The following is a 236,427-nucleotide window of genomic DNA, read 5'->3' as shown; positions in this document are numbered from 1 at the left end:
AAAGGAAAGAAGCCCAGAAGTTTCTCTACTAGATCAGGTGAAAAAGGCATCACATGGGACCTGGGGGACTTCACCTCAAACTTAAGGATAGCCAGTTGGACAGGAGCCAAAAAAGTCCTGCCTGGGCAATTTACTAGAAAAAGAAGAGAAAAAAGAAACTAATTGCTTTTGTGAGGTGTTTTACCAGGGCCAGGAGGGCCTCTTGCACCTAAATCAGTTTTTCTCTATAAAGAGTTTTGTTGTTTTGCCTTTTATTAAAACCTTTTTGTTTCCAACACTACTACAGAAGCCATCCTGCTGATTTTATGCCTTCTAAGGTAGCTGAGCTATCTTGGGTGTGAAATAGACCCCCAAAAGCTTATGAGACCTGGCTCAAAGAAGCTCCTGTTTCACTCTGACACCACCCCAGGTCCTGCTTCCCTCTCACTTCAAGCTGGAGAGTTTTCTCCTTTCCCACAGCCTCTCCCAGGAGGTGTCATTGCTGTGGGGCTGTGTGAAAGCAGCAGCAGGGAAAGGGTGAGGAGTGCTGGCTCTTCATCAGAGCCCTGGAGAGCTGGGGAGCAGCTCAGGGCTCTGCAGGTGAGCTCTGTTTGGTGCCTGTGTTATGTGATAAGGCTGAACACACATTTTATTGGCTTATCTCTGGGTACTGGTGATTATCAAACAGGGCAAGAGCCCAGCTGATAATTGCTCCCAACCCTTAGGAATCCCCAGGGAGCTTGCAGACACCTGCTGGGCTCTGCTGGCAGTGGTTGGACACATGGAGGATCCTCACAGGGGCTTCTGCTCCCGCCAGACTTCTTCAGGAGAACACTGAGGCTCTGCCCTTGGGCTGAAGTTGTGGAATCACACAATCCCAGACTGGTTTGGGTTAAAATGGACCTTAAAGCCCATCCAGTGCCACCCCTGCCATGGCAGGGACACCTCCCACTGTCCCAGGCTGCTCCCAGCCCTGTCCAGCCTGGCCTTGGGCACTGCCAGGGATCCAGGGTCAGCCCCAGCTGCTCTGGGCACCCTGGGCCAGGGCCTGCCCACCCTGCCAGGGAACAATTCCTAATTCCCAGTATCTCAAATCTTCCTTCAGGCTGAGGGCAGAGAGGAAACACCAACATGCCAGGGCTCCCCACTGCTCTGAGGGGGATCCTGTACCCCCTGTACCCCGTGGCCACTGCAGGGGTCCCTCAGCAGCACCCTGCCCTCCCAAACTGGGCTTTAATCACTCTAAAATCGAAATATTTTTTTACTCATTTGTCCAAGAACTTGCTGCTCATGGCTAGGCACAGTTTGGGAATCAGCTGCTGTGCTCTCAGCTCACGAGTTGTTGGCTTTTCTACCTTATGTAGTGTTGAGTATTATTTTTGTTCAGATGCTGGAGCATCTCTTACAGATCTGAGTGAGTTGTTAGGAGTTATTGCACTGCTCCTGCCCTGGTAATGTCTCTCCCTGTGGGAAAAGCTTCCCTCCCCTGGAACAAAGGAGTCACGTTGGGTTTGCTCATCAAAACTTGCACGTGTATAAAATACCAGCGCTGTCCTTGGTCTCCAGCCCCTCCCCACGTCTGACTCGTGCCATACCTTGGAACCCATCACCCACAGCCTGGCAGCTCTCTCTGTTGCCATGGCAACAGCTCCACTATCCTTTCAGGGAGAACCTCAAATATTCCCATTTTCAGAGCTGCTAGAACACCTCCAGTCCCGGCTGCTTTCATTCACTTGCTCACTCTCTCCCTGAGCTCCTCTCCTCCCAGTTTAGAGTTACTCAGCACTTCTGGGCTCCTCATCAGCTGGCTGAGGGGAAGCCCCACAGCCCCTGGAAGTGCACCTTTCTCTGGGGGCCCTGGGGTTGATTTCCTGTGCAGATCTAGCATGGAATTAGCATCCCCTAATGTGTGTTGAATTGGTACTTCACAGAAAATTGTCAAAGCCATGGCTGCTGCATACTTGTCTGCACTTACACACCCAAGGATAAAAGTTTCTGAGGAACCTCTGGCTCAGGTGGGTGAGGTGAGCTGGGCTGGGTGGGCAGCAGCTTCCCCAAGGTGAGTTTATGGTGGGAGGGTTGTGATGGGTTTGTCACACCTGAATTGCACTGCCCAGCTCTCCCTGTCCGTGTAGGAGCTGTGGGATGGAGGATCCTGGGGGTCCCTGTGTTTGCCCCTCTCTGGGCCCCCTTTTCTGCAGCTCCCCAGCTCCACTGGGCACAGGTCTGGTTCTGGATAACCATAAATAGTTATTGAGGGCTTCTTGTTTCACTTATGGAAATATTGCACTGGAAGAAGGTGAATTTTGATTAAGATGGTTTTAAAAACAAGTCTTGGGGGAGTTTTGGTGGGGTTTTTTTTGGTTCATATAAGTGCCATAGCAAGACAATTTGTGCTTTTATCCTGCTAAAAACTCCAGGCACAAGTATTGCATTATGTCCATGGAGGAAAAAAGGGAGAGGCTGAGGGCATCTCAGGGGGTTCACCCTGGCACAGGTGCCCAGAGCAGCTGTGGCTCCCTCTGGATTCCTGGCAGTGCCCAAGGCCAGGCTGGACAGGGCTTGGAGCACCTGGGATGGTGGAAGGTGTCCCTGCCATGGCAGGGGTGGGATGAGATGAGTTTTATGGTCTCTTCCAATCCAAACCAGTCTGGGATTTTGTGATCTGATGACACAACCAGATCCCAGCTGGATCCTCCACTCTAAGGGAAGGAGGTCCAGGGGCTGGGAGAGGAGCTGAGCTTTGGGAAGCCTGGATGCTGTGGCCACAGCTCTCCTGCACACCAGGAGCCTGTCAGAGCCTCACACTGGGAAAACAGCAGTTGAGGGTTCAGGTAAGGGAAAACAGCGAGGAAAACAATAAATAAGAGAGTGAGAGAACAGCAGGAGAAAATATTCTCAGCTGCAAAATACTCAGTAACACTCCTGAACAAGATCGGCTCGGTGCAGCCCCAAATCCTGAGGCACTGGGAAGAGCCAGCTAGGAGAATCCCCAGGCACTGCCCGGGCTTTGATTTATTCCTGGCAGCAGGCAGTGCTCCCTGCCCGTGCCGCTGCTCGGGCACGGCAGCCCCGGCTCCCCTGCAGCCCCAGAGGGGCGGCTGCTGCTGCTGCTGCTGCTGCTCCTGCCCCTGCCCCTGCTGCTCCTCTCCTGCTCCTCTCCTGCCCCTGCTGCTGCTGCTGCTGCTGCTCCTGCTCTGCTGCTGCTGCTTCTGCTCCTGCCCCTGCCCCTGCTGCTGCTGCTCCTGCTCTGCTGCTGCTTCTGCTGCTGCTGCTTCTGCTCCTGCCCCTGCCCCTGCTGCTGCTGCTCCTGCTCTGCTGCTGCTTCTGCTGCTGCTCCTGCCCCTGCTGCTGCTGCTCCTGCTCTGCTCCTGCTCCTGCCCCTGCTCCTGCTCCTGCTCCTCTCCTGCTCCTGCTCCTGCTCCTCTCCTGCTGCTGCTGCCTGCGGAGCGCTGCGGACACAGCCGGGAGGCAGGGGGGCTCCGGGGGCTGGATGTGACCCAGCCCAGGCACCGGGCTCTGATCCCCGGGGATTTCCCCAGTGCTCCTCACTCCGCACAGAGCCCAGCCCGCTCTCAGCAGCCTCCCTCGCATCCCTGCGGCTCCGGAGCCCTGCCCGCAGCAGCGGCTCCCCCCGAGCCAATGTCACCCGTGCCCAATGAAGCAGACCCCGAGGTGCCGCGAATGGATCCCAGGATTCTCATTTTCCTTCTCTATGTGATGATCCTGCACGAGCTGGTGAGCGGCTGGATGGAGTACCAGAAGCAGATGGCCAAGCCCAAGAAGCAGGCGGGTCCGGTGTGGTCCTCCAGGTGAGCTGCCGCCCGTGCTGTTCTCAAAGGGGATGCTCGGAGGGGGAGGATTGTTTTTGTGTGCATCCACCGGTCCTGATGGATGTGTCTGTGTCTGTCTCATCTGCTGGGCATTATGCACTGAGGGGGATTAAGGTCTGTTAATCCTTTGAGCCTGCATTGTCTGAGCATCCCGTGCATTTGACACACTTGCAGATAAACACGCCTGTCGTTTGCCTGGGGTATTTTGGGGTTTTTTTCCCAGTGGAAATGTGCTGTAACTCAGCATATTTGCTGTGACTCAGGTTCCAAATCACCAGACCTGGAAGAGAAAAATGTGGGTAGCACAAGGAGCTACGCTTCATGCATGATATTCATCAATGAGGCACAAACCTCCAGAGACTGCCTGCTTGCAATCAGAGTATTTCATGTTAAACCACTACCGTGCATGCCACTATCTCTCCATCTCCTCCCACTCCCTGGGCTGTGCCCACTACACCAACCCCTCGTTTTCTGCCCAACAACAAAAATGAGCTGGAGAAACAAGGGAAATTAATGAAAAATGCAGCAAATCTTTAAAATTCAGATCTGCTCCTGCAAACATTGTTTATGTGTTGTTTACATGTAACAGTGTTTGGGGTTGTAGTCAGCTTGGTTGGGGTCAGATATTCCTTATCTTCCATCAGCCCTGGGATTAGGGAATCACACCCCCAAATCCAGCTCCTGCCAGATCTCAGGCCATGGCACATCAACCCCTCAGAGCTTTGGACCTAAAAATGTGCCTGTGACCCAGTTTGCTCCAGGTCTGGCTGCTGCAGCTCGAGTGCACTGAGCTGTCAGCTCAGTCCTGATCCTAATCCTGTGATGTGCATCATTCCAGCCCCACTTCCAGCCCATCTGTGTCTGTGCTGCACAAACACCCCCAGAGGTGGCTCCAGTGATGAAACCCCAGAGAAGGCAGTGCTGTGTGGATGCACCCATGGCTGGCTGGAAATCAGCAGCTCCAGCCCTTCATTCACAGCTCAGGAACACCATCCCTGGCTGGATCTCCACAGCTCAGGAACACCATCCCTGGCTGGATCTCCACAGCTCAGGAACACCATCCCTGGCTGGATCTCCAGACCAGCAGAGCTCAGCTGCACCTTGTGCAAGTGAAATGATCAGCACGGGGAACACTGCCATGGGTGGAGACAGCACAGAAATAGCTCGAAAGGGATGGGGCTGGCTGGGTTCTGATCGAGGTCAGAGGCAGATTTCCTCGCTGTCTCCAAGGCAGAGTGCAGGGAGGAGCTGGGACACAACTTGCACTGAGCTCGGGGCACCCTGCTGCCAGAGAGAAAACCTGATGGAGTTATTTGGGTTACTTAAAGCCACCAAACAACCTGGATCAAGCAGCCAGAATAATGTGCCAGGACTGGGGGTTTTTAAAGAGAATTAGGTACCCCATCAAAACCAAAAATCCCCAAGAGCTGCCACCTCACCCAGCCTTGTTTTGGGATGTGGGACCAAGCTGGATGATCTGTGCAGGGCTCCACATCCTGGAGCCATCCTGGAGCCATCCTGGAGCCATCCCAGCCCTCTCCATCCGAGCTGGGTGTGCAGCCCAGGCTGTCACAGCCCTGCTCCTGCTGCTCCTCCAGCTGCCCCCAGCTTGGAAAGCAGAGCCACCAGGTCTGTGTGGATCACCTGGATAATTCACAGGTTGCACCACAAGCAGGTGAAGCTCTGTGACCCAGAGAACTGCAAAATCACAGGAGCAATTGGGATCCTGTTAGTGGAATTAAGACTGTCCTGTGTCAGGCTGTCCTCGCTGGTTCTGCTGTAGCCTGGGCTCGCACACCCTGCTGCAATAATGTGAGGTGCTCTTGACTGATGAGCCCATGAGGTTTCCAGTGCCCAGAGAGCACAGCTGGAACCAGATGTTCATCCTTCAGTTGGTCCTGGGCTCAGAAGATGCTCAGAAACAACTGCCACATCTCTAGCCTGTCCATGGAGTCCAAGCCATGGCTCAGCAGTGGGAAAAGCTTCCTCATGCCTTGCACTGGGCCAGGAGCAGCACAGCACCTGCTCCAGAGAGAGATCAGGGACTGGGACACCCAGCCAGCCCAGCCCAGCCCAGCCCAGCCCAGCCCTGTGGCAGTGGCAGTCTGTTTTTTGGGGGGTTCTATGTACAAATCACAAACAGGATGGGACTGCTGTGGAACGTGTCTCAAACTGTTGATTTTCCAGCATCAGTCTCAGTACCTGGGTATGACAATGGGAAGAAGGCAGCAGCTCACATCCCTGGCAGTAAAGAGCTCAATGTTAACTCAAGTGTTAATACACAAACCATTATTTTATTTGTCCTTACTTTCTACTTTCTCATCTAATTTTTTTACTAACAAATCTTATAGCTACTGCTTAACTCTAATTACAGTTCTATTCCTAAAGCCTTTTACAACTTTCCTAAACCCCTCTAATTTTAAAGGTTCCCACAGCAGTGCAGCCTCGGCAGGGCTGGTGCCATCTCCAGCCAGGAGAGGGGCAGCAAGGGGCTGCTGTGCTCTGGGGCTCGAGGGTTACAGGATTTTAGGAAGGATTTGCAGACACTGCCTAGGCAGCCACCCAAAACCTTCCTGTAAGAGCTTAACCCTGAGGTGAGAGCAAGGCAGAGCTCCCTGGATGGGCTGGGTATGAGGGCACTGCTTCCCAGCACAGCCTGGAGCTGGGCCAGAGCTGGGGAGCTGAGCCTCCATCTCCTGCCACTTGTAAAGGTAATTAACATCAAAACCAATTAGGAAATTCAGTTATAAACAGCGAGCTAATTAGGAATTAGGATAGGAGGGTGCTCTCTCTCGACTGTAGCCTCAGCCCAGGCAGATTCGGGGCTCTTCCTCCTTTCGTGGCTGTTGAATAGTAACAGGCTCTGTTGTGAGGCAGCTTTTTCTCACATTCACAGCTTTTCCACAGCTCGGCTTCCCCCGCTCCTGGCGTGGCTGGCGGCTCCCGCCCCTGCTCCATTCACCGCCGCTCTGGGCGCGCTCCCGGTCCCGGTCCCTGCGCTCCTTCCTCCGGGGCTGCGGGCAGGGGAGCCCAACCCAGAACCCCGCACTGGAAGGGACCATAAAGACAATTTCACTGCCCCCCTCAGGGTCACTCGGACAGGTTTCTCCAAGCCCTGCCCAGCCTGGCCTTGGGCAGTGCCAGGGATCCAGGGGCAGCCCCAGCTGCTCTGGGCACCCTGTGCCAGGACCTGCCCACCCTGCCAGGGAACAATTCCTCATTCCCAATCTCCCATCCATCCCTGCCCTCTGGCAGAGGGAGCCATTCCCTGTGTCCTGTCCCTCCATCCCTTGTCCCCAGTCCCTCTCCAGCTCCCCTGGAGCCCCTTCAGGCCCTGGCAGGGGCTCTGAGCTCTCCCTGGAGCTCTCCAGGGTGAGCACTCCCAGCTCTCCCAGCCTGGCTCCAGCCCTGGAGCAGCTCCGTGGCCTCCTCTGGACAATGTTTGTTGATGAAGCCACTGGGGATCACAGGACAAGTGACTGAGCAGGATCTAGAAAGGAGAGAGGTCTCTGTCACCAGAGATGCCATGGACAGCCCTCTTGGCAGGAACGGGGAGGGGCTGTGCTTCTCCCTGAGTGCTTCACCCCAAACTCCTACAGCCCCTGCTGTGCCCACGCCACCCTCTGCCCTGGCAGCACAAGGTGCACGTCTGCTGGGCCAGTCTTCTGCCAGCTTTGCAAATCTAGATGTGAAAATGGGCCTGAAGGTGTTAGCCAGGAGGGAGGGGAGAAAAGCCTGGGCACAGTGCCCAGGGAGAGGAGGAATGCTCAGGGCAAGTGGGTCTGAGAGTTCAGCTGTCCCAGAGGGGCTCCAGGGGAACACAACCCCACTGCTCCTGCAGCTGAGCCAGCTCTGTGACACTGTCCCCTCTGCATGGAGTGTGCTTGGCTCATGGAATGCTGGCTCACCCCCAGGATCACCCCTTGAGGGAACCTGGGGTGGCAAAATCCCAAAGAAATGCCAGGAGTGCACATGGTTTGGTTTGGTGCTTTTAAGGAAAGCTGCTCAGAGATACTGGAGGTTTTTTGAAGGGGGTTGGTTTCAGTGGCCCCCGGCCAGAGGGGAAGATCCTGGGGGCTTTGGGGTTTATGGGGTTCTGTTTGTGGGGTTTATGGGGTTCTGTTTTGTGGGGTTTATGGGGTTCTGTTTTGTGGGGTTTATGGGGTTCTCTTTAGGGGGTTTATGGGGTTCTGTTTGTGGGGTTTATGGGGTTCTGTTTAGGGGGTTTATGGGGTTCTGTTTGTGGGGTTTATAGGGTTCTGTTTAGGGGGTTTTTGGGGTTCTGTTTTGTGGGGTTCTGTTTGTGGGGTTTATGGAGTTCTGTTTGTGGGGTTTATGGGGTTCTGTTTAGGGGGTTCTGAGCTGCACCTGTAGTTCAGCAGCCCTTTCCAGGACCTCCAGTAGCCGGGGCAGGGGAGGTTCCCCTTAGCCAGCAGGGACACAGCCCTGGGCGAGGCTCAGCCCCGATCTCTGCCCCCTGAGCACCAGGGCGGGATCCAGCTCTCCATCCCTTGGCAGCAGCGGCGGTGAACCAGAATTGCCTGTGCTTTAGGAGCCTGCAGTGGGTGCGGCCGTGGCCCGGGCAGTAACCATGTCTTCTCCCTGTGTTCCCGAGCAGCAGCAGCCCCAGGGCAGCCCCGTGCAGCTTCTCCCGGCCCCTGGTGCACTCGGCGCGCCGGGAGCGCTACCGCGACTGGAGGAAGCCGGGCAGGATCATCCGCAAAGCCTGAGCGGGAGCTGGGCGGGCACGGAGAGGCTGCTGAGCCAGAGACAGCCCCCTCGGGGTCTGCAGCACCTCCACACGGACAGTATCCATCCTCCGGGGATCTGCTGAGAGGGAACGAGCCCCTTCCTACCGGGAACACATCCCTGCCTGCGGAGGAGCCGCCAGGAGCAGCGGGATGGCCCGAGGTGGGACAAGGATTCTGCCAGCCAACACCACGAAGTGACTTCTCTCTCTTCTTCCCCAAGGGCTGAGTGGATGGAGAGCAGATTTCCCAGGGGAAAAATGGGATTTGCTCCTGCATGGGCAGCCCTGGGAAGACTCCCAGTGGTTTCAGGCTCCTCTTTCACTCCAGGACTGCATGGCCACTCAGCAGCATCCCCCAAAGTGGCTGGAAAACCTTCAGTGCCCAGTTTGCCACCGCTCCCAGGAGGAGCTGCTTCCCCTGGGGCACCCAGAAGTCACAGCTCTTTGGGAATGCTGGCTCCCTGTTAGTCTCATGCACTAAGAGCCTGCCAGTTATTTTCTGCTTTTCCTCACCTTTGCTAAATGAGTTGCTCCAGGGAAGAGGAGGGAAAATATCCTGAACCAGTGACTCAGAGTTATGTCATCAAATGCAATTTACTGCAAAGGCCTTGTAATTTGCATTTTTGGAGCCTTCCCAGTAGCTGAGGCAAATAAATGGAAGAGCCACTTTCTAATGAGCAGATAGGTGGGGAAGGAATACAATTGTGCTCTTTAGACTCTGCTGTTCAGGCATAAAATCAGATTTTAGAGGCAAAAGTCGGCAGCCCACAGAGCTGGAATCGTGGAGCATGGAAGGATTCTGAGATTCTGACACTGGGCTCTAACAGCAGCTGCCCATGGCAAAACTGCTCCTTATTTGCTGAACATAATGTTTGGCTCAAACACAGCCTGTTTTCCTCGTTGCCAGCCATTTGTGAGCCTGACTCAGGCTCCCAGACACATTATCCAGAAGCAGATAGGAAGAGGAATAGGAATAGATTATGCATTCATTACCCAGAAGTAGCCACCAGATACATTTGCACATTTGTCTGCTGCTCAGTTGTTTGCAAATGGTTCCTGGTGGTTGATGCTGTGTTTGTTCAGTCACCCAGGGCTGGAATCACCCAATCCTCTCTCCCAGGCAGGCTGGACCAGTGATTTGTGTATAAATCTCTGCTTTCACCAACAGGAGATGAAGTTTCCACCTAGAAGTTCTTACCTTGTGTTGAGATGGTTTTTAAAAAGGAGGCAGAAATAGCTGTGAACAGTTTCTGCACATTTCAAAGCATAAATTCTGTGAAATTGTGAAATTGCATTAAAAAATTATGAAATTCAGCATAAAAACCGAAATTGTGCCTCAGCTCTGGGACTCTGGGGCTGTTCCCCTGTCCTGACCCATGCAGGTACAAGTGACAGCAGCAGATGGAGATGTCAGGAGGGAAAATGCTCAGGAAATGTTCCTGTGTGCTGGGGGAGTTTTCTTCCCTGGAGCTGAGTGTGTTTGGGGGATGTTCTCCCCACTCTTCTGCCAGAGCCTGGGTGAATTTGGGAGCTCTGGCTGTGGAAAAAGGGTTTGAATGAATTCCTGCAGTGGGGCAGGGTAGGGCTGGGACCACGCTGCGCTCCAGCCTCAGCAGGACAGACAGACTGAGCAGGGCCAGAGATGCACCTTTAAGGAAGGGTGAAGGGCCAGGACAGCCGTGCCCTGATGATCACATGCTGGATTTATCCCTGTCAATATAAGGTTGTTTATTCCCAATAAACTCTTTTGCATACACAGGACTCAGCCTGTCTGTTCCCATTCAGCCCTCGTGTCTCTCTGCTGGGTTTGCCCTTCCCAGCTGGGACAGGGGAGGTGTTGGCTGGAGTCTGGTGCTGATCCAGTATAAATAAAAGCTGCATTTACAGCACAGATGCCCATGTTCTCATCCTTTATGCAGAGGAACCCAGGACTGCCAACCAGAGCCTGGTTTCGGGTGGTCGTAGGTTTGGTTTGGGGTTTTTAATACTCAGACCACTCTGCAGCTCTGTTGGAGAAAGCCCTGCCCAAGGAATGTTCCCTGGGGTGGGAGCTGGTGGTGGGGGAGAGCCCAGGACCCACCAGCCTGCAGTGGTGTGGACCCCAGAGCCCTGAGGAGTGGTGAAACCCAAAGCTGCTCCAGACCCTGTAGGGACTCACCCTCCCCTTGGCACCTGGGCTGACCAATGGTCCAGGGTGAGGGGACACAGCCAGGGGTGGCCAGGGGGCACCTTCAGCCCCCTGAGGGCTGGGGGTCTGGCTCTGCACCCCTCAGCAGCCCTGGGCAGGCATTTCCCCTGGGCAGGAGAGGGGGGGACTCAGCAAGGAGAGGCTGTGCTGTGATGTCACAGCACACAAGGAATGCCTCTGCACAGGAATTCCCAAAATCTCCCTCATGTGCTGTAACCAGCTGTGCCTCTGCCCCAAAGCCAGCACAGCCCCTGCACTGAGCTCAGCTATTTGGTCCAAAATACTGAAAACCCCCAAGAAGCAGCACTTCATGGATGTGCAGGTCACAATGTGCAGCTGAGGGGAACAGGGGAAGTCACCTCCTGTGGCTTCAGCTGGGGCACGAGGCTGTGGGGGCCGTTGGCTCTGCTCAAAATAGACTCTGTGGGCTGCACCCCAAACCACACTTTTGTCACAAACTTCCTTTTTAGCTTGAATTTCAGTTTGCAGCCCTTTCACAGTGAGTCAGTGAAAGCTCTGCTCACCCTGGAGCTGCTCAGGGAGGCTTCAAATCATCAAGTTTGGACCATCCATGGATTAACCTTCCTGCAGGGACTGTTTCCAGTTCAGGTCCCAAAGAGTTCATCAGGATGGAGCACTGGGATTCCACTCTCTGGGCTCTCAGCCTCAGCTGTGGATGTGTCCTGCCTCACAGAGCAGAGCTGGGGTCAGTGAAGGTGGAGCAGTTTCACAGGCTGGCCTTGGATCTGCTGGAGTCACTGGAGATCATCTTCTGAACATCTCAGCAAAGCCCTCTCAGGATTTCCTTTGGCCTAGGAAGGCATTTTCAGAAATTCCCATTTTGTGACCCACCACATGGTGCTTGTTTGGGGCATTTGGTTTCACCTGGAGACACAGCCCTGGCACAGCTCATGGTGCCACCACTGCAGCTTGTCCTGGGCCAACTGCACCCACAGCTGCTGCATTTCAGTGCTGCAGCTGAGGTCAAGCCAGGCAAACCCCTGTTGGTGTCAAATTCTGCCCTGGAGGGCACAGCTGCTCCCATCCATTGGTGCCTGCAGCCCTGAGTGCCCAGCTCAGCTGCTGGGAGCAGCACACCTCACAGTGCTTCTGTGTGGGGGCATAGAACATAAGGAAATAAAGATGGTGTGGAAACTGATCTCACCCTGAGGAGCTGCAGCTGGGCCAGTTAGCAAAGATTAGGAATAGGCCTGACTTGAACAGGCACAGCTGTAACCAGTGAGAAGAAGAGAGCTATAAAAGAGTGGGGTGGGTGGCTGAGAAGGGAACTGGAGTCAGCTGGCTGCTTTGTGAAGAAGGAAGAGTCAGTGCTCTGAGGAGCTGCCCACGAGAAACACCAAGAAGGTGTGGAACCTTTGCAGTAAGGAGACAACAGTGTGGAGCCCCTGCAATCAGATGACAACACTGCTGCAGTTTGGGAAGTGATGTCACCCCAGCCCTGCTGAGCTCTGCCCCCTCTGTGATGTTTCCTCTGTGGCTGGACCCTGCTCTCAGCAGGGCCGAACAACCCTTCACCTCCACCCCCAACAGCACCCTGGTGTCTCCCAGCCCAGAGGCTCCTGCTTTTGGGGCATTTTGAGCAAAGCCCAGCTGCTGCTCTTGCTGCCTGCAGTTTGACTGCTGAGCTCTCCCATCCCCTGCCCAGCCAGGGGCCCCTCCTGCTGCCCATCCCTTCTGAAGGAGCTGCTGCTGCTCTGCCCCTGCCTGCCTCAGCCTGGCCCTCTGGAGGACAGGGTAAGTGTCCCCTGGGGCTCTGGGTGTGCTTTAGTCACACTCTGCCTTAACAGGAATTGTTTCTCAAGCAAAGCTTTCAGTGGGTGGCACCCCAAGGCTGCTGGGGCTTGTAAGGGCTGCAGCAGGGGAAGGGGTTTTACATAAAGGGTGGGAAAATCTCTGTCCTGCTCAGAGCTGGAGGGCTGGATGTGGGTCCTGATTCCTCCCCTTTGCATCCAGATCAGCTCTGATTACAAAATCACAGAATTCCTGACTGGTTTGGGTTGGAAGGGACCTTAAAGCTCCTGTTCCACCCCTGCCATGGCAGGGACACCTTCCACTGTCCCAGGCTGCTCCCAGCCCTGTCCAGCCTGGCCTTGGACACTGCCAGGGATCCAGGGGCATTTCTACTGCTGCTCTCCAGGCAGGTTTGTGGCCAATGGTTTGGAGATTCCCCTACAAATTAAATAACAATTAACTTTTTTTTTTTCTGCTTTGCCTTGTTAAGTTCAATCCCATTTCAAATTCTGCAGTAATTCCTCGGTGTTTTCATCTTACTACTCAAAATTCTTGCTCTCACTCAGAGTACAGATCCTCTGCCTCTTGCACTAAGAAATTACTGCATCTGTTAAAGCTTGCTTTGTACAGAGTAGGCATTGGAGCCAGGCCATGGCTGTGGGGGGGACACAAAGCCTGTGACTTTGGGGATTTTTGTCACCCTGAGCTGATTGCTGTCACAGTTTTGGGTGGAAAGGCAAGGACCCACTTGCTGACAGCTCTCTGCTGTGGGCTGGGATTCTGCAGCTTTGTGGGTGATGGTGCCAGAAGCAGCAACAAAACATTATGAAAAAGCCCTTGATTTAGAAAGGTTCCTTTTTTGGAAGAGCAGTGAAAGGCAGAGGAAAGCAAAGGGTTAAAGGCTGCCTGTGTCCCCAGTGAATAATAATCAGCATTCCCTGAGCCTCAGGGCTCCCAGAGTTACCCAAGTGGGGGTAAAAGCTGCTCTGAGGAAATGCCACCCTGCCTCAGCCAGGCTCCAGGAGCCCTGCTGGGCACAGAGGGGTTCTCAGCCCCTCCTGGGCTGTTCCAGCCATCTTCTGTCCCCACAGCCAGGGGCACAAGAATGGGGCAGGTTCCTTTTGGGTACCCCTGGCTGCCCAAACCAGGAGAGAGCAAAGGTGCCCCTGTCTGCAAAGGCTGAGGGCAGAGAGAGGTGCCCTCAGGCTGTTCCCTGCTGGGGATGTGTCCCCCATCCCCGGGGATGTGGTGCAGGGCAGGCTGAGAGCCCCAAACCCACAGAGCCTTTTGGGGAGGTGCTGGGATGTGCCACAGTGAGCAGCAATGGGCACAGGGGCCAGGCTGCAAATCCAAGAGCTCAAACACAACCAGAGTGTGAGTTCAGGATCAGCCACAGGTGAAGCTGAGGCTGCCAAGCAGCCAGGGAGGTGTTTCACAGCTGGGCTGCAATCTGCCTCCCAAAGAGGGGCAGCTGGGTCCCTGCCAGCAGTGCCAGCCTCACTCCTCACCCACTGCCCTGCTGCCAGCCTGGCACAGCCTGGTCCCAGGGGGTCAGGACTGTCCTCGGTGCAGAGAGCAGCGTGGGGGGTGCTGTGCCCCCAGCCAGCCCCCCCAGCTGCTGGTGCAGACACTCTGCAGCCCAGTTCAGCTCTTTGATCCTCCTCCCTCGGCAGTGAGTGCTGGGGAGCAGCTCCTGGGCAGCCCTTTCTCCTTCCTGTGGGGCACAACTGTGCTCTGGGGTGGGGCAGCCTCACCTCCAGTGCTGGGGCAGTCTGGAGAGGAAAGACTTAAAATATTGTAAGAAAGATGTTGAACCATCAGAGAGTGTCCAAAGGAGGTGGTGAAGGGCCTGGAGGGGAACTCTCTGAGGAGCAGCTGAGGGCACTTGAGAGCACTGAGGGGACACAGCACAGTTAGAATTTCCTCACGAGAGGAAGAGGAGGGGCAGGCACTGAGCTCTGCTCTGGGCCAGGGCAGCTCAGGCTGGAGCTCAGGGCAAGGTTCTTCCCCCAGAGGGTGCTGGCACTGCCCAGGCTCCCCAGGAATGGGCACGGCCCCGAGGCTGCCAGAGCTCCAGGAGCCTTTGGACAGCGCTGCCAGGGATGCCCAGGGTGGGGTTGGTGGGGGTCTGGGCAGGGCCAGGGGCTGGGCTGGGGGATCCTGGTGGGTCCCTTCCAACTCAGTAGGTTCCGTGATGCCAAGCTGAGCACAGCAGGTGTGACAGTGACTCCCACCAGTTTTGTATTTGCACATGAAAAGCAAAACTCAAGATCTGGCCCCTTGCAGCTGCAGGCAGAATGCAGAATGACCAGCTTGGCCACAGATCCTCGGGGTCAGGGGGCTTTGGAAGGATGATGAATGCATTCCTGGTGCTTTCTCCTGTCTGCTCTGACCCCCTGCTGTCCTCTGGGGTCCTGGGCCATGTCCTGGCCCCTCTGGCACTGAGCCACTGCCTTCAGCATGAGCGGGGTGCTTGCCCTGGCATCACCCTCCCTGCTCTCTGTGTTTGCTGATGAGAGCTCTGGGCAGCTCTGCTGGCTCATTTCCCACCTGCTGGGCACCAGCTGAGTGTGGAAGGCCCAGCAGCAAGCCCAGACACTCCTGGGAGATCTCGTGGGGCACCTGAGGGAGATCCAGACCCCGAGGTTCCTCCTCCTGCTCTGTGCCAGAGCTCCTGGCAGCAGCACTGCAGGGCTTTGGGGTTTCTCTCTGCTCCTCCAGTGCCACTGAGGGTGGTTCCTGTGGGCAGGGACTGCCTGGGCTGGAAGGGAGCTCTGACCAGGCACCTTTCCTGCCTGTTCTGGAGGCTGGATCTCCCACATGGGGGACTTTTTACACTGCTGAAGACCCAGACCTCGTGGGGTGCAAGGGGTGAGCAGGGGAAGAACTTGCAATTAAAGTTATAAATCATGGGAAGCTCCTGCAACAATTGCCATGGATCTCCTGCCTGTGAATATTTTGTGGGTTTTCTCATCCCTCAGGATGAGGGTCTGTGCAGGTGTGAACCCAGCACCCCACACAAGGGAGATCCCCCACATTCAGATCCCTGGCTGTCCCGTGGCCACCCAGAGCAGCTGAGGCTGTAGAGATCCAGACTGGCAGGGAAGGAGATGAAATGAGGACTAGATCAGGAGATAGAGAGAGGAAATGCTCCCTAGGCAAGGCAGCAGCTTGGAAATTGGGGTTGGTTTTTAGGATTTGCTGTAAACCCATGAGCATGACACAGGATCCACATTTCACATCTCCATCCCTCAAACCTGTCTGAATTATCCTTCCCTTCCCATCTTGCCTCTTTCAGTGGAACACCTGCAGGTAACAGAGCAACTGGGATTTGCTTTTTGCATCAGCAGAGCTGGGCACAGAGAGCTGGCTTTGCTCTGGGTGTCTGTGGATGCTGTAGTGAGTGCAGCTGTGAGAGGAAGCAATTCCCCCTCTCCCAAGAGGAGCTGGGCCATGTTGGGATTTTCATCAAGATTTTTGTTCCCAGTGCCCCACTTTGGGTTTGGGGTCTGCTCTAAGGTAACCCCACAAATAACCTGTTTATCCCAGAGCCTGGCATCGAGGGCAGGGCAGAAGTGACTGATGGCAGAATTGTTTTCTAACCTGGCTTCTCTGAACTAATTAATTCCTTGATTAATCCCCACCTGCCTGCCTCACTGGGGGTGCTGTGAAGCTTAATTGAATTGTGTCTCTGATGCACCTGGCAAGCCCAGAGATGTTCCCTGTGTCAGAACTCTCCAGCTGGATAAATCCTGGCACCAGCAAAGTGCACCTTGGGTCTGGGCTCTTTTTGAGGTGAGGAAATACTTTTGGATTAGTGATTTGATGAATAAATAAGAGGGCATTTGTACATATCTGTGGGGAAGGTTTCTGCCCCTGTGCCCACATTTGCTAAAGTGGCAGCACACAAATGGAGCCTCATATTTCAACATTCAGCTGAGCAAGAGATGGGCAGGAACTGAACCAGGATAATCCATTTGTGTTCCACCAGGGAGCACAACTCTAATGATTCTGGTACTAAACACTTCTGCAGGCCAGCAGTCACCTTTTGATTCTTAACTAACTGCTCCTTGGGGATTCCCTTGGGACAGGCAGCTCTGAAACCCAGAATTGTTCCCAGGCGTGGCAAAGAACAAGGAATTAAAATGTATCTACAATCCTGCAGGCAGTGCTAGCTCCTGTAAACCCCAAACTCTGCCCTAAGCACCCTCCAAACCCTGTTGGTCCTCCTCATCTGGAGCAGTAACTCCAGGCAAATCCTTCCATTCCAGACATGTTTGGTTTAAAGGAGTTTTTGGGAATATGGTCCCTATTAACTTAGAGGAAAATGCTTTTGAGCTTGCAGTATTTTAAGGTGATTTCCTTCTGCCTTTCTGAGATGGATTTGTGCTTGCAAGGAGCATGACCAGCCCATTCCTTGGTTAATCCAGATTATCACTGCTGGTGGGGAACCAGGAGCAGATCCTACAGCCAGAGCTCAGGGTTCCAGCAGGAAATTACAGGTGCAAACGCTTCCTCTGCACATTGCCTGGCCGTCCCACAGCCCCTCCTGCCCAGAACCATCGGCTATTTGCATCTTAGCGCCGCTAATGAGCACTGGGAGGCTTTTCCTGATGTCAGAGCCCGGCGGTCACCGGGGGAGGAGGCTCGGGGCTGCTGCCCTGGGGCTGGGGATGCTCAGGGTCGGTCCCAGGCTGGCTGTGGGATGCCAGCCGTGCCAGCCTGGTGTGTGTGGGCAGCCCGGGCTGCCAGGCACTCCTGCCCAGCAGGAACCGAGGCCATTGACCCTCATTTTTAGGTGGTGACTTGCACAGGAGCTTCCTGTTGCTGAGCTGGCAGAGCCCCAGCAGAGAGGGATGATGTGCCCTGCCAGAACTCACCCCGGGCTCTGGGAAATGAATCTGTAGGACATTTTTAAAGCTTGATAGGAGGTTTATATCGTGTGTATTTGTATGTAAACGTTGAGATCATAAGTCCTGACTTAGAAATGCCTCTCAGTTGCCCCATCTCTAGGTCAGAGAAGAGCATAATGTATATATTATTATATGTATAGATAACACCAGGCTGGCTGCACCCACGGGCTGCTGCCCTGCCTGGGGGCTCTTGGGAAAGATTTATTCCTGCTCCACAGGGCTGTGGAGGTGGAAGGGACCTCATGAGGCCACCCAGTGCAAACTCCTGCTCAAGCAGGCTCAGCCAGAGAGGACTGTCCCGTCCAGGTGGCTTTTGAGCATTTCCAAGGATGGAGCACCACCTCCCTCAGCCCCCAGGCAGCACTTGGCAGCTCAGGTGCCATCATCACCTTTGTTGGTGGCTCATGTTCAGCTCAGTGTCCTCCAGGACCCCCAGGTTCTTTCCTGCCTTTCCCTGGTCCCTCTCTGAAGCAGAACTTTTTGTTTCCTCACTGTTGAACTTTATCAAATTCCTGCCTCTGCCTTCCCAGCCTGTCCAGGTCCCTCTGGCACATCACCCATCCCTCCCAGTTTGGTGCCAACAGCAAAACTGTCAAAAGGCCATTCTGCCCCATCCCCCAGATCACTAAATGTTAATCAGGACTGGAGCCAGGATTAACCCCTGGGATACAGCATCAGCCACTGGCTGCCAACTAAATTTTGTGCCACCCATGACCACCCAACCACTCCCCCAGTTTTCAATCCACTCCCTATTCCTCCAGCCCCAAGAGTCAGGGCTCCAAATCAGCAAATCACTTTTACAGTGCTGGAGGGGATGAGCTGCATTTTCAAGTTCATTTTGCACCCAAGACAGCTGGAAAAATGGTGTGGGAAGATCTGCAGGTCAGTCAGTCATCAAGGGTGACTTGCAGGGAGCAGAGGCTGGAAACTGAAAGGCCACATCCCCTGTGACCTGCCAGCCAGGACCTTGGTGGCTTTTCCTGCTCTGAGCACACACAAAAGCTGTTTTAAAGCTCCTGTCCTGGCAAGAGGCCACTGGAGTCTGCCAGCACCTCCAGGGCTGCTCGTTGATGGAGGTGGGAGCAGGATAAATATTTACAGGATGGATTTGTATGAAAAGGTGCCTTTGGACATCCCAGGCATGAGTTTCAGTTAAAACCCTCCATATTCATAGACATCTGCCCCACTGGGCTGTGTTCAGCCCCATGCTGAGCTGGCTTGTGGCCCCTGCTGGGGTCAGTCCCCCCAAAACCAGCAAAAACTGTCCCAAATCTCTTTCTGCTGGAAATGGGGTGATCAGTGGCTGCTTTGCACCTCAGTTTACCCCCAGAAGGTCACAATGCACCTCCCTGCCCCAAAGGGGTACCAGCTTTTCCAAGCCCAGCTAAAAAATGATGAGCCAAGAAAACCAGTGAGATTGTCACCCAGGGGATGTCCAGAGAAACTCCTGGTTTCTCATAGCATTCCCAGAATCACTGGGCTGGAAGAGACCTTCAAGATCATCGAGTCCAACCCAGCCCCAACCCCTCAACTCAACCCTGGCACCCAGTGCCACCTCCAGGCTTTGTTAAACACACCCAGGGATGGTGACTCCACACCTCCCTGGGCAGCCATTCCAGAACTTTCTCACCCTTTATTTCCCCCTGCACCTCCTCCAGCTGGCTGGCAAGGGCCCATCCTTGTGCCTCAGTTTCCCCCCAACCCCTACCCTAAGCACCTCCAAACCCTGTTGTTCCTCCTCAGCTGGAGCAGTAACTCCAGGCAAATCCTTCCATTCCAGACATGTTTGGTTTAAAGGAGTTTTTGGGAATATGGTCCCTATTAACTTAGAGGAAAATGCTTTTGAGCTTGCAGTATTTTAAGGTGATTTCCTTCTGCCTTTCTGAGATGGATTTGTGCTTGCAAGGAGCATGACCAGCCCATTCCTTGGTTAATCCAGATTATCCCTGCTGGTGGGGAATCAGGAGCAGATCCTACAGCCAGAGCTCAGGGTTCCAGCAGGAAATTACAGGTGCAAACGCTTCCTCTGCACATTGCCTGGCCGTCCCACACCCTCTGCTGAGGATCATCCCCCATCCTGAGCAGGGGCAGCTGCACCAGGGGTTTCTCCCTCTGCTCAGGGGTTGGGGGTGCTGATCCCATCCCACTGCTGGACCAGGGCACAGAGGGTGACCACAGCTGAGCTGGGAGGGGAGCCGCCCTGGCCAGCCCCAGGGTGCTGCTTGCTGGGAGCACTGGGACCTGCCTGGAAGGGGCCAAACTCGGGGTTATTTTGCCTTCCTGCAGAGGGGAGTGATGTGGTACTGTGACTGTGTTCACAGGGGTCCCAGGATGAGGGAAGAGATGAGGAAGTTGACTCCATGTTCAGAAGGCTTGATTTATTATTTTATTATATATATTATATTAAAAACTATACTAAAAGAACAGAAGAAAGGATTTCATCAGAGGCTGGCTAAGAATAGAAAAGGAATGAATAACAAAGGTTTGTCTGTGACCGAGACAGTCTGGACAGCTGGACTGGGATTGGCCATTAATGAGAAACAACCACATGAGACCAATCCCAGACCCACCTGCTGCATTCCACAGCAGCAGATAATCTTTGTTTACAGTTTGTTCCTGAGGCCTCTCAGCTGCTCAGGAGGAAAAATCCTAAGGAAAGGATTTCTCATAAAACATGTCAGTGACAGGGTACCTGTTGCTATCTCCCGACTTCTAAGACTTGGACTAAGCCCTCCCAGGGGGCTCCCCTGTCGGGAAGGACCCTCCTGGAGTGGTCTTGTGTCAGGAGAGAGAGAGAGACCCACTGGATCTTTTCAGTCTTCAGGTTCCTGTTTATTGTTATCTTATCTGGAGTTTTGCACGCTGTCCACACCAGGCTCAGCTCACTGGGAAAGCACCACAAAAATGGCAAACCATCTCTTGTACAAAGTCTTTTACAGCTAAACAATTAAGAACTGACACCTAGATTATTTCACCTTTTAACCCCATAACTGATCCCCAAAAGCCTGCAATGTGGACTTCTCTACCCAATTACAAAATCCACCCAAACCCATGGAGAAGGAAGGAGAAGCAGCCCAAGATGACACCCTGAGCCTTCCATCCACTACATACTAAAAATCCCAAAACCTACAGGGAGTGATGGGGACAGGGTCCCAGGGTGCCCAGGGGGGCTGGCAGTGTCCCAGCAGCAGCTCCAGGTGGCTGCTGAGCTCCCCAGGGCCCAGCACAGGCACTGCTCCCTGGCTCAGCCCTGTTACTCTTCCAGGTGCACTCCCAGGTGAGGCAGGTGGTGCCACCAGGGGTGGGAGTGGTGTTGTTATAGATGGACTATGAGATGATTGGCTCTCACAATTAAAAGATGACTGTTGTGTGAATAGTAAGAGAAGCTTTAGTGATGCACAGTTAGGTTATTGTGGTTTAGATGGTCTCTGTTCTCCCCACAGTTCCCTTCCCCCCCCGTATTGTTGCCATCAGACAGCCTGGGCTGTCCAGGACAGGTACAAAGAAGTCTTCACGTGTGTCCCTTACCTGGGGCAGGTGGGAATGGAAAATCTTGGGGGTGCTCAGGGGGTGGGCATGGCAACACCTGACCTCCAATCCAGTTACAAAGCTGTCTGCACTGATAAATGGCAAAGAAAAGCTGCCTGACAGACTTTGGGAGGGGCCAGGGCTGGTTGATACAACCCCCAGGGGTACAAAAGCCTGAGCATCCAGCTTGAAGATGAACTGGCCATGTGGTATTCACGAGGGCAGTTCCCAGTGCTGCAGCTTTTTCCTTGGGTAGTCCTTTGTTGTATTTTTGTTAAGGTTTAATAAACCTCTTTAAATTTTCAAAGTGAGCAGATGTCTCTCACAGTATTGTTGTAGGGGGCCCCCGATGCAGGGAGTCATGAGCTCTGACTCTGTGGTTTAGAAAGCTAAACAATTGTTTTATTAAAACTATATTACACTAATACTGTATTAAAACCATCCTAAAGAGATACTGTTCTATACTATACTATGCTATTCTATTCTATACAATACCATACTATACAAAAGATGCGAAAGAAAAACTTTAGTGACTATCTAAGGCAACTAAACCACAACTCTGACTTAATTAACTGAAGAAACAACACAATCTTCACCAGTGTCCAATAACAAAATCATTTTGAACAAACAATCTCTGTAATGCTTCCCACAAGTGTAAAACAAGAGCAATGAATAGAAATCAGAATTGTTTTCTTCTCTTATCTGAAGTTTCTCACTACCTGTCCCAGGAAAAATCCTGGGAGAGAGAATTCTGTCTCTCTCTGTTCAGAGAGTGTGAACCCCCCAGAGAGGGGGCACCTGGGTGAGGGAGCAGGAGCAGGTTCCTGTCCAGGGCTCCCCTGCTGCTTCACAGGGTTGGGAGAGCCTGGGAGTGGCTCCTCCCTGCTGTGCCCAGGTGTGGTGGCACCTGTGGATGGCCAGGGGTGTCCCCCCCCCCCAGCAGGACACCTGGGCAGTGTCACTGGGGCTGATGGAGGGATGCCATTCCTGCCTGGAGATCCCATGGTGGCACAGCACAATTCCCGGGGTTATGGCCCCTGTTCCTGGCCTCTCCCAGCCGGCTGCTCCGGCTCTGCTGCTCCCTTCCCCCCTTCCCCATCCCCCTCCCTCCTGCCCAAAGCTCAGGTGTGAGCCAGGGGCAGTGCCCAGGGCAGGTTCCTGCCCTGCCAGGCTGGGATGGGTGGCACCAGCCCCAGGCTGGGTGAGGGGGGCCCACGAACCTCCCCTGGCTCTGGGGGGGGGTCCCCAGTGCTGTCCCCTGCCTCCAGGCTGGGTTTGTTGGGTCTTGGGGGGTTGAGTGGGCCCCAAGGAGCCCAGGGACACCTCTCTGAGGGGTGGGGGGGTGTTGGCCTCCCTCGCTGCCCTGGCTCCTGCACCGTCCCCTGGGGCAGCCTCCTCTTCCTCCTGCCTGGCCCTGGGAGGATGAGGAGGGCCTGGGGCTGCAGTGGGGCTGTTCCCTGCACAGGGACTCTGTCCCCCTCCCTGCCACCACCCAGCCTGGTCACTGCAGCCAGGACAGCCAAGCATGTCTTTAGTGATTCAGTGAGGAGCTGTGTCCTTCTCCTCCCCCGGGCAGGACCAGAGCCAGGGGTGCTGGAGCCACCTCAGCTGTCCCCAGGCCAAGAGGGACACAGCTCTGCCAGCTGGGGCTGTGTCAGGGCAGGGCTGTCCCCACTGTGCCACTGGCTGGGGACCAGCGGGGAGATCCCACATGCCCTGAGGTGACAGTGACATCTGTGTCCATGGGCTGGCCCCTGTGCCAGTGACATCTGTGTCCATGGGCTGGCCCCTGTGCCAGTGACATCTGTGTCCATGGGCTGGCCCCCATGCCAGTGACATCTGTGTCCATGGGCTGGCCCCTGTGCCAGTGACATCTGTGTCCATGGGCTGGCCCCTGTGGCAGCCCCATCCTGCTCCCTGGCTGCTCTCCAGGCAGCCAGAGCTGCTGGAAGTCTGAGCCCCTCCAGGAGCAGTCAGGGTGGCCCTGGTCAGGAGCAGGGGCTGTCCCAGGCTGGCTGCTGTGGGGGGAGATGTGGCCCCCACCCCATGTCCCCTGTGCCACCAGCCAGAGCGGGGCTGGGGCAGCAGGGAGGGCTCAGTGCAGTGACTGTGGGCAGTAACAGGGGGCAGGGAAGCACCCCGGGGTTTGCCCAGAGCTGGAGCAGGCTCCTGGTGCCACAGAGCAGTAAATGAGACTCTCCTTTGTGACTTTTCCTGACTTGTCCTCTGGTCACTTGAGCCAAGAGGGCAGCAGAGCCTTCAGCAGCACCTTGGGTGCTGGAGTATGGATCACACTCTTCTCTGACCCAGGGGTGGGGCAGCTGAGAGGTGTTTTAAAAACTTTTATTCCATTTTCAGTCTCATGTGAAGGGTGAGACAATACAGATGTTATAATTCACACCATCACAATCAGAAGCTGTTTCTTAATTACAATTCTCTATAAGTGTTTCTTGACCTATCAGCTTTAGTCACACCATGCTGCAAATGCCACCAAGTCAATCATGTCAGCCCCTCTGTCACCCTGTGGGAGCCTTCTGTCACGTTTGGAGAATTTTCTACAAATCCATTTCCCACCTTGGAAATGACACCTGTAAGAGACTGAGCCCATCAGGGTCGTCCCAGAGCTCTTAGTGCTCATTACCAAGGGGTAATTAGTGACTTTGCAGCGTGGGGAGGTGGGAGAGGGGGCGATCTGAGGTGGGAGAGCCATGCCCTGGCTGTGTGGGAGCAGTGCAGGAGCTGGCAGCTGTGGAGATGCAGGTGAGAGGGGAGCAGAGACAAAGCTGCTCCTTGCAGGGGGACTTCACTGCCAGAATTTGGGCAGCTGAAGAGGGAGGTGCTGGAGGTGCTGTGCTCCATCCTAGGGAGGAAAACAGGAAAGGGGATGGGGCTGCAGACAGGGCCAGGGGATGGGGGCATTGGTGGGGCTGCTGCTCCAGCTGCACACAGAGGCTCCAGGGAGCAGCTCAGGGGGTGCTGGGGTGTCTCCAGCCTTGCTGGGGTGCTGGACCCCACTGGCCAGGCTGGAGGCTCAGATTTGGGGGTGCAGAGGGGGCTGCTGTGCATGGCTGTGCCCCTCAGGGCTCGTCAGCCCCACGTCACCAGTCTGGTGTCTTGGGTTTGGCTGCTGAGCCAGGGTAAATCCACAGGAGCAGGGATGTCCCTGCTCTTGCTGGGCAGCCAAGGAGGGGCAGGGGAGGCTGAGGTGAGGTGAGGATGAGGATGAGGTGAGGATGAGGATGAGGATGAGGATGAGGATGAGGTGAGGATGAGGTGAGGATGAGGATGAGGATGAGGATGAGGATGAGGATGAGGATGAGGATGAGGATGAGGATGAGGTGAGGATGAGGTGAGGATGGGGGGCTGCAGCAGCAGCTCACCCCAGTCAGTGCTGGGAGAGCACCCCAGGATTTGGGCAGTGGCAGAAGCTGCATTTGGGGCTCTGCTTTCCAGAGGGGATTGTGTTGGGAGCTCGGGATGAGCATCCAGGGGGAGATAACTCTGCAGTGGCTGTGGCAGGAAAACAAACCTGTGTCAGCTTAATCTCAGCTGGGAAAGGGATGGGACCCAGCATGGATGGGGATGTCCTGCTGGAGAGCAAAAGGAATTAAACCTGGCCAAAATGAAGTGCTGAGAGAGCGTTTCCACCCAGAACAAGGGATTTTCTAGGGCTCTGGTTTGGTTTAAATTCACATTAAAGCCCCACCAAGGGGAGCTTCTGGTTCTACCTGTGTAGGAGCTGGATTAGGTTACAGCCTCTGAGGTTCAAGCCCATTGCCCAGAGTGCTGCAGCACATCTGGCTGCTTTGCTCTGCAGGAACCTGCCAGAACTTACCTTTCCTTTGGGAAGAGGCCTGCAATAAGCTGGCAGTAAGGAGGTTTTCCCTAGAAAACAAACATTTTGCCCCTAAAACACCCACCCAGCTGCACCAGAGGCCTCAGGCACAGCCCCTCTTCAGGGCAGCCTTGTTCTCTGTAGCAAAGGCCAAACCCTGCAAGCTCTAAAGTTGCCTTAAAAGTGCTTAATTCACTTTTTTACCAGTCCCAGCTCCTGAAGTCATGTGATTGCAAGGAGATGACATTGCTGAGGAAAGCACAGGGTTTGGGTAAGCACTGAGAAAACAAAAGCCACCAGCAAGGAGCCTCCTCCTGTTTTCTTCAGAAAAATCCCCTGATGACTGGGACAAACACGGTGGTGCTGGCTCAGAGGCTCTGCTGGCAGCAGCCAGGCTCAGTGTGGGCAGGGAGGGAAGTGAAAAAGCTTTGCATTTGTGTAAGGCTGCAAAGTGGGGTTGCCAAACAGGATCCAGGCTGGGAAACCAGCTGGGCAAGGAGGCTGTGGCTGCCTGGGTGCTGGTGCTGATAATTGTATTTACTTTAAAAGCAGTTGATCTTTTTGGTGGCTCACTGCTTGTTTAGACTCTGCTCTGAGCACTCTGCTGCTGTGGCAGCTTTGGTGCACTGAGCTTTTTGATATTCACTTTAGCTGAAATAAATGCTGCTGGTTAAAATTGGCATGCCAGGATTCTGGCTGGAGCCAGGGGAAGGATGTCACAGGGCAGCAGTCACAGAATTGTAGAATCATTCAGGCTGGAAAAGACCTTCAAGAGCATCAAGTCCAACTGTGAGCCCAGCACCACCACTGCTCACCAGTGAGCCTCAGGAGCAGATTCTCACATTTCTTTGGGCACTTCCAGGGATGGGCGACTCCATCAGCTCCTGGGGCAGCCTGTGCCAGTGCTTTACAAGCTTTTAAATGAATTCTTTTTCTTAATATCCAACCTCAATCTTCCCTGGTGCAACTTTCCTCTCCTTCTGTCACTTGTCCTCTCCCTGAAGCCGAGAGCTGGGTGGGAGCCCCTGGGACAGAGCTCCTGCTCCAGTGTGGGGAGCTCCAGCTCATGGTTCCTCTCTCAGAAGAGATGAGAAGGGAGTTCCCCCTGTGAGTCAGAGCCAGCTGGGGCCTCCTCTGCAGAGATCCCAGGGAAATGGGTCCCTTTTGCTGCCCAGGAAGCCCTGGGCTGCCCTGGCCCCAGTGCCTGCTCCCCTGGGAGCTGGGGCAGCCCTGCTCTGTGCCCCACAGCAGCTCGTCCTGCCTGGCTGTGGGTGATCCCAGGGCAGGTTTGGGTGCAATTCAGCCCACCCAGTGGGTTTTGTGTTCCTTTCCTGCCCTGGCAATCAGCTCTTTGGCTGGAGGTTCTCCCTGGCACTTTGGTTTCCTGGGGTCAGGCATGTGCCATGTGCCCCCTCCTTTTCCCCCAGTTTCTTTTCCTGCAGCCTGAAGTGACTGTCCCAGGATTACAAAGGAAATTTGTCAGGGGGAGCTGTCTGGGGTTTATTCTGTCTGTGGACTGCACAGGGATGCTCAGGGCAGCTCTGCTGAGCCCCTTCTGCTGCCTTGAAGCAGAAAAGCCTCACCCTTATAAATGTACACACACCCCTGTGAGTGAAAAAAAACCCCAAAATGATGTTCAGGTTGGAGAAAAGGAGGCTCAGAGTCTTTTCCAACCTCACTGGTTCTGTGAGTCTGTGAAAATGATTTACAAGAGCTTTCTGCAAACAGCCCTAATGCAGCTCTGTGCTGGGAGAGAGCCTGGCCTGCTCTGGAGCTCACCCAGAGCTGAGAGGCTGCAGGCGAATCCCTGCAGGGGAGGAGGGCTCCTAATCCTGCCTGGGTGGAAGGATTTCAGCTTCACAGGGTTGGTGCTGGGCTCTCTTTGGGTTGGGGCTGTGGCTTTCCCAGGCATATTCAAGTATGACATAAATAATGATATGTATGTGCATATATATATATATATATATATATATATATATATATATATGTATGTATATGTGTGTGTGTATATATATGTATATATATTTAAAGGTCATATATATGTGTATTTATATGCCATATATAGGCTTATTTATATGTCATATATATGTATTTATGTCATATATATGTATTTATACATAATATATATGTATTTATACATAATATATATGTATTTATACATAATATGTATTTATATGTCATATGTATGTATTTGTCATATATATGTATTTATATGTAATGTATATGTATTTGTCATGTGTATATGTGTTTATATGCCATATATATGTATGTATTTATATGCCACATATATATGTATTTATATGTGTGTGCACAGAAAAAGGTATGGCAGCCCTATCTGAATGAAGGCAAAGTGATTTGGCTGCAACTCTGAGGAGATTTGCTGTTAGCTAAATGTGGTTAATTGTAAAGGAAAACCATCAGTTCAGCAGTTTTGCAGGAAAGTGTGAAAGTGGCTGGGTACTGGGGACAGGGGGATGCCAGCACAGCCCCCCTGGCACAGGGTGGTCTCTGCTGGGCCCCTCAGAGTGGCTCTGACCCACCTTGGCCACTCCCTGCCCCATCCCAGCCCGGCTGGGGCACCCCCACCTTCCCCCCGGCCCCCCCGGGGTCCCTCAGCTGCAGGAGTCCCCCCGTCCCAGCGCCGTGCATGCAGCACGATCCCCTCCAGCCCCTCTAATCCCTTTATGGTGTTTGTGCCGGGCTCCTCCTGCCGATGCTGCTCTTTGCCTTCCCTCTAATCTCCCCACGGAACTGTTGGGCAGGACAAAAACCAGCCCGGGTTGGTCCCAGCGATCCCGGCGAGAGGGAATGCTCTCCCCGGGGGCTCCGGGGCTCTGGGAGGTGCTGGGGGGGTTTAACAGCCAGGGAGGGATTCCCTCAGTTCTGAGCAGCGTCCTGAATCCTGGAGGATGATATAGAGTAAAACCAGAATTCTCCATCCCAAAATCCCTGCTTTGTGCCCCGCATGTTCCTTCTTGGGCAAGTGGATGGAGGGATGTGACAGCCAAGGCCCAGCCCCCTGCCCTGCTGCAGCACCAGGGGAAGGTGTCAAAAAATCACCCCAGGAAGTAAATTAGTCCATCTTTAACCACTTTGTGGTGAAACATATTGACATATTGTGTTCCTGAAGATTTTCAATCTGAGAAATTTCTTAATGTTTATTACTATCCTATCAAAGTAAGAAATATCTTTGGTGTGCTTTGGCAAGGCTGGAAAATGCTCAGACTGATAAAGCCTTGAAGTCAGAGAGATAAAAACTGGAAGAATTTAGGGCTCGGCCAGGTCTCCCTAGGCTGGGTCTCCAGACTGATCCAAAAAAAGACACCGGGAAGGGGAGCAGCCGTGCTGCATCCCTCTGGGCACGGGGGTGACATCCCAGATGGCACCAGAGGTGATGGTTGGTCCAGGCTGGAGCAGCACAGCAGAATCAGCTTCTCTCCCTGCTGTGCTCCATGTGGGGAAACCCCTCTGCAGCTCTGAACGGGCTTCACAAAGTCCTCTGGAGATTTAATCTGTGACCTTTTACTTCTCCAAGGACACCCCTGCTCCCTTTCCTGCCCTCGGCTCCGACCTTGGGCCAGTGACTGATTCTGGGAGCTGCTGGTGGTTAATATTTACTGTACCTGCCGTGGAGGGGAGCAGGCGGGAGCCGGCTGATTGCAGAGCCCCGGCTTGTTTGGGGGAAATGTTTTTGCAGAGCCTCGAGGAGCCAGGTGTGAATTGTGCTCGCTGTTGTCCGTGGAACAGGGTTGTTGCTATGGAAATGGCTGGAATTAGGCTTGGGGAGGTGAGGCTTGATCCCAGGAAAAACTGACTAAGCAGGTGCCCAACCTTACATGGCAGAAACGCTTTTTCCTGCTGACCAAAATCCTTTTTAGAGTGCAATAATTGTGTATATTTGGTGAGCTGCCTCGGGGGTGGCATTTGGGCAGGGATGGCACCGTGGTACTTGGGGACCTGGTGTAGTGGTGGTGTTGGCAGCGCTGGGTAACAGCTGGGCTCAGTGACCTTTTCCACCCTTAGGAATTCTGTGATTCCACTCCTGTGCCCCCACTGGCTGCTGCTGTCCCTGCTGTCCCCAAACACCACAAACCCACCGTGTTTGCCCACCTGGGGAAGGGGGGCTCTGACCAGGTGAGGAATTATTGGTGTTTGCTCTGTCTTCCCCTTTTGGGTGTTTTTGGCTCAGTGATTCCAGCTGCTCACAGAGGAGCTTCCCAATCCAGGTTACTGGGTTAACTCAGCCTGGATTTTGTTCCATTTCTCCCTGGGTTTGAGCCCACTCAAGCTCTGGGGTGTTTCTGCACAGGTGGGCATATCCAGGAGGGAAGCCAGAGGGATAAAATGAGCCTCTCCCCCACCCAGCAGAGTCAGGAAGGTGCAGGGTCTTGGCAGAACCCTCCTATCACACTGAGCACAGCCCTACTGGTCCTGCTGGCTCTGGAGGATGCAGCTCCCCTCTCCTCGGTGGGGTTTGCAATCCTTCCCGAGGGATGCAGATCCATCTCTCTGCTTTCTGCTCAGCATCAGCCGCTGCCTCTCCAGCCCTGAGGCCGGTCCCGCGGGCTCCAGCTCCCCAGGCGAGATGGAGATGGAGATGGAGATGGAGATGGAGATGGAGATGGAGATGGAGATGGAGATGGAGATGGAGGTGGGACAGGGAGCCGAGGACGCGGAGGAGCCTCTGACGCCTCCCCGCACGGCGCCGGCTCGGTGTTGCTCGGTGTTGCAACGCCTCTGGGAAAGGGCTGCACGGCCAGGGGTGCATTTCCTCCGGCCCTGGGACGATTTCCAAACAAGAATGAGGAAATGCTGAGCTTTGCAGCCACATTCGTGGATGTGTCCCTAAAATACCCCGCAGAGGGAGGTGGCTGCTTTCGAGCTGCACCCCAGCTTCAGCTGCAGGAGACCCTGAATGTCACCGGGGCGGCGACAAGGACACGGGGGAGACCTGCGTGGCTCTGCCACCGCTGCTCCAGGGACCTTAGACACATGCCCGTGTGCCAGCCTCCTTCCCAGGCGCTCTGCTCGGGCAGCACCCACGGGCTGTGGGGTGGGTGACGTCTGGCCCGCCCGCAGCCCGCTGCCACTGATGTCACCGCCCGGTCACCGAAATTGCTAATTAAGTTTTGTTTCTGTGGCTGCCAATCTCATTTCCTGGTTCTTGTGCAATCCCAAGTGCTTTCGGGTTTCTTCCCGATTCTTTATCTGCCTGAGGGACCAAAACACCTTGAGAAGAAAAACAGAGCTGATGTCTTGGGTCAGTGCCCGGGGAGGAGATGTCCTGTGGGGGAGAATCAACCGTGAAGAAGTTTTTTTTCGCTGCCCCCGTGTTTTGCAGAAAAAACATTCCTGGTGGTGAGTCAGGCAGCCACAAACATGAGGCTGTCTTAAGAACCGGGGGAATTAGCAAAACCTCAACTGCTTTAGAGCCCAGTCATGCCTTAAAGCCTTTTCTCCTTTTGTAACGTCGGAAAACTGCTTGAAGCCCGAGGCTGGAGAGTCGAGGTGCGCTCACCCCGCCGGGTTCGCTTGGGGGGGTTGTTTGGAATCTTGCCCTCCTCCCAGAAAAAAAATCCGGGAGTATTTGAGATAACCCCCGGAGGCGCCGGCACGGGCTGTGCCCGTGCTGGCTGTGCCCGTGCTGGCTGTGCCCTGGCACGTTTGGGGTCTGTCTGCTTCGACACGTGGGAGCCTCTCACGCAGGATCTATGGAAAACTGGGAAGGCAACGATGCGTTTAATTCGCCTAATTGGATCTGCGTTCGGCTCAATAGCTGGAAATTGCTGCTATATTGAAATAATCGACTCAAATTCACACCTGTTGGCTGAGGATTTTTAGCTGACTGTAAATCACAGCAGAGCCTGTGCTGAGCGTGGATAGTTTGTGGGTTAAAAGAGACTCTGCTACGCTGGTGCTTGAAAATCGTGCTTTAACTCAGCGGTTTATAGATGGGAAGGGCTGAAATCGGAGATTGCGGTGTTTTCCCAGCAGCTCTCCCTGCAGCTCTCAGCCTTTCCTCCCTTCCTTTCCAAGGAAAGCCTTGGGGCCAAACCCAGCCCTGCAGCCACGGGGGGGCTGAAGCCGGGTGGGAAGCGGTCGTTCCTGGGTGGCCAGGGCAGGATGGGGGGAGAGGGGTAGCGGTAGGGCTGCCAGGCACCTGGCTGCCCCTGTCCTCGGGAATCTGGTTGTCCATGTCCCCACGGATTGGGCTGCCACTGATGTCCCCAGGACCTCCCAGGCACCCAGATCAATTCCATCACACATTCACACGATCCCAGCCAGGTTTTGGGGTGCTGGGGGAGCACAACCCAGCAGCCTCCCCAGCTCCCTCCCGGCAGCAACTTAGCAGCCCTGGGAGAAAAACACCTGCACGCGTGTACGAGGGCAACCCTACACAAATAAGGGGCCAAAGGGGATGACACACGCAGAGAGGGGACCGGAGGTGGTGAATAAAATTTTCAATGAGCAACACCTGTTTATTTAAATAAACAATAAGTTATTTAGCCAGTAACTCACAAGTTTAAATAAATAAAGCGATGCTTTAGCCGTGAGATAGCTGTCGTTTTTAATAAGTAATATTTTAATAAGAAAAGAAAACAACACTAAACGTCCTCAGTGGGTGTCCCGGAGGTGGAAGGTGGGGGCCGGGACCCGGCGCTGCCGTCCCGGGGCGGAGCCGCCTCCGCGCCGCCCCCCGGCCGCGGGCGCCTTTAAAGCGCGGGCGGAGCGGGCGCGGGCAGCGCTGGGGCCGGTGAGCGCGGGGTGACGGGTTCGAGTCCCGCCGGGGGAGGCAGCCGGGGGGCGTCGGGGTGATTCGTTATGGGCTGGGAGGTTGGTTTGTAACATACCCCTGGGGAGATGGGCCGGAGGTGATGTGCACTCACCTGTGCGCCCCCGCAGGGCCGTCGCCATGTCGGTGTCGCACAGCTCCAGGCTGAACAAGCTGGTGCGGGAGCAGTACATGAGGCTGCCCCAGGATGGGAGGGCTCAGGTCACCTACGTCTGGATCGACGGCAGCGGCGAGGGCGTGCGCTGCAAGAGCAGGACCCTCGATAAGGAGCCCAAGAGCATCGAAGGTAATGCGGCTGCTTGTCCCTCGGGTGATGGGTGTGTGCAGGAGGGCCCTGAGCATCGCCTGGGAAAAGTTCTAGGATGCTTTGGGCGGTGGGGAGCTGGGACGGGCCCTCCCTGGTTGTGTGGCACCAGTGATACCTGTTGCAGCTGGCTGGTGGGGTTGTACCAAGCAGCACGGTGAATATCCAACCTGCGTCCCTGCGGTTTGCTTAATCCGCTGATCTCTGCTATTAGTGCTGGGCGGGAAGGGGAGGATGAGTTCCTTGCCCATTTCCCCCAGTCAAACAGGCATGGAGACGTGTCGGCATCTGGATAGGGTTTGGCAGAGGGAGGTGGAGTGGCTGGGACTGATCCTGCCCGTGCCTGATGGTGCTGGGGTGGGGTGAGCACACTGATGATGCTCAGGGAGCACCGAAGGGCTCCGGGGATGTACGAGAAAACCATTGTGGCTGACATCCCATGAAACTCGGCACCCTTTGGGTGCTCCATCCTGGATCTGAGCCATCAGCACTTGGCACAATCCGTATGGGGCCTTTTCCCAACCTCCGTCCCCCTCCTGCCCCGCAGATGTCCCCGAGTGGAATTTCGATGGCTCCAGCACGGCACAGGCAGAGGGCTCCAACAGTGACATGTTCCTGGTGCCGGTCTGCATGTTCAGGGACCCTTTTTGCCTGGACCCCAACAAGCTGGTGCTCTGCGAAGTGCTGAAGTACAACAGGAAGCCCGCAGGTGAGGACCCCCAGCTCCCGAGGGTCACCCCCTTATTATTTAGGGTGTCACCTCCCCAGGGGCCGCCTGCTCGGGACCGCCGGCCCTGGGGCGCAGCATGAGAGCCGAGCGCTTGGCCCAAGGCTCCGAAATCCAAGCGCTGGTGGCGGTGGGTGTTTGCAGGAAGCTGTGTTAGTGGCACGGGGCGAGGAGAAGAGCAGCGAGACGCGGAGTTCACTCCCGGCACTCGCCAAAGGCGTCTCCCGGCTCGTGAGCCCGAGCTCGCCCAGCCCCGGGGGAACGGGAGCTGGAAGTGCGGGGTTCTGACGTGCCGGGGTTGTGGTGGCTCTTCTCGCTGGTGGGAGGCTGCAGAAAAGGAAGGAGAAGATGCTGAGCCCGCGTGTGCTCCTTAGTGACCTTTTGCAAACTGCCCCAGAACGCGCGGCTCTCGCCCTTATCTCCGAGGCTGCAGTCGCAGGAGCCTGCGGTCCGTCTTGTCCCTGTGATAAAGCTCCAGACACAGGAAAAGGAGCCTGTTTGCAGGGACGCGCTGAGGGGCTCCCGGAGGGGTTATTTGCAGGCAAACAAACGGATATTTGCCACTCAAGCAGGGCTGAGCCCCGCTGGGTGTACGGGGGAGGGAAAGGGCATCTGCGGGTGATGCAGCTCTGCCGGGAGAGCAGAGGGCAGGGATGGTGAAAGACGGGGCTGATTCCTCCTCCAGCAGAGTCCAGACACGGGTGGGGGAAGTGTCTTGGTTGAGATTCCTGCCCGGCAGCTCCTCCACTGCAGGAGTTTGTAAAGAGAGCCTCTGATCCTGGGGCTCCCGGGGCACAGAGAGCTCAGCGCAGAGCCCTGATGGTGAGAGGGGTGCACCCTCCAGCCCTCCCCGTGGTGGGTTTCCTTGAACCTTAAGGGCTCTGTGGGCTCAGGGGAAGAAGTTGTCTTAGCCTTGCTCCCCATCTGACACTGCTTCCCTCCAGCCCCACGCTCCGTTGTAGCTCCTCTGGGTTTTTTTGCAAGTTAGGGCAGAATGTGCAGCCTGGAGCCTGCCTGTCCCTGTCACAGCTGTTTTTCAGCCTTTTTCGCTGATGTCTTGGTCCAAGCTCTCATTCCCCTTGCCTGGCTCGTTCATGTCTGGGCAGTTCTCTGCTATCTGTGCTTTCCTGGCAAAGCTCCAGTTGCCTTGAGCACCTCAAAAGGCCAAGGCAGGGCCAGCCAGTCTGGATGCTAACCAAAACCATGGAGCTGCAGAAAGATAAAGATAATTAAGATGAGGCTGGTAGGATGGGGGTGAAGGAGTGATGGAAGTCCCTGTTCCCAGGTCTGGTGAATGCCTGTAGGATGGGGCTGGGGTAAGGCTCCTCATCTCTCAGTGAGTAAGAGGAGGAGGATGGACCATCAGCAGTGGTTTGGAGAACAGGGTAATTAAACCCTTTTGACCTGTGGCCTGATGCTCCCGTGATGGAGTAACTGTGAGGAGGAGTTTGGTGAGCAGGAAGGGGGATTCACTCATGATTTCCTTAAGGCTTCTGTGGAAAACCCTTGGCAGTGGTGGAGCCTTGGTCTCAGGGTGGGATGGACCAGAGTGTGGTGAGTGCTGGCTCACAGCACGGCTCAAACCCGGACCTCTCTGCCCCCAGAGACCAACCTGAGACACACGTGCAAGAAAGTCATGGACCTGGTGAAGGACAGCCACCCCTGGTTCGGGATGGAGCAGGAGTACACTCTGCTGGGCATCAATGGCCACCCCTACGGCTGGCCCGACAACGGCTTCCCTGGCCCGCAGGGTAAGAGCTCCCTCCAGCCCAAAATCCCCCTCAGCTCCCCTCACCTGTGGGGTGCTGGGAGGTGGCAGTGAGCCCATCCTCAGCCTCGGTGCAGCTCTGGATGACCCCAGGTAGGGGCTGTTTGCCGAGAGCACCTGGTGCCCCGTGGCTCACGTGAGCCGCTCCCGCCAGACCGTGCTTGCACAAACAGCTCAGCTGCACGACTTGTTTGGCAAGGGCTGGAGAACTGGGCTGGAAAAACCTCCTCCCCTTGGCTGTTGGGGAAAGGGCTTGGCATGGTGCGTTGTGCCCTCCTGCAGCAGCAAGCCAGCTCCTCAGCTGCCTCCTGGGACAGAGCCAGAGGTTTCCCAAGCTGATTTTTGTGTGAACCGGCTGCTTGCAACATATCCCTTCCCCCAGGCGGGGAGAAGATCTTTGCCTTACCTGCTTGAATCAGGAAGATATCAAACCCCAGCAAATTGGATTTTCTAGCTGTGAACAAAGCCAGTTGTTGTCAGAAGAATCTTGGAAGCTTGATGTGCTCAGAGGGTGAGGGAGGTGCCCCGGGGCAGACCAAACTTTGCTTATCTCGAGGCCACCTCCCAATTGATGTGTTACAAGTATTGAACTGCACAGATAAGGCTGAGGTTGCACAGATGAACTGCTCATGCTGCTAGTCCTGGAGCTGGGGTCGGTGGCTTCATGTTGTGTGGAGAGAAACATCATTTTAATTCCCATAAATCCTCTGCCCGTGGCAGCAGGTACCTGGGAGGGTGGGATTATGTTACAATGCTGTTGTGGCTCCCTGAAGTTTTCCTTGGGTGGTGACTCCTTGTTCTTCCCAGGCCCCTATTACTGCGGGGTTGGAGCAGATAAGGTGTACGGGCGTGATATCGTGGAGTCCCACTACAAGGCTTGTCTCTATGCGGGGGTGAAGATCTGTGGCACCAATGCTGAGGTGATGCCCTCCCAGGTACGTGTGGATGGCCCCAGGCAGCCCATTCCCAGGGATGGATACGATATTGTGAGGCTGGAGTAACCCAGCAACTCCCAGTTCCTCTGGAACTCCAAATCCAGTGACTCCTCACAATGGTTTTGCTTAGGTGGGAGCAGTTGCATTGCTGGAATGGAAATGTCCATTTGATGTTCTCCTAACTCACCCCTAGCTCCTTGCACAGCTCAGCCTGAGCTCCGGCTGCCAGAGCAGAGCTGGGAGCTCCCCCGTGGGAGTAGGGATGTGGGGGATGGGAGCTGGGATGGGCTGCAGGAGCACCATGTGGAGTGATGGGGTCTGAGCCCTGTTCTGGAACTGGGAACCGGGAAGCTCGGGTGGGACATGGCCTTGGGGAGCAGTTGGGAGGATTTGGGTTTATCTAGGAGTGAGCAGCAGGGAGCCCCTGATTGCATTAGGCGGGTGGCCAGACTGAGTGGCTGTGGGTCCCTCAGCCGCCGACTGTCCTGCTGCTGATGTGGCAGTGATAAGCAGGGGCTTATCAGCAGTGGAGCTGAGGCAGGACTTTTACCCACCCCGCTGTTTGCCCCAAATTCTTAAGGGTCCTTCTTGGCTGCCTTCCACATCCTGGGCTCAGACTCTTCCATGCCAGCAGCCGCAAAGACGTCACCCTGTGCTTAGTAACTGTGGGTGGTGCAGCCCTGGCTCCAGCCAGGCAGGGAGCAGCCCTGGGAAGGACTAACAGGCTCCTCATTAATCCTCTGCCCTGTTTGCAGTGTGGGCTGGGGGTCCTGCTCACAGCAGCTCCAGCCTCAGTCAGCTGTGTTTATTTACCTCTGTTTTGATTAAAACCCTTCTGATTTGCTCTACATAGCGATGAGCAGTTTCTTCCCATTTTTTTTTGCATGCCAAAGTTGTCCTGTTGCTTGCCTCAGTGCTCCCCATCCTTGTTGCTGATTCCCAAGGGTGGCATTCAGCCACAGCCCAGGCTGGCGGTGGCAGGGATGTGTGGCTGGGGAGGCGCCCACCTGCCCATCCTTACCTGAGCATCTGCTCCCCCTTCCAGTGGGAATTCCAGGTGGGCCCATGTGAAGGCATTGAGATGGGGGATCACCTCTGGATGGCTCGGTTCATCCTGCACCGCGTCTGTGAGGACTTTGGGGTTGTGGCCACTCTGGACCCCAAACCGATGACCGGCAACTGGAACGGTGCCGGGTGTCACACCAACTACAGCACCGAGGAGATGCGCAGAGAGGGGGGTCTCAAGTGAGTCCTGGGGGGTCTCAAGGGGAGTCTCAGGGCTCAGGTGAGTCCTTGGGGGCTCCCTGGGATGTACCTGGGAGCTTGGGGGTGTCCTGGGCAATATGGCAGTGTCTCCCTACCTGTGTGGCTGCACCAGGCAGGGTTGGGGTATTCCCAGCTCATTATTTTAAGAGCATCTGATTACATGAAGGATCCCTTGGGCTGTCCTTGTCCCTGCACAGGAGGAGGGGGTGACACCCCCCAAATGGACCTGCTGAACCCCCTCTGCTCTCCCACAGGCACATCGAAGCTGCCATCGAGAAGCTGAGCAAGCGGCACGATTACCACATCTGTGTGTACGACCCGCGGGGCGGCAGGGACAACTCCCGGCGCCTCACCGGCCACCACGAAACCTCCAACATCTTCGAGTTCTCCGCCGGCGTGGCCAACCGGGGCGCCAGCATCCGCATCCCGCGCCAGGTAGGCCAGGATGGCTACGGCTACTTTGAGGACCGGCGGCCGGCGGCCAACTGCGACCCCTACGCGGTCACCGAGGCCATCATGAGGACAACGGTGCTCAACGAGACCGGGGTGGAGACCAAGGACTATGCTGAGCACTGAGGCATCAGGGTGGGTGGAGGTTCTGGTGCCTACAGTAGCTTCTCACGTGGGATTTGTGCCTGTGCGGTGTCTTCAGCTGCAAGCTCAGACTCTTTAGGAACCTCGCTTCTGGTCTTGTGAAACTTCGCCTTAGAAATATGTATTTTATAGCAAGAGGGAGGGGCCCAACCTATTTTCTCAACTACTTTGTTTGTTCTGGTTCCTGGTTTTAGGTCATGAGGTTGTTTTTTTTTTTTTTAAACTTGGATTGAATTTTTTTTTCCCCAATGGACTTTACACTGTGATGTACATAGATTCCAACGTGGATGCTGCAGCTGCTGCTGTTTGCACCTGTGGAGGGTGGGTGCTTTTTTTTTTTCCATATCTATGTTGCAAGGAAATGATAATAAATAATTTTCCTGGCTGCGTGGCAGCTGGGTTATGCTGTAGCGAGTGCATTTTCCTGTAGCTCCTAGAGCTCCCTGGAGTTTTTCATTTGGGTGGTGCTGGTGGGTTGTGGCTACTGAGTGCTTGGACAGGAGCTGGAGGAGCGGAGATGCTGGCGGATCCTTGAGGCAGGTGCCCGGAGCTGCCTTGCCTCATTTTCTGGACCAAAGGCCATCTCCTTCCATCGTGATCCCAAAGGCAAACAGAGCAGTGCGGGCTGAGCAAACAGCGGCCGGAGCAGCAGCTGGCGGGCGTTTACACAGGGTGTGTGCTGCTGAGTCAGCACTGCCAGTACAGCCCTCCCCTCTGGGGACACCTCCGGGTGCAGCAGGGGACCCTGGGGACTTCCCCCCTGCTGCCTTGGTGAACCACAGGGTCGTGGTGCAGCTCCCTGGGTTGGAGTCTCTTCACAAGGTGGAGGTCATGGATTTATTGATAGAATCACAGACTGGTTTGGGTTGGAAGGGACCTTAAAGCACATCCAGCTCCACTCCCTGCCCTGGGCAGGGCCACCTCCCATTGCCCCAGGCTGCTCCAAGCCCTGTCCAGCCTGGCCTTGGACACTTCCAGGGGTCTGGGGGCAGTCACAGCTGCTCTGGGCGCCCTGTGCCAGGGCCTGCCCACCCTCACAGGGAGGGATTTCTCCCTAATATGTGATCTAAGCCTCCTCTCCTTCAGTTTGAGGCCATTCACCCACACCCTATCAAATTCCTGTAGTAAAACCCCCAGGAAGGGCATTTCCATGTAGATGGGATGTTAACAGCATCTCCAGTCCCAGACCCTTGGGTCCCTCTGTTAGTGTTCAGGAGCACATAATCACGAGAAATGATTACATGCAGGTGCTTTTATTGAAGAGCTCTGGGTGTCAGGGGTACAAACCCAAATCTGACACTAACATGGGTTCAGGATGAACATGTTTTTATATTCTACCATTATATAACTTTCATGTTAATTATTAAACTTGTATTTTTCTATTGTATACATAGATTGCAGCCAAGCATAGCCCCCCTTAGATTTCCAACATAGTTTCTCATGATTCTTCTTATTATTATACAATAATTATATTTAATTACGAAACAATCATCACATCTAACAATTATATCATTTATCATACTGCTTACGCAGGTGCAACACAAAGCCTGACATTTCAGAGTCTATTTTAACATTTTCCCAGGGCCCCACTTCACCTCCACAGTGCAGCTGTGGGGTGATGGATACAAGCACAGGGGACATTCCTCTAATCCCAGGGACATCTCAGACAGGTCAGGCCTCTGGGACTGACCTGCAGGATGTGACCCAGCTGCAGTCACCAGCAGGGAGTCACTGTAGGTGAGAGGAAGGAGCAGTGTGGACAGAGGACATCCAGTGGAGTCATGTGGATTTTGAAACTGGATTTATGTTTATCCTTGAATCTGACACAGGTGACAAGCTGGGCTGGAGGGAGGCCCCTGAGTTCCTCCTGCAGGGCACAGTGCTGCCGTGGCACAGGGAAATAAGGGCCATGGGAGATAGTCAAGCCCCAGACCACAAGCAGCCAGCAGCCCTCAGTGCCTCTGAGCTGTTCAAGGATAAATGCAACCCAGTCCCCACCCTAAAAAGGAAGGATTTTCCTTCCAGAAGTTGTTGTTTGGGATGTTTAGCGTTTTTCATCAAAACCACAAGCCTGTCTTGTTTTCCTCTCATTTCTATGGTATCTCTAATGGGTAATTTGAGCACTGGGACAATGACTGAGGGATGAAGCTGGAAAATCAATAAAGAGCTAAATCTGGAGTGGGGAGACTCCTGTTTGCTTCCCTGGCTGTACCAGTGGCTGAAGTACTTCAGCTTTCATCCCACTGTGCTCTACAGACACTGTCAAATTTGGAAATCATGTGAGTTCACATTCCCAACATGGGAACGTCTGTGGTTGGACGCAGCACCGTGGGACAGCCAGACATTTGTGTCTCTGGCTCTCACCCTGGGCTTCCCCTGCAACCAAGCACCATCCTCTCCAGGGTGGGCTGGTGAGGCTCCAGGGGCTAGCCAGGAGCTCTCCCAAAGCCACTTCTGGGGCTTTTCTCTGAGCTGGGATCAGTCCTGTCCCCACATGCCAGGAGCCACTGTGTGCTTGGAGGCGTTCATGCTATCCTCTGCCAAAACACAGATCTTCTCACTGGTGCTTTTTTGAGGTCAAATTGGGCCAGAAAACACATGTCAGGGTTTTGGTTTTTTCCTAAAGCAGAAGTGATTCCCACCCACAGGGCCCATAGCACAGGGGAAACAAGGACAACAACACATTCCCACAAGAATTTTTCCAATGGTTTTGCTGTGTTTGCCACTTTTGGAACTGGACTTTTGGGTTCAGTGACATGTTGGGGATGGAGCCAGCCATGGGGCTGAGACTTGAGGCTGTGGCAGGGGTTAAGGTGTCCCCATCCCCATCCAAAGGTTGGACAATGCTGGGAGGAGACGCAGCCAACATCACCTGGTGCTCTGTGCTGGACTGCAGGGGTGGGAGCAGTGCTGGGATCCCAGCTGGCATCCAGCCTGGAATGGCACTGCTGAGGCTGGGTCACTGTTACCCAGGGCTCTCCTGAAGGACAGTCCTGGGTGGGTGGGTCACTGTCACCCAGAGCTCTCCTGAAGGACAGTCCTGGGTGGGTGGGTCACTGTTACCCAGGGCTCTCCTGAAGGACAGTCCTGGGTGGGTGGGTCACTCTTACCCAGGGCTCTCCTGAAGGACAGTCCTGGGTGGATGGGTCACTGTCACCCAGGGCTCTTCTGAAGGACAGTCCTGGGTGGGTGGGTCACTGTTACCCAGGGCTCTCCTGAAGGACAGTCCTGGGTGGGTGGGTCACTGTCACCCAGGGCTCTCCTGAAGGACAGTCCTGGGTGGGTGGGTCACTGTCACCCAGGGCTATTCTGAAGGACAGTCCTGGGTGGATGGGTCACTGTCATCCAGGGCTCTCCTGAAGGACAGTCCTGGGTGGGTGGGTCACTGTCACCCAGGGCTCTTCTGAAGGACAGTCCTGGGTGGGTGGGTCAGTGTCACCCAGAGCTCTCCTGAAGGACAGTCCTGGGTGGGTGGGTCACTGTCACCCAGGGCTCTCCTGAAGGACAGTCCTGGGTGGGTGGGTCACTGTCACCCAGGGCTCTCCTGAAACAGCATCCCGAGGTGGATAGGTCATTGTCACCCGGAGCATTCCCCAGAGCATCCTGAGGTGACTGGGTCCTTGTCACCAGAGCATTCCTCGGTGGCTGGGTCGGTGTCACCCGGAGCATTCCCCAGAGCATCCTGAGGTGACTGGGTCCTTGTCACCAGAGCATTCCCCGGTGGCTGGGTCGGTGTCACCCGGAGCACTCCCCAGAGCATCCCGGCTGTCCCGGCCGTGTCACCGCCCGGCCCGGGGGTGACAGGGACATTTGAGGGGCTGGTGCCCTCTGCAGACCCGGACAGGGATCGCAGGGAGCGGCTCCCGGTTTGTGCTGGGAAAATCCGCCGGGATCACCGAGTCCCTCCGTCCCCCAGCACTGCCAAGGCCACCACTGACCCATGTCCCAGGTCCCCATGTCCCCACACCCACACGGCTTTAAAAACCCTCCAGGGACGGTGACTCCACCGCTGTCCTGGGCATAGCTGGACAATCCTTTTGGTGTGGGAATTTTCCCTAATACCCAACCTAAACCTCCCCTGTCGTGACTTGAGGCTGTCTCCTGTCATCCTTGTTATCTGGGAGAGGAGCCCGACCCCTGCGTGGCTCCAGCCTCCTTTCAGGTGGCTGTAGAAGGCATTATATAAAACATGGATCCCTGCCTCACATATTTTTACTCAAATAAAGATATTTGATAGCCAGAAATCCAGCAGCTGCCATAATGCCAAGTTACTATGACTAAAAGACAATCTGATCCCAGATTTGATTTGGCTTTCTTACACCCTACAGAAGTACAGTGAAACACTAGGAGGTGAAGGAAAACAAATCTGCTTAACACACTCCAAATAATTTCTTGCTGCTGTGAAACAAAATTCAAGTTAGTTAGATGGAACGAGATTGCAACAGAACCTTTGCCTGCATCAACCAGAACTGTCAGCAGTACTTTTAGGGGGAAAAGTACCACAGCAAACCAGAACATCAAGGCTCTGACCATGCCCACCTGCCCCCAGGACTACTCTCACTCATGGGGAAAACACAAATCTTCTATTTCCACACAGATAGTGGCAAATACAAACCCCCTTGGGGCTGTACCCATTCCCCATGCCAGCCCTGGGCTGCAGGAACCGAGCTGGGTGCTGCTGAGGGACACGTCACCCCTCAGGAAGGGTTGTCCCCAGGGCTGTGACCCTGCAGGTGGATAAGAGACTCTGAGATGTGGCTCCAGTGGGTGACCAAATTGGGACACATCCTCACATCCTCATCCAAGCATCCCTGGGGTCCCTTCCTTCACCAAGCACCTGGGAAGGTGCTGCAGAGAGGCTGCCCTGGGTGGGTGAGCACTGTGGCCACCCCATGACAAGGAGCAACAGTGCAGGGGTTTGCACATTTCTCCCTTTTCAAGTCTCTTTTTACTACTATAGATTCCATTACTTTGAATCTTGTGAAAGCCTTCAGGATTTTTTTTTTTTCCAAGCCAGTTATAAAAAGGACATTGGAATTACAGTTCCAGTGCTAACAATAGCATTACTCAAAGCTGCTGCAGAGAAGCAGGGAGCTCTGGATAGAATAAAGACCTCAACTAAAATGTCAATAATAACTCCTTTTTTTCTCTCCCTGTCTTCCAGCCCACACAATCTGCCTGGGTCCCTCTATCTTAATGAGCATTAAAATGGTTTCAAATTAGATCTACAGAAAATTGAATTTTTTTCCCCTCAGAAGCTTAGTCTGGCCTTTAAAGGCCACTGATGATATTTTGGTTTTGTGTAAGAGCATCTTTGATCTCCAAGGCTCTCAGCTCACAGAGAGACACTGCTCATTACCAGCAATTTGTTGCTGTTGAAATGTAAGTGGAGGGGGACAAACCCCAAGGGGAGAGAGCCAGGGAGAGGTTTGGCTGGGGGCTCCTTGGCCCCAGACCTCACTAGCCCTGTGTCGCTCTCCTGGCCTGAGCCTGGCCCCCAGGCTGGTGCTGGGCTTGCAGACAGCTGCCCTCAGCTTGGTTTTATCCCCAAAAATGTGGGATTAAAGAGCCCCTGAGCCCGACCTGAGCTCCAGGTGGCTCTTTGGGGAGTCCTTGGGGACATCCTGAGTGACAGCAATGTCTTGCTAAGATGCAGCAGTGACCTGGCAATGCACAATGGCTTTTTTTTTGTACTGCTTGTGCTGAATCCATCTCCACATCCTCAGTCCCAGGGGCTCTGGGGAAGGGGTCAGGCTGTCTGAGACCTGCTGCTTCCTCACTGCTGGGAAGATGCAGCAATCAGACCTTCCAGGAAAGCCTGTTACCATGGCAGGGCCTGGCTGCTGTTGCTGCTACTGCAGAAAGAATAAATCTAGATGGTGCAAAGCTGAGCTGTCCTGAGCACTGCAGTGCCCTGGGGCAGCACTCACTGTCTGGGGGATGTTTGTATGGCACAAATGGCCTCAGGGTGAGCAGCCTGGGTTAAGCTGGGGCTTGTACCTGGGTGTAAGAGGAGCCACCAAGCCTGTCCTCCTGCTCCTGTGAGAGACCTGGGTGTAAGAGGAGCCACCAGGCCTTTCCTCCTGCTCCTGGAACAGAAGGCAGCAGAGGCTGTGACAGTGCAGGGCAGACCAGGCCCTGTCCCTGCTTGGCTCAGTCACACTGGGATGGGCAGAGTCCCTTTGGGGTCACAGCATCACTTGGTCATTGGCTTGAGAAAATTCTGCAAAGAACAGAACTGCCCCAGGTGTTCCTAGAGCAGCCTCATCAAAGGAGCCCTTAATGACCTGCAGCAGCTCCCTCTGCTCACCCCAGCACCCTCCTGAGCCCTCAGTCCTGCTGCTGGGGGGAAGGGCCAGGAAAGTCAGCACAAGCACCCACCAGCTGCAGGCTGAGAGCTGCACAGGGTGTCAGGACGAGCAGGCATTGATGGCTGTGAGCATCCTCACCTGGATCCCAGCCCCACCTGGATCCCAGCCCCACCTGGATCCCAGCCTGTGGGCCCTGAGATGTTTATTTGAGCTCTGCCAGAGCCATCGCTCCCTGCTCCAGTTGAACTGGGGAGTGTGGGTCTCCTGTGTTGGCCCCCCAGACCTTCACCCAAGGACTGCAGAGCTGCCAGGAGATCCCCAGGCTGGGTCTCACCCTGACCTGGCCTCATCCTTCTGGCTTCATTTCAGACCTGCCTTGTTGTAGGGAACTTTCCTACAATATGATGATCTGGACACCTAGATGAACAATCCTACCCTTCTGGATGGGTTCCTTGGGAACAGAAGGACAGGCCTTTGCTGGTGAGACTCTGCTCTGGAGCTGAGGGGGTGTCTTCTGATTTCCTGGACCTCTGGGAGCCCCTGGCCCTTGCTGTGCCCTGATGGGTGGGAGAAGGGGTTGTACAAAGGCCCACAGGAGAAAATCAAGTGTTGGGTGTGGGGAATTAAATGTCTTCCTCAATCCTTACTTCCTGAAGCTGCTGGGGAGCAATGCCAGTGATGGAATGTGAGAGGATGATGAGATGCCATAATGCCTTTCTCTTTTTCCTTTAAGCTCTTTGCAGCTTCTGCAGGTGCTTGGGTTGCAGCAAGGGAGGCCAGCAGTGAAATTACCCCAGCAGAGCTGCCCAAGAGAAGGAGGGAGAGGCTCCACACCAGCTGGGCTGTAGCTGCAGCCAGGCAGGTGCCTAGTGGAGAGGTGATCCAAACCCAAATGAAGCTTTCTCCTGGTATTTATAGATGAAGCTATTTCTCCTGGTGCTGCTCTACCCTGCTAACTGTAATAACAGAAATTGAATGCATTTGTTGGCCTTGACTCCCACCAGGGCAGGTGGTTGAAATGTCTAGGCAAGGCAGGTTCTAGAAGGACTCTGTAAAAATAGCTGTAAGAAGGCTGGGATTGTGACATTTGCCCATGGCAGCAGTGTGCAAAGGTGGTGGGTGCTGTTGGGAAATAGCTGCTAGTAAAAGAACTGGTTTAATTCCAAACTATCTTCAGCTCCCAGCATTAAAAAAGTGGGGGAAATAGAACCCCCTAATTGTAGTTTAGGGAAAGTAAAAGTTTGACAGGTTGGGCAGCAGCTCATCTATAAGGAAACCCCAACCCTGAGGGATAAAATCAGTCTGGGGAGATGTAGCTGGGGTGATTGTCTTGTCCTGGACTGAGCTCCATGGAGATGGACCCAAGCTGTGCCTGGGATGTTTTCACTCACCCAGGAGTTCTCAGGGAGCTGAAGCATGCTGTTAATAGTGATCCTGGCTGTATTAATTCAGGCATACCAAGTTCTTTCCCCTCCTTGTCCTCAGACCAAGATCCCAAGGTTTATTATCCACCCTTTCAGTGCTCAGCATTTGTTTTCTCACTACCACAAAATTTGGGGAAGGGAGAGGCTGTTTGGGTCTTGTACATCCCTCACTGCTGCTCTGTCCTCCTTTGCCTTCTGACTCATGCTGTTGGAACAAGCTGACTTGCTCTTGGCTTTCAGTTGAATGGATGAACCTCTCAGATGTCTGTATGTGGTCTTCAAGGCTCTGCCCTCCTGGCTGCACCCACTGGGTGTTTCTCTGCCAGGCTGTACCCTCGTACCTGCCCTGGGTGCTGGAGGCTCTTACTGTTGCCCCTGATGTACTCCTTTTGGGTTTTGTGTCGGGACAGGTCCCTGGGGCAGCACAGTGACATCAGCTCCCTCTTTCCAGTGGGAAAACTGGGTGGTGGTGCCTTGGCAGGTTTCCCCAGAGAAGCAGAGTTGGGGTACTGGACAGGGATGTGTAGAAGCTTATCTTTGTCTACTTCCACCCGTGTGGGAGGAGTGGAGGCTGGCAGAGTACTGAGGATGCTCTGGGGGCTCTTTCCATCACTGTGCCATTGGTGGCAGGTGCTGGCTGCCTCCCCAGGGCCAGCCCTGGGCCACACCAAAATCACTTGTATTTCAATTGCCACCACCCTGCAGCCCCAATGGACCTGTGAAGGTGGGATCAGCAGTTTTCCTCCATGCAGAGATCTGGGGCTTGCTGGCAGGAGCAGTGTCCAGGGGCTGCTGATAGAACCTGTCACGAGTTGCTTCATCCTTTGGAGACAGTGGATTTGATTTTTGGCAATTGGCCCAGTGCAAGGGCCACAAAGCAAGTGGCTGCATAGGTGTCATTGCTGCCTGGTCACTGAGTGAGAGCACATTGTAGAGCTCAGCTGCTTTACCTGCCACCAGCTCAGCTGGCTGTGGCACGGGCTGGGGGTTGTGGCGTGGGCAAGGACTCACCTCCTGTAGGCAGCACTGTGCCAGGCTGTGCATGGGGAAGGCATCGCTCCTGTCCTGGCAGTGGAGGATGTTTCAGTGCTGCCTCCTGCTCTGGCCAGGGCGGGTTTGCCAGGTGTGACTCACCTGCCACGTGATGGCTCCGGCTGGCCGGGAGCGGTGACCTTTGAGTCTGGTGTATTAGCTCATGGAAACCCAAATAATGGCTTGGGAAAGGGAAAGATCTGGTGAGGGACTGTCCCTGGGCAGCCCCAATGAGCAGGGATAGGAGCAGCAGGGTGTGGTGTGGGGAACACCTCTGCTCTCCCAGCTTTTTCCCCCAGCATCCCTCCCTGATGCAGCCAGCCAGCAAACTCCTTTGGAAAGCATTACTTCACAAAGAGAAATGTGCCGTGGCTGAGGTGCCCTCGGGCAGAGCCACAGCGCTGCTTCAGCAGCAGCTTGGCTGAGGCATTAACTCCTTCCCCTGCATGCCTGGCTCGGGGTGGTTTTCTGGTCCTTGTGTCAGCACTTCTGGGGTGCCATCCTGTCCCCTACCCAGGCCCTCGGTGATGGGGAGGGCTCTGCACGTGGCCTAACACCATGAAGGGGTGGTTTTGTTTGGAAGGGGACCCCTGACTGTGTCACCAGGTGTTGGCTGGGCTGTTCACTCCACTGGAGCCTCTCACATCAGCAGGTGGAGGGGGATCAGTGTCACCCTGAGCCTCGCTCCTCTGGATGCATCTGCTCCTGCACCAAGCCACAGTTTGGCTCAGACATCCTGCTCCAGAATGTGCCAAGAGGGCTGCTCTCTGCATTCCTGCAGGAGCAGCTGCTGGGACATGTTCCTCCGTGCTGGGGATTGCTGTATTTTGCTCTGGACACATGGAGTAACTGGTGAGGAGCAGGAAAATGAAGTGGTTTTTTCAGCAGTGGGGTGAGGAGATGTGAGCTGAGAGAGGGAGTGGGATTGTCTCTGAGCTGTCACAGGCAACCAGGTGTGGGTGAGGAGGAGGGGTGTTTGTGGGGACCCCACACCCCAGGGGTCTGCAGCTGTGTCACTGATGTGACCCTTGGTGTACCATCTCCCATCACCAGACACCTCCTCCTGGGTTGTGGGGAGAGTTGAAGGATTTCTGAGGGATTTCTTGGGGACTTTTGTCTCTGGCATGTGGGTCAGGGGCCATGCCACAGCTTTTTATCACCTAGAATTGGGACAGCTGGGCTGCTGAGTGAATTAATCCTAGCAGGGGGCTGCTGAGCCACACAGAGATCCAATCCTCTGGCTGGCAGCAGTGGTGGTCTCATGTCACCACTGTCATCACTGGCTCTCTGTCATGGGTTTCTTCCCTACAGCCAACAATGTGGGAGTGTTCCTCAGCCATTTCTGGGAAGAATTCAGTGGATTTAGGTGAAAGTGCTTCAGGAAGTGTGATTGTGAACCTTGCCTGGGAGTGGCTAATGAGATGTCCCTTCCCTGATTATGAGGCTGTGGTGGAGAAGTGAGCTCCCCACTGGGAGGGATGGGATCAAACATCAGGAGTGTGGGAGCTGTTGGCTGGGGCTGTAGTGGATCACTGTCCTGGGCAGCCATGCTGGGATATTGTTACAGGAGAAAAGGGAACTAGAAAAACTGGGCAGTGAAGGGGAGGAAGACATGAGAGCTGGGTCAAATACAGCATCCAAATCTCTTGCATCTCAGGTGGTGTCAGTGATCTCGTCCTGCTGGACCTCCTGCCTGCCCAGGACATCTCTTGGGAGGGCAGACAACTAGGGATGGGGCTGCCCTGCTCCCACAGCACAGCATTTCCCTGGAGGAAATCTCATGATCCTTTGACCTCAGCCTGCTCCTACATGTGGAAAAGCAACTGCTGCTTTCCTTGGCCCTCACAAACATGGTGTCATTCTTGGTGTGGTCCTGTACAGGGCCAGGAGTTGGACTTTGATAGTCCTTGTAGATCCCTTCCAATTCAGGATATTCCATGAGTATGTGAAATGTCATTTTGCAGTGAGGGAGAAATTCAAAGTCCTGAGTGGTGCTGGAGTATGAGAGTTCAGCCTGTGGTTTCAGTTTTTTCTCAGGCAAGGTCCCACTGGGATCACTGAGGTCGAGTGAATCCTCTTATTCCCACACCCTGTAAATTGTGCAAACAATCTGCTGTCCCAGCAGATGCTGAACTCCCCAGGGAAGGGAGGACCAACATCCCACCACCCAATCCTTCTCCCCAGGCTCACGCTGAGCAACGGGAACTCTTCCAGCAAAGGAGAGCAGAAATCCAGGCAGTGCAATTAGAATTGTAATAATAGTAATTAATGCCTTGTCTCTCTCTAAGGATTTGCTAGTGAGGCTTGCCAGGTGCTGGCTGGGCATTAACTGATCAAAGCCACAGCACCCACGTGAAAGGGATGGGTGCCAGCTGGGCCACGGGACCTCAGTGCCTCTGCTGGGGGCTTGGTCTTCCTGCCCTCATCTTTCTGCATGGTTTGGAGGGGAAGATTAGGAGGAGCTGCTTTAAGAATCCCAGGGATGAGGGTTAATGGATGGGGGAGAAGACCAGGTCAGGAGCACCTGTGTTTTAGCTAGGGGTGCTCATCTGGCCCCAGTGATGTGAGCTGAAGGGCCTGTGTGTGTCTCTGTGTGCAGGGGCACAAACGAGCTCTACTGCATCACTCCTGTCTGTGCATGTGTCTGTATGTGGGAGGCTGCTCCTGCACACACATTTCAGTCAACACACAAATGCCAGTCTGTGGGCTTGCACAGACACAAGCCAGCAAATAACAAGGGGGCTGGAGAAAATGCTTTACAGAGAGAGGCTTGAAGACCTCAAATTGCCCTGTTTACCACAGACATTGAGAGGTGTGTTTATTCTGGTGTGTAAACACCGTCGCAAGGAGAAAGGATGTGGCACCAAAGGATTCTTTAACATCAGAGAGCAGCAGAACAAGAAACAAGGGATGAAGCTGCCAAAGTTGGCCTGAAGAGCAGGTGTGCATGCTGGCACAAAGGGGATGAGCATTGGAAACAAACTGCTGGGGGATGGCATGGCAGGGTTTCTCTTGCCTGGTGAAGGGCAGTTCCTCTGGTGGTGTCTCAGCCAAGTTATTGGATCTTCAGGCTCTCAGTGTGAGGGTAAGCCAATGTTGTTATGCTGTTATAGCCACTCATGTTTCAGCCTCTTTCTTACTCTTTGGGTGAGGCCTGGGGCATAGTCTCAGGGTACAGGTTGGTGGAGCATCTGTGGGATGGAGCCCAAAGCAGCTGCCCGGCCTCCCTGTAGAGCCCCTGAGCAGTGGTGCCTCCTGGCTCTGTGCTGTGGGTGGTTTCTGGTTGCTTCCTGCTGTCCTCTCATCCTCCCAGGGGTTGGGCTGTGGTGGGCTGGTGGCCCTTGTGTCTGGGAGGCTCAGTAAGACCAATAGGCTGGTGGAGTTTCAGCAGCAGTGGGGAGCTGCTGCAGTGTCCCAGGACATTGTGCCAGAGTTGCCCAGAGAAGCTGTGGCTGCCCTCTGCCTGGAAGTGTCCAAGGACAGGTTGAACAGGGCTTAGAGCACCCTGGTGTGGAGGAAAATGTGGAATGGGGAGAGGAATGAGATGGTCTTTAAGGTCCCTCCCAACCCAAACCAGTCTATAATTCTATCACATGTTGATCCCAGAGATTTGTACACCACTGGTGGGACATCCAACTCCACCCTTGGGAAAGCTGCCTGGGAGTTGCCTTGTAGATGAACCCACAGAAGGGGGACAAGGGACTTTGGTTGTGGCCTCCTGATGAGCCCACAGAAGGGGGACAGGGGACTTTGGCTGTGGCCTCCTGCGAGGAGAGAGGCGGTGTGCAGGGAGGTGTGGCTGAATGGTACCACCTCTGCCTGAACTGCTGGAAGGCATCAGCCTGAGACAAATGAGTAATTGTTGTTGCTCTTGGTATCAGATGACGTAGTTTACCCGCCAGCAAATCAGCTGAGAAGCAGTGAGGCACTGAGTGAAGCAGGGAAATTATTTAGAAAGGTAATAAACCTAAGTGTAATATAAATATATTAGGGTAATGGATTTTATGTACACAGGAATACAGAATGGCTGTCAGTGGTGTAGGTAGCACAGGAAGCCCTCCATGGCAGTTCACATCTGTGTTTTTTACTTCAAGGGAAAGAACTAAGAAACCTAAAGGTCAACTTCCACAAAGCTCCGCTGCTTTACTTCCCCCTCCATCACAGCCGCTCCGGTGCCTGCCCTTGTGGGGTGTGGTGGGCTCCCGCAAGTCACGCCCTCGCCAAACCCAGTAGGAGCCGGGGGGGAGAGGTTGGAAACGCAAAAAGCAAGAGAATTTGAGGGCGGAGAGATAGACTCGTCTTGTAACAAGAGAGGCTCTGGGTGTCCCCGCGGTGCCGGGCAGCACCTGCCGGGCTCGCCCTTCTCCTCTGCAGCCACGCGGAGCGTCGGGCAGGTGGAGATGACCCCGAGACACGAACTGCCCCGGCCACCGCGCTGCTGCCTCCGCCCGCCGCGCTCCCGTCCGTACCGCGGCGGCAGTCACGGCCCAGCTATGCCCTGGCATTTCCGCGCTGCCTCTCCCTGAGCAGCCCCAGGGCAGGGGAAACTGAGGCACGGTCAGGTGGGGCTGTGCCTCCTCCGTGTCAGCACGCACAGCTGGAAACTCCTGGAAAGACAAGAGAGGGACAAATTCAAGTCATAAGCCAATGCCTGTGTCTTAATGACGGAGGCTCGTGTGTCTCGCACTTGCAGCCGCAGCTGAGCCCTCCGTGGGCACATTTTTCCCACATGTGACACCACTCACAGCTGCTCTCCCAGCTTCTGTGCCTGAAGCTCGTCTGTGCTGCTGGCAAAGCATGGCTCAGGTGCTCCTGAAGGGGGGTTTATTGATAATTTTTTTCCTTTTAATAACTCCTATGTTCTTTGTCAGAAAATTTCATGTTCCTTGAAGTTAGGGGAATGTGGTGACATCTGAAAGGAGAATTTTATTCTAGAGCTTGTCTTGACATATTTCTTCTCTCTTTTTGAATTTCCCTTTTAATAAGGGGAAAAGGAGGAAGGGAGAGTGCACAGAATGCAGAGGAAGTGAGATTTCCCACCCCAACAACAAAACTCTTCAAAACATTTTTTTTTAAACCAAAACAATAGTCAAAAATATCAGAAAGCAAACCATGGCAGTTTACCAAACATCCTTAGCTTACTTTTTTTTTTTTTAATTGCTCTGAGTTTTAACTCCAATGACTCCTCACACAAGTAGATAAGAGGAATGACTGTGGGGTGAGCAGGGAGGCAGGAATGTAAATACACGTTTTGAGTGCAATGAGTAAAATCCTCCTGAATCTGGCATCACCAGGGGAATGATGGGTGCCCTGGCACTGCAGGCATTGAATACATTGAATTATAGAATCACAGACTGGTTTGGGAACTTAAAGATCATCTCATTGCCCTCTCCATTGGGCAGGGACACCTTCCACTATCTCCTAGGATACTCCAAGCCCTGTCCAGCCTGGCCTTGGACACTTCCAGGGATCCAGGGGCAGCCACATCTTCTCTGTGCCAGAGCCTCACCTCCTTCTAAGTAAAGATTTTTCTTCCTAACATCCAATCTAACCCTTTTCTCTGTCAGTTTAAAACCACTGCCCCTTGTCTTGTCACTATCTACCCATATAAAAAGTCCCTCTCTTTCCATTTCTAAAGCTTCCTTAAGGTACTAGAAGGCTGTAATGGGGTCTTCCTGAAGCTTTCTCTTCTCCATGCTTCAATTATATCCATGCAGTTATATTTTACAGACTGCTCTACCCAGTGTAGCTGTGATCCAGGGGATAGATCAGTGCTGTGGGGTCACTGCTGGCCGTGACATGACAAGGCACCCTGTGTATCTTAGCACAAACCTTTGCAGTACTGTAGCTGTGCCTGGCTGCTTTTGTTCAGCTCCTGGTGCAGGAATCCTTTTTACTCACATTTTGACCTTGGGCGAGCAACTTTGCTGTGCTTAAAATTAACTTCTCTGCAAACAAGGTGCATAAATCTCCATGTCAGGAGAAGCTGTGGCATGGCACCAGTGGCTCGGTTTTGGTGAAGGGTTTTTCCACCCTGAGTTGTCACATGTGTGGTGTCCCTCTGGGGCAAGGGTGTCAGTGTTGCCCCAGAGATGGGGTGGCCCTGATTGTGCCTCAAATCATGAGCCTTTGGCCACTTTCCATCGGGGAAGAGGGTTCAGTAAAATCTGCTGTAGCTCAGGGTGTTTTCACCCCCCCCCCCCCCCCCCCCCCTTCTCCTAATTTGTTTGGTTTTGCTGGCAGAGCTAAACAGGGGCTGCAGAGACTGATGAAAGAGCCTGCAGGCTCGTCTTACAAAATAAAAAGGCTGGAGCAAATTGGCGTGCCTAGCCTGGGAAAACAGAAGCTAAGGGCAGCACAAGGAGAGCGGTGTGCGGACGGATCCCAGGGTACGCCCTGCGGGAGGAGATGAGCTGCAGAAAGCCTTGGCACAAGGCTGTTGTGTGTCTGTAGCCTGTGACTACACGCAGCCTGGAAAGGAGAGGGAGCTCTTTAGCACCGGAGGAGGGAGGGCCTGGAAAGGCTTCCCAGCAGGAGCCCTGTGTGCCCGGAGCACACAAACTCCTTTGGTGCCCTGTGAGGGGTTTCAGGTTGCCACAGCCACCGTTAAAGGAGCATGAAGGGTCCCACAGCCCCGCATACCCAGGCTGGTGTCACTGCGGGGCCGTGGGAGGATGTCTGTCTGTCCAGCCAGGTCCGGGCTGGGTATGCTCTGCAGATAAACAGCTCCTTTTACACTTATTCATTCTGCCTGTGTACACAGCCTGCTCGCCAGCGGCCGGGAGGTGCCTTTTCCCGCCGCTGCCTTTGGTGTGGGTTTTACAGATGGTTTTTATTCAATCAGGCAGAGATGAGGGAGGAACATGGCAAATGCCTGAAGTGTGCTGGTCATTGCTGGTTTCCTGGGACACCCTGACCTTCACCCACTGATCCACAGAGAGCATGGGGTCATCTCTGACTCCTCACTCCCAGGCAGCTGTCAGGTCCCTTGTATTTGCCACTTACTGGACACTTAAAGCGACTGGGGTTATAAAAACAGGAGCAGGGAGAGGTGACATCTGGCCCTGGAGAATTACAGGGAGGAAATGAGATTAGAGGGAGCAAGGATCACCAGGAGGCAAGACGGCCCCATGCTGGGCTGTCAGCTCCTTTCCCTCACAGCCCGACACCACAACTAGTCCTATCCCTCACAACCTGACCCCACAAGTGGTTCCTTCCCTCACAGCCTGACCCCACAACCTACTCCTTCTCTCAAAGCAGTCAGGGATCCACCTGCTTCTCTTTCCCTCACAGCTCAGCCCCACAATCTGCTCCTTTCCTCCCAGCCTGACCCCGCAAACAATCCCTTCCCTCCCAGCACAGCCCAGCCCTTGAAGCTGCCCTTTCTTCCACAGCTCCTTCCCTTATAGTAGTCAGGGATACATCAGCTACCCCTTACTTCATCGCTTGACCCTGTAGCAATGAGGGATCCATCAGCTACCCCTTCCCTCACAGCCCAGCCCCACACACAGCCTGCTCCTTTCCCTCAGCCTGGCCGCACAACTGGCCCCTTCCCTCGGCACTCAGGGACGCGGCCGCCGCCGCTGCCCCGCAGCTCGGGCCCGCCCCGCTCCCTCAGCGCGGCCGGGGGCGGGGCGGGGGCGGGGCGGTCCCGCCCGCCGGGGCAGGCACAGCGCGGGCCGCAGGTACGAGCGGAGCCGGCGAGCGGAGCGGGAGAGAGCGGCCGGGCCGGCGCGGCCATGGGGAAGGTGCAGCTCTTCGAGATCCGCCTGGGCGACAGCCGCGTCGTCTACAGCCCCGGCGAGCCGCTGGCCGGCACCGTCACCGTGCGGCTCTCGGGCTCGCTGCAGTACCGAGGTGAGCCCGCGGCCTGCCGTGCCCCGCCGTGCCCGCCGCCCGCGGGGCCACACGGCGGGGCGGATATCCCGGGGAGGGGTTCGCGGGCTGCCCTGGCCCGCGGGGCGCCCCGGGGATGGTGCCGGCGAGGGGCCGGGCTCCCTTCCCCGGCTCTGGGGACCGGCGGCTCCGGGGCTGCCCCATCGCTGCTGCCCCCGCTGCCATGCGGCGGCCGGGAGGGGCCGATGGGAGCAACCTGCCGGATTATTTCCTCCTCTGCTTCCTCCTCTTACTTTTTGCTCCTATCCCATAAATAAGGAAACATCCTCCCAACCCCCTTCCCAGAACAGCCCAGCGCGGGGCTGTGCCACAGCAGCCTCCGGAGCTGGCGGGTGCCCAGGGTGGCAGCGGGAGGTGGTGGAGGGGCTCGCCCGTCTCGTTCTGCTTTCCCGGAGTCCTGCGGCTTCCCAGGGCTGCCGGCATCGCCCGAACCCCGAGCCTGGTTCCCCTGGGTCGGACGGAGCCCGAATGTGTTAGGGCAGGGTGATGGGAGGAGGTGTGCGATGCCGTGTCCCGGTGTGCGATGCCGTGTCCCGGTGGGCAGCAGCCCTGCCTCGGCAGGAGGGAGGAGATGGGCGATGCTGTGTCCTGGCAGGAGCGGCACCCACCCACCGGCTCGCCGGCACCGTCCGCAGCGAGCAGCCGTGTTGTAACATCTCGAATGAACTCGGGCGTTTGAGTTGTGGCTCTGCTAGTGTGGGAGATGTCCGCGGTGTGTACGAGGCCCTGTGAGTGCCAGGGCAGAGAGTGCCCGCTGGGCAGCAGTGGTTTGGAGCAGGAGGTGTTGGGCTACGGGGTTATTGTTGCTCCACGCGAGGCTCAGGCCATGCTCGTGGCTGGTGCGTCTGTCAGGGCAGAGGGATGGAGCTGGACTGCAGGTAAATGAGCTGCTGGGCTCGGATCATCCAAACTGGGAGCTTCCTCCCCCGCCTGAGAGAAGTCATTCGCATTTGCAAGTCAGCTTTGTGCTCAGTGCTGTGGAAATGTGAACCAATTTGCTGTTTTCCCTGAAGTCTTGCTTGCTTCTTGTGTGTGCATGCTGCTTCCTTTGTAACAAATTATTGGAGGAGGAAAAAAGGACCAAGTAATGTGAAATGCGAAGTCTCTGTTCAAGAGCTGTCAGCCTAGATGATGGTGCCTATGCTTGCCTGTGCCTTGCTTTTGAGAGCACCTCTCCCAGTTGTCTGAAATAGCTTTTGGAAGCTTCTTGTGGAAAAAAAAAGTATCTAGGACAAGTGTAAACTTGTAGCCTGTTTAACTCCTGTCAGAGCAAAACAGTTGCAGATCCAGCGTTTATCTCGGTGGAGAGTACTCCCAGATGCCCTTCCAGCAAAGATGTTCTTAATGAAGTCTGGCTGACTTCCCTCCTCGGCCCATCCCATGTACTTCCACCCATTCCTGAAGGTGCTTCTTGGGAGGGACAAGAGTTTTAGCCTTGGAGGGTTTGGTGTGCTGGCCCCTTGTGCTGCCAGCTGGCCAAAGTTACCTGCTGCTGCCTCTACAACTCCCATGTGGGGAGGACCCGCCAGGTTCTGCTCTACACCAGCTCTCCTCTGCTTCCTGGTGTTGTTGTAGGGAAGGAGAAAAGTCTATCTTTGTTCTAGACATTCTTTCTGCTTCCTTATTGCTTTGATTCTGAGAAGCATCAGGGTCTGCTGTTAAGTGCAGGTCCTGAACTCAGGAAGGGTTTTGCTGTGGGATCTGGTGTTTGGGGCTAGTGCAGGGATTTTGGTAAGAGCTGGGGCAGCTGAGCTCTAGGAAAGCTGTCAGGAGCATCTAGCCAAAATCTGAGGTGGGCTCCATGTGATTGATGCTTCTGTTGTGCTTAGGTCACTGAGCAGCTCTTCTAGGCTGTTTCCTGTACAGTGGCTTCATGAGCTGGGGTAGAAACTTTCCATTACTGGTGTCAGAACTCACCCAGTTAAGTCACATTTGTATGTGAAAACAACTTCTGCCAAGCACAAGGTGACTCTTTGTTGTGTATTCTCCCTCCTGCTGTGTATCTCATGGTCTCTGGTGCTTAAACCCTCCACACTTGATCTCTTAGGCACCCTCTCCTTTCTGGATGAAGGAAATGTCTCACCCTTAGAGGAAGAGTCTCATGTAGCTGCTGAAACATCCTTTTGGTGTTACAGCAGGTGACTATCTGCTGTAGGAGATCTTAAAGGGACTTGTGAGCCCTGTTGAGCTCTCTGGGCTCAGCACTGGAGGGATCAGCCTGTCATGCTCTGGCTTCCTGCTGAGTTGTGGGGAGAGATGGGCGGCATCAACTCATCTTACATTGTATATACCCCTCCACACCTTCTGTGGCCAGCTGTGACTTTCCAGGCTAATAAACTGCTTCCAGGAGTTTAGTCCTCACCTCTGGCAGGTGTGGCCCACAGCTCCACAACTTGGTGATTTCCATTTCCTGAGCCAGGCAAGCCCAGCACGATGACTTCTCAGTGCTGTGGTGTGTGAGATCACAGCCGGAACCAGCCTGTAGGTGACTCCTCACACGGTGACTTCTGGCTCTTGAAAATTACACCTTCTGAAAGGTGACAGTGCAAACAAACACAGCTCCTTGTGCCTTGCTAAACACAGGAGAAATCTTGGGTCATGGGACAGCGTAGCTGGGGACACACCTTTTGGGATCATTAATGTTCCTGCTTAGACTGGCATCAGTGCCAGCCCTGGTGACTGGCAATGAGGGCTCTGCAGGAGCACATCTTCTTCAGCTGACCTTGCAGCAGCATCACAACTAGTGACTGGTCCTTTGTGACCCATGTGGACCTTCTGAGGAGTCACACTTCCTCCTGTGCTTGTGCCAGGGTGAAGGACCTGCCCAGAAAACTTTTGAGCCTCAGGGGAGAGAGCTAATGGAAATGGAGAATTCCTGATCATTGTGCCTGGTTTGCTGGGTAAATCATCAAACGTGTGTGTACAAAGAATAATTAATCTTACAGGAAGCTTGTGCAGGGACAGCTGGAGATGGAGTTAATTTGTGGGGAAGGAGGAGGGAAGCCAGTTCATTTGGAGCAGGGCAGGCAGTCCTGGTTGCTGGCAGGAGCATGTGGGAACAAAGGCTTGTGCTGCCTGGAGATGCTGGAGCACTTTCCTCTCAACTCTGTGGCTTCCAGGGGCCATGTGGATTATTCTGGTCCCGCCTGCTGTTCAGTGAGGCTTCAACAAGTGTAATGTTAAAATAACAGCCCTCTCTGCTGGGTCACCAAGAGCAAAGAAACAGCAAGAGCTTTCCAGAACAGATTTCAGCACTTTGCTATTCTCCACTCTGTTATTTGACTGTCCAGGTTTATGCAGGGATGAGTTGACTTTAAAATCACTCCCTTAAACTACAGAGCTATAGACACAAGTACTCATGTTTGTTCATGCTCTAGAAATACAGATACATAATTCCCGTTTCCACAGAACAGAGAGCCCATGGATCATAATTTTCTTCTCTGATCTTAAATGTTGTAAATATTCTCATATGGAGGACAGAGGAAGCTGGTGGTGAAGGGGGATGAAGAGCAGGGCTCTGAAATCCTGGGTCAGGTGTCCAAACTAAAAGATAACTTCTGTTTCCTAGAAGGGCAGCAGGGAGAAATTCGGGTTTGGTGGTTCTGATGTGTGTGTAACCTGTGCCCTTCCTGAGGGGAAGGGATGACACCAAAGGACTTTGTTGAACACAGTTCTCCTGCCACTTGACCTCTGTACAGTGGAAAACACTGTTCCTGCAGGAAGGCTGTGGCTTGGGAAAGTGCTGGGGAAAAGGTGGATTCAGTCCCTGCACAGTGGTCTGGCTCTCTCCCGAGTCAGAAGCTTGTCTGTAAAGGAAGATTGGAAATCCCTGTGCTGCAGTATGGGTCACCTACTCACCATGGGGGCAGCAGGGGCCCCATGGCTGGTCCCTGCTTTGGGGGGCAGTGTGTGGAGGGAGCATGGTGTCTGCAGAGCTGAGCTAGGCCTGGGAGTTTGGAGGGCACTGTCTCTGGTGATCCTGGCAAGGTCCCACGAGGTCCTTGAGCTGTCTGGTTTCCACCAGCAATGGTGGGTGCCAGGATGAGGCCAGGCTCAGGAATGCTCACAGATGGCTCCGCAGCATCACTCCCTCAGGCTGGATGGCTCCTGCTGTAGGGGAGCTGGATTAACTTTCTTTTCTCATTGTGTGATGCGAGACAGCGGGGAGCTGTGTGGCCAAGTCTGTCTGAGGCTGGGGAACAAAAGAGGGATTTTTGCTCTCCTGTCTGGCTTGCTGCTAGAGCTTCAACTCCTCTGGAGTCAATAACTAATCACGAGATGGGTTTGTGTCTCTGTCGCTGCAGTGAGCCGCTCTGCGCCGCTCCCCCCGCCTGCGCACCGCTCGTGCTCAGCTGAAAAACTGCTTGCTGCTTTCCTTGGCGAGGAGACATGCCACGGCCTCCCATCCCTTGTTTAACAAAATGGGTGGACAAGTGGAGTGGAGTTCTGTCTGTCTGATTTGCTTCCAAGTGTGACAAACGGGGTATGAGTGCTTATCCCTTCCCTGGAGCGACGCAGAGCTGTCAGAGATGTAGCTTGTCTTTCTGGGCTGGGGTCAGGTATGTGGCAGGGAGGCTCCCTGGCTGGGAGGAAGAAGCCTGTGGGTTTCCATCCCTCTTGTCCAGAGGCAGCTCCCTATCCCTGGCTGTGCTGGAAGAGGAGGAGCAGCCAGGGAGGTGCATGGACAGGCGTGCTCCACTCGGAGTGTGTTGCGGAATACTTTGTGCTGTAAGTCATCCCCAGGGAAGGAGTAGGTGTGTAGAAGACACAGAGCTGTCACTTGGCTTGGTGAAGTCTTGCTAGAGGCTCTCATGGCCAGTAAGAGGAGGACGGACATGTGGATCATCCTCTGCTATCCAGAGAGGGGATGCTCAGGCCCTTCCAAGAGATGAAGGTAGTGGGGTGGTTGGGTTGTGCTGCAGGGCTGCTGCAGACCTGACCTGTGCCATAGCATAGAGAAAGGTGCTCTGCTAGGCACTGGGAAAGGTCTTTTCCTTCTCCTGCTCAGGGCAGCTCCTCCTGAAATGGCCTGGCAAACATATCAGGGGCTGGACTTTGATTTGGTGCCTCTTTTCTTGAGGGCTGATTGCTGAGACATCCAACGTTCAGCCTTTAGGCTACTGGTGTGACCTCTGGAGTCTGGCACCGGAATTGCTGTGGAAGTTAAATGCCTCTTTGTTCTGCTCTTAAAATCTGTCACTCTTCAAATCTCTCATGGAGAAATGCAAAGTGCTTAGGAGAGGAGAAAATCAGCAAAGGACCAGACTGTTGCTAGTCAGCCTATTTTTTGCCTTGTGCACAGTTGTGCCTGCATGTGCTCAGAGTTCCCGGGCTGTGCTCAGGATCCAAAACAGAGGTGAAATGGATCCATATCACAAAGGTGTTCACACTCCTGTCTGCTTGTGATGGCTTTTAAACAGCAAATCCACATTCCCCACGCTTTCTATGCAAATTAAAAGTAAGTGATGGGGTGCACAAGTCAGCTGGGAGTGAGGTGTTTTGCTGTCCCTAAGTTTGTGGGTAGAGGCCTTTCACCCCAACGTGGCTGGCTATTGCTCTGTGCAGAGGGTTGGCCGTGGCTTGAGTAAATTCTCACCGGAGTATTGGGATCTTGAGATGCTGCATGATGGCAGTGGAGAGAATATGGGGTGTCCTAAGGTAAGTCTTGAGCTGCTTTGACCCCCTCAACAAGATGAAGGTGGCAAGCTAGTGCCAATTATTCAGAGATCTAGTTTAAAAACACCCTGATCTCTGAGGACCTTAATCTTCGTTAAAAACCAGAGTTTGTCAGATATCTGTAGCAAAAGCTGTTTCCAAGAAGCATGAATCATTTCTGGAGCACTAATGCTTATGACTTCCACTCCTTTGTTCTTGCTGACGGCACTCTGCTCTCTGATAGTTGTTCTGGCTCAGGCAGCTCAGACCAGAGGTAACAATGCTGCAGTAATTCACTGTTAATCCCTCTCAAAAACACCCTCCTGAATCCCAAATATTCCCTGAAATAAGAGTGGGATAAGACTGGCTTGGAAGGTAGCAACTCTAGAGTGGAATGCTCAGTGTATGGATAGAAATTGGAGGCTCCTCGATGGAGTTTATTAGCAGGGGTCTGAATGTCAGGGCCAAAGGTTCAGCTCAGGTCCTAGATGTTCCTTTTCTGTCTGCTTGGAACTCTGAGGAGCCCAGCCTGACCTGAGGGCTGTCTTAACAACTTGTAGCACTCCCAGCACAGCGAGGATTTGTTATGTATCTGGTGCTCTGGTGATAACAAGAACATAAGTCGTCTTTCCAAACTGATGATCTTGCTATAAATAGAGAATCCAGCTGCTTGTGTTGAATGGCATCAAAGAAAATCATAGGAGCAGCTCTTATGCTTAGTGAAGTGGATTCTGGCTGTTTTCTCCAAAGATGCTGGGGTTGGGAGATTTCTTGACAACTGAGACGTGCAAAAGCAGTGCAGGAGGGCTCAATGGGGAATCTTCAGCAGGGAGCAGGTGAGGCTGGGATCTCTCATTCTGTGCTGGGATCTTCAGCAGGGAGCAGGTTAGGCTGGGATCTCTCACTCTGTGCTGGGATCTTCAGCAGGGAGCAGGTGAGGCTGGAATCTTCAGCAGGGAGCAGGGTAGGCTGGGATCTCTCATCCCATGCTGTGCCTTCCTGTCTCCCCAGCAAGAACCTGCCTGTGCTGGTATCCAGGCAGGATGAGGAGGCACTAAATGCAGGCTTGCTTTACTGCTTGTAAATAAGGCTCTTCAGGAAAAAGCCCTTGAAACCTCCCCTTCTAAGAGGAAGGGAGCTGGCTCCTGGCTCATGCTTGGGAGCTGCAGCAGCACTAAATCATTTGGAGGTGTCTCAGCAGTTCTGTGTGCTGAGTTGTGAGTTCAGTGCCTGAAGCAGCAGGAGGATAGACCCTGATGTGGTTCCACTTGATTGCCTGACTCCTTGCTCCTGCCTCCTCTCCCTGTAAGTGGGCTCCCACCCCTCCCACCAAAACTGTTTCCAGGATGGCTGAGCAGTCCTGAGTGTGCTGCCTTAGTCCTTCCCTTGCTCTGGAGGCAGAGGCTCGCTCAGGACACTGGGTTGTGACAATGTGCTCTGTGCTGAGTCCTTGCAGCCACAGGGGTGTCCAGACAGACCTCCAGCCCCACCAGGTGCTGGGCTGACTTTGCATGTGCTCCTCATCTGGAGAGTGGGTGATGGGGAATCTGTGCCCAGGAGCATCCCTTGAGCCCCAGGAGGAGATGGAGAAGTGTCATCTCTCCTGAACCTTACATCTGCAGGGCTGTCTGTTGCTGAGGCCAGGAGAGCTGTGTCTGGCTGTGTAGTGGGTGGCAGTGAGGGTCTCCCAAAATGAGCATCAGCCAACAGGATTTGTAGCCTTACCTCTTAGAAAAGGGTATCTGAGAGTCTCAGAAGAAAATGAGCATGACTCAGTCCCACAGCAGATCCTAGCCCATAGGAACCCTGGTGCTCTGGTATTACAGTAAGCCTGTTAAGCATGAATTTCCAGAAGTCTTTGAAGCATTTATTTAGAAAGAGTCTGAAAAGGGAGTAGGCTCTGGTGAATCAACCTCTTTGTGGTGAGTAGGGAAACCTGATCAGTCGGCTGTTTATCTTCTGCAGTGGCTTCTGCAGCCAGTGTGGAGGGAGACGCTCCTGCGGCGGGGGCAGAGGGGCTGTCAGGGCAAAGAGCTCGTCAGACCTGCTCAGGCTGTGGGAAGAGTGGAGCAGGGCTGGTGGGGGTCACAGGCAGAGGTGTGTTCCCAGGACAGAGGTGTGTTCCCAGCACATCAGAGAGCTCAGCCTCCCTGGCTGCTCCTTTTCCACGGGAATCACCGTTCTGCCAGCAAGGTGGGAAAAGGTGCCAGGCTTTGCACTTGCTGGGAAAGAACAACTGAGTTTGTTAATGAGTTTAAAGGGGCGTTTTCTTACACCAGCATCCAGCACATCACCCCGGGGCCTGCAGGGCTCTGTGGTAGGTTGTGGTGGAGTTTCTTGCTCTGTTCTTCCTTTTTTTAGACAGCCAAGTCAATTGTACCAGAATATCTTAACTCCTCTGGCCTAAAGTAGCGTTAAGTGCTGGGTGGAAACCTATTTCACTTTGAGCAAGCTATAAAAAAATGACATTCCTCACTTCTGTTTTAGCACTGCTCGGTCTGAGGAAGGGTGGCTGTGGTCCCTGTCTGGGTGAAGTGCTGAGTGCTGGCAGGTCCTGGCATCCATCAGCATTCCTGTGAGCCAGGGTGAGCTGCTGATTCTGTTCCATTTGTCTGGCTGCATGTTGGGCATCTGGGACTTGCATTCCCTTCCCACGGGGCTGCAGTAGGAGCCAAGTGCTGAAGATTGAGATGCCCTGCCTGCTTATGTATGTACAGCCTTATTTCACTTTGAAGAGCGTAGCTTACCTAAATTCAGAGTTCACAAAATCCAGCTTATTACCCAGGTCCCCTGAGAAGGATGGAGTAAATTAAATCTACATTAAATTTATTAAAATAAATCTGTCTTGTGCAGGGGATCATTAGTAAAACTTTTCTGGGCCCTGCTGAGTTCTTAAGTATGAGACATTCCTGTGCCAGGCTGGCAGCTGCAGGCCCTGCCTGGAGCTTGGTCCCATCCCAGTCCATCCCTGAGAGCAACAGAGGCTGCTTCCTCATGGATGGCATGAACAGAAGTGAGCCTCAAATGCAGTTCTAGGAGGAGGGCCGGCACTGCAGTCTCCAAAACAGGTCACAGTTTCCCACTCTGAATTTCTGTCCAGAGTAGCAGAAAGGAAGAAGTCTTTTGAGATAAAAGTTGGCTTCACACCCTGGAGCAGTTGAAGCTCTACATGAAATGTTGCCTCCATCTCTCCTCCAGCCTTCTGCTCTTCTGCAACCTCTCTGCTTTTCCCCTCCAATACTTGGAGGCATGGATGCTGAGAGAGGAGGAGGCTGTGAGTGTGGCTCAGGTGGGTGGCTGGCATGGAGATATTCCTGGGGAGCTGTGAGATCTGCCTCTCTCTGCCAAGTAGTTTCTCACTGCTGTTTGATCTGGCTGTTCCCAGCACGTAGGGGTGCCTGTGTCTGCCAGCCTGGCCTGGGAGGAAGAGGATGGTCCCCCAGCATGCAGGGGTGGGGCACAGTTGCTCTCCTTACAGGAGTACCCAAGGAATGGCGTCGCTGACCTCTGCCCTGGGTGTGGCACTGTGTGGAGCAGCTCTGCTGGACTGTGCCACCTGTTTAGGGTTGGATGAAAGTCTGGGCTCCCAAAACTGGTCTGAGGCACTGCCAGGACATGTCCAGCCTCTGCTCTGCCTGGCTGTTATGGTACAACCACCTCTGCCATTGTGGGCTCTCGAGCAGAACAAGCCCACTTCTCCCCACCTCTTCCCAGTCTGTGTGCCTCAGCACTGGGGCCTACATCAGTCTGAAGCTTAAAAAAAGTCCCAAACTTGTCCTGGTTTTGCAAGAGGCAGTATTGGAGAAAGGAATAGTCCAGCATCCCCTTCTGGAGCATGTCTGGGGAGCAGTGAGGAGGTTGTAGCAGCAGTAGCATGGTGGGATTGGGCTGAGGGGCTGGATGGGGTGAAGCCCCTCAGTCAGGCCCTGAGTGCAGGTGCTGTGGTGTTTCATGCCGTGTTGCTAAGGAGCTGCCTCTGGCCGATCCAAGGCACAGACTTTGGGGCACGTGTTTATCACCCTGCCACAGCCTGTGTGGCCTTGTTCACTGGTGAGTTTTCCCCCTGCAGCCCATCATGTGCAGAGCCAGGCTTGTTAAGTGTGCTCAGCTGCGGATTTAATTCCAGATGTTCGAGATGACCCCCTTCCTCCGAGGGCAGCCAGCGTGCTGATAAAACACTGTGATGCTATAAATAAACCTGTCTGCTCCACAGGGGAGAAAAGCCTTTGGTTTGAGCAGGAGTTTGTTCTAAATAGGAGCCCAATAGTTGGCTTTTTTGTCTCAGGATTTATGTTGACCCTTGGTTTTGGGGAGGAGCTGGAAAATGTAGGTTTTCCTGCTGCTCTCAGCCTGATGGAAGAAAATGCTTGCAGTGGGGGGGAAGGATTGACCTACCTGGGAAAGGACTTAGAAGATTTGTTCTCCTGCTTTTCTGCAGGTGCACACCTGCCCAGCCTTCCTTTGGAGGCTTCTGCATTGCTGGAATGAGGGCATCCTTGTGTGTCCATACTGCCTGCCCCTCCTCATGCTGGGCTGGACTCTGGCCAAAATAATTCATGCATAGCTGAAATAATGACTGTGGGTCACTTTGCCCCTGTGGCAGAGCTGTCACTCCCCTGGGGTTGCTACAGGTGGAGTTTTTCCAGGCTGCCTTGAGAAGCTGCTTCAGCCTTCCTACAGTATGGGGTTCTTTTGGAGGTTCTGGGCTTCCTGCAGGTTGGGTGGGACATCCAGGTGGGTCCTCCTGCCTCAGCCTGGCAGTGGACACATACAGCACTGTTGCCACATCCAGGGTAACAGGCACTGCTGGGATCACATTTGCTGAGCTTGGATTTGCAGGGCTGGCTCTGGTGCCCTGGAAATCAGCACACTGAAAGGTCAGGGAGGGAAGGACTGTCCCTTGCATTGCTGTGAGGGGTTTGGATGGTCCAATCCCTTGTAGGTGCAGAGGGCAAGTGCCAGCGTGGGGAAGGAGTGGATGAACAGCAGAGGTTGCTCCTGCTCCTGGGGGCTAAATGATGCTAAAGTCTGTGGCACTGCAGAGGGGCTGCAGCTGGGCTCATGTGTGGCAGGAGCATTAACACAAGGACAGAGAGGGGTCAGACATAGCAACCACTCAGAATTTCACTGGGAGCCTGCCTGAGCCTCTGAGCAGAGATCTGCACTGGCTGTGTGTTTGTGATGGCTGTGGGAGGTGGGATGAACCCCTGGGGCATGGGGAGCAGCAGCCAAGTCCTCCAGGAGCTGCGGGCTGCTGGTGCTGTGGGAGATGCTGCTCCCTGTGTGTCAGCTCCAGACAAGTCACCTCCCAGGGCCTGGCTACAGGCTTGGATTTGATTCGAGATGGAAAGCATAGACTACTCTTCTAGACAACTCTCCTTCCACGTTAGAGGCCAGATCTCTTTCTTGCCCCTGTTCTGGGTTCTTGTGAAGGAAGAAGATAAAAACCTCCCCAGACAATCCTTAACCTTGTGCCAAACCCGCTGCTGCCTCCAGCACTTGTTGTAAGCTCTGCTCTTGCCTCACTGGCTTGTGAAATGCTCAAGACTGTTTGTGTCTCAAGAACTGACACGATGGACCCAGAAGGATGGGGACAGCTGAGATTTAATTAGGAGCTGTTGGTTTAATTAGTAATGTCTCAATATATTCATGCACGAGGGACTTGCGTGTCTTCTGAGTTTCCAGCCTTCCTGCTGAGTCCTTTCTGTCTGAAGCTGTATGGGTGTGTTTCTGTGTAAAAGCCATCAGTAGAAAAACCTCATCCTGCCCCTCTTGGTGTCCACTTCTCATGGAACATTTCTAGGAATTACCCAGTCTCTACCAACTGGGAGTAACTTGCTCTGCCTATAGGTCTTGCTCTCTCCCAGGCTTTCCATTTTCCCAGTCTTGTCCTGCTTTGCTGGCAGGGTGGGAACCTCAGACCCCTCATCTTCACACAGATGTAGGGTTGGAGGATCTCAGGGTGTACCCAAATTTGTGATCTTTGCTGAACCCAGAGGTGTCACTCCAAGGTGGAGCTGTGGTGCTGTGTGTTGAGGTGACCTCCTGCTGCCCATCCTGTGACAGCCCATCCTTCTGGTAGGTCCCTACTACCATGCTTTGGGGAGGGGTTGGGGCTCAGGGGGATCCTTCACCCCCTTCTCCCAAGGCTGCTCCTGGTCCCTGAGATGGAAATTGGCTCATTCCTAGCTCATGGATGCTCAGAGTTCCTGCAGCTCTGGAGAGTCCCTGGCAGCTTGAGAGAATTTGTTAAACTGAGGTGATCACTGTCTGCCATGGCTCTGATGGAGAGGGATGAGGGAACAGGGCTCTGCCTTCCTGTGGCTGGTTTCCATGAAATGAAGACTTTGATGCACACTCACTTTGACTCCCACAACTCCCACAGCACTTTCTCCTCCTCTGCTCCCTTGTTAGCTGCATCCAGGCATGCAGGAGTTTTCCAGAGGGTATCTGAGTCCCTGGGTGCCCTCTGATTCTGTCACTAAAGCATGCCCTGGTCCCTTGTGCTGTGTGGGGTCACTGCAGGCACAGTGGCTCTGCCATCCATCTCATCCCACTTGTGCAGAGCTGGGCCCCTCCTTCCCTGCAGCAGGGACAGCTGGAGCCTCTGGGACTAGCAGACATGGCTGAGGCCATGTGGTGACCTGGGTAAGCTTCAGCTGGTAGAATCCCAGGCTGTTTGTAAGTGCCATTTCAGTGCCATTTCAGAGCTCTGTTGCCAGCTCTTCATCCATCCTTGTGGAGGAAAGGGAATGACAGGAGGGTCTGTTTGTCCTGCCTGAGCTGCTGCCAACTGCAACAGCTAGCACCTCCAGCTGTGTCAGGTTGTGTCAGGGGCCAGGGCAGCTCAGGCTGGAGCTCAGGGCAAGGTTCTTCCCTCAGAGGGTGCTGGCACTGCCCAGGCTCCCCAGGGAATGGGCACGGCCCCGAGGCTGCCAGAGCTCCAGGAGCCTTTGGACAGCGCTGCCAGGGATGCCCAGGGTGGGGCTGGTGGGGGGCTGGGCAGGGCAGGGGCTGCACTGGATGATCTCTGTGGGTCCATTCCAGCTCAGGATATTCAGTGATTCTACAAACTGGTTTTGCTGCTTCCCCTGCCCAACCTAGAAAATCCAAACTGACCAAGATGCCCCTTCCCTCCCCCTCTGCCCATACCTGTTGTAGCAGGTGTGAGACACAGGTGGGACTTGAAGTCAGAGGCATTCACTTGGGACTGGGGTTGAGTTCAGAGTGACCATTGAGTCTCTGCTTGCTCACCAAGTGCCTGGATTTTGGAAGGAGTGAGGTGCACACACAACCTGCCCCTGGCAGAGGAGGGGATGTGTGTGCTGTCCTTTCCTCATGCCTGAGGTGCCACACCAGCTCCCCCGAGGAGGGCAACTCACTGGGTCAGGAGAAAAAGCAGTTTGAAATCTACGGCTGCTCTCCTTAAATCACCTTGGAAGGAGGCAGACGTGCCCAGCTCCTGGCATCTCTATTTTTACTTTGTGCAGAGATGGATATGGCTGAGCTGTCTCCTTTTATTTCCAGCACTTGGCGCGTGCTGCAGCACATTGCTAAAGATGTGTCTGGCTGGATGCGGAGCTGCCCGCTTCCCTGAGTCCCTGAGGGACTCTGGGGGTGAAGGGCTCTTGCCTTCTGCATGGCTTCATCATTCATTTCTTCTCTTTGCCTCCCCCTTCCCCTCCCTTTACAGTTTTTGGACTTTGTTTTTTTCCTGTATTTATTCAAATCAGCCTGGGTAAACAGGGAGCAGGAGGGAGGTGACTGGGGCCACTGGTAGCACTGGATTCCAAAGGCATTTTTAATGGGTCTCTAATAACTGGAACTGGCCTATTCTGAGGCAGAAACCATTCTTATTTCCTCTGTCTGCAGCTTGGAAGTTCCAAGATTTCCTTAGAAAGGCTCAGGCTGTGCATTTTGCTTCCTGACAGGCAGCCTGACAAGCCCTGTGCTCAGGTGGCTCTGTTGCAGCAGCTGTGATGGTGCTGGTTTTGCCAGGTCCATCCTGACAATGCCATTTTTGGGTTCCAGCTCCCCCAAGAGCCACGTGCCTGAGCTGTGCTAGTCACACATCTGTGTCCCTCCTCCTGCTTGTGGCCAGAAGCCTGTACAAGAGAGAGCCAGGCAAGTCCCCAGTATCTCCCTTTGCCCATGGGACGCTCATGGAGAGGCTGATTTTATGGTCCACTGTTCCAAAACCTGGTTAGGAGTGAGATGAATGGTTTGATCTGTTGAACCAGGCACCTCTGAAACCTCCCAATTAACCTGGACCTGTAGCTACCAGTGTTTCCTGCTCTGGCCATGAAACTGGAGGGCTCTTTGGCTGTCCTGGGCCTGCTGCCCCCAGCATCACCCACCCTGCAGGGGTCTGGGGATCTGCTGGCTCCTCCAGGAGCCTGGGGGATGAGGTGGGTTATGCAATCCCTGTGTCCAGCCACACTGTCAGTTGTGGGGCAATAGCTCAGGGCTATTGTCCACCCCATTTTTCCCCAATGAGGTGTGGGTAACTCATGTGTCTGGAGCAGGTTGGAGAAGATGCTCTGTAACAAATCTCTGTCCCCTGAACTACTCCAAGGCTTGTCCCAAGTGTGGTGACTTGGTGTGCCTGGTGAGGGGACACTGGGAGCTTTGGGGAGCATAGAGGGAAGGGCAGAGTGAAATTCCTTTAAACTTTTCAGCCTGAAATGCTGCTTTCTATTTCTTGGGGCTGGAATGGCAACCCCAGGGTGTGTGATGGTCAGGGAATGTGGCTAGAGAGGGCTTGGTGGGGCTGAAGGACTGGAACCCCTCAGAACCCCAGAGCAATTCCTCTGGGGACTGTCCCTCGTCTCTAGCTACAGGCTTGCTGTGACCATGCAGTTTGGGATGTCAGTGGTTAATTGGGAAGCCTTGGAGCTGACAGATCCTGTGCTGGAAAACTCCTCAGCAAGCTGTAGAGGGATTTTTGGACATGGTCTGACTTTAGCCCTAGTGCTTAACCATGGCAGCAGGGCCCCAGCCACGGGCTGGCTCTGGGTGTCAGACTGCAAACCCACTGCCTCTGCTTGCTGAGCCTGTCTGCTGTGGGAAGGGAGCTGTGCCACAGGCTGTGTTCCTGAGCATCCCCACCCACCTGCCTCCCTGGAACAGGAGAGCCTCCTCACCACAGTGCAGCATCGGGCTGCAATCAGAGCCTGTGGGCCCCTTATCTGGGCATTGAACAGATGGTGGTGATCTGTAAACTCCTGCTGTGCAGGGGGCTGAGGGAGAGCCTGCTCAGGGGCTGTTGCTCCTGAAGGATGTGAATGTTCTCCAGTTTCTGATTGGGCTTTTCTTGCTCACATCTCCTGTGTGAAAATGAGGGAACGGAGTGGGTGAGTCTGGGCTTTATTTGGCTGGATCCATCTGTGTTATGTGGGCTAATTCAGAGTGGGACAGGCTTGTTGTGAACCCAGAGATGTGGCAGTATGTCCGAGGTGGGAGCTTGGCACAAGTGTGTAGATACTCAGGACACCACCCTGCTAAAACCTTTCCTACTCCTGATGCTGAGTTCCCTCCATGGCTTTGGCTCTGCCACCTGGCAAAAGAGAGTATTGGATGTCACCTGGGGATGTGGGGAGGGTTCATTGTGATGGTTCACCTCGGGAGGGCACCTGTATCAGCTCAGGTGTGCTGTGGTGGGGGAGTTCCCATCCCAGGCCATGCTATCCTGTTCTTTCCCTGCCTTGCAAATGCTGAAGCACATCACAGACACAAGGCAGTGATGTGTCAGCCTCGCTGCTGTATTGATGTTTGGCTAATGAGAGTTGGCATCTGGAGCTGCTTATCCTTTGTCCTTGAGTGTAGAACACTTGGACTGCAAGGGGCTCTTCATCTCACAGTCATGATCAGCTGTGGGGGTATGGCAGGAGATCTGATGGAGGAGGCTGTTCTTCCCTCTAGGATTACAGACTTTAAGCCCTGAGGAGCTCATTCCACCTGTCTGCATGACCGCCCTGGCTGTGAGTGGGATATGAGCTATGTGTTGCCCCTGGATTTGGGGCTCTTTCCACCCTGTCTTGAGTCAGTCACTTTGGCCAAGCAGGTTCTCTGGAGAGCTGTTTGAGGTGGTTGCAAGCAGCAATAAATGCAGCCCTCGGTGTTTGGGTAGGTGGGTGGAGGTGTTGATATCAACAGGGCTGAGGACACTTGGGAGGGGAAGGGAGAGCTCCTAAGACACAGCAAACTGGCCACCCACTTCCCAGGGAGATGCTTCCTATGGATGCAGCTGGAATACAGGGGAGTAGATGGGTCAAACAGGGAAAGAATCTGTCTGGTGGATCCTGTCACCTTTCTGCCAGCAGAACTATTCACCTGGCCAATGGGGTAAGGGAGTTCTGTGGGCTCCAATTAAGCTCTTGCAAAATCTGATGGGATTCAGGTGAGAGATGGTCAGGCTGGGACAACCCTGAAGGCTCTGTTTGTGCCATGACAGGTCTGCCTGTGTTCTCCCTGTGTGGGGGTAGCAGTGCAGATCATCTCTTGCTGTGCAGCAAGGCCAGTCTGTCACGTTTGTCTGTCTCTGTGGTCCAGTGTCGACATCAGAATCTAATTTCAGCCTGCTGAGTATTGGCCAGGACTCACTGAAGATGTCTGTGGGGAGCTCCTCTGAGAGCCAGGCTGCAGGCTGAGCTCTTGGGGTGACTTTCTCCAGGCAAGGCACAAACATAGCTCAAATTACTGTCCTTGCTTTTGGGAGGGTCAGATGGCACCTCTGATGCTTCCAGACCTTGCTGTGTGGCTTTGCTGAGCGCTGTGTCTCTAACAGAGGAGGAAGCCACTCCCTTAGAACTGCTGTCTGGCTGGGAAGTGATGTGTGGATGGACATTTTGGAGGTCTTGATGCAGGACAAGTGTTAATGGCAGAGTGTTTTTGCTGCAAGCCATTGAAGCTGAGACTGAGCCCACGAACAGGGAGCAGGCTTCCAGGGGCTGGGAATGTCCTCTGAGGGTGACAGGGCTGTCACAAGCAGAGAGCTTGTCCAGGCTGCATTGGGGGGTCCAGCTCTCTGCTGCTGCTTCAGACAGGGCTGTTTGAACCCCTTGTTCAGCTGGTGAATGGGCTTGTGCCAAACATGTCTCTCCTCCCAGGGATGGTGAGACACTCGGTGGGATGCCTGGCTCTTCGTGGGGTGGGAGCAGCAGAATCCTTGGCTGCTCATCCCTGTCTGGACATTGACACCCAAGGCTTCTGCTCTCAGCCAGAGTGCCATGGCTGGTGCATGTTTTGGGAGTAAATACTCCTCCACTTGGGAGAGAGGTTTACCTGTCAGGGAGCTGCAATCACTGCTGCTAAGGGCTTCCACAGTGCAAGGAAACCAGCTTGAGGGTTTCAAAGGTGATAATATCTAGGAATAGCACTGGGGTAGCAGGGAATGCTCAGTTGTGCTGGGAGTGCTGGAAAACCTACTTTTGGAATGAAAGCATGACCTGATTCCTCTGCTCTGTTTTCCCACCCTGTGTGTGTTTTCATGAGGCACTGCTCCTGCACAGTACAGTACCTGAGGCAGGTCTGAACCTGAGGTTTTGCTTTCTCCCAGCGCTGACGTGTGTCCTGTCTCTCCACAGCCATCAAGGTGAGCTGCATTGGATCCTGTGGGGTGTCCAACAAGATCAATGACACAGCATGGACTGTGGAGGAGCAGTACTTCAACAGCACGCTGTCCCTGGCAGACAAAGGTATGGTCCACAAAGGCCTGGTGCAGATCTGTGTTCAGAGAAGCTTTACAGAAACGTATCACCAAGACTTCAGCATCCCCTCAATGTGAAATACCCCTCACAGGCTGCCTTGGCCTGTGCACAGAGGATGGGAGCCAGGATTAGACACTACAAGAGCTTAGCAGGAGCTGTGCAGGGAAGGATCCTGAGCAGAACTTGGCAGCCACCCTGCAAACACTGCTGGCATCCTCTGGCCCTGGTCTGCCTGAAGCAGAGCTGTCACAGGGACTGCTCCTTGTCTCAAGGCTCTGTGGGTTCACCCTGGTCTGCCTGAAGCAGAGCTGTCACAGGGACTGCTCCCTGTTTCATAGCTCTGTGAATTCACCCTACTCTGCTTCCCACGTGTGTTTATGGTGGTCACAAAACACTAATCAAAGCTGGTCAGCAGAAGCCAGTGGTTTGCTGTGAAAGGGGATGTGGATGTGTCACTTGTGCTCCAGGAGAAGCTCTGGGAGCGTGGCAGGATCAGCCTAGGGCAGTTACCCCTGCTCCCAGTGAGATGGACAGAGATAGTGATGGGGTTGTATTGTCCTGTGGGTAAAGTGACACCAGCAGCCTCTGGGGGATCTGGGTCTGAATGAATGCTGTCTTTCTGCTGTTAAATAGGTCAGCCTTACCACAAATAATTCATGCTGTGCCCTGGCTCCTGTTGAAATCAAGATGTGCCCGTATTCACCTGCTGAAGGCAGTGGCTGTAACAGGAACATGGCAAAAGCCCAGGGTAGTAGGTGCTCAGCCTCCTGATACTGTTTTGCCAAGTAACAGGAAATGGGTAAAACTGAAATGGCAGTTTCTGCTAGCTCAGCAATTTTCCAAGCAGAGCTTTTAGCATCAAGGGGAGACTGAGCTCATTCTTGCAGCAAGTGGTGAGAGGGCTGCTTGCTCTCAGGTCCCTGCCAGGGGAGACAGTTGGCTGGCTGGCTCTTGGCTCACAGCCTAGGGGCTGCAGTCAGAGATAAACTGCCTGGGAGGGCAATGGGAAACATTTCTGCCTGATTCTGGATGTGCTGAGCACAGAGAGCCCAGCTATGGGTGTTGGGCTGGGGGCACAGTCACAGGGGATCTGTAAGGTGCTGCAGACCATTGGGCTTAGATGAGTTGGGAGTTGAAGGCTGCAGGTGAGTGTGGACTTGTGGAGAGGTTTAAACCTGCAACTGCACTGAAAAATGCTCCTTCCAACTTTTGTTTCTAATATTTAATGGTTTGAGGGAAAGCTGTGATCTTGTGGTCAGATCTGTGGGCTGGGCAAGCTGGGCAGTTGCAAAAGCCAGGCAGGAAGGTGAAGGGGGAAGAGGTGGGTGTGCTGTTTGTGGAGCTTGCAGCCTCTGGAAAACTTTGATAGCTGCTTTGGCAGTCATTTCTTGTGAGGTTGCCCTTGGGAGCCATCCCCTTGATAACTAGGACTCGAGTGAATTGGGAAGGATGGAAAGAAAACCCATGTGCTGAAGTGTGCTCTTTGAAGGCCTGATATCCAAATGTGGCCAAAATTTGGTAGTCCCAGTTCTTCAAGTGTTTATGGAAAATCCTGATCTTTTGGCTGTTGGTTTTCTGGGGCCCAGACTCCTGTTTACCTTCCAGGGCAGTGCTGCTGTCTGTCACCCACTGGTATCAGAGGCTCTGCCAGCCTTGAGTGGGTGCCTGGGGCTGGCAGCAGGGCTGGGCTGCAGGCTCTGCACCAGAGCTGGTCACAGAGCCACGAGCCTGGGCTGTGACTGGGACTGAAGGGGCCAGCTGATGTCTCCCAGAGCTGCCACAGCTGCAGGCAGGTGAGGCAAGAAACAGTATGATTTACCTTAGGTGTAGGGAATTGAAGGGAAAATCGGTGCCTGTGGAGTTGTGTGATTGGAAACTGAGGTGTTGTGGTGTTGTTCCTGTCCTGCCTTGCAGAGCTGCAGTGAGATTATGAGGAAAGGCCAGCCCAGGTATCAGCAGCTGGTCTGGAGCAGTGTGCTGGGTACTCACAGTCACTGACCTCTGCTCTTCAGCTTTTTGTGTCCAAAAAGTTGTGTGGACCCAACTGCTGGGAGCTCTCAGCCTGATTCCCAGCTGCAGGGAAGCAGAGGGGGAGAGGATGGGCAGTCCCTGTGTGTGTGTCTGGATTGCAGCCACGGGGGTTTTGCCCTTCATGCTCAGGAATTATTGCCCTGGACTTGCAGGTTTGTCCCATGTCTGCATCCAGACAGGACAGCTGGGCCCCTGGGAGGGTGGAAGGGGAGCAGTAGGATGGAGATGGAAGGGACAATGTCAGTGCTGCCTTTAGACCCGAGTCCACCAGCAGAGATGGCTTTGAAGCTGACCCTTGCATTTGCTGTGCTGGCTTGTAGGGATGTGGAACAAAAGCCCTGGGGGCTGGCACTGCTCCAGCCTGCAGCACAGGGACAGAGAGCTCTCTGCTGTCACAGCCCTCCCTATGACATTGATGTGTGTCTGGGCTGCTCTTCCACGTCCCTGCCTGTCTGTCTGCCTCCTTTGAGGGGCTGCTGGCAGCAGTGTCCTGGCACAGCTCAGCCCTGCAGGGCTGTGCTGGGGGAGCCCTCAATGGCCTTGTGCAGGCAGAGCCTCAGTGCTGACTCAGCCGTGGCATTTTTAGGCTTTCCAGGAATAGCTCTCAGCTGTCCTGGCCTCTCCTGAAAAAAGCATGAAGGAGCTCCAGACAGATGGAGTGTCCCATGTGGGTGTTCCCTGGGTGCCTCCCTGCAGGGCTGACCCGACTGGGAGGGGAAACTGAGGCAGGCTGGCCTGCTGGCTCTTGGGGCAGGGGGTGGGGAGGTCGCAGATGGTGATGGCAAGAGCCCAGGGTGAGTCAGGGGAGTGGGAAGCATTTCCAAGCAAGGGCTCCTAAAGGAGCATGAGGCCAGCCCAGCTGCTGTCCCACACTGCCAGCACACAGCTCCTGCCCTGGCCAGCACCAGCAGCCACCCGTGACAGAGCACCACAAGCAAAGGTTACTGGTGGCATCTGGTATGGTCCTGCAGAGGAATAAAAACCATGCAAAACCCCCAGGGTGAATTCATGCCTGTTACTGCAGGGGTGGGTTGGCTGTGCCCACCTTCTCCCGCCAAAAAGCAAAGAGCAGAAGGGAGGGTGGGACTGTGGGAGGCCCTGGTGTCAGGTGGAGTGGCTGCCTTGCTGTCATGCCCCCAGAGGCCTTATCCACACAGGGGATGGCACTGTCTGAAAATGAGTTGAGGAAGGGAGGAATTTGCTTCTGCCTCAGAGGACTCTTCTCTTCCTGCTTTGCCCCCACTACAGCAAGGCTGTTACCTCTGCTTTTTGAACAAGTGCATTAAAAAAAAGGTAAGGAGGAGCAGCATGTCCCTGCTGGGGGGAAGCTGGCAGCCAGGCTGTGCCCTGGGGCAGAGGATGGATTCAGGCTGTCCTCTGACACCATCCCCAGCTCTCTTGAAAGGGGCTCATCCAGTCTGATGGCATTGGCCTGGATTGACGAGGATCCCAGGTGTCCCCGAGGCCACACAGAGAATGGGGCTCTGTCTTGCCCATCCTGGGTGAGTGGCTCAGCTCCTGTGGTGCCACCGCTGTGCTGGCACCTGTGGAGGTAGTGCAGGGAGGCAGGCTCAGCCTGACAAACAGCCTGCCTCTCTATCCCTTCCCACATCCTGAGCAGTAACTTTCAAAAACACTGATCTGTGCTCTTTGAGGACACGTGGGGGGAAGGGGAGAGGAGGTTTGCAAAACTGTTGAGGCTTAGATTGCTCTTTAAGCCTCCAAGAGTGACTCCACACTTCTCCTCCCACACACCTTTGCATTGAAATAAATGAGGGGGCAGCTCATCCTCTGGCATCAGCTGCTGCTTGTATTAAACACTGCTCTGGGTTTTTTTAAGGCTGTATAGTGCATGAAAAAGGAGGCAGGCCCTGAGATAACCCAGATACCCACTTTGGCACTTAAGGCACTTTTCCTTTCTCTCCCCACCTTGGAACAGGGTGTGCAGGAGCTGGCTGTGCCACTGGAGCAGGTTGGTGACAAGTGCTGCTGCAGAGGACCCTGCTCCCCTCAGGGCTTGTCCCCACTCAAGCAGGGTGTCCTCTGTGCTCTGGTGGGGCTGGGCAGGAGCTGCAGGCAGCAGGCAGCTGTGAGGAGCAGGGGATTGTGCTGTAGCCTTGGCAATCACACACAGGCCAACAGTTTAATGAACTCAGGCTCTTTACATCAAAGCTGCTGGGAAGTGTGGAGTGTGCCAGCTGCTGCAGAGCTTCTCACTGCTCTGTTTGCTGCTGTGCCACAGAGGTCACTCAGCCACCAAGGGCTCCCGGGGGGAAGTTGTTGCTTGCCTCCTGGAGGGGAGACTAAGAGGATATTTACTTTTCCCACTTGGACTTTGATTGCTCACTGGTGTTGATTTTTCCTTTTGCAAAGAAAGGCAAGAGGGGTGGGGGCTGCTGGGTTTCTGTAGGTGTCAGCAGCGCAGGGGATCAAGTGGCAGCGAGCACAGAATGGCACCGCTTGTACCCGCGGCTCTGGGACACAGAGCTGCCTCTCTTGGTCCAGTATAATGGAGTGATTCAGCTCTGCAGAGCCTCCTGCTCCTCTCCCCCTCCCTGCTGTGGCTCTGCCCTTGTTCAGCCAGAGAGGAGCAGGTCCATCATGTGCCTGTACCCCCATGGGGCTGTTCCTTCCCTGCATCTCCAGCTGCACTCACAGCTCTTGCCCTGTGGAAGGGTTGTGCATGCAAAGGTAGACTTTTGGTTTTTTTCATTCCCTCCTTGTACCTGAGTTGAACTCATGCAGGGAGCTGGCTGTAATTTCCAGCTGACCTTTCTTTTGGCAGCTTGTTAGGTAGCTTGAAGGCACTGCAGGGATTTCCTGGCAGCTCCACATGCTTCCTGTGCTGGCAGATTTCTTGCACAGAGCTAAAAAGGGGCAGCTGTGCATCACCTCTTCCCTGGGGTGGTTCTCTGCCAGCCTGGCACAACACCTTCATGGCCAGCTGCTGGCACAGGGTAACAATCCTGGCTCCCAGCTGAATTTAAAAATCTTGGTGACCTGACTAAAAAGAATTGTGATATTTGTGCAGCTTGTTCTGTGTGAGCAGGAGGTCTCAGAGCAGAACGTGATGCTCCTGGACAACCCCTGCCCAGGTGAAAGCAGCAGGGTGTCCATGGGCAGCAGTGAGCCTCTAAGGATGTTCTGGTGCCAGCTCCTGGCCACTCTGTGCTGCTGGGTTCAGGAGCAGGAGCTGCAGGTTCAGCCCAGGAAAGCCACACTGAGGGATCTGCAGTTGCCTTGGGTCACAGCCGCTTCCTCAGCACTTCCCAATTTCTTGCCTCAGTAGACCAGTTAATCCTCTGGGGTTTTTGCAGCATTGCCATACTGCCAGATCCTGCTAATTAATTGAGAATGTCTCTGGAAGCTGCTGACACAGGGGTTTGTGAGCAGTGGAGCCCTCGCCTCAGTGCTGGGTGTTCTGCTGCACCTCCTGTGTTACAGAAAGGTTGATCTCAGCAGCATTACCCATGGGGGGGGTCATTCTTGCTGTGCGTTTGTGTGTTTGCAGAGCTGGAGCAAGAGAGTTGCTGCCTCAAAAAGGAGCGTGGAGCCTGCTGGGGCTGTGCTCCATCACTGCCATACAGAGCAGGAGAACTCTCCTTGGAGCTGGAACACTGAGGCTTTCCTGGCAGCTTTGCCTGTGCTTGCTGGCAGGTTGTTCTTCTGGCTCTTGGCTGCTCCCTCTGTGGCACCTGTGCCTGCTGATGGCACGAGCAAATGTGTGCATTTCCCCTCCTTTGTTGCAGTTTGTAATCCCCTGTATTAACTCCATTCAGCAGAGGCTGAGTTGAGTCCTGTGCTAAAGCTGCAATGGCTCAGCGTCACCTCAAGTGCCCTGGCACAGACGTAATGCTTCCCTTCTGACAGCTCTGATAGAGCCTCCTGAGAGCTAAAGAGCTCTGGCCCCTTGCTTATATCTAATATTCAGTTTTCTGGCTGCCAAAGTGGATGAGGAGACAGGGCAGGACAGGGGGGAGCGGGGTGCTGGCTGCTGGGACTGCAGTGAGACTGACATCTCTGCTTGTAGCTGGGGACTTGGGGTCCTGTGGCACAGTGCAGAGCTAGGGCTGCTCATTTCTCTACCCCAAACTGGAAAACACAAACCTTCTGCTTTCCTGTTCTCTGCCTGGAGAGCCTGGAGAGGAGAGTACTCAAGCTGTGCATCAGCAACACCAGAATCAGTCTAACTCAGCACCTTTGGAGGAGCTTGCCTTCCCCAGGGGTGACTTCAGGCAGCAGGAGGAAAGAGACATATTGCTACAAGTGATGGCACAGGGGCCAGCAGGCACCAGGTACCTTTCTCTACTCCTTGCACTGGCCAACACAGTTAATGCATCACTTGTTAAATAGCCAGGGAGAAACTGCCATATGGTCTGGCCTGCTGTTCCTCTGCTAGAAGAACCAAAAAATCTGTGTACTCCAAAGGTGCAGCCTGTTTCCTGTTCTAGCATCCAGGAGGAGCAGAGCCTGGCAGGGACTGGTGGGGAGAGACAGGGCTTGGGGCAGGAGCCCCATTTCAGCCACTCCCTGTCTCCTGTGCCCAGGGTATGGGGATAGTTTCCAGGCTCCTAGTGGTGGCTACAAAGCTGATATCATCCTTCTCTTTGGGGGCTGGAGGGAGAATAAACAGGATTATTCACCTCTTCTGCTGTGTGTAGCTGTGGGTGGAGCCTGGTGAGGCAGAGGTGTGTGCTGTGCCACACGCCATGGTTCATGGCCTGCTGTGTGTCACACATCTGGGCTGGCTGTCCCAGCACCCCTCAGTGTGAGCCTGCACAGGAAAGGAATGAGCCTCACCTGAGTCTGTTGTGTGACCAAAGCACCTCCTGACTCCCTTCTGCTACCCTGGAGGTCCTGATTTTGTCATGGTGGCCGTGACCCTTGTGCAGGGATGGCTGTGACCACCTGTGACTTCCAGACAGAGACCCTGGGGCTACCAGCCTGGGAGGAGGATTTGGCAAGTGTCCCCACAGTGGCACTGGTTGGAACGTGCAGCCCAGCAGAGCTGGCCCCACCAGTGCTGTCAGACTGGGCTGTTTGCACAGAAAGCTGCCAGACAGCCCTGGGAAGGTGGGTGGGACACAGCAGGTAGGGCAGTGTCCTTGTTCCTGTGGGACTGGCTCCTCCTGAGCCCCAGCCCTGCTCTTGTGCCAGGCAGAGGCTGCTGGAGGACATTTCCCAGCCCTTGGCCAGCTGCAGGCGAGCAGGGTGTGGGCAGGGAGCTTCCCCTCGGTCTGGAGGGATGATGGCTTTGAAGGGCTGGGGATTTCTCTGGCTGCCAGCTCTGCCTGCATGGGCCAGGGAAGGTGCACTGCTCAGACCAGAGCCCAGACACTTTCAGCAGCTGTGGAGGAGTAAACTTGACTTGGATCGTTTGTTTCACAGTGTACATACAGACATGTGGTCATTTCAGCCCCAGTGGGTATGGTGGTGGCAGCTTTCCCATGCAGTGGTGCAGCACTGTGCTGGTTTGCAGTGAGTGCAGGGAAACCTTTGGGTGGGAAGGGACCTTAAAGATCACCTTATTCTACTCCCTGCCATGGGCAGGGACACGTCTCACTATCCCAGGTTGCTCCAAGACCCATCCAGCCTTGCCTTGGGCACTGCCAGGGATCCAGGAGCAGCCCCAGCTGCTCTGGGCACCCTGTGCCAGGGCCTGCCCACCCTGCCAGGGGATTGGGGATTCCTTCCCAATATCCCATCCATCCCTGCCCTCTGGCAGTGGAAGCCATTCCCTGTGTCCTGTCCCTCCATCCCTTGTCTCCAGTCTCTCTCCAGCTCTTCTGGAGCCCCTTTATGCCCTGCAAGGGGCTCTGAGCTCTCCCTGGAGCCTTCTTTTCTCCAGATGAGCACCCCCAGCTCTCCCAGCCTGGCTCTGGAGCAGAGGGGCTCCGGCCCTTGGAGCATCTCCATGGCCTCCTCTGGATCTCTGCAGCAGCTCCAGCTCCTTCCTGGGCTGCGCCCCAAGGCTGAGGCAGCTCTGCAGGTGGGGTCTCACCTGAGCAGGGCAGAGGGGCTGAGCCCCCCCTTTCCTGCTGCCCACACTGGGATCAGCCCAGGGCAGCACACAGGGCTGGGGCACACTGAGCTTCTCATCCACCACCATTCCCAAGCCCTTCTCCTCAGGGCTCTCCTCCATCCATTCTCTGCCCAGCCTGTGTTTGTGCTTGGGACTGCTCTGACCCAGGTGCAGCACCTTGCACTTGGCCTTGCCAAACTTCCCAAGGCTCTCCCTGCCCCTTCAGTCTGGCAGGGTCTCTCTGGGTGGCAACCCAACATCACCAGGGGATCCAGAAGACTTGGCATCAGCCCTCTGGGTCAAGGCATTTCTTTTCTATAAATGAAATGTTCCAGGACTCCTCCACATCCAATGGTACGAGTGAACAGCCCCAGCCCCAGTGTGGAACCGAGGGGAGCAGCTGAGCCATGAATGAGGGACACCAGTCCTATCTCTGCTGGGGTCAGGGACATCTCCAAGGTTCTTCTGCATTATGAGTGTGTTGTTACTGCTCCTGCTATCTGGACTTGAGTTTTTTTCCAAGCTGTGTGGGGCAGCAGCTTCTTTCCCTCCAGGAATTTTTTGGGAGGAAGTTTTCCAAGGCTGTGCGGGGGTTGCCAATCTCTGCTGGCTTGACTCTTATCAGGGGGACAGGCTGCTGCAGGTATGGGCCCACAGCAGAACCCTGCTAAGCCTGCTGCCACTGCTGCCTAATGACTTTCTCAGGGTATTTTTAGCTGCACATTAACTTCAGGAAAAGCTTTTTTGCATCCTAGGACACTGTGGCCTTTGTTCTGGCCTCAGGGAAGGAGGAGGTGCTGGCTCGGTGTGGCTGCAGTGGCTGGCACAGCTCTGTCCCCTCACAGGGGTCTGTGAGCTGCCCAGGAGCCCCTGTTTGAGGGGTCTCAGTGCCCCCTGGAGCAGTGCTGAACCCCTGCTGACCTGCTGTGCCCTGCCCAGGCTGGGGAGTGCTTTGGCAAAGCCTCTGGTGCTGGTGGAGCCTGTTATTGGCAGCTCTTCCCAGGTGTTGGGATGGCCATGGGCCCCCACCATGGTTGGGAACCAGCTCACCTCTGCCTGCTGCCAACAACAGGCACTGTTGCCAAGTCCACTTGCAGATGGAATTAGCACATTAAATGTCCTGGATTGTTGAAGCTGTCTGGGCTGGAGGGACAGGGGTGATGAGTGCCTTCCCATGGGCTGTGTTCCCCTCACTGCTGGGATGCTGGAATTGGACAGTGGATGCACCTGTGGGATGGCTCTGGACACTCTGCCTGATGCTGCATCTCCCCTGCTGTGATCTGGGGATCTGTTCCAGGTCTGGTGAGACACACATTGCCCTGTGTCACCAGCACAGTGGCTGTGCTGGACTGACACTGCAAGTGTCCCTTGCTGAGGTGACATTTGCTCCTGTTTTCCATGGCAGAAGTACCTGGGTGTTGGCTCAAGGCAGTCAGTGCCCTGCCCATGCTCCCAGGGAAGCTGGGACAAGGGAAATTGCAGATTTCCCCTATTATAGCAAGATTAGTCAGCATTTGGAAATGGAAGCTCAGCCTCTTGGAGCAAAGTTGCCAGCTGGAGAGCTTAGAAGCAGTTGCCACCTCCCTTCCCATTGTAAGGGTGCTTGATTTGGGATTTGCCAACTATCCACCAGGCAGAAGACAGAAATGGTTTTGAAATTCCAAGCTGCAAATGGAGACTTTGCTGTGCGTGTGCTGGAGAAGCCTCTGCCAGGAGAATCAAGAAGGAGCCCAGATTGCTGCTAAATATCTCTCTTTCCTCCTGGTGCAGTGGGAGGCAGACAGGACCCGAGCTCACCTGTGGGCTCTGCTACCTTGTCACTCTGCCAGGCACTCTGGATCATGCCTGTGCTTTCACAGGAGTCTCCTATCTCGGTCAGGACCATTGGCTTTTCTTCATCTTAGTTTTGTTAACCCTTGTCTGTGAAATAGCCCTGGCACTGAACTCCTTTCTGCACCAGTGGGTGCCTTGGAATGTCCCCTCTGGGGTACTGAGGATGCCTAAAGATTCTTCTCCCTCTTGGGGGAAGGAGAGGGTGGGCTGGAAGCAGCAGGTCTGCAAACAAGAGTTGTTCTTAGTCACCTGCAGCATGTCCCTGCTCCATGGAGTGGAGAGCAGGGCTCACTGTGCTTCTCTGCTCAGCTCAGGACTGGGTCAGGGCTCTGTGGCCATGAGCCAGGCACTGCTGTGATGCCCTTGGTCTGTGTGAACTGTGGCAGGACACAGCTTCAGTCTGGGGTGGCTGGTCTGGGAACTCCTCTCTGGCTGCAAAGAGCAGGAAGGGCCTTTTCCAGCCCTCGTGGGCAGCTTGGTGCAGGCAGGAGCTGCAGGAGGGATTTGCAGGCTGTTCGGGGGGTCACAGCCAACAGGACATTGGGCACTTGGGCTTGGTCAGGACCATCAGGCTGGTCTAGGCTGACCTGTGGGCAGTTCCCATCTGGGGACCTGCTCAGAGCTTGGGCTACCTGTGCAGAAACTGCCTCAGTGCCAGCGAGTCACATGGTAGCTCTGAGAGCCAAACCACCTCCTCTGTGGGTGATGCTGCCCACACGTGTTCCTGGGAGAGTTCATGGCCTTGCTCAGTGATGCTGGGGGAGTTAGAAACTGTGAAAGTGCTCACAGGTTCACTTCCAGCCCACCTTTTTGTTGATGCACCTGAGCTGGGCAGGACTTGGACAGAAATGACTTGTTGGATGGTGCTGCCTGTAATGTAGAATAGGGACTTTTACTTGGTGGAGTCCATGGGCTCATCCTAAGGGTCCTGGAAAGGCTGTGAACTTTCATGCTCCTACTAGGAGACTCAGAATTGCTTCCTGCTCCTTCATGTGGGGCTCTGCATGTCACACAGCTGGGAATACTCCTGGTGGAAATTCTCAGTGGAATTCTCCCAGTGACCACTACCCTCTGGAACTCCCACCTCCCTCCCTTCTGCAGGGCAGGAACAGCACTTGCTCCCACTCCTTGTCAGGTGGAGAGAGTCCCTGTACTGCAATGCAGAAGCTGCACAGGACAATCGATGTATTCCAGTTACCCATTTGCTTTCTAAAAGCAGGGATAATGGGTAGAAGATCAATGCTGAATGGTGCCCGTTAAAAGACAGAAGCCCTCAGGGCAGCAAACAAGGGCTGGGTTCATCGAGTCGTTCACATCCACCAGGCTTTATCCGGGACCCAACCAGCCAAGGCACCTGCTGCATCTCACCTGGCACCTTTACTGAGCCAGGCTGCCCAAGAGGGAGCAGGAGAGGCTCTCCCACAGCTGCCTCGGGGCCTGCCCAGCTCTGAACACCAGCCCTGGCAGCGAGGGCAGATCCTGGCTTGGTGCCTCCACCTGGTGACAGCGCCGGGTGCTGCATTTTAGCCTACATAGCTCGGGTTGGTCTGGGGGACGGGAGGGGAATCTGCAGGGAGGTGATGGCAATGGGCAAATCCTGCTCCTCTCTGTGAGGCCAAAGTGTGCAAATAGCCATCTCTGCTGTTCTCCCTTTGCAGGCAGGTGTTCTCCCTTTGCAGGGATCCATGATGTGTTGGATTGTTTATCCCTCTGTCCCTGCACTGTGGGGACACACTCACTGTGCCTCGTCCCCATGGGGTGGCTGAGTGAGCAGAGAGGCAGAGATCTAGCTTTTCACAGCATGAATGATGCACCAAGTCCTGCCTGGGCTGCTGTGTCAGTGGGGGGATTTACTCTTCTCTTCCCCACCTCCCCCTTCCATGTAATCCACTTAATCCCCTGACGACAGGACTCGATTTCTGTCAGCTCTGCAGAGCCAGCGTTGCTAACGGGCAAGCTGCCTCCCCCTGTCTTGCAACAACAAAAGCACCAGCCAGAGCTGGGCTTTGGTACCTCCAGCAATGATCCTACAAAGCAGAACAAGCACAGCTCGATTTACTGGGCATCCAGGTCTCCCTCTCAGCTCTGCCACTCTGAAAACAAAACCTCTTGTGTGTGCATGGATTTAATAAATATGGATAAATTACAATGATTTTCTTACTAAAGGCAACCTTAGGAGCTGCTGGATCACACTGTGGGGTCAGTTCAGCTGTCACAGTGCCCTGTGGGAATCTGGGAGTGTTGGAGGGTGGATGGAGTTGGGGAGTAGGAATCTGTTGTTTCAGCCATGCACTGGATCTTGGCTCTGCCCTGTGCCCTTGAGGCTGTTGCAGAGCAGTGGTTGAAGGAAACAAGTGCTGAGGTTTTATGTTGTGGCAATATTTTTCTGAGCTCCTGTTGTCTCAGCAGCCAGGCTGAGGTATTTCAGGTCCCTTCTTGGGTCCAAGGGTGGGTGGACCTCTGGTTCCAGCTCCTAAACCCTGTGCAGTCTGTGAAGGGCTTGGTATGTGGCTGTGGGTGGAGTGGCTTGATGCCCACCAGAACTCCCTACCACCCTCAGACAGTGATTTCTTACATTACCCCTGACTGCCTGGCAGGGGGAAGACTTGAGGAAAAATAAACCCACAGCAGCCCTGCTCTGTGTCCTGTGTCAATAGTCTGGGATAACCACCAGCTCTGGCACTGGGATCACTAAGAGCCTGCCCTAAACGACCTTATTTACAGGATACCTTCCTACAGAACCACTCCTGTCCCAAGGAGGGGGGAGTGGCAGCAGGTGCTTCTGTTGGCTCAAGCACTGCCCATGGGATCTGGAGCTGTCCAGTGGCTGTAGGCAGCAGAGCAGGTGGTGTGTGATTCCCTGGGTGGTGACCTCTCTCTCTCAGAAGATCACACATTCCAAGGTCCTGTTCCATGTACACTTCACTCTTGTTTCCACAGGGGTCCTGACTGCTGGAGAGCACAACTTTCCCTTCCAGTTCCTGCTGCCAGGTAAGATGTGGCTGAAGGCCCTTCCCTGTAAGCCTTGGATTTTGCATATATTTCCAGTTCAGAAACTGGCCTGGCTCAGCCTTATGACCTCCTCTTTCTCTCTCAACTCCAGCTTCTGCTCCTACATCATTTGAAGGCCCTTTTGGCAAGGTCCTGCATCAGGTGAAAGCTGTGATAGACACACCTCGCTTCTCCAAGGACTACAAATGCAACAAGATCTTCTATGTTCTCTGCCCTCTCAACCTGAACGACATCCCTGACATCGAGGTAAGAACGAGGAGGGGCACGGCTGGAAATGCCAACACTTCAGTTCTTGTCCTTGTCCTGCTGTCTGAGGAGTCACTGAGTGGCTGGACAGCTCTGACTGCGTGCTGTGACTATGCAAGAGCAGGACAAGGACTCCTTATCTCTCCTGCATTGCTGTCAGTACCTACTCCAGGTGATTTCTGACCCTTGTGTGTGTTGCTCTGAAAGATTTATCTGAATTTTCAGCATGCAGAGAGACATGCTGGCCAACAGCTTCAGGTGCTTGGAGACACTTGGGTTTGGGGAACTTGCTTTGGAGGGGAAAGCAACTAATAGGACAGCAGAGCTGGGGCTGGAGGAGTGAGACCTGTTGTCTGTGGCATTGCCATGTTGCTGGTTCTTTGCATCCTCTTAGAAGCAAATATTTCTGCTTGCTTGTTTTGAATCTCTTGAGTGTTTTCCCGGAGGCTCGCTGACTCTCTTGAGCCAACACCTCTGTCTCTGCCATCCTGCAGCAGCCCAACACCATGTCCATCACCAAGAAGTTCAACTACAAGCTTGTGAAAAGTGGCAACATCATCCTGACAGCCACGTCTGACCTGAAGGGCTACATCGTGGGCCAGGCCATCCAGCTCCGCACGGACATTGAGAACAAGTCCGGCCGCGACACCGGCGCTGTGGTGGCCAGTCTGCTCCAGGTGGGTGCCCACTGGGGCCATTCTCTGCCCTGTGCTGCTGCTCCACCCCAGGGAGGCCTTGGTGAAACTGGGGCAGCGAGGAGCCAAATCTCCACCTCTGGTCCTCTCTACCTTTCTGGGGAAAGAGGATGTAGAACTTGTCTTGCTTATCCCTGCTGAGTCTGTCACACAACTATGGGTATTCCTGCTCTGGAACATGCCCCTTAGGTCTGTGCTTGTGCCTGTTTGACAAAGCAGTTGGGTAGGGTTGTGTCCTTTCTTACATTTGTGGGAGACAGAAGACCACCTGCAGCCTCTGAGCCAGCTGTGTTTCCTCCTGTCTGTGCAGAAAGTGGCCTACAAATCCAAGCGCTGGATTTACGACCTGAGGACCATTGCTGAGGTGGAAGGCTCAGGGGTGAAAGCCTGGAAACATGCAGAATGGAAAGAGCAGATCCTGGTTCCAGCTCTGCCCCAGTCCATTCTGCAGGGCTGCAGCCTCATCCACATTGACTACTACATCCAGGTGAGTTTATCTGGAGTATCCCTGGGCTGGGCCGTGGCTCTGTGCCCACTCCCAGGCTGAGCAGTGTGGTCTGGGTGGTCCAGGCATCAGGTGAACCTTCCCACTGCCATGTATCACGAGGATGCCACTGTTTTCCCTTCTCTTCCAGGTTTCCCTCAAGTCTCCAGAGGTTTCTGTCACTCTCCCCATCTACATTGGAAACATTGCTGTGAACAGGGTCCCGCTGAGCCCCTCCCGCTCCATCCAGCACATCCCATCTGTGGTGGTCCCCAGTGCCCCCCCAGAGGAAGAGGAGGCTGCCAGTGGCTATCACCCCATGGACAATGTCTCCATCCCCACCAAAAGCCATTCCCAGCAGCAGCCCTTTAGCTACGCCCCAGGACTGAGCTTCCAGGAGATTCGGGCGGACTCGGAGCAGACGGGCTCCCCAAACCACCCCACCCTCTGCCTGTCCACAGGAGCCACTGTCCCCTACTACGCTGAGGGGAACGTGGTGCCTGTCCCCACAGCCAGCTCACTCATCCTGCCCCCGGAGTACAGCACATGGGGATACCCCTATGGTGAGCAGCACTCCCGGGATCTGCAGCTGGGGGAACAGCTCCTACCAGCAGTCTGCTAGCTGTGAACTGCTGGGAGTCTGGGGATTCAGTCAGTCTGCTGCAGGCTGTTGTCAGAGGGGATTGTGACATCTCTCTGCCTGCTTAACCTCTGGAGGAGTCCTCTCTTCCAGCTGTAAAAGCCAGCTGTCCTTCCCACATCCACCCCCAGCCCTGCCCTGGGCTTGTCGTGAGAGGATCTCCCTGTTCTTAAAAGAGCTTTCAGCCTCCCACTGATACAAAAACTTCTTGGTTTGTGGAGAGGCTGGTGGGAGCACAGCCAGGAAAATGATGTCACTGAAATCTGTCTGACTTGGAGTGGGCCTGCAGCTGGTCTGAAGCTGTGGGGGTGGGAGCTGAGAAAGTGTCCAGGGTAGAACAGCTCCGGGAAATCCCAGCGTGCTGGATTCCAGCAGCCATTCTGGGCAGGCAGGGACAGCAGTGTGTGCTGGGTTCCTACAGCCATTCTGGGCAGGCAGGGACAGCCGTGTGTGCTGGGTTCCTACAGCCATGCTGGGCAGGCAGGGACAGCAGTGTGTGTTAGCACAGCTGAATCCAAATCAGCCCCTCTCATTACACTGGGGTAACAGAATACTCCAGCCCTGGGTTGGGGCACACGAAGCATGAGTGATCTGGAGGTGCTGGAAGACACGAGGATGCTTGGGAAAGAAAGGGAGGAACAGAACAGGACTGTGAGGTGGTGATTTTAACCTCTATGGGCATCAGGGCAGGGGTGGGACTGGCTGGCTCAAATCCTACAAACCTCAGCTGGGCAGGCTGTGGGGCCCTGGCAGGAAGTGAGTGTTGGTGGGTTGCTTCACTCTGCACTGGGTTACACAGACTGGGGTGAAGGGAACCTGCCAAACGCCCACCATAACCTCTCTCATTCTTCCTTTCCCCCACAGAGGCACCTCCATCCTATGAGCAGAGCTGCAGCAGTGCCAACTCCAGCATCAGCAATGGCAATTAGCCCTCCCCTGCTCCACCCTGCCGGCGCTGCCCACCCTGGCACCACGGGGCACCCGCCTGTGGCACGGTCTGGTACAGCACACGGCGTCTTCTTGTCTCTCTGGCTGCTTTGGGGGGGAACTGCCACATCCCAGCCCGGGCTTTTGACGTTTCTTTCTAGGGAGGGGGTAAAAAACCAAAAAGGGCAGCCAGAGCAGCCTGCATGCATGTAGGAGAGGTCTGGGAAACGGAACAATCTCCTGCTGCTGCACCAAGTGCTGGAGAGCTGGACGTGCCCCTGGTGCCCTGGGCAGCAGCCTGTTCCAGTACTGTAGTCAACACTAACTGCTTTACTATCAAAGCACCTGCGATGCCTTATCTGAAACGCTCCTGACTGGGCTCAGCTCCACTCTAAGGGAAGGCTGGGCTGTGTGGACTTGCTCTCCTCTTTTAGGGGCTGTGTGCTCTCCACAAATGGTTTTGACAGCCTTTCCTCCGTGTCCTCAGAGGTCCTAAGGGTAGCAGGAGGTTTCTTGGAGTAAGCAGGTTCAGAAGGTCAGGGACTTTAAAAAAGCCAAAAGCACAAGCCTCACTGTACCTGAGCTGTGGGGGGAGTGATGGCAGTGTGAGTGGCCATGGGCACAGGGGCGGCTCGTGGGGGCACTTGCTGATAAGCCCTGGTGAGCTCTGGGAAGATCCTGTGGGATGGGGTGTCCTTTTCCAGCATGGGTGGCTTTTCCCCACAGAGCCCTGTGGGACACAGCTCACTGCTGGGCCCTGGCACACAGGACATCAGCACTGCTCACTCTGGAGAGGGGGACCACTCCATGTCCCTGCAGGGTGCCCTCTCCTCCCAGGCTGCAGTTAAGTGACCATCAATCACAAAAGTCTGTCTGATGCTACCTCTGAGTCTGCCCAGGGGTGCTGCCCGTGGGATCCCTCCCCTCTCCATGGGGCTGTCCCTGGGAATGGCTGTCCCAGCCCAGGCAGCCCACAAGGGTGCTGGGCCAGGGGCCTGTGGTGGCACTGGTTTGCTGTGTGTCCCCTGGGCCTGAGCAGAATGTGACAATGAACACAACCCTTGGGGAGCTGCAGCCTCTGCTGCACCTGGCACCTGGGGGAACAAGCTGGGTTTTCTTGCAATTTTTCTTTTGTGCTTTTTCCCCCCACACGCACCTTGTTTAGCTTGTTTAGCATTGGCTGCCCAAGCTGAGGAAACCACAAGCCACATCCCTCAGAGCCACAGGTGCCCAGCTCAGACAGGCTGGAGTTGTGGCCTCCAGACTTTGGCACCTTGGAGCTGGTCCCCACATGGCCCCAGGCTGGGCAGGCAATACCTGACAGACCTCTAGGAGCATTTCCAGCTGCTGCCTCCTTGCTCAGCCACCTCTGCACACCCTTCAGGCAGCTGGGACAGGCCCTGCTTTGCACTCTTTCTTTGCAAATGCTTTTTTATTTTATTTTTTTTTTAAGCATTGAACTGCTTTAAGGGTAGTGTAGCAAAGGTGCCATTCTGAGCAGTGCTGGCACAACATGCACCGATGATGATAGAATGACTGTCATTGTTCCTGAATATATATAAATATATATATATATGAGATGAAGTTGTTTTTAATGATTGAATTCAGAAATACAAATTTTAATGCTGTATTTAATAAATTATTCTATGAGAAATGCTGTGCTTTTTCATCCATTTCTGATGCTGATCCATGTGCCTGTTCATGCCAAATCAGGAATGCACCTTGCTGATTTCTTACAAAATGAAGGTTTTTTTGCTCTCACCAGGAAGGGTGGTGAACTCTGCCAAGGCAGCCTGGGGAAAACAAACACGGTGTGGCCTGACCACAGTGCCAGGCTCATAATTCCACATGGCTGGAGGGAATTTGGCACCATGTGGGCTTGGCTCTGGAGACAGCAGCCACTGCACTGCTGCTGCTACCCAGCTCCTTTCCTGAAGCCAGGATTTGTCCAAGTGGCCCAGGAGTCCTGGGCAGTGCTCACTGCTGGCAGGGGAGGAGGGGGAGGATGGAGATGGCATAGCCAAGGTCTGGCTGGAGGGGCTGGAGACCACCAGCCCCAGCCCTCTCCTAAAGAGCCATTTGGAATAAACTTATTGAAAGTGGAAGAAGGCTCCTCCCCACAACCCACTTTGGTCATCCCATGTCTGAAGCATGCAAATGTCACCTAAATGTTGTCACTGCAGGTAGCCTGGGGTGTGATCTGTGTCTCAGACACAAAGATCCTTCTTCATTCTCTTCTCAGCTTATGCTTCTGCCCAGCTTCCATGGTTCTGACTCCTTTGTCAGGTGGTCCAGCCTGCCATGAGCAGCATTCCTTATCCACAATGGGCCAAAGGCAGGTACAGCTCTTCCCCAGTGCTCTTCCTCTTCCTCCCACTTGGCTGAACCTGTCTTGCCTGGCTCAGTCTGCAGCTCCCATGGCCTTCCGTGCTGTTGGCTGTGCAAATCCTTGAACCCAAATCCCTTCCACACCCCTGGAAAAATTCCTATGAGCTGTGAATGCTTCTGGACCTGCTGGGTTGGGCTGCAGGCTCCTGACCCAGCCAGGCTCTGGGAGAAGCAGGAAGGGCTGGGAGCAGGACTTTGTCTCCCAGCTCCTTCTCCATCCCTGGGGCTGAGCTGCTGCTGATGTGTCCAGCCCATGTTCCTTGGCTGGGAAGTGGGATTTCTGTTTGACTGCTGTGCCCAGAGCCACTGGGCTGTTTTTCCAGACTCCCAGCCAGCAGCTGTCCTCCTTGTTCCACCTTTGTTTGGGAATGTTCCACCTTTGTTTTGGGAATGGCCCATCCATGGTGGAGACCATGGAGGAGGGAGCCCCCCCCAGCCCGTGCTGTGCCGTCTCTGCAGTGCTCCTGTGCACCTCAGCTTGCTCTCCCCAATTCTTTTTGCTACAAACTGGTCTTTGGGACCTCTTGGTGTGCACTTTGCACAGCAGGGAGCAGATGGGGACACTCTTGTCTGGTGAGGAGTGTCCATTACCACCAGCTGCTGTGGAGGGAGCAGGAAGGAGCTGGAGCTACACCTCAGGGTGGTCTTCATCCTTTTGGAAGCCAGGGCTGCTCCCCAGCCCAGCTGCTGTGCAGGGGCCCCTCTCAGCCCTGGGAGGTGGCCCTGGCCAGGGTGCAGCAGACCATCACCCAGGGCTTTCCCTGAGCAGCCTCGTTGTGCAGGAGAATTGACATAACAAGTGACAATCAGTGCTTTGCAACCCTCCTGCCCTGCCTTGGCTGTGCAGGGAAGTGAAGCCTGACACAAAGAAGCTGGCTGATGTTTTATGGAGCCCTTTGGAATGGGCCAGGACTGCAGGATGGAGAGGCTGGTCCAGCTCTCCTTGAACCCCCCCTGCAGGGTGGCCCCAGGGCACTGTCAGCAGGTCCTTGGGGAGGGCTTTGGATGAGCACAGTGGGGCAAACCCAGACTTTGGGTGTGGATTTGGGATTGACTTTGGACTCACCCTCTCCAGAGAGGATCAACCCCTCTGTCCTCTGTCCACAGCCTCTCTGGCTTCTACCTCTTGGGGAGCTCCTTCAGGCCCTAGATCATCCCTCCCTCCTCTTGAACACTGAAATAAAGAGGAAAAAAGCCCATTTTTCTGATCACAGCTCTAGGGAAAGAACTTTGGCACATAGGGATTCATTCTAATTCCTGGCTCAGATTTTTATAGCAATTGGTTTTGAGTTTGTTTGAAATGGGGAAGAGGAGCAGTGGGGCACGAGAGAAGCTTGTGAGTTAATTGTTTCCAAACTCCGTGTCCAACGGAAAACACCAAAAATATCATCAGTTCTTTTTTTTTTTTCCCTGCTGCTTTTATAGCCTTCATGGTTTTGTTCTTTTCCTGCTCTCCACATGTTCCACCTCCATACCTTTGGTTTTTTCAATGTTGTTTGTGTCCTAAACTAAACTGTGCTTTGGCATCTGCTGTCCCACTGCCTGCAGGAGATGGGGAAAGGGGAGTTGGGGGATGCAAAGGCTCTTCTTTCTTTTTGACAATGATTCTTTTTTAGCTTTCCACTGAACTTCCAGGAGTTTTGTAAAAATAAATATTTTCTGCTAGGACGTTTTCCTGTTGAGCCAGCACAAGACAGGAGATACAGGGTGTTCTAGACTCCATTTGGGTTTTATTCTATATTTTAAAAAATTTGCAACTATCTGCAACAGGAATGTCCCATCCCTCCTCCCCAAGAGAGACTGGCAGGGTAAAACCCACAAAACTTGTGCCCTTTCTTGTACCACTACTTGTGGCTGTAATTCTTTATTCCTGTGGTTCTCTTTAGAGATTTTGGGGTTTTATACAACAATTTGTGATGGCTCTGTACAACCTAAGACTTCTGAGCAATTTATAACTGGGTTTTGAAATGTAAACTTGCAGTTTTCCATGTTTACCACGGCTTCTGGGGAGTGTTTTTGTCCTGGGTTTTAACCCCCCAAATGTAAAGAACTGGAAAAATGTAAATAAAGATGATCTTTTTTAAGACCAAGGATGTTTTGCTCTGGGTATGTGATGATCATAAATGATACCTCAGCTGAGACCTGACGGTGAGAAGTGGTTCAGGGCTGTCAGTGAAGGCATCCCCACTGGAGCTGGAGCTTGGAACCTGGTTTAGAGCTGAGGTTAAATCAAAGCCATGGCTCCTGCAGCTCGGCAGGGGAATGGCTGGGGTGGGAAGACCCTGCTGGGCTGAAGGAGTTGTTGTTCGTTCCCATGGTGAATCACAGAATCACGGAATATCCTGAGCTGGAATGGACCCACAAAGATCATCCATCCCTACCCTGCCCAGACCCCCCACCAACCCCACCGTGGGCATCCCTGGCAGCGCTGTCCAAAGGCTCCTGGAGCTCTGGCAGCCTCGGGGCCGTGCCCATTCCCTGGGGAGCCTGGGCAGTGCCAGCACCCTCTGGGGGAAGAACCTTTCCCTTATCTCCAGCCTAAAATCCCCCCCGCCACAGCTCCGTGGGCAGGTGCCGCTGGAAGGACGCGGCTGCGGCCGGAGGAAGCGTCGGGCGCTGGGGTTGAGCTCTTCCTGCCGGCCGGAATCCCAGGATGTGCAGCTGCGGCTCCGCTCGCCCGGCTCGGGCGGGAGAGGGCGATGTCCGCCCGGCTGGAGCTCGGCGCGGCTGCCAGGCGGCTCCGGCTGCCCGGCCCTGCCCCGGCCGAGCCCCCGGCCCTGCCCGGCTCCAGCAGCTGCTCCAGGAAAGCAGGGAGCGCTGGCACAGCACGGCCCCTCCTCGCCCCGCTGCCCTTCGCTCAGGATGGGTTTGAGGCGGACAAGAGCCGTGGCTGGTGGTGATGGGCTGCAAAAACTCTGTGTACTCCTGGTTATTTCGGCTTCTTTTGGGAGCCTCTCCCCTCCCTGATGGCTTGGGGAGGTTTGTCCCAGTGGCCGCTGCCTGCCTGTGTCCATCTGGGAAAGACAGAGCTGCAGCAAACGCTGGAGAGGAGCCACCAGAGCCCGTCCGATGCGCGTCAGGCCTCAGCCACCGCCCTCATCCCCGTCCTGGTGCCACCCCGGCATGCTGGGTCTGGTTTGTAAGAGCATGGATGAAGGCAGGCGATTCCCAACATCCCACGTGGGGCACCCCCAGTACAGGATGGGGCGATACTGGCATCCCCAGTGCGGGATGGGCGATGCTGGGCACCCCCAGTACAGGATGGGCGATGCTGGGCACCCCCAGTACAGGATGGGCGATGTTGGCATCCCCAGTACAGGATGGGGCGATGCTGGGCACCCCCAGAACAGGATGGGCGATGTTGGCATCCCCAGTACAGGATAGGCCATGTTGGCACCCCCAGTACAGGATGGGCGATGTTGGCATCCCCAGTACAGGATGGGCGATGATGGGCACCCCCAGTACAGGATGGGGCGATGCTGGCATCCCCAGTGCGGGATGGGCGATGCTGGGCACCCTCAGTACAGGATGGGCGATGCTGGGCACCCCCAGTACAGGATGGGGCGATGCTGGGCACCCTCAGTACAGGATGGGCGATGCTGGGCACCCCCAGTACAGGATGGGGCGATGCTGGGCACCCTCAGTACAGGATGGGGCGATGCTGGCATCCCCAGTGCGGGATGGGCGATGTTGGCACCCCCAGTACAGGATGGGCGATGATGGCATCCCCAGTACAGGATGGGCCATGTTGGCATCCCCAGTACCGGATGGGCGATGATGGCATCCCCAGGGCGGGGTGGGCGATGTCCAGGCTGCCCCCGGCCCTTGCCGGAGCAGAGGTTTCCAGAGGTGGCTCTTTGTGCGGGGAGCAGTCGCCCCATCCCGGGGGGATCCTGGGGGAAGAACACCCGCCCCGCCACCACCCTCCTCCTCCTCCTCAGCCCATCCCCCGGGAGCGATGGGACCCCCGGGGCCCCTCCGTGTCCCCACCGAGCGGGAGGCACCGCAGGGGCCGCGCCGGGGACTCGGCCATGGCCCTGCCGGTGCGCAGGGGGTTCTCTGGGGGGGTTGGTTAATTAATTAATTAATTAATTAATGAACTGTTGCTGCCAAAATGAGGGAGAGGCTGCTCGGAGGGGATGGAGCGGGCGGGGGGCGGGTCCCCAGGCCCGGGGACTCTTATTTTGACCGCGGCGCTGCCGGGCGGGCGCTGCCGCCGCTGCCGGGCCGCGCTCCGGGGCCGCCGCCTCCTTCCCCTCCCGGGCCGGCAGCGCCCGCAGCGGCCCCGGAGCTGCTCACGGTGTCCTGAGGGCTCGCCCGAGGCTCCGAGCGGCTTTGGGAGCCTCTCGGGGTCCCTCACACAGCCCCGAGTGCCTCCGCTCCCCGGCACCCGCGGGGGCTGCGGGGTTCGGCCCGGGGTGACCGGAGGGACACTCAGAGTGACCGGGAGGGACACACAGCCCTGGGTGGCCGGGAGGGGGGACACACAGCCCTGGGTGGCCGGGAGGGACACACAGCCCTGGGTGGCCGGGAGGGACACACAGCGCGGGAGGGCCCCGCTGGGGACGTTCTGGTGGAGCCGCGGCGCTCTGCTGTCCCCGCCTGTCCCACAGCCCGGGGCACCGCGGCATGAGGGCAGCGGGGGCAGCGAAACCCCCCGCGGCAGTCCGTGCATCGCGACAGCGACAGCCCCGGAGCTGGCACAGCTGTGCCAGGAGTGCCCGGGGGCTGCAGGTGTGGGACAGAGCGGGATAACCCCGGCTGTGCCCAGCACCCGGGCAGAGCTCCCCGCGGCCCCTGCACCTCCCGGAGCGCTGCAGGGCGAGAGATTCGCTGTAAGGCACAGGGGGAGCCCTCCGGGGGAAGGGACCCACCAGGATCACCCAGTGCCACCCCTGGCCCTGCCCAGCCCCCCACCAACCCCACCCTGGGCATCCCTGGCAGTGCTGTCCAAAGGCTCCTGGAGCTCTGGCAGCCTCGGAGCCGTGCCCATTCCCTGGGGAGCCTGGGCAGTGCCAGCACCCTCTGAGGGAAGAACCTTGCCCTGAGCTCCAGCCTGAGCTGCCCTGGCCCAGCCCCAGCCGTGCCCTGGCTCCTGTCCCTGTCCCAGAGCAGAGATGGGAGCTGCCCCTCGGGAGGAGCTGCTCCAGAAGTGTCCATTTGTCCACTCAGAGGAGCGAGGTGTCAGCTGGGGCTGCAGGAGAGCAGCCTGAGGACCAAGGGATGGGGTTTGTCCCTCCAGAGAGCAGATATGAAATGTGTAAATTGACTTCAGAGCACTCAACGGCTCCTGTTTTCTCCCAAGAAACACCGATTGTCCTGTCCAGGAGGCTGGTGCAGCAGTACCTGCCCATCCCTGTGTCTCCCTGGGGCAGGTGTCACTTCCTCAGGGTGGCTTCTGATGCAGCTGTGGGGCCAAGGAACCCTTGCAGGTGTTTATCTGCCCCCTTGTGCTATTTTCTGCTTTACTGGAGAGCTGTAAAAGGGATAATTGTTTTACAGTCATGGGTTTAGGGCCTGGGCACTGGGAGGGGCCCTGTGCGGTTTGGGAGGGTTGAAGCTGTTGTGGGTGCTTGAGGTGTGGGAAAGGGAGTGCAGAGGCTGAAGGGACCCCTCTGTGGGGCAGAGCCAGGGCGAGCTGCTCCCTCTGCCCCATCCCTGTCCTTAGGTGACACAGACACCAAAAACCTTGCACAAACTGGGCTGAAATGACCCAAAAGTGGGAGAAGCTAAAAAAGGAGGTGATTTTCGCCCTTTTGGCAGGAAAGGCAGAGGGACTTTTTGACGCTTTCTGGGACTTTTGCAGGGATTGTATTTTACGTAGGTTTTTGGGCAAGCTGTGCTGCTGAAAATTTGGGGAGCTCACGATGCGCTCAGCTGGGAACGGCGGCCGCTCTTCCCCCGCACTCTGGGGGTGTGCGGGGGACTCGGGGGTCTTGGCAGGGCCAGTGGGGACCCGCGGTTTGTGGGAGCCGGTGCGGGGAGCGCGGGGTCCGTCCCCAGCCCAGCGCTGTCCCCGTGTCACCGCAGCGCCATCCCCGCTCCGCCTGTACGGCACCTCCCGACGGGCGCCGCCATGACGCCGTACGGACAGCGGGGCCCTGGGGGCCGCCATGCTGCCGCGCGCATGCGCCGTGCTAGGCCGAGAGTCTCCATTGAGAAGAATGAGGGGCAAGGGGCGGAGCCAAGGCGCGAGGAGCCGCCGGGGGGGCGGGGCTGCGCTCCGGGGCTCCGGCCATGGCCACAGTGGATGCCGAGGTGAGTGAGAGCGGCGGCGTCCATCTACCCGGGCGGGGGGAAGGAAGATGGGGGAGCGTGGAGTGGTATCGCCCAGGGCCAGGCGGGTTCTGTCGGAGGCCGGGAGGGGGGCCGTGCCCCCGCCGCCCCATGGTTCAGTCCAACTCCTCTGAGGGGAAGAATGTGGGAGCTGCTGCCATTGTGTGTAGGGGGGCCCGGGACTCTGTATAAGTTACACCCCTCCACGGTGAGTCAGTGGTATGTGCCATACAGATTCCGGGGCTCCCCCCAATGGGAGCGAGTGCGTGTGGCGGAGGCGGGAGGGGGGAGCGGCGGGGCCGCCATCCATGTTCCGGGGCCGCCCCATGCGGCGGGGCGGCGCTGGCGCGGCTCCATCCAGAGTCCGGGGCCCGGCCGGGCGCGGCGGCGGCGGCGGCGGTCGGGCCGGTGCTATGATCCATGCATGGTCCGGGGCGGCGGCGGGCGGGAGCCATGCAAGGTCCGGGGCCCGCGGGCGGGAGGAGCCCCCGGGGGAGCCCGGCCCGGGAGTTGGTGCTGCCGGCTCTGCCGGCGCTGCCGCTGCGGTGACACGGGGACAGAACAGCCCTTCCGTGCCTCCCCAGAGCCGCGCCGACCCGCCTGGGCGCTCCCGAGCGCGGCCGGGCACGTACTATCAGTCATGGAACGGTTCGGGTTGGAGGGGACCTGAGGATCCGGTGGCACCCCTGCCATGGCAGGGACACCCCCCGCTACCCCCGGCTTCTCCGAGCCCCGTCCAGCCCGGCCCGGGACATTGCAGAGATCCCGGGGCAGCCACAGCATCCCTGTGCCAGCCGGGCCGGCCCGGGGGTGCCCGCAGAGCCCCCGTCACCCCCCGGGCTCGGGGGGACACGGCCCGCAGCCCCGGAGAACGGGCAGTGCCGTGAGGGGACGGCAGCCGGGGCTGTGGCCGTGCCCGGCATGCGAGGGCCCGCGGGGCTGCAGCAGCGCTCCGTGTGAGGCCCAGCCTCCTGCCCCGGCTGTGCACAGAATATAAACTTGTCACGGTCTGTGCCCTCAGGGGAACGCTGGAGAGCGGCTGGGCTGGCTGCTGAGCCCTCGTGCACTGAGAGAGCCACCAGGTAATGACACAGGTGTGCATCGTACACGGGCTGTCACACAGGTGTGCATCATACACAGACTGTCATACAGGTGTACACTGGTGTATGGACTGTAATACAGGTGTACAGCTGTACAGAGACTGTCAAACAGGTGTGCATTATACACAGACTGTCATTCAGGTGTGCGTTGTGCACAGGTTTGAGCACAGGTGTACATTTGCACACAGACTGTAATACAGATGTGCACTGTACATGGACTGTGATCCAGATGTGCATTGTTCTCAGACTGTTATACAGGTGTACAGTTGTTCAGAGGCTGTCATAGAGGTGTGCATCATTGTCAGACTGTAATACAGGTGTTCATTCATGTATGGACTGTCATACAGGTGTACTGTTGCACAGAGACTCATACAGGTGTGCATCATAGGCTATCATACAGGTGTAGTGTTGTTCAGAGACTGTCATACAGGTGTGCATTGTGCACAGGTTATAACAGGTGTACATTTGCACACAGACTGTAATACAGATGTGCACTGTACACAGAGGAATACAGGTGTACAGTTGTGCATAGGCTGTGATACAGGTGTGCATGGATGTACAGGCTGTAATACTGGTGTGCATCATTGTCAGACTGTCATACAGGTGTGCAGTGTACACAGACTGTGATCCAGGTGCACACTCGTGTACAGACCCACTGCAGCTTGTGCCCACAGCCAGGTGTGGTCACTGGTCTGGGCCCACCCAGGTGTGCCAGGCTGGCTCTGCCTTTCCCAGCTCTCTCTCTGCGGTACCTTGTTTTCAGGGCTGTGCTCTGGCCTGGATTGTCTGCCCTGTGTGGGGTGAGGTTTGTGGCACGGCCATGCAGGTGACACCCAGCAGTGCTTTGGAAGTGCTGCAGACAGCTTGGATTTATTCCTCAGGCAGGATTCCCGTCATTGTTGGAAGATTGTCCAATGTTTCCTTTATGTTTTCTGTTCCATCCCAATTGGCCTGATCCTGCTGCCTTTCCCTGCTGCCTTTGCAGAGGATGAGTGTTAATTTTTCCCTGCGACAGAGGAATCAGCCCTTGAGTGCTTCCGTGGCTCCGTGGTCCAGTTTTGCTTCCAGGAGAGTGGCACGGCTGTAACTGGGGCAGGAGTTGGCTCATAGCTCATCAACTCCTACTGCACAGGTCAGTCCTAACCCTGCAGACACACAGGTTTTATTTTGGAAAGCATCTCCAGGGGCCCTGGCTGGGTCTGCCCTGTGAGCAGAGCATTAAGAACCACTGCTCTCGGTCAGGCACAGTATCCCCAGATGTTGCTGTGGATTATGGGGAGGGAACAGTGACTCATTTGGAGTTTAATTCCTCCCCTCCCCCATGAACTCAGTTCTGTCTGAGGCCAGATCTTGCTTATACCCCTCTGAGGCCAGAGGGGAGGAAGTTGGTCTAAGTCAGGCTGGAATGTGGGGACTGGAGGAGAAGCTCTTTGCTTCCCCAGTGCTGGTGTAGGAGAGCAAGGAAAAATATCCCACATCCACGTTGTTCTGCCAAGTGCAAGATGGAATTGTTTCACTTGGTTAAGAGAGGAGCAGAGGAGTGTTTTTGGGAGGAGATCCTTGCTCCCAGCAAAGAGCTGGGAGGGAGTGGGCAGGTTGGGAAGGTGATGTCTGTGTGTCTGCAGGGAGTGCCCAACCAACTCTGCTGGCAGCCACTGAACTCCAGGCAAAAACTCCCAGTCTAGAACAGCTTCTTGCCAGATCTTAGTGTTGATAGCTGAGGAAGGATCTCTTTAAACACCAAGTTCTTGCTAAATCCTGTGAACTTCAGTTGTTTTTCTCCTGTGTTACCTGTCCCAGGTGATCTCTGTGTTGAGGAATGGCTGTGCTGCAGTCCTTAGGTGCAGTAACCACGAGGCTGCAGAAAAATCTGATTTTGCTGTTGGATTTCTTTAGTAGATGTCTTATATCCAGCCCAGTTTGGGGTTGTTACATGCTTCAGACCTGCTGCACTAAAGTTTAAACTTTAAGGAATTGAGATTTGAGGAATTGAGGCTCTCTCAGCCAGCATGTATGATGGTACACATTCATCAGATTTGATGCTGCTCCTCCAGTTTGCATCAGTTTGCTGGAGAGCTGCCCTTGTGTTTGTGTGCTTCCCAAAATACTTGTTTGGTGCAAGTTTGGAGTTCAGGCCATGATGTTTTTCCTGGAGCTTGTGGTGACCTGGAGAGGCTGGTACAGGAAGCGAGGTGTGTGTGTGGCTTTGAGTGAAGTGGTTCCCTTAGAAGTCACACTGCATTTTTCATCTTTTTTTCTCCTCCTGTCTGTTCGGATCTGTAAAATCTTTCTTCTGGAGGTGCAGCTTTGATCTCTAAAGCGATGAGCAGGCAGAATCCCTGGCTGGGCATCTGGGGTGGGCTCAGCACCCAGCAGCTCCCCAGGCTGGGGCTAGATCTGGGATTCTGGGATGGGCTCAGCACCCAGCAGCTCCCTGGGCTGGGGCTGGATCTGGGATTCTGGGATGGGCTCAGCACCCAGCAGCTCCCCATGCTGGATCTGGGATGGGCTCAGCACCCAGCAGCTCCCCATGCTGGGGCTGGATCTGGGATTCTGGGATGGGCTCAGCACCCAGCAGCTCCCCAGGCTGGGGCTAGATCTGGGATTCTGGGATGGGCTCAGCACCCAGCAGCTCCCCAGGCTGGGGCTGGGATGGGCTCAGCACCCAGCAGCTCCCCATGCTGGATCTGGGATGGGCTCAGCACCCAGCAGCTCCCCAGGCTGGGGCTGGGATGGGCTCAGCACCCAGCAGGTCCCCAGGCTGGATCTGGGATGGGCTCAGCACCCAGCAGCTCCCCAGGCTGGGGCTGGGATGGGCTCAGCACCCAGCAGCTCCCCAGGCTGGATCTGGGGTGGGCTCAGCACCCAGCAGCTCCCCATGCTGGATCTGGGATGGGCTCAGCACCCAGCAGGTCCCCAGGCTGGATCTGGGGTGGGCTCAGCACCCAGCAGCTCTCCAGGCTGGATCTGGGGTGGGCTCAGCACCCAGCAGCTCCCCATGCTGGATCTGGGGTGGGCTCAGCACCCAGCAGCTCCCCATGCTGCTGAGCAGTTCTCAGGTCAGTGTGATGCTGAGGCTTCTCCCTGGCTTTGATCCTGCCTCTCATCCCCTCCAGCCGGTGCTGGGAGCTCTCTGAGCCCCCTGCCAGCTCAGTCACCTCCCCACGGCATCAAGGGCCAACATTTCCCCTGCTCTGCCTAGAGAGAGGCTCCTGCAGCAGGTGCTGAGTGCAGGAGGGATCCCAGGAGCAGCCAGGAGCAGGGAGGGAAGAGCTGCAGATTCCCACTCTGTGTCTGCCAGGTGTCGCACCATCCAGCTCTGCTTCCAGGACTGCCCTCCCTCATTCCCTCCTGCCAGCCAGGAGAGGCCTCTGTGGTTTTTAATTCACATCCCATTTCAGTCACTTATCTCAGGAAGACCTGGTGTGTTTTAAACCCCAGCACTCCTCCGTGGAGCTGTATCCTGCAGGGCAGCTGCTTCCCCGGGGATCCCCGAGGTGTGGTCAGACCAGGCTGAGCACACACAGCACACCTGTGTTTCACTTGTGTTACATTTCTCCGGGGGCACCGTGTTAATACATTTTAACTGTGTCTTTGGACAGAAAACGAAGTTGTTTTTTTAGGTTTTTTTTTTTCCCCTGTCTGATACTCATAAGGAGTTTTTAGAACTTTTCTGAAGTAGGAAGGTTACTTTGTTAACAAGATTATAATTTCACACAGCCCTGGCCTGGTGAAGTCTTATCCTGTGTCAAATAGGTGCTAACTTTTATTTTTTCCATGAATTCTCACATGTTGTGGGCTGGCAAAGGCCCGTGGGGAAATCATCCTTTTCTTCCATCTAGAGAAACTTTAAATAATAACAGAATGAGCAAATAGGACTTGTTAAGCTTTAAGAAAGCCTTAGAAGTGCCCTTCAGCTGTGCTAAGCTGATGTGACTGAGCCAATGTGATGGGAGAGAGCATCTGAAGAACATTTTGTCAGTCAAGGCAAAATCAAAGGCCTGGGTTATACTTTAAATAAACTCTTCCAATATAATTATGCTGGCTGGAGAGAATGATTTTTCATTTCTTCTTGCTGAAATTGTAATAAAAGTCCTTGCTGTGGATGCAGCTTTATTAGTTTAGAGGTGATCCCAGACCAAGGTGGCTTATTTTTTGCTTTTCAAAGCAGAGCCTTGGTCTCCATTTGAGGAGTTTTGCCCACGTAGTTCTCTGTCCGTGAATACAAAGGAATTGCTCTCCCACTGCTGTGTCAGCAGAAGCCCTGGGAGAGATGCAATTACCAGCAAAAAGCCCAACAGAAAGGAGGAGAAGAAGCAGCTCCTCCATGGGGGAGCCCATTGGAGTCTCTGGAGCTGGATCCCTTCCCTGGGAGCAGCTGAGTGAGGAGGGCACGGGCATCCCTGGGCTGGTGCTGGGCCCTGGGTATCCCATTTCCAGTGTGCACCAGGGCAGCTGGTACTGGGGTGGTCAGGGCTGGTCTGGAGTGCCAGTCTGAGGCCTTGCCCTTTATCAGCTTGCCTGGGCTCTGTCCCTTCCCCTCTCCACCCCAGAAGTGCTCTTCCCTGTGGGAAATGGATTTATGGAAAATTCACAAAACCTGACAGAAGGCTCACATAGTATGCAAACCTTAAGATGAGAAATACTGAAATTTGCTATAAATCCATTTCCCACACTTCCCCTCTTGCTTTTCCCTGGCAAGTGCTGGTTTGGGCCCCTGCATCCCAGAGAAGGAGGAGGTGAGAGGGAATTGTGTTTTGTGAGGGATTCAAGGAGTCTGTTTGGGTGCTTCAAGACACATTTTGGCTAGTTCTCTCTTCCTGGCTGTTGTGGAAGCCAAAGGTCACCATGGAGCTCACCCAGCTGGTGTGGATCACGTGGAACAGGGAGTCTGTGCTCCCTTGATGTGGGGCTGTGTGGGCAGGGACATCCCATTGCTGATGGCTGGAGTCTGGTTGAAGTGGTGAAGTGAATCCAAGAGGGAATGAAGAGTTTGCCCTCCTAGCTCTGGGGAGTTCCTAAACCCAGAATAAACCATGCTTGGAAGAACGCTCTGTGTGGTATTGCCAGTGTCTAAAAGAGAAAAGTTCTTCAAAGCTTTCCTCCTTTTAAGTAAAACTTTGTAGCATAGCAAAGTATCCAGCACATCCTCTTTTCAAGTAGGAAATATTGCTCCAAGAGGATTCCTGTTTCCTTAATGCCCAGCACAATCGCCACCACTGTTTTTGCCATTTGCTTCTGTCTCACTCCAGGTTTCCATCTGGGATGGTTCCAAGCTGCTGCCTGACTCATGGCACAGGCAAACCCCTAGCCCACCTGAGCTGTCTGGGTGTACCAGGAGCTGGCTTGGGGGTGGGAATGGGCTATTCCATATTAATCCATCCTTTTCAGTGTCTCCTTCTGGCAGGAGAGCTCTCTGAGGCAGTGTCAGTTCAGGACAGGGAGATGCTGAGTGGCAGAGCATAAAATTCAGGTCCACTTCTGTTTGCATAAGGCTGATCATCCTGCAGAGCCAGCACATGGGCAGGGAGGAAATTTGCAGGTGGTGCAGCTGGGGAGGAAGTAAATATGGAGCAAGATAACCAGGCTGACGTGGATAAACCCAAAACAAAGCCAGGTAAGTGACGGAGCGTTCCAGGGAAATGTGAAATTTTGTGAACAGGGATAAAAATAATGACAGTGATTATATATCCTGGGGTCAGCTGGGCCAGAACCTGCTCCAGAAGGTGCTGTGAGCTCAGTGCAGCATTTACAGCAGCAGCAGGACTGTGGAGCTGAGCTGAGTTGGGATCAGAGGTGCCCAAAGATGGCACAGATCCATTCCCTGTGGTGTGGGCAGAGCCAGTCCAGGAGCCCTGGGATGCTGCAGCAGCACTGCCTGCTCCTGCTGCCCTTGGTGGTGGAAGTTAGAGGAATGAAGTGTTTATTGCTTCTGGGGGCAGCCTGGAGGAGCCTGATGGGCTGAGCCATCCCTAGAGAAGGGAGCAGGGCATGAGGGAATGGCAGTCCAGGTGTCCGTGCTGCTGCAGGCTGTGCTGGGGCCTTGATTATGTTAAAAGTTGTTCAGAGTGCTGCTTCAGGCTTTTAATTAATTTGGAACTCAAGTGCAGATGTGGACAGAAGGATTTGAGCATGTTGTCTTGCAAAAGGGAGCCCTGATCTCCCCAGGCTCTTGGCCATGACCTGCAGGTGCATTTGAGTACAGCCCTGAGAGCAATGAAACACATATTTCCCTCCTTCTTTTCAGTTTTAAACATCAGCTCCCGTTTTCTTGAGAATCTGAGCTACCTTCTTCCTCTCCAGTTGCACATTTCCAATCCTTGCAGTTTCAGAGGAAGTTTTAATAGGTAATTTCTCCCACAGGCTCAAAGCCAGAAGGCAAATTACCCCAATGCTTTATCCAGCTTCACTGGGAATTGGGGATGTTTCATACTGCTGACCCAGAGCATTCAGAAGCTCTGCTTCTCTCAAAAATCATAATATTGTTTCAAGAAGTGGGAAATTAAACATGCACATGGTGGAAGACTTAGAAAGGATTAATGGGTTTCAAAATTACATGCTTCATCCAGCTGCTGATTTGGGAATTGAAAGTATGCCTGTTGCAGAATTGGGAGGGAGGTACTGAAACGTGGTGTTCCTCAGCATCCAGTGAATGCAAATATCCCAAATCTGTGATTCCAAAGCCTTGCCCAATTGCCAGACTGACTCCAGGTTTGATGCTGGGTTAGCTCAGCCCAGGTGGGAGCAGCTGGGTGGAAAAGCCCTCTGTATATTTTATTTTGTTTTCCCCGTAGTTTAATTTGTCCTCTCTTGATTATCTCAGCTCCTGGGGTGTCACCCAAGGCACGTTTTTCAGCTGCTTTGACTGAAGTTCATTCCTTGTGTGTGAGTTTTGCTTGAGGCACATGGAAGGTGCTGGAGGCTCCTCTTGGCCCCTCCTGCCTTGTGAGGAGATTTGGGATCTGATTTGGGGCAGCACCTCCAGCCTGGAGGTCACTGGGACCTGCACCAAATAGGAGATGGGTGTTGAAATCACTTGCATTTTTGGGACCTGGGAAATTATCTTCTTGTTTTGGTGCATTTCATATGTCCACTGAGGTTGGCAGCAAATTTACAGCCTGTCAAGTGTGGGTTTGGAGGTGTAAAGTAGAGAATATTTGTATTTGGGAGTTGAAAGCATTAACAATGGGCTGGGAGCTGGTTTGTGTGGTTCCTTGTAGGATCCTGCCAGTTTGCACATAAACCTCCAGATTATGAGAATTTAAAACATGAGTCTGAATATTTTATTAATTGAAGAGTATTATTAATATTTGATGGCTTAAATCAACACCCAGAAGGCTCTGCAAAAAGCACCACTGCTGAACTGGTAACCAAGACATGAGGTGCTTTTAATTGCAAACTTGTTTTTAATGGCTTTTGTCAGCTCTGTGTTTTAAATGTTAAGGGTCTGTGAATCCCATACATTTGAAATCCTTTTGTTCTTTGGATTAGGAAGGGTGTTTTTTAGTTTTGCTGGGCTGGATTCAGATTGGTGCTTTAATGCCTTCTTAATATGCAAAGGTGATTGTTTGTAAGGTGTCCTGTCGGGCCTGGAGGTGACATCTGGAATATTCAATCCTTTTTGCCACACTCTGAGGACAAACAAGGACTGTTCCTTTAAAGATGGCCCTCGATGAGCTGCAATATTTCCTCTTGCTGTAGTGCCAGCTCCTGTAGCTCCGGGAGCATGTGTGGAGAGGTGAGGTGAAGGTCCTGCCTGTCCTTTAATCAACATCCCCCTGCAGCAGGGAGATGCCACCAGTGAGCAGACAGACAAACTGCAGCTCTGTCTGCTTTGAATTTGGGAATTCACAGCGCCAGGAGCTGCCGGCGTGCAGCGTTGGGAAAGGCCAGCGAGGGGGGATCATATTCTGTCTTTTATTTCCACTCGGGTTTCTAGGAGCTGCAAGTTGTATTTCTCATGGGTTTTTTTCAAGATTTTTAAAAGATTTCTGCCACACACAGTGAACTTCATGCCTATTTTGCACTTCTTCTGGGTTTTTATTGTGAGTTTTGTTTCCTTCCCTGTAGAATGTGCCCTTTGTGCTGGTGATCTGGTTATGTTCTTGTGTTTCTAGGAGTTTGCCTTTGATAAGAGCACGTTGGTATTAATCATTTATGGCTTTTATTAAAACCTTATTGGTTTGATGTTTTCTCAGCCTTCCAGACTGCCCTCACAGAGGCTGCTTTATAGACATCATTTATCTCCTGCCCCTGGCTGACAGCAGCCCCAAATTTTCCCTCCTCCAGCAGATGCTGGTGCTTTGTGCAGCACATGCACGTTGTGTGACTGTTGCTGCTGGGATTGTGGCTCGTGTGTGGGCTGGAATTGGGGTTTGTGGCTGTGTCAGTGACCTGGGACACATGGATTGTCCCCATCACCATCGCCATCCCCATCCCCAGCCAGCGTGTGGCTCAGGTACTGACCCGGTGTGACCCCAGGGCTGTGCAAGAGGAGGAGAAGGGCAGGAGGTGATGAGGAATGAGGCTCATCTGTCAGGTCTGGGCCTTGGCCAGTGCTGGCAAGTTTCACCAGCCAAGTTTCACTTGCCTTTCTCCACCGGGCCTTTGTTCCCAGCCACGCTTCCCATGAAAGGCAGGAGTGGCTGCTGCTCCATTGGCTGCAGGAAGCCTCCCCACACTGCACAGCCCTGCAGGGGATGAGCCCCACGGCTGCCTTGGGGCTGGGAGCCCCGGGCTGGCACTTGTGGGGTGCCCAAGCTGCCTGCTGGGACAGGGAGGAGAACCAGCTGGGAGGGGGGATTCCATTGTCTGCCTTGGGATGAGCCTCAGCACCCTGTGCCTCTTTAGGGTGGGCAAACCCTAAGGACATGGCTTGGATATTCCCAGTGAGCTCCCAAGAACAGGGAGGTTTGGGCTGGTGCCCCCCACTTGTGACCCAGCAGCTCGAGGCTGGCGTGGGCAGAGCTGCAGAATTTGCAGACGTGGCCAAAGAGCTGCAGGAGGAGGAGGAGGCCCCTTGTCTGTGTGTGTTTGTACTCTGCATGCCCAGAGATAGCCAAAACTCTTCTTTAAATGACCAAAACTCCACAAGTGGAAGTTGGTGTGGGGTTGCCAAGAGTAACTCCTGATGCAACAGTGTCTGCTCTGAAGAGAGATGTGAATGTTTCCTGGTGTGTCCCAGTGACTCAGAGCCCTCCCTGCCCCATGGTGATGCTGATGCAGTTGCTGATCCCTGCCAAAGCAAGCAGTCCACACAAGGAGATTAGACAGCAGGCCCTGCCCCCCTGCTGGGTGCTTGTTAACATTTCCTTGCCCATGTATTATTAATTAAGCTAATTTTTATTGCCCTGTAAGTGTGGAGGGTGCTTTGAAAGCTCAGAGCTTGTGTCCCAGGGTTCCTGCAGTGTGGTCCCATGTGCGAAATGAGGCTTGGACTGTGTGGTTGAGTGCTGAGGAAAGGTAAATCTATGGGTTTGGCTTTCTTTTTTCTCCCTTAACAGCTGCCTGGCTTCATGTCTGGAGCTGGGGAGGGTGGTGCTGTCTGAGCAGAGGGCTGAGGAAATGCTGTCTGTGCAGAATTAGTGCAGACAGACAGTAGGACTTCAGTGCAAGCAGAGTTCGCAGCATTGACCATCCATAAGACAGAAGATTACCCAGACTGGAGTATTATATTAAAAAGAGTTTTGGGACCTGATCCAAACCTACAGAAGTCAGGGAGGGATTTCCCATCAGCTGCAGTGAGAGCAGCCTCCCTGCAGTGTACCCAGGCAATGGGGCAGGCAGCAACTTAAACAAAAGAAGTTAAAAGAAGTGTCCAGGCAAGGCTGGTTGAGGTTTTGCTGCCTGTGGTGCTTTTCCCAGCTGTAAAACAGAGGTAATTTTTCCCCAGAGTTCAAAGGCCCGACTTGGTGTTGGAAGCCTTTAACTGGAATTGTTGAAGAAGTGCTGAATGTTAATTTTTAAATGATTATCTTCATTAGGTAAGAGATGGTGAGTTACATAACGGTCACTATTTTATATGCTCTGGTTTTTGGCTTTATTCCTTGAGATCATGGCCAGGCCTGATGAAGGGAATAGAAAACTTTCAGAAGCACTTTGTAAATTATGAACTATTTGTGATAAAAGCCAGTGGGACTCTGAAGGTCCAGCTCCTCATCTCTGGACTTGTGATAGCAGCCTTGGAGTCACCTTGAAAATGGGACCTGTGATCTTTCATATGTTCTTATTTCGTTCTTAAATTAGGCTAATGCATCCTGTTCCAACTGATGCAATTATTAACAAACCTGGGCAATTATGACATCTATTGTACAGACATTCTGTGCTCCTTGCTAGGAAAAAGAGACCTTTAATAAACAAATCCACTTTGACAACCTGTCAAGGACTTTTCTAAAGCAAAATTGGAAGACTCACCTCCTTGACCTTTCTTTTCTGTTCTGTTGTGTTTGGGTTTTTTTACGTGGTCTTACAAGAGCACAGCAGCTGCAGCTGGAGGTTCAGGCCTGGTTTCAGAGGGGCAGGGGAGTGCAGGAAAGCAGGAAGGGGATCCCAAGGGCTGGATCCCCCCACCAGCATCCCCTGTCCTGCTGTGTCCCAGTGCAGGATCCTCCCAGCCACAGGCTGCATCTGGTCTTGCAGAAACCCTGGGAAAAGCTCTGCTCTCTTGGTTGGTTCAGCTGTTTTACTTTTTAATTTTTTTTTTTTTGAATGAGAAAAAGCCCTGAATGTTTTGGCATAAATTCTCAGTGCTTTGTTTTATTCCACATGTGACAAACTGATGTGGTTTCTCAGCCTGGGTAGGATCCACTCCACCGTGGGCTGCCACCAGGAGTTCAAGGCAGATCTTAAATCCTACTTAAACCTCCTTCTCCAGCAGATCAGCTTTGTTTGGCTCTGGGCACAGGAGTGGGAAGGAGTGTGTTATATTCAGTTCTAGAAGTTAAATTGCATGGAAGGAAAATCAGCCAAGATTGTTTTCTCACTGCATTATCAGAACTGTGTGAAGGTTTGGCCAATGGAGGGTTGTGCTAACTGGAAATATCCCTGTGTGTCACATCAGCAGGGGAGGAAAGGAGGAGGAAAGAGAGGGTTTCCTGCCTCTGCCAGACATTCCCTGCTCCTGGGTGTCCCAACAGATTGTTCTTCCCTTGCTGCCTGGGGACTGAGAGACACAGCCCACCTCTGCAAGGGAATTCCCAGGAAAATGGGCAGCCACAGAACCACTGGATCAATCAGGCTGGAAGGAGCACAGTGGCTCATCAGGCCCATTTCTTTCTGTGGGAATACTTGAATCAAACTGATTGTTAATCTCCATGTGAGTTGAGCAGTGAGTTTTCCCAAGCTGAGTTTCAGAGCTAATCCCCTGTAGCTACTGCCATTATCTGGGTGCTGTGTCTCCTCCCCTGAGCTCCCCAGCTGTGCTGTGGCACTGGGCACATCTGTCCTTCCCCACAGGAGGCTGTATCACCTCCCTGCCTGCTGGGCTGGGCAGCTTCTGGGAGGAGCAGTTAACATCCCTGTCTTTTCTAGTGCATCCTCTGAGCTGCTGATGTGACTGCTGCAGCTTCTCCAGGGATATGGTGCCCAAAATCAGATTAAAACCCCCTTCCTTGCCCTGACAGCCCCCAGGGGTGTGATGAGGGATCTCCCTGTGGCATGGGTTGTTTATATGAACACAGTTCCATGGGGGAGTAGCCCGTGGTCCAGGGCAGACCCAAAGAAGGAGGAAGAGGAGCAGGGCAGAGCTGGGGGCTCTGCTCTGGAATAACCCAATGAGGCCAGACTGGTGCCTTTGGGACTTGCAAACATTAATGCATCAGAGCAGTAATTCCTAATTATGACAGTAATACTGTTCCAGAGCATTCAGCACTGCAGGGAGAGCTGTTTGTGGTCCAGACACTGGAGCAGGCTGCAGGTCCAGCCCTGGCTGTGTGGGCAGGTGTGAGCCTTGCCTCCATCCAGGAACGCTGCCTTGGAATGCTCTGTGGGTGGCTTGGATGGCTTGAACGTGGCTGCAGTTTTTGCTGGCAAAATTAGCCTTCCTGAGTGAAGTGAGCTGCTTCCATGGCATAAAGATCATTTTGGATGGGCTCCTGGGCTTCTCCCAGCCCTCCTCAGCAGAGCAGGAAGAAGCAGATGTGACGTGTTTTCCCCTCAGTTACAGGTTTTATCCATTGGATTTGTAGAAATAATTGACAGGATAATCATGGCAGCTCCTTTGCATGCTGGAAGCAATGACTATTAATGAAGATTGTGTTTGTATAATGATGGTACCCAGGTTGAAGCTCTTTGTGGGAAGTTTTGGGGCACAGCCGTGTTGGTATCAGCACATTCAGGCAGGAGAGCATTTCTGTTGGACAGACTTTGACCTGTCTCGAAAGAACTGTCATGTATAGAGGTGCCTTTATCAGGAATGGCTAAAAAGATGCCAAAATTGTGGTTGGACCAGTCTTCAGGTCCTTGGATTAATTTAGTTCTTTTTTTTACATTATACAGTTCCAGCATTTGTCATTCTGTCTGTTTGAAGATTTGTATTTTTCTGTGGTTTTGTTGTAATGGTCAAATGGGGAAGAAGCTATTTTGGAATTGGCAAGCTGGGCTGGAGGTGCCAGCTGAGGTGAGGCTGGACATCCCAGAGCACATCCCAGTGCTCTGCTCTGCATGCCAAGGGTAAGGTGCATTGCTGAGCAGAGCTCAGAGGGGACAGAGGTTCCCCAGAGCTGTGAGCAGGCACGAGGAGGTACCTGAGCATTGGCCCTGGGCTGGTCTGGAAGGTCACACTCACAGCCAAGGGTAGCAGGGCCTTGGGTCAGGTTGCAGCAAACCCTTCAGGTTTCCTCAGGTGTGGGGTCTCCCTGAGCAACCTTGGCCCTGTGTTCTCAGCAACAGGCAGGCTCTGCTGCTGGGATCCTCACAGTTCATGTGACCTCCCCACCTCTGAATTTTAATCCAGAGAGGGGAATAAATACTGTTTGTCCCCTTTGCTGCTTGGTCTGTAACCTGTGCAGGTGGTCACAAGGAGCTGAGGCCAGCTCTGAGCCAGGCTTTGAGCCTCACTTCCCTGGAACTGGTCCTGCCTTTGCTGATTTTCATAATCCACCCTGAGGACTTTTGTGTCTTCATCAGCTTCACTGATGAAGGATTTGCTTAAGCTTTGAAAAAAAATTTTTTTTTTTTGATTTTACACTTCAAGCCAGACACCTCCAGGACTTCTCCTGCTGCTGCTTAGTTTGTGTGAGTGCTTTGTAATCCCATGTAGCAAATGTACTCCTGCAAGGGGCTCCCTTTCCTCTCAGAGCCTTCTGGAAGCTGTTGGCAGAGCCAGGGTTAAAGCCACAGGTGCAGGTGACAAGACCACCAGGCACAGAGGGACAGTGTTACACAACAGAGGTTGCCTTTAAAGTGTGTTTTTCATCATGAGCTACACATCAGAGTTTGCCAGGTCCTTGTGACCAGTGTGGTGCCAAGGAATCCAAGTGCGTGTGGAGGGTCTTCTGAGCTCTTGCAAAGTTCTCCAGGGTTGGGATTGGGCTGCAGACAGCCTGATGCAGCACACACAACCTTCCAAGGATGGATTTTGGCAGTGGGTTGCCATCACACAGCAGCCTGGTGTTTGCTGTCTGTCCCTGCCCAGCTCCAGGAGTGACAGTTCCAGCCAGGACACTCTCCACACATCCAGGGTGCAGTGTCCCTGTGCTGACCATGCCAGAAGGGACAAAGGGGATCCCTGAATCAGTCTGCCTTGAGGATTATTTCCTAAGGCATCCATGTTCCTTACAGCAAGGGCCCCTCTGCTAAGCCCTGCAAGGTGCAGTGGGATCCCCTGGTCTCAGTGAGCTTCTGGAATGTCAGCTAACTTGGATTTGTCCAGTGAGAGGAATTCTGACCATGTCTCCTGCTGCATGGACAACCTGCTGGACATGCAAGCAGGGATTTACCCTGCCTTTACAGGAAAATATGTCCCTAATTCCTACAAAGTCAGCTGGAAATGGCAGCCTCGTGCTGGGCATGAAAGGAGGGATCACAGAGAGGAGCAGGGCTCTGGTCAGTCATGGGGCTCCTGATGAGAAGCAGACATGGGGCTGAGCTGCTGGAATTCCTTACTGGGATGATCTACTTGCTAAATTATCATTCTGCCCAGCAGAGGATGGGAGATGGCAGTTCCCTGCTCTGAGGGAGGTCTCCTGGTCCCATTTTACATTGTTACTGTCTCCTTGATCACGTCCTCCGTGGGGCTGTGGAGTCCTTTTGTTCTCTGCTCTACTTTCCAGCATTTTTGTTGCTCTAGCAACACTTCCAGCCCCAAAGCAGCGGGATCCTGGTGCTAACACAATGCTGCATTTGAAAGAAGGAAGCAGAGCACGACAGGTGATCTCCAGCTTTTGTATGGAATGGCTGTGCCTTGAGATGGGAGGATGAATGGCAGGTTGTGATATCTTATTGTCGTGCAACTGGCATTGCTTTTGTCATAAAAGGTGAGAAATAGTTTTGTGTTCCTGCCACAGCTGTGGTTTGTAAAGTTGCTCTGTTATTTTCCTTGTGTGGGGTAGGTCAGCACTGGTTTGAGTGGGGCTGTGGGAGCCAGGCCCATGGCAGGCAGCTCCTTCCTGGGCAAAGAAAGAATGTTTTCCATGCCCAGCAACTCCAGCAGCTTTTCAGGCTCCTCCCCAGAGCTGGGCTGCCCCTTGACTGTCCTTACAGCGTGGATCCACTGACCTGCTGGCCATCTGCACTTCTGGAGGGGGAAGGAAAAGGGTCCATATTTGTATCAGAAAACTGCAGGTATTGGGTGAAAATCTTTCCTGCAAAAGTCAGGAGCCTCTGGTGCTCTGCACTGTGGTTTGTGGGATCCTGTCAGCTGCCCTGGCATCTTGTAGCTTCTCTATATATGGTGAGAGTGATACAGGAAGATGCATTTAACACCTTTTTTTTCCTCCTGAGTGCTCTCCCATGCTTTGCCACGCTGCTGCAGACAAGGCTGGCAGTGTCAAAGCCACCTGTAGGTGCTCTGTGGGTAAGAAGAGAAGAAATCTTTTTGAGATTTTGGGCACAGCTTCCCACAGCTTCCTGCTGGCCCAGTCACTGCTGCAAGGACCCGAACGCACCCTGTGTAGATGGAAGTGAAAACTTCAGTAGGCTCCTCAAGAAGTCTGTCCCAGCTGCCAAGTACAGTTGAAATAATCCATTATCTACTGCCTTTCACCCAGCCTTCCCTCCTAGACCACTGAAAAGTGTTGAAGACTGTGGATATTTAGAATGCATCCTCAGATACCTGAATTTTTTGGCAAGTGGAGTGTGAAGAGTGAGTACCACCTATGGGATTGATCTTGTTTCCAGTGGGTCATCCCTTTTTATTTAGATATTAGGCTCAAAGTCTTGTTTTTTGAAGCTGGTATGATTGCAGATACTCTGTCTGCAAGACTTGGGCATCATTATACAAACACTCCCCTGCCTGGGACCAATGGTAGGATATTCCCAAGTCATTCCTTTTCCTCTCTTGGGCACTTTGCAGTTTTTGGGCCCCTGGCAGCCAGCCTAGGTGGGGTCACTGTGGTGTGGTGGTAGAGCTGCCCCAAATCTGGGATGTTTGTGTTGCACTGAAAGCCTCACAGGCTCCAAGGGTCTTGGATTTACAGTGCTTGGGGAGCTTTTGGGTGTCTTGGTTACATCCTCCTGTGCCCCTGGTGAACTCCTGATGTGGAGGACAGAGCATCCTGCAGGCCACCACCCTCCTCAGCAGCACCAGCAGGTTTATTGAAGTGTTGCTGTTCTTTTGGTACTTTTGGGCTGTTGCCACAACTTGTGCAAGAATCCATGGACAAACAGGGAAGTTTCTAGAGTCTACAGAACTAGGCAGAAGGTTGTGTTTGTCCTTGCAGTGATAGATAGATAGATAGATAGATAGATAGATAGATAGATAGATAGATAGATATTGGCATTGCACTGTGCTGGCATTCCAGCTGCATGCTCAGTCTTCTGCAAATTAAATGGGCAATTTTTATCTCTTTTCATATAGATGAGTCTGCACTGAGAGCATGAAATGCCTCCCTGAGTTTTCAGCTGGTTTTCTTTGTTGCACTGTTGGCACTGCCGGGTTTAAAGCGTCGCCTCTGGGTCACACTGAAATGCTCAAGAGGAGCCTTTGGCTCCTGTGCTTGTCTCATGTTTAGGCCATGAAAAAGCGAGCAAGTGCATTTCCTGGGATGAAATGATTAATTGTACACCCAGGGTACAGAGGTCGCAGCAGGGGGATAAGAGAGGTGCCATTAATTTGCTGTCTTGGGGGTGTTAAACACGTTTTTGTTGGGGTTTGAGGCTCCTGGTGAGCAGCAAGGTTTGTCCCAAGGACTGGGGAGCATTTTGGGAAGGCTACTGACTGCTTTTCCCCTCCAAGTCATTGTTTGAAGGAGAAGGGTTTTGCTTCTTCTTCTCCCTCTCATCATCTTCATCCAGCTGCCACTCTTGCTGCTCCTGAGAGGTGAGGAGTGTCAGGGGTGGATTTCAGCACATCACCTTCTATCTCCCGTGCTGTAAATTAGTGATAGCCACCACACTGTTCTGCAGGAATCCCCCTGACCTGGCTGCTCTTCCAGCCAGTTTGAAGGCTGGGTGGGTTTTTAAATGATGATATTTTAAAATTTGAGAACAGCTTTGATTTATTGACCTGCTGCCTCCACAAATCGAGCTGTCTGGGCTGGCATCTGCAGATAAGAGGCTGTCGAGTAATTGCTTATTATTGACTGATTGCCAGCTTGGGCTGTTTGCTTGCAGAAGAATCAATAGTAGTCAATCTTCAAAGTCTAAACTCTCAGGGAGTATGACTGGTTTCCAAATGAGGAGTGACAGGTCAGGATAACTCCATAGCTGCTATCCCACCTTCACATGTGGGTGTAATCCTGCCGTGGAGGAGGAAGCCCGGGACATGATCTCCCTCCGCTGAGGCTTTTTCACCTCTGCCTTCTCCAAAGTCTGGGGTTTTCTTTGCTGGGGTTTTCAGGGTCAGATCCCACCCGGCTCCAGACCTTTCCTGGAGGAGCTGGGGCAGGCTCAGCAGCACCTGAGATCCGTGGGAGGTGAGGGGAGGATGAAGTGCAGCCATCAGTCATTAAGTCTCTGAAGGATGGAGCAGGGAGGGGTGACTGAGCAGCCTGTGCTCTGACACATCCAAACCAACCAGTTTGGATGCTTTATAAATAAAACAAAGCCTCTATTTTATTGCATGGTAACAGAGATTCCCTTTCTGGGGGTGATTCTATTTAGGTGGCAACAGAGCAAAATATCCAGTGTCACCATAGGTTTTATCATTTCTTGCAGGGACGGTCGCTATGGAGAGCGAGCATTGTCAAACACAGCCATAGCCCTTCTTTAACACTCTCCTGGCATCCTGCCTTTTTGTGGATTCACTTGTAGGGCTTAAAACATTAAAGGGGCTTCATGGCATCAAAGACACTCAAGACTTTTTGAAAAATAAGTACAAGTTTAGGTGGTTGTAATGGCTGGGGTGAAGCCTGGCGCTGGATCTGGGAAGTGATCTCAGACCTTGGGCTGCAGCCCCCTCTGGGCTTTTTCTCCTTGGGCTCAGAGGTTGTGATTTTCCCTGGACTCAGGGGTTGCAGTCTGGTTTCTGCATGTCCTAGACTCAAGCTGGGTTTAAAATTTGAAATAAGAGCCTTTGGGGGGAGGGGGAGGCTTGGATCTCTTTCAGCTACAAAGAGCAATTAAGCAACAGGACATAAAATAGATAAATGGGAAGGGGAAGGGCAGAACCCTGGAATATGAGAAGATGAAAATGGAAGAAACTATTTCTGCAGTGTATTTGTTCTTAATGTTGGAGCTTTATTTTCACCAGGAAGGCTTTGAATTAAGGGTCATCCTTTGAGGTGAGGGAGAAATATCTCAAATAGAGCAGTTTAATCTACAGTGGTCTCGGAGAGAATGGACAAGATTACTTGAACAGCCTTGTTTAGACACTGGATTTGTTGTCTACCAGCAAATCCTCATTTGCATGGGTCCTTAATCTGTGGAGTTAAATGTGTCTCAGGATCTGTTACCAACTGTGATGCAGAGTTGAGAACTAGATTTTTAAAGCTGTTCCTTTTTATTTGAATGTTTCCCCTTCTCTCCCCCTCCCTGCACCCCAAATTATCTTCCTGATTTTTTTCTGAAAAGCAAAGATGAGCCAACAAGTGATGCAAAAGGAAAAATGTGCCAGTGAGAAGAAGCTATTTTTGACTCCACATTCAGTGGGTGAACTGTCCACCAGGCTGTAGAGAAAAGCCAAGGTCAGACATTTCAAACAGTGTCGCAGGAAAACCTCCGCCCCCCCTCCTTCCTGAAAGGGGCCATGGACCTGAAATCTTTCAACCTCCTTGGAGCTGGAGGCTTGGGCAGAGCTCCTTTGTGGAGCCCTGGGAAGGGCTTTAGCCCTTGGTTTGGGGGCTGCTCGCTCTGCCTGGAGCCCTGAAATGGCATTTCCTCATGTGTGCAGCAGCCCTCACTCATGAAATGGATGCAAGTGCTGAAAAAGCTCCCGCGTGAGCATGCTCACTGGAAGATTAATCCTTTAGAGGGAGTTGGAGAGTTAAGCTACTGTAATTTCTCTGCAGTTGGCTGCAGTAAACAACTGCTCTAAAGACACGAGGAAAAAAATTGACGGAGGTATATGGCATTAATGTACATATCTTTTTGTGTTTCTCCTTTCAGGTTGAGGGTTTGAGAAAGGTTTTTTCTCTATGAGCCGGGGAAGAGGGAGCTGTGTAATGATTTTATGGGTGACCTTCATGTTGTGGTTTCTTTTTTTCCTCCAGGCCAAAGTAATCCTATTTCCGTGCAAGGCCATACTGAGGCTCGGGCTGGCTTCCTAGAGCTGGGGTAGAGCACCAGGGTGGCTTCGTGTTGAGTGAAATGATTAGAGGAGGTGAGGCCTTGCTGCTCGTTGAGCTGTGTTGGCAGAAGGGAGCTGCAAACACCTCGTCCTGTTTAGTTGAGAGCAGAACCCAGTGGGACTCGATCTATCATGCTTCTGTTGGGAAGAAAACGTGTGACAGGATTAGCTTTGCCTACAGAAGACTAGTCTTTTGCTTTTGATTATTACTATTATTTTGCTCCCCCCTCCTCCCCATGCCTGAAGAGCTGCAATCCCGTGTCAGATGGGGGAAGGAAAACAATCCTTGAGCTATTTTGGCTTTGCTTTGAAGGCTGATGACTCTCGGCGTGTTGAGGAGGGATGCCTTGGCAGCCAGGTAAGTGTTGCAGGCACAGGGATTGTGTCAAGGTGAAACTGAGCCCCTTCCTCCCCAATCCCTGCTTTGTGGGGGCATCCCAGAGGAAGGGGAACCTCGGATGGTTCCTAATGAGCAAAGAGTGTTTTCTCTACTCGCCTCTAGGAGCGTGGGTGAAGGAGGATGTGATTTACCATCCCTGGAGCTTTTATCAGCTTCCTCTGAACGCAGCACAAGCCATGGAGGGCCAAACTGGGGCTCCCAGGACATCAAGCAGAAAAGCCTGGGTGGCTTGATTTTTGTCAGGCTGCTGGAGCTGCTCGAGTCAGTGCTCCCTGACCACGGCTGGTGTCTTTACCTCTTAGAAACATCGCTGTAATCCTTGGGGATGGTGAGGAAATGGAGGTGATCTGTCAGCAAAACCTGCCTGGCGTGGGGGTGGGGGTGGGGCAGGGCATTGTTCTGTTCTGTACCTGACTGGGATGAGTGGGAGCTGGAGGGGCTGGAGGTCACCCCTGGGCATCCCCCAGGACTTGTGTGACTGCAAGGAGGGCACACCCTTCCTCCTTGAGGAGGGGAAAATCCCAGGCTTGCCTGACTCTGAGAGCACTCCTGGTGTGAAATTCATGTCCAATGGCTTTTATTGGAAAATGGCTTCGTGTTTCCTTGGAGTGGTGTGAAGAAGGGAATAATAATTCAATAATTTAGCAAATGTCAGTGGCTCCAACTAGGTTCGTCCTGAGGTTGCTGTCAGCTTCCATGTGATACCCAGGTGGATTCTAACACTGCTGGATGAGTTCAGAAGGGCAATTCTATTACAGACTTGGCCGAGCTCAAGATGCTGCGGATTTGAAGAAAATTTTGCCACCCCAACACTGAGGTTTTTTTGCTTAGTCCCTCCTTTTCCCCTCCTTTCCAGAAGCTCTGCCTAGCACAGACTGTCTGTTCTGTGGATGGTTTTAGGGAACATTGGTGGCTGTGTGCGTAGGGGGAATAATTAGCTACCAAATGCAAATAGATTGTTTCTTGCTGTTTCAAAATCATTGTAATTTCTATTGATGATGGGTTAATTATAACTTCATTTTGATGGGCGTGAGGGAAATGATAGAGATATAGCAATATAAATCTATATAGGGAAGGATGTTGTCAGAATATTGTTTTGGAGATGATTGTGAGAACAAAGACTCGTGTTGTGGAGGACCATGGTTGTGTCAGGATTCAGTGGTGCTGCTTGTTTCTCAGTGGTGGATGAGGATTTTCTCTTTCACATTTTTAACTGATGTCAGTGATGTATCTGTCACATGACAAGGGGCTTTAGTTCAGAGAAAAATGATCAAATTCTATTTAAAAGCACATTTGGTGGAAGAACTGGGAAATAGTTTTTTGGAGAAGCCAAGTTGAAAGCAAGGAACTTAAAGGAAATTGTAAAAATCTGTGATCAGGGTGTAACAAAAATGCATCTTCAGGCTGTGGTGTGTAGGTGGGGGCTGCTTCACCAGCACAGGGCCCAAGGTCCTGTGACACCAGGACTGGTCCTTGGTCTGGAACAAGGTGCTGGGCCCTGGCTGTCCCCCAGTGCAGGTCATTGCTGTCCTTCCCTTTTCCACAGGGTGACTTTAGGGAGCCTGGGTCTGTCACCTCATTCTTTATTTCACCCTTACTGGGAAGAGTAATCAGGTTCATCCCTGAAATGGTTTGGACCAGCTTTAAACCTTTTCCTCCTGTTTCCAGTCGCAGAATGGGGGAAAGGCTCAGCAAAGGGACAAAAGTTACATTTTCCTTAGTGCCATGGGTTTTGGCTCCAAGCCAGAGGATAAAGCCCTCCCCCTCTTGTTTTAGAGTAAAACGAGCTATTTTCAGTGGCTGAGGAGAGTCCCCAGCACAGGGCACTGTTCTTCAGCCTTACCAAGCCTGGGGACTTGATGCCTCTGGATCAGAGCAGCTTTTGGGACACCCTCATCCCAGAGCTGCTTCCCTGCTGTGCAGGGCTCCTCTCTTCCAGGGAGACATTCAGCTCCTTTCCAGCAGGCCCTGGAACTGGTCAGTCTGGAAGGGAAACAGTAGCTACAACCAAATGTAATTTCAGTTTGTGGGTTTGTTCTTGGGCTCTGCCAGAGGGGTCTGCAGGTCCCTTCTGGGAGTTCCCATGGAGGGGGCACCTCTCTCTCCTTGCAAACCCTGAGCACTCAGGTGTGGCTGAGCTGAGGGAGATCCTTCATCCCATGGAGCTGTGTCCTGTGCAGGGTGTTGGATTTGCATGCAGGGCAGAGACTCCTGGATGCTTTCTTTGAGATGGGTGACTTGGACTTTGCAGGAGGATTCATTGCTTAAATTTGTACATTCCTGTCTTTAGATTTGTGTGAACAATTCTGCCTGTGTGGCCAGTTTTGTCTCTTTTTCCACCAGCACAGCTTTCTTCAGTGGAGGAACAGAAACCTGAATTTGGGACTTGCTCACCTTTTTGCTATCATATCAGCCCAGGACTGTATTCAAACCAGAAAGAAAAAGATGGAACTGAATCCTGCAGGTGTATCTGAAAACCCTCCTGCAGCCTTGGCAATCCCAGGGAGGAGAAGGAACTGCTGGATAGACACAGCATGCAGGTCCTGGTCTTTAATAACCAAATGGTGACCACTTCAAAGCCTGGTGGCTTTGCTTCTCTCCCTCCTAACTGCTTCAGCCAGCCTGGACTCAACTGGCAATGCCTTTAAGAGCAGATATTGTGACAGGAGCCCTGTAATTATTTGCTGTGGTGAATCCTCTCTGTGGTGATGCTCTGTGGGAGGGTTTGCTGTCACACACAGCATTGCTCCACCTTCAGAGGAGTTTTACCTCCTGCTCTCCTGCCTTCCTGGCCATTTTGAAATCAAATTTATGGCTGAATTTTGGCTTCCTTAACACCCTGGGCTCTGTCCTTGCTGCTGCATCCTTGTTTTGTGTCCCTTGGCAGTGCTGTTCCTGCCCAAAGGCTCCTGAGTGAAGCAGGGAAGGGTCTTGGGGCAGCCTGTGCTCCTTGGAGCTGATGGAGCCCTGCACGGAGAGAGGACCTGAGGAAACCTGAAAGCACCAGCTGGCAAAGGGGACTCCTTACCCCCCTTTTCCCTGAGGATTAGTGAGTGAAGTTACAGACACAGGGGAAAGAGCTGTGATTTTTAACCCAGCTGTGGAATTATAGAAGAACTCCATTCCCGTTGAGGGGTTTAGTGCATTGACCAGCACAGAGGACATCCAGGGTTGTGAGCATAAGAGAAGCAGTGCAAGGGGTACCTCATGCTGGGAAAAATATGGTTGTGGGAAGGGAAAGATGGAAGAAAAATCCTGCAGGAAAAGGTGGAGTTGAACAGCTGGGAGAGAGCAGAAAGGCAGGAGACAGGGCTGTAGGGAGAGGTCTGGAATGGTGGATGGATGGATGGATAGATGGATGGATGGATGGGGTTTGAAGGTGGTGGTGAAGTGATTTTGTGGCTCCTAGAAACCCAAGAAGGCAGACAAAGGGAGAGGAAACAAACTGCAGGTGATTCTTCAGGAGCCGTCTGGTCTGTGACCTACTTGCTGCCACAGTGCTCAGCAGCTGGAGGAGAAGCAGAGGGAATGGGAAATGGCTGTTCCCTGTTCCCACAGGCTGCTGGGATGGGCAGGAACTCTTCCTTCAGCTGCTGGGATGTGGCTGTGCCAGGGCACCAGGAGTTTGTGACTGGAGGAAGGACAGGGAGAGTTTGAGCCATTCCTGCTGGAGGGAGACAGTGCTGGATCCTGGAACCAGGCTCAGATCTGTGAGCTGCCAGAAACACTCCTGGATGGGCTCCTGGATGCAGAAGATCCTTCCCTTGGGGATGTGGAGCACTGGAGAACTGTCCTGTGTGGGGACATGGCTCACCCACACCCCTGGACTGAGGGGATTATTCATCCCCCACCTCCTGACAATCCATTGCAAACTGGAAGTCTGCCTTTCCTGCTTCTGCTCCTTCAGGAGCCCCCACGAACCTGATCATTCTTAATCTTCTGCTATTTTCCAGATCATCAATTTGATTTCTCAGTACTTCTACAGTCCTTAGTGTTCCTGGGTATCTGTGCCTCCATCTATTATCTCTGTTTCTTTTGGAGGCTGTAGCAACCTTGAACCACACTTTCCATTCTATTTTTATAACTCCTTCTGCTAAGTAGAGGAGTTCTGCAGAAAGAACTCTACGGTTCTTACCAAGATAACCCAAATTTTTCTCAGTAAATAATTTCATCTCTTGCTAATATGAACTTGAAAGCTCTTCTCTTCCATTTGTCCCCTTCTCCCTCTGGGCTTTGGGAGTGAAATACCTTTAGCTTAACTCATGTATGTATGTGTGTCCCAGGGTGTCAGATCCCCCCTCACCATATGAATTATGGTGCTGCCAAAGGCTGGTGTTCAATAGTGGCTGCTTCAGATTTAGCTCTGGTCCAAATGAGATTGGGAAGTGGCCTCTGTATCTTTCTGGGGGGCTGTCCTGATTTGCTATATTAAATAAATATATAAAGTTGCTCTAAGAGTGAAATGCCAGCCTTCCTCCTGCTGAAGGCATGGAGGCAGTGATTTGTGAGTCAGCAGTCCAAGGTTAACTCCAAAACTTCTGCACTTCCCTTGCAACCTCCATCCTAGGAAATGGAAAGGAAAATGAAAGAAACCTGTCCTCTGTTTTTCAGAAGTTGTGAATTGTGCTCTTGTTTAAGCTGATTATTTTATTTCTTCCAATAATCCTCTCTTCCAGAATAAAGGGAAATTAATTGTCTTCCTATTTCCATAATGTTTTGCCCTTCAGACAGTTGCCAGGCAAAGTGCTTAAAACTGAAATGAAAAGATGGTGAATGCTTAAAATCATTGAGCTACTGTAGGAACATGTTTGTATTTAATAGGGTGGTATCACACAGTCCCAGAGTGTTATTTGCTCTTGGTTCTGTAGGATTAGGAGGGGTTTTGTGTTTTTTTTTTTTTTTTCTTCTGCATGTGAAAATGGGGTCAAGCCTGCTGTGGTAGACAGTGCAAGTCTTAGGTAGGATTTTGCTAGAGAGATGGACTGCCTGTAGCTGAGGTCCTAAAATTATCCAGCATTAAAGGAAGAGTTGTCATTGGGCCTGGTTGTGTTTGTCTGCAGAGCCAGTGCCTGGAGCTGGGCAAGGACTTCCTTCCTTCCAGGTGTGATGGGAGAGGATTTTCCCTGCTGGAGTTTTTCACTGACACCTACCTGGATCTTGGTTATTTTTAATTCTGTATGGCTATAAAAAAAGTTACCTGATTAATGTGGGGAAATGCTTTAATGTTTCCTTAAAAGGCTCCAAAGTGATGCAATATTCAGTGATGAATCTCAGAGCTAAATGAGTGCCTTGGTGGGTGCATTGGGTGGAGAAGGGAGTTCTGTGTTTTATCACCCAACACATTTATTTTTCATCCCAGGGCTGCTCTGGGGAAGGTGGTGTGGGAGCACTGACAGAGCTCCAGCTCCAGGTCAGCATCAGGGCAGTGCTGGATCTCCTCTTTGCTTTCCTCTCTTATCCCAGCAAGCTTTGGGAAATAGGTAAAAAGCTGGAGCTGGGCATGGTTCTGCTTCCAGTGGAGTTTACCCTGAGGATGGGTGAGGAGAAAACCCCAGTATGCCAACCCCGGAGCCTTGTGCAGTGACCAGGGCTTGTTGCCCAGTCACTCATGTCCCCACAAGCACATCAGGTGGGGCTCCCAGGCCCAGGGACAGTGGAGGTGGAGCTCATCCCATGTGGATCCAGGAGAAGCTGCTGGCACCACCCACACCTGGGCTTGTTGCTCACCTGGCAGCGTGGCTGCAGGCACGAGGCAGTTCTTGTGTGTCCACACAAGAAACCACCTGGGAATAAATTCCTCCTGTCTCTCCTACGTTTCCCTCTCCCCTCTTGTGAAATTGCTCTGAAGGAGCAGAGTGTAATCCATCACAGAAGGGAGAAGGGCAGGAGTTAATTGGTTTTCATGATCTCTCGGTAGCACTTAGGCCAGCTAATGGTGAATTGTCGTGTTTGGCCGCTGCCTAATCTCATAAGGGACCCACTGGGGGAAGGCTGGGCAGGAAGGACCCCTGGCCCCTGGGCATTGACATTAGCTGAGGAGCACATGAGATCATCTGCTGCATTTCCAGCCACTTTTGAGCTGCCATCCCAAGCAGGAGAACAGCAGGGGCCTCTCAACACCACCCAGCACTGTGGCTCATCACCTGAGTGTCCCTGAGCACAGGGCAGGGAACCTCTCCTGCTTAGGGTGAGCTTAGGGAATATAAAACCAGTTGTGTGAACAACCTCCCCAGGTCTCACCTGCTCTGCCCTGCATGCAGCAATCTTTTGTTTTCCTTTAAACATCCTGAACCCAGCAGGGGAATTCATTAACACGAGTCCCCACAGACTTTTGGATTTTGCCAAACATTGATTTCAAATCACTCTCCCTCCTCTTAATAGGTGAGATCTCTCTCCTCTCCCTGTTCAGACGTCTTGGGAAGGTGTAAGAGTGGGCTGCAGCAGAAACCTGCCCAGATTTGTTCATTCTGTAGCTGATAGGGTTTGCTTTTTCTTGCTGTTGGTGCCTTTGGCTCGTGCATGGTGTGCAAGGCGTTATCCCAGACACCACACCCCTGTGGCCAGCTCCTGTCTGTCAAAAGCTGCTCTTGATTTCAGTATTTTCGGCTCAGTCTCTTCAATCCCAGATGGAGCTGTATTTCCAGCTAGTACACACCCATACAGTTCATTGAGGGAAGTGAAAATGCTCCAATTTACAGCAGGCAGGGCCCTGATCCGTGGGCAGTGGCAGCTCCCTGTGCACGATGTGGGGAGGGAGCCTGGATGGATCAGTCACGCACTGCTGTGAAATGGCTCCATGCACTGCTGTGAGATGGCTCTATGTACTGCTGTGAAATAGCTCCATGCACTGCTGTGAAATGGCTCCATGCACTGCTGTGAAATGGCTCTATGCACTGCTGTGAGATGGCTCCATGCACTGCTGTGAAATGGCTCCATGCACTGCTGTGAAATAGCTCCATGCACTTCTGTGAGATGGCTCCATGCACTGCTGTGAGATGGCTCCATGCACTGCTGTGAGATGGCTCCATGCACTGCTGTGAAATGGCTCCATGCACTTCTGTGAAATGGCTCCATGCACTTCTGTGAGATGGCTCCATGCACTGCTGTGAAATAGCTCCATGCACTGCTGTGAAATGGCTCCAAGCACTGCTGTGAAATGGCTCCATGCACTGCTGTGAAATAGCTCCATGCTCACTGTGGCTGCCAGAAGGACTTTTGAAATGGCAAAGGTTGGGAAATCATGGCAGGAAGCACCAGAGGCCAGAGCAGAGCCAGAGGAGGAGCTGCCCCTTCCTAGGGCATGGCCAGGACTGGAAAAGTGAGCGTTCATGGCTCTGTTTTTGCAGGAGCCCTTCCTTGTGCTGCAGGCATGCCATGTGCCAGGCAGTGGCCCTGTAGGCTTCTTTCAAATGGCAGGAGTTTCACAGATGTAGCCTTTGCTCCTGCTCTTGGATGGCTCTGTGCAGCAGGAGCTGTGGTTGGGACCTGGGGGCTGTTACCCCTCCCCTGACAAAACAGCTTTTGAAAATTAATTACTTTTTCTAGTCCCACCACAGTACTGATGATCTTGTCCTTTCATCTCCTGCTCCTCCCTGAGTGGGTTTTTGCCTTTACTGGATCTCATCCTGATCCCTTCTTGCAAAAATCAATCCTGGACTGGTGCTGAGAGGAGTTGTCTGATGTGCTGCACTGTCTGTGGCTGTGCAGGGCAGGGAGGAGCTGGTTCATGTTAAACATGTTGCTTTGGCCAAGGGCACCCAGGCTGCCTTTCTCTGTGTCCTGTCTGGCTGAAGGATGAGAAGTTGATCATATTTGGGCATTGGAAGGGACTGCCCAGGGCAGTGGTGGAGTCACCATCCCTGTAAGTGTTCAAAGCCCGTGTGGATGTGGCACTTGGGGACATGGGTTAATGGTGAACATGGGGGTGGTTGGACTTGATGATCTTGGAGGTGTTTCCCAGCCTTAATGATTCTGTGATTTTCTCTTGGTCCTGTGGTTAGGATTGATTATTGCACAGCATTTCCATCATCCTGTCCCCTTCCAGCACATCAGGGCAGTGTCACATCTGCACAGGAGGTGCAGTGAAGGGGCTGACAGATCCCCCTTGTTACCCAGAGCCTGGAAATGAGTGTTCAGCACTGGCAGGATCACTGTGGGTTCTGTTTCCATTCTCTGCAGCTCATGGACAAGAAAATCACAGAATCCCTGACTGGTTTGGGTTAAAAGGGACCTTAAAGCCCATCCAGTGCCATGGCAGGGACACCTCCCACTGTCCCAGGCTGCTCCCAGCCCTGTCCAGCCTGGCCTTGGGCACTGCCAGGGATCCAGGGGCAGCCCCAGCTGCTCTGGGCACCCTGTGCCAGGGCCTGCCCACCCTGCCAGGGAACAATTCCTAATTCCCACTATCCCATCCAGCCCTGCTCTTTCCAGTTTGAGGCAATTCCCCCTTGTCCTGGTACTAAATAATAAAAATGCTGAGGAGCAGGTGTTGGTGGATGCTCCCTGCTTGTGCAGCTCCCTCGGGAAGCCCCCTCCTTGTCCTGCCTCTGGGTGGGAACAGCTTCTCCCCTCTGTCCATGGCATGCCCTGCTCTGACTGGGGTTATTTGGGCACCTTTGCTGCTATCCCAGGGTGGCAGCTCCATCCTGGCCCTGTGGGGAACTTCAGGAGGAGAGGAATTCACAATCTAGGCTGCATCTGCATTTTTTTCTCCCAAGTTTTGCAAGGTCATCACTGTTTGCTCTGAATGCTGTATTGTGCCTCTTTGTGGTTGTGGTTTCCTTTATCTCCTTGCACCTGTAATGTCACAGCGCTGAGCATGAGCTTTAAATATAAAATTTGAGCCATCTGGGAGGTCTGGGACTGGGGGTGGGGAGGAAGGGGAGGAGTTACTTCCAAAAATCTGGTTAAAAATCAAACTGCTGGGTTTTGAGTTACAGTTCAGTCGTAGCTGCTTCTCTCTGTTTACTTTTCCTTGAGATTTGGAAACTCTCACAGGGCCTGGATTCTACAGTAGGAGATGGACACCTAAATTTGTGGTGTTTGCTACTGAGTCTTTAGAGAGAGAGAATATATATTTATATATACACACACATTTTACATCTATTTATAATAGATATTTATATATATATATATATATACACTTTATACATCAAATTGACTGAACAATCCCCTCTAACCAAGTCACTGCTGCATTTTGAAGCAGGTGGAAGAGTTGCCATGGCTGCAGTGATGGTTATTGGGCCTTTTTGAGGTTTCCAGGGCTCAAATAAGGGGAAAAAAAAAAACCCCGAAAAACCAAACCAACGTGATTTAGGTTTAGGGAAATACCATCAACAGAACCCCCCAAAACAAACAAATCTATATCACATTTCCAATCTTCCATCTCCCCCCAGTTCCAAATGTGCTGTTTAAAGAGTTACAAATGCTTGTTGGCATAGAAACTGCAGAATGGAAGTGAAGCATGCAGATGTAAAAGGAGCCATTCTGCTGAGCAACATGGCCTGAGCCTCTGCAAAGCTGACTGAAATCTTTTACGAGGCAAAGAAAATTGTCCAGATGTTGCTTGAATTATAATGGCACTAAATATTTCAGTTTTTCAATTTACATAAATCCAAAGAGGCTTGAAATGTAGGGAATGCAGCTCCATTACCAGTGGGCTTTCTTTTCTTATGAAAGAATTTGGAGTCCAAAAATATTGCTAAAATGTGTTTGGCTCTGAGTAGTGCCAAATCCTCATTAAAACATGTGGATATTTCTGTGGTTTAATCTGTTAGAAATGCATTCAGGATCCAGTTATGTTAAATTAAGCAACAATATTGGCCTGGATGTTGTTTGAAATATTAAATGTGGCAGTCGGAACACCAAGCAAAATGTTTGCACATTTTAATCGCTCGATGAACAATTTTTTTTTTTTTATATTTTATTCCAAGGAATGATCAAGAGTGCTTAAAAACTGTCCCTGCTCTTCTCAAGCTGCTTCCCTGCCCCTGCCAGGCCTGTGAGCATCCTGGCTCCTCCATCCCACCATGGCATGGGGATGGGTTTATGCTGTGTCAGGAGGGTGCTGCTCCCTCTGAGCATCCTCCTCACCCCCTTCCACACTCTGGAGCTTGTGGACATACCCCAGAGTCCTTGTTGGGAGTGTAAAAACCCAACCTGGCCACAGGGATTGTCACCCCACACTTGTCCTGAGAGGTTTTTCCTGCTGATGCTTTGCTCTGTTGGGGTTTCCTGAGGATTTCCTAGGACAAAACACCTCTGAACTTGCCTGGCTGCTGGTTGCTTTATCCCTGTGCTGGTGGCTCTGCCAGGATGGAGCCTCTGTGCTCTAAAAGTGCTGTGGCTGGAGGGCTCCTTCCCAGCAGGGAAGGCCATGGATTGCAAGGACACTTTGGCTTGCTGAGGATTTATTTCCTATTTATTTTATTTATTATTTATTTTTAAATTTAATTATTTTTAATTTTAATTTTAAATTTTTATTTATTTTAAATTTAATTCTACTTTTATTTCTTTTTTTTTTTTTAATTTCCTATCTATTTCCTCTTGATTTCCCCCCAGGTTGTTAATTGCCCCATGGTAAGGCAGGTCCTTCTCCCTGCTTTAATGCAGCCCTGCTAAGGAGGGAATTTGCAGTTGGGAATGTGGGAGTGGGTGGCACAGAGAGCCATGAAACTCTGCCTGTGCCCTGGGACACGTTCATAATACATGGGATCTAGAAAATATCCCTGTGGGAGGGTTTCTAATGGGGCAGGAGGAGCTGTTTGATTCAAAATCTGACACATTGCCAAAGCAATTCTGCACTGGTGCTTTGTAACCCTTGTTTGAAGTTAAAAATGAGGGGACTGGGGTGTATGGGCAGGTTTTCTAAAGTCTCTGGTTTTGGGGCTTTTTGAATTGCATGGCAGCTTGTGCTGCATCAACAGGAGCCCAGAGCAGGATGGTTCTGCCTGTACCTGTGTGTGATTTGATAGCATTCACACCTCTTTGTTGTCAGACATCAAAAGGGTAGGAGGTTGGTAGGCTCAAAATTCAACCAGGTTTGACTTTCCCTTTTTAGTACAAAGTTCATACTTTTCTGTGGGATAGTTTTGCAGCTTTGTTTTTTTTGTTTTTTTTTAAAAAAAACCTCCAAACCCTGAAGTTCAGTGCAGTTTTCTTTATTCTTTTAATTTCAAGCATATGCAAAGTTATATATATGTATAAAAAATCAAGCTATATGTATATATATAAAACTATCTGATGATAAATTGGGATGGTAAATGATTCATGATGGAAGAAAGCAAGGGAAAGTAGGAGGCACAGTGCAATGGGGTCATTGCTGAAAATGTCTTCTGCAAAAGCAAATGGGAGCACTGGGGAGGGCAGGCAGAGCTCCAGAGTGGGGAGGGAACCAGCAGCAATCCAAATTTTGGCTGGGTTTTCTGTAATGCACCATTGGAGGGTCCCACCAGCACTGAGGGAACGGAGTGCGTCCAGGGAAGGTGCTGGAGCTCCAGGAGAGGCTGAGGGAGCTGGGAAGGGGCTCAGCCTGGAGCAAAGGAGGCTCAGGGGGGACCTTGTGGCTCTGCACAACTCCTGACAGGAGGGGACAGATGGGGGGGTTGGGCTGTGCTCCAGGGAACAGGGACAGGAGGAGAGGGAACGGCTCAGGCTGGACCAGGGCAGGCTCAGGGTGGGCACAGCAGGAATTTCCTCTTGGAAATATTTCTTCAGGGTTGCCAAGAATTGGAACAGGCTGCCCTGGAAGTGTTCAAAAACTTGTGTCCCCAAAAACTTGGGGATGTGGATTAGTGGTGGCCTTGACAGGGCTGGACTTGATGGTCTTGTTGGGACTTGATGGTCTTGGAGGACTTTTCTGACCTTAATGATTCTATGAACTTTGGGGGGTTTGAGGAAGCAGTAAAACCTGGGTTTTTTTAAAGGGGGGCACCTGGGGCACTCATTGGGCTGTGGGGAGCAAGGGGAGGTGTCAGTGTCACCCCTTGTTTTACCCACCTGCTTTTCTTTTATTGTTTGCTGCAGAGGAATCTTTCTCTTTGTCTTTAAGTTGGGTTCCTGGTTTTGCTGCACTAATACTTGCTTAACACTTCATCCTCCATGTGGGATAGGGGCAACTGCTTCAAAACTGAATTTCCTGACAGGATGCAATATGTGCTTTATAGAGAAGCATCATTAGCTGGGCAGGACATGTTAGGCTAAGCTTGTAGAAAAAATTTAAGTCTGAAATTAAGGCATTTAAGCCTTTTTGCTGCCTGTACCTTGAAGCAAGCAGCAGCAGGGTCCTTGTTTTTGAACCTGCCCCAACAGGAGAGTATGAAAGAATTAGAGAGAAAGAAGTGGGATGGAGAGAATAAATTAGAAACAGAAGTGTGAGAAAACACAGGACTTAAAAATATGGGAAGAGAGTTTTGAAACACAAGAGAGTTTTGAACTCTGAGGGACTGGGCATCAGTGCAATGAACAACTGCAAACAGGCAAAACTTACCCAAAAACCTTCCAAGGGAGGCACTAGGGGATGGAGGTGGGAAGGTGGGAAACAGGTGGGGATGGCAGAGGATTGGGAGGCAAATGCTTCTTGTTGTGTCTGCAGCGGCTGCAGGAGATTTCCTTTAATTCTCCTTCAGGCCAAGGACTAAAAAGTGATCCAAGGGAGTTCCCTGAGCCCTGAATGGATGGGTGGGAAGGACTGGCCCTTCCTTTCTCCACGGGGAGCATCTCAGAGAGGCTGGAGAGGACAGGGCTCTACCAGGCTGAGAAACCTGGGTTTGAAGGTGTCCCACAAACCCTGAATGGTTGAAGGGAGAGGAAATGGAGCACAACTGCCTGGATGAAGAACCTGTGTAAGTTGGTGTCCCACACTTGTTTTATGGTTTTGTCACAGTCTTGCACTGTGCCCAGTGCCAAAAGTGTGGTGTTCAGGTGGCTATTCCAGCACTGCTGCCCAGTGCAAACACAACAAAGGATGCTTTCACCTTGAGAGCCAATTTAAGTTAATTTTCAATTTGATCCTTCCTAGCAAATCAAGGTAATATCAACCTTCCTGTAACCCATCTTCAGGTAGCTGTTTCAGCACAGACGTGGCTTTTGCAGTGAAGACAGAGCCTCCATTTAATTCTCAGATATGTGTCAAGAAAGGAATGAGTTGTGCTTGGGTAGATTTTGTGTCATGGTAAGTCTGGAAGGCCCAAGCTCGGTGGAGTTTGGTTCTTCCTGAAGAATTTGGCTTTCACCTCTAGAAAAACACATGACAAAATATTGGATGAATTTTTCAATGAGATACAGGCTGAGTTGACCTTAATTGTGGAAGGATCTTGTTGCAATGCAGCTGTGCAAATCAGCACAGCTGGATCCATGGGAAGTAGCTCTTTAAAACAAAATGATGGCAACAACCTTCCTTCTTCCCAAGCAGACTGAAGGTGAAGTCAGCTGCTGAGTGCAAGGCAGCATTGCTGGGATTGAAATGAGGTGTGAGAACCTGGGAAAAACAAATGGATGGGAATCCCTTGAATCACTGGAGTGGGTTCCTTCCCTCCCTGCAGTTAGTCCTGCTGTATAAACACCTGGCAGTTATTTAGGCTGGTGTGCTCAGATGATGCTGTTGCAGGAAGATTTGTGTGTACTTGTGGGTTTTCTGCTTGTGCATTGCAGTGGATGCAGCCTCCCAACTTTGATTTATGATATCCATTCCTTCCCCTTGGGAATGGGGCATGTTTAGATTCATAGAGGGATATGCAGGGCTTTACAGGACCTTCTGCAGTGCTTTTTTCTGTGTGGAGAGATGCAGTTTGAAATGACAGGCACTTTGGGCTGCTTTAGAGTTGATCCTTAACTCTGTTCCTTCTAAAAAGGACTTAGGAAAAAAAAATATTGGTGCTCCAGGCAGGTCACAGAATATTGACCTGTACATATCCAGCCTTGCAGGTTTTCCACATTTCAGGAAGGGGGAATATCAGAGGTAGGGCAGTGGTGGTGGCAGTGTCTGATATTCCCTTTATATCCACCTGGCTGATGTTGTTATCATGATCTGAGTGGGGCTTTCCCTCCTCCTTCCTTAAAGGAAAAATGGAAGAATGCCACGGAGCAGTTCTGCTGCTAGGATGGGAATGTTGTGCTCAAAGCTCAGAAGCATTTGTGGTTATCTCAGGTGCCTGCTGACAGACCTGATCCAGGGAGGAGGGGACAGGACAGCTGTCCCAGGGCTGGCTGGAAGGTCCCTCTCTGTCCCCTTGGGGCTGCCAGTGCCTTGTGGATGGGAGAAAGGGGCAGGGTGCACATGGAGGGAACTGATCATGAAGGATTTGAGTTGCTCAGGGGCTTTGCTTTGGAACACTGTATCACCAAGCCTAAATGAGGGCACTTCTGTTTGGGAGCTTTCCCATGGGTGGGATTGCTCAGGAGGGGCCTGAGCCAGCCCTGTCCCTGCCTGTGGCTCCCAGTGCTCTCCCAGTCCAGAGGCACAGCTCCCATGGGGTGTGTGCTGAGAGCTGAACACACCAGGGAGGCACTGAAAGCTGAGTGATGTTTGCCAGGTGGTGCAGCAGCTCTGGGCTCCACTCTGGGTCTGAAGGATCATCCTGCAGGCTTTGGCTGTAGGGAATGTGCTGTGGTGATCCCATGGAGATCCCCCCCTGCTCCTGGGGCCTGGCTCTGTACTCTCAGCTGCTCATGGGCACGGAATCCTGCAGGAATTCTTTGGAGGGCCATGTTCTGCCCCCTGGCTGGATTTTCTTGGCTTTTGCATGAAACCTGCTGCAGCTCCATTGCCCAAGTGCAGCAGAGTCATCACTGAAGCTGCCTTGGTGCACTGCTCTGGGCCTGGCTCTGAGGTTGTGATCCAGCTGCTGAAAAGTTTCCTGTGCAACTCCAGAGCTTTCAGCTACCAAGTTAATGTCTTACAAAACTGCTGGAGGAAGGGAAGCTGACTCCAGCAGTCCTTGAGTTTGTTTAACTGGAGCTCAGGAGTGATCAAGGCTGGTGTTTGGCTTCCTGTTGCAGAAGAGAAATACTCAGGATTTATTTTTTATCCTTATTTTATATTTTATTTTATTTTATTTTACTTTACTTTACTTTACTTTACTTTACTTTACTTTATTTTATTTTATTTTATTTTATTTTATATTTTATTTTATTTTATTTTATTTTATACATTATCACTGAACCAGAAGCAATGACTTCTGCTTGTTTTTCCTCTGGGGTGAGGCTGTATCAGAGTGGAGGAGAAACTTCCATCATACTATTGATGAACATTTGAATTCAGATCAGCACAGGGAGGGAGGGTCTGGGCACTGTACAGCCCTTTTCTATTTCTTGTGTAACAAATACAGTGCAAATGGTCTTTTTCTCAGTGTGCAGAACTTCTCTCTGGTGGAATCCTACCTTCCCTTGCTTTGCCTCCCAAACAGATTCTGGTTCCTGTGGCCAAGAGTGGGCAGAGGGGGAGAGGGGCTGCTGGGCAGACATTCTGCAGGGTTCATCTTTCCCAATCTCTGGTTCACAGCTCTGAGGGCTGCTTGTTATTGCAGCATTTTGTGGTTTATTTGGTTTTTTCCTTCCTAGTGTTTCACTGTATTTTGAGTCTTTCGGTTTAAAATGTTCACAAAATGAAGCTCTGTGCCTCCTTGTGAGGCAAATGAATGGGTTTTATAGAGGGGGTGGGAAGGGGGGAGAATTGGAGGGAAGTTATTTTTGAAATAGTGGTTTAATTTTTGTTGTGAAACCACTGCCTAATTTTAAAGTGTACTGACCATTTGCCTCTTGCTGTCGTGTCTGTACATGGGGAGGAGATGTTTCTAGAAGAATGGTGTGGAGCTGTGTCAGGAGAGCTTCAGGCTGGAGCTCAGGGCAAGGTTCTTCCCCCAGAGGGTGCTGGCACTGCCCAGGCTCCCCAGGGAATGGGCACAGCCCCGAGGCTGCCAGAGCTCCAGGAGCCTTTGGACAGAGATGCCAGGGATGCCCAGGGTGGGGCTGGTGGGGTCTGGGCCAGGGGCTGGGCTGGGGGATCCCTTCAGTCCCTCCCAGCTCAGGAGGATCTGTGATTCTAAAAATAGATTTGAAAAACTTTACCTGAACTGGCCACACAAAATCAGTGTGTGACTCTTGATTTAAAATTAATTTTTTTATTCCACAGAGCTTTCCTGTGGGGAAGCATCACAATGAGCTTGTCAGTCTTAGCCTGGAGCTCCACAGATTGTCCTTGTCTCTGTTCTCCAGAATACAGCAAGGCTGTGGTGTTGTGGCTCTGGGAGCCCAAGCAAATAGGATGGTTTAGTTCTTTGGATATTAAAATAAATCCCATGAATGTCACCCCAAATTCAAACCTGAGTTCCGAGGTCTCCAGACACACCTGGGGCTCTCAGCATCCATCAGCTCATTGTCCCTCCCACACCTGCAATAGTTAAATTGATAGGAAATGGTGTCACCTCCCTCTATTTCCACATTTCCTTTTGTGTGATCCCATCTTTTCACCCAAGCCTTTGCCATGTGTTTCAGGCATCTGCATTAAACCCCCATAACAGAGCTCATGCCCTTGTCCCAGGGGCCTTGACTTGCACCCAGTAATCTGACAAAACATTTCTAAGGAACTTCTCAGAATTTATTGCTCCTGTTGGTTGATTCCAATGTGTCTGACTCCTTTTATGAGTCTGGCCTGTGTCCTGGTGTCACAGATTCACTCACATGGCATCCACCCCCTTTCAAACTTGGCAATGGGCATAAAGAGCTCCTCAGTGATTGCATGGTCACTGTTCTGCATAAATATTTCTCCTCCCCTCCAAAAATGTTGGTTAAGGAAATATCAGAGAGAGGGAGAAAATGCTGATGTGTTTGTTGCATACATCATGTGGTTTGGGCGTTTCTGGTTGCTTTTAAATAATGGAGGATTTTCTTGAAGGGAGCTTGAGGTGCTCAGACTTCCGTGGAATTTAAATTTGACTCAGCTCTTATGGGCTGTCCAAACACATTCCTTGCTGGCCCAGCTTGTTCAGTTGAGGTGACTCAGTAAATCAGCAGCTGAGCATGACTTCACTTTGAGTTCTCCTGTACCCTGTTCCTCTGCTCCATACATTTGTGAATGGCTAATCCAGAAATTTTTGGCAGTTAATTCTCAAAACCTTGATTTTCCCATCTGCAAAAGTGGATACATTAATATTCCCTACTAGTTCCATCTTTTATTATAAATTGCTTTATGAAGTCCTAATTATTGTTACAGTATCTCTTAGCAAATCACCATGTATCTATCAGGTTCTTTTTTACCTGGGGATGTTTAGATGTTTTTCAGTATTTGCTCTGCTTTTCATCAGGAAGAACTAGATGGCTTTTCTTGGTCTTCCCCCAGAATTCATTCAACAGTCTCCAAAACTCCTTCAGACTGTGGCACTGGTTGGAATCAAATTTAGCAATTACAGTACTTGGGGAAGGGTGCACGTTGTTGGCAGTCTGGGGGATTTGTTTCCAGGATTCCTTGACAGCAGCAAGATTGGAACCTTGAGCTGGTGGTGCTGAGAGCTCTCAGTGCTGAGTGCTTTTCAGTGAATGTACTGAAAAAAAAGTTAATTTTTCAAGCTCGAGGGTGAGACCCTGTGGGAGTTCTGCTGGACATTTGCAGGGTTTAGGGGTTTTATGGGTGCTTTTTGTTTACAGATGGCCCTCCAGGTGATTGGTCCTACTGTGAGCTTGTTGAAGAGCAGAGCAAGGCTGCTCTGTCAGCAAAGTGGCATTGCCAAGCTTGGTGCCCCTTTGGAATACCTGGAATGTTGGAGTCCAAGGCCTGAAGTGTGAAGCATCCACAGTAATATCAGATTTAGTGCTGGCCATTGGCTCCAGTAACAACTCTGGGACTCTCCAGGGACCAGGAATGGTGGAGCTTTGTCCCTTGTGTGGAGGAAGGAGGGGTTTCTTGCTCCTGTCACCTCCTGTCTGTGCAGCTCCTGTGGCTTTTTCTGTGCAGTGATCCTAACAGGAGCAGAAGTTTGGAGCTCTGTTCCCTTGGATGTGAAGGTGACCTTCTCTGACAGAGATTGTAACCCAGCCTCAGCTGGGTGCTGGGAATGACCTCTGTGCTGAGCAGGCCTCAGGGAGGCTGTGTTTGAGGAGCCATCATTTTATTTGCTGTTCTCATGTGTTGGTTTTTCACCGTGTCTGATGGATTTGTGAGGGTGCTGAGCTCCTGACAGAGGCTCTGGAGGCTGGGGGCTCTGACTCCCTTTGTAAATGAGCCTGTGGATAACCCAGCTCTGACACTTCTGCCCTCCCTCCTGTTTCATGCCCTCACAGAGAGGTTGTGTGTTGTTGCTTTAGGATTTACTGCCTTCCCTGGGAGGTGGGATGGGTCTGGGAGAAGAGTTATGGCTGCACAGAAGGTCTGGCTTCCCAACTTCCCTACTGCGTGTTTTGGGGAAAAGATGGGCTTAAAACTGCCAAAACCTATCTACAAGATGTTATCACTTTTGCTTTTTATGAAGCTTTTGTTGACTCTTCAGCCTGTGTTGGAGGCAGGTGTGTTTGAGCTGTGTGTCCTTTGGAATGGTGTGGCAGGAGCAGGACAGGATTTCCTGCTCCTCCGCTGGACCCGACACCTCTAGCCCAGGGTAGGGAAATCTCTCTGGGTTTTGCTGTTTTTCTCTACCTGTCCCCAAGGAGAAAATATAAATGCTATGCCTTGAGTGTGCATCCATTGAGGGAAAATGGGATTTTTAAATAATAACGTGCTCTGGGTTTCCCTTAGTGCAGCAAACCAATGGTTCATTAGTGAAATCCATTAATAATTATCTTATGAACCCTGTTGGTAGGTGAATCTGCTTTAATTCCTTTGTATCAGCAAGAGCTGAAGGTATGGATGTCTTCGTTACATAAAATAAAAAAAAGGGAAGAAAGCAATGCTTGCAAATTGGTCTTTGTTTCCAAGGAAACAAATTTGACATGCTTGAGCTGTGCGAGATGCAAACACCGCTCGATTCAACAGACATGCCTCGGGATTTTATGGTCTGAATATTATTTTTAAACTACCTCCAATTTCCAGGCAAGGCAGAGGATGGGAATAGAATTTGTTGGCAGGGTTTATCAATCTGTGCTTAATGAAGGCACTGGGCGGTGTCTGGGATTGCCCAGTGTGGCGTGGAGGAATTGATCTGGGCCCGGATGGAGGGGACAGCCTGGGGCCAAATGGCCTTTGGTGACATCCTTCAGCAGGAGGAGAGGTCTGAGCAGAGCTCAGCACACTGGAGTAGTGTGGTGTATCCTGGGTCACTTTACCAAATGTTTTTGCTCTAAAAATATTTTAGTACAAAGCAGCTCGCCAGCGCTTGGCGTGCCAGGCTGCCTGGCACTCCCGAGGGCCCAAAGAATTTGCTAAAAAGCTGTGGCTTGGTGTTGAGGACTGGGCTGGATTTAGGAGAGAAGGGGTGAGGGAACAACATCCTGAGTTGTTTGTGTAGTGCATCTGGCACAGATGTGCCGGGGCCTGATGAAAATCTTGGCTTGTGGCGTTGTACAGAACGGCTGTAGCGTTGTTGTGATTCCCTTGGAAGTTCTGTTCGGGAAAAAAGCTGGTTTGGTGTTCAGCTGCCACCCTGGTGTTTCCTGAAATGCTGTGTCGATAATGTCACTGGTTTTATTTTTGAATTTTCCTCCAACTCCAGCTCTGGAGCAGACAGTGCTTGTGTTCCACGGAAGCGAACACCACTCGGCAGAGCACACACAATTCACGGATTTCAGCATCCAGAGTTGGTTTTGGCCTGGGCCCAACAAGAGGAACAGGATATATACGTTGCAACTTTGTTGGGATTGAATGACCAATTTTTGCCCTGGCAAAGCTTTACTTTTACCTACTGTCTTTGCTTTCTGGGGTAGTTCAGTGAGCTGGGAGGGATCTGCAGGGGATATGCAAAGAGTATGTGGGGAAATACAAGTTTTTAAGGAATAGTCAAGCTCCATGTGCCTATCATTCAGAGCATGCAGGGCTTTATTCCCCAAGTGTGCTCCAACAATGTGTGTCTTTCATATTTTGTTGTTTGTAAACCTAGGAAGGATGTAAAAAAAATCCTCTATTAATTCTTCATTGAAACAGTCCTATTGCATTGAGGGGACAAGGCAATGATGGAGGAATTTCAGGGCTGATAAGTGAAAAACAAACCTCTCTTAAAATTCAGGTCCTTAGGAGAGCGTAGCATGAAGTGTGTTACACTGCAGTCTCTTTCCTTCTCTTTCATCCTGCTGTTTAACTTCCTTGCAAATGGAGTTAAAATAACCTTCAAGGAGTTCAGGGCAGACTGGGGTAGTTTTAGCTTTAAGATGGCTGGGAAGCACTATTTGCATTGCCAGCTAAAAGCCTTGCTTGAAGCCTGTTGAGGGAAAAAATAATATTAATGGTATTTCATGAAAATATTGTAATTTGTGGAAGGCCCAGAGTGACAAATTGGCTGGTTTGAATGTCACTGGGAAATGCTCCTTTTGCACAAGGCTTGCCTGAGACAGGATTTTCCTTGCTTTTGTTCTAAAACGAGTGGCTTGCTGCCTAAAAATGCCTGCGATCCTCACAGCGAGAGCTTTGCCTCCTTGACAAGAGGATGGGAAGAGGAAGGTTGGCCAGATCAGGATGAATCCTGCACCTTTTTTTTTTTTTCCCCCTTTTTTTTCTTTTTTTTTTTTTTTTTGCTAATGACACTTCCTTATGCTTACATTTCATTAAAGCTCTGAAATGGCTGAAGATCAGCCCGTACTGAGCATGCTCCGGGGTGGAGGCTGCACCCATGGAGTGAGATGGATTTGTGGCTGGAGGAGGGATAGGCCTGGAGTCAGGACCTGGAGGGACTCGCAGCCAGGATGGAGGTAGGGCAAATCCATGGGTTCCTTGCCGTGCCCCTGGGCTGGGGCAGCCAGGAGGCCGGATGGAGTGCAAACTGTTGGAATTGATTCAAAAGCAGCGCAGTTAAACCACTGACACGAGATGGCTTCAAACGCTTCCTGCGGATCCGCGGGGAGGGGTTTGGAATCCTGACCTTTGCTGGCCGGCGTGGAGAAGGGACCTGTGCAATGTCAGGGTGATGACACGAGGTGACAGCAGGCAGGGGCTGCAGCCAGGGCTGAGCCTTCATATTGGCAGGCACGTGATTGCGTCTCATCTCATCGTGGGCTCGGGCGCTAATTGTTATTAATGGGGAGCCTTGCAGGGCTCAGACCTGCTCCAGATCCGTCTGGGATTGTGGGAGGGTGGAAGAATGCTAAACTCACCTCCCCTCTTTCAGACTTATTTTGCATTCTAGTGATGGCAAACAAACCTTGCCACATCAGGTCCTCCAAAGTGGCATGGAGAGGAGGGAATATGCACGTTTATTCCTTCAGCTGAGACATTTTTCTGTGCTTCTTGCAGGGGTTTAACGTGTTGGTGATTGGTTTTGGGGGAAGGCAGTGTGAGTTGTGCTCAGTTGGGCTCTTGGCTTTCCCCCGTAGTTGCCAGCTTTTTACAAGGAATGTGTAAGCACCAGCAGGTATGTGCTGCATGAGCCGATTGACTCCAGTTGTTGTACAAGCACGCTGCGTGGTGAGGTGCCAATAAAACATTTACATTGGCTCTGGATGTTTGTTTTAGTGAGGTGTGGGGGAGCTCTGGTTGTGTGGAGCAGGGGGACTCAGCTCTCTCTGACCTGTCCCCTCACACATGGGGGGACCCACCCATGTTCCAGCCTGGCTGTAGGTACAGGTAAGGCGAGGGGTTTGCTCTGTCAGCACTGGGAATCCTTGGGTGGTACAGAGTTGTTGTGTTTGACTTTCTGAGCAGAAATCTCTGTGATCATGGGCTGCGTGCAGTAAGGTAGATCAGCTCTTCCTTCAAGGCACCTCTGGCCACTTTTCACAGCACAGTTCAGGGGGTGACTGGCATAGATTTGATTTTATTGCTGTGTCCCAGGTGATGGGCATTCTGCATGACGAGTCACTTCATTACCTAAAGTAATTTGCCTGTTTATTGCCTGGTTCCATCTTTCTTGTGAACCCAACTCTTCCTCGGTGCTTTCTGGGCCTGTTTTGCTACATCAGCCCAGTGCTGAGCTGGTGACCAGCTTGCTTACTGGGCTGGCTTTTATGTTCCCTGCATAAAATCCTGCTGGAGCCCAGCTTGCTGGCCAGGCAGAACTTCTCCTACTCTTTAATGGTCACTGGCTTGTTTATGGCTGGATGAATGCACAAAGAGAAGTGTTTCTGTAAAACAACCAGCATTTGATTGTACAGCGAGAGGGAAAAGGGGTTGATTTTCTTTGGCTCAGATGGGGGCTGCCTTTATGGCTTTGCAGAATTCATCCCCGTGGCTTTTCCTCCTTGTGTGACTCTGGCAGTGGAGGTGATCTCAGCCCCAAGTTTGCATGTAGGGCCTGGTTCCCTTGATGAGGAAATTTGACTTAATCAGTTTCAGCTGCTGGAAGCCCACTGGTGTGCTCGTTCCTATTGTGCTGTGGGAAGGTGTAAGGTAGCCTTAAAGACCCACTGCCACCTTATGGCAGTTGCTGAGAAGCAGCGTCTGTGGAGCCAATTCCGTACACACATCATGCTCGCTCTATTTCTCTGCTCCTCTTAACTAGGGATATTTGCATGGAGGCAGGAGCTTTGTTTTTACAGAGTTCATCTGCTCCTTCTGTTCCTTGCAGAAATTTGATAAAGTCAGCAGGATGGCTGGGAGAGCCGTCAACAGGCACTGTTCCACAGGAGCTCATGATCTGGGGAGAGACACAAAGGCTTCGTGGAGCACTGATTCTCCTCCAGTGAAGAGCTTGCTTATTTTCATGTCAGTGCCTTAATCCTTAAAAAAAATAGGTGTGAGGTCAAAGAACAGGGCCATGCTGAACATGTGAGGCTTGCTGGCAGGATCTCCAGCGCTTGTTGCAGCAGGAGGAGGATGGAATGTGCACAGCCATTTTCCCAGCCTGCTGCTGGCAGGGCACTGCAGGATGGCTTTGCACTGACAAATGGGGCCACTGTCCCCAAATAAACCAATAAAACATTGGTCTGTGGATTAGTGAGTGTGCTGGAAGCCTGCTCGCTCTGCTGGGGGTAGAGAATGCTGGGTTTAGGACTCTTCTCCAATAAGGCTGTGTTTGTACTCTAGTAGCTCTTGATATGCCATAGCTGAAGGGGAGAAATGGTGGATTTAGAGCTCCAAAATAGAAGGAGCTGTGGTTACTGTAAGTTAAAGCTGAAGGAATTTATAATTGGGAGCTGTTAGGAATACAGTATGTTCTAAATTACAGCTGTCTGGCCAATATGCAGCTAAATAAAGTTCTAGGATTGCCCTGTAAATGAAATATTCAACACATACTCTTATCAAAACATAGCACCATCTCCCAGAGAGCTCACATCTCAATTGCTGTCCAAGAGGATCTTTTTTCTTTTCCATTTTTTTTTCCCTTTTTAGCATGTATGATTTACTCAATGCAGCATCCCAGGGAGCATTTCTTGTTTCCTATTAAGTAAAAACAGTTTTCAACTCTGCTGGGGAAAAGGGGGGAGGAAGGGAGATGGCTTGAAAGCTTTAGGGACATTAACCAGGTTTTGAAAGATGGGGAAAGCTCTGATTCCAAAAGATGCATTAATGGCTGCCTGTTCTTTTAAAGCTGTTACCTGAGCCTGGAGGTGGACATTGAAGGGTGCTGGGGATGGATACCCAGTGTGTTCTGGGACATTCTGATTAAGAAATGTTGTATATAGCAGTTGAAGAGCAGAAGGAACGTTTGAATAGCTTGTGGTGGAGCTGGAGAATGGTTTATAGCAGTGCAGAAGCAATCAGGATCCCAGCACAAATGCTCATCTCATACCTAAAGTCCCTTCAGCTTTTGGGATTGCTTCTGAGGAGGCTGAAAGGGAGCAACAGATTTGATCAGCTGGAGGGTCTGCAAGAAGAGGAGCCTGATGGAAGAAAGGAAATAAGGAAAATCCTCTATATTTTGCAGAGCTAAATATTGTTCTTCCTATAAAAAGAAAAACCTCCCTTTGCCTCCCACTTGGGCTTCCCCTGCAAGGGAGCTGTGAAAATGCTGGACTTAATGGTGTCATTAAGCAAGAGCCCTGAGGAACCTGGTGTCCTTTGTGAAGGAAGGTGTTTGTGCTGCTCCCTTCCTCCTGAAAATGTGGGATTTCTGAAAGGGGTGCTTGAGCCTTCAGTCAGAGAAGGGAGGCTGGAGAGCTGTGCAGTGAAAATACCCTGTAATCTGTGGGCCCTGCAGGAATGTTTGGAAAGGGGGGTGTTGGCTGTGGTGGGGAGGCTGCTGGAGGGCACTTGGGTTAAATAAAGGGCCACAGCTTCTCGGGGCTTGGGCCTGCTCTCATCCTCCATCATCAGCAAAACCTCTTCCACAGCCAGCCTGCAAAGAGGACTGTGACTGCTGGTGCACAGCACCCAGCCCTGCCAAGGAGGAACAGGGGGGTCCTGGGCAGGAGACACCTCTCCCACTGCCAATGGCTGTGCCCTGGAAGCTTCCTGCTCCTTTTGGATGGCAGAAATGTAAGGTTTCACTGAGTGACACCCGAGCATCCCCCGTGGCAGAGATGCTGCTACGATTGATCGATGCTTTACTCAAGTTGGTTGTTGAAGCATCTGCAGTGCCCTGATGAGCTCTGCTTTTTCCTTTTTGTTTCTAAACAGTGTTTAGTGCTTTCAAGGATGGCCATGAGATGTGAAAAGCGTCTCTGGTAGCATCTGCTCTCAGTGTATATTTAACCTTAGCAGTGAAAACATGTCTGGTGTGGAGATGCAGTGGGGAGACTGTGGCTGTGCCGCCGTTCTCTGGTGTTATTTTATCTCAGAAAGGGAATGTTGACTGTGGTGGATCATTGACACTGCCTTTGTTAATATCTTCGTTTCTATTTCTGGTCTTTTAATGAAAGCTTGGTAATTTCATGCTGCAAGGAAGGGCAGCACATCAACTGTTTTAAAGCCATCTTTGGTTTGAAGTACAGTAATCTTTTGATGCGGTGGATAATGCAACTTCGGTCTGTGTAGCTGGGGTTTGTTGCTTTTGTTTGGGGATTTTTGAATTTGTCTTTAAATGAGTTACCTCTACACCTCTCAGCAACTGAGAGAAAGGCCAGGAAAATCTCATTTTGTGTATATTAAAACTTAAGATTCATCAAATGAAAAGCCGGTGGGTGAAAGAGCGATCCTTTCTTTATACTGTCACCTCAAATACTCCTTGCCTATGAATTTCAATCATCTCGATTTAGCCTTGTGTGTTTTAACTGTTTAGTAGTGAAACTTCTCCAGAGTGTGGAGAGGAAAACAACATCCTCATAGCCAAGATCCGTAGCAGCTCTTTGCTTCTTTAATTATTGCGGCTCTGCAAATGTGCCTGGCCACGGTGGTGAGAGAGAGCTGGGACTGGAGGAAACGTGGCTTGTGGATGTTCCCAGCCTGGCAGAGCCGGCCGTGGCTGCTGTGCTGTGCTGAGGCCTGGACTGGCCTGATGCTGGGGCAGGGCAAACATCATCCCCAGGCTCCTCCAAAGCTCCCCACGGATTTGGATGGCTTGTTCCTCCCTACAGTGCAGGCTGCTCGCTGCCCTCCCCAGCTCACTGTCACACATTTCACTCCACTTATCTCCACTGTAGTTTCTACTCTTAAGGAGAACTCTCTCTTAAGGAGGGCTCTCTCTGGTGCTCTCCTCCTCTGCAAAGCTGTTTTTCCTTTGGCCAAGAGCACACGGGTGGTGCCACGGGGCCATGTCGGAGTTTCCTCTTCCTTCTGGCCTCGTCCCCGAGGTTGCCGGCCGCCCTCCCCCTGCTCGGGGGGAGGTTCTCCAGCCTGACACCGGCTCCAGCAGCCTCCTGCTCCTGCCTCCGATAAATGCCAGTCTTCCTTGAATCCCTTCCAGCCGAGCTCTGCTTACAGATGTTCCTGCGAGCTGCTCTGGCAGTTTTACTGGGAGCCTGAGCAGATATGAAGGTTGCCAAGAGTTTATGCTTAATTGTGAAGTGGAACAGAGACAAACTACTTTTATTTTGAAGTTAAAATTTCTTCTGTTATCTTGCTGGCTGGGGCCAGCAGTATTGTAGGGTTTGACATAGGCTGAGCTTAGAGCTCGTGTGCCTCGTAGTGAACTATCCCTTCATTAGGGTGAGGATGATGATGGATCCATGAGGATTTCCCTTCATTCCATTGCCCCCCTGCTTTTCCATGACTGTGTTTGTGATACCCTTTCAAAGTCAGTTGTACCAGGTCAGGTTATTAATCCCCAGAGTGAAAATGATCTCCCTTCAGATCAGCAGTTCGGATCTCGAAGACAGTCTTGGACACTGCTCACTGCATCAGTTTAACCCATGTGCCTTCATCCCAGCTCTCAGAGGTCGGGCACTTTGTTAAGCACAACAAAATCAGCCCGGGGACATCCCCAAGCCACTCACATCCCTCCCTGTCCCTCCTGCCTCTCCTTTTCCCACGGGCAAGTGCTACTCTTGAAGGCCACGAGACAGCACTCTGGTTTAAAAAGCTTTCTCTTTTTTTCAGGCGAGTGATCAGTTTTGAGGCCTGGCGCCCTGTCAGAAAGTTGACAGATGATCTGCATTACCGGTGCGTCCCCGGGATGCCCGGGATAATCGCGCTCCAATGGACGCCCTGGAGCCGGCAGGTTCTCTGTGAAATGGCTGCAGTGGAGGGAGCAGTGAAATGGGCTCTTCTGGGCATGCTCACTCTGTAGAGGGAGCTTTATCACATGAGCAGAAACTGAATCACTGCTCATGAGGATCTGGAATATGCAACTCTTGGAGTCTTCACCAGAAGAAGACAACAGCTGCCCGCAGGTACCGCAGGGTCCGTCCACCTCCCGTGCCTGGCGAGGCCCTGGCAGGGCAGGCTGCTCCTGCCGGGGAAGGAGAGGCCTTGGAGAGGAGAGGAGGAGCAGAGGAGGAGCAGAGGCCGGGGAAGCATGGCCGGGGTTGTTTGTTCATTTCTTTGGCTATTCCTGCGCGTGGCCGGCCCGTGCAGGTGGGCTGGCATCACCCATCCTGCTGGGGTGCCCATCCTGCTGGGATGGGATGGCTGCTCCATGGGCTCCCAGGGCCTCGGGCACTGCTGGCAAACCTCAGGCTGTGCTCCCTCGTGCCTTTCCTTTGGCTCCTGGGGTAGGGAGGCTTGCTTGGGGTTGGTTTGGTTTTGGTTTTTTTTTTTTTTTTTTTTTTTGGGTTTTTAGGATTTGTTTGTGCTTTTTAAGTGTGAAGTTTCTGGAAAATTCTCCAAGGAGCTCTCCCTGCTTGTAGCTCTTAGAAGAAAAAGGCACAAAGCCTGGGGTGCCCGAGCTGCTTGAAGACTGAACTTCTGAAGGGGAGGAGAGGGCTGTGGCCACATGGCACCTCCTCACTGGGTCTCTTTTGGCAGCCTCTGCCTATGGCTCACCTGCGTGGAGGCCAGAACCAACAGTATTTTACCAAGAAGAAGCAATCCTTTTTATTTTGGGGTGACTTCCTCCCCTCTCTCTTCTTTTTTTTTTTTTTTTTCATAGTAGCAATCCAAGGAAACATCTGATTAAAAAGAAACATCCCTCGTTGATTTCTTGGCAGGAGGTCCATGCCTGCAACATATTTTAAAACTCAGCCCCCTGGTTCTGCCCTTGGGAATTTTTTTTTTTCTCTGTGATTCATGTTACATGCAAGAACTCTGGCTGCCGCAGACCTCGGTGAGATTTGGGATGGACAGAGAAGGTCCCAGGGCCGTGGAAGGCACAGACACCCCTGCAGAACACTGGCCTGAGCTTGCTCTGCTCCAGGGAGACCCTCAAAGCTGCAATGCAGACACAATACTGAATTTTCAATCAAGGAGCAAGATGTGAAGATGGCATTTAAAAGATTAGAGAGCCTACATAGGACAATCTGTGATACCCAATCTACATATCCATCATGTCTCCACTGGACTATAAATGTGCTTGTTGTTCATCATCCAGAAGAAAAGGAAAAGGCATCAGAAGTCACGAGGAGAGAGCTGAGGTTTCTCTTTAACAGTGAAGAGCTGAGGCCTTGAGCTGCTGTCTGAGCAGCTCCACCCAGGGAGAAAATGGGCTTTGGGCTTGATGAAGGCTGAGGATACCACCAGAAACCCTCTGAGGTGTGGGAGGTGTGCTCCTGTGTGGTGGTGACCTCAGTGACACCGGTGTGGCACCGGCCGAAAGCGCCCAACGCTCTGTCCCTGCCAGCTGGGGCCTTGGGAAGCGTCTGCAGAGACACAGAAAAGCCTGACCTACTTTGGAGGAAAGAGAGCTGCTGAGGTCTGGGCTTGGCACTGCTTCTCAGCAAGGGTTAAGAGCCCAAAGAGGGGCCTTTGGGTCTTGGTTTTGTTCTGTTTCATGTATTTCCCTGACCGTGTGGTGCCAGCATGAACTCTTGCCCTCGTCCCAGAACGTGTTTGGGTAGAAGTAGGCTCTGTGGCACACATGGGGCATATTCCTGCAGCTCAGCCTCTGTGAGACCAGCCCTGGGCAGGGGGCAGAGGCAGCTCCATGACCTGGCTCCCAGGAGCTCTCCCATGTGATGCCATCCCCTAAGGAAAGAGGATTGTGTGCACCTCCTGCAATGGCAGTGAGTTGTTTTATTCAGGTAAACGAGGAGTTTTAAGGAGCTTCACTCTCCTGGCCAGCTGGTCTGGGGGAGGGCTGGCTTGGTTCCTGCTGCTCCTCTTTGTTTTCCTTTTGCTGCTTTTCCCTGAAGTTTTTCCTTCTCGCCTTCCTGCTCCTGGAGCTGAGAGTGGTCGAGGAATGGCCGCAGCAGGAGAGTGACCGTGTGTTGGGGTCAGCCCAAAGGCTCGGGGCACTGATGGCGTGTGCTCCCTGCTTGCAAGCCTTGGAGGACCATATGTTCCTGCAGTGACATGGAATGTCAGTGATTTGGAAACAAATCCCTGAGTTTATAATCCTCAACTCCCATTTTCAGCCAGTTACTTTTTCTGACTCCTCCAAATTCAGAGTTTTGACACCAACCCCTCTTTGCAGACCCTGATGGCCCCTCATGTTTCCAGTGGGATTTGTCTCTCTTGTGCCCCTGTGAGCTCCTTGGTCTCTTGGGTGAAGGATATGTGTCTGGCTTTGCTGTAGGGTGGTGTTGGTCCTGGAGGGGGGCAGAGGAGGAGGGCAGCCTGCCAGGATTTACAGTAGTCAGGAAAGCAGCAGGAGCGAAGCTCTCAAACTGTACAAGCTAATTGGAAAGCCTCCATTAGAAAAAAAGAAAAGGAAAATACAGAATGGGAGAAAATGTTGAGCAAGCTTTTAAAAAATATCCTGGGCTCCAACACAACAACTTGCATCCTCCAAACCAGGTGATTTATTTATGTTTTTCCTTCAGTCCCCATCAGGAGGGGGAAGGATGTGGAGAAGGGTCGAGGCAGTGGGGGTTAAGAAGGTCTGACGTGCAAGTGTCCTCCCTGCAACACTGCCATACTGTGCCTGAGCAGCACAGTGGCTCTTGCAAAGGAAGCTTTTCACAACTTGTCCTTGTTCCAAGGATGAGGAAACCTCCAGCTCTTCTGGCATTTTCTCTCTGTCATAAGTCAGAGCTGCTTTCACCTGTGAAGTATGATCAGCACAGACAGGGAGAGGGCTGGAACAGAGCGGGACTCTGAGCAACCTTGCAAGGCTTTTCATGGAGTTCTTGGTGTTAAATGAAGAACATTTCCCCTCCTCCTCTCCTCGTTTTCCTGTGTGCCTGCAAAAATACTCTGGCTTGCATTTAAAGGAGAAAACTGTATGTGCTGGGACTAAGCCAACTTGTTTATTTAAGGGAAATACCATATTTCCAACCCCTTCTCTCACGGAGGAAGGCTCGGCAGAGGATGGCAGACTGGGCTGGGGATTATATTTTTAGGTGTCATCGAAGCACAGTTGTGATTTGAAGAAGCAAAAAACCATGGCTGGCATTTTGCATCAAGCCCTGTGAGTTCCTCCTCCCCACAGCCCCCACAGGGGTTAACCTCTCCCTCCAAAGCACGTGGATTTTCACCTAAATCAAGGAGCAAAAGAGGAGAAAAAAGAAACAAAAACCATCAGAAAAAACAACAGACCCATCACCATCACCCCCCAGGCTTCTACTTTCCCATGCTTTCCCCGTTTGTCTGCCCCCAAGGGGGTGTTTGTGGCGGGGGCTGGGGCTCTGGGCAGGGACACGGGCCCTGTGTCCCTGTCAAAAGATGGCAGGTCCGTGTGTCCGTAAACAATGCGGTTATGAAATGGCAGCGCGGCCGCGCTGAGCATGCTCGGGAGCTGCCTGTAGGGGGAGGCGAGCCAGAAAGATGATCTAATTCCGTGCAATTCTTGGGATTGAAGGAAAAGACCAGGCTCCACTCTTAATGACAGAGCAGAAAAACCAGGCCCCACGCCGGGGACGAAGCCCGTAGGCCATGGAGGAGAGGGTGTGAGGATCTCCCACCTCCAGGACTTCGGGTGCTGGGCAGCGCTGTGTCGCTTTCTCGCCCTCCAGCAGAGTAAGGCCTTGGTGAGGTTTTGCTGTAGTTATTAGAGGGACAGGCCCGAGGGTGCAAGTTTTATGATTATGATTATTTTCATTATTATTTTGTCTTTTTCTTCCCCCCCTTCTCCCCGTCTGCTTTCCCGGCTCACAGGCACCGCTGTCTCGCTGCTTGGCCGCTCGATGGCCGGAGGTGACCCAGGTGGAGGTGGTGTGGGCAGCTCAGCCAGGCCCTCGTGGTCCCACGGGAACCCACGAGAGGCTTTCCCTCCTCTGCTGCCCCATGTGTCCTTTGGCTGGGCACCATGGGGATGGGCAGGGGGACAGGACCTGCTCCGCTGGCTGTGGTGCTCTGGGGTGGGAGGCGGAGGAGCGTGGAGGCTGAAGAGCCCCGTTGATGGGGGTGAGCTGCCTCCCAGCTCCTCTGCCCTGGACTGCTGGAATCTGCTTGCTCCAGGCTCCTCTTGGTGCTCTGGTTTTGTCCTGGCTCAGCCAGTTCCCGGGGACTGGGTGTTTCTGAAATGGCTGGTTTGCTTTTGCTAGAGATAGTGATGAATCTTGGTCTCCATTTTAGGGTTTTCTTCCCCTCCTCCGCTCCCGGGGGCTAGGAGAAGGCAGGCAGCAGCTGGACTCCTTGCTACCCTCAGCCTGTGGAAGGAGGGGACGCCTTTGTCTGCTCTGGATTTACATTTGCTTGCACACACAAGTTGCACTGGCTTTTACTCTACTGGGATGCAGCTAGATGGGCCTGGAAGCAGTGAGGAAGTGTAAATCGATCTCCCCTTTCCAAGAGGGCACGGGCTCTGCAGACCCCCCTTGCCTGAAGCCTGCACGCCGTCGTGGAATGCCTTGTCTTGGGAGAAGTCACTTTCAGTCCTGTTGTGTTTCATGCACGTGTCTCCGTTTCCCAGCTGTTGCATGCAGGGACTTGCACCTCTTTCTGGGCTTCCCCCCTTCTCGGGGAGTCGACGTGCGTGCTGGAATAGGAGAGAGGACATGGGGGTTGAGAAGGAAATGTTTCTTTTCTATGGAGAATAGTCTGGATGAAAGGATTTCAGGAGACAAAAGAATTGCAAAGAATTTGATTTGGGAGCAAACTTCAGGCTGAGGGCAGTGCTTGTTGTGAGCTGCAGATAAAATTCCATGTTCACATGATTGCGTGAGGCTTATAAGGAAGTGGCTTTAGCCTGAAAAGAAGGAGCTTTGAGACTGGTGACTGCTTTGTAGGCCAGGTATGCTGGTGGTTGTGTTTCCTTCCTTCTCCAGATCAAATGCTTCTGTTGTTTCTAATGACAGGCCCGTGGTCAGCCTCCCCATGAGTCTTGAGTCAAGGCCTTGCTCAAGCACAGTGCCGAGATCTGAAATGAGCAGCCTCCCCGTGCCTACAAAAGAAACACTCTCTTTCTACAAACATTCTCTTAATCATTACTTCCTATATAATTAACTAAAAAATCTTTGTCTTCTCTTCAAGGCAAAGGTTATTATGAGCAGGCTGGTTTGGGTTGTGGTTTTTTTTTTTCAATTTATATTTTTTTGAGGAGAAGGAGGGAAAAAATGAGTGAATAAGAATCTGCCGCTCCTGGGGTTGCATCATTTGTTGAGAGATTTGCCTCTGCCTTGCTCCAGCATTGCTGCAGCCCTCGTTTTCCTGGCTGGTGGGAGCTTTCCCTGGGGCTGTGTCCTGGGTGGAGTGTGGTGTCCCCTCGGAGGGGTTGGTGACCAGCTGGAGGCTGGATCCAGGCGGGATCAGTGCTGTCCATCCCGCAGAGGTGTTGGTGCGTGCGCTGCCCCAGATGGGAACGGGCACTTTGAGGGGTCTCCTGCTCCCAGCCCTCTTCCAGATGGACCTGCTGTGTGTGCACAGCTCTGCTCACAGGAATGCTGCTGCGAGCCTCGGGTTCCCAGACCGTTGATTTTTAAGACATAAAAAAAAAAAAAAAAAAAAAAAAAGACCCTGGTGAAGGTAGACATCTTGGCACCTCAGCCTGCGCTCCTTCCTGGGCTGCCGGGAGAGCAGAGAGCTGGGCTCATGATGTAACTCTGCTCCCTTGGGCTCGGTAAGCTGCAGTATGTTGGAGTTTTGCTGTGCATGTGTTGTCTTTGCCTATAAAACCTGTTTGGACCTTTGCAAAGGGCACCCGGATGGCTGATGAAAATACCAAGGAGAGGAGGCTGCGAAAGCTCTTTCTGTGTTTCCCAGCTTTGTTCTTTTTCTTTTCTTTCTTTTCCCTTTTTCTTGGTTTTTTTTAATGGGCTTTTTTTTTTTTTCTTTTCTTTTTGGGTTTTTGGTTTTTTTTTTTTTTTTTTTTGGTTCATTTTAAAGGCACCACTGTAGTTTATAGTCATCATCTGTTTGGAAATGCTGCAGAGCCTTTCCTTGGCCGGTCTGACCTGTCTTCCATCCCCTCCAAAGACCTCATGGAGGAGAGGAAGCTTGTTTTCTTGTAAACAGAGGCAGAGAGGAAAAAACTAAACCAGAGTAGCTCCTCTGCTTGGCTCCTCATGGCTCTTAAAGCCCTTTCAAAGACCCAATCAGTCTTTCTTCAGATGCACTAATTTTTTTCTACCCTTTGAAACCTAAAAATTAAGGGTTGGGGGGGGGAAGAATGCTTCGTGGCTGGTTGTGTGTGCTCTTTATGGAGGTTCTCCAGCCACGGATGGTTAATAATCAGTCTGGGGTGGGCGAGGGAATGGAGGCAGACGGCTGCGGGAAAGGGGGAAAGGAGGAAAAAAATAAATGGAGCGAGTGAGACTTTTATTGTGAAGCAGCGTGTGCTTGGCAGTTGGCTTTGTTGGGACTGCTGCAAGAGCAGACATTTCTCGGCGGGGAGGGTGGGTATAGGATTTCCCTGCCAATCGGGAGCGGACGGATGGGGCATGGGGAGGGTGAGCAGAAAGGGAAGTTTGCTCTGGATTTAAGGGAGGGGAGGGCAAAAAATCCCAACACACACACGCACACACACACACACAAAAGCTGGAGGTATTGACACTTGCGGTGGAGCTGGTGCTAAGTTGGCTGGGTGGAGCTGGGTGGGATGAATGGTGCTGGGTGCTCCATGGGTGCCCCATGGGTGCCCCCCGGTGCTGGGTGCTGATGGAGCAAGGACGGGAGAGTGCTGGCCTGGGGGGATGAGGCTTCGAGCACTTTGCAGGGATTTCTTGTAGCTTCCTTCTGATCCAAATGCTTCAAAATTCACAGTTGGCTTTTTATTTTATTTTTATTTTTAATTGTTCTTTTATTTTCTACCTTGATGCTGAGTTTTTGTTGTGAAGTTGTAACGTTATTGCCTCTTAGTGAGGAGTTTGAGGTTGGAAGGAGAGCCTGGGAGATGCCACCTCAGCCAGCCTTGCCTTGGCACCCAGCTGTTGTACTCTCAAAGGACAAAAGTGTTGGTTTCTCTCTTGGAGTTGGGAGTTCTGCTTTGAGAGCTGGGCAGGCAGCTCTGAGCTGCTGGTGACTGCAGCAAGCAGGGAGGGTGGTCAAGGTCTCATTGACTCCAGGGTTCCTGCAGTGGCTTTTCCTTGTGGGCGAGCAGCAGCAACGCCTCTGTGGAAGGGAGAGCATGGGCAGTGTGTGGTATGAGGGTGCTGCTTAGGAAACACAGAAAAAATCATGCTCAGCTGACAAAGAATGGCCCCTGGAAATCCTGGGGCTTCTTGTATGAGTCAGTGGAGGAGCAGGAATATCAAGACCTCTCCTTGTTGCAACAAAGGTTGGGAAAACAAACTGGTCCCTGTTAGACTGACTGAGGCTCTTTATTTGCTGCTGGTGCCTGTGGCCAGGGCCTCGGTGCCCCTGGCTGTGGTGGGAGCCAGGGGTGCCCTCGAGCACTCCGAGCTCTCTTTGCTCAGGTCTTGCAGCAGGATAATCCATGAGAAAAACTGAGGTTATTCCCATTTTACAAGAGGTCTGACTAGAGGAGAGGTAGGGTTTACAAGCTCATGTTTGCAGCAAGGATATGAATTACTGGCTTAGCAAGTGAATAAATAAAACAGCTGCTCTATGTTCAGAGTTTGGGCTGTGTTTTATGATCATTTCTCAATGGAAGCTGTTGGCCACTGTCTGCTGAAGGTAGGTTCTGTCAGGCTGGGCTGAGCTGAGCTTTCCAGTGCTCACAGCAGCTTTTTGGTCTGTGACTGGAGATCTGAAGGTGCTGTGCTTGGAGCACAAGTTGCTGGTGCTGAGAGCGCTGCGATGTGGCTGGGTTTGTGTCTCATTGTGCTTGGGGCAGGCTGGGGACAGGCAGCCCTCCACAGCCTCTGTCCTGTGCTGCAGGAGCCATCCTTGAAGTGCCCTTAGCTCTGGGCCTGGCAGGTGGTGGAGGCTTTCCCAGGAATCTGTCTCCCTCCTTCCCGTGGTGTGTGTCTCTGCCATGCTTGATTAGGGTGCAGAACAGGGCGATCCTGCAGGGATTTGAGGCTGGGTGAGCCCTGCATGGGGCTGGGGGCTGCTCTGCAGCACCTGCCAGCACAGGGCATTGCACTGAGCTCCCCAGCCTGGCAGGGTGCCTGGTGACAGCAGCACCAGAGCCCAGCTCTGGACAATCCCACACAGGCATGGACGAGCTGCTCCCGTGGAAGGGCTGGGAGCTGCCACACCGGGTTCCTTGCGTGTCTCATCCCCCTCACTTGCTCTAAGGGAGGTGGGCAGGTTGTTTTTCTTTCTTTATCACCCAGTGAGCTTTAAACCCTGTGATTTGCATGGCTGCAGGCACCATCTGCTCCCCGTGCTGGCCTACAACAGTTGGCTTGACCTGGGCTTATTCTTGTGCCGTGGCGCCGGCAGCGTGCGCCGAACCCGGCACCGACCTCCAGCTCTGCAGGGCACTCCCCAGCCCTGCCTCCACTCCAGTTTTCTCCTTTAACACAGCTGTGGCAAAGACCCCTTCTCGTTCATTTTTTTAAAATACCATTTTCCTTCTGGTTTATTTTGGTAGTAGGTTTTTGGTTTTGTTTTTCTGGTTCGGTCTTGCTACTTCCAAATAGAGAATGGGAAGGTATTAAGGCTGCAAACCTGAACTGGCAACGTGGTGCCAGGCATGTGAAAGGCAGAGGAGATGAGCAGGTGTTCCCTTTTTACTTCTTTTTTTTTTTTTTTTTTTTTTTTTTAAGAGGGGGAAAGAGAAAAATTGCTTTCTATAGAATTAAAAATAGAGCTCATTAACTTTAATAAACATGGATGTTATGAATGAGGAGGTAGCTGTAGCTGACTGATGGTTTGCAATTTTGGATGTTCACTTGAATGAGCTGCAAAAAAACCCAACCAAGCCACCAAAAGAACATGGGCTGGAAATGTTGATAAATGAGGTTGAAGTGAGAAGTCTGATAGATCTGCCTCCCCCACCCAAAGGCTAAAAAGTTTTGGGGGAGTCAGAGTCACCTCCTTGAGATGCCTTTCACGCAGATGGACTCAGCTGGATTCCCAGGCACGTTGCACTGGGAAAATCTGTCTGGCTGCATCCAACCCCGAGCTGGGAGGTGCCAGCCCTGGGCACAGCCTGGAGCCCCTGTGCTCCTCGGGCTGTCAGCCTGGGCCAGCCTTGCCGTGTTTTATCTGTGACCTGTGCCTTGGTGGCAGCTTCCTGGCAGCCTTTATTTTGCAGAGGGAGGTTTGGCTGTGCTGTAAACAGGATGTGTCCATGATTGTCTCTTCTTTTGAATGCACCGTGTGTCTGACCACTGAGCACAACCCTGATGTTTCTGTTTTTTCTTCTCCCCCACCATAGCGAGCAGTGCTGAGTAAGGGAGAGCCAAGGAAAGACAGCTGCATGAAGACTGAGCTGCTGAAAGACATCACCAACAACAAAGAGGAAGGTGAGCACCTGCCCTGGCTGAGGGTCACAGCTGGCTGGTGAGGTGGGCACGTGAGGGGGACAAAACTGGGGCCTTGGAGATGTGCTCAGTGCCCCCAGCAGCTCAGGTGTGCTCCCACAAACACAGGCTCCCTTCTCCTGAGTTTATTCTCAGCAGGGCTCTTCCACTGGAGGTGCAGATTTGTTTTTCTGTCCATCCCTCACCGCTCTCCTGAAGAAGGAGATCTAATTTTCACTTCTGCATTGCTGTGAAGCACACAGGAGTTACTTTGAACTTCCTGTGTGTGACTGGTTTGAGCTGAACTCTGATCCCTCCCCACCACGACCTTTTCCTTCCTCTAGGAATGTTGACTTTCTGTTTTGCTGTGGATTTCTCTGTTGCTGCAGAGCAGCCCCAATGGCTGCAGGGTGGCTGGAGGGGTCAGACACCCCACACCTTGTAGCTCCTGTGGGGGTTCTGTAGTTCTTACTGTGCAGGATGCAGCACAGGTTCAATTGACAAAGTCTTTTCCTGCAGGGTTGTCTGTGAGTTACATGCACACAAATCTAAGGGCTTAATAAATGTGTCGGTGGGATTAGGGAAAAAAACCCCACCACTCTCTATCTTTCCCCCAACTCCCTCCTTTCTTTCCATTTTTTATTATTCCTGGACTAGTTACTTCTCATAGCTCTTCAGGGATTTGGTGTATTTTTGTTCTCCTTTCCATAATAGAGCATTATGAAAGCACTGAACTGGCCCCATCCAAATCCCTACTCTTATCTAGAAGCAAAATTTTGGACATAATTCAGTTGTGTGTGAGTACAGCATTGCTTTTTCTTTCTTTTCTGTCCAGCATAATGTTTTGTCAAGTTGCTCCAGTTAGAAAGTAAAGCTCAGAACAGGCAGAAATACTGAATTCTGTCTTGGGTGCTTGGATATTAACTGGGAGCACAGGAATTCTGCTGCCAGCAGTGGTGGCACAGGGACCTCTGGTCTGGGCAGAGCAAAGTCTGAGGTGTCAGGAGGTGCTAATGGGAGGTTGTGTTGCACTGGGGGAAACTCACTTTGATCCCTTACCTTTCTTAGCTCAGGATTATAAAGCTTGTTTGTCTAGCTCTTTCTTGATGTAAGGTGTCTAGAATCTGTGGAGGTAAAAAATCCAAAAGGAGGCTGGGAAGAGACATTTCTGTGCCTCTTGACTCACTGACTTGGAGCAAATGCTGTGTCAGAGGGAAGCTGAGAACCCTCTCTGTACAGGGACAGTCTCGAGGCTTCACAAGGTGCTGAAATTCCAACCACTCCAGTTTCTATTCCCAGGGAGAGGAGGCTCCTAAATGTGAGTTCTTCTGGAATGTTCAGCAGGTGTCCTTGGCTCCCCAGGCACACCACGAGTGTCACAGACCGTGGTGTGTGTGCTGCTCTGCTGGGACATTGTCCCTGCTGCCCCTGGCTCCCCAGCTGGGATCCTGGGAGGATCATCACCACCAGAACTTTGGTTCACAGCCCAAAAGCCTGTTAATAACAGTGTTTAGTGCTGGCACAGAATTCACATTTTTGACTGTTGCATGAACATGAAATCATTCCAGCAGGCTTGCAGGATGGCATGGAATAGCTTCTTTGAGCCCAGTTTCCTGCCTTGGGGATTCAGCTGGGATGTGTGGACTGGAAAAGCACCCTGAAGTCTCAGCTTCCTCTCTTCCAGTTCTCTTGAGCAGTCATTTCCCTTTAGTGAGGAGGATGGTGCTGCTGAATATCTTTGTCAGTGGCACAGACTGGCTTGGTTTGGGCTGCTGAGGGTGTGTTTGCTGGGCCTGCAGTGTGTGACTGAGCCTGCTCTGCATCGTGTTCCCTTTGGGAAACCCCCCTGGCAGGTAACCTGACAATATTAAACCTGGCATCTAAACTTCCAAAACTTGAAGCTGCAGATCCAAAGGCTGACTAAAGGTGCTGTTTGGGCTAAAAGCTTTCTGTGGATTGCTCTGTTTTCCCCCCTTTTCACTCCCTCCTGCCTCAGAAAGGTGCTGATGCCGAGGGCAGGTCAGGTCCCTGTTGGAATTGTGTTAGCACATCCCATAGCTCCACTGCTGCCTCTGAGTGGCCTTGCACCAGTTCCACCTCTGTACAAACTTGAGCTTTGCCTGAGTCCAGGACAAGGCAGGAAATTCAGGTAGCTTGAGGCCTTGGCTGATATTCAGGGGTCTGACCCCAAGCAAGGCCTGTCAGCTGCAGTGGTGCCTGTGAGCACTGCCTGCCTCCAGCAGTGAAGAACATCTTCCTGCTGGAGATCTCCATGAAGATCTCCTGCAGGGAAGGCTCCTGCCCTGGTGGGGCAGTAGCTGAGCTGCCCCAGTTCATAATCACAGAATCACAGACTGGTCTGGGCTGGAAGAGACCTCAAAGCTCATCTCATTCCACCCCCTGCCATGGACCAGGTTGCTCCAAGCTCCATCCAGCCTGGCCCTCATTGATGTGCTGCTTTGAGGCAGTGGACCTTTCCTGGTGGTCCTCAGCCTTCATTTGGAACATCTCAGCAGCTGGGGGTGAATTGTTGGTGGGTGGGAGGCCCTTGGGTGGGCAGTTGTGGTGCTCTGTTCTCTGTTCCTCAACAGGGAGGTGTTGCAGAAATGCCCTGTGGTTCCCACCTGGGCTGTCCTCTTCTGCCTTCATCCTGATAAAGAGAAATAATTGTGCTCTAAATGTAACATGTATTTGTAGGAACAAGCTCTTTGCACGTCCCAGCACTTTCATTTCCAGTTCTTGGGGTGAGTCCCAGCCTGTGGAAGTTGTTCACTAGGCTCAGTGTCCCTGTCTGTGTAAAATTGCTCAACACAGATAGAGAAAAGCTGTGGATGAGGCTGTTTTGTGGTCCATGGGAAATGTTCCAGTTCAGTTTCACATGTGGGTGTAAGCTTAGGTCCATACTTCCCTTTGACAGGGTGGGGAAGGGAGATGGGAGATGAGTGGAAAAAAGCTTTTATTAGGCCATATTGTCTTTAGTCTGACTCAGAGAGAAACTATTAAAAAGTGGTTTCTTTGCAAGGATTGCAAGTGAATTCAGCTCTCCTCGTGTGCTTCACTCCCAGCTCTGCGTCTCCCCTGACCTTTCAAGGCAAACCACTCCTTTTCTGATTCCCCAAGCCCAGGGGTGGAAAGTTCCAGTGAAGCAGCAGCACAAAGGAGCAGGAATGGGTGTTGGGAAGGAAATTCTCCATTTGCTCCAGTGTTTCTGAGCCTTCACCCAAGGCAGCTGCTTTACAAAAGCCACAGTGCTGGAGCCTAGTGCTGGGTGAGACCTGCACAGTCACTGCTCTCAGATAAACTTTGAGAGACTGTCAGGGGTTTAAACTCCTGGAGGGGCTTTTTTTTTTTTTTCCTTTTTCTCCTCTTATTGCAGGTAGGAAGCTGCTGTGAGCACAGGAAGTGCTGCTTTCCACTGAGCAGCTGCAGCCTTTGCATTCCCATGTGCAGGGATGGCAGCTTGAAAGGAGGGAAGGACTAATCTGCTCTCCTCAGGTACTTGGCACTGGGATCCCCTGCTGAGGCTGCCAGCAGGAGGCCAGGCAGAGCAAAGTGATGCTTCAGGATTTCACATGTTCACCCAGCTGTGCACCAAGCACTCCCTGGGCTTGGGACCCTTGCTGCAGGAAGGATGTGCCTGGGGCAGCCCTGGAGCAGGAGCTGGGCTGTGACACCAGGGCCCCAGAGCATGGCAGAGGATGGATGAGTTTCAGGAGGCTGTTACCCTGCTCTGAGTCGTTAAACTGTTGAGCCAGTTTGACTGTTAATGTTCAAACTGTGCCCTGGGGGCCAAGGGAAGGCTGGAGGGCATTTTGGTGTGGCCAGCAGGTCAGGGGAGATGATCCTTCCCTTCTACTCAACCACATCTGGAGTTTTGGGTTCAGTTCTGGTCTTCACAGCTCAAGGGAGACAAGGAGCTGCTGGAGAGGGTCCGAGGGTGATGAGGGGTCTGGAGCATCTCTCATCTGAGGAGAGACTGCAGGAGCTGGGTCTGGTTAGTCTGGAGCAGAGTGGTCTCAGAGGGGATCTGATCAGTGCACATAAATATCCCCAGAGGCTGTCAGAGGATGGTGCCAGACTCTGTTCAGTGGTGCCAGTGATGGGACAGGGAGCAATGGCCATGAACTAAAACACGAGAAGTTCCACCTCAACATGAGGAAGGGAAAAAGAGCTCTGGATCAGGTACAAAGAGAGGGTGTGGAGTCTCCCTCTCTGGAGACATTCCAAACCCACCTGGACATGTTCCTGTGTCACCTGTTCCAGGTGACCCTGCCTTGGCAGGGGCTTGGACTGGGTGGTCTCCAGAGGTCCCTTCCAACCCTGTGATTCTGAGTCCCCAGCAGCATCCCCAGCCCACTGGAGGTGCTGAGTCCCACTAACCCAACCTGTGGAACCTCAGTGCTCAGCACTCACAACAGAAGTTGATGCTTCCTGTTTTCTGGTTTATTTTCCTGTTTTGCATCTTGGTGTGCAGGGTCACAGTGCTCCAGTGGGGAGTGACATTGAGTCTGGAAATACCTGGACACCAATCCATCTTCACAAGGGCTTGGAGGGGGAGGAAGAGACCATCAATAACTCACCCCAGAGAGGAACTTTTACCTGAGAACACATTTGTCTGCATTTCTTGGCTTCAAAAAGCTCTGTTTTTTGGCTTCAGTCCCAGAATCCCAGACTGATTTGGGTTGGAAGGGACCTTAAAGAGGATCCAGTTCCAGCCCAGTGCCATGGGCAGAGATGGCATCACTGGGTCAGGTTGCTCAGGTTGCTTCCAGCCTTCATTGATGGAGGGGGTGCTTTCCTTCCCAATGGATTCAGGGTTTCCAGCTGCCCCTCTCCCTCATCTGTGTGGTTTCAGCCCCAACATCTTCATGCTTGGGCTCTTCTCTGCCTGGCAGTTTTCCTTTTTGTTGGAGTTAGAGGAGGAAGAGGGGAGGGAACAGCTGTAACACAAAGATTAAAAGCAGGTGCTTTTCTCACTTTTATCCAGCAGGACAGTTGGGTATCGAGTCAAAGGCTGTGGGATCTGTGGTGTTTTAAGGATGGTTAAGGTAGAACATCTGTGAGATGTAAGTGTGTATAAATACAGCTGTATGCACTTCTTGCTCTGCCCTTCCAAATCCTGAGCTTTTCCTTTAAGCTCTGTCTTTGCTTAGTTCATTTAAGCTAAGTTCATTTAAGCCCTGTCTTTGGTTAAACGTTTTTCTTGCAGCAGCTGAAGCCTCTTGGCTGTGCTGAGGGCTCTGGAAATGCATGGAAAATCCCACAGGCACAGAGTGTCTTGCCTCCACCTTTCTCAGCACCAAGATGCTCAGAAAAATGTGTAAAAGTTCCAGATAGGATAGTAGTGCACTTGTTGCAGAATATATTTTTATTTTTATTTCTTTTCTTTTTCACTCTCCTTTCCCTCAGACCTGGTGGCTGCACTTTGGCCTGGAGTGCAAGGGCTCATTTGCATAATTTTCTTGTTTTGTTTCACTGAGCAGTGAACTCCAAACTTTAAAAATACATTGAAGCCTTTGTTTTTTTCAGAGCACTGTCCAGGTGACACTGAGTTTTGAGTTGATCGCTGGCCTCCCTCAGATAGGAAGTTTCTGTGGGTCCCACAGAGGTGCTTGTGTCCCCTGAGGCTGTGCCCAGGATGGCTGCTGGGGACACTAACACATCTGTTAGACAGCCTCTGCCTACAGATAAGGTTTGGCAGGCTGGGCCCAGCTCTGGCAAGCTCCAGGGCAGGACTGGAGCCAGGTCTGGCTCTGCTGGAAGGGCTGGAAACCCCAGCAGGCAAAGACAGCAAAGAGGAACCAGTGGCTGGGCTGGGAGAGCAGAGGTGGCTTTAATGTTGCCTAATTTTGGGGGTTTTTTAAAGTTATCATTCTAATTCTGAATTAATCCAGCTCATTTCTGCTTAGACATGGTAGCAGGCAGGTCAGACATGGTCCAGGCTGGGGTGAGTTTTCCCAAAAATCAGTTTTTTAAAGTCAGCCTGTGCTGCTTTTGTGGGTTGTGTGTTGCTTTTTTGTGGGTTCTCTCTGTTGGTTACAGCAGTGTCTTGGGGACCCTTGGAGTCTGAGCTGCCTTTTAGACACCTAAAATTAGATGAGGTGGTCTCACCCTGGCTTAGCTTTTCTCCTACTTTCATCAGAGTCTGTTTTCTTTAGGGGAATTTTAATTCCATTTTGGACAACTGTGATGTTCTGAGAGGAAAACTTGAGCCTGAGCCTGGGGAGGGCAGGGAGCTCTGCAGTGCTCTCAGGGGGTTAAATCAGAGCAGGGATTTAAATTTATCATTGGGTGTTCTTTGCCAGGTGGAGTCACAGGCATAGTGGAATAGCCCAACTTCTTGTGTCTTAAATTCCTTGTGTTACTAAAATGTACCCAGCCCCTAAATAATATGTATTTACTGAAGTTTGTGCCAACTTGGTATCAACTTCAAATACACCAGTAAATCTCTTGGGTTTTAAATTACCTGGGTTTTAAATGAATCCCAGCTCAGGTGGGCATTCAGGCAGTGTTGGGGTCCATGGGAGAAGCTTTTCTGGCATGGGGGATGTCTAAAGGAGCTTTGAAAAAACTGGAATGCTTCTAATTAATGAGATTACACTTCATGGATGCAGGCTGGAACTTCCTACCTTTTAGTTCTTTTTAATTAAAGAAAGGATGGTTGTAGATCAAGGACCAGTGAGTGAGTTGGAGAGAAAACTGAATGTGGAGAAAACCTTGTTTTGCCCTACTTAGAAGGGATGAATGCTGTAAAGTCACAAAGTTTTAGAGAACTAAAAACTTTGGGTTTATAATTCCCTTGCACTTGCAGCACAGGAGCAGAAAAGCTGCTGAACAGCATTTTCAAGGGGAGAACTCACTGCCACGAGGTGTGTTTGAAATGAGGATTTTAGCAGGTTTTCAGTGAAGCTTTTTTTTGGGAATGAAAAAGGGGGGATGAAAAGGTCACATCAGGAAGAAGTGTTTCTTTAGGTGTCTGGAGCTGTGGAAGAGCTTCTGTGGGCTGTTGGATTCAGTATTGTCACTGGGAGGCTCCTGCTGGCTCTGGTTTGTGTTCCCAGCCCTGTCAGTGGGCCAGAGTTCAGCAGGGCTGTGAAATGTGTGCAGTTGTGCCTGTTCAGCAGTGCTGTGCAGGTGCCCTTGGTGAACCTGGGATGGCAATTCCTGCTTTCCTGTCCCCACATCAGGTGTCTTGGTCGGGAAAACCCAACCCTACAAATTGTGAGGCAGCTCTTGACATAAACTGATCCTCCAAGGGCAGCTCTTCAGTTTGGGTTTGAGGTGGGGATGATGGGCTGGTGCTGCATGCAGGAGCCCAGAGCTGTGCAGGAGCTCAGTGTGTAGGGAACAATGCCATTCCAAACTGCTCATGGCTTTGGTTTGGTGCTGCCAGAAGAGGGGATGGGAGAACAGAGGGGTTTTACCCCAAAGAAAGGGAGGATCCTGCTTGCAGTGTCTCAGGCTTGTTGGAGGCTGGAGGGAATTGTGGTTTCTCTTGGCCTCTGCTGTGAAGTTCCATATCTCTGTTTCATCAGACATCTGTTCACACAGGTTTGGAAGGCTGGTGCCACTTCCACAGTCAATCAGATTGCATTTCACAATAAGGGAAATAGGTGTGTTTGTGTGTGTGTGTGTGTGTGTGTGATTTTAATTTCAGCCTCATGGATTTTTCATAAAGCCCGTGATGCTTTCTGGAGTAATGCAGTTACTTTTTCCCTAGGGCAGTGCTCTAATTCACATTGTTTTGGTTGCTTTCATGGCAGGTAGAGCAATTCTTGCCCTCTGCTTATTCAGTTTATCTCATAGGCAGCCACTAAAGTTATTTGACTGCTCTGGTGGGAGAGCACAGTGTTTAAATCAACAAATCTTGAGGGCTTCATTCAGCCAGGTGCCTAAAGCTGGGCTCTAGAAACCTCCAGCTGTGGTTAGAGAACTTATTTTTTGTTGCTTTGCATTTTTTTTCCTGGCACTGACTTTGCTGCAATAATTGCTTAAATGGCCTTTTAAAGACCCTGAATGCAGAAAGAGAAACAAGAATTGAAAGAATAAAGGCATAGTTGTGGCTCCCTCTGCCCACAGCTTTTCAAATAGTTAAATAAAACAGTGGAAAAAGGAGCACTTTATCTTCTTCCAGAGTTTTTGCTATCAAAACCAATCCCTTGTGCCTCTTTCTGTACTCAGGGAGGTCTGGATGGTGTGAGAGGGAGCAAGTGGAGGTGATAACTTTGAATCCTGCTTGGAGAACCCTCAGTCACTGCTCCTGCAGGTGGGGTTCGTGTCTCTGTCTGCTCCAGAGAGCCCTGGGGAGCGATTTTTGGATGTTGTGGGGCTCTCTCTGGAGGCTGTGAGCCAGCAGAGCCCACGTGGGAGGCAGTCCCTGGCTGAGTTGCCTGGAATGAGGGGGAAGGGATCTCTTAGTGCAGTGTCTCAGCAGGAAAAATGGCCAGAGCCCATCCCCAGGGCAGAGTGACCACTCAGGGTTTGGAGAGACTTCCAGATACATCTGCAAAGATGCTTTGTGTCCAACATCTGTGGCTTTCAGCTGGAAATCAGGAGCATCAGAGGGACTGTCCCCCTCTTAACGGAGGGGCAGTCTGAGTCTGGAGAGGTCAGGTGCTCCTGGAGGCCTTTGAGACAGCCCTGGGCAGAGCCTGGTGTGAGTCCAGCACTGACCATGTGTCCAGCCAGGGGTTGGATTGGATGCTTCACATGTACTGACCAGGCCTAAGAAGGCTTTCAGTTTGCTGGAAATATCTTTAGATCTCAGATGGTTGTTTGAGATAGTGGAGTGCATCACTTGTAGAATCTAGAGCTGCCAGTGCTGTTTGGGCAGGAGGTGTACCCAAATCTCTCAGGTCAACACAGAGGGAAGGAGATCTTAAATATCAGGGCAAGGTTCTTCCCCCCGAGGGTGCTGGCACTGCCCAGGCTCCCCACGGAATGGGCACGGCCCCGAGGCTGCCAGAGCTCCAGGAGCTGCCAGGGATGCCCAGGGTGGAGCTCTTGGGGTGTCTGGGCAGGGCCAGGGGCTGGATTGATGATCCTGGTGGTTCTTTCCAGCTCAGGATATTCTGTGATTCCATGATTAAGATGGACTAAACAAATGCATTAAAAAGGGTAGGAAAAAGGGGAGTTATTTTTTTTTCCCAATGAAAATAGAAAGAGAATTTGGGTGGGTTTTGGGAAGAGCTGTTCTGGTGAGCTGGGTGGTGCTGGGTCTCCTCCCTGCTGGCCTTTGCAGGGAGCTGCCTGTGCTTGGAGCTGCTCCAGGCACACTGGACTTGTCATCCTAGGGTCCTGGTGGTCCTTCATGAGTTAGCTTGGCACCAGGTTCTTGCCAGGTCAGAAGAAACATTTGTGAGGCAGCTGAGGGAGCTGGGAAGGGGCTCAGCCTGGAGCAAAGGAGGCTCAGGGGGGCCCCTGTGGCTCTGCACAGCTCCTGACAGGAGGGGACAGCCGGGGGGGTCGGGCTCTGCTCCCAGGGAACAGGGACAGGAGGAGAGGGAACGGCCTCAGGCTGGACCAGGGCAGGCTCAGGGTGGAATTTCTTCATTGGAAGGGGCTGCTCAGGGAGGTTTGGAGTCCCCATCCCTGGAGGTGTCCAAGGAACACCTGGAGGTGGCCCTCAGGGCTCTGGGCTGGGTGACGAGGTGGGGATTTGGCACAGGTTGGACTCAAAGGTCTTGGGGGTTTTTGCAGCCTTGGTTCTGGGATTCAGAATGTTGTTCAGAATGTTGTTCAGAATGTTGTTCAGAATGTTCTTCTCCTTGTTTGTGCTCTGAGGGCAGTGTGAAGTGAGGTGCTGGTACCCAGTGGTCTGGCTGTTCCTCCAGTGTGACTCCAGGCTCTTTGGATCCTGCAGGTGAAAATTGCTTTGATGGGAGCTGGTTTGAATCAATCCCCCCTGCTCTGACAGAGCTCTCCCCGTACTTCTCATGTTGCTTTTCATAACTGTCTGCTCTCTGGAAGGAAAACAAGCCAAGGAATCCCTAACAGCAGGTTGATGTAATCATTGCTCTGAGCGTGCCAGTGAATTGTTATCACTCCTGGTTCCTTGGGGAGCTGCTGGGCTGTCATGTCAGAAACTTTTTCTGCAAGTATGTGACATTCATAGTTGGATTTTTCAGCTTGGATTTTAAATCTTTGGTGGGACAAAGTCGTTGATGGAGGAGCAGGGAAATGTTGAAAATGTTTGTTTTATGTGGGCATTGTTGTGTGTGAGCTTTGTCAGGCTGCAAAAACCTTGCTGCATTTGAATCATAGAATTATTTTAGTCTAAAAATGCATTTACCACGCTTCACTCCTGTGTTTACTCCTGCTGTTCCCTCTGAAATGACACCATGAATCCCAGTCCTGTTGTGCTTTGTGGTGCTGAAAGAGCCAATTCCCACTGAAGAACATTCCCAGGAGAGCTGGGATAGCCAGGGAGTTACTCCTTGGGATGTTCCCTGTAGCAGCAGAGCCCTGATGTGGACATTTGGCTGCTGGGCTGTGTGTGGGCCATAAAAGCTCCCTGGGACAGCCCAACCAGCAAAGCTTTTCTGTGTCAGACTGGCTTTGGGAAGGGCTTTGCCAGAGATCCAGATGCAAGATGGGGCAGAGTTTTGTTTGCAGGGTGAGGTGTTGACATATGGTGCAATAAATGCAGTTATTGGAAAAGCCAGAGATAATATTTACCTTGGAAAATCCATTGTTGGGAATCAATGGCCACATCTGCAGCTCAGGCAAGCGGGAGTAAGTGCCCTGCTGTCACCTGGGCCACCCACCCCAAATGTCACAGTGTGAGGAGCCAGGAGGGCTGGGCAGGTGGGTGAGGGAACAGCTTGGCACTCAGTGCTGTGCTTTAGTTGATGTGGTGGTGGTTGATCCATGGTTGGATGATCTTGGAGGTCTTTCCCAACCCTAAATATTCTGGGATTCTGTGACTTACATCAGGCAGGGTGCTGGAGGACAGGGTGCTCTTCCACTGTGAGGAGCTGTGCTTGGAGTACAGCTTGGGAGTTTCAACACCACTTGTGACCCTTTTCTCCTCTCTTCCTCCCTCTCCCTCCAGGGTTTAATGCCATGGCTGCAGATGAAAGCGCTACAGAAAAGCAAGTGGGGGAACCAAAAATGGCAGTAGATGGTGAAACCAACGGTTCCTGTGAGCACAGCGAGGGTGGGGGCCACCCAAACCCAGCGAAAAACACTCAGGACAACACGAAAGTGAGCCAGCAGGACTCTTCTACTAAATTAAATAGGATAGCAGAAAATGGCATTTCGGACAGCGAGCCTGGGAAGCAAAACCACCTGAAAGCAAATGACTTCACACAGACTTCTGTCACAGGGAGCAATGGATATATCCTCACCAAGCAGATGGCACAGGAGCAGCCTCTAAGGACTACCAGCTTTGCTTCTCTCACTGGCCATGCTGCAAAAACCCTGCCTGGAGGAGCAGGCAAAGGCAGGACTGTGGGGTCCTTTGCCCAGCTCCAAGCCACGATGCCAAGCAAGCTCGGAGAGGGCAGCAAGGACACGGATGCTAAAAAAGGCCCTGCTGCTAATGCTGAAGTCAAGGTGCACAGAGCACGGAAGACAATGCCTAAACCCACCCCCAGCCTGGTAATGTACCTGCCCAGCACAGAGCTGCTGCTGCTGCTGCTGCTGGGCTTGCTCTTGGCTTTCTCTGGGGGTCTGGGGGATACCTGGCTGCCTGGCAACACGTGGTGTTCAGAGCTTGCCTGCTGAGTGGATTGGTGTTTTTATTATTTTTTTACGTTTTATATCTATATCTGTATTTATTTAGTTATTTAGTTACTTAGTTCTTTTTATTTTATTTTTTTCTCTTCCTCCAGACAGAAGTGTTAAAGTAGTTGGTCACATGGGCACCAGCAGCTCCCCTCCCCAGTGTGTTTCTAAATATATAATTGATCAATTGCCTCCTCCAACAGATCTGTGTGAGACACTAAATGGCCTTTCTCTCATGGCTTTATTGCTCATCAGCCTCTGCTGACATCCAGAGCTGCTTGTGAAACAAATTAGATTTTTTCTGAGGTCAACCCAAAGGAAATTAAGCATAGCATGTAAACTTGAGGCTCCTCCTAAGCTCAGAAGCTGTCAAGGAGCTGATCTGTGAGGCAGCTTGATTGCTTTGCTGTAGGAATCATTGTAGGGCTAAAACCGATGATGTTTTCTCTCCATGTCATTGGGAAATGTTCTCTCCAGAATCCTTAGGGGTGGATTTACCATCACTTAATAAAGCAGAGCCCTGCTTTTTTTTTTGGAGGCATAAGGAAATGTCATTTGCTGCATTCATGTCATAGTGGGGAGGACAGAAATGGGCTTCTCTTTGTCATGGTTATTGACAAGTTTGGTTATTTTTTTTGTTCTTTGCCAGAGGTAGGGAATAGATCCTGCAACAGGCAGATCTCCACTGTAAGCTGTTGGTTTTCATGCCTGTGATGCTTTATATGACCACAGTGAGCTGGATCCTCTCATGGTGCTGTGTCTGAGGGTGGAGGGAGACTGGCCTTTAGCTCAAGGGAAGGGTGAGCCATGGGAGTCATTCCCAGAAATGCATGGAACCTGCTGCAGCCTGGTCAAGGTTGGTGCAATGCATTGGTGCTGAGATCCAGCAGATCCACAGGGGCCCTCAGATGTCCTCCTCATCTCAGCACAGCAGTGTGAGGTGTGAAGGGCCCAAACCTGTGCTCTGGAGAAGGGAAAGAGAGAGAAAAAAGGGAAAACAGAGGGTGGCACCTTGCCAGCCCCAGATGGGGAAAGGTCCCGTGGCTGTGGCACCACCTGTGCCTCTGGAAGCAGCTGGGAGTCCAAAGGGCACAGCAAGATCACCAACCTGTGGGCACCAGGCTTGGGAGAGGGGCAGAAGCCCCAGCTGCCTGCCGGGGTTTCCAGCCAGCCCCCCTGAGCACTCATTTCCCTCTGCCTTGCCCTGGCTGTGTTTGAATGCTCTGCTCTCACCCTGCCTGTGTTTCCTGGCTTGCACAGGGAAGCCCAGCTGCCATCCATCTCCCATCCATCTCAGGGTGTCTCCTAGCCAAGGAAGGCTTTGCAGCCTCCAGTTGTGCACTGGAATTAGGCCAGGCAAACTCCCAGACCCTGGTGGAATTTAGCAGAGAGAGATCCTGTGGGGCTGAGCAATTGAGAGAGGCCATTCCCTCCTAAGAGGTGACTGCTAGGTTGGGAGGGAGTGTTTCCCTCATTCATGTTTTATGGTACATCAGAAGAATATTTCTGTTCAACCCTTGGGCTTCAAGGTTTGTCTCTGGGAGCTGGCATGGGGTGTTTGGGAGCTCTGGGAGTGCTGGGACACAGCTCACTGGGATGGGGCTGCTGGTCCTTCTTTGCTCACATGACAAAAGCAGCTTCAAAAAACCCAAGCCTGCACTTGTTGGGTTGCTCTAGAAAGTACATAGCCTGTCCTCAGCTCCTCTGGGCATTTGCCTTGGGCTTAAAATAGGGAGAGGAGCAACATTCCCAGGAAGGGTGGTGAGAAGAGGCTGTTCCCATGTTCTCTGCTCAAGCCTCTGCAGCTGAATGGGAACCCAAGATCTGATCTCAGTTCTGCAAGACAATAAAACATCTGTGTGTTCAGCCTTCCTGATAATTACTACCTCATTTTTCCCCATTGTCTCTGGAATTTACATGCTATTTTCTTTGGAGCAGCAGAGTCCTTGCTAGCTGTCATTTTTCTGTCCCAATGAATTCTTTGTTCAGCTGCTTAGAGGAGGCTCCTCAGCTCAGGAGCTTTTCCTGTACCAACCTTCACACATTCTCCCCTTTAAAACCTCTGTAAAATCAGGTGCTGTATCCTGGGAAACAAATTGTGGAAATCACCCAGGAACTGATATTGCAGGACACAGTAGTTTGCTTGGCTAATATTTTGTAGGGCATCGTTGTTTTCTTGGTGAAACTGTTTGTGCAGAACTGTTCCTGGGAGGAGGAGGGGAGGAAGGTATTTTGCTGCCTGCAAAGTGTGAACATTTGTTCCCCCTGGCTCTTGCAGAAACCCACTGGGGCCAAGAAATTGTTTTCTGTAATCCAGTAGGTGTCAGGGGACCTTGGTAACCTTTTCCTGCACATGTGAATTGGTCTCTGAAAGGAAGAAGAGAATTTTCTCACCAATTTAACCAGCTTTTTCTCTGTTTAGGAGTTGCTTCCTGAATTGGGATTGAAGCTGAATCTCAAACAGGTGACAATTTTAATTGATGTTGTCGCATGTTTAAGGTGGTTTTTGAGCAGAGAGCATCATTTCTGCTCCCCTTCTGAACAGAGCAGTAACACAAGCACTGCCCTTTTGGAAGAATCTTTCTTTCACTGCTAATCCATTTTACAGCCCTGTTAAGAACCCAAAAGTTTCCAGGGCCAGCAGCAGACTGAAAGGCAAGTGTGTGTCTGTCTGTGTGTGCTGTGCTTGGAGAAGGCTCCTCCTGCTTGGGAACCAGCTGCTGAGCTTAACTCCAGTAAAACATAAGGGGTGAAGGGTGGGAAAGGCAGTGAGAGCATCCCAGAGTTACCTTGGAGACAGGAGGAGCAGATGGATGAATTAGGAGTCCCAAGTTGTGTTTCCTTTCCTTGGTGACCACAGGGCTGGAGTTTGGGGTATGTGTCTCTGGTGGTATTTTTTTATGCTATGCAGAGGACTGGGTCAGTAGTACAAAAATCCTTTAAATGAGTGTTTTGGCCTGATTCACAGTGTGTCCCCAAAATGCCAGGTGCCAGTTCAACTGGGGGAGACAATGTGGGCAGGGAGGAAGAGCTTGGAGCAGGGGATGCTTTGCTTATGTAGGTCTTTCTACCAATGTTCATCAGACTATTCCCTTAGGTAGCACTGCCATTAAATACCCGATCCCAGAGCTTTTAAACTGCCTCCTTTGTGGTGCTGCTGTGCTGTGCTGGCCTGGGGCTGCTCTGCAGGAGCCTCTGGCCTGGAGAACACCCTGTGGCCATCTCTTGCAGGGGTCTGGGATTGCTCAGCAAGCTCTGACCCTCCCATGTACAGGAAACATAAAGAAAAGGGACAGGGCCTAATGGGGTGGTGATAATGGGGATATTGTGTCCTTGGGGAGGACTCAGAAGGTCCATCCAGGACCCTCTCCTGAGGGGTATCCAGGTGTGCTCCACTGGTCTGAAAGAGTGAAGTCAATGTGTGTGAGCTTGGGCAGAGTTAAATATCATGGCATGGCAGAACATCCTGAGCTGCCCTGCCCAGCCCCAGCCGTGCCCTGGCTCCTGTCCCTGTCCCAGAGCAGAGATGGGAGCTGCCCCTCGGGAGGAGCTGCAGCCCCCTGAGCTCTGCCCTCACTCTGCTCCAGCTGAACAATCCCAGAGCCCTCAGCTGCTCCTCACAGCCCCTCCAGACCCTTCCCCATCTTCCCTGATGGGAAACCTCCTTCAGGAGTGACAGTGCTGCCACTGGGCTCCTTAAAGAGAGGGGTTGCTGCAGAGGGAGTGAGAGTGAAGGCTGTGCAGTTCATTTAACCTGATATCCAACTGCTGCTGCTGGAGGTGGCCGTGCTGGCTCGAGGTGCTGCCCCAGCTCTGACCACAGCCCACTGAAATAACGGCCCTGGCCCCAGCAGAGAGGTTTGGTAGGGTCAGGAGCCCCGGTGGCATGTCTGCCCTGGGCTCCCCTGTTTGTTTTGACTGATGTGTGACCCTCCCTTGCCTCGGGGCAGTTTGGTGCAGGAGGGGACAGGGATGAGATCCACACCCCTGAGTGCTCTGCTTCAGAAACACGTGGAGTGCAGGTTTGGGGCCACATCTACACTCCAGCTCAGTCTACCTGGCTGCCTAAATCATGTTTTTATGTAGGTATGTGACTGCACTCAGATCAGTGCAATTGTAATCGAGTCATCATGGTATCCCCCCTCTAATGGGCACATATTAATCAGCAGATCATTAATCTGATCTAGACTAAGACCAAAGCCTTGCAGGTTTGTTGCTCCAAGGTGAGGCTTGATCAGGCTGCTGAAATTCAGCAGTGAAAAACACAATCCTGCAGCAGCAGAGAAAAGGCAGAGCAGCACCACTAGAGCTCCTACAGGCACTGTCATCTGCTTGTGATCAATTTTTTATAGCAGACTGATATTTCTTGCTTAACCACCACTCACCAGTTGTTAGAGGCAGATCCCCCTGGGAGCTGCTGCTTTGTGCTCTTCAAAGGCAGTGCCTTGGTACAACTCTCCTGACCCTGTTCCTGATGGATGGAGAGGCAGAGCTGCTCCTGGCAGCTGCCCCATGGCAGTGCTGCTCAGCTCACTCCTCCTGCCCTGTTGGCTCTGGGTTGCAGCTCCTTGTGTGCTGGAGATGAGAGTCCTGCAGAGCACAGAGCTAAGGGAGCCCATAATCTCAGCCTGAGGTGGTTTCAGGCATCAAGAGCCTTTCTGCAGTGCTTAGAGCTGCCTTGCTCCCAGGCAGGACCTGTGCCTGTGTCCTTCCACCAACACTGGTCTCTCTCCCATCTTGCTGGTTTTAGTGATGGAAAGACCCTTTAAATGCTGGGCAGTGGGAAAAATGTCACGTGGAGTTTATGGAGCCAACATGAGGGTCCATTGCTGAGGTTGGTTTGTTCTGTAGTTTTGCTTTCAGGGAAAAACCCAAAACAACTGAGGATATTCTGTCTTCTGCCATTTTAATAACTTCCCCCTGCTGCTGTTGGGCACTTCTGTGCCAATAATAAAAATGTGGTTGACCCTGTTAAAATGTAGACAGTACTTGAATTTAATTTTTGTAAACACATCAAATATCCTGTTCTTGCCCCAATTCTTGGCTGTATTTCTCACAGTGGGGTTGCACATAGTGGTGGTCCCATTTTTGCTGTTTGCAGGCTCAACCATTGCTAGAAATGTTGGAATATCTGCCCACATTCTTCACTATTCCCTACACAAAGTTGTGACTTTCCAATCCTTTGCATAGGATGAGCTGGTACCACATGAGAAGCTGCAAGAAATGAAGATGTTGGTGTTGCAGTTTCTTTTTCTCTCTCATTTATGGCCCTTTCTTGGCCTCCAGTAGCCCACAACACGTGAGCACAGGGAGCTCAAACTGCATCCTGGAGTCTCCTTTGCATGGCATTCTGCTCTCAGTGCTTCTCTCAAACTGTGGGTGAAACCTGTTCAATAAGAACAGCAAAGATGGGATTGTTTTATGTAGCTGAGAACCAGGTGAGAAAACTGACTTAAAAATTTCTGCTGATCCTTTTTATTACAATTCTTAGATGTTATATTTTTATAAACACAAGAAATCTCTTCACCCCTTTCTGGGAATTCTTGTTTTTTATTCTTGGAGGCTGCATATGCCTCCAAGTGAATCTTTATTGCACTAGACTTGATTTGATTAAAAAAAACTTTTTAGCAGAATTGCCATGAAAAACTCACATTTAGCAGTTGTTTTGCAGCCTGTTGAAGATTTTAAATTTATTTCTCTGTTGTAATTATGGAGACAGAGAAAACCCCCAAGCTAATAACATAATACTTTTAAATTTAAAAATTGGATTGTATTCTTCCAAGCAGCCTGGCATGGCCTGAATGTGAATTCCTGGTGTCTGGGAGTAACAGCACCTTTTATTAGAGACCAGTTGCAAAAACCTGCACTTAGAGAACACAAAATGCAGCCCTTGTTTACACTTGTGCCAGATCTGCCTGTCCCAAGCTCATTTTTCTAATTTTAAGTTAGAAATGGAAAGCATTGGATATATCAGGGGACTTGAGAATTCTCAGAATAATTGTGTAGCCAAGAGTTACTGTTAACCTTTAAGATCTATAAACTCAGGACTTTTAAGAGGTATAAATAGTATTGTTGAGACTATTCTTGGCATCCTGTGCCCTGCACTCCTGACGTGCATTTTTTAAGGGGTAGAACAGCTGGGAGCAGACTCAGGAGTGATCCAGAAAATGATCCCATGGCCACTTAATTTGTTCATTCTATTAAAATCATTGAAGAGAAAGTTTAAAAAGAAAAAAAAAAGAAGTTGGTCATACTCCATAAGTATCTCCTGGGAGTGAGAGGTTCTGATGAGACAGGGCTTTTAAATTCAGTTGCAAAAACATAATGCATTTAATTATTTGACAGTGAGAGCAATTAAGCATTGGAACAACATATCAAAGGCTGTGGTGGATTTGTCATCTTTGAAATCCTTAATCCAAGACTTGCTGCCCTTTTAGAAAAGCTGTGGCAATTGAGCCATAAGTTATGGGCTTGATGCAGGAATCATTGGCACTTTGATGGCCTTTTGCTGTGGGTCATTTCTGATTATCATTAGGGCTTTGCTGGGCCTGCCTCTGCCAGCACCACACACGTGGCACAGCCTAATTAGGGGAATCAGCCTCTTCCCTGTTTGTTCCCAAGGTCACATTGCTGGAGAGCAGTGGCTGGGGCTGCCTGGCTGAACCTGAGTGCTTTTATTGCTTCCTGCTTTTTATTCCAGCCTTGCTTCTGCCTGCATTCCTCTTTCTGCTTGGGTTTTTCAGCTGTTGCTTCACAAGTCCTGTAAAGAAGATTCTCCTGTAAGTGGAGCAGTACTTAAACCTTAGAATCATGGAATGGTTTGGGTTGGAAGTGACCTTAAAGCCATCCAGTGCCACCCCTGCCAAGGCAGGGACACCTTCCACTGTCCCAGGCTGCTCCCAGCCCTGTCCAGCCTGGCCTTGGGCACTGCCAGGGATCCAGGGGCAGCCCCAGCTGCTCTGGGCACCCTGTGCCAGGGCCTGCCCACCCTGCCAGGGAACAATTCCCAATTCCCAATATCCCATCTAACCCCACTCTTTTTCAGTGTGAAGCCATTCCCTGTGTCCTGGCACTCTGTGCCCTTGTGAAGAGTCTCTCTCTCTCTTGTAGCTCCTTCAGGTGCTGGAAGGCCACAATGGGGTCTCCCCAGAGCCTTCTCTTCTCCAGGCTGAGCAATCCCAATTCTCCCAGTCTCTCCTTGTGTTCTGCTGCTTGTTCTCTTGTTTTGCTGGAGCAGCTCTGCCAGGCCTGCCTGCTGCCCAGCTGGAGGCAGTGGGATAAATCAGAGGGCAAATCCAGTGTGAAATGGCACAGCAGAGGCAGCTTCCACCCCAATGTCTGCTGACCCTGTGGCAGAGAAGGACAAGCAGGGACTTTGTTTCATGTTCCTCCATGTGTTTCCTTGTCTCACCAGGTACCTCCTTGCTGGGCTGGGACAGGAAAATGTTTGAGTGAACTGGACTAAGGGGCCTTGCCCTGACCTTGGCTTCCCTTTGGCACACTTGACACAAAAGGCACAGGAATGAAAGCACCATCAAACCAAGCCATGGCTGTTTAAAGAATAAACACAGATGGGAAAAGGGAACACAAACACAGTCTGGACCTCTCTGTCTGAGGCTTTTAGGGTACATAAAATGGAATTAGACACACAGGAAGGGGATTGTTTCCTAAATTAGAGGAGGAGAACATTGAAGTAACACCAAAAGCTGAGAAATGGCACTGAGGGACATGGCTGAGTGGTGGACTTGGCACTGCTGGGTTAGTGGCTGGACTTGGTGACCTTAAAGGTCTTGTCCAACCTAAATGATTCTCTGTGGAGCTGTAGGAACTCTTCTTTCCTAAGCAGAGGTGCAGGATTTGACTTTGCCTTGGGTACAGGCTCAAACAGGAGCAGGTGTGAGTGGCTGTGGTGCCTGGGAGGGGCTGCAGGAACAACTAAAAATCCCCTTGGTTTGCAGTAGGAGCCTGGAGCCTGCCTGGGGCCTGGAACAGCAGCAGCTGGAGTGGGAATAAGGGGTTAAGGGAGCTTGGACAGCTGTCTGTGGATGCACCTCAGTGTCACAAACACTGCTTTGGCTGTGGTTCTGTGCTGGGCTAGAGGGGGAGCCTTTGGTGAGGCTCAGTGGTGCCAAATGCTGTCCAAAAGGAAAATCCCTTTCCTTTGCTGCCTGCTCCTCTAGCACAGCTCTGCAGGAGTGTTGCTGAGCATGCTTGGTGTGACAGGCAATAAGTGCTTTGGTTCAGTTGGTTCCTCTTCTCCAGAGCCACCCAGAGCTGTGTAAACAGAGCCTGCTCCTTGTCATTACCTCTGAGGTCACCTGTCACCTGCACAGCCTTCAGCCTGAGGGGAGCTGCTCAGCCAGGCTGGAGTGTTTGGGCAAAGCCCCCTGATCTGTGTGCTCCTGCTGGGAGTGTGCTCCTGCTGGGAGTGTGCTCCTGCTGGGAATGTGCTCCTGCCTTCAGAGGAAAGGGATTTTGGTTGAGAGAAAGGAATTCAATCCATTTCCTAATTTTTAAAAATTACTTATTCAATGCAAAAACTCAATTTAACTGCCTTGTGTTTTCCAGCATGCAAGTAAAGACCCCAAAGATGGGAGAGACAGCAGAGATCAGAAGGAATCCAAGGAGAAGGAGTTTGAGAACATGCTGGACTTTGTGAAGCCGTTGGCGTTGCCCTCTCTCCCGGGCCTTCACCAGTCACTACCTCAGAACCAGAGCTATGTGGCCACCACCAAGTCACAGACAGGTGAAAAGGGAAGGGCTGGAATGTTGGAGTCCTGAGCAGCTCCCACCTCCCAAACCTGTGTGTGGGGCTGGGAGGGAGATGAGGAGGTTAAAAGTCTGCTAGTACCTTTTTGCCACTCAGTCTCCTCCAGGGTTCCCTTCCCTTTTTCCTACTAAAAGCTTTTCTAGGAGGAGGCACTTTGATCCCTTTTCCCTCTGGATGTTCTGAAGAGGTTTCTATCAGTTCTGTAGGGCTTTGAATACCTCCACAGCTGCTTCCCAAGAATTACAGCCTTATAAATAAAATTAATTGGCTTCACAGAATTTTTTAGCATTCTCTTCATAAATTCTGGTGAAATTTCATTCCCATGGAAGATGAAGAAATGCTTCGAAGGAACAGGCTGTGCAAATGCAAACAATACCAGTGGTGCTGAAGCTGGCTGTTCCTAAAAGAGCCTGCACCAAGCATCCTTCTGCTGTGCACTCACCTAAGTCAGCAGCAGGCAGGGAGCTGTGATGTCTGGTTTGATTAGAAGGCCAAGAGGGAGAGTTAACAACTTAAGACCCAATCGAAGGAGTGAAGGGAATCAAACAGACTTCCATAGTAGCTGTGAAATGAGGTTAAATGGCAAACAGCTCTTTATGTAAGGTGCCTTTTCCCTGTGTGTTCTTCACTTACTGTCAGATTGCTTCCATTGTCAGTTGGTATTGTTGGCCTTGCAGTCTCAGTTTGAGCAATTGGATTCCATTCAGCTTACAGCACCAGCAGCACTGCCAAATGCAGGATAATTTAAGGATTTGATGCTGTGTGTGCTGATGGTGGGGCCAGAAGGAGTGTGCAGAGGGCACTCAGAGTTTGGGCAGCTCTGCAGCCCTGGCAGGAAGCTGTCTGTGTGTCTGCACATTCCTGTGTGTCATCTTCTGCTTGACTTGAAAATAAATCTGTTGGAGTGGGAAGTTTTCCCAGGTTATGCCCTCAGGTGTGATTTCATAGAATCACAGAAGGTTTGGGTTTGAAGGGACCTTAAAACCCATCCAGTGCCCCCCCTGCCATGGCAGGGACACCTCCCACTGTCCCAGGTGCTCCCAGCCCTGTCCAGCCTGGCCTTGGGCACTGCCAGGGATCCAGGGGCAGCCCCAGCTGCTCTGAGCACCCTGTGCCAGGGCCTGCCCACCCTGCCAGGGAACAATTCCCAATTCCCAATATCCCATCCAGCCCTGCCCTCTGGCAGTGGAAGCCATTCCCTGTGTCCTGTCCCTCCAGGCCTTTGTCCAAGGTCCCTCTGCAGTGCAGCCCCTGCTCTCTGTCCCTTCTTTTAATTCCTGAGCAAACTTTGGGCTCCTTCTGCTTCTCTCTTGCAGCTGCTGCAGTATCTCGGAAGAAAAAACGGAGAATGGGAACCTATAGCCTGGTTCCCAAGAAAAAGACCAAAGTGTTAAAACAGAGAACAATGATAGAGATGTTCAAGAGCATAACTCATTCCTCTGTGGGTGCCAAGGTAAGGGCAGCACTGAGCCCACTGCACGTGTTTGTTGTCACTTACATGTCCCTGTTTTGGACACCAAACCCTTGTGGAGGTGCAGGGGGGTCCTGGCTTGTTGGGATCAACATCTTCCCTTCTGAGTCTGCTCTTCCCTCTGGCTGCAGCTTCCTGCCCAGAGCAGCCTTGCTGCTTTAGGAATGACTGTTCCAGAGGGGCTGTTCAGGTACCAGCTGCTAAACAAACCTTTTCCAATGAGTGTTCCCCTTCTGTTCTGTGAGTCCTGGGCAACTGGAGAGATTTCAAGCATGCCCTTTTTTGTTTTGGTCCTCAAGGTCTCGGGTTGCTGCTTGAGGCTGGGCAGAAAAACACTTGGTTACTTATAAAAGTTTAGATATGTACTCACTCCTGACAAAATTCTGCTTTTGCTGTGACCTGTGCCCTGAAGTTTTGGTCTTAGAATTCAAGGAAAGCAGTGCTAGGATTTCAAGGAGTGATATGAAAATCCCAGTGTGGTGTAACTTCCCTTATCATTCCCTAGAAACCTTCCTGCATCCCTCCATGCTGGAATGGGGTTCTCCTCCCCTAACCATGGTGCCACCCCGTGAGTCTGCAATGACTCCTCGTGGTCCCCAGGTCCAGCAGGGTGGGGTGACACATGGGACGAGCTCTGGAGGGACACAGAGCCAGCTTTAGAGCTCCAAGCACAGAGGAGAATCTGGGATGGATCCAGCTGCTCTGTCCCAGGAATTGATGTTGTCTCTGTGTTTTGTGTGCTTGGGCAACTTCCAGAGTGACAAGGAGCTGGGGGATGGCAGCCCCCACGTGAACGGGGAAAGCATAGATGTGGACTCTGAGGAGGAGGACTCGGATGAGCTGGAAGAGGAAGATGATCATGGAGCAGATCAGGCAGCCATGTTCCCTGTGGATGACAACAGGACCTCCAAGGACAGCGCGTCTGACGCAGACAACGCCAGGAAGGTGATTCCTGTGCCCTGAGTGGGGCTGAGGAGCAGCATGGAGCAGCAGGGAGAGCAGGGGCATGGATTGAAGCAATGTCTAGGGTTTTTTTCACCTGCAAGATGACAGAAGGGATCAGCAATGGTAGAGAGGCCCTTTGTGACCATTCCCTGCTTCCCATTGTGCCTGTGAGGGTCTCCCCACCTCCCCCCCAGTTCCAGCCCTACACAGTTCTGGGATCCACTCTGCAGAGCCCCCACCATGTGTAGTTCTGGGATTCCCTGAACCAGTAGGAGACATCTTCCCAGTGTTGCTTGGGAAAGCACTAAAATAATCTAATTGCTTTTTTCCCCCCAAATTTTGATACACAGTACAGGAATGAGGCTGGTTTGGGAGTATCAAAGAAGTTGAAATTTAGTTGGAAACCTTTATTCTGAAGTCGAATTTTTTTTTTTTTTCTCCCTCTATCATCCCCACAGATGTTCCATGATGTGATTGGAGCTCATTGGGCTCAGTGCATGTGCAGGTTGGGGCTGGGGGTGCTCTGATGTGTGTGGGCACAGCAGGATGGAGGGGGATGCTCTGCTGGGATCACCAGGGTGGAGGGGGATGCTCTGTTTTGGGAGACCCGACCTGACTGACCCATTCTGTTCCTGGGCAAATGGTGGCTGCAGATCGATGATGGCGAGTCTGAGGAAGAGCAAGAGTCTATAGAATCAGGGGAGGAGGAGGAGGATGGAGACGAGTCTGACTTGGTAAGCTGGGCTGCTGAATGTGTTTTTCAGCCCGTGGCCTGTTGATAATAATTTTTCCCCTTTGCACTGCTGCCAGAAAGAGAGAGAGAGAGCAAAGCCAAAGCGGTGCAGTTTCAAGTCTCCTTGACAAAACTCATTCTCTGAAACCACCCACACACAGAGAATTGTTTTCCACAAGGTGCTTAACCCTGATCCGTGGCACAATTAATTACATTCTGATGCTAACTAATAGGCTTTTGTTGTTTTCAATGAGGTGTTGACTGCTTTTAATCATTCGAACGTTAGCAGAGGTGTTTGAGGGTACCCGAGTTCCTCAGATGCGCAGTTGGCACCTGGTAGGAGCCAGCGAAGCTTTCTCACCAGCCCGAACTTCTCCTGGGGTGGGGTTGTTGCCGATCCACTGGCCCAGCCCTCAGCCTAAATTCACTGTTCCTGGTGAGCAGCTCTTACCAGGGACTCAAACAGCACTCAGACAGACAGACAGACAGACAGACAGTCTCCCTAGGACCTTGGTTGTACAGCACCAGGTCAGGACTTTCAGCAGCTGCTGGGGATTTCTACTTTTTATTTTTAGACGGTTGGTGAAGAGAACCTGGTGGTTTTTAAATTTAGGTTGTTTGTTGAATGTCTCTGCCTGCCTCCTTCCCCTTTCCTTGGAAACTGTCCTTCAACAGCCTTTCAGGCTGAGGAGCCAGCTTTTCAGGCACCCAACTCTTCAGAAGGAGTTGAGAAAATTCTTGATGTGTTGAGCTGAAGGTGGAATCATGCTCACAAAACATATCAAGGGAATCCCTGAAGCTCCTCAGGGTCTTGTTCCCCATGTTCTGACACTGCAACAGCCCAGGAGGAGCAGGGGCTGGCTGTGCAGCCTGGCCCTGGTTTGGGTGGCTCAGGCCAGTCTGTTGTGTTAGCCCACACCAAGGCTTGGGCTGGACCCACATCCACACTCCCAGGTGGGATCTCCCCATCCTGGACAGAGGTTGGAGCTCTGCTGAGTCACTGAGCTCCCAGACAGGACTGGCTCACACACAGTCCTCTCTCCCACGAGCAGAGTGATGCAGATGGGGTAAAGCCACGTGCTGGGCCCACACTCAGGGATTTTGGGGCAGCACAGACACCCTGGAGAGCCAGGACTCAGCTCCACATGTTCCCTCACTGGGACAGCAGGGCCTGGCACAGCTGCCTGTGGAGGTAGAGCCTGATCCAGCTGCTGGTACTGGTACCAGGGGGTTTTCCTTTGCTGGCAGCTGGATAAGCATCAGGAGGTGACAGTTTCAGTCTGAACATGAATTTTATGATTGATGCATTAGAACCTGGCAGGGTTGGGGTGCCTGATTCCTGTTCTGATGTTGACTTTGAAACCCCACCCTAAACAACTGAATTTTTTGAAACCAAAACCCAAAGTCTGTTGAGGTTCATACGTGTGGCTGAGTGTTTGCTGCATGACTGGTCTGTGCCTGGCTCAGGGAGGAGGCTGCTCTGCTGCTCTGGAGTTCAGTTCCCCTGGGCCCACTCCAGCCCTGCCAGGTGGCCCTTCAGGTGCAAAGTGGTTTTTTTTGTGGAGAAACATGAATATTTTAGTTTGAAAACCCAACTGCCAGAGCTCAAGAAGCGTTGGGACAGCCCTGTGAGGCACAGGGTGAGGTGTTTGTGCAGGACCAGGAGCTGGACTCGGTGCTCTTTGTGGCTACCTTACTGCTCAGCATATTCTGTGATTCTACAGTTATTTTTTGGGAGAAGTTGGAAGTGTGCACGTGCCTGCCCACCTGCAGTGCTGCTCCTGAGCGTGGTGTGAGGGCCTCCATGGAAGAGAAAGTGCAGCCTGCCCTGCTGAACTGACAGGAAATCCACCCACACGTGTGCCTGGGTTTCCTTTTCAGTGCTCTAAAGGCATCTTAGCAGCTCTTGCTTTCAGAGCCCTGGTCCTCGCACACAGCTCGAGCTGGGCTGAGGGCTCTTCCACAAAGGGACCCTGGTGCCACCATGCCTGACGTGCACGTGGCCTCTCTGCTTCCTCAGAGCTCCGAGTCCAGTGTCAAGAAGAAGCTGCTGAAGAGGAAAGGGAAGACAGACAGTCCATGGCTGAAACCCACCCGCAAGAGGAGGCGGAGGAATAAAAAGAAACAAGGAGGTGTGCTAGGTAATGAGTGGGGGTTTGTTCCTAAATTCCACCCCAGGGAACCTTCCAGGTGCAGGGGAAGGACCTGAGGCCTGGGCTCACTCTTCCCAAGGTTGGGCTGTGTCATGAGCCAGGCTGTGAATTGTCCCTCACTGGCAGGAGCTGCTGGTGTCAGAACTCTTGGCTTTGTCCTTGGAGTGCTGGAGGAGTTTTATTTTGTTCACCAATCCCTTTATTTTGGAGTAACCAAAAAAAGGCCTCGTGGGGCTTACAGAAAGGCGGAAGAGGAATTTTATATGGGGAGATAGTGGCAGGACAAGGGGGAATGGCTTCAGACTGAAAGACAGGAAATTGATGTTACCTATACAGGAGAGATTGTTCCCTCTGAGGGTGCTGAGGCCCTGGCACAGGGTGCCCAGAGCAGCTGTGGCTGCCCCTGGATCCCTGGCAGTGCCCAAGGCCAGGCTGGGCAGGGCTTGGAGCAGCCTGGGACAGGGGGAGGTGTCCCTGCCATGGCAGAGTTTGGAATAGGATGGGCTATAATGTCCCTTCCCACCCAAAGCAGCCTGGGGTTGTGTGACGTGTGTCCACGTGGACTCCTGTCCCATGAGCTCCAGGGAGCATGTTTGGATGCAGAAGGAAAGAAAGAACCACCCTGGAGTGGTGCTCCATTGCTTTTGGGTGGGTGCTTGTGCAGCTGAATGGAATGTGCAGCTTGGCTTTGCTCCGTGTGGAAGAGCCACAAGGAAGGAGCTGCCTCGGGCCCATCCCAGGTGTGGGTGTTCTTCAAGGTCCCTCTTGTTTGTCCTGAGTCACTGAGCACCAGAGAAGGTTTCAGTGAGCTCTCTTGAGAGGGGAGAGGTGAGGAGAGGCAGGATGTGATGCTTATTCTTTGGGAAAGGTAACAGCATGGGAGATATAAGGTGGAGAGTGCAGCTGTGCCTTCAGCCTCATTGCTGAGGTGTCATGCATCCACTGCCACCAAAGGGTTTATTTTTATTCTTCTGGGTTTGCTAATTCAGGGCAAAATGGTCATTTTTGCATCAGCTTTTTGGTGCTTCTGAGTGAATTGACCATTTTCCACCCCTGCCCCATGTCTGGGCTCTGTTACTCAACTGGCTCCCTCCTCTTCCTCCCAGGATGCCACAGGGACCCTTGATCCTGTCACAGCAAATATCCAATTCTGCATTTCACACTGGTTTTCTGCCCCTTCAGTAAAGGTGGGAGCTGGTGTGGAAGGGTAACCAAACTCTCTTGGCCAAGCTGGACTGGCAGAAACAAAGCAGGAGAGAGAGTGAAGCCAAGGGAGTGCTGAGACACTCAGTTCCCTCTCCCACAGCCTCTCCCCAGCAGCAGCTCTGCTCACTTGGAGGCAGAACTTGACTTTTTTGTGTTTCCCCTCCCACTCACCTGGATGTCACCTGTCTCATCCTCCTGAGTGCAGTTGGCTCTGCCTGGCCAGGGTGTCCCTGAGCCCTGTGCAGCAGGCTGGGGGCAGGAGGGTGCTCCAGCCCTGGGTCATCCCTTCCTTGTGCCCTTGCAGAGGCTGAACTCGTCTCTTTTATTCCCCTTTGTTGTTCCCTGCCTGGGTGGAGGTGGCAGCTCGGTGTCAGCAGAGCAGTGCTCTGCTCACACTGCCATGCCCAGATGTGGTGGTGGCACATTCCCTGTGCTCTGCCCTCGTGGTTGGACACGGCCTCCCAGCCATGGGGTGGCTCCTCCAGGGGGTCTGTATGAATGCCCTGTTCCCATGCAGGTGCTGAAGCCTATAAAGCCTCGCTGGGCAGCAGGGAGGGCCCCAGCCAGGAGAGCAGCATGGAGTACATGGAGGTGTCCCTGGATTCCCTGGACCTCCGGGTGAAGGGGATCCTCTCCTCGCCAGTGGGGGGTGAGTGCTGGGGCTGGCCTGGGGGATGGGGTTGGAGATGGGATTGGGGAGGGGGTCAAGGTTGGGTTTGGGGTTGGGATTGGAGCGGGGATTGGGGTCAGGGCTGGTTTTGTGTCTGGGTTTGGGTTTTGGGTCTGGTTTGAATTTGAATGTGGGACCAGATTTGGGGTTGGAACTGTGTTTGGGGGTCAAGTTTGGTGTCGGGTTTGGATTTGGGGTCAGGTTTGGGGTCGGGTTTGGATTTGGGGTCGGGTTTGGGGTCGCGTTTGGGGTCCCTTTGTTCCGCGGGTGGCGCCGTTCGGGGCCCCGGCTGCCCCCTGGCGGCCAGAGAGCGCGCAGAGCAACGGGAATGGGGTGGGATCGGGATTAGGGGTAGAGATGAGGGGGAGGATAGGGCTGGAGTGGGAATGAGTGTTGGGATAGGGATGGGGATAGATCTGGGGCTGGGTCGGGGATGAGGATGGATATGGGGCTGGGTTGGGGATGAGGATGGATATGGGGCTGGGTTGGGGATGAGGATGGATATGGGGCTGGGTTGGGGATAAGGATGGATATGGGGCTGGGGATGAGGATGGATATGGGGCTGGGTTGGGGATGAGGATGGATATGGGGCTGGGTTGGGGATGAGGATGGATATGGGGCTGGGTTAGGGATGAGGATGGATATGGGGCTGGGTTGGGGATGAGGATGGATATGGGGCTGGGTTGGGGATGAGGATGGATATGGGGCTGGGTTGGGGATGAGGATGGGAATGGGGCTGGGATGGGGATAAGGATAGGAATGGGGCTGGGTTGGGGATGAGGATGGGAATGGGGCTGGGTTGGGGATGAGGATGGATATGGGGCTGGGTTGGGGATGAGGGCAGGAATGGGGCTGGGTTGGGGATGAGGATGCATATGGGGCTGGGTTGGGGATGAGGATGGATATGGGGCTGGGTTGGGGATGAGGATGGATATGGGGCTGGGTTAGGGATGAGGATGCATATGGGGCGGGGATAGGGATGTGGATGAGGGCAGGGATGGGGCTGAGATAGGAATGCAGCTGGGATGAGAATGAGGAGGAGATGGGAATGGGGCTGGGCTGAGGGTGAGCATGAGGATAGGGATGGGGCTGGGATGGGGATCAGAGTAGGGATGGAGCTGGGATAGAAATAGGGATGGATTTGGAATGGGGGTGAGGCTGGGGATGTGGGTGAGGATAGGGAAGGTGCTGGGATGGAATGAGGTTGTAGATGGGATCCCAGTTCCAGTGAGGCACGTTAGCTCAGGAATACTCTCCCCAAGGGTCCAAGGTACTGCCTCAGCCCTCAGCAGATCCCCTCCATTCCCTGAAATATGCTGATTCAGCATCCCCCCAGAACTGCTGCCGCTGGATTCCCTCAGGAATGGCTCGTTCAGCCCTGGGAAGGGGAGGGGCTGGTGCTGGGCCCTGGGTGCTGAGCCCCAGCTGCTGCTCCTAGTGCTGAACTCCCTCAGATCCAGCATCCCCTGGCTGGATCTGCCTGTCTGTCCCCACTGCTCCCTCAAAGCTTGTCTGGCTCCTTTGATAGAGGCACTTCAAAGAGAGGGTGGGAGCCTTCCCCACCAAGGGAGGGTCAGGAGGGATGAGGGATGCTTTCACCAGAGCCTCTGGATGTCAAACAGATTAGGGAAGTGACAGCTCGGAAGGCGAGGAATGAGCTTTGTGATTTGTGCTCCCAGAGAAAACTCTTAAACCTTTAAGATCTTGACAGGATTTTACATGAAAACAGCAAGGACTTTCCCTGGCCTTGTATGTCATGAAATATCCCTTTGCTGGGCTTGGGCTTGCAGCTTGTTGGCTCAAGGAATTGCTGATGGGATGAAAGGGGCTCGTGCTCGGCCGGCAGGGTCAGAGCCACGGGCAGGGTGCTCTGGGGGAAGGCTGTCACTGCCAGGGCAGCTGAGCAGGAATCTACCCCAGGGATGAAGTTAAATCTGCAAAACCTCACAGCAAGAGAGCTCTCCATTCCCATTCAAAAACTTGAAAAATAGCAGCAAGCTTCTTTCTCAGTGTGAATCAATCCCATAGCAGTGGGCAGGGAAAGCTTGGGATGAAAGCTTCAGGGTGAACCAGCCCCAAGCCCAGAGGATTCTGTGCTGCTGACACTGCAGAGATGGTTTGGTGCAGGTCTGGAAGAGGAGGGTAGGACTGGAATCAACCCCCTCGTCACTAGGCCAGTGTTTAGCAATCCTGGGTAACCCAGTGATTGCTTTCACTCCAGAGGAACCACAGGAATATTCCACAGTGACCCCCCTCAGAAGCTCTCATCCACCTTTGCATAGGTTTGTAAATGCTCAGTATCTGAGAGGAGATGAGGAAAAGGCAAGAACATTGGAGCATCTTGCTGCTTTCTTTTCCCTGGTTTGTTCTCTTTCCAAAATAAATAATTTGTGGTTGGCTGACACCAAACAGTCCCAGGAATTTTGTTTTCCCATCTGTGTAATAAGCCTTTGCAAATAGGAGTTTGTGCTTTCCTGATCATCTCTATTTATCACTCCAGTGCCTATTCAAATTTCCAGCTCTGGGTGGTTTCCTGCAAATTTCCTGGTGCCAGAGCCCAGTGTTGTGGGGAGGGGAAAGAGGCTGATAAAAACCTGCACCTCATTGCTTGGCCTTTTTGAGGTTTTCTCAGAATAAACTGATCTTAACTTATCACTCTTGATTTCAGCACAGTCAGCTGAGTGTGGCTGGACTTGGAAAAGTGCAGGAGGCTTTTGCAAACTCCAGCTGGTGTTAAAGGGTCTCTTTTACAGGGTGCTGCTAAAGCCTGGAGAGCGTTTCGGGACATGGAATGGGAAGGTGTCACAGGGCATGGCTGGTGTTGATGGACTGAATCCTTTCTCCTGGCAGAGAACTGGGGTTCATTCACTGGTTTTCTGTGCCCCAGGTCTCTCCAATGGCCCTGAAGCCATGGAAGTGGATGGTCTGCAGGAAGTGCCCCTGTGCAGCTGTCGAATGGAAACCCCCAAAAGCAGAGAGATCACCACGTTAGCCAACAACCAGTGCATGGCCACAGAGAGCGTGGACAACGAGGTAGGAGCCTGTCCTTTAGCTCCCCACAGCCTTTCCTGCTGAGGCCAAGGCCAGAAAGAGTGACAAGCTGTGCCAGGAGCACGTGTGGATCACTCAGGGGCTCTGGGCCTGCTAGACTGGGACCCACTGGTGTGAGGAGGGGCAGGGCCCGTGTCCCCCCCCTCAGCCGAGGGCCCCTGCACTCTGTGCCTGTCCCAGCACTGGGGGAGGCCACTGGGGAGGGAGCAGCTCTGTGGCTGCCCTGGGAGAGGCTCTGGGTGCCTCTCTCGGGCTCGTCCTGGCCTGTGTGCCTGGTTGTGGTTGATGTAACATTCACACTTCAGGCCAAACTGGCTCAGGTACAGGAGCCTGCAGCAGATGGAGAAAACCCACTCAAGGATTGGAGCTGCTTTCCCCTGACTGTGAAGGAACTGCTGCAAACCTTTCTGTGGCCAGGTGTTGAGTTCAGGAGCTTGGCATGGCCTCTGCTGCCCCAGCCTTTCTCTCTCCTCCTCTCTTTCTCTCCCAAAGCTTCCATGTCCTGGCAGCTGTGCAGCCCCAGGTCTGACAGGGATTGCACTCGATGCCTTTGGGTCACAGCCAGGCTGCTTGGGCTCCACTGGTTCCAGAAGTGTGGAAGGAAGTGGCAGAAGTGACTCCATTCCAAAATCTGGAAAGTGGGAACTGCAGGGCAGGAATGTCTTGATGGATTCTCCTTTTACTGGGTTTCTTTTCAGCTTCAGCCTCCCTGCAGCACTCTCATACTCACCAGTGGTAGCACAAGGAGTGAGAATATCCCTAGTTCTCCTCTAGGATCCCAGGAGAAAGGTGGATGGAGGGACAAAGGGATAATCAGGTTTGTAGACCAGCTCTGCTTCTGTTAGTATGTGCTGGTACCTGCAGAGAGAGGAATTTCCAAAGAATGACAAAATTGATTCATTAAAGAGAAAATATCCTGGGAGACTCATCAGAGAGAGGAGGACCCTGGGGTTTCTAAACAAACACAAGGTGTGTGAAAAAATTCCTGCTCCTGGCTGTGGTGAGTTGACAGTTCTGTCCCTGGATAAATCACAGGGAGGAATAGCAAAGGCCATGCTTTGTGTTAGATTCTTTTTGATAATGGGATAAGTGACTCAGAGATGTTATACGTGTGAATAGTTGCTTCTCCAGACTGTCAGGTCCTTGGAGAGTGTTATAAATAGTTATGAGCACCCTGCTGCACTCTCTAATGGTTGGAAAATTGCAATTAATCATGTTGAACTTGTTCTAGAGTTTCTAACAAATAAAAGAGTGTGGTATAACAGCTCAGGGTCTTCCTCACATGGGTAATGCAGCTCTCCACAAGTCAATGGAATTTCCTCAGCTCAGTAAAATTCCTCCTCAGGAAAAGATCCATGGTCCCCTTGTGCCACCCTGCAGCCCCTGGGCTCAGTCTGACCAAGGTGTCCCTGCCACAGGAAGTCTTTGCAGCTGGAATTTGGGAAAGCTGAACTGGAGATGCTGGGGTGAATGATGAGCCCAGGTTAAAATCCATTCTCTTTTCCCACAGGGAAAAAAGTTGCATCTGCAGGAGTGGAATTTAGGAAAAATCAGAGAGAAAGCTTAGTTTTGTTGAGGAAAAGCAGCAAATCCTTGGCTGGAGCAGAGGGACAGTCTGTGGCACTGAGTCCCTGACTGACTCTGTCATGAGCACAATAAATTCTCCACCTTCCCTCCAAGGGACCCTTTTTTGGAGCAGCCTTTCACCTTGATATTTCTAGTTTATAAATCTTCTTTGCCAGGTATTTTGGAAAAGCAAGATTATTATCAAGGGGAGCTTGAAACAGACACAAAGAGTGTCCTGTCTTGCTGGCAGGTGACAGCTGGGCTGGGACAGTGGTGCTGTAGGAGGTGCTACTCCCTCCTGGTGCAGCAGAGCAAGGAACACTGGCTGGGAGCAGGGAACCCCAGTTCTGGAACCTGCTGCCTGTAACAGGACAAGGTGGGGTGTGAGAAGGCATGGAGTGATAGGAAAAGGGGGATGGCTTCAAGCTGAAGGAGGACAGGTGAAGATTGGGAAGGAATTGTGAGGGTGGGCAGGCCCTGGCACAGGGTGCCCAGAGCAGCTGGGGCTGCCCCTGGATCCCTGGCAGTGCCCAAGGCCAGGCTGGACAGGGCTGGGAGCAGCCTGGGACAGTGGGAGGTGTCCCTGCCATGGCAGGGGTGGAAGTGGATGAGCTTTAAGGTCCCTTTCAACCCAAACCATTCCATGATTCTGTGAGCCTCTGATTTTTAAGCCCAGAGCTGTAAATTGGTGAAATCCTTTGGAAGACCTGCTCCAAACATGACTTTAGCTGAGCTCTCATGAAAGCCTGGCTCTTCATCCCTGTGGTCTGGGCAGGGGCCAGTGCTGGAACCAGTACAGACGATAACTTCACTGGCAATGAGGAGCAATTATTTTCCCCTCTATCTTCCTGTGCCTGGGAGTTTTGAGCAGTAACAAGATTTAGTGCGTATGGTCTCCTTCTCTTGGTCACTGACACCCGCTCTTCCTGGCAAGAGGAGAGTGTGTGTTGTGTGAGTCAGGCCCCTGGGACTGCCCCTTCTGCTGCTTGGCTGTTGCCTATTTCCAGTTATGATTTTGTTGTTGTTGTTGTTGCAAGGAACAAATGACTCGGGGTGCACATGCATGTTAGTTAGTAAATGATGCATTCCTTCCTGAGAGCAGCTCTCACAGCTTCCTGCTGCACTGCTAATGCTCTCTGGCACACAGCTGAATTCCTGTGAAAAAGCCAGGGCTCCTCGAGGCAGTGTGCAAAATCTTCCTCTGCACAAGCACAGGGAGTGGTGTGGTCTGCAGTAATTTCATTTCCTTTAATTTCTCCTGTTCCAGCTGGGCCGATGCACAAACAGTGTGGTTAAGTATGAACTGATGCGCCCGTCTAACAAAGTCCAGCTTTTGGTGCTGTGTGAGGACCATAGAGGGAGGATGGTGAAACACCAGTGTTGCCCTGGCTGTGGATACTTTTGCACTGCAGTAAGTTCGTGCTCTCAATCTAGGGAAGGGGGTACCTGTTGCAACAGCTGGAAGCTGAAGGTGGAGATGGTCCCTAAAGGGGTGTCCTGACTTCCTGGCATCAGCCCCTCCTCGTTCCACAGCACGTCAGGAGGTGTTTTCAATAGGAATGTGTGTGAGGGCAGCTGAAATCATCACCTTGACCTTCCTGGAGACCCCCAAGGGGTGTTTCCAAAGGGATTTCACATGCTGGAAGTCTTGCCTTTGGAATTGCTTTGGAACAAGGGTTTGTTGTTTTTCTTTGTGTACAGATCAATTGCACCCAAAAAAAGTCTTAGCTTGGTTTGTAAATGAAGCTGTGCCCCCACCTCTGTGTTCCCTCAGGATGGGGAACAATTAGGTTAGATATTAAGAAGATTAAATATTAGGAAGGAATTCTCCCCTGTGAGGGTGGGTGATCCTGGCACAGGGTGCCCAGAGAAGCTGTGGCTGCCCCTGGATCCTTGGCAGTGTCCAAGGCCAGGTTGGACAGGGCTTGGAACAACCTGGGACAGTGGGAGGTGTCCCTGCCCATGGCAGGGGGGTGGAACCAGATGTTCCTTCCTGTGATCTCCTGCTGCTTCTTCCACCTGTGCCACCGAGGCTCTTAAGGGACTTGGTGCAGTCCTTTAGTGGCCAGTGTCCTGCTTTCCCTGTGGATAAAGCTGAAGGGCACCAACTGAGGCCTCATGGAGTGATGATGAGGCTTAATTGTGTGATGCTGGTGTTCTTCAAGATGACTCAAGGAAAGATGCTGCAGTTGTCTCAAGCATTGTAGTAAGTGGAGCCATCCTGGGTTTTCTTGCTGAGTCAAAGATCATTTAGGAGATAAAACCCTCAAAACCCTTCAAGGCATTTGCAAAGCTGAAATAGAGTTAATTAGATTGTTTGGGAGGACTGGATTTGGGAGAAGAGGGGGTTTGGCTGGCCTTTCCTTGCACTCTCTTCCATCTCTCAGTGCTATGTGCTGGTGCACAGAGGTGAACCTGGAGTGTTTGTCTGTGCCACCATCACCAACCCAGAGCACAGCAGGGCTTCAGGCAGCACTGACACCACAGGCAGGGAGTTCTGGGCTCCTGCACAGCAGTTGCAGGGACTTTGCTAGAAAGGGAAAATAATTTTAAGAGGAATTGCCCAGTTTGTTGCATGAGCAGTGAGCTTGTTTGGGTTAATTAGGCTGGTCCAGGCAGAAGAGTCACATCACTTGGGTTACAGTGGGGTCAGTGACAGATTCATGCAAGTTCATGGTTTGTGTACAGCTGTGTTTCAGGTAGTTTTAATGCTGGCTCAGCACAGGTCTGAAGGTTTCTTTTCCAGTTTTGGGGGCGTCCTTACAGTGCACTGGCACTTCTAGAGACACAAGCGAGAACTTCAAGCGTTAGAGGGAAGAGCTGGAAATTGGGACTTCTTTGTTCTGTTTCCCAAACACAATTCAAAATCTTGCTTTGCAGTCCTTAACCAAGTGAGTTTTTCCCCCTTTACCTTGGTTTTGTTCTCTTCTAAAGAAGTGGCAGTGCTTGCTTTACTGTACTGGACGCAGCAGGGCCGAGAGAGGTGGTGAGAGGAGTGGCATGGAGCGTGTGCAGGGCGAGGCATGGGCCCAGCAGGGGCTGAATTCCTTCTCTGTGGTTTTTTAAGGGCACTTTCATGGAGTGTCAGCCCGAGAGCAGCATCTCCCACCGCTTCCACAAGAGCTGTGCCTCGCAGGTGAATGACACCAGCTACTGCCCTCACTGCGGGGAGGAGGCCTCCAAGGCCAAGGAGGTGACAATAGCCAAGGCTGACACCACCTCCACGGTGTCCCTGAGCTACGAGCAGCAGAAACCTGCAGCTGTGGAGGGCAGGGCCGACACCACCACGGGGAGGTGAGCACGGGGGCATGGGGGATCTCAAACCTCCTGCCAGGCCAGGCTTTGGTTTGGATGGTTGGGCTCCTCCTGATGAGCTGGGGGCTGCCTCAGCTGCGGGAGTCTGCAGGGGTGTTTTGGGTCACTCGCTGCCCCAGAGCTGAGGCAGAGGCTCTGGAGGTTGGGGGGTTCAGGAGTTAAACCATTCCTTCCTCTTATTGTTAGGAATGGAGTAATGGTGGAATTGGTTGGTACTGTCAGGTTTGCTCAGTGACAGCCATTCCCATCTGCAGCTCCTGACTCGCACCCATGAGAAGATGAAAACACAAATCAAACCAGCCCTGTGTTGAGCTCTGCTCGGACTTCCCATCCCATCTGGCCTTGTTTAAGTGGCTTTAAGACTTGCCCATGTGCCTGGGTCTCCTGTAGCACAGAGTACATCAAGATGTAGTCAGAGGGCAGTGCAATTCCTTTCTGGGGCAAGTTCTTACTGAAAAAGCTGTAAAATTTATTGGTTTCGATTTCAGTTACACTTATCTGTATTTAAAATGCATTTGCTTTTCTTTTTTGGCATAAGAGAAACATTGTTGTGTATTTTTAATGGTTGTGCTTTGGCTGTCTCTCATTTTTCCTCTTCAGTGGCACTGGGACGAGGTTGTCAGAGGAAGACAAGCCAGAAAGTTCGGCTGCTGAAGGGTTTGACATCCCTGGGTCTTCAGTTTTTCCAAAGCCTACTACTAGCTTGACCCAGGGACCAGTGAAAGAAACTCTGGAAAGTGCCCTGATTGCCCTGGACTCTGAAAAGTAAGAAAAAGACCATTGGGTCACTCCAGTTCCCAGCAAAGTTGCTTAGCCTAGAGAAAAGGAGATTTAGCTTTTCTGGATTTTGGTCCAACTCAGAGCTTTTTTTGTTCACTTCACTCATTAGTCATCCCCAGCAGATTTGGGAGAACTGTAACAGCTCTAAATGTCTTATTGATTTCTCTGGAGGATTTAGTTTTTCACTGGCTCTCCAGCTGCAGCTGTAACTTCTGGGAGCTCCTGTTCACAGTAGTGAGACCCAGAGTCTGTTGCTGAGCAGCACTGAACAGATCCAGCCCTCATTGGAACAGGACTGCCTGGGGCTGGAGCTGGAAGTTTTAAAACCTCCTTCTAGAGACTTTTTTTTCCGTATCAGAGAATCATGGAAAGGTTTGGGTTGGAATTGACCTTAAAGCTCATCCAGTTCCACCCTCTGCCATGGGCAGGGACACCTCCCGCTGTCCCAGGTTGCTCCAAGCCCCGTCCAACCTGGCCTTGGGCACTGCCAGGGATCCAGGGGCAGCCCCAGCTGCTCTGGGCACCCTGTGCCAGGGCCTCACCTCCCTCACAGGGAGGGATTTCTTTCATATGTTTAATCCTAAACATCCTGTCTTTCGGTTTGAAACCATTCCCTGGGTCCTGTCCCTCCATCCCTTGTCCCCAGGCCCTCTCCAGCTCTCCTGGAGCCCCTTTAGGCCCTGCAAGGGGCTCTGAGCTCTCCCTGGAGCCTTCTTTCCTCTGGATTAGCACCTCCAGCTCTCCCAGCCTGGCTCTGGAGCAGAGGGGCTCCGGCCCTTGGAGCATCTCAGGGACCTCCTCTGGATTCACTCCAGAGCTCCAGGTCCTCCTCGTGCCGGGGATCCCAGATTTGGAGGCAGCTCTGCAGGTGGGGTCTCACCTGAGCACGGGGGCAGAGGGGCAGAACTCCCCCTGCCCACACTGGGGGATGAGCCCAGAACTTTGTCAGGCCCAGGGTGGCAGCGAGGGGTGGCAGTGAGGGGTGACATTCCTGTTCTTCCCTGGGCACTAATTCCTCCTCTCTCCTGCCCCTGCAGGCCCAAGAAGCTGCGGTTCCACCCGAAGCAGCTCTACTTCTCTGCCAGGCAAGGGGAGCTGCAGAAGGTGCTGCTGATGTTGGGTAGGTGCCTCCTGCCCTGGCCAGGGCCTGTCTGGCAGCACTCCCAGCTCCTGCCAGGCAGTGCCAGCGGCCACTTCCCAGCAGGGCACCACGTCATCTCCCCAGTGCCCCTGGGGAGCAGGGAGATGCTGTGGGTGATGTGTCATTGGGAAGGCTTCCTCTCTCTGGGAAATGGGCACTGATCCCCACTTGTGTCTGCATCTGAGCGTGGCTTATCCAGACCAGCTGGCTGTGTCCCCACAATGACCTCCACGTGGTTTTTCCCATCCCCTCTCCAATCATGGGGCACATATTTGCATCCAGTAGAGAGGGAATAGATGGAGTCAGTTTAAGACCCATCAGCAAGAAAGCAAAAAGGAAGAGCCTTCAGTCCATGGGGTTTGTTTTGGGGTACAGAGGTGCCTATCACCAGATGCCTTTGAGCTGCTGAGCTTGTTTTTAGCATCCAATATTCCCCAGGAATTTCCCCCTCTGAAGGACACAATGTTTCACAAGGATGTTTCCTTTCCACTCCAATACTTTGCTGTACATTTTTGGATGCTTTCTGTTCTTGCCCTTTATCAGTTCCTTCTTTTTTTTTTTTGTCTAGCAAGTGTTTGCTCCATTGTTCGTGGTTTCAATAGCACAGAAATGTTATTCATTGATATTTAACTACAGCCTCATCATACACAACATGTTATCATGCCCAGACATCTTTGTCTGGCTGTCAGCATCATCTGTCAGTCTCTGCACAGCTGTGAGAATCTCTGGCCAGATCCTGAGCCTGTGTGGACAAATTCCATCCGTGTTGCAGCTCTGTATTTGCAGGGGTGCAAAAAGGATCACTAATATTAATCCCAGTTTATAGTGATGAGACAGAGCCCAGGTGGCACCAGCTCTTAGTTGTTCCCAATTTCTGGGTTGCTTTAAACCAAGCAGTGTTTTTTCTTTTTCTATCCTCGTGTGGTGTTTGTTGTTTTTGAGATGAGGCCTTTGGAGAGAAAGTAATGCCTTTAAAAGATATTGAATTCCATGGTGTTTCTGAGCTCTGGATTTGAGGGCTGTTGCATATTGAATGTGCAGGGGACTGCCCTGAGAGCTTTCTGGTGAAATGTGCAGTGAGATGTGAGCAGGGCTGAGGATGGGCTGGGAACCCATCCTTTAACAGCCTTCAGCTGAGACATGATTCTCCTGTTACACTTCAGTCTCTGAACTGTGCTTGAAAGTGTCTCTGCTCTGATTTGCAGTGGATGGAATTGACCCTAATTTTAAAATGGAGCATCAGAGTAAGAGGACCCCTCTCCATGCTGCTGCTGAGTCTGGCCACGTGGACATCTGCCACATGCTCATTCAGGTCTGTCTGCACTTCCAGCCCTCTGCACAAACCATTTTCTGTGGGCTTTGGTCTGCCCTGCATGGACATCAGCAGGGGAAAATCCCTCCTGTAAAAAACCTCCTCTGTCCCAGGGTTTGCTGAGGGAGGAGTGGGGCAGAGTAACGGGAGGGCACAGCTGGAATTGTCCTGCTGGAATTGTCCTGTTCTCCAGGCAAGGAGCAGGGGAAGATTTGGTGCAGGGCACTGCAGGGCAGCTGGGGATCTGTGCCTAAGCACAGCCAGAGCTGGGCACTGCCAGATGTGCCAGCACAGCCTGATGCACTGCCAGATGTGCCAGCACAGCCTGATGCACTGCCAGATGTGCTGCCAGGCTGCAGGAGATCTCCAAGCTCTTGGTTTTGATCTCCAAGCCAGGTTGCTCTTGGTGATGAGGGCAGTGAGGCTCTGGAGCCTGGAAGCTGCCAGGCCCTGCCTTCCCTTCTGTCAAAACCTGAGGAGCTCCAGCAGGATTTTCCTCTGCAGCATAAATGTCTCACATGTGGAAAGGAGTGAAGGGAAGATGCAAGTTTGGTTTGTTGGCTGAGATTTAGATTCTAACTGAGGGAAGATGGTCAAAGCTTGTAGGGATGTTGTTGAGCCTGCTCCAAAACAATGTGAAGAAGAAAAAGAAGCATTTAAAAAGTTATAGATTTTCTTTTTGTACTGGTACCTTGTCTGGAGTGACTGGAAATGTGTTGTGTTTACACTGTGGGATTGGGAAGCCTTAAAGGGCTGTTGAGAAGGCAGCAGTGACTGGCCCTTGGAAAAGATCCTGCTGGGCTGGTGCCTTTCAGCACCTGGAGCTGGACGCTTTCAGGTACTGTTTGAAGGCAGCAATGGACCTCCCTGGCTGCTCTGACTGAAATTACTGCCTGTGAAGACAGTGGAATGAGGAAAAGGAGCAAAACTTGTGAGATATCACAAACAATTTAATTATCAGTAGGGTTGGTTTGTTTCCAGAGTGCTTCATCTTGTCTTTCCCTGAGGTCTGGCTTCTGCAGCAGCCCAGTGTTTGGCTGGGAATGGCCCCAGCTTGTTCCACTTGAAATGCCTCTGCTCTGCCCTGGTTTAAATAGCTCTGGCTGGGGAAAAGAGTCAAAACAAAGGAATTCAGTGGGGGGCACCTGAAAACAGCTCCTGGTGCCAGGTGAACTTGAGTCAGCTGCTGTGAACAGGTCTGAGCCTCACACACACCCCTGCCAAGAGCTGTGTGTCTGAGAGCTTTTGGGTTTAAGTTTTGGGTTCCTGAGCTCAGCCCAAGGGCTAAAGCAGGCAGGATAACCTGACAGAGCCATGGCTTGGAAGGAGTGAGGTGCTGGTGTGAGGCACTCTGGGCTGAGCTGAACAGATGCTCAGAGACCTCTGTGGAAGTGCCACTGACTTCCACAGGAATATTTAGCCAATCCCCAGGATATTTTTTACAGCTCCTGCCTCTGTTGCCATCAGCAAGTTGTTCCTACTGCTTGTGACATTGAGAGGAGCTGGTTGTTGGAGGCTAAATGATAGACCAGGGAAGACAAAGCTGCTGGAAAAAGGAGGAGGCTGACTTTCCCAAATTGTTACACAAACAATATCCAGCAAGTAGGAGTACAAAATCTGGTAATAACAGGAGTTCTTTAATACCAGCTGCTGGCTTCCTTACAGTTCCTTCCTGGCTGGGAAGACAGGAGGGGGGGCAGGCAGTGTGTGCTGTTTCCAGAGCAGGTGGACTTGCACTGCCTTCTTTCCTCATTCTACTTCTTTTTTATCCCTTTTTTCCCCTGCTTAATATGGCTAAATTTCAAGTATTAAATCTCTACTGCCACATCCTTCCTCTGCTAACTGTCCTTGTCCCTGCCCTGGCTCCCAACAGGCTGGTGCTAACATTGACACCTGCTCTGAGGACCAGAGGACCCCGCTGATGGAAGCAGCAGAAAACAACCACCTGGAAACTGTGAAATACCTGATCAAGGCTGGAGCACTAGTAGATCCCAAGGTAGCAGTTTATTCCTTCCCTTTTTCTCCTGAGGAACCCTCTGTCCAACATTTCTTCCTTGAAGTTTTGGGTGGAAGTGCCCAGGCTGAGGAGAAATGGACTGGTTTGTCTTGGAGTGGAGGCTGGAGGTGTCATAATCTCATTTTTCTGCTGACCATGAGCTGTTAGGGGCAAGTGTTGCCACTTGTCCCTGTAGTTTGTGGCACCATATGTCAGGAGGTTTGATTTCATAGGTCTTAGTGTCACAAATCCACTGCAGTGGAGCTGGATTTCAGAGTTCCCTTCTCTGTAGGCTCTGTAGGCTCTAATAATGAGAGTTTTGGGGTGATGTTTTAAATAGGCTGGTAATTAGGTGCTTGCCAAGCCAGGAAAAATGACAGAGGAAGCTTTCCTTTTCAAAGGACTGATGTGTGGATTCTTGCACTCATGCTGCAGTGGCAAAATTGAACTCCATCTTTAAACTCTACCCCTTAATTTAAACCAAAACAATAAAATGCAGCTGTCTCTTTGCCTTTAGCATGCTCTGGATGCTTTGCAATCTTGGAAAATACACAGACCATTTGTTAGTCCCATAAATCAGATGCTGTTTGGAACACAGGAACCCTCCCCATGCAAACTTATTGTCACAACCTGCTGCCCTTGCTAGGTTTGGGAGGAGCTGGGAGCACTGCACAAGGTATCAGGGGCTGCCCAATCCAGGCCCTAAATGGATCCTTGGGAGGCTGGTTCTGAGCTGGGAGGGGGAAAGGACAGGACAGGCACCTGTGGCTTTGTGCTGGCCACTGTCCCAGGTGCCTTGGAGCAGCCCAGACATCTCTCACCTGATTCATTCCTGTGGAAAAGAGGGGAGTTTGTGTTTCTGAAGGTCAAGGGAAGGAGATAAATTCTGAGCTTGCACAAGCAAATTAGAAGCCTCAGACCACATCTGAGGTCTAGGCTAGCTGATGATGTTAATTAGTTTCTTGCAGCATCTCAGGCCTCTGTTTGAAGCAGCAGCATTGGTTTGGAAGCAGCTCCAGCCCTTACCTGGGGCAGGTGTGTGCAGAGCCCTGGGACTGCAGGGCAGAGAGCTGGGTGGAGGCTCCCCAGCCCCCAGGGTGAAGCTGTTGGTTCTGTTTCCAGTGTGGAAAAGCCCCACTCAAAACCTGAACAACCTTTACAATAAAACCTGCCTGCTCTCCCAGGGCTGGGGAGCTGCACTTGATTCTTGCCCATCCAAGGGGAAAGCTGTGGAATTATTCAGCTGGAGCAGGCACATGTGGGGGTGTAGAAACTCTTTCTGTGTCCCAAGGAGCCCTCCTGGTGCAATCCCTGACCTGAGATGTCCCCTCCTTGCTCAGAGAGTTGCTCCCTCAGCCTGTATCACATCAGCTCCATCCCAAAGCTCTCACCTCCAGCGTTGCTCCCAGGGATTTAGCTGGAAGGAATCATTTGGTTTTCTCAGTCTTTCATTTCCTCCTCCTGATTTCCTGCTCTCTGGGCCTTGCTCTGTGCGAAGCTCTTGGGATATAAATGCCTGATAAAAGTCAGGCTGCTGCCAGAGAGATCTTTGGTGGGAGGGTGGGAGCATCTCCATCATGACTCACAGCCTGTCCATCTCCTCCAGGCCTGCATTCCCAGCTCCCAAAGGCATTTTTCCTTTCAACCTTGGGGGTTGTTTTTTATCTCCAGTCTGTGCAGATGGCTGTGGGCAGGCTGGGGACCTGGTCTCCCTGGAGAGAGACACCACAGCCCTGGACCTGCTGCCAGGTACTGGGATAAGGCCTTGGACTAGCAAAACCCAGCAAAAAGCCTGGAGAAATGGAGCATTTCAGCTTGAGACAAAGTGATTTTTCAGATGTAAAGTGCAAACTTTGCCTGTGTAAGGGATTTGTGCTTCCCTTTGGCTCTCCAGCACATGGAGGGGAGTGGGAAAGGGGCTGTTGGAGAAATGGGGCATCACTGCCAAGGTTTGGGGTTGGTACCTTCCCCAGGCCTTGCAAAGCCCTTTCCTTCTCTGCAGGGTGGCACCTCTTTGGTGTAAAGCTCCCAAGCTCTGCTTAGTGCTGGCCCTGGCTCCTGCTCTCTGCCCTCCTGGCAGTGGGGTGGAGACTTTTGGAATTCCCTTCTCCATCTGGGAACTCCTCTGCTGTTCCTGAGCATCGCTGAGGGTCTGTTCTGTGGTTGTGTGCAGGATGCTGAGGGCTCCACGTGTCTGCACCTGGCAGCCAAGAAGGGGCACTACGACGTGGTGCAGTACCTGCTCTCCAATGGGAAGATGGATGTCAACTGCCAGGTGAGGCTTCCCCGGGGCAGGAGCTGCTTGCCCAGGTCAGGGACTCCCTCAGCACTTGAGTGCTCGCTCAAGTACAGTCCTGCTGCTGGGGGACACCTCCAGATCACCACAGGGTGACAATTCTGTGCCCCTCCCTCTGCCAGGGAGGGTGATTCCTCACTGACCTCAGGAAACTCCCCTTGATTTGCAGTTTCTCCTTGAATTTGCTGTGGATCCTGCTGCTCCAGGGTGTCCCTGAGTTTTTCCTACTGGGGGGATCATGGACAATGGTGTGGGATGGGCTGAGCCTGGCACTTTTCACTGTGGGGTTTGTCCATTGCCCTTGGGGTTTATCTGTTGCTGTGGGGTGAGACAGAGGTGGGGGTAGGGACAGAGGTAATTAACCTGGGGCTAGGACAGCTCCCCCAGGCTTCTCAGAGAGTTTCTGTAAGATCTTTCACACACCCTGGGTGCTCCTCGTGCCTTTTGGACAGTCGGTGTGCTGGAACAAGCTGGAGGTGCAGTGCCAGCCTGCTGAGCTGCAGCAAACTCCAGCAGGCTCAGGTGTGCTGCTCCCAGCCACTCTGGGCTCTGAGGGACCTGCAGCAGGGAGGGGGAGGGCAGGGCTGGTATGTGTGAGGGCTGTGTGTCACCCTGCTGTCCCCTCCCAGGACGACGGTGGCTGGACGCCGATGATCTGGGCCACGGAGTACAAACACATCGAGCTGGTGAAGCTGCTGCTGGCCAAGGGCTCGGACATCAACATCCGTGACAATGTAAGGCTCCCCTGGGACCTCCTGCAGAAATTGCAGTCCCTGCTGAAACCCCAGACACACCCCAGGTGACAGGTTTTGGGCTCAGTCCCACTCAGTGTGAGTGAGAAGTGTCTGGTGAGAGGGTTTTCCTGAGTTCTGGGCAGAAGTTTGGCAGCTGGGGTTGTGCTGTCCCTGCAGCTGCTCTGTAAGGATGCTGTGTGCAATCCTCAGCTCTGAGCCTCCCTGCTTCCCATCCCTCTGTGCTCCCACTGCACACTGCACCAGGCAGATCCCCTTAGTCCACACTTACCAGCTCTGTGTTTGTCCCAGGCCAGTGACTCTGGGTATGGTTTGGGGCACCCTGTGTGCCTTCTGAGGGGAATGAGCTCCTGTCTGTGTTTCTGGATGGGCTGGGCACTCTGCCAGCAGCTATCAAAGCCTGGCTTTTCCTGGCATCCCTGGCACGAAGCTCTGATGTGTCCGGAGCTGGAGCTGCCCTTCACCTCCCTAAATCCTGCTCCAGTGGGATGCACTCTGTGCTTGAGTCCCTGGGAGCTTGTGGGACCCCCAGCTCTGCCTGTGGGGCTGTGCCAGCTGCTTTCCAGGGATTTCCAGGGAAACAGAGAAGATACAAAGAGATACTGTCTGCTTTTTCCAGCCTTCTTCAGGGGCATCATTGTATCAGCACTGCTCCTCTGTTTCTCTTATTATACTATGTTTCTCATTCTTTTCTTGGAGTCTCTAAGGATGTTGAAGTGTGGTGTCTCACCCCATCCCTGTCCAGGGCCAGGTTGGACAAGGTTTGGAGCCACCTGGGAAAAGTGGGAGGTGTCCCTGTCCATGGCAGGAGCTGGCACTGGATAAGCTTTGAGGTCCCAACCAAACCAAACCAAACCAAACCAAACCAAACCAAACCAAACCAAACCAAACCAAACCAAACCAAACCAAACCCAACCCCTCTGTGTTTCTATGGTTGTGTGGTTTAACCCCAGCCAGGCACCAAGCCCCTCACAGCCCCTTGCTCTCTCCCCCACCAGTGGGGAGGGAATCAGAAGGGTTAAAAGGTAGAAAAAGATTCGTGGGTTGAGATTCAGTTTAATGGAAAAGCCAAAGGCACACACACAAGCAGAGCAAAACAGGGAATTCTTTCCCTGCTTCCCATGGTTTGGCAGGTGTTCAGGAGCTCCAGGAGAGCCCCACCCATGGAACAGTGACCTGGGAAGACAAAAACCATCACTCCAAACACCCCCCTTCCTCCTTTCCCCACTTTATATCCTGAGCTGATGTCAGATGGTCTGGAATGTCCCTTTGGTCAGGGTCACCTGTCCTGCTGTGTCCTCCCAGCTTTCCATGTCCCCCAGTCTCCTCCCCAGTGAGGCAGCACAGGACAGACCCGGCTCTGTGTCAGCCCTGCTCAGCAGGTGACATCTCTGTGTCCCAACCCCTGTGTTCAGCACAGCCCCCCACCAGCCACTGGGAGAAACATTAGCTCTGTCCCAGCCAGACACAGCACACTTAGGTGGTTCCCAGTTCCCAGGCAGGTCTGGATCCAATCCTGTTCCTACAAACGAAAGTCAAGGTGAGAGGAGGCTTTTGGGGCTGTTACATCTGTTTGCTGACTCGGAACAAAACAGACTCTTTGATCTGTCACAGCTTCAAGATCACACATTAATGATGAACATCAAATCAACTCAGTCAACTATTTACTTGAAAGAAAACTGTGCTCTTAACAGCTGTGTGTGTGACACATCTATCCTGGAGCTGCAGCTGGGGTGTCCTGCTTTATGTGGTTCAGGACAAATGTCACTCGTGCTGGGAAACATCCTGCTCTGGGAGAAATGCTTTGCTTGTGATGATGCTGCTTTTTAGGCAGGAGCAGTGCAAGGCAGAGCACCAGTCCAGGTGTCTGTGACCTGTCTGAGCTGCAGCATGTGGGTGCAAGCCACAGGATGGATGTTTTCTGTAAATTGTGTGGGGTTTTTCTAGATGCCTCTGTAAAGGGAAGCAGGGGCTGGGTAGGAAAGTGCCTCCCTCTCCCTGAAGTGTGGCAATAGCTCCCTATTCAAGGCAGGACCTTAAGTTACATGATAACAGCTCAAATACTCCAGCAGCAGCTTTGTTTTTGCTTTAAAAAGAAGAAAAAAAGGGGAATAGCTGGGTGATCATTACTATCATTTCAGTGTTGTCATCAATGTCTTTAGAGCCTGTCATGGGGAAGGGATCGACGTGTGCTGCAAATTGCAGTGTAACAGAAAACAGGATCATCCCTTAAAATATCTCCATCAGAAAGATGAGTGTTCAGCTATTTCCAGTGCTGCTAGTGAGAGATGAGTACATACAGTATTTAAGAGATGCCTGGAGTCAGATTGATTGCTTACCCCATGGCTCCTGGTTCTCTTTTTGGCACCTTCACGTACCCTATGTGCTCTTTTTCTCCTTAATTTCGTGCTGTGCTCTTTTTCTCCTTAATTTTGCAGCCCTGGGAAGCACAGTAGCTTTCCTGGCTGTTGGGGCTGGGCAAGCTCAGCATCCAGCATTTTGCAGCATGTTTGTTCATGTCTGTCACCTCCTTCCTGGATTGATCTAGATTGGTTTGTGGCTCGGAGACTGACGAGCTGTCTGTGTGTGTAGGGAAGGTGATGGATTGCCTTGTGTGCAGCCTCCCCATCCTTGGTGTGCAGAGGTGGATGGAGTGAGAACTCCCTGCTTGGCTGCTCTGAGGTTTTCCTGTCCACCCTGGCATTCCCAGCCAGCCAGAGCAGGCTGGGGATGGCAGCCACACGCTGAACGCTGCAGGTGCAGAGCTGAGGAAGGAACCCCCCAAAGCCACGGGGTTTTAAACAACCTCCTCTCTGTTCTCTTTCCCTCCAGGAGGAAAACATTTGTTTGCACTGGGCTGCTTTTTCTGGCTGTGTTGACATAGCTGAGATCCTGCTGGCAGCAAAGTGTGACCTGCACGCCGTGAACATCCACGGGGACTCGCCCCTGCACATCGCGGCGCGAGAGAACCGCTACGAGTGTGTGGTGTAAGTGCTCTGCTCAGCCCTCCCTGCCCCCCTGGCTGCTGCCTGCCGGGCTCAGGAGAGCCTCTGAGATGCCTTTGGTCTTTACAGCAGCCCAGGATTGTGATGGAGGGCTTGTTTTTCTCCTGGGGTGGGGGGTGTGAGGTGCCAGCTGCTGCCAGAGCTGCTCAGAAAATGTGGCGTGTTTTGGAGTCTGAGGGGCTGTGCTCAGCCTGGGCTTCCCAGCAGGAAGGTGTCAGGCTTCCTTGATTAAAGCTTTTTTTTCCCCACCACTAGCATGGTAAAAAGGTGCCCCGTTACCTTTGTTCCTTTGCTTCATCCCTGCTCTGAATAAAGCCATCATGTTCTCACCAAAAGCTGGTGAGTATAAACAAGGGCCAAGTCCACCACCAGTTTCCTGTGGGGCTCTTCCATTTCCAGCCTACTCTTCCCACCCCATATCTTTCCCTGCCAGAGAGAGTTTCAAGCCTGTCTGAAGTTAGGCTGGTACCAGCAAGGTACCTGAAGCAAGGCATGGTTTGCCCAGATCTCTCATGAGTCCCCAGAGCTTCTGTCAGAAGGATTCACTGAACCATGCTTAATAAAGAAAACTCAGGTGATTATTCACTACTACAGATTCTTCCTCGTCCCTTAAGGGCTGGCTGGAGGATGTGATTCAGCTTGTTTTCCCCTTGCCTGGTTTCTCCTGGGGAATCCTTATCCTTCCTTGCTGTTTTGCAGTCTCTTTCTTTCCCGTGGCTCGGATGTCACTTTAAAGAACAAGGAGGGTGAGACCCCGCTCCAGTGCTCCAGCCTTAACTCTCAGGTCTGGGTGGCCCTACAGATGAACAAGACTCTCAAAGAATCATCTTCTGAGAAGCCTGCCCAGATAGAGAAGGTGGTGAACAGGTGAGAATAGGGCTGGCTTTGCTTGTGGGTTATGAAATTGAGCCCTTGCACAGGGAAGGCAGGGGGCCTGGTTTAAGAAAGAATTGTGTACCTTCTTAAGCTGGTGTGAAGGTCAGTGTGAGCTTAGCAAGAACTAAGTCCATGCTGATTCAGGCCGTGGTTTGCAAATTCATTCTCCAAATGGAAATACTCACGAGCACAAAGAACCATCTGTAAGGCAGGGTGGGAAAACATGAGCTCTGTTCTAGTCTGAATGGCTTTGAGTGCTCAGTGATTCTGCCCCAGGATGGCATTTGAATGGCCCCTTGTCTGGGGGGCTTTGCTCTGTGACACTACTTTCTCCATGACAGAGACATTGCCCGGGGCTACGAGCGGATCCCCATCCCCTGTGTCAATTCCGTGGACAGCGAGCCCTGTCCCAGCAACTACAAATACGTGTCACAGAACTGTGTCACCTCCCCGATGGACATTGACAGGAACATCACTCATTTACAGGTGAGGGATCCTGCTTTGTTCCTGCTCTGGGCTCTGCAGTGCTCCTCAGAACAGATTTGGCATTCCACATGGGAATGTTGAGCCCTGATATTGCCATCAATTCCAGCTAAGGTTGAGTGCCTCACCTCCAGCTCTTGTTGTAGGAGATGGGATTTTGATTTTCTTCACTTTTGAGGCTTAAGCTGAGCTCTGTGTTCAGCTGTAGCATTGGCCATCTGGTGCTGGCTGATATGGCTCCCATTTATCCTTGTCCTCTCTTATGAGGCTGCAGAGTCAGGGATTTGTTGGGAGACCTTCTCCATGCTGCCTTCCCAAGGACTGCAGCAGCCAGGCCGAGGTCTTGGCTGTGATACTGCAGCCCTGGAAGGGCTGGGAGGGGAAAGCAGAGATGGGGAGGTTCAGGGAGAGGGCGAGGCCTAGCTGGGCACAGCTCTGAGGTGGCTGAAGTGACCTTCCCAGGGCCATTCCCTGTTGTGCAGCAGCCTGGTGGCAGGGCTGTGCTGGCTTGGGGATGCTGGGGAAGCAGCAGGGGAGGACTGAGACAGCACAGCTGCATCATCTCCCAGCTCTGGTCCCTCCTTGGCGCTTTCCTTGTCCTCAAGTGTGGAGAACAGCTCACAAGGCATGGGGGAGGGTTTACAGCAGAGGAGCCTCCTCTCCTGAGGAGCAAGGCTGGCTCAGAATGAGATCCTTCCTTGCAAGGCAGAGTCCTTTGGTGCTCCTTGCACACAGAAATAAACAGTGCAGTAGAACTGCCCCTGAATGGTGAGGCTGGTGATCCCTCAGGCTGAGGAGCTGCAGCAAGAGGAGGAGATGTGGTTACCTGACCCAGTCACCAGCTCCAGTCTCCGTGGTGTGAGTGGTGTGGAATTAACCCTTTGCTTCTCTTGCAGTATTGTGTCTGTATAGACGACTGCTCCTCCAGTAACTGCATGTGTGGCCAGCTCAGCATGCGCTGCTGGTACGACAAGGTGAGGACACACCTTGCTTCATCCCTGCTCTTCAGCCCCCTCCTGGCTCACACCAGGGCCTGGCAGCTGAATTCTGCCTAATTCAGTTCCTTGCACAACTCAAAGCCAGGTTGGACAGGGCTTGGAGCAGCCCTGTTCTAGTGGGAGATGTCCATTCCCATGGAAGGGGTTGGGATGAGCTGAGCTTTGGGGCCCCTTCCACCCCAAACCATTCCCTGCTTCTGAAATTCCAACTCCTTTCTTCTTGACTGAAGTTATAGTCTCAGCTCTGAGATGTGATAATCCAAACTGCCTGCTCAGGGCAGCTTTTCTTGTGTTATTTATTTGTGTTCCTCTCGTGCCAACTGAGCCATTAATTACACCCATGTGATAGGGAGCATTTAATAATCCAAGCATGAAATCAGCTTCCATTTCAGAGCAACGTGGAAACTGCTGTAAGATGTAAACAAAGGGAGGGGAGTAGAAAGATAAATTTTTTTATCTGCTTTTATTTATTGTGATTCTTTTGGATGAAGGCAGAGTAAAGATGTTTTCACTGCCACATTGCCAGAAGTCAGGTTTGTTTTGGGTAAATGCTTCAACCCTCCGGGGAGGTTTTGAGATTCATCTTTGGGCAGGTGCTACAAAGATCAGAAGTTCTGTGAATCTCTGCAGGTTTCTCCCAGGGGGAGTGTTGGCATCTTTCTTGGCTTTGTAGCCATTTTATTTACACATTAATAGGTGATTACACCTCTCAAGCCTTAAAAGCCAAATTTGTTGAATATGATGAATTACATCCATCACTTCCTTAATCCTGTCTGTTGGTAAATAATTGAATTGTAGGGTTTTTTGAAAGTGTTATTTAGGAATGCAGTGTGATTCACAGAACTTGGGTGTACTGGCCTTGGACTCTGCAAGTTCAGGCTTTATTCCAGAGGCAGACTAAGCATCCATTTCTCCCCTCCAGCACAGCAAATGGCAATAATGATGATGATGCACACCAGTTTTCTGCAGAGCACTGGGAGGTGTTTTTTTAATGCTGTGTAGGGTGATAGCAGGCAGCAAAAATCTAAATTCTCTGGCTGTTTGTCAGCTGTGGGTGACAGTGGTGACTGTGCTGCTGTCAGGGCAGAGCAAAGCCACTGCAGAACCTGAGCTCTGACGCTGGGTTTGGGGAGGTTGGGGCACAACGTCACCATGGGGTTCTGTGGTCTGCTTTTACCCTGGGGGGAATTTCTGCCTGTGGTTATGGGGTTGCCAGGAGCAGACAAATAACCCAGTCTGGGGTGGTTCTCTCCTTCAGGATGGCCGACTCCTGCCTGAGTTCAACATGGCCGAGCCCCCCCTGATCTTCGAGTGCAACCACGCGTGCTCGTGCTGGAGAACCTGCAGGAACCGGGTGGTGCAGAACGGCCTCAGGTGGGCAGGAGGGGCAAACACAGCTGCTCTGGGCAGGGCCAGCCCCAAGCCCATCAGCCTTGTGGCTCTCAGCTCACCCATAATCCCACAAAACCCAGCAGGGAACCTGGGGCTGGTGGGATGGAAGTGGGATCCTGCACGCTGCCAGTGGGAATGGAGCAGCAGTGGGTTGATGAGCTCAGTTAACATCTCAGTTAATATTTGCACCCTGCTTTTGGCACCATCAGGTGGGAATTGCAGGGCTCTTTCATCAGCTGACCATAAAACATACTTGGCTTGTGGGATTTGCATGCACAGCCCAAGTGTGGTGTCTCAGGGGGAGAGCTGAGAAGGACATGACAGCAACAGAGCTGCAGGGTCTGAGTTCAGAAGATCTTGTAAGCCAGCAGTCTAAATTAGAAATACAGGCCAGCATGCCCAGACTTGGCTGCTTAAAATTTACAAGTCCTTGGCATGATTCCCCCTGAATTGGATACCTGAATGCCTGTTGGCCTCTCTGCTCAGGTTAGACTGCTGGGATTTTGGTGCCTGGCTAAAAATGTCAGTGTTTTGGTTTGGACCTCTGCTATGGAGGAGTTTGCCGCTGCACTAAGTTCAAAGGGATCCCACTGGAAAAAAACCCAACTTTTTAGAATTTCTTTGTAGTGCTGACAACACTCTTTTTGCAAGCTTTGTAGTTTCAATGACATTTTGCACTGTTAAAAATAAGCAAGGAAGGAACTCGACGTGTTTCCTCAGAACTTTACCTCTCTCTGGTTTTCCCTGCCAAGCTCTCAAGCTCCGGTGCCTCCGTGGGTGTTTCTTCAGGAGCTGTACAGCTAGAGCTGTTGCTTTTGCTTTTTTTTTGCCTCACTGAAGTGTTTTTTCTGAAATATGGGGAGGGTTGGGAGCCCAACACAAGCCAGGGAGAGCAACTCTGCTGGGAAGGAGGGTCAGGTGCTGGGCAGAGCTCACGCTCCCTGGGGAGGCAGTGGGGAAGGCTCCTGCCTTGGGGCTGCAGCTGACACAGAGGTTCTGCTGCTCCGTTTTCAGTGCTTCCTTTATCAGATTGGCTCCAAATTAGCTCTGCCTGGCAGAGCACACGTATCCAGCTGGCAGCATGGCCCAGCTCAGCTGGCAGGCTCAGCTCAGAGCCACGGCCCCACTGCTGCTAGTGCCGGCTCCAGAGCAGAGCTCAGATCTGAGCTGGGCTCTGCTCTGCTCTGATGGACAAACCAAAAGCTGGGGGAGCTTCCCCAAGCCCCAAACCCAGTGTTAGACCCTGCTTCTCTGAGAGCAGTCACTCCCCTGAGGTCATGGTTTGTCCTGGCGAAGGTATGGGCAGACAGGATGAAGTTCACATCCCTTGGTTTGAGCTGACAGTGCAGGAGGGAGTGGGTGGGGGGAAGAGAAGTACTGGGAAAAGCAACAGGGGGAAGTTAAGGTGAGCATCAGATTACACTTAATTCCGATAACAGCGTTGCTGAGAGTGGGTTTTGGTTCCCTCAGGGATAGAGCAAGCTTTTCCTAGCCCTGGAGACTGTTCAACCTGCACTTAACTCAGGTTCTGGCTGAGCAGGAGGCAGAATGACTTACAGGATTGTTTCTCTGCCTATAAACCCCATCAGTAAAATTCCACAGAGCAGCTATTACACCAAGAAGTCTCAAGTTGCAGCTTTTCTTTCTTGTCTTTCAGCCAGGCAGCTGGATATGATGGAATTGCTGAATGCCCTGGCTTTGGCAGAGGGCAGAGGGGTCAGAGCACTTAGCTCAAGGTGTTCTTTAGTCCCTGGGAGATCCCTGCCTTCCCCCTCAGCACCACTCCACTGCTGTAAATCCCCTTCCACCTTCCCTGCTTCCCCCAGGGCTGCGTGGAGGGGAAGGAAATGCTGCTGGTGGGGTTCTGATACCCTCTGTAAATCATCATCACACAGAGCATCCAGCCCTGTCCCCTCTTCCCCAGCCCTTTGGTGTGCACCTGGGCAGGCAGAAGGGGCTGACTGGCACCTGTCCCTTGTCCCTGGGCTGTTTCCATGCCAGCATCTGCCCACAGCTGGGAGCTGTGGGAGTGGAGCATCCCTGCAGGGTGAGAACGGGAGGGTGAATATTAAAATCCTCTGGGAGCGTGTGCTGATGGAAGGTGCTGGCTTTTTACTCATCTCTCCATGAAAATTCATCCTTTCCATGGAGTGCTGTCACCAGTGTGGCTTCATTTCCTCCTTTGCTCTTTTCCAGGACTCGGTTGCAGCTTTACCGGACACAAAAGATGGGCTGGGGAGTGCGGACGATGCAGGACATTCCTCTGGGAACCTTCGTGTGCGAGTGAGTTGTGCAGCTTTCACCAGCCCCAAAACCCCAGCACTGCCCAAATCCAGCACTGAGTGAGTTGTGCAGCTTTCACCAGCCCCAAAACCCCAGCATTCCCCAAATCCAGCACTGAGTGAGTTGTGCAGCTTTCACCAGCCCAAAAACCCCAGCATTCCCCAAATCCAGCACTGAGTGAGTTGTGCAGCTTTCACCAGCCCAAAAACCCCAGCATTCCCCAAATCCAGCACTGAGTGAGTTGTGCAGCTTTCACCATCCTTGCAGCCCCAGCACTTCCCACTTCAGCTGCACTCACTCCAGCACTGAGTGAGTTGTGCAGCTTTCACCATCCCAAAAACCCCAGCATTCCCAAATCCAGCACTGAGTTGTGCAGCTTTCACCATCCTTGCAGCCCCAGCACTTCCCACTTCAGCTGCACTCACTCTAGCACTGAGTGAGTTGTGCAGCTTTCACCAGCCCCAAAACCCCAGCATTCCCCAAATCCAGCACTGAGTTGTGCAGCTCAGCAAATCCCATCCAGTCCAAATCCAGGAGTAAGGTGTTCAGCTTTCACCATCCCAAAAACCCCAGCATTCCCCAAATCTAGGAGAAAGCTGTGCAGCTTTCACCATCCCAAAAACCCCAGCACTTCCCAAATCCAGCACTGAGTGAGTTGTGCAGCTTCCAGCAGCCCCAGCACTTCCCCAGGGCACACATGGTTTGGTCCCCTTCAAGGAGAGGTTTTCATGCAGATCAAGCTGGCATTGAGCCCAGCTGCCTGCCCTCAGCCAGAGGTTTCCTGACTCCATTCCCTGCTCTGTCTGTCCTGGTTCTCATAGTCTGGAGCTTTCTCTACTTCCCTCTGTCTTGCTGGGATCTGAGCTCAGCTCTTCCCCTTTTGAAACACAAATTATGGGGGAAAAGCACATTTGGGTTGTGCTGCAAGGTGTGCTCAACCCCTGTGTTTGACACAGATTTGGGACACTGCAAGCCAGGGCAGTGGGGAGCAACTTTCTCTGCTTCAATCCTGACTTCTCCCGAGGTTTTCCAGTGTCACAGCTCTGGCTATAGTCTGATTCAGCAAAACAAGGAAGCACTTGGGGTTAAGCACATGTTTTGGCCCTGACTCAATAAAGTACTTAGGCACAGAAATGTTCAGATTTATGTCAAGTGGAAAACCTGTCATCAGACCCCACAGCTTGAGGCTTTAAAGTGGTATATGTACTTTATTAAATAGTTTGGAAAGTGTTTTCTTCATTGCAATACTACAGTGACTGAGGATCTTCTAAATAAGGCTGGACTCATGTCCATGGTGGAAATAGTTGCTGGTTGTTTTTAGAACTAGTTATTGATGTGTTATGGAATTGGGTGAGGGATTGAGGAAGATTATTGCAGTATTTAAAAGAAAAAATAAAGGAAAAGATAATTCTGCAGTGAATTGGCCAAGTATTTCTTCTGTGTCAGGAGCTGCCAGCTGCCAAGATATTTTTATAGAGATAAAGCCAAAAGCTGCTGTTTGTGGGGAGTGTCTCAGGCCTGTCCTTGTGCAGGGCTGTCCATAAGTACCAAAGGTCCCAGGGTCGTGGTGCAGTGCCCAGGAAGAGACCAGAGCTGTGAGCAAACTGCTCCAAGGAAAAAAGGCAGAGACTTCAGCAAACCCTGCTGGAATGCCAGCACACAGGAGGAGCAGGCAGAGAGGGGGCAGCCCAGGGAAGGTGTGATGGACACAGACATTGCAGAGCACGTGGGGCTGATGGGCTGCACATCCCACAGCCTGACTGCCCCCACCCTTGCCAGGAGCTGCTGGCACTGTTCCACTGCTGGGTACTCTCTTCATTAGCTAAATGAGCTGCTTACTAAAGAGCTGAGCTAATTAATGTTGTGCCCATGCACATTCCTCCTGTGTCACTCGCTCATTTTCTCACTCACCAAATCCAAGCCCTTGGCTCCATGAGTCCTTCTTGGGATTCTCTATGAGCAAACCTGGTTCCTTCATTTCCTCCTCTCTGGAAAGCAGCCCCAGTGCTGGCAGGGCTGCCAGGACACAGCAGATCCCAGGATCAGCTCCTCTGGCAGAGCATTTTGTGTTAAACATCTGGATTAGAGCCCTGGGTGGGCAGTTGCTCTGTCCAGTGGTTATTGCTCTGCTTTGGAAGGATCATTCTATTGGTGGGGCCTTTATCCTGGAACTCTTCACAGGCACCAGGAGAGGCTGAGGGAGCTGGGAAGGGGCTCAGCCTGGAGAAAAGGAGGCTCAGGGAGGATCTTGTGGCTCTGCACAACTCCTGACAGGAGGGGACAGCCAGGGGAGGTAGGGCTCTGCTCCCAGGGAATCAGTGAAAGGACAAGGAAAAATGGCCTCAAGTTGCACCAGGGGAGCTTCAGATCAGAGCTATGAAAATGGCTTTTTGCTGAAGGAGTGGTCAGGCATTGGGATGAGTCACCCAGGGAGGTGCTGGAGTCACCACCTCTGGAAGTGTTCAAAAAGCATCTGGATGTGGCAGCTGGGGACATGGTCTGGAGTGATGGTGCTGAGTTCATGACTGGACTCAGTGGTCCTGAAGGTCTCTCCCAACCTTGATGGTTCTGTGACTCTGTAACTGCCTCCTGTCCCTTCTGCACAGCCCTGGGAGCAGCAGCTTGGTGAGGGTGATGCCTCAGGTTTAGCTTTTCTATGTTTCACATTCTGTGCTGCTTTGGTGGGTGGGTCTGGGTTCACATCAGGGGATGGTGAGCTCTGTGCACAGAGCAGGGAGACAAAACAATTCCTGCTCCAGCTGGGCACCAAGGACAAATGATCCAAATCTCAGCCCAGGAGCACAAACCCCGTGGGCTGGAGAGAGAAAAACAAGCAGGGTGGGAGTGCCTGGGCTAAAGCTGGGCTGGGACAATGAACTGCAAGGTGCAAATGGAGCAGAGCTGATCCCAGGGACAGACCCCGTGCCCAGCCGTGCATTTTGGGGCCATTTTGGTTCATCTTGGGTGCAGCCCTGGCTGGGCTCTGGTGCTGCCCAAGGTGCATCCATGGAGGCCTTTGAATAAATCCCTGCTTTATTCTCCAGCTCTGTCCAGCCTCTGCTCTAGGGCAGTCTGCGCAAGGCATCAAGAGGAGGTGTGGCAGTGTCACCCTCCTGTCCCACAGGGCTCCATGGAGCCTGCAGGCTCTGCAGCCCCTCAGGGCTCTGCTCATGGGCAGCTTTCTCCCTGGCCTTAGAATTTGGTGCTGTTCTGAAGCTCTGTTGCTCACCCTGTGCTGCTGCTGCTGCTGCTGTGGGTTGGGTTGAATCTGTTCAGTTCATGCTTGGTTGGTAGGTGGTGGAGCTGCTCCTTCTGGAAACAGCACAGCTGCTGCTGACTTTTGTTGGAGAGGCTGGGAGTTAGTGGGATGCAGAAACCAGAGGATCTGGTCTGTTCCTTTTGCATCCATTTATGGGTTTTGAATATTTGCTTTCTGTTCCAGTGGTGCTTTAGGAAGGTACCAGCTGCATCAAGGCAGGTGTTCCAGCCACACCTCCAGGCTAGAAGGCCCAGGCCTCCTGTCTCCCACAGCCTGTGGAAAACCCTGGAGGCTGAGCCAGGGACTGCTCATTGCTCTTGGTTTTTGTGTGGAGTCCCCTCTGATCACAGAATCATTAGGGTTGGAAAAGACCTCCAAGATCATCTGTTCCAAGCTCACTCAAGCCCAGGCTGTTTGAGCAGTGATGAGCAGTCCTGAGAAGCTCTGGGATGGAGTTTTTTGCCATCAGTGTGCTGAACATCCTGCTGGGGAGAAAGGCACTGCCTTGGCCACAGGAGTTCTTAAATGAAGGGGCTCCTGCTGGTTTTTGGGAGGGGCATGCACCCCTTGCACATCCTTCCCTAACTTTGGGCCTGGAAAATCAGGGACCTGTTAATATCTTTGAACAGCCTTGGAAAGGGAATGAGTTACAGGAATAGGCTTTAAAGGAGCATTAAACCAACGACTTTTAATTTGGTTGTGGTATTTTATTTCATGGAATTATAAACCTGCAGTGGCTGTCCCTGGGCACGGGGCCTCTCTGAGCAGAATTATTCTGCTGTTCTCAGCTGCTGCTGCCTGCTGGGCCTTTCCACAGCAATTTCTCTCCCTCTCTGGCCACCTTTCGATGCTTCAGGCCTCCAAGGAGTGGGTGATTTCCAGCAGTGGAGCAGTGAGGGCAAACAGGAGGCTCCCAGTTGGGAGCTACAGCCAGAAATCCCTGGTCACAGAGCACAGGGATCCTCTCCAGGTTCGTGTTTCCTGGCTCTCCTCCTCCCCAGCCTGGGAGTTAAATGCTGCCTTGAGCCCTGGGGGATTGGAGGCAGTTGTTTAACACTTGGAATATGCCTGAGGGCTGCAGGAATGCTGTGAGTGCAACTGCTGGCCATGGAAGTTCTGTTGATGCTGCAAAGAATATTTATTCATGTGGTGAATCCTTTCCTTGAAATAATTACTGTTTCATTGCAGGCTGGCAACACTTACATAGCAAAATCCCAGGAACACAGACTGGGGTGGGTTGGGAGGGACCTTAACTCCCATCTCTGCCATGGACAGGGACACCTTCCACTACCCCAGATTGCTCCAAACCCTGGCCTTGGACACTTGGAAAGCTTGGAAGCTGCTGTGCTGCTGCTTCTTCCTCACACCCTTCCTCAGAGTCTCTTACTTTGACTGAAGCAGCTCAGGGCAGGAAGTGTTGAACTTTGACAGTCCAAAACTGTTCAAAATGGAGATGGGGACACCAGGGCTGTGGGGACTCTTGCAGCAAGGGGGTTTCCATCAAACCCAGACCTCTCTGGCTGTGGGGTCCTTCTCAGCAAGCCCAGGCCAAGCAGCACCTGCTTCATTCTCCTTGGAGGACCTGCCTGTCACCTGCCTGTCACCTGATTTTACAACAGGGTGGCTGTAGCTGGGACCACAGCTCACATTTATCCTTGTTCAGGGGGGATTGAGGAGGGATCCAGGGATCCTGCCAGGTTACCTTAGACCTAAGACTTTTAAACCAAAACTTATGAAGTTGTGTAGCCTGTAATTGCTCAAAATATCCTGGGAAATACATGAGGGGCAGACAGAAATGTTTTGTTTTGGGGTGTGAGCAGCACAAGCACTGCAGTGGTTGTGGGACAGCCTGAGTCTGACCAGGAACTTCAGGAGACTTGGATTCATGTGTTGATCTTGGCCAACAGAGAGATTTGCAAAAGGAAACTTAGTTCTCAGGAAAAAATAGATTTGTTTTTAATATTAAAGTGGTTTTAATATCATGAATGTAATTTTGGATATTATTTAAGTGTTGTTCTGAACAGGTGGAGTTTGGAGCCAGATTTTCCCTGCTGGAAGTTAACAGAGTCACTTTGGTGGCTTGGAGCTGGCCAGCACTGTGGTTGCCCATGCGTGGCTGGGCTGCATTTTGGGGTGTTTCTCTCTCCCAAAAAGAGGGGTTTGAACCTGTGATCTCATTCCTGCCTGTCCCTGTGCCCACAGGTACGTTGGGGAGCTGATCTCTGACTCCGAGGCCGATGTCCGTGAGGAGGACTCCTACCTCTTCGACCTGGACAACAAGGTACTGTGTCTGCAGGGTCCAGGCACACAAAGCCCAGTCCTGACTCCTCAAAAGAGCCCAGAGAATGATTGTCTCCATCTTGATGTGCAGTGAAAGCCAGCAGAGAGCACGGTTGGTGTGCTTTAGGGGAAGGGTGGTTGAGGTGAGAGTTCGGGCTGGTTCAAAGGGCAGCAGAACCAACATGTGCTGCCCACACCACTTTGGAGCAAGATGCTCTTCTGTCCAACCCCTTGGAGCATCCTGAGGTCAATTGTCCAGGTTTTGGTACTCCCAACCTGGCACCTGTGTGACTGGCAGCCCCGAGAGTTCGTCATGAAGTGATGATGAACTGAGAGATTTTAAAAAAACCCCACAAACCCTGTTCATTCAGAAAGGATCCCCTGGCAGGGGCTTCTGCTGCTGTTTGTTGCCCTGCACTGCTCTGTGAGGGCTCTCAGGGCAGAAATTTGGATTTGCAAAGTACAATCTAAAAGTTTTAAGCAAGGCCATGACTTCAGATTCCCCCTGGGAAAGGAGAAGTGAGAAAAGGTGAGCTGGGGACTCACAGGAGTGGGGAGGCTTCCAAGGAAGGCTGTAAAACACTCTGGGCCTTGTTCCTGTCATCAGCTTGTGACAAAGAAGCTTTGCTTTATTTTTTTTTTCCTCTTCTTTTTTAAAAGCAACACACCTTTCCAAAAGCTGAGAAAAGATAAATAATAAGTCTGGTGTGCAAACAGGGGGTCAGACTGTAATTAAGAAGTTGAGAAGGACTTTAGCCTGGTTTATAGCAAGAGCCCAGCTGGGCCCTGGCCTGCCTCTTGCTTAGCCCTGAGGGAGAACCTCTGTGCTGGCTCCTGGGAATCCTTCAGGGAAGCAGGAAGGGACACCAAGGTGGAACATCTGGAGAAAAGCAGGCACCAAATCATTGGGAGATGCTTAAAGCTGCCCATCAGGCTGGGCAGAGAAGGGCAGGGCAGAGCCAGCAGGTTTTGTGTCCTCCAGAGTGATGGGCATTGCAAGGGTGTGAATCCCAACCCGGGGGGCCTCCAGGTGCTGGTGTGTTTCAAAGGAATGGCTGGAATGGACTTGTGCAGTGGTGAGAGTGGCTGGGCTGTCCTTTCTGTTACCTGGCTGTCCTTTCTGTTACCTGGGCTGTCCTTTCTGTTACCTGGGCTGTCCTTTCTGTTACCTGGGCTGTCCTTTCTGTTACCTGGCTGTCCTTTCTGTTACCTGGGCTGTCCTTTCTCTTACCTGGGCTGTCCTTTCTCTTACCTGGGCTGTCCTTTCTCTTACCTGGGCTGTCCTTTCTCTTACCTGGGCTGTCCTTTCTGTTACCTGGGCTGTCCTTTCTGTTACCTGGCTGTCATTTCTGTTACCTGGGCTGTCCTTTCTGTTACCTGGGCTGTCCTTTCTGTTACCTGGGCTGTCCTTTCTCTTACCTGGGCTGTCCTTTCTGTTACCTGGGCTGTCCTTTCTGTTACCTGGCTGTCCTTTCTGTTACCTGGGCTGTCATTTCTGTTGTCTGGGTTTTGGTTTCTGTTGTCCCTGTCCCTTGAGCTGTTGCTCACAGCCCCGTGTGAGGTGATCCTGGAGTGTCCCAGCTCCTGCTGTGGATGTGGGGGCTGTCATCCTGGCCCACCATGGCATTTCTGTGCATGAAATTGAGGGAGTGAAATCACTGATCTGTGAAAGCAGAGCTGGTGACACTGTGTGTGCTCCAGGCCTGCTGGGGGGATGCCTCCCCCAGTTCTGGGGATGTTTCCTGGGCACCTGCACCCCGAGTGTGACGTGGCACAGCTCATCCATTAACGATCTGAGGTGCTTGTCCAAAAGGGACTTGGAGCACCACTAATGGATCCTTTTGCTTTTGGCCTCTTTGCAACTGAAATTAGCTTCTGTAATTAAAGCCTCTGCTTTGCACAGTCATTCTCTGCTGGAATAAAAAGCCCTGAGGGGGGTTCTTTTATTTTCAAGGAAAACAAGTATTACTGCTCTCTGGGCTCTCTGGAAAGGGAATTTTTGTGTTCTCACTTTCACTCTTATCTGCAAAACCCTGTGTTTTCTCGAGGCTCTGGCTTTGTGTTTCCGAGCTGTCATGTTCAATTAGAGGACAGAACAGATGCCTGTTCCCCTGTCCAGGGGCTGGTACCCGTAAGGTGTCTGCACTGAACATCAGTCCCTCTGTGCCAAACTGGTGCTTGGACTGGGAGAACTGGTGTGCCAGGGTGTTAGAAACCAGCTCTTGGAGCGTGTGGGGTCAGAGTGCCGCGCAGTGAACTCTGCTTTCGGGGTACTGCTGAATGTAAAAGTCTGTGTGTGTGTTTCCAGTCCACTCAAACCCACAGGAGTGCCCTGCCTGGCTGCTCCTGGAGCTCTGTGCAGCATTACTGCAGAGCCTGCTCATTGACTTAAGCCAATAAACCCCAGCCCAGTGTGCCCTGACGAGCGCGGCCCCTTTTTCCCCAGGATGGAGAGGTTTACTGCATCGACGCCCGTTTCTATGGCAACATCAGCCGCTTCATCAACCACCTGTGCGAGCCCAACCTCATCCCGGTGCGGGTGTTCATGTCCCACCAGGACCTGCGCTTCCCCCGCATCGCCTTCTTCAGCACCAGGCACATAGAGGCTGGGGAGGAGATCGGGTACGTGCCACCCCTGCCCCTGCTGGGCACACAGAGCTCTGCTGCTCCCCAGCTGCCTCACTCCATCCCTGTGCTCCAGGGCGTTGGCCCCAGGCTCCCTCGGGATCCCCCTGAGGTTTGCAAAGCTCCAGGATCGACCTGGCCGTGCCCACTCATAGCCCTGAGCCCCTGCCCTGGGCTGAGCCCAGCGTGGGCAGGGAGGATTGTGCCCACCTGCAGAGCTGCCCCAGGCCTGGCCCAGCTCAGGGAGGAGCTGGAGCTGCTGGAGGGAGGCCAGAGGAGGCCATGGAGCTGCTCCAGGGCTGGAGCCAGGCTGGGAGAGCTGGGGGTGCTCACCGGGAGAGGAGGAGGCTCCAGGGAGAGCTCAGAGCCCCTGGCAGGGCCTGAAGGGGCTCCAGGAGAGCTGGAGAGGGACTGGGGACAGGGGATGGAGGGACAGGACACGGGGAATGGCTCCCACTGCCAGAGGGCAGGGTTAGATTGTGTTAGATAAAGGAAGAAGTCTGTGGGTTGTGGCCTCCCTGGATACCATCGGTCACTGCAGCCACACTCTTCTACAATGAGGGCAGTGAGGCCCTGGCACAGGGTGCCCAGAGCAGCTGTGGCTGCCCCTGGGTCCCTGGCGCTGTCCAAGGCCAGGCTGGATGGGGCTCTAATGGAAGGTGTCCCTGCCCGTGGAACAGGGTGATCTTTGAGGCTGCTCCAACCCAAACCCCCCCGGGGTTCTCTTTAGCCGTGGCAGCACCGACGTCCCTCTCTCTGACCCCTCCTGTCTCTCTCTTGCAGCTTCGACTACGGGGACAGGTTCTGGGACATCAAAGGCAAATTCTTCAGCTGTCAGTGCGGTTCACCCAAGTGCAAACACTCGAGCTCGGCGCTGGCCCAGCGGCAGGCGAGCACCTCTGCCCAGGACACGCAGGAGAACGGGCTGCCCGACACCAGCTCCGCCGCCGCCGCCGGCCCCTTCTGACACCGACTCCTCCCATGCCCAGACACTCACGGACTGTCGCAGTTCCCTTTTAAAGAGAAAGGAGAGAGAGAGAGAAAAAATGACACAAAACCACACGGAAAACTAAAAAAAAAAAAAAAAGGAAAAAAGAAAAAAACAAAAAAAAAAAAAAAGAAGAAACCCCCGCTCAAGGAAAGCCAAGGGTTTGTGACACTTAGGGCTGTGCCACCGACTGTTACTTGAGGAAGGAGTGAAAGCAAATCCCACCTCCGTGATGTTCTCCCCTCCCTGCTCCTGGAAAGCTGCTGGCTTTCACAGCTGTGTGTGCAGGGGTGGCTGTTGCATTTTTTTTGCCACCCGAGCTGTGCTGGCCTCCTCTCTGAACGTGCTGAGTGTTGTCAGAGGCAGGGGGAGCCGCCCTCCCTGGCGGTGTCGCTGTGTCCTGGAGCCCTCCCGCCCGCTCACCTCCAGCTCAGCCACAAGAAACTCTGGATACTTGATGGGACTTGGTTTCTGGGAGGAGCTGGCTCTGGGTTTGCTTGGCACAGCCCCGGGGCAGGTTGTGCTGGTTGGTTTTTTGTTGGTTTGGTTGGTTTTTTGGTTGGTTTTTTTGTTTGTTTTTTTTTAAATATATGAATGAATAATGTCTCCCCCATCTCGCAGGACGTTGTGGTGGGGCCCTACAAACGCCCTCAATTCTCTCCAAACCCCGTGGCTTTTTTCTCATCTGATGAGAAGAATCCCAGAATCTTTCCCTGTGATCCCTGGCTCTCTCCCTCCTGGATTTTCTCCGTTCAAACCAGCTCTGCTCCACGCCCTGCTCCTGTCTCAGTGTTGGGTTCCTCCGTGAAGGAATTCCCCTCTCCCCATCCCACCTGTGGTTTTAGAGAGAGAAGGCTGAAGAGGATTTTACAAGACACTAATTCCTAAAGAAAACCAGTTTTCCCTCCCCCTTTTTTAAAGATAAAGTGAATGATATATATATTATAGAGGACCTGGACTGGCTGGGGTGGACGGACATGCCACGGTGAGAAGATCCCAGCTGCCACCAGCTCGTCTGTTCCCATCCCTCTGCTCCACGCTGGGCACCTTGGATTGATTTTTAAGCCACATGCTATGAGGTTTCAATAAACTGATTTATTTTTTATCATATTGAAACATCGGGGACAAGCATTAAAAACATGGAAAAAAGGAAAAAAAAAGCTTAAAAAAAACCCACAAAAAACAACAAAACCCACAAAAAAACCAAAAAAACCAAAACGACAACAAAAAGAAACCACAAAACAAAACGGTGCTGATTCTGGTGTGATTTTTGCTCACCACGTGAATATAAACTTATCAATTGTATAAAAAGAACAAAGTGATTTTAGTATAAAAATGCAGGAAAAAAACAAAACTTTTTTTAAATTGTTAGTATTGTAGTGTGAATAAATTTGCCATCACCTTTTGTGTGGTGGCTGGGCAGGTCATTATCTTAATTTTTTTTTTTTTTTTTGCATATATCTTTAAATACTGTAATTAGTGCAGTAACAAGTTTTTTTTTTTTTTTTTTTGTTCATCTCTTCTAGAACATTCATAATGCCATCATGTTTATTATTATTATTTTTTTTCTGTTAATGTTTTTGACAGTTTTAAAGGGGCAGCCTTTTGGCTCTGATCATTTTCTTGTTCTGTTTTCAATGAAATCAATAAAAAAAGGAAAAAAAAGTGCTTTAAAAGGAGTTTGGCTTTTTTTTGTCTCCTTTGGGGTGGCCCATGGTGGGGCTGAACTGCTCCTTGGTGGGCTTGAAAATGAAGAAAGCAACAAAAAGCCTCCCCATTCCTGCAAAGAAAAGTAGCCTGAGTGACTGTTTGCTGTTTATTCTGGGGGGTTGGGATTGTTTTTTTTTTTAATTTTGTGTCATTAAAAGTTTGGGAGCCCGAATTCCAGTCCTAGAAGGGCAGCACTGAGTTTTGGGGATCCTGGGATGTCTCCCCACTCCCTGCCAGGGGGGAAATAAAATAAAATTAAATCAAAAACAGTGAGGAAGGAGATGAGGGGGAGAATGTGCCTGGAGCAATCCCTGGGGATGTTCCCAGCATGGAGCTCTGGGGAGTTGGGTTGGCTCTGCCAGGGCTGGGTTTGGGGGGGCTGTGACTGAGCAGAGCCCTCCCTGGCACCAGGGAGAGACCAGCTCAGAGGCACTGCCAGCCAAAATCCCATCAAAACATTCCTAAAGGGGTAAAATATTCCTAAAGGGTTTTAAATACTCCTAAAGGATTAAAATATTCCTAAAGGGTTAAAATATTCTTAAAGGATTAAAATATTCCTAAAGGGTTAAAATATTCCTAAAGTGGTTCAAATATTCCTAAAGGGTTTTAAGTATTCCTAAAGGATTAAAATATTCCTAAAGGGTTAAAATATTCCTAAAGGGTTAAAATATTCCTAAAGTTTTTTAAATATTCCTACAGGGTTAAGATATTCATAAAGGGTTAAAATATTCCTAGAGGGGTTTAAATGTTCCTAAAGGTTTAAGATATTCCTTAAGGGTTAACATATTCCTAAAGGGTTTTCAATATTGCTAAAGGATTAAAATATTCCTAAAGTGTTAAGGTATTCCTAAAGGGTTAAGGTATTCCTAAAGGGTTAAAATATTCCTAAAGGTTTTTTTATATTCCTAATGGGTTAAGATATTCCTAAAGGGTTAAAATATTCCTAAAGAGGTAAGGTATTCCTAAAGAGGTAAGATATTCCTAAAGAGGGAAGATATTCCTGAAGGGTTTTAAATATTCCTAAAGGGTTCAAATATTCCCAAAGGCCCTGCCTGGTGTCAGTCAGGACTGGGGGGACACAGAGGGACTTCATCCCCTCCCAAACTGGGCAGGTGGTGAATGAATTGTGCTGTCTGTGGGTTGGGTTGGGTTGGGTTGGGTTGGTTGGGTGAGAAATGATGGATTTTGCTGCTGGAATTGTGAAAGATTTCACCCCCAGAGCTGTGGGGACATGAGAGCCCCCAAAGGCACCCCCAGCCCCTCACAGCTCCAGACCATTTAACCACGGGGTAATTACAACAACACAGCTCAATACTGCATAATTAAACACTGTCATTAAAAGAATGTGCATTTACTGAAGGGGAGAAGTGCAAAAACTCCAGAGAAATCCAAAGTCAGCATTTCCCTGAGGTGGTGGTGGGAAGGTTTTGGGGTCACAGGAGGGGGGACCTGGTAGAAGTCACACACAGCCCCAGTGACCCCAGCACTTTTGGGGGATTCCTTTGCTTTTCTGTGCAAATAATTGCAAATAATGAAATAAACTCAGTTTGTATCCCAGCCCTTCTCCAGCATTAGGGATGACAAGGGGGTGTTTATTTTCACAGGCATTTTTGCAATGCCAGCAGGAGCCAGCTCAGGGACAGGAGAGGCCAAAAGCCACCCCCCCCCCCAAAAAAAAAAAAAAATCTGCTGTGGATGTGAGGGATCATGAGCCAGGAAATGTGGGCAAAGCCACCTCAGCCACTCTGCTGACCCCACTCACTGGTGGCAGTGGCTTGTTGGGACACCCCATTTGAAGGATGCACCAATTTTAATGTGAATATTTTACCCTGAAGCAAAATTTTGCCCTGACTGCTCCATGCTCAGCCTGACTGCAGCCCCAACTCTACTTTTGCTTGAAGGAGATCTCTTCTAACACGTTAGCAGCACCTGCTGCAGGCTCTGGGGCTCTGCTCTGCTCCTGGCTCCAGCCTTTGCTTTTCCTTTGGAGCCGCCTCCCCTCGGCTCTGCAGAAGATACAAAGACCCTTCCATCACTCCTTGGCCTTTTCACAGGGGCTTTGGCATCCCTGGGCTGTCCCCGTGGCTCTGCAGCCATCCCAGGGAGTGGCACCATGGCTGGATGCTGGATCTGGGTGGGGTGTGGGGGAATCCCACAGCATCCCCCACTCATCTCTGGGGCTGCAGGGAGGGCTCCAGGGCAGAGCCCTCATTCCAGAGGGCTGGAGGAGAAGCCACTCTCCTTTCCTTCTCCCTGGGACATCCCTGCTCTCCTTTCCTTCTCCCTGGGACATCCCTGCTCTCCTTTCCTTCTCCTTGGGACATCCCTGCTCTCCTTTCCTTCTCCCTGGGACATCCCTGCTCTCCTTTCCTTCTCCCTGGGACATCCCTGCTCTCCTTTCCTTCTCCCTGGGACATCCCTGCTCTCCTTTCCTTCTCCCTGGGACATCCCTGCTCCCCTCCTTCCCTAAATGACATCCCTGCTCCTTTCCTTCCCCTGCTCCCCTTCCTTCTCCCACCAACCCCCCCAGTGAAGGTCAGGGACCCCCAGCCCACAGTGGGGTCCCCGTGGGTCTGCTCTGAGCTGCAGGATGGGGGGTGAGGGCCCTTTTTGGGGTTCTGCCCCCCCTCACAGCTGGGGGGCACTGGGGGATGGGGTCCCTCCCTGCAGGAGGGGCAGCTGATGGTCTGGGGGGCCTTGCTGGGTCAGGCTCTCTCCCCCCTGCACCCCCAGAGCTGCAGGGAGCAGCACACGGGGGCTGTCCCTGCTCCTGAGGGTCTCCTGCTCCAGGGCTCCCAGGGATGGGACGTGGAGGGCTCAGATCCAGCTCTGGGGGGGTCACAGGGCACTGCAGACCCTCTGCACACAGAGCTGAGGAGCTGGCCTGGCTCATGCTGGACAGGGGGTGCTGGAAAAGCACCCAAAGGCAGCACCCATCGCCCTGGGCTGACCTGGGCGAGCAAAGCCACAAAACTACCCTGGATACTGGAGCTGGTCTGGCTTCTCCCTATAGACTCCTTCCCCCTCTTTGTGCTGCTGTGACCTCCTCTGAGGAGGAGATATGAGCGAGGCTGATGGTTATCCTGCAGCCCAGGTAAGAGTTATAAAATCCCTATAAATGTGGAATTTCACCCCATGTCTCATTTCTGAGCCTTTGCCAGAGCTGGAAGAAATATTACTTTATCTCCCTGCTAGCACAGAATATTCCCTTGTCTGCTGAAGGAGCTCCCTTATCACCCTTTTAATTTCCTTTCTGCTGCTCCAAGCAGGATGAAAAGCCTCTGCTGCTGTCACTGGAGGAAGGGCAAGGCCTCGATGTCCTGGCTGTGAGACAGAGAACCAGCCTGAGGTTCAGGTTTAGGGCTGCAGCAGGGATGGCACCGCTGAGGGGACAGGAGCTGGGGCCAGGGGAGGTCAGGCTCAGCCTCCCTGTCCCTTCCTCAGGCCAGAAATGGCCTGAATGCCCAGAAAAAAGCAAATATTGCTGGGTGCTGCCCGTGGGAAGTGTGCTTCTCCTGGGAAGGGGAGCTTGCACAAGCTCAGCCCCACACTTGAGTTTTTGCTCCTTCCTCCTTTTAATCTCTGTTTAACCAAAGTGAGAGTCATTAAAGAGGGCTCAGCCCCTCAGGACTGGGTTAAGGATCTGCTGGGGCTCCCTCTTTGCTGGTGGCACTGGGGACACACACAAGGTCTTGCTGGAGGTCCCTGTGTGCCACGGGAGGGGACAGCACCCGGCCAAGGAGTGGCACTTGTGTCACCTCTCAGCATCAGAGGGACCCAGCAGCCCCCACAGCACCGAGATGCCCCCGTGCCCAGGAGGTTTTTAATCCATCAGTGCTCTCCAGCCCTCTGCCGTGGCTGGGGAGTGGGAGGAAGGGAGTTCAGGCACGAGGGTGTCCCCAGCAGGTCTCACCCTGATCAGCACCAGCAAAGGTGGGGTTTGTGAAGCAGCTCCTCTCCCTCCTTGCTCCTGGAGGGATCAAGGTCCCAGACCTGCCCTGGGGGCTGCCAGTGAAGGCCCCAGAGCCTGGTGTTGAGCTGGGATTAAATTCCCCACTACAAAGTGTCCCAGCTGACCTGGGAGCAGGGCCTTGGCAAAGCCAGGCGTTGTTTGAACCCTCGGGGCTCTGCACTCTCCCAGGGATGACAAGAGGTGGCTTAGGAAGGGCTGGTGTTGGACAGGGAGCCATTTGCCAGGGTCTGCCACTCTGGGGATCCTCCCTGCCCCTCCCACAGGGCTTGGCAAAAGCCCCAGAGCTCCTGAGAGCCCAGCAGAGCCTTTGGGGTGAGTTAGGGTCCAGGAGGTGGCAGGGAGCTGTGGGCATGGCAAAGGTTGCATTCTGCTTTTGGGATGCTTTTCCCTTCCCAAGGAAAGTGGGAACAGGGGAAGTGCCAGCCCCTGATCCTCTTTTCAGACCAATTTACTGCTGTCACTTTGATTTTTTTAAGGTTTTCTAAACCTTCTGATAGTTACATTTTTGTAACAAACTTTCTCACCCACTTTCAGTAAATAACTGATTGTTCTGCATTCTTTTATGGAGAGGAGAAATTTGATGGGCTGTTGGTTTGTCCAGTGTCATTGGAGAGGTGGCACTGTCACCCTGCAATCCACTGTCACTTTTGGAAATCTATAAATGTTGGAGTCAGAAATTAAAAAGTCTCTTTTTACCCTGAAAGAGCAGTGTCCATGTTGTCTTATTTCATGTCCTACAGTGACAATTTACCCCATTTCCAGCCCCACTTCCAGGCCATAAACCCCCAGTGCTGGGGGCTGGGGCCTGACCTGGGCTCTGCTGTATGAACAAAGGCTTGGGGAGATGCTCTGTCACCAAATAAGCTGGAGCAGAGGTAAAATGAGGATTTTTGGTGTTGATCAGATAGAAAACAAAACCATTTTGGGGCTGGAATTTTTCCCCTCTGCGGGTTTGCTTTTTGCTCTGTGCTCATCCCTTGGGAGCCTGGGAATGTGGAGCCCACTGTGAGGAGGATGGAAAGCACCTGGATATGGAGAGCTTCCCCTCTGGAGGAGCCTCCATCTGTGTGCTCAGAATGAGGCTGATTTAAATGGTGATTTATTTGTCTGCAACGTGCAATAAGCTCGGAAAAAAACCCTCAGCAATCCTGGTTTGAAAAGCAAGAAATCACTGAGGTTTTTCTCCCTCCTTTCAGAAGATACAGAGGCAATGAAACAGCAGTGATGGGTGAATAATAAAACCCCTCTGTGGAGCTCACTCGTGCTAGATAAAGTATAAAGCCCCACTGATGCAGGGCTCAGGGTGAGCAGAAAATATTCTACCTGAGCAGCAGCAATTAGTGCACTTGGCTTTGCCTTTGTTGTGCTCTGTAAATACAATTCTGAGCAGCAAATAAGCAGATAAGCTTTACCCAGACATAATAAGACAAATATGCTTTACTCCTGCCTCTGCTGGGAAGAGAATTTCTCTCAGGTTGTGCAGCTGTTGGGGGAAAATAGCTGGGATGAATTGCTTGGGAGTTTGTGAGCAGCAAACATGGCCTGCACCACTAGCAAAGTGACTTAATAAATGAATAAAAGGGGAATGGGGAGAATATTATCATTTAGATCGTGAAAATCCTTTTGACAATGGCTTGAGCTGGAAGAAGTTGAGGAACTTCTGTGGCATTTTGTTCTCCTGCTGCCTGAGCTTCCCTCCTGCTGCAGGGAGCTGCTGTTCTGCCCTGGCATTGAGAGGAATGAGGGATTTGTCCTTACAAACCAGCTGTGGGTCTGCTGGTGGATAAATAACACTGGGAGAGAAAAGAAACAAAGGGAAGGATTCCACTGATTGATGAATGGAAAAAGAGATTTGCTTTTACAAATAAACTTTAGGTTTGCTGATGAATGAAATTAGACATTGAAAGATGAAAGAAACAATGGGGGAAAAACCCCTAAATTCCATAAGAATTAAAAATTAAAAGGGAGGGTTGTACATTAGAGGGAAATCTCTGGTGTCAGGTGTTTTGGGAAGTCTGAACCTCTCAATTACCTCAACCAATGGGGAAAGAAAGAAGGGAAAAGTGGCTGGAAATTGGGATAAAAAGGAGGCTGCGTCCTCCAAAAATGTGAGAGACCCCAGGGGAATGCCCCACGGCCTCTCCCTTTATTGGAATAAAGAGAAAGGACTCCTCTGTCTCCTTTTTGGACATAAACCTCTGGTGGTTGTGGATTCATTTTCCTGGCAGTGCAAACCCCCGGAGCTCTGCGGGGAGCAGGAGCCCGCCCTGCTGGGGATGCTGGAGCTGCCCGGGGCAGGAGCCGATGGCTCCACTGATGCTCAGCGCCAGAGCCCAGAGCGTGCCCAGGGACCGGGGGCAGAACGCCAAAAGGATGGATTTTAGCGGGAGGCAAAAGGGAATTCAGGCAGCCTGGTGCTGATGCAGGCTGCGCCTGAGCTCTCCCCGCCCTTCACTGAGGTGTAAAAGGTGGGCTCGGACTCACCTGGTGTTACACTGCCCACCGTGAGACAGGGGTGTGCCCCGCCCTGCCCCGGGGCTGGCGGGGTCGGGGGTGGATCAGCAATCCCCTCCCTGGCTCCTCACTCACCCCCAGGAAGGTTTGGGATGTTCCAAGTGTTCTTGAGAGCTCTAATTAGTGCCGTGCATCCTGCTAGGCACCCTCCTCACAGCGACCTCAGTGGCTGGGAGATCTCTCGCTGCCTCAGTTTCACTAGAGAAATAATATAACTATAACCAAAACTATAACTATGTGCTATAACTATAACTATGTGCTATAACTATAACTAACCATAACTATTAATATATATATATATAAATATCTAAATCTAAATCTAGGTATTCAATTTAAAGCTAAATCTAAATCTAACTTCCCCACGGGTGGTGTGGTGCTTTGGGCTTCTGGCTTGGAAACCCTCACCAAATCATTAACAATTAATGAGGTGCTGGATCCTGGATGTGCCTGGGAGAGGAGAACTTCCCTACCACACCTGGAGACAGTAGAAAATCAGGGATTTGGGAGGCAAACTTGGAAAGATGTGGGGGAGATAAAGAGCAAGCCTGGTTTAATATCAGTTTGTGAGAGGACCAAGCTGCTGCTGTAAAACTACCTTGGAAAACATCCTCCATTGTTTCTACAGATATTTATTCTCAGTTGATGTTTTTTATGGAAGTGCTGTTGTACTGAGGGAAAAGAGCACCAGCTTAGCTGGGAACTTCCATCCTTGTGTCTCTGTGCAGTGAATCTGCTGCTAAGGGGCTGTAAAAGCCAGGGGCTGGCTGGGCTTTAGGGCTCTGGGTGGACCTGGGTGTATCTGGGATGGACCTGGATGGACCTGGGATGGACCTGGGTGTATCTGGGGTGGACCTGGGACGGACCTGGATGGACCTGGGATGGACCTGGATGGACCTGGGATGGAGCTGGGATGGACCTGGGTGTATCTGGGGTGGACCCAGATGGACTTGGAATGGCCCTGGGTGTATCCAGGATGGACCTGGGATGCTCAATGCCCTCCCAGCTGCTGTGCTGGGCCCTCCTGCACCACAGGGCCCCCAGAAGTGCTGTCAGAGGTGAGCCATCTCTTCAAACAGCATCCTTCTCCCTGGGGCCCGATGTGTTCAGGGTTTCTCTGTGCAAAGCTTTGCCTTTAAGCATCTGGAGCACCTCACAGTGAGGGTTGTGTCCACACCCCGGGGAGGTGACAGCCCCTGTTGCTGACATTGCACCTCTGCTCTTTTGCAAAAACTGTGCTGTTGCAGGAAGGGGCTTTTTGCTGCCTCTGTGTTTGTCCTTTGAGTGGAAATATCCCCTGAGGGAAAAATCTGCCATGGTTTGGGTGGTGTTTGGAGCTCAGGGTCTACTGGCCTAAGCAAAATCAGCTTTCCCCAGTTATTTGCAAGGCTTCCATAATTCTACACAAATTACGGGCACAAAAAAAGCCACACAAGGCCTGGGTGGGCTGGTGAAGCTTCAGGAGGCTCAGGCTGGAGCTCAGGGCAAGGTTCTTCCCCCAGAGGTGCTGGCACTGCCCAGGCTCCCCAGGGAATGGGCACGGCCCCGAGGCTGCCAGAGCTCCAGGAGCCTTTGGACAGCACTGCCAGGGATGCCCAGGGTGGGGTTGGTGGGGGCTGGGCAGGGCCAGGGGTGGGATTTGATGATCCTGGTGTAGCCACATTTCTCTTCACAGAGAAAAACAAGGCACGACTTCCCAAGAATATTTCAGAGAATGTGAGTCTCAGAAATATTCTTGGGAACTCTTGCTCTTCTCTGTGAGGAGAAATGTGGCTGCATGCTGTGGGTCCCTCCCAGCTCAGGGTGTGCTGTGGTTCTGCCAGCTCAGATGGCCCTGGATGTGCAGTGGGAAGGGAGGAGCAGCAGCCCAGGGAGCTCCTGGTGCTGAACCTTCCCCAGCTCTGCTCCCTGGGTGATCCCATCTCACCCCACAGCCCTGGGCTGAAGGAATCTCCCCCTGCCATTCCTGGCTCCTGCTGGTGCTGGGCAGGGGAGGGGGACACAAAAGGGGTCCCTGGGAGCCCCCCTGCCACACCCCAACTGAAACATTTCTCTGGACCAACAGTTTTGCTGCATATTGGATTCTGTTAAAGGAATTCAATTTGGAGAACACCATGCCAGGCAGAGGAGGAGGAGAAGGGCAAAACATTATGGCTAAATAATTCCAATTAACCATTCCAGACCTTTCTGGCTAATTCAGTTGGAGTAAGTGTTGCCTGGTGTAGGGATCTGCAGGGCTGAGATCCTCCCACAGCTCCAGGGAATGTCTGGGATGCTGAGGGCTGGACTGGACCTGAGGAGAGCCTGGTTTGAGGTGATTGAACTTTGCTTCTTGAAAAAGAACAGAGAAGGAAGAATCTGGACTGTGAAGCAGAGCTCGGGTACCTCTCCTGCAGCCACTTCTCTTGGCACACAAAATGATTTCCAGGCTAATTCCTAAATCAGTGTAAACATCAAAGCAGTGCCTGGAATGGGGCAAATGATCCAGCTCAGCTCTGCTGTGGAAAAACAACCCAGATCCCAAAGTGAAGCTTTAGCAGAAGGCTGGAGGTCAGCCCTGTGCTTTAAAGCCAGACATTTCTGGTAGAGAAACTTAATTTCACTCTTCAGGTTATTGATAATTCTTCTTTGACTTTCTAAGTAGCTGCCCCTGGTGTTGAGACCAACAAGTGCCAGGCTCTTTGCTTTCTGCAGCTGCATTTCAGGGCAGATTTGGATCACAGGAATATTTACTCATCACTGACTGCTAAAACTTCCTGAGATTTCAGCTCAAAACTAAAGGAAGCTCAAGCACGTGGAGGTTTGGGAAGTGCTTTGCAGCTCTGGGTTTCACCCTCCCCAGACCTCTGCCCGAATCACAGGATGCCCTGAGCTGGAAGGGACCCACAAGGATCATCAAAGTCCAGCTCCTGGCCCTGCCCAGATCCATCCATGTTCCTGCAGGCAACACCTTCCCTGAGCTTCTAAACCTTCTCATTCCTTCAGTCCCCTCCTGTGACAGCCCAAAAAAGTGACAAGAAAGACTCAAAAATTGTTGTCGGTTTGGTTTTTTTCCTCTCCCCCAAATGTTTGAGTAGCTCCCCATGCCTCTTGTCTGACATCTTCCCTCTTGTTTTCCTTCCTGGTTGGAAATCTTAATTTTGATTATGAATTCTTTGGCTCACAGCCCCTGTGTCTGTGTAAGTTGAGGTTTATGGTCTCTGATTCAAAAACCTCCGAGAGAAAACTCCCAAATCTTTTGGTGCTTTTGGTTTTGAGCATCATGGAAAACACTGGTTTTCTGCTTGATTTACCATCTTCTCCTCTTTTCCATTCTTCTGTGTTTTCATTCTCTAATTTGATATTTTTCTCCTCTCTCCCTTCTGAGGCTTCTCCCCTCTCTGGGTCTGTGGGGGGAAACACAAAAATCTTGGATTTTCTCTGATCAGCAAAGGCAGCTCCCATCCAGGGTGACCCAGCCCGGAGCTTCTCAGGCTCTGCTGGGCCTCAGGGCTTAAACCAAAGTGTTGCTGCTGTTTAACAGCAAAAAAAGATCAGCAAGTGCCATTGGCTTGGGGGTTTTGCTGTTCTGAGACCTCCAGCTCCCCACAGGTGAGGGAACCCAGGACCTGGGATCTTTAGGAGTTCTGCAGAGGTTTTTGTCCCTCCTTCTCTTTGCAAAGTAGCTGAGCTCTTGATGTTGGTTCAGGAATCTTCGCTCTGCTGGAGAGATGCAGGTCTGGAAGCTGTCAAGGAGCCTCTTTTATGAGCACTTGAAAGCAAAAAAAAGAAAATACAAAGAAATGGGTGCTTGAAGAGTAGATGGGACTAATGAAGCTTTTTTATCTTGGCAATTTGTGTCTACACAGAGTGGGGGCAAGGGGAATCCTACAGAGTGTTGCAAACCCATGTAGGGCAAGGCAGTTAATAGGATGAAAATGAAATCAATATCCAGGGCTTAATTAAGAAGCTGTTTTTATTCACAGCCCAGGAAAATCCCCCCCACTCCCCAGATCAGAGGTGCCAAACACTTGCTGGATGCAGGCTCACATGGGCTGTGTCCTGCAGGTCCCTGGCAGCCCAAGGGGCTTGGCAAAGGTTATAAGGTTATTTGTGGCTGTTCCTTTGGGAAATAACAAGAGGAGAAGGCAACAAGGGAAGAAATGAGGATGCAGCCCAATGGCTTCAAACAGAAAGAGAGTAAATTCAGCTGGATATGAGGAAATAATTCTTCCCTGTGAGGGTGGGCAGGCCCTGGCACAGGGTGCCCAGAGCAGGTGGGGCTGCCCCTGGATCCCTGGCAGTGCCCAAGGCCAGGCTGGACAGGGCTGGGAACAGCCTGGGACAGTGGGAGGTGCCCCTGACCATGGCAGGGCTGGGATGGGATAAATTTTAAGGTCCCTTCCATCCCAAAGCACTCTGTCATTCCATGATCCCATGATATTTGGGATCAGACCCAAACCCCAATCCCTTCCTGAGCAGGGACTTGTGGAGCCAAGGTGGGATCAGAGGGAACAATCGTGGGAAGGACTGAGCTCTTTTGCTTTCCTGCCTCTTGCAGAGCTAGCCTGATGTGTTTATTTCTCAGTGAAGTGAGAAATGCAGCTGTTCCCAAGAACTAATCCTTTCATAAACTTCTGAAATAGGAACAGTAGAGACCCACTAAAGAGAAATATTCTAAACAGTGACTGGGCTGCTCAGATATTGGGTGTTACTGAATGTTTCAGGACTTGAGCAAGCAACCAATTTCTGATTACAATACTGATGTGGTGTTGCTGTTATTGCTGTTCTGGTCACCTATAAAATGAACAAGGCACTTGGAAATGTTCAGAACTGGAGGGATGAGGACCACAGGCAATGTGAGCATGGGCTGGATCTGCTGTTTGCAGGGAAAGCTGCTGGAGCTGGCAGTAAATGGAAGAGCAGAAATGTTCCCAAATATCCTGCAGGGCTGTCCCCCATCCCAGCAGGGGGGTGACACCTCAGTGTGGGTAAAATGGTCACGTTCCTCTCAGATTTCCTCTTCCCAGGCAGCATAAATCAGTCTCAGGGATGTTTGCTGGTTGGTATGGGATTGGTTTCACTGGTGACTGCCCCAGTTTGAGCCCTTTGCTGCTGCTGGGATTCAATTCATGCTGCTCCCAGCTCTCCCTGCTTTTGGGAACCACCTTTCCTGCAAGGTGAGCTGCTCCCTGGACAGCAGAGTCAGCCTGCATGGCTCTGGCTGCCTGTTTCATGCTGTGTTCCCTTTTCCTGCCCTGCTTGGGCTCACCTGGGCTGTGTCCCCCCAAATCCTGCCTGAGGGGCTCTTTGGGAGCAGGGGCCGATCCTGGCAGCTTTGGGAGCACAAGGATGGTCCATTCCCCTTTGTCCCCTCAGTTCTGTGGGGTTCTGCTGTCTGTCTCTGCCCCCACACACGCTCAGGATGGCTCTGGCACGCTGGGCCTCAAAAGATGAGACTGGACTCTAGGTTTTTTTGGTCTTCAGAATTGTTTATTATCTCTTATCTACAAAGTCCTTTCTCTGCCTGAAGGATCTGACCAGCAGGGCAGCCAAAGGCACTCTGCCCACCCCCAAGGCGGCCGCATCTTCTATAACAAAAACTACGTATATCATATTTACCTTTTGTCCCCAATCCCTATCATCTTCGTCACCAAGTGCACCCTCATCCCAGACCAATCCACAAATGCCAACACCACTGCAGAAAATGGAAGACAAGAAGAAGAAAGAAGAGCCTGGTGGCACACCCTGATTCCTCCATCTTGTCTCTACAACCCCCCTGTACCAAAACCCCAAAATTTGTGATTGACCCTATAATGATATCTTCCCTTCACCATTCACACCCGAGTGATTCTCACAGGTTCCATCTCCTCATACATCGGTGGCACATCCCTAGATGGATCAAAATCAAGCCACCAAGTGCTTCTGGCAACATTCCAAGACTCCCAAGCCCCCAAAGGATTCTCTCAGTAGCTCTGGACATCAGGAGTGATGTGCTGAGCTCCCACAAGTTCAGCCCCCAAAACCAAGGGACACTTGTCAGGGCTGTTTTGAGGACACTGCCAGGACCTTGCTGCCTGTGCAGGAGGTGCCAGCAGCTTTGCTCAGCTCCCCAAATCCTGCTCCAGCAGGAGTTTCTGTGGCTCTGAACTCTGTCCTTGCTGCTCTAAACTGTAAAGAACTCACTCTGCTCCCACCAAACCCTTCTGGTGATCGACTGACCCCTGCTCCTGGTGGTTTTGGCCTTCATTCCTCAGTGGACAAATGACCCTCAGGGTGGTGGCAGTGCTGGGAGCTGAGCAGTTCTCATCTCCATTCCATCCCTCTAATTCTCCCATTCCAGGAGAGGATGTCAAGTGCATTCTGAAATCCCCATTCCCTGGCAGGGGAGCTGTCCCTCCCCTGAAGAACTGGGAGCTGTAATTACTGTGTTTAACTGGCAGAGATGCCAGGGCTGCAAATCCTGGCTGTACATCTGGAATTCTCCAAGGAACAGCAAACACCATCACTCGACAGGAGGGAGAGGCAAAAATCCAGCCTGGGCAGAGGAGCAGCCCTGGCTGCATCCAAAGCTCACTGAAGGAATATTGGATCTGAGGATCACAGAGGTTCCTTGGATCTTCAAGAAAACATCAGACACTGAGTGTGAAAGGCAGAGTGGAAGAGTCGTGCTGGGTGGGCTCCTGCACAGCTAGGCCAGCTCTCCCTGCATTTTCCAGCTTTCTTCCTCCAGGAAAAGTCCAAGTCCAGCATATTGAGGAGGGGAAACTGCCAAGGAGAGAGACAGAGGCTGTGGGTGTGGCATTCACATTCCCTGAACAGAGGGAGACATAATTCTCTCTCAAGGTTTTTCCTGGAGAAGCACAGAGATAAAACAATTTTTATCTCTGCTTGCTCTCCCACTGTTTTACACATGTAGAATGCATTTAAAAATTTTTTTACCAAAAAAATTTAGTAATTAAATTCTAGTAGAAATTATTTATATTAATTAACCCATCAAGTCCTAACTGATTAGACTGTCAGTCTACAGTCACAAGTTTTTCAGTTAATAGTAAATATAATAATATAATATAATATAATATAATATAATATAATATAATATAACATAACATAACATAACATAACATAACATAACATAACATAACATAACATAACATAACATAACATAATATCTCTCTTTAATATAATGTAACATAGTATTGTTTTGCTATATTGTTTTAATAAAACAAGTGTTCAATATTCTAAATCAATAGAATCAGATGTCAATCATTTCCCAGATGTTGGAATCATTTCCCAGATGTATGTGGGGTTTGGAATTTTTTTAGCTTAGACCATAATAGAATTTTTTTGTTATTTTATAACCATGGAGAATTTCTGCAATTGCAGAAAACCAAGGGATGGCACAGGAGAAATAATCTAATGGAAGTTGCTTTGTAATGGAAATAATAATGCAAGCATGAGCTTGAATTGAACCTTTAAAAATGCATGTGCCCTCCCTTTGGAATCCCACAGGCTTTCTGAATTATATCCATTTTTGTCTTGCAAAACCTGCAGGCAGATGTAAGAAGCCTTGGAGCTCCAGGACTTGGGTGCCTCTTGCTGAGGAGCTTGTGGGAATCCCCCAGGGCTGCAAACACTTCCCAAAGCTTCTCCTCAGATTTTAAAGGTGGAGATGCTCTAGGGCCATTGGCAGTGTGTTTGTGTTCCAGAAGCTGGCAGTGGGTTTAGTGCTTGTGAAAAGCTGCCAGATCCCTTCAAGGCCCCTCTCTGACCACTGGGCTCCACTTGCTGCCAAGCTGAGACAGGAAAATGGCCCTCCTGGTCCTAAATCTGCTTCCCTTCACTTTATTTATTGTTTTTAACCCCTCTTCTTGCCAGTTCTTGTGCGGTGAAATTGTCAGCTGTGGTTTCTTCCTCTAATTTCCCATTTTCTGGCATTGCTGGGCCTCTCCTGCAGCACTCCCTGCAAAAAGCTTGCTCAGCTCTGCTGCATTTGGGCATTTTTTCCCTCCTTTTGGGGCCAGCCTGTGCAGTTGAGGCACAGGCAGCTTCCCCCAGCGAGGTTGGAAGCATCAACTCTTCAGCCATCTGAAGAAATAAATGTTTGGTGGTGGCGTGTGCTCTGTTTGCTGATTAAAATGATTTTCTCAGCAATAGAAGCTCTCAGTGTCTCCTCTGATGTGAGGAGGAATAATTAAGTCCTCTCAGTAATGCAGATAAATAATGCCTTTGGAGAGTCCTGAGTGCATCATCCATCAGCAGCCGTGCTCCTGAGGTGCCACCTCCTCATGTCCTGCTGCTGGCTGGTGGCAGCAGGCTCTGCCCACCTGCTGGCCCCTAGTGCCACCTGTGATGGCACTGCCTGAGGGCTCTGCTGGTGCCCCAGTGTCCCAGGGCCTGCTTGGCTTTATGGAAGCTGTTCATGAGGGTTTGGGGCTGTCCCTCCTCCAGACAGCCCTGCCATGGGGAGTGCTGCCAGCCCTCCAGCAGCTCTGAGGTGAAACCTGGCCTGGCCTGGCAGAATCCAGGCTATGAACCCATAAATACACATTTACATGTGTATAGTACATATAGGTAACATATATACTATAGATGTATAATATATAGTATACATACTATATATGCATAATATATAATATGTGTAATATATATACACCATATATGTATCATATATGCAGTATTAATATTATTTATCTTTATATATTTATATATATAATATTATATATTTTATATGTGTGTGTAAATAGCAACATTTCAGGTTTTTTCTTTAGTTTTGTTGTTGTTTGAACTTTGGGAGCCCAGTCTGAGCATGTACTGGGTATAAGGGAAGAAATAAGTGCCCAACAAAGAGATTATCTGGGGAAAACTGAGGGAAATATGAAGAAAGGTGCAACTTTACCACCCAGCAGGGCATGGCTGTGCATTCTGATCTGTTCTTATAAGGTTTCTTTATTGAATCTTCATTTATTTGCTCTCTGCTGGAGGTTGTTCTCAGGTGTTCAGGGGCAGAGGAGGTGGTGGTGCCTCTGCTTCAGAGCATCAGCAGCTCCCAGCAGGGCGCGCCGTGGGGAAGGGAAGTGCCCGTCCCTGACTGTCCCTGGCTGTGACCGATTCTCCTGGCCTGGGGGAGGCTTGGGGTGTCCAGGCATCAACAGAGGTGGGGGTTTAGAGGGGAAGGAATAATTTCTGCTGGAAACTTGGTGTGCAGATTTGGGTGGGGACATTCCTGCCCAGCCGCTGACTAAATTTGGGGTCCTCTCAAGACTTGCAGGCACGAAGTTTCCACCAGAAGTTTCCCTCCAGGAGGAGGAGCTCAGGATGGCAGTGGGTGCCCTGCTGCTGCTCCTGCCTGTCTCGGGGCCGGGGAGAACGGGCAGAAAGGGAGGAAATCCAGCTATGAACACCCGGAGGGGCCGCGTGTGGCCGTGCCCAGGGTGGCAGAGCTGGCAGCTCCTCCCTCCAGAGCCACTCCCGGGGCCGTGTCCTGCTCCCGATGGAGCCAGAGCCGTGCTGGCAGCAGAGATGCCTCCGGTGCCCCGAAGAGTCGCTGCCCCCAGCCTGGGGGGACACCTCCACTGGCGATTTCCCTTGCAGATAATTGGACTTTCAAAGTCTGAGACAGAAACCCGCCTCGTTGACGAGGCCGCCCTGCTGGATGCCAGGGTGAGCGCGGGCAGAGCCGCAGGTGACATTCAGGTGGCACCGAGGGCAGCCACCCCCGGCCGCGACTGTGGGAGGGTGGCACCCCCAGCCCCTGCCCCACCGCCCCGCATGGGGTGAGCGGAGTTTCAGTTCTGCCTGTGCCGGAGCAGAGGGCGCTGGAGCCCCAGAAAACTCCCGAGGATGCGGCTCCAGAGCGGCTCCAGAGCCAGCGGGTCCCTCCGCTCCTGCTGCTCCCAGGGCTGCGGGCAGGATGCTGCGGGGTGCAGGCGCTCCTTGAGCTTGGGCAGTGATGGGCAGGGATGGGCAGGGATGGGCAGGGATGGGCAGTGCTCCCCCCTGGCCAGGGCTGGCCCCCAGGGCGGTCCCTGTCCCAGGGGTGCCCGCCTTGCCGGGCGGAGGTTGGGGGTGATGATTTCCCAGGTATTTTCCCGTCCTCTCCCAGCAGCTCCGCGCAGCCCGAGGAGTCCGGAGCCTCGCTGGGTTTCTGTTCTTCGGCCACCAGCTCAGGGCAGCGTGGGCTGCTGCCCCTCCACGGGACCTCTTGGGCTTCCAGAATCTTTTCCTTGGCATCCTGAAAGGGAAAAACGCCTTAAAATGCGGGTGCTCACCTGTTTATGTATTTGGGATGGACACTAATTAGCACCCTCTAGCCCCTCCCTGCTGGCTCTCTAACTCGTACAAAGTCCTCACATTGTTCATTTACCACTTTAATGCGGTGATCTTGGTCCATTGACAGTTCCCCGCCCCGTTCCGACGCCCTGGGAGCTGATTTTGGGGCTTTCCCACGTTTGTGTTTGGCTGCGCTCTGCTTCTCGCCGGTCTCTTAAGACAGTAAGAAATGGTCTCAAGTTGCTCCAGGGAAGTTTAGGTTGGATATGAGGGAAAATTGCTTCTCTCGAAGGGTGTCAAGGACTGGAATGGGGTGCCCAGGGAGGTGGTGAAGTCCCCATCCCTGGAGGGATTTAAAATTCCTGTGGATGTGGCACTTGGGGACATGGTGGCCTTGGCAGCGCTGGGTAAATGGTTGGAGTCGCTGACTTTAGAGGCATTTTCCAACCTAAATTTTCCGTGATTCTATTTCCTGAGGAGCTTTGACTCCTTCACACGCTCCCGTCGGCATGGGGTGAAATCGCGGCTCCCGCCTGAGCCTCGGGCTGCAGCCGGCGCTGGTTCCATGGCACTGCCAGGGCTGGCACTGCCGGGGGTGGCACTCCTCAGGTGTCCCTGGGGCTGCAGCTGCCGGACAGAGCCTGGCAGGCTGCGGGGCTGCGGGCAGGGGGAAGCCTGGGGCAGGTCCCTCGTTGCCCGCCGCAGCCCCGGGGCTGTGCCCTGTGCCCTGTCCCCGGCCGGGTGTGACACGGCTCCCGGGCAGCGGGCTCAGCGCACCCTAAAAGGTTTCATTGTCTCGTAATCCCGACCTTCTGCCATCGGGGAGAGAGAGCAGCTCCCCTTCCCCCCTTCCCTCCCGTCTGTGCAGTGGGGATCAGCTTAAGGGATTAACTCCTCCTGCTCCTCAGCCTCCCCTCCCGGTGCCGTGTGAGCCAACAGAGAGAGAGTGATAGAGACTCTGTGTGACCACAAGAGATTAATTAAACAGTAAGCCCTAATTACTGAGGCTAAGGCTGACCGACTTACTGTGTCTGTAAAATAGCTGAATACTTAATTTAGACGGGAGTGTGGACATAACTTTCACCATTAGCTGAACAAACAAGGAGCACCCGAGCTAAACGGAGCGGCTGCCTGATGGATGCGGGGCTTCCACCGGAGCAGCCTCGGGCGCCCTCCGCCTCCTTCTGCTGGTTTTGGGTAAGGGGGAGCCGCTTTCTAAAGCACCAGCCTGCCCCAAGGGATTCCCGGCCTGTCAGTGTTGTTCAGATTTCAGGCTGCTTCTCAAAGTCGTTGTCGTTTGCATTTCACTGCACGTTTGGAAAAAAAAACAACAAAACAACAACAAAATAAAAGAAATGGGGGAGAGGCTGAAAGGCGTAAAAGCAAACCCAAACCCCAATTCCCAGTGCAAGGCAGTGGAAGTAGGGCAGCCAGCTCTTACTCCCGCCTCTCGGTGTCTTCCTTTATAACAATAACAGATTCTAGGAAGTCAGGGTTAATCTGTAGCTGCAGAGCTTTTTATTGTGTTTCTCCCTTTCCGTGTGCATTAACCTGTCAGATTTAGAAGGCTGTGCAGTGGGCATTGCTTTTTTTTTTTAAAGACTCCTATTATCTGTGCGTGCTGCATGGCTCCTGATCCAGTCCCAGACAGAGTGACAGCATTCCTCCATTAACTGCAGCTCATTGAGCACTTCAGCAGACCTTGAATTGGTGTCTTAGGTGGACTGGAGGTCCCGAGAGGGTTTGAAACCTGGCTGAGCAGAGCACTCTGCAGAGGAGAGAACATCGCAGGATCATGGAACAGCTGAAACAGGGAAAACACGAGCAAAGCAATCTTGATGCCTGTTTTGAGAGGGGGAAATGGTGATTTAAAGGCTGGAGGTGTGGCTGTGTGCCCGGGGCTGTTAAAATGCTCATCACAAAGCCTTGGGGACCCCCAGGTGTCCTGGCCCTGGTTTCAGCACTTGGCCAGCAAACCTCAGCTCTGTGAGAGCACAAACAGCAACACGCTGGCCACAACAACTCCTGCTCCTGCAGAAAAGGGCAGAAGTTACCACTGCCCTGGCTTTGCTTTAGTGTATGCTACATGTGAGTGAAGGTATCTGCAACCTCATTCAGGAAAAGTTAATTAAATACCCAGTTTTTAAGGTGTCTTGCCCACATTTTTGCATGCATGATCCATTTTGGTTGTGCCACAATGAACTGAAGACCCCATATGGGAATCTGATCCTTGTTTTCTGCCATCTGACCACGTGGCACTCAACCCTATTCCCTTTCCTGCTTAAAAAGGCCAAAACCGACTTGAAAATGGCAATATTTGGGATGGTTTCAAAGCTAGTCCTGGGAACATTTCCCTGTGGTGTTTTCCTGCAGAGGTGATGCTGTGTGAGGTGGGTGCCTCCACCCTGGCTCGAGCTGCACTGGTGTTCCCAAAGGATGAAGGTGAACTCTCACTGACTGCAGCTGCAGAAATGACTGCTGTCACTGCTCCAGGTTGTTCTCTGCTCCATGGTGATGCCTTCTGAGCTGGGCTTGCTCAGCCAGCTGGTTTCAGCTGCTCCAGAGCAGAGGCTCTTTTTTAGTACAAAAAACACCATAGAGGTTCTCTGTTCCCCCTCCATGCCCTCACTCAGGTGTGTGGCATAAGCCAGAGCCTGATCACTGATGCTGCAAACACATTTTGGCACGTTTTTGCAGCTGTTGGGTGCAGAAACCTGCATGGCAGCTGCAGGGCTCTATTTTCTCCCTCAATTCCACTGCAACAGCTGTCCTCCAGCTGAGGAAGAAGGTTTTGAGATGTGGTGCTCTCCTTGTGTGGTCAGCAGTCCCCAGGTTCTTCAAACCTTCAGAGACCTTTGGGAATCTGGGCTCTCCTGTACTTTGGGCATTTAATCCCAAATCATGGCAGCTGTGAGCATGGAGCCATTTCCCTGGCTGTTCATTTCTCTTCTTTGCCTGAAAAGTTTCTCTTGCCCATCACTGAGAGGACGAAAAGCTCTCAGTCTTTAATCAGTGACAATGCTGAAAATAACCCAGGCAGGGGGTGACTCCTACTGCAGTGGGATTTGACACCTCATGCCCTGGGAGCTTTGTCCCTCAAACTCCTGTGGGGGGCAAGCACAGACAGGCTGGGTTTTGTCTTCAGCTTGTCTTAATCTTTGGGTAAGTGACTGGTGAAATCCCCAAATTTCTCTGGCTTTTTTGCCCATCTGGCTCCAGATCTGTACTGTAAATTCATGGCAAGCCACGTGGCAGGGAAGAACGATGCATCTGACTCCTTGTTCTCAAAAGGATAATTTATTATTTTATTATACTATATTATATTGAAGAATACTATACTAAAGAATACAGAAAGGACGCTTACAGAAGGCTAAAAAGATAATAATGAAAACTCCTGACTCTTTCCAGAGTCCTGACACAGCTTGGCCCTGATTGGCCAAAGGGCCAAAACAACTCCCAGCAGAATGCAATGGAACAATCACCTGTGGGTGAACAATCTCCAAACACATCCCACATGAGCACAGCACAGGAGAAGCAAATGAGATCA

The 236,427-nt window shown here is 52.2% G+C and overlaps 3 protein-coding genes across 17 annotated transcripts; all 3 read left to right on the top strand.

Annotated features, from left to right (window-relative positions):
• Nucleotides 1–31,529: 31,529 nt before the first annotated feature.
• LOC132336901 (glutamine synthetase) lies at nt 31,530–37,575 on the top strand. 2 transcript variants are annotated; one of them, XM_059864829.1, is made up of 7 exons: nt 31,530–31,550; nt 31,682–31,857; nt 32,423–32,584; nt 34,207–34,353; nt 35,178–35,305; nt 36,351–36,550; nt 36,826–37,575. In XM_059864829.1, exons 2-7 carry the CDS (start codon nt 31,692–31,694, stop codon nt 37,145–37,147), a joined length of 1,125 nt encoding a protein of 374 aa, XP_059720812.1. In that variant the 5' UTR covers nt 31,530–31,550; nt 31,682–31,691; the 3' UTR covers nt 37,148–37,575. The 2 variants fall into 2 exon arrangements, with proteins under 2 accessions (XP_059720812.1, XP_059720811.1); XM_059864828.1 differs by lacking the exon at nt 31,530–31,550 and adding an exon at nt 31,590–31,612.
• Nucleotides 37,576–53,589: 16,014 nt separating this feature from the next.
• ARRDC1 (arrestin domain containing 1) lies at nt 53,590–91,559 on the top strand. Its single transcript, XM_059865001.1, has 8 exons — nt 53,590–53,789; nt 71,069–71,179; nt 84,018–84,068; nt 84,181–84,335; nt 84,830–85,012; nt 85,341–85,517; nt 85,666–86,077; nt 87,019–91,559. The coding sequence occupies exons 1-8, from the start codon at nt 53,672–53,674 to the stop codon at nt 87,081–87,083; spliced, it is 1,272 nt and encodes a 423-aa protein (XP_059720984.1). The 5' UTR covers nt 53,590–53,671; the 3' UTR covers nt 87,084–91,559.
• A 4,096-nt stretch (nt 91,560–95,655) lies between these two features.
• On the top strand, nt 95,656–216,111 carry EHMT1 (euchromatic histone lysine methyltransferase 1). 14 transcript variants are annotated; one of them, XM_059865507.1, is made up of 29 exons: nt 95,669–95,727; nt 142,614–142,906; nt 152,278–152,365; nt 163,416–163,963; nt 166,512–166,553; nt 172,658–172,835; nt 174,176–174,312; nt 175,087–175,275; nt 175,929–176,009; nt 178,029–178,149; nt 179,885–180,016; nt 182,925–183,070; nt 185,922–186,065; nt 187,722–187,948; nt 188,570–188,734; nt 189,787–189,869; nt 191,096–191,202; nt 193,076–193,198; nt 195,372–195,473; nt 196,124–196,228; nt 199,079–199,233; nt 199,951–200,118; nt 200,469–200,613; nt 201,507–201,584; nt 202,867–202,982; nt 205,197–205,283; nt 210,745–210,823; nt 213,269–213,444; nt 214,231–216,111. In XM_059865507.1, the coding sequence occupies exons 2-29, from the start codon at nt 142,844–142,846 to the stop codon at nt 214,412–214,414; spliced, it is 3,969 nt and encodes a 1,322-aa protein (XP_059721490.1). In that variant the 5' UTR covers nt 95,669–95,727; nt 142,614–142,843; the 3' UTR covers nt 214,415–216,111. The 14 variants fall into 14 exon arrangements, with proteins under 14 accessions (XP_059721492.1, XP_059721490.1, XP_059721498.1 ...); XM_059865515.1 differs by lacking the exon at nt 142,614–142,906 and adding an exon at nt 97,831–97,977 and having other exon boundaries at nt 95,697–95,727; XM_059865509.1 differs by lacking the exon at nt 142,614–142,906 and having other exon boundaries at nt 95,656–95,727.
• The last annotated feature ends 20,316 nt before the right edge of the window (nt 216,112–236,427 follow it).

Source organism: Haemorhous mexicanus, chromosome 21 (genome assembly GCF_027477595.1).
Source record: "Haemorhous mexicanus isolate bHaeMex1 chromosome 21, bHaeMex1.pri, whole genome shotgun sequence".
Taxonomy (NCBI): Eukaryota; Metazoa; Chordata; class Aves; order Passeriformes; family Fringillidae; genus Haemorhous; species Haemorhous mexicanus.
This window is presented reverse-complemented; position numbering and strand designations above follow the sequence as displayed.

Coding starts and splice junctions, on each gene's coding strand:
- LOC132336901 (XM_059864829.1), top strand. CDS start 31,692: ATGTCGGTGTCGCACAGCTCCAGGCTGAACAAGCTGGTGCGGGAGCAG. Junction 31,858..32,422: donor GGAGCCCAAGAGCATCGAAG/GTAATGCGGCTG, acceptor CCTGCCCCGCAG/ATGTCCCCGAGTGGAATTTC. Junction 32,585..34,206: donor GTACAACAGGAAGCCCGCAG/GTGAGGACCCCC, acceptor CTCTGCCCCCAG/AGACCAACCTGAGACACACG.
- ARRDC1 (XM_059865001.1), top strand. CDS start 53,672: ATGGGGAAGGTGCAGCTCTTCGAGATCCGCCTGGGCGACAGCCGCGTC. Junction 84,069..84,180: donor CTTCCAGTTCCTGCTGCCAG/GTAAGATGTGGC, acceptor TCTCAACTCCAG/CTTCTGCTCCTACATCATTT. Junction 85,013..85,340: donor TGGTGGCCAGTCTGCTCCAG/GTGGGTGCCCAC, acceptor CTGTCTGTGCAG/AAAGTGGCCTACAAATCCAA.
- EHMT1 (XM_059865506.1), top strand. CDS start 115,994: ATGGGGGAAGGAAAACAATCCTTGAGCTATTTTGGCTTTGCTTTGAAG. Junction 174,313..175,086: donor ATTCCTCTGTGGGTGCCAAG/GTAAGGGCAGCA, acceptor GGCAACTTCCAG/AGTGACAAGGAGCTGGGGGA. Junction 196,229..199,078: donor ACATCAACATCCGTGACAAT/GTAAGGCTCCCC, acceptor CTTTCCCTCCAG/GAGGAAAACATTTGTTTGCA.